The sequence below is a fragment of the Parambassis ranga genome, chromosome 10, assembly GCF_900634625.1.
Source record: "Parambassis ranga chromosome 10, fParRan2.1, whole genome shotgun sequence".
Taxonomy (NCBI): domain Eukaryota; kingdom Metazoa; phylum Chordata; class Actinopteri; family Ambassidae; genus Parambassis; species Parambassis ranga.
In genome coordinates this window covers 20,831,516-21,091,734 of record NC_041031.1, presented here as the reverse complement: position 1 = coordinate 21,091,734, position 260,219 = coordinate 20,831,516, and the positions used below count along the sequence as shown (strand labels likewise).

The 260,219-nt window shown below is 42.5% G+C and overlaps 6 protein-coding genes across 7 annotated transcripts; 4 read left to right on the top strand and 2 right to left on the bottom strand.

Annotated features, from left to right (window-relative positions):
• The first annotated feature begins 19,446 nt into the window (after positions 1 to 19,446).
• mtnr1al (melatonin receptor type 1A like) lies at positions 19,447 to 33,405 on the top strand. The gene is made up of 2 exons (XM_028415913.1): positions 19,447 to 20,136; positions 31,843 to 33,405. Exons 1-2 carry the CDS (start codon positions 19,842 to 19,844, stop codon positions 32,610 to 32,612), a joined length of 1,065 nt encoding a protein of 354 aa, XP_028271714.1. The 5' UTR covers positions 19,447 to 19,841; the 3' UTR covers positions 32,613 to 33,405.
• Positions 33,406 to 44,030: 10,625 nt separating this feature from the next.
• On the bottom strand, positions 44,031 to 79,908 carry slc36a1 (solute carrier family 36 member 1). The gene is made up of 12 exons (XM_028415904.1): positions 79,677 to 79,908; positions 77,570 to 77,709; positions 75,212 to 75,326; positions 75,038 to 75,128; positions 73,830 to 73,918; positions 72,291 to 72,380; positions 71,864 to 71,948; positions 70,739 to 70,966; positions 69,313 to 69,411; positions 67,895 to 68,061; positions 65,724 to 65,893; positions 44,031 to 45,554 (listed from the first exon to the last, which is right to left on the bottom strand). Exons 2-12 carry the CDS (start codon positions 77,604 to 77,606, stop codon positions 45,280 to 45,282), a joined length of 1,446 nt encoding a protein of 481 aa, XP_028271705.1. The 5' UTR covers positions 77,607 to 77,709; positions 79,677 to 79,908; the 3' UTR covers positions 44,031 to 45,279.
• A 398-nt stretch (positions 79,909 to 80,306) lies between these two features.
• On the top strand, positions 80,307 to 83,029 carry atox1 (antioxidant 1 copper chaperone). The gene is made up of 4 exons (XM_028416243.1): positions 80,307 to 80,574; positions 81,139 to 81,214; positions 81,957 to 82,105; positions 82,270 to 83,029. The coding sequence occupies exons 1-3, from the start codon at positions 80,569 to 80,571 to the stop codon at positions 82,079 to 82,081; spliced, it is 207 nt and encodes a 68-aa protein (XP_028272044.1). The 5' UTR covers positions 80,307 to 80,568; the 3' UTR covers positions 82,082 to 82,105; positions 82,270 to 83,029.
• A 9,387-nt stretch (positions 83,030 to 92,416) lies between these two features.
• Positions 92,417 to 106,608, top strand: sparc (secreted protein, acidic, cysteine-rich (osteonectin)). The gene is made up of 10 exons (XM_028416359.1): positions 92,417 to 92,549; positions 99,699 to 99,764; positions 100,205 to 100,258; positions 101,710 to 101,809; positions 102,428 to 102,549; positions 102,662 to 102,782; positions 104,381 to 104,514; positions 105,106 to 105,254; positions 105,454 to 105,602; positions 105,860 to 106,608. Exons 2-10 carry the CDS (start codon positions 99,708 to 99,710, stop codon positions 105,886 to 105,888), a joined length of 915 nt encoding a protein of 304 aa, XP_028272160.1. The 5' UTR covers positions 92,417 to 92,549; positions 99,699 to 99,707; the 3' UTR covers positions 105,889 to 106,608.
• Positions 106,609 to 109,277: 2,669 nt separating this feature from the next.
• Positions 109,278 to 115,650, top strand: g3bp1 (GTPase activating protein (SH3 domain) binding protein 1). The gene is made up of 12 exons (XM_028416830.1): positions 109,278 to 109,407; positions 111,426 to 111,542; positions 111,635 to 111,716; positions 111,886 to 112,059; positions 112,178 to 112,268; positions 112,445 to 112,535; positions 112,652 to 112,898; positions 112,990 to 113,094; positions 113,325 to 113,442; positions 113,828 to 113,953; positions 114,050 to 114,159; positions 114,448 to 115,650. The coding sequence occupies exons 2-12, from the start codon at positions 111,448 to 111,450 to the stop codon at positions 114,697 to 114,699; spliced, it is 1,491 nt and encodes a 496-aa protein (XP_028272631.1). The 5' UTR covers positions 109,278 to 109,407; positions 111,426 to 111,447; the 3' UTR covers positions 114,700 to 115,650.
• A 5,999-nt stretch (positions 115,651 to 121,649) lies between these two features.
• glra1 (glycine receptor, alpha 1) lies at positions 121,650 to 205,663 on the bottom strand. 2 transcript variants are annotated; one of them, XM_028416107.1, is made up of 11 exons: positions 205,028 to 205,663; positions 187,914 to 188,038; positions 187,671 to 187,682; positions 179,452 to 179,490; positions 159,339 to 159,406; positions 151,336 to 151,559; positions 147,451 to 147,533; positions 146,317 to 146,454; positions 138,897 to 139,111; positions 135,626 to 135,772; positions 121,650 to 122,347 (listed from the first exon to the last, which is right to left on the bottom strand). In XM_028416107.1, the coding sequence occupies exons 1-11, from the start codon at positions 205,096 to 205,098 to the stop codon at positions 122,063 to 122,065; spliced, it is 1,407 nt and encodes a 468-aa protein (XP_028271908.1). In that variant the 5' UTR covers positions 205,099 to 205,663; the 3' UTR covers positions 121,650 to 122,062. The 2 variants fall into 2 exon arrangements, with proteins under 2 accessions (XP_028271908.1, XP_028271909.1); XM_028416108.1 differs by lacking the exons at positions 179,452 to 179,490; positions 187,671 to 187,682.
• Positions 205,664 to 260,219: the final 54,556 nt, after the last annotated feature.

Genomic DNA, 260,219 nt, shown 5'->3' with positions numbered 1-260,219 from the left:
CAAACACTACACACACATTCCAGTGCTCTAATTTTTCATCCCCGGAGGCCTGGAATATATCTTCATTCTGTGCTGATATGTTTTGTTTGTGAAGCTATTTTTCCCCCAAATTCTCCTGCTTCAAGAAAAGTTAGTAACTGCTTGATAAAAATTATTTAAATATTTTAAACTTTATCAGCTATAGGTGCAATTTTAACTAAGCATCTGAACATTTCTACAGCTCTCCATCTGATGTATAAAACTTTCATTGACCGCCAGTCAATATAAATCCGTTAGGTTGGGTTGTTTCATCTGTAGAATAAAGACTTTTTCACACATGCAAATGTTTGACTTTTTTAATCCACGTCACTGTGACACTGTGTAATCAACCAAAGAAAGTCTTGTGATCTGCGCATCTACCAGGGCTCTAGACTGACTTTTTGCACTGGTTGCACCGGTGCGCCTAACCTTTTTTTCTTGGGTGCATCACACATCATCACACAGCAGTTTGTTTTTTAATTGCTGTCCATATATTTTATGGATCAGGCCTTATCTTGACAAGTTCTTTTCATCTTCTCTCATCATCTGCAGCTACATCTACTGTTTACCTGACAGGCCTTGCAGGGCTGTAGCCAAAGTTTTAGAAATACCGAGGTCCAAAAATTGATCTCTAGGAAATATGAACGGGCTTAATAATCACATATCATCCTAAACTGACTTTGGACCTTGTTTAATGAACACAGGTAAATAAAAATAAATAAATAAATGTACCGATAGTACTCATTCAAATTATGGACAACAAGTCTGAATGTCCGAAATCCATAATGAAGATCCAAAGTTACAGCACTCTTCATTTCCTTCATTTTTCAGAATTAAAAATTATTTAAATTATATACACCTTTATTTATTTAATAGCTGTGATTGAGATATATATTTGTTTTCTTCAACACGTTTCTAATGCATCCACAGTATTGTTTTCTCTCATCTTCCTCACCTCTCTGCCTCTCTGCCTCTGTCTCCTCTCTTTCTAAAGCTGAGCTCCAGCTGACAGACTTTTCATTCTGCCTGTTACAGTTTTAGCTGTATGCAGATATCATGGCAGACAATGCTCCACTATAGCAGGATAATAACAATACTTTTTAAATGGGCGTTCATCATGTAACCATGTACTATAACTCCTTAAAACCAGCTGTCTGCTGTCAGAGTGACTCAGCCTTCATGGATGAACCGCACAGGTCAGATAACACTGTCCGTCAGACCTGATGTTCAGTCTGTTATGATGCTACGAGCACGTCACGCCCCCTCCCTGAACATGACCGGCTCGTTATCGTCACTCATTCAGGTAAACTGCAAATTAGCAAAACCCCCATAGTAGCAACATGGCAAAACTCCCTCTACAGCTGGTCGCACCGGTGCGACCTCTGATATTTTTTGGTTTCCACTTTGAGAAAGGTCGCACACCCATTAGCACTTGGTACTTTCCTCCTGATAAAACTACACGCTAGAAAAAGTCGACCAATCAGAATTTTGGTCAAGCCAGAACGTACCAGTCGACCAGGAGATTAGAGCCAGTGACGTCAGGCTCAGCTTAACTACAGTGAAACAATTTATGAGTTAAAAACCTGGTGAGGTGAAGCGCACCCCACAGCACTCACAGATGACTTCTCTGTCATTAATGCTTTGCTATGCTAAGTTCCCCTGCTTGTTTAGCAAATGAGTTGGGAAAGGTTTTCATTTCTGGGAAGTCGGCTCATTTCCAGTACAGGTCATGTTGGGCCATTTCATAATTGAAACAATTATAAAGATATGAACATGAAAAAAATATTATTTTTAATTAAATAAAGTTGATTATTTTTTTCCAATTATCCATTTAATATTAGAAAACAGTTATATTCCTGCAGCTGAATCATCTAGCGTCTCTCTCCCTTTGTCAACTGCCCAGTGGAACAAGGTGAAAGTTCACCAGCACAATATTACTACGATTTCACACAGCCCAAAGGAAAGACTTCAAACATTCAGAATCCTGCAACTTTAAAGTGAAGAAAAAAACATTAAAGTCCATGAATTAGTTTCCATGACTGTTCGCTTTTTCTCCCTTCACACAACACACTGCCTGGCCAAACGTTTCCATTCTCCCTGAACCACTCTTTCACATTATAAGCCAGATTGAAAGATCGGAACATGGCCGTGAAGAAAAGCTCCACTGATGGAAAAACCTGCTCATTCAGTTTATTCAGGTCTTCAGTTGACCTCGTTTTTGGGGACCTAATGATTAGGGCCCTATGATTTCCGTGATCACGGAATTGCGGACGGGGTTACGGAATTGGCTGATTAAAACGGAATTTACATTTTAACACGGAATTTTGCGGAATTTGCCATAATTTGACTGTAGTGCTGCATGGAGGGAAGCTATTTTGGGTGGCACAAGAAGCCCATTCTACAGACTTTCAAAACACACTAAGCATGGGGAAGCGGCTGCATACAGCTCTGTCTTCGTCACCGGAAAAAACTGCGAAACTCTGCGCCCCTCAGTAAAGAGCCGTGCAGTTCCCAAACGACTTCTGTTGTTTTACAGATTCTGTCAACACTCCGTCGACTGGAATCTTAAAGATACTAACTACTGGAGAGGCCTGAGTGCGGAGCTCCTCACAGACGAGAGGCAGACACTCACTGATCTCAACACACAGAGGCTGTCAATCATGTATTTCAGTGGCGTCTCTGGTCAGAATTCCTTTATTTATCCCTGAGGGGAAATTATTTAGGATTAAGATTTGTCCCACAGTGGGAAAATTACGTTACTGCAACAGCACAGACACACTAGAATTAAAGGTAGGACAAAATAAAAAAATAATAACATACAGTATGAAGTAAAACTACCAATAAAGTACAAGAGAATTCAAATAAGAACAGATAACATATGAACGGTTATTGCACAGATGAGGTGAGTAGGTGGGAAGCTTGTAGAGAGGGGAGCTCACAGGGACTAACTACAGCTGAAATAACTTGTTTAAGTTGAAGTTTAAAATGTTTGGTTGTTTTATAATGAGTCAACTAAAGTTCCATCACTTGCTGCTTGTTTTTGATGCACTACTGTATGTTACCATGTTGAGAAAAACATCACCAAATTTAAGTTAGTTTCTATTCAATTTACATTAAAAACACAACACTTCTGGTAGTAAAATAAGGTCAAAAAATGGGATTCATAAAAACTAAACAGTGAAAAACAGACTTTCCCAAAATTAAAACTGAAAAAACAGAATTCCCCAAAAAAATAAAAATAAAATGGAATTTTGGAAAAAATAAACCGAATTTTATAGGGCCCTAAATGATGCTGAATCTAGACCTTACCAACGGAAAAGACAGCAGTAGGCAGTAGGTATGATCACTTAATTATGGAGCAGGATTAATACAGATTCATCAGACTAAATAAGCTAAAGCCATTAAGAAGTCGTTTATATTGAATGCATAAAACAACTTATTAAACATAACCATAAGTTCTGCTGTTTATTTTTAGAGATATGATCTTACCAAATACTGAACACTGAACACATTTCATCCTTAAAGCTGACTGTCAAAAAGTCAAAGTCAAAAGGTCAAAAAGTTGAAATCACTGCAGCAATCGCCCGTTTAAAGGCTCTTATGTAGTTACCTATTAGATCTAGGTTATAGTTGTTTTGGCCTCACACCTACACACAGGAAGTGTGCAACGCCACTTCTTGTATTTAGACCCCAGCTGTGGAGCTGACCGTCCCCTCCGACCAGCTGTCAATCACTCTTTCCATCCCTGTCACTCATACAGAAGCCAGTAAAAACACTGATGTCTGACAGCATGGGTGTTAGTGTGTTGGGTGATAAGTTCAGGAAAGAGGAAATGCACTACATGTTTTTCACTCTACACCCTGACAGTCACGGTGTAGCCAGCTGTGGAAGGACTATAATTTATGATTTTCATGCTAGACACTACCACAATATAGACATGCAATCAAATATAATTACAAAGCTGTGCCCATTACAAACAATTAATGCAACATCCTCCTATAAAGACACATTGCAGCAAAGCAATTTAGTGCAGGTTTGTGATGACAGCCACAGCCAGACTGAGACTGAATTATATACAAACACTTGAATGTATTATTATTGTAATGGGATGCCTTTTGTTTAAATGAAAAAGAAAAAAAACAATGGCTCATCTTTGTCATATTATTCAGGCATTTCTGTCTGTGTACTACCTACCACTATAATATCACCAATATTATATTTTCCTCCTGCCACACATGCAGGCACAATACACCCTACAAAAGTAAAAAATGAATACTAAATAAATCTATGACCTTTTGGGAGAAACATATGAAAAAAAGCTACTACTAGTGTTTGTTAAAAAATTCATGTTGACAAGCTACATGCATCTGAGATAATGTCTTTTGGGGAAGATGGAACAAAATGAGAGCTTTTTGATACATAACATCAGCTCAGGGAAAAAAGAATGAAGCTTTCAAAGAAAAGAACACCATCCCCACTGTGAGTGGAGGAGGGTCAGTAATGGACAAGGCACAAGGAAAATCAGATCATCAGGGTGTCCTACATGAAACACAGAGCCCAGTGTAAATCTAGCAACGTCCTCTAAGATGCTCTAAAGTGCTGACAAAACAAAGTCCATGCTAATCAACAGACCAACTATACAAACATCTTGTTAATTCTCCCAAGATCTGACATATGTAGCAGTCCCAGAATTTAGTCAACATCAAGACTGACAGCTTCGCACCATGACCAGGCGTTGATCTACGAGGGATCTCACACAGCACCCTAAGCAGGCTTTGTCCAGGATAAAGAGCTTTGAAATACAACACATCAACATTCATACTCAGCATCTACCTCAACACAGCGATACACTTGAGGAGCTGAAAAAAGCAGATTAACCCCTGATAAGAATGGCAGCTCACGCTTCAATGCTCCTCTTCATCTCCTCAGCCTGTATCCCCTAATTAACACTGGGGAAATGACAAGACCGCAACAGCACAACAAATGTGTTTGTTCATGACTCTACTCTGCAAAAACATACTACACTGTAAAACAAAACAATCTTTCAGCAACCTTTGCAATTACTCATATTTCATTTCTTTGATTTTGCAAATCACTGTATAAAAAGATAAAGAAGATAGGAGCCATTTTGGAAACATACTGGTGTTTTGGGAGGACTTTGCTTCTGCTGCTGACCTCATTGTGTAAGACAGTGATAGAGGACCGCTGGCGGCTGATGCCCTGAAGGCAGAAAAAAAAAACACCTGCGCCATAAAACACTCTTTTATGATATCCCTCTGTGTTTATATGGGCTTCAAGCAAGGCGGTGACAAAGCGTGATGAATGGGTCTAAGGATTTATGCATAAATAAGAAATCAATTGTTGCTAAAACCAATTTTCAAGCAACTGACGCCAAACACTTCAGTCAAGTACAGTAAACAAGCACCAACCAAAAAAAGGTCCCTCTGTGTTTGTTTTGTTTCCATCTGTCTTTCCCTCTTACAAGACCGGGTGTACAGGGTGTTTAATAGATGGCACCTCCCTCACCAATCAGCTGTCGATCCGTCCCTCTCCTGCCCAATCATAGCGTAGCAAGAAATTTAAAAGTCTCTGTCTCTTCTCCAGCTGTCTCCCGATCGAATCCGGCAACCCTCCTCCACCCCAAGCACCTCCCGATCCTTGCAGTTCAAGGTCTCCCCTCTCTAAGAGGGGAAGTTAAACATGGAGGGAGCCATGTTGGTACAGCAAGTCAAAAACCATCCTCTCCACATGACACACAGTGATCTCCTGTTTTAGCACCACTAGCCAACAAACCACACAGGAGACAAGGCATGAACGTTGACGTTGATCTTTCCCTGGTTGCTGAAAAATCATCACTACATCCAGGAGGCATTCTGTCAAAGCTGCCACTGCATTTCATTTCCTATTTAGGACAATGCTGCCTCACTGCAATCTCACATAATCATCTTTAACGCCAGATAGTGCCACAGAGAGGGTTGTTAACAGTGTGTCATAAACACACATCAATTATTATTATGACGCCTGTTTGAGCCACTGAGACTCAGAGCAGTTAATTTACAACTGTGCTCTGATTTAGCACCAAACCAGCAGAGAGGAGCTTAAACAGACGATGGCTTGTTATTCTCCTTTTCTACAGACTTTCCTTCATCATCATTACCCAACATCTGTTACTGTGAAGTCATTTACTTAATGTTTGACTGCAATAACCTTAGCGAGATTTATCTAAAAGATCTGACAGGTGTTTAAAGATGAATAAAATGCACCTGTAGTTTCTGTGCTAAAATCCAGAGTAGTTATAAAAAATGTTTACTTTAATTTAATGTAATACTTGAGTTAAAAATTACTTCAATTTAAATTAATTAATCTACATTATTTTTTGCCATTGTGTAATTTCCCTATTGCAGGACAAATAAAGTTTTTCTTAATTTAAGTTTAATTAGTGTCTGCTTCAAAGTCAAAGTCAAAGTCAAAGTCAGCTTTAATGTCAAATCTGCTATATGTGCTGGACATACAGAGAATCGAAATTGCGTTACTCTTCACTCCGCAACATATAACATGTAACTAAAAACTAAAGATAAATATAAAGTGTAAAAAGATGTACCTACAATGAGGCACACACAAAATACAAGGCACATAATGAAGGCACAATGAAAACAAAGGTAGCCCTGTTCCGTTTTTAAACTGTGAGAGGGTGTAAAGATTTGATTCCTCTTACCTGGGAGGTGTTGTGGTTCACCCGTTCAGCCTGTTCCCAGCACCGGTCTGCTCTCATGCTCCGTGTCCTCCTCAACACACCGGCGCCGGCACCAGGGCGGCGGGTTAGCTTCGTTAGCTTAGCTTCCCCCCGCTAACGACTCGAAAGCGGCGACAGAAACAAAAACAAATCCTCTGTGCCATTCTTCTACGTGTAGAGCACCCAAAAATATTATCTATAAAATAAAACACCTAATTGACTTTCCCTGGGGCCGTAAATCCACCAGTTACAAGGTTGGTCTGGTCATTTTTTTGTCATTAAGTGGCTGCGGTCAGGAAGTGATTGTTGCGATTGTTGAATCTGCTGACATTCAAATATGTTTTTGACCATAAAAAGAGAAAACCTAGATTACATTTTACGGTTATTACAGTAAATAACAAGTTTAAGTTTTTATTTTTATTTAGAATTTTATATATATATACACTCAACAAAAATATAAACGCAACACTTTTGTTTTTGCTCCCATGTTTCATGAGATGGACTTGAAGATCTAAACTTCATTCCAGATACACAATATTACCATTCCTCTCAAACATTGCTCACAAATCTGTCTAAATGTGTGATAGTGAGCACTTCTGCTTTGCTGAGATAATCCATCCCACCTCACAGGTGTGCCACATCAAGATGCTGATCTGACATCATGATTAGTGCACAGGTGTACCTCAAACTGCCCACAATAAAAGGCCACCCTGAAATGTGCAGTTTTGTCTCACAGCAAAATGCCACAGATGCCACAAGCATTGAGGGAGCGTGCAATTGGCATGCTGACAGCAGGAATGTCAACCAGATCTGTTGCTTGTGCATTGAATGTTCATTTCTCCACCATAAGCCGTCTCCAAAGGCGTTTCAGAGAATATGGCAGTACATCCAACCGGCCTCACAACCGCAGACCACGAGTAACCACACCAGCCCAGGACCTCCACATCCAGCAGGTTCACCTCCGAGATCGTCTGAGACCAGCCACTCAGACAGCTGCTGAAACAATTGGTTTGCATAACCAAACAATTTCTGCACAAACTGTCAGAAACCGTCTCAGGGAAGCTCAACTGCATGCTCGTCGTCCTCATCGGGGTCTTAACCTGACTCCAGATCGTCGCCGTAACAGACTTGAGTGGGCAAATGCTCACATTCGATGGCGTCTAGCACGTTGGAGAGGTGTTCTCTTCACGGATGAATCTCGGTTTACATTGTTCAGGGCAGATGGCAGACAGCGTGTGTGGCGTCGTGTGGGTGAGCGCTTTGCCGATGTCAATGTTGTGGATCGAGTGGCCCATGGTGGTGGTGGGGTCATGGTATGGGCAGGCATCTGTTATGGACGAAGAACACAGGTGCATTTTATTGATGGCATTTTGAATGCACAGAGATACCGTGATGAGATCCTGAGGCCCATTGTTGTGCCATACATCCATGAACATCACCTCATGTTTCAGCAAGATAATGCACGGCCCCATGTTGCAAGGATCTGTACACAATTCTTGGAAGCTGAAAATGTCCCAGTTCTTGCATGGCCAGCATACTCACCGGACATGTCACCCATTGAACATGTTTGGGATGTGCTTGACCGGCGTATATGACAGCGTGCACCAGTTCCCACTAATATCCAGCAACTTCGCACAGCCATTGAAGAGGAGTGGACCAACATTCCACAGGCCACAATAGACAATCTGATAAACTCTATGCGAAGAAGATGTGTTGCACTGCATGAGGCAAATGGTGGTCACACCAGATACTGACTGGTTCTGAGTCCCCAGACCGCCAATAAAGCAGAAACAAAATGCACATTTCAGGGTGGCCTTTTATTGTGGGCAGTTTAAGGTACACCTGTGCACTAATCATGATGTCAGATCAGCATCTTGATGTGGCACACCTGTGAGGTGGGATGGATTATCTCAGCAAAGCAGAAGTGCTCACTATCACACATTTAGACAGATTTGTGAACAATGTTTGAGAGGAATGGTAATATTGTGTATCTGGAATGAAGTTTAGATCTTCAAGTCCATCTCATGAAACATGGGAGCAAAAACAAAAGTGTTGCGTTTATGTTTATATGTATATATATATATATATGTATACATATATGTATACATATATATATATATGTGTGTGTTTTCTTCTCTACAGGTTGTGTATATATATATATATGTATATATGTATATATATATATATATATACACAACCTGTAGTATTTATTGTGTTGTCATCCAGGTCACTTTTTGTTCAGGAGCTTGAAGCAGGCTTGAGTTCATTGAAGATGCTCCTTCAAGCAGCAGCTACTGTACATCAGGCCTCCATGCTGAGACTGAACACAGTGGAAATCACATATTATTATTTTTCCCCAGCACTGTCTGCATGTCTAGTCACAATGATTCCATAGACAGTGCATGCATTATGCAGAGTGGAAAGATCAATTTGGATATGAAAGAAGTGTGCTGTACTGTTTTTGACTTTCTGCCCAGAACTCCTTGAAGAGTGAACAATGTTTTTACTTTGAAGGCAGGAGAGCTCTGACCATTGTGGGAAAAAAAGAAATTAAAGCTGAAGAACAAACTCAATGCAAGGCTTCAGGCCAAGAGAATATCTCCACATCGTGTCAATATTTAGAAATTTTGGTGGTTGTTAGTTCAAACAGCGGATGTGTAAATGTCAGAGCATGAAGTAGTGTGATAATTGATATGAGGAGGAGGAGGAGGAGGAGGAGGAGGAGGATGTCTGGACAGACAAAGCATTTGATCCACATATCCATGCCGAGTGCAGACATGCCCTAATTACTGACATGAATCTTCTTCTTTCGTCATTGCTGGCGTCATGCTGGCATGAATCTGCTTCGTCGTGCTGAGGAGCAGGGATGAGGTGTGACCTCCTGCGTACACATGGCGGCTTCATTATCATTTTCATCAGAGAACATGTAGTAGACATAATCACACCTGCAGCTTTGATATGTCAGGTTGTCTCTTAATTTAGCACCGTCAGCTGGTGAGTGGAATTTAAAATGGATTCTACTTTTGATGGAGCGCCATCATCAGGTCAGGTAACATCCAACACTATAGTATATAAAGACATTAGACTTTACATTGTGTATTTCACTTGTATGCCAAAGGTGACATAAAGCCTGCTAGAGGAGGGCAATAACTCTGCTCAAATTACCATTTATGGATTAGGTATCTAGTGCATTATTGATTGCTATCAGTTGTGGCTTGCTAGTAAATTATTTTGTTAGCCACAGTAACTGATGACAGCTCTCATTTTAGCATGCATAAAGGCACTACTGCTGCTTGGTGCAAAGGGGTACAGATTGAGTATTCTTTCTTCTTTTAAAAGGGGACAAACCACCCTTACACACTCAAATACACACTCGACCTGTCAGGTCGCATTACAAGCCCGTCTATTGGATTTCCCCATACAGCATCAAGGATCAGACATCTATCAAGCATGGTTAAGGTGTGTGTGTGTGTGTGAGAGGGAGAGTCTTCATTTGTGGTCCTGCTGCTGTGTGTGTGTGGATTTTTTCTTATGGGAAAAGTTTGTGTGTGAAAGAGAGTGTGTGCTAAAGGTGTGTGTGAATAATATTTGACGAGACATCAAACAACTTCAATTATTTCAGCACCCGGGGTGGCGTCCTCATTATCCACTTAGAGCTACCACTGTGTGTGTGTGTGTGTGTGTGTGTGTGTACTGTGAGAGACTATTGCTGCTGTTTCACACAAGGAGAGAGCCATTCATTGCAGAGAGTTCATTTCTGAAATGATCTCAATGATCAGAAATAATGAATCGAGCCTTTGAGGCAGATTTTCTAAAGCTTTTCTTTTGAATGATTTAATATTCTTTTATTTTATATCCACACTGAAGCAGTGTTAGTAAAGTCCCCATAATATCAAGCTGGATGGGTTCATAATATGCACATCACATGTAATGGTATTTTAAACTGTATTTCCTAAAAAAAAAAAAACATGTAAAACAAAAGTTAGCATGTTAGCATTAAGAAATAATTTTGATAAAAAGTAAACAAGCAGGAAAGCACATTCAGTTTTTTGTATCCTAAACAAATCCTAAAAAAAAAACTGTGACATATGTTCCCCATCTGCATCGAACTTCTTCACCATTTTCTGACTTCTGACTGACCACAAGGGGCGCTAGCTGTGCAAACTCCAGCTGTTTCTCTCGCCAACACAACTTTCAATATTAAAGATATTTTTTGTAGAATGAGAATGAAAATCTATAATTTAGAAAGACTGCAAACACAAATGTTACATGAGAATCAAACTTGGATTTTCTATTTTTTAACGTCCCACCTCTTCCAGTGGAGCAACATGGATTAGCATTAAATAGAATACACTGACTATATATATCGCAGCATGGTGGTGATGGAACAGCAGCAGGGCTCTGTGGCACAGAGGAAGCATATATGTATATATATATATATACCAGTCTTTTTCACTAAACAAGAAAAATATTATAGCTCGCTCCGCAGAGATCTCAAGCCTTATACTAGATGTAATTATCCACCTCAAAACACTAGTCAAATATGGCAACCCACTGCGGGCCATGGCTGATCCCAATTTGGCCCGTCTCCCTGGAAATAATTTCCAAATGAAGCTTAAATCCCACAGAACGCCAACATAAAACGTCAATGTAACTGTGTATAACACGTCATATGAATTGCTGTTGAATTCAGTAATGAAAACAAACATCTCTTATCAGTGTCCCTGCTGCCGCCTCTGCTGCTTGTTACTGAGAATTATCGCCCAGATCTTCGGCTCCCTGTCACTTTATGGAGCTGTTCAGTAAATTTTTTGCCAGTTGTGTTTCCACACACACACACACACACACACACACACACAGCAGGCAGCTGTTTAAAAACAAAATAAACAAAATCATAAAAGCCAACCCTACACTTCCTGCTTGGCAGCGAACGGCAGGCAGATGCAGTTGGAGACCAGCAGGTGAGCCGCGTGGAGCATTTAGCGGCTAAATTTCCCCGAGAAACCAAAAGCAAGGCGAAACTGAGGGTGTTTAATGGAGGCACATTCATCAGGCGGACTCAAATGAACGATAATGTCGTTCCTTTACTGCTGAGCGTGCAAATGAGCAGCTGATGAACAACTTGGTTCAGGTGACCTCAGCTCGCTGGAAAAACACACATCGCAGGATTAAAGGTGTACACGGTGACATCTTGACCACAAGGTGATGGGTTACTGCTGGTCTGTTTGTTTCAAGGGTTAAAATCATCAATGCTGCAGTCTACTGTACACATTATGCATTATGGCTTGATGGTTGATCAATCAGTGTATTCTGAGGTTTTTATGTATGGACTAATAGAAACACTCACGATTTTATGCCCAATATTACCCATGATTCCCTGTCAGGCAAAGTCTGACATCATGGGTAGTCAGCACAAAAATCTATTAGTGTGTGAGGCGGAGAAGATGCAAATCTGCAAGTCAGTTTGACGTTTTTGAGCCATGTCTGGATGCAACCTCATACAAACGTGTTGCCAACAGCCAATGAAAAGAGAGGGTGGGACACAGGAGGTAGCGTCACAAGATGACAGGAAGTAGCTGGAATATCAAAACAATGATCGACTCTCGATCCAAAGATTTTCCTTCCTGATGTTTTTTCCAGCACACACAGCAGGAGCAGCTGATTCCACCACCAACTGGTTGGTTTGTTTGTTTGTCTCCATTGTGAGCAGGGAGCCCTCTGGTGACCTTTGATCTCCTGTTTTAATGCAGCATACAAACCATCTTTCATTACCATGCACACTTCACACTGCTGACTCTGCAGGGGCTCACATCGCATACTGATTTTTCCAATACCTGACCTCCTCATCAGACGCTACAAACACTTAATGGGCTGGACGAGGAACCAGAAAAATGGAGGCCAGCAAACACATATGGTGTCTAGGTATCCATATTTGTCCATGAGGTGTCACAGTAACTTTGACATTTGGTTATTATTAGATTATTTGCTTATATAATCTAATCCTGAGGTGTGGCTAAAAATGTCTTTCCTGATGTCATAGTGAACTTATAATCAAGCTATTGATTCCTGATGTAATCAAGCTATTGACCCATAAGTTCCAGACCTCTAGGTGACAATCAGAGAAGGTTCTTCCGTTTTTCCATCTGACATGTGACTCAGGGCGGGGTTGAGATGAGGTGACCACTGTGTGAGTCACATGCTGTCTGTTATCCCTTAACCCTATCTGACCTGTATGGAGGCATCTGCACTCACCTACAAGTGCCTGGAACACACCGCCATAAATTATGGATGGTTCATAAACTGAAGGATGTTTATGAATATGCAGATTTGTACTAATCGAAAGGTAAAGACACTGTCACCTTTTGTACTTCCTGTCTCTGGCAGCACACACACACACCTGGATTCAGAGAAATCTGGAAACATACGCTTGATATGACCCAAGAGAGCACTAATGTAGTCCTGCAGAGGCAGGTGTGTGTGTATACATACATGTTACAGCTGTGTCTCCTCTGAGCGTGTGCTTTTAGAAATCATCTATGTGGAAACAGCACAGCGATTCACACGCGATGCAGTATAATGACAGTAATGAGCCGAGATGACACAGGGAAGGGTCAGAGGTAAGATAAACCTATTTCACAGCCCCACACAGAGCTCAGGCTACATTCCCAGGATCTCTGGGAAATACAGTCCGAATGTGCGCTTCAGTGTTTGTGCTCCTTCTGGACCGTGTACGATGGAAGCGCCGTGATTTACTGCAAATATGCAGCAGAATGACTGGAATCAATAAGCAGGGTGCTAAAGTGTCACAGCTTGTTACATATTTATTCAAACTGTGTTATTGTGGTGAGACGTGTCTGTGTCTGCGATTAGTCGGCCATCTGTGATATTAGGGCGCCGCATGTCTGAGCTTCATGAGCGGATGTAAACAGAAACATTCTCCTCACAGTGGACTCCGTCTTTGTCTTCTTTGTCTTTGTCTTTTCTTCTTCATCCATTTCTCCTGGGTCACCCTCACTACTGTCTTCTCGTCTTCGTCTTCATCGTCACTTGTCTCCTTAATTTCTTCTTTTCTTTTGTCTCCTATTCCCTCGTCTTCTTCTCTTTTTTCAACTCCTTCCTCATCACTTCTTTCATGTTCTTCTTCTTCATGGCCTTTTTCTTCTGTATTATTGTCTCTGCTGTCCATGCTCTTTGTCTTCTTTGTCACTCTCTTTCTTATTGTCTCTCATCTTCTCCTTTTCTGTACTCTTCTCCTTCTTTTCTCATTTCCTCCCTCTTCACCTCCTTCCTCTTCATTTCTTTCATGTTCCTCTTCCTCCTCTTCTTCATCTCCTTCATCGCCCTTTTCTTCTTCTTTGTCTTATTTGTCAACCTTCATTGTCTCTTATCATCTTCTTCTTCATCTTCTCCTTTTTTTGTACTCTTCTCCTTCTTTCCTCATTTCCTCCCTCTTCATCTCTCTCTGTCTCTCCTTCATCCTCTCTGTCCTGTCTCCTTCTTCTTCTCCTCCTCTACCCGGCCGACTAGCAGCAGGACTGGTTCCCCCTTAAGTAGACGGGTCCTGCTCAAGGTTTCTTCCTCTTAAAGGGAGTTTTTCCTTGCCACAGTGCTCTTAGGGGGGTTCAGGCTCTGAGTTTCTGTGAAGCGCTTTGAGACAATTTCTGATTGTGAAATGCGTTATATAAATAAAACTGAATTGAATTGAATTCATCTCCTTCCTCTTTTTCCTCATTTCTTTCATGTTCTTCTTCCTCCTCTTCTTCATCTCTATTGCCCTTATTCTTCTTCTTTGTCTTATTTGTCACTCCTCTTCATTGTCTCTTATCATCTTCTTCTTCATCTTCTTGTTCTTTCCTCTCCTAAATTTTCTTCTTCTTCTACTACTACACTATTTCCTGAGCATCATCATCATGTTTGTTTTCAACTTTCTTGTCTTTGTCTTCTCTGTCTTCCTCTTCTGTGCCATTGACTTTGTTATCATCTTCATCTTCTTTGTCCTCTTCCTCTACTTTCTTCTTCTCCTTCTCTGTCTAGGTCCTGTTTCTCAAACATGTGATGTTTGTCAGGTTCACACATGGAACCAAAACTTTGAAAAAAACGTTTTTCCTTCAATTTCTTACACTTGATAAAAATCCAGGCCTGAACACACCTTGAGCCTTGACTGACTGCTGTTACTGTGGTCATGATGCAAAATTTAATACTTTGCCACAAAAAACTAAATCATAGTGCCATCTACTGCTGATACATCAGGAAGTTAGCTGCATGAAGATAATTTGATTTACAGAGAATTTAAAAAATGCTCCAAACAGGCTGAATGTTGTTTACATTTCATCTGTCACCACCGCATTCCATCAGATGCAGTAAAGTATCTACTGCAAAATAAATGAGTACATTAAAAAAAATAAGTGTTAATCAGTCCAGACATTACATCGCTGGTAATCATACATCCATTTCTCATGTCCAGATGTGTCTCTGTGCTGCTTTTTTACTGAACTAGTGGAGTAAATGCCTCGGGGCTCTGCTGAGTGTGAGCATGTCCTGAAATCACTGATAGAGGCTTTTTTTTTTAAACGCATAATGCACAGAGAGATTGAATATGATAATCATGACACATGAGGCCCTCACTCATCAACAATAAAAGCACGCTTCACAGTGTTTGGTCAATCATCCCCAAGAATCACAGGTGTATTTAGATATATACTGTGTCTATAAATGTGTGTGTGTGTGTGTGTGTGGATGTTTACATGCTGCAAACACACTGAATCACATTATTCACAGTGGAGACTGGAGTGTTTCAAGCACCAACAAAGTGCATGTCAGATGAAGGAGACGAGAGCATTTGCCCTGTTTGGATGAAAATCCAAAGACTTGGCGAACGTTGCGTTTGAAGTGGAAATGAATGATTCAGATTCTCTGGGCACCATCTTGTCTTTTTATACCCCAGCCCCTCACTTCTTCTTCTTCTTCTTCTTCTTCTTTTGTTTTGGACTATAGCCAGTGGTCCAGATTTATCTCCTTGTTCAGCGCAGAGCACTTCTCGCTCCTGAGCTGAATTGTTTAAATCTGAGTTGCAGGCGTTATTTATAGATCTGCTAAATCTCGGTGCTATTTGTGGTTCAGTTGAGGCCAAATGTAGGTGAAGTTTCTTTTTTTCTCTGATTTAAAGCTGTGCCAGATTGAAGCTGCAGATCATGCAAAGCAGGCCAGCGCCTGAGTTGGTGTCTTACAAGAAGTAAGACAACTGAATATCAAACAGCATGAAAAGTGATGTTAATGTACTTTTTGGTGCTATTCATAAATCCAACTTTCCATAAATGCTTGCAAGCAAGATGTCAAAGCTTAATGGAAGAGATGAGGTGCTAATTCAGACAAATAAATCATACCCACAGATCACCTACGTGCAATTCAGTCCCAGTTTTTTGTGTCTTTTACAGTCAAAATTGTGCTTTATAGAGACCAAGAGCAAGCAGATAAGGTGTCAGTGCATCAACAGGAAGAAGCCTCTTCAGAATGGGGTTGGTGTGGAGACAAACGTAACGATATTATCCGTCTTATCCATTGACAGTAAAAACTATGGACAGAGCTTCCGTGGCGTCACCCGTTTGTTTCTGAAGAGCCGTTCTGAGGCTCGGTGGGAGGTTCCAGGACGTTGATGACAGCCACCATGTTGGCAGCGTCACATCCGCCAAAACTCCAAATATGGACAAAAAGGGGGAGCACAAGCGGGGTTTAGGGGGGCGGGCGATCGTGGAAGCAGGAAACTCACGTTGTGATACGTCAGCTGTCTGTCACTCAAGCGGCAATGCCCATAATTATGCGTAATTTTAAGTCAGAATACCATTGAAACGAGTGAGTTGTAAAAAAATTCACCCCCCCCCCTACAATCAACACTAGAAGAGAACCTATCATCTGAGACCAGAGTGTTTTTTTGTACCAGGCTGTAAACATGTTTTTTTCTGCTGTGAAATCAGCCATTTTAACACGGGAGTCTATGGGAAATTACACGCTTTTGGAGCCAGCCCCCAGCAGTTGCGGCGTGAATTACAAGTTTTGACACTTCCGCATGGGCTTCAACTTTGAGCCCCGAGGGTTGCCGCTTGGTCTTATCTTGAGTCTTGAATGTTGACTTGAAATCCTGGTTATTCCAAATACAGGTAAATAGGTGGAGTGTGAGTGATGTTAAGGGTGAGGGGCAGCAGGTGGAGCAAGCTCAAGATGTTTTGCATCCCATACTGATGTTATCATTTGTTGCAAGAAATCGGTTCTGTGACAGAGTGCACCAGAGAAGGTTGGAGAAGTGGTGGAGACACAGCTACAGCCAGCTAACATCACCTTCATTTATGTTTAGCAGCAAACCTGAAGTGATGTCAACAAGCAAACAGCGAGTCAAGAGAAAACCCGCAGAGGAAACAGAATCTGTCACTGCGGTGAGTACAGACCGCTGCCACCTGCTGGTGTGGAGAGTTTGTTTTTTTCCTCTCACGCAGGTGTAGGGCGTAGAGGCCAGTTGGCTGTTCGCTGCGTCCAAGTGCAACTTTTTGGCCCGGACACAGTGATCGTGAGGCGACGGCACAGTCGGCCAGCATTGATCCCAGTCCTTTGATGTTTCTGGGCCATTAATCCGACTTCAAACCGCACCTCAGTGCTCTCTGAACTCCTCCTGCTTCATGTGAGGCAACAGCTAACAGGCTGGAGTTAGCCTACAGCACAGGTGAAGCACATTCATGTTTTAACAGCAGCAGCAGCACGTGCAGCTCTCAGGTGTTTGACAGGCTGAAAGCTCGCTCAGTCAGGTATCATTATCGCTGTGTTGCTGTTGGTCTCAACACACAGGCGCTCACATCCCCCTGTGTCTTATTGATCAGCCAGTGTGTAATTGGAGAAGAGAGCTTCACTCTTCCTATGCTCTTATGCAGATTTGATTTTATCTTTACATGCAGCCTCAGATCGCTTGTTGGCAAGTACTGATTCATAATATATTACATTGTAAATACTGGAATGTAGCCACACATTTATAAATGTAGCATTTTCACCATGAACTACAGGGCGCTCCAAGGATGCTTTTTAGCCAGGAGCTACGGCTCTGACAGGCCATTACAGTGATATTTAAACAACATTCTGTGTCCCAGTATTATTTTTACCCCAAGTACATAAAGTAATTAAGTGTGCAAATACGTTCTAATGCATAAAGATTAAAAAATGTTATCTTTTGAGATTTCAGTGGATGAGTATCAAACAGCAGCAGGGAATCTCTACAAAAAAAAAAATCAGGTGGTCTGCGGTTTGATATTTCACAAACGTTTATCTTCTAAAAGCTCCTTTGATGCATCCCAATTAAATATTAAACTGGTTCATTGCTGGGGGAAAGTGTTATCGCTAACAGGAAGTGACAAAAGGCAAACTGTGAACAACAAAGTGTGAGACAGATGGAGATAAAGTAGTAAAACGTGTGTCTATATGAAGGCAAAACTGTCCTCAGCTTAAACTGGATATGAGTGAATAAATTCATATTCATGTCACTGTACTGATACTGGCTGCAATTCACCTAGAGGGCGCTCTTGAGATATATCGTTAATTAAAAAAAGACAAATATCCCTAAAACACAAGCACTGAACATGACTTGAAAGAAAGGTGCCATATGTTGATTATCGATAATTGATTATTAATTCTGTTAACTGAGATTCAGATGAAAAGGATAAGGATGGACATATACCTACCTTACTCCTGGTTATTCCAAATATGGGCAAAGAGGTGGAGCTCAACTGGATCTAAGGCAGGTTGTAATCTGTCATGGCAGCCACCTGTCAATCAAAGTTGTCATTGATTATTTCTGCTGTAAAGACATTTGAACATGGAGATCTGTGGAGTTTGACTCACCTGCATACCTGCAGTATGTGGCACTTCTGCGGTGGCTTTAGTTTAGTTTGTTATTTCCAGACTTGTTTGATTAAGAGACAAATCCGAGTGGCCTACCAGGAAAATCGTGTTTTTCTCCTGGTTTTGGAGCCATTTAAATCAGCTCCTCACCTCCTGACTCGTCATAAAACACATTTTTAAAAGGCAATTACAGTGAAGGGTACTTTTAAATAATAGCCTTAACACTTTTTTTATCTGCCATTAGTTGCCTGGCTGTCATCCAACACAATTCTTTCTCAGTATTATTAGCCCATACAGCTGTATAATGTGCCGGAGCCGCTCAGCGGTGAGTTTACAGTGGCCTTTGTAATTAACAAGGCTTTAAGTCTGATATGATACCACAGCCACTTACACACACACACACACACAGCAGCTGAAGTTTGAACAGTTATTTTTGACAGCTCGGGGGCATGGTTGATGGAATAAAAGAGGAGATGTTATTTTAGACAAATATTAGAGGAATATGAAACATCCGATGACGCACAACTAAAGTGCAGCGGGAGAGAAATAAAGAGAAGACAGACTGACTGAGCATCACAGAGGAGCAATAAAGGGAAGCTGAGGAAAAGCTGAAAAGCCGTGAAGCAACAGCAGAGAGCTCAGGAGAGGACCTAAGGAGAGCGAGAGCGCATCCCATGGTGGATCAGCTGAGCCAGGAGAGAGAGAGAGAGAGAGAGAGAGAGAGAGAGAGAGAGAGAGGTGCTATAAGGCGCGTAAACCTCCTTCGCGCGGACTCAGATGGTCAGAGCTGCATCTGCTTTCCGCACGTGAGAGTCTGAGTGGCCGTGACCGTGCAGCCTGGCAGACGCAGCAACTGCTGAAGCTGAATGAAGCAGGACCCATGAAGAACGGAGCGGATTTGTGAATGAACGCTGGGAACTGAAGCGGGGAACATGAGCAGGTGCCGCTCTGCAGTGTGTTTGGGAACCAGGTGTCAGACTGAGAATCATTGTTGGTGCGTCTCCTCTCCCTGTGTGTGAAGATTCCTCCAGACTGCAGGTTTTCCCACTCAGATCGTTGACAGTGAGTCTACACGGGACTGATCTGTGACAGACTGTCTCCAGTGAAATGTCCTACTATGCATGTTTGGGAGGATTGGGCGCATAAGGGACGCGTTGCTCCGGTGCCGTTGCGCACAGCTCCAGGGTGCGCCTAGTCTGACCTTCCGTGCGTTATGCTGAATGCAGCGACCTTCCGCGGCCACGACCTGATGCGACTCGTCGACCCGAGGCACCTTCCGCAACTGATGTCCTTGGAGGACCATGAGCCCACGATGGTGGAAGGGACCCTGGGGCCGCGCAACTCCACGCCGGCAGGTGAAGAAGGGGCCCCGGGTCAGCAGCACCAGTCCTTCCCCTGGGTGGCGACCTTGCTGGCAGGCGTCCTGATCACGACCATCGTGGTGGATGTTATCGGGAACCTGCTGGTCATCGTGTCCGTGTTCAGGAACAGGAAACTCAGGAAAGCAGGTACAGGTCTTGTGCTTGTTAAAGGATCCCAAAGTCCCTATAATAACTAAAAAAACAGGAACATCAGTGAGTTTATTACTTTAATGTTCTGTATTTCCACTTTTATATGATTTTTTAAATGCTTTTTATGTTCTATAAGTAAATCTAGAAGTAGATGTAAAATCAATATTTGATAAAAACAAATAAACATTGAAATTTCCTCCAGGAATTATATTAGAAATTTCAAAAACTATTAATAAATCAACAATTAAAAAAGGCTTATTAGTGAATTTTACTACCATGCTGCTGGGAGCCTTCCTCACCTGATCACTAATTATTCAACAAACTGCAGTTTTCTAGAGATCATTACCAGGACGGATCAGTTTTCCTTCACACTCTGAACTTTCTCCTTCCTTGTATTTTTCTGCTGCTGCCATGCTGAAACACTCGAACAAATCTCTGCTTCACATTTCACTCAAAGACACTTTGGACAAGCCGTTTGATGATCACTCACACTGCTGTATGACACGATGCTGTGTGAGTGTCTGTGTCAGTGACTTACTGTAATGGGACCTAGACTGATGCGGATAAAAAACATTCAAGAGCCCTGCTGTGCATAAATAAGAGGGCACTTAAGTCTAATCAAACATACACACAGAGGGGAAAAATCAATCTGAGCTCTAATTGTTATCGCTCATTCTGCAGCATGTTCCTGCAGAAGTACAAAATATCACTTAGTTAGGACGCTCAGCTTCTTTACACTGAACCAGCAATATGTGAATGTTGATGAGTGATTTACTGTTTATGATTTGGAGCTTAACTTCCCGTGAAGCTCCTGGCAGGAAAATCAATTCACAGCACTGCCTGCTTGTCCAATCAAATGCACTTGATGTTAGAAGAGCTTGTTTGTGAAAGGTCACAGGGTTACCGGGCTAAATCAACTGGAGGAGGAGGAGGGAGGAGAGAAAAGAGGAAGGCTACATCTCCACACTGATAGCCGGTATTAGGGGAGTGAAGCATTTAATCCAGTTTCTATGATAATGGACTCAACAACAGGTCATCAGCAGGAGGCTGGACACAGACTGTGTGCAGAGGAATTAAGTAAAGTAGCCACAGGCTGGAGGTGTTTGAGGACATCTCACATTTCCACCTTTGAATGTATGAGGGAGAAAAACGTGTTTTTCATTGTTTTTATGTTATGGTGTCAAAAAGTGACATTAATCATCACTCCTGGTATGTTTGCATTCACTGGTATGTGTTCAAATACACACGATTATAACAAAATTGCACATCTGACATTATTTAGTTATAAAAACAGTAGTTTATGAAGAAATAGTTGCACCTGTGCCTTTAAATTCATAGACCAGTGCAGCGTGTTTAGCCATTTAATTTGGGGACAACAGTGGCGCAGTGGTATAGCAGGGTTGTCTAGTAACCGGAAGGTTGGTGGTTTGATCCCAACTCCTCCCTAGTCACTGTTGTGTGTTCTTGGGCAAGACACTTCACCCTAGCCTGTGGCGCGCCTTGCTAGTCATTGTATGACACTACTTGGCAGCAGCTGTAAAGAATTTCCCTCTCGGTATCTAAAAAAAAAAATAATGCACGTATTTGTCACAGAAACTTGTTTTTTTTAGCCTAAAGTAGAAAAAAAAAGAAAAGAAAAGAACAGATAATCTGTGGCCTGAGTGTTTGAATCTGCAGCTTTCCCAGCACTCCGTCACTGTAGCCCTCAGAGCTCCACCCCTGTCATGGTGATAAATTAGCATAGCCCGTAAATCAATACATAAAGCCCCATTGTCTGACATTCCTGTTGTTTCATCCTGCACACATCAGTCAGAGAGAAATTATTTGTTACCTGCCTTTCCATCAATGCCAAGGTAGATCCCTGGAATCCCTGAGTGGGAATGGGATGCACCCCCCCCCCCCCCCTCGCTTTTCTTTGTTACCCCATCTCTTCAACTCTCACCTCAATTCGGCTCCCGCCTCTCCCCTTCTTCCCTCTCCTTCTTGTCTTTTCCATTTCATTCATCCTTTCAGTCTCTTCTTCTCACCTTTCCTTCGCTCAGTGTCATCTTCTTTTCCCGGCTCTCCTCGCCTCTTTATCACCTCTCTCTTTTCCTATTCTCTCAGATGTTCTCCTCGTTTCCAACTCTTCTTTCCCTCTCTTTCCCACCTCTATCCATCTCATCCATCCATTTGGGCACATTATCTGATCATCAGGTTTCGTCCTGTGACCATGTCAGTGTCATGACACTTAAAGCTCACACCTTCATTCATTGTCACCTACAAAAGTATAAATCGTGTTCACTGCTGAGGCTCCCTCACACACGGACAGCTTTTGCATTGTGTTGCCTGATTCCTGGCTGACAGCCCAAACCTGCCACGTTCACAACTCATTTGCTGTCCCTGACAGCGCGAGCTGGGTCCAGCTGGAAATCAATTGGAATGAGTCGGAGCGTTTCGATTGATCTGCGGGCCAGCAGATCAGCGGTGCTCAACCCTTTCAGAGGCAGAGAGCACTCCCTCCTGGAGAGAATAATCCACACGACAGAGCCGAGGATGAACTCAAAATGTCATCCGCATCCAAGCACTTAAATGCAGCATGCCATCATTAACGGCCTACCGCAGACACCTTAAACCTCAGCGCTACAAAGACACGAATCTGGCACGAAAACAGGCTAGGTTTGTGAGAGAATCTGGATTTAGATGCTGGTTGGAGCCTTCATGTTGATGCATTAGAGCCTAGAGAAAACTGCTAGTGCACATACTTTACTCTGAATTTCCCACAAGCTCACAGATATTATATAAAAATACACCATTTTATGTGAATTAATTAAGTAGGTGAATAGATTAGACAGTGATCAGACAAGTGGCAGCATCCAGGAATGAAGCCAACACAGAAGCATTAAAACAACTGCAGTTCCGCAAATGACCACTTGAGGGCGGCTCCAAAAGTGAGTCAATCCTCCAAGACCTTGATGGTAAAATGTCCAACTTTAAAGCAGAAAGTGGCCACCCATTGACACCATCTTCATCAGCTTGTTCAATGAAACACTGTGAAAACTGATGTGACTGTGGCTAATTTACCATAATAATGCTAGCTGCTAATCCTGTCAGAGCGTGCTGCTGAGACACATCCTGCTTTAACACAAAGTGGTATTAAGCTGCACTTTAGGCTCCTCCTTTATTTGGTCTTGTGTCAGTTGTTTGGCCATGACGGCTCGTTAATTCACACAGGGGTCAATCTGTCTCCGTTAGTACCTCTGACACTCACTACCACACCAGGTTAGCTCTGAGACAAACAGCCTGTGTGACTGGAGCTACTGGAAAAGACTGAATGTGTTGAGGATGTGTGGCAGATGAAAAATGGCTCCAGTTTGGCAACAGATTCACTCTGAATTTGAGTTCACACTCACTTATTATATGTCTGATATGTCGTCTTTTGTTGTTGCTTCTTTCACTGCTGTCTGCATTTTAAGGCGCCCTGCTGAGTTTTCTTGCAAAGACGCTGATGTTTACATTGATGGGTGCATTTTTTAAAAAATGGAACAAGCCTAGATTGTACAGGAGTCTCTTCTTCCTTCACTTCGCATCCTGCATGGTTGTATTTATTTAAAGATTAGCGCCCCCAGGTGACCTCCATGTGTATTGTAGCACATGTTTCTGCACATTCACCTCACACAATGATGTCCAAACTTTTCGCTGTAGACAAATCCACACAGGATTCTGCTCCACAGGAGGATGATACTTACTTACGTCCTTGATACTCAGCAGTCCCTCACAGATGGTCAGTTTTAAGCGTCGTGATTGTGGGTGTTGTCTCCTCTGCATTGTCAGCAGATGGCTGGTCTTATGGTATTGTGCTGAATCTCCAACCAACTGGCCTGACAACTGGAAACTTTGAGGAAGGAGTTCTGCCCTTAAATATCACCAACTGAGGGGGATTTGCTGCAAAATAAGCTCCTGATTCTCCTCTGACCTTCATTTCCAATGCCACACTCTGAGGGGTCTCAACGAGCCTGGAACTCTTATGTGAAGTCCCGGAAGAGGGACGTGAGTGCGGTGTTTAGGATTAAAGCAAACATTTGACAGCATTTTGTAGAATCTGGAACCAGAAGTGCCTCAAATGTTTGTGATCTGTCTTCTGAGTGCAGAGTACCTGGGGATTGACTCATTTTTGGAGCCAGCCCCCCCCAGAGGCCACAGGGGGAACTGCAGTTTTTTAACTTCAGCATCATTTCTCAGCAGCTTCTGAAGTCTTCATCCCTCATGGAGGGTGGTAGTCTGATTATAAAGCCAACAGTGGATCCCAGTAGTAACCCAGAGTCAAGGCAACAGCAGAGGCACAAAGTCTATGCTCTTCAGCAGATCTCAGTACATTATATAAGCAATCTACAGGTCAACAGCACCCTGGTAGAAGCCATAATCTTCATTTCAATTTCAATGTCTGAATAGTCAGTGTTTGTAAATTCTGTTGCTAAGTGGAGCAGTGCTGCAAACTACCTTGTTTCAAAAGATGGAGAGCTTCTTCATCAGAAAACATTTCACTTCGACCTTGTTGAAAATATTCAGAAAGGCTACAGGCTTCCCCAGAGTTCATTTTGAGTGAAGTGCAACGCAAACCCGTCATTAAGCCTCTACAGCTTCAGTATCGGGTGACTGTGCTCCCCCAGCAAGGTCACAGCTGGCCGGCGGCCGAGACCAGTACTCCTGGAAACTCCCCTCTGGGTTTTTTAGATAACACACCTTTCTGTGCTGCTTGCTGAGATGGAGAGTCAGGTGTCAAAGAGGGCAGACGGCCTTGTTTTCACTTCAATCAATAACAAGATTACATTGATTAGCTCCTCTTCAGTTTATGAGATGCAAACAGAAAGCTGTGCACGAACAGAAAGGAGGACAGTTAGAGAAAGTCACCTATTGAGTGTCCTGTTTTACATTTCAGACATTCTGAGGAACAGAGACCGAGCAGAGGACGAGACCACCAAGCCCTTGGTGCCGCCTGATGCTAGGGCAGCATGCAAGGCTAAGCTAAAGCTAAGATATAGGGATCCTCCGTGAACAATAAACTTCGTTATGCTCTGATTTTTAGAGTCTGCTGCGTTTGTTGTGGCCCACATTTGATCTAACATAGGCACCAAACTCCCTCATAAACCGCCTGCTGTTCCAATCAAGCACTGCACCGTTTGTCTGAGGATAACTGACGAAAATGAGGCGTATTAGTAAAGCTCCTGATCCACAGAGACCGGAGGAGAGACATGTCATCACGACAACAGGAAGCTTAACAAGCCAGCAGACATCTGCTGTCGTGTGAAGGCACGTGCTCTGCAGCAGCAGCGTGACACCAAGTCACAACCCCTCTTTTCTCCCTGACATCTTGTCTGATGAGGCTGACCTGATCCCTGCCACCTGCTCGGACCTCGCCAAGCTGCTGCTTCTGCGGCTGCCACCTCGGCGAGCTGCCACCGCAGCGCCGTGATTTATTTACTCTAATTTCCTTTAACTGCTGAGATGCTTTATCATCGGATGTAATTCTGTCTGCTCGCCCTGTCAGCGGTGGTGAGGAGCCGGCTGCTGCTGGAGGCTTTCGTCATACAGCAACAACTCAATCCAACCTCTGGAAACATGCTTTACACATTTATCTGCTGTTTCTATTGTGAGAGTGTGTGAAACAAACACTCACCGTCTGGAAGGATGAAGTTCAGTAACTTCAGGACGGTGAGTTTGGAGTCCAACAGTTCAATGCTCCCTCCCAAAGTCTCACGTCCGCACCTGAACATGGAGAAACCGCAGTGTTAAACTTCCAGGAAACCTTGCTTTCGCCTGCTTTTTAAGGAAGTAGCTGCTTGATTGACATTTCTATGAGCCAATCAGAGAGCTGCAACAAATTACGATGATTCATCCAACAGAAAAAGGGCCACAAACAAAACAGCTTATGATGGTGAGCCTTCAGTTTCATAATGATCTGAAACAAATCAACACGATGACGCACATCTTCAACCGATGTCTCCTTCACTTCTGAACACACAGTACATTAAGACAACATGTCCTATTGGCTGGTTTACAGAATAAATAAAGAAAAGTTGCCATCTGGAGCTGCTACAGAAGCAGAAAAACACACACTTCAGAGGCAGATCTGCAGCTTTCGCTTACATAAACCGATGCTGCTGTTGTGTATTTCAGGCCTGAAACAGACAGAAGGTGTGCATTCGCTCATATTTTGGAGCAAATCTGGAACATGTAGGTGGACGGGACAGCAGTGATGACTGTGTTACAGTCTTCAATCTAATTTTTGACACCATCCATTGAGCAAAGGTGAGAAGCTCCAGTGATACACTTAATTTCCACATGCAACCTGTGTGCATGAACTGAAATGTGGGGCATTTAAATGCATCAGAACTTGGCGTGTTATTTATACACCTTCTGGTGATACCAGGCCAGTTTGTTGCGTCTTCTTATCCTTGTTTTTAAAGAACAGTTTTCCCCTTCGAGCCTTTAAAACTCTCCCTCTCTTGTGTTTCACTAAACTGTAAACATGAAATATTTTGGTCATGAAAGGAAAAACTAGCCAATAAATTCTGAGAAGAAGGAGATGATGATTGATTTTGTTGGAGTTCTTCTCAGTGTTAGTAGATTAAATCTGGACTGTTTCTTTTACCAAACATCCTTCAGACAACATTCTGCTTTTAGATTTATGACCTCCGTATTTCTAAAATCACAGCTTTGAAAACACTTTTTTTTGAACCACCTGCTCTTGTATTTCACATTCAAGGAAAAACAACATCTATTTTTACCTGCAAGCTGAAATCTGACATCTGTGGCTGAGAGTTCACTGTTGCTTTTAAACAAGGTACCAGCAGAAGTCAGAGCCGCCATCATGATCAGACACACCGGCGGCGCCATGTTCTCACAGCCGAGAGACGCAAATCACACACACACACACACACACACACACAGGTGGAGTGAAGTTCAAAACAAGTTCTCTGCTGCTATAGCAGCTGCTTCATGCTGGCGTCTGCCTGTTTGTGTGGGACACCCTGTTATAAACAGAGGAAAGTTGAGAACGGCGCGCTACAGGAGCAAAGTTGGTCTCCACAGCGGAGAGGATGATCTGATTAGATTGTGTGCTGCATAAATTAGCATTTCAATGTGGAGAAAAATCCCAACGTCTTTGAAAGTATTGTAACTTCTCAGGGAGGCTAAGATCACCGCACGCTGATAGGAATCTGTGCTAATTAAGTCGTCATTTGTCTTAATGAAGGGGCTAATTAACATAATCGGTTGTGTTTCATTTATCATCGGGGAGCTCAGGTGCCACTGTGTTGGTGAGAGACGTGAAGCCACGATCACACCATGAACACCATGGAGAAAATACACACAGCATAACATAAGGTGCTCAGAGATCAGGTTTCTCTACATTTCTACACATAAACCTTAAAAACATTGTGATATATTTTATACTGGAATCAGCAACAACATAAAAAAAACATTGATAGGTGGAGTCAATAGAGTCAGTTATAGTTGATAATCAGTGTAAATGGCAGATTATATCAGCAAGTCAATAGTCCATTATATTGTCCAAAACAATATATATTACTATTTATTGTACATGTATGTAGGATGCAGAAGGCAGAAAGTACCAGGATGTTGAGCGTAATATAACGCCATATTGTATATGTGTGTTATTTTGACTAGGGATGTCCTGATCAGGTTTTTTTGCCCTCGAGTCCGAGTGTGTGTGTGTGTGTGTGTGTGTGTGTGTGTGTGTGTGTGTTGCACTACCGCCACACTGGGAGATTTCACACATGCATCCAAGTCTCGAACTCAGGACCTCTCGTGCCAAAAGCAGCTGTCATACCCCTACACTACAAGACACAGAGCCACCCTGCATAGAAGGCATTAACTTTGACAGCCCTGATAAATATATATCTGAGTCCTGATCGGGAGGTAATGTCTGATTCCGATCGAGTCTGAAATCACGTAATCGGGCCCGATTTCCGATCACGTGATCGGATCGGGACATCCCTAATTTTGACACTGTGTCGCCTGCGTTAAATCACTTTTTATCCTATCTTGAGATCCCATGAAATCATGTCCTCCCCTAACATCGGTGACATATTGGAGGATTTACTCAGTCCGCTTGTGGTTTATATTACACTGCAGGCTTTCACCTAAGAGTCTGCGGTCTGCATGCCCCTGATACTGTTGCTAATGAACTCCCAAAGTTGGCGTAGTATTCACACGACTTTTGGTGATACCAAACCGAGGCGTTCCAACCCAAGTTTATCACGTCGCCTAAGGCTTGTTAAAGGTTATTGACAGCTTGCTTTGTCTGAGACTGTGTGGCTGCTGAACGGCTATTTAAATCAACATGTTGATGCTATGGACACGTGCATTAATCCTACTAAACGGTACTCAGTAGGATTGGTTTGGGTTTGTGGAGGATCACGTCAGAATTCACCTGATAATAAAGGCATATCACCTTTACTGTCAGTTTCTGACGTTTCTGACATGATGATGATGATTGAAAAGACTTCTAGGCAGGTGAACTCTTTCAAGTGACAGGGTGATGGTCGCCCAAGGCTTGTTGGCTCTTATTAAAGAGAACACGCAGTGCATCACAGCACGCCGAGTACAAGGCTGACTAACTGCAGACCAGTCATTGTTTCCATGCTGACCTGCAAAAAAATCAATTAGAACGGGCATGTGAGCATCAGAAAAGGACCGTGGATCGATGGAGGGAGCCGGCCCGGTCTGATGAGCCACGTTTCTTTTCAGCATGTGGACAGCCACGAGGGAGGTATTAGCTGGATGGGAATAATATGAACAAATGGAGAATATGTTGCTACTAAACTCTGGGTCCTTAAAGGTCACACCAGTAAAAATATTGGAATTAAAAAATGACCCTGTTGGCTAATAAATGCTACAAAAAAATCGAATTATTTTACACTATAAATCCTGAATAATAGTCTTTAAATATCATTTAATTTCTGATGTCAAACAGACACAAACCCGTGGCACTCTAACACGTCTGTCAGCAGCACCTCAGGTACCATTAATCCATACGTTTACAGCATGAGCAGTGCTAATGAGTGCTGCTCCCTCAGTCGTTGACCTGCTTGGGGAAATAAACCTGCTGCATTTTTTTTCTCCTGGCTTATTAACATACATCTCCAGGCTAACACAAGAGGATGGATGCTGCTGCAAAGGGCAAACGCACTAATAAAGACAGAACCTCTGACTAATACTCATTGACTGGCGGCTAACAAGTCCCCTGTCTCCGCACTGGGAGCTGCAGCTCCTCTCTAACTAGCCTTCTGTGAGGAGCAGCAGACAAAGAGGCGTCGTCCAGAATATCAACGATGAAATATTCTGTAATGAAGACAGAGTCTGGGGGTGATAAATACTGAATGCAGGTACAGCAAGGTGTTGTTAAGGCTGCCTCGGTTAATGACTACACTCCCTCCGCACGCACTTTGATAAAAGCTTCAAACCAAACGTATGTATTGCAGCAGCAGAGAGGTGGTGCACAGCAGTCAGCCGCCGGAGGGTTTCGGTCCAGCAGCAGCTCACCTTGAAGTCTCAGACACAGACAGATAGTCCTGATGGAAAGAAAGTCTGAGCTCCTTGAGGTCTGGAGCATTGATTTCTGTCTTAGTCAGCCACCATAAGAGCGAGACCCTATTCCAGGCCGTCATATGATGACAATGACCTCAGTAGGGGTGTGTTTTGGCAAGAATCTGGCAATACGATACATATCACGATACACATGCCACGATACAATACGATATACGATATATCCCGATACGGTAACAAAGACGGTGTATTTTGCGATTTTATATATATTTTTATATATATATATTTATTATATATATATATATATACACATACATATACACACACACACATATATATATATATATATATATATATATATATATATATATATATATATATATATATATATTTAAGAGTATGGAAAGCTTGTTTGGAAAGCCTCATCTGAATACTAGTAATACATCACAAGAACAAAATGTTTAATTATAAGAACATTGCACAATGCAACTGTATCTCACATTCAAGTTGTTCAATTTGGCCACAACTTAAATCGATACCAATATCTCCAAATAAAATATCGCGATATATCACAGAATCGATTTTTTTCGTACACCCCTGGTGAGTTGGAGTTGTTTCACAGTTTGGATCGCTCACAGTAACAAGGCCTGTGTTCCTGTGCTCGTGTGGGTTTTCTCCCACATAGCACAGGTTGAATGGACACTCTAAATTGGCCGTAGGTGTGAGTGGGACAAGAGTGGTTGTTTATCTGCTATGCTAGCCCCGCAACAGACTGCCGATAAAGTTTTTTTTTTTGCATTTTAAAGGTTAAACAATCCACCTGCTAAATTTGTGTTGAAGGACTTTAAAAAAAGTGAAAAATAAAAAAAGGTCTTATCTGGCTCCATTCAATTAGAGAGTAAATACTGAGAAGAGCAGCCGCCTGCAATACTAATGCAGCTTCAGACGCAGGACAGTTCCATAAAGGCAGTTTTGTACAGTATTGATTGAAATGCAGCACGGTTCACCTGGGGCGCCAGATAAATGTTAAACTCCTAAATCAGGCCACTCAACTTTATTTCCCTGTGAGGGAAAGAAAGACCTTTAGCAGCACAGAGAGGACTCTGACTGTCGGAGAGAACTGGAATCAAACCGAGTCCGCCTGAAAATGAGAGTTTACACCAACATCATGAATGTTACTTGGTGGAGGTGCGGACTGTTGGAGTGAGTGTGCAGCTCTGGACAGTTGCACTCATTAGCCTGTAGTGATGCTGCGGGCATTAAAGCGGCAGCGATGAGCTTCGGAGAGCCTAATGATCCAGATGCTATTAAAGTGAAGTTGGAGGGGAATGCGATCCGACGGGGGAGCCGGTGGTGTTTGTGTGCGGCCGGCACGTCTGTTTCTTGGAGACTTGTTATTTTTCTTGGCTGTTTTCCTGCAGTAGTGAGCATCCTGTTCGGAGTTGCTCTGCACTTCCTCTGTTTTGTTTTCCTTTTGTTTGTGTTTGGCTCGGTTCAGCTGTTTTTCTGAAGGCAGTCAACACTTTCTTGTTTTATTCATTTAATTTTACATTTATTGCCTTCAGGCTGCCCCAAACAACCATCAATCAAGCTGCAGATTATATTTTATTCTCCTTTGGGGCGTTAATTATGTGATGGACATGTCCAAATATGAACCTGTACTTCTTTTAGGCTTCTTCCAAAAGGTTTCTATCAGTCATTGTACAATTAATCCTCAAAATTCCAAATTCCAAAAAAGTTTTGACCACATAAGTGTGAACATCTCAAGAGGTTACAGAAAAAATAATGAGGACTCTGTGTGATGAATACACGGCAGTTTTATTTTTCTACAGTTTAGACAACTTGCTGATTTATTGCCATGTGACAGCTTACCATAAATGGGTCAATCATGGCCTATAGTTGTAGTGAGGACTGCAGAATGATTTGTTTTTTAAAAAATCTTCTTAGTGCAAATAGTTTAGTTTTGGAGAATTTTTTAATTTTTAAAATGATGAAATATTTCATTATCTGAAAAAAAGGTTGTTTCTTTCTCAGATCTCTTTTGTATACTTGCATTTTAGCTATTTTTGCCTGCAACACATTATGTTTCTGTTTATCAATCATTGCCTTTTGCATATTGATCCCATGCTCACACTCCCTCCTCTTGCTCTGCAGGCAACGCCTTCGTGGTGAGCCTGGCCCTCGCAGACCTGGTGGTCGCCATCTATCCTTACCCTCTGGTCCTGACCGCCATCTTCCATGATGGCTGGATTGCTGGCTACATCCACTGCCAGATCAGCGGCTTCCTCATGGGCCTCAGTGTCATCGGCTCCATCTTCAATATCACCGGCATCGCCATTAACCGGTACTGCTACATCTGTCACAGTCTCAAGTACGACAAACTCTTCTCCAGCAGCAACACCATGTGCTACGTCGTGCTAGTCTGGGTGTTAACCATCCTCGCCATCGTTCCCAACTGGTTTGTGGAGTCGCTGCAGTACGACCCGCGGGTTTACTCCTGCACCTTCGCTCAGTCGGTCAGCTCGCTGTACACCATCACGGTGGTGGTGGTGCACTTCATCCTGCCGATCGGTATCGTCACCTACTGCTACCTGCGCATCTGGATCCTGGTCATACAGGTGAGGCGGCGAGTCAAGCCAGACTCGCGGCCTAAAATCAAGCCACACGACTTGCGCAACTTCCTCACCATGTTCGTGGTGTTTGTGCTGTTCGCGGTCTGCTGGGCGCCGCTGAACCTCATCGGCTTGGCGGTGGCGCTGGACTCCCGGCTGAGCAAGGACATACCAGAGTGGTTGTTTACGGCCAGCTACTTCATGGCGTACTTCAACAGCTGCCTCAATGCTGTGGTCTACGGCGTCCTGAACCACAACTTCAGGAAGGAGTACAAGAGGATCGTCCTGATCATTTTCAAGTTCCACTGCTGAGACGAGACGCTAGGCGCGGCATGGCGGCGACGACGAGCGGCAGGTTATTTTTAACATTAATGAACAAACGCTGTTCAAGCCATGAGGAGAGAAAAAGAACCTGACACTGACAGAGAGACAATTAAACTAAAAATACTGTGACGGAACTCGAGGAGAAAGTCAAACAAATGATGCCACACTGAGAGTTATCAGTGAGGCCTTCAGGGAAACTGAGAGACTTAAACTGATGCAGCGGGGGAGGCAGAGACCAGGGTTTATCTTAGTAATGTGTTTCCTTATGGCTTCCTTTGCTAATGAAGTCATGAGATACTCTTCAAATTAGTTGTTACTCATCCTTTTTAACCAGCTTCATACTTCAATGTGACGACTGTGTGATCATCTTCTTCTGCCTAATTCCCTTTGATGCATCATATCCTCCAATGCTATGATTAGTTTTCTGATTTTCTGTAAACACAATGACAAACTGGTGCTTTTGGGAGAGGTTTTTCTAAACAAGATTTAACATGAACTCTGACAGGAGCTGACAGTCGTCTTGGATTTTATGATTAGGAAGGTTTAAAGTTTTTGGGGCCTGAGCCTCAATGAGGAAGACAAAGAAGTAAAGATGGATGGGCAGACCTAAGCCAATGGCTTAACCTTTTAAAACCAGAAGCCCAAAGACAAAAAATATCATCCATTACATAAAAAACATCAGGAAACCATTAACACAGATTGCTTCTTCGGGTGGTGTTTGGTGTTGTTTTGGAGCTTGCACATTGTCACAAGTAAAAAAAAAAAGTCAAATTATAAACGCAACCCCCAAGGATGAGGAGTGAACTGCCAAAAACTGCAGTTCCTCAAGTGTCCACTTGAGGCAGTCAAGTCCCAATAGCACTCCATGCAGCAGATAAACAAACATGTTTACAGCCTGGTACAAAAACACTTTAGGTCTCTACTGATGAGCTCATCACTTTTTTATATATGTAAACAACACATTTGTAGTTTGGTTACTATGGTTACGACCCCATCCTCATCCACAATACTTCCTGCAACGGAGCAATCTGACGGTCATATGGCATCTATCAGACTCCACTTGCATGCAGTGATGCTACCTTCAAGTGCTCGGGTTAAAGGTTGTCATGGTAACAAACCACCTCATGCTGCTATTACACTGTTATTATGGCCATCATCAGCTCATTCTCCTACCTGCAGCACAGGTGGGGAGGATAGTCTGCCACATCCAGTGGTGATTGTGAAAATGTTTCCTCATGCTCACCTGGACCCAAACAAAAAAAAAACAGAAACATGGAGTCACTCAGAAGCAATACTGTGTCCACAAAGTTCCCAAAGCACACAGAAACCTGTCGGTGTGCTGCATCGGCCCCTCTCAGCAGTGAGTACATTTAATTCACACACTCAAATATTAAACATGAGAAGTAAGGGGAAAAAAAAAGAAAAGGAAAAGGAGCGGTTACCTCCTGGTAAACAGTATCCTGACCATATCACTGTGTTTCACACTCCTGGAAAGTGGAAAATGAATGTTTGCATATGTATGAATAAGCAGAGTGCTGCTGCTGTGATGATTTGCCTGTGCTTCAGTCCCATTTTGACGAGCTAAGTGTGTGTGTGTTTGTGTGTGTGTGTCTGGCAGCGGAGGGTGTGTTTATGTTTTTGTACCATTTTTGTGCCAAAATGTCGCCAGTTCCAAACTTTAATTTAATTTAAATGCTCTTTAAGTCACATCCTAAAAAAATCACACATCAAACAAACAATTAGACAAAGTGTCTAAAAGGGGTTTTCCCTCTCTGCCTTCCTACTGTTGCATTTTGAGGAAGACTCCTTCATGGGACGCCTGTCCTCACCAGGAAAATCTAACATGAGGGTTGATAGTTCAGTCCTTTAAAACAGAACGTGTGTAATCATCAGAGGGTGGGGAACACTGGGTGAAAACAAAACAGCTTGTGGTGTCAGGGGGACTCGAACCTCAGAGTACTGAGTAAAAGTCCACAGTAGTGGGTGTAACCCCACTGTTGCTTTTGCAGCTTTAAAAGGGGCCACTTACAAGGAAATACAAAATAAGAAATGAACAATTTTTGAGCACGTTTAAAAGGTGCAAAGTTTGTTGCCTTTAAAAACTGATAAATTAGATTACATGTAACTTTAATTTGAACTGGATGTGCAGCAGATGAGAAAAAAATCCCACCATACTGAGTTAAGAACTGATAAAGTCACCTTCCCTGTTCTCATATTACTAAATGGACCCCAGGTGTGTTCTGCTTAGGACAGCAGCACATATATATTGGCCCACAGAGGATTTTAAAAAAGAATACAGTATCAGCCTTTCACTTGTAGTTGTGTGTGTGTATATTTTTTTTTCCCTTCTTCTCTTTAGTGATAAAAATCAATGCAAAGCTTGTTGTTGTTTTTGTGTGTTTGGAACAAACAAAGAAAAAAAAGAAATGAAATAAACAATGTGTCCGTGTCTGAAGGCCGGCCGGTCGCCATGGAAGCCAACCGTAAATGAGAATGTACCTGTTTTCCTTTCATACGCTGTTTTGCACATCGCCGTGGAGAATGTAATGTCATGTTGATGAGACAAAAGAAACAACGAGTACCTGGAAAACATGTCTTAATAAAAAGAACTTTCACTGTGAGGCTCCGGGCGTCTGTCGCTTCATTTTCTCTGTTTACTGTCAGTGACCTTGGGAACAATAAGCATCGCTCAGAGCACACATGCAGCAGGGCTTTGACACGGCGCTCGGGTAAAGACAATACAGTACAGTACAGTATAAAGTATAGTTTTAGTTCTCACCTGACTGACAGCTGTCAACATCTTCTGTGGTCCCTGTGTGTCGGTTGCCATGGCAACCGCAGGGAGCTGACAGGCGTCCTGTCAGCGTGTAGAGAGGCTGTCGCCGGGGGCAACACCGCCGATCAACCGCCACCTACACCACGAAGAAAAGGGAGGGAGAGATAAAAATCAGAGAGAGGAGGAGATTCTGGTGTCTTTACACTTATTAAATAAGTCATGAGAATGAAGTCAGCACGCTGCCAGGTTCTGATAAGGCTTTAAAGAAAAGTGGTCGATCAATACACCAGCTCAGGTCTGCTCTAAAGCCTGGGTTTTTAAAACGTCTGCAGTAAATGAAGCGAATGAAGGTCAATATGATGACGATGATGTGTCTTTTTCACATTTGTGACACTCAAGCTGGACCAGCATGGTGATGCTCAGAGACCCCTACATGGACTTAAATGAGGGTACGTTTAGAAAAAATAGATCACGGTTAGATGTGCGTGCATGCGTGTGTTCTATTTTTTCTTCTTTTGAAAACTCATAAAAGAGGAAATCTGTGGGGGGAAAGGCAGAAAGAGCCGAGCGACCAGCTTGCAGATGAAATAATTTGAGAAATGAGATCTGGAATTGTTTAACAAACTTTATCCCACAGCAGTGCTTTCATTTCTTCTGTCTTATTAGTTTCATGCCTCTTTTCCTTCAGCGTTTATTCTCTGCCACTTCAGTTATTGGCTCCAATCGCCTCCTCCTCCTCTTCCACCTCCTCCTCTTCCTCCTTTATTTTAATCTCTGCTGTATGTTTCATCTCACGCCGATGAAGGTGTGAACTCTTATATTTCATACTAATTTGGTCAACATGCAGAAAAAAGGCAGAGCGACGTGTGTAGAACAGCATTTAGAGAGGAAGTTTATGAGGACTTCGATTTAGGAATCATCCTGCAGCATGTTTTTGGGCATAATTAACAATTCAAATCTACCCACAATGCAATGCTCTCAAATCATGCGATCGATGTTTTGGTCTGCAGTTTTACAGAACCAGCTTGTCAAAGCCTAAGCGCCTCATCAGAGACAACTGGTGTCATCATGGTAACTGGTATCACTGTGCGTCTTCACACTAACGTGCACATTTGATGTGGAGCGTCTGTGGGTTCCCGTCTCTGCAGCTTCCTTTCAAGTGAATTTTTCCATCCATTGTCAGTTCACCTCCTCTCACTTACTCCCCTTAAATTGTCCGCCCCTTTCCACACCGTCTGTTCCCTCCACATCCACTTGTATCATCTCTTTTCTCACTGTAATCTCTCCTCTCTCTGTTGCTTTAACTTAAGCATTGCTAAAAGTCATGGTATTTATAACTCCTGAATCATATCTGTAAGCCTGGGCTGCAGCTGATACCATGATGTCAAATGAATACCAAAAAATACAGCGGACCAGGCAGTAGACCTGTTTAATGTGTGCATGGTGATGCACTCCAATCATGTTGTGTGTCAGTTTATAATGGAAGGTTAGGAGCCATGACTCAACATAACATGCAGACTGCAGTTCCTAAACCGGCCACTTGAGGCTGGCTTTAAAAGCGAATTAATCCTCATGTAGCTCCGTGTTATAAAGTCCAACTTTACAGCAGCAGTTTTCAGCCTGATGAGGCCTAAAAGTCTCTGTAAATGGGAGTGAGGTGGACTCATAAGAGGTGGCTGACTGTAATGTGGATTATAGTTTTGTAGGTGAGTCAATAAACTACATAGAGCAAAAAAAGAAGAAGAAATAAAAGTAGAAATATCGATAAATGCAATAAAGAGAGAGCACTTCAGAGTTTAGGATAATATAGGGTAAGGCTGCCCGAGGTTTGATGACATTTCCCTGAAGGGTGAGGAAACATCTCTGTGTCTGGATCAAAGTGGTTTGGTCAGGTGTGAGAACAGGCTCGGTTATTGTTGGGCTGGTGGGAGCTGTGAGGTCCCAGAGGTGAAGCTCGGCAGACAGGTGAAAAAACAAAAAAAAATCCTACCCTTCCAGGTCCAAATGCTCTCAGGATCAATGCTGACTGTTATGTTTAATCCTTTGTATGTTCCATACGTGTGTTTTAAACAATATCGGACGTATGGAAGCTGCCATGTTGGAAAAAGACGCCATCTTGGAACTGAAATCTGCGCAGTACTGGTCACGAAGCGACATGGTCACACTTCCACCTAAACACTCACATCTGCATCCTTCAGATCAGTGATAAAAAATAGCTAAAAAAGAGGCAGAAGGAGCACTATATATACACACAGGTGAGGTGAATCACAACAGGAAATGAAGTCAACATATCACAGTAAAAGGAAATAAGGCAATAAAAGGAAAAGATAAAGAAATCATTTCCACGTCGCCCATCTCATCTGATCCTGTTTTCTAACACCAGCCTTGAGTGAAAACGAGGTGATGTTTGCAGTGTTTATTAAGCACTTGACAGAAATGGTGTCGAGAGGACACAGAACAGAGACTCCACCTTCACTATAAACCTCTCCAACCCTCTTTATGTACTTTGGCTGTGTTACGTTGCTGTGTAAGCAGGGGTGGAGGACGTGCTGAAGATTGGTGCTTAAGTAAAAGTAGAAGTGCTACATCAACAGTTCGACTTCAGTGAAAGTCTTAAGAACTTTTAAATGTATTTTTAAAGTAATAAAAGTAAAAGTACTCACACAGTGAGCGGTCCCTCAGGTGGAGCCATGTTGACAAAGAGTGCAGATGTAGCTCCTGGTCAGTGGTCAGACTTCTGGCTCAGGTCGGTGGAGGCTGACTCTGGATCCATGTTCAATGGTCAGGTTAGCAGCAGAGGACAGGGGGACGGAGACAGTCTATCTGCTGCTGTGCTGCTGCCAAACACCAGCTCCGCTATCACTGGAGCTGATGGAGACACCTGATGGGTTCAAACTTCAGAGACAGAAACACATGTTTTTGGGGGTAGAGGAGATAACAGCTGCAAAATGTAATGGAGTAACAGTCCAAAAAGTTACATTCCACTGCTGTGTGTACATATGTTGGCCTGGATATGATGGGTCCTGTTTGTGTGGCATTGACCCAACAGAAACTTCTGGACTCTGAAGTGAAGCAGTTGCTTTTAGGCGTCAGGTAATTGGTTTTTAATTACTGGTTGTAGAGTTTGGAAGTGGAAAACAGAGGTAAGTGCTCTCTGTGGGCTGAACGGGTGGCAGCAAATCAAGTACATTCAGTCAGTGTTAATGGGCCCTTTGTGGACCCTTTTTCTCCGGGTTAATACAAACATACTGAGCAGGGAGACGCCTGGTGTCCAGTCCAGTGTGTGGACATTTTATGTGTTTTCTATATCATCTTAAAGGATTCGAGCAATCACTCAACCACTGAGTAATTACTGGAAAAAAAAAGCCTGAAGCTGAAAATGTTGATTACGTCACAGAAAAAAACACCATTACATATTTTTGAAATACATTTTTTTACACTGATTATCTCCCCCCCCTGAAACTTTATGTGCGGTAGCTGCTTTTCAATTAAAGCAGCAGTGGCCACAGCGCTCAGGGCCAGCAGGCCCGGCTTGTGAGGAAAAACGATCCTGCTCTTAAACAGAAAACACACATTCTTCTCCGCTCGGCGCTCTCTCCGAGTTTTGAAATGGAAAACAGCTTTCTAAAGATGAAGAATGAGAAGGGAGAATCCTTTAAGCTGAGCGTCCGCAGGGAAGCTCTCCCCTTATCTCCCTGTACTCAGCGAGAGTTACTGCTGCAGCCGTGTGCTCCTCCACCTCTGACGGTGCCGACGGAGCCGCCTGCTCTTCAAACTTCAAAAGCACTCCATCCACAGCAGCAGGCGAACAGCAGGAGCAGGCTAATGAAAAGCTCAATGTGCAGCGCCTCGGGTCAGTTTGTTTGGAAGATCTGAGGTCATCAAAACATTGAGACAAATAATTAATAAAAGAAACTGTCGGATGTTTTATCGGCCTTGTAAGCAGTTTTCAGGGGGAGTCTGTTTACAGGTTCTGGAGAGACGCTGGGCGTCTGCGGCTCCTGCCAGATTTCTTTCCCCCTTTTTAGACACACACCTGGAAGTGTGTGGAGAATACAGATGCATCGTGGGTAATATCAGCACACAGGGCCTCATTTAACAACCTGCACATGTGGAATAGGATTTTTACAATATTTATGTCCAATGAGACGAAGTCATGACCAAGTCACATGATTCAGATGTCATGGATAATGGCTGTTAGGGCCCTAGTCTACTTACTGGTTAACTAATGAATTGATAAATTGATATTGGTATACACACCTACACACACACACACACACACACACACACACACACACACACACACCTCCACACACAGACCTCCACACACACACACACATGCACACACACACGCACACACACAGACCTCCACACACACACACACACACACACACACACACGCACACACACACACACACACACACACACACACACACACACCATTTTTCTCTGTATTAAAGTCTGCAGGACAAACAAATACTTGCATAATCCTTCTCCTGTGACTTCTGGACACGTTAGTCACTCACAGCTTGCTAGTTGTGTTGAGGATTGCAGAATGTTTTTAAAGTGAGACACGCAAAATAAGGTGAATTTCCTCAAATTTAGAATTCACATAGGTAAGTGAATTCTTACTGAGTCCTTATTGTCTGAGCTTAGTGCTTCTCTGCCCACCAGCTCCACTCGACATCCCTCTCTTTGCCTGCATTAGGAGTTTAGGTGGATCATCATGCTGCCAACATGGCAACGGCTGGAGCCTTCCACAGAGACTCAAAGCTAACCTGGCCAACCGTCCTAATTCTTTTCCTCTTGATCTGTCTGTGTAGGTTCAAGTTGGATTTCAAGGGCTCAGTACCAAGAGATGTACAATATATAAAGCCCGCCACATTATAGGGTTTGTACTCCGTGGAACTGGCTGTAAAGAGGCGAGGTTCCAGACCCAAGTAAACAGCCATGGATCTCCAGGCTCTCAGAAACCTTCAGGCGACGTCACAGACACTACACTCATACACAGTCTACTGCTAAGAAGCAGGGAAATGTCACAATCTGTCACATGTTCTGATGTGAGACTGGGCTGAAATAACACAGCGGCTGAGTTGGTCTTACTGGAGGATTAAGTTCAGGTCCTCCAGTTCTATGAAAAGACTGGTTTGAACAAACATTTGCAAAAGATTTGAAGAAACTCCCTCAGTGTGTCACCAGTGTCACACAGGTGAGCTGGCAACAGATCCTGTTTAATTAATGGACCTCAGGTGTGCAGTTAGATGTGTGGGAACCGAGCACCACGCCACACAGACACAGAGAGAGAGGACAAACAGGGGATCGATAACAGGAAACATAACGAGGCAGGGAACAGCAGAGCCGGGCTGTGTTCCAATGTCCATATTGATACACACTGCTGAGAAGGAACCAGGATGTTGTGCTGCATCCGGCTGCCTCGTGCAGACAAGACAGCAAATTGTTCTGGCTATTTCTACCCACAATTCTTTGTGCAGAAGAAGACAGGTAACATGACAAAGCCAAACACATGGGATGACATTCTGAACAACAGCAGCCAATGTCATTATGATGCATCTCATGAAATACACACACACACAGCGACAGTAATGTCTGAGCTATTGTGTGGCCATAATTTCAGCTCAATGTAGGAACGCAATTAGTGTAACATAAAGGCTACAGAAAATTAGGAATAGGTGGAAATGTAGTCATTGGGAATAAGAAAATTAAGCGTGGGCAAAAAAAAAAAAAAAAAAAAATGAGCTGCATCTGAATTGATTTCCTGTAATGAGAAATTGACACATCGGCACATGGGAGGTCAAAGAAAGACATAAAGACACAAAAAAGCAGCTGGTAGAGGCCATTAATATTCATAATCACCACTCCATAGGTGATTCCCCCAATGTATGAGGTGCTGGTGTAATGCACACAGTCATGAAACCCGCTCATCTTAACATGCATGGTGCTGTTGTTTGAATCTATTTGTCTACATTAGCGACTCCTCTGCTCCCACTAAGGTTAATGAAATTCCATCTCTGACTAACCATAAGTGCAACGCCGGGCTTTACTGAGGAAAATTAACCCCAGAGGGGTTTCCCTGCCCTCCCCAGTCCAATCGACCTCCCTCTCATTTGTATCAATTAGGCGGTGAGAAGGATTATTGGCGCTGCCTTGTGCGGCGAATGACAAAACATTTGCACTTCAGGGACACGCAGCAGAGGCAGAATATGAAACGAGCAGAGACGGCCACAAAAGCAGCTCCAAGGTCCTTTATTTGGCTCAATTTACATGCTGCAGAGAGCCGATGTTTACCGTTTACCATATTTTATACAGATTCATTACACACAGCGTGAAATATTTCAAGGCTTTATTCCCTGAAACTTGATGATTGTGGCTCAGAAATAATGAAAACACAAAATTCAGTCTCAGAAAATTAGAATGTTACATAAAATCAATAAAAAAAGGACATTTTAAACAGAAAAAAAACATATTCCTCAGGTGTAATGGAAGTCCAGGTTGCTTTGATAGCAGCCTCTGGGTCATCTGCATCGATGGGTTTGATGTTTCTCCTTGTCCCCATTGACAATCTATGGGGTTCAGATCAGGCCAGTTCGCTGGCCAGTTGAGCACAGTAACACCGTGGGTCACTGAACCAGTTTTTCCTTCCTTTGGCAGGGAATCAATGAGATCATCATCTCTAAATCGTGTCGGCAGAAAGAAGCGTGCATCCTGCTGGATGGCTGCGTTGACTGTGGACTTCAGAACACACAGTGGACCTACATGGCAGCCCAGATCATCACTGACTGTGGAAACTTCACATTGGACTTTGAGCGACGTGGGCTCTGTGCCTCTCCACTCTTCATCCAGACTCTGGGACTGTGCTTCCCAAATGACATGCAGAGGACTTTGGACCACTGAGCAACAGTCCAGTGGGTTTTTCTCCACAGCTCAGGTCGTCTCCATGAGGAGGGTGTCAATGACTTCTGTCTTCTGGACAGCATGATTGTGTAGCCTACTGACCCAGACTGTGAGAACATTTAAAGATACCCTGCTTGGTGACAAAGTACTGTTGTGTCTTCTCCTGTGTGGTGATAGTGGTCGGTCTTCTGGTATGGGAGTCTTCTTCCAGGCTCTCTCTGCAGTCTCCGCCATGGAAGAAGGAATCACCAGGCTGATGGTGGGAAAAAAAAGCTAAAGCTTACAGCAAGTTAGAGGAGCATTTATCTGTCAGTGTGTCCTCCCTACACTCTATTAACCACTGCATTAACCTCTCAGATGTAATTGAATGGCCACAGCCACAGGAGTGTCTCAATGCATTTATCCAGCTGCATTAGTGTCATTTCTTTTTTCCCCCCTAACATGGAGCAGACAGATGATTCAGACTGTTTCACACCAGGACTGAATAAAAAAGAAAAGAAAACCATGGTGGAACTCACTGGAAGTTTGGCATCCGGGTCAGCAGGCTGGGAAACCCAGGAAGAGACCAAACATCCAAAGACGAAACTAAAAAGGAGAGGAAAGGTAGGAACACAGACTGAGACAAAGTCTGTGTTTAACAGCAACTCACACAGTACCAATAAAACGATGTCAACTCTCACGAGGGCCTGAATACAGCTGCAAACAACCAAGACAAAGAGTAAAAGACACGTGAGAAGCAGCTCGTTCAAGACGAGTTTGAACAAACATTTGCAAAACATTTGAAGATACTCCCTCCCAGTGTCAAACAGGTGAGCCGGCAACGGATCCGGTTTAATTAATGAGCCTCAGGTGTGCAGGTGGACAGGCGGGAAATGAGCAGCACGTCCACACAGACACACACAGAGAGAGAGACAGAGAGGACAAACGGGATCGATAACAGGAAACACAAAGAAAACAGGGAACAGCAGAGCCGGGCTGCGTTCCAATGTCCATATTGATACACTATTTAGAAGGAACCAGGATGTTGTGCTGCAAGACGGCAAATTGTTCTGGCTATTTTTACCCACAATCCTTTGTGCAGAAGAAGACAGGTAGGTAACACGAGTCAGCCAAACACATGGGAAGGGGCACATTCAAGGCAACTTTAACATCTTTAACCTCTGTATCACTGTGGATTTGTCACAGTCGACATTTTTCTCTGGATACAAAACACATTCAGGAGCTGGAAATACAACAACTAAAATATATAAGACTATAACCCAGCAACAGTCCAATGAAAAATAAAGACGTGAGGCACTTTAATTGTTATTTATTCTGAGAAAGGTATTAAGAAATGAAAGAGTGCTAAAACAATAATGGGTTAAAATCCATTTTTACGCCAAAAATGATGTGAAGCCTGTTCAGTCTGGAGAATAGTTTGCTTATACAATAATGAATTTAACAACACATTGACATTTGCGTCTATACATTTATGTGGAAGAGCATTTTCATTTAAAATAGATGTGTGCAAACATTTACATGTGCAGATAGGTACCTATATACAGAGTGTGTGTATTATATATATATATATATATATATATGGACACACATACACACACACAAAAACATCTTCAGTTCCTTTACATATAAGGCCCATAGATTCCACACAAACACTGAGGACTCACAGAAACGCTGCAGTGGACTTACAGTGCACAATGGTAATGAATGGGGTTTATCTGAGCTGCTAATTAAAACTTATAATATTACATACATTATCATACATGCAGCACCTCTGGAATTAAACTCTCCACCACCTCAGTCTTAAAATGTCATGCTGTGTGAATAAAAAAAATTATTGCAATTAATTTAGTACAACATAAAAACACATAAAAAAAGAAAGAACAGAATAAAAACAACAAGTTTTACAGACAACGTGTTTAACTGAAGAGCTCCTGCGTAAACACAGTTCGACTGTTAGTGGAGGGTTGGATATCAATTTGGGTTTTTCAAAATAAAAGCAACCAAAAAGCAAAAATATTTTTTAAAGCTTATGAATCTGATTGTTTGACTGGAGCCACCAACCAGCATAAAGCTGTCTCTTTTAGACGTCTTCCCTTTGAATTATTTATGTTACACGTGTGTTATAAGATCTGAAAAAGCTGCTCAGACATGATTTTAGTCTTTTTTTGTTTTATTCCAGAGTAAATTGTGTACAAAACTCCCTGTCGACCAAAACACACGTGTTTCATGCTTGAAATTGGTGAATGAAAAATTTCTGTGAGAGCATGAGCTGCTGTGCGGGTTCTTGCTCCCTCCTGAACGCTGCAGGGCGATCAACTCCGGATCAACTAAAGTAACACTGAATTCTCAGAGTCCTGGCCTGAAACCACTTTGATACCCAACCCTCATGGACTACTAGTGACAATCTCTGTTTTTCTCTCTTATGCAACTGTGGCTTTGTTTGTGGAAAGTGTCATTTAGAACTACCGTGCAGCGTTTCACTGAATAAGGCAAAAAAAAAAATCAAAGTGCAACAAAAACTTTTGTTTTTCTAAATGAGGAGGCTGATTGTTGGTTAAACTACTCAAAGCTAGAAATACAAAAAAAGAGTTTGGGATGAAGGGGTTAACTTCCACATAATTACCGTAACGACAGCGTCTAATCCGGATGTTAGGATCGATACCAGTGTTTGAGGTAGTTTGATTTTCTGACATGAATATATTCATCTGGTCAAAATGTTAAATTACCTCTAAAACCTCTTACAATACTCTGTAGGTATCTACTGAAGCTTGAAGTGTGTGTTAGATTGCACTGAATGACTGCAGATACAGTGATGACATGATGAAACACAAATACATACACTGATTCCTGCTAAAATGGCCGCCATGTCCAACAGCAGCAAATGAAAGAAAATAAAGTGTGCCCTAACATTGTTTCCAAAATGACAGGTGGATAACTTCCACCTGCCCGCAGTCTGTTTTTGCTCCATCACTGGATCATGAAGGAGGAGAGAGTCTCTTCGTGTTTGAGTCCGTTACGGGCGATGATCTGCTCGATGGCGATGTAGGTTCCCGTGAGGAAGCCGACCAGCCCCACCAGGCTGATGACGCTGTTCTTAATAGTTATCCATGGTGACAGGCCCTCCGTGTGAAACGCGAGGATCTGGAGGAGGGGCGGGAAGATGAGCGCCAGGAAGCTGCTGCTGACCGAGCCCACCAAGGAGATGACGAGGTCCAGCTCCGGTATCAGGATGGCTAGAGCGCCTGGAATGTGTGTGTGTGGGAGAGAGGGAGAGAGGGAGAGAATGCATCAGCATCACAACATCAATCAAGTTGATTGACCTGTGCGTGGGCGGATGACCAATGCAGCATGTCCATTTATCTGCTCCATCCATTACATACACCCACCAGGGATGCACTTAAATTGAACATACACCCTCTGAGGTACATATAAATCTGATCAGTGGTGTGTGCAAATACACGGCTGTCTGAGAGTGTGTACAGGCTGCATGTTATTAGAGTAAAACAAGAAAATAACTACACAAAAGTAAATGGTGTGGGTGCACAGCATGGAGTCAGGGTGCAGAACGTGCAGAGCTTAACACACCTGATGATCACTGGGCGGAGCCCCTAACTCACTGAACTGTTGGATAGCAGCAACCCAAACCACAAATCCAACACTAGCCAGTGGTGGAAAGTAACTAAGTATTTGTACTTAAGTCATTTTTTATGTATTTGTACTTTACTTAAGTAAAAATAAAAGTGCATACTTTATACTTTTACTCCATGTTGCAGCTGTTACCTGCACTTTCTCCTCCACTACATTTCTACAGTGTCTGTAGTTACTTGTTCCATGTGATGAACATGAGTGCTGGACTGATGTGAGGTCAGACTCTGCATGGAGCTGGTGTCACGCTGCCAGCTGTGTTTCTATAATGAGCCTCAGTCATGATGCCGGTGCTCTGGCTCAGTTAGCTAACTAGTTAGCTGCTGTCTGCTAACACAGGTCCATCCATTAATGTCTGATTAACATGAATCATAACATGAATCTACAGCAGGAACACTGACACAGTAAACATGCTGAATGCCTGTTTGTTATCAGCAGCCTCTCTGTTCACTTGATGCCCACAGCCTGCCTCATGACACACAGACCTGTCCATAGCTGCACATAACTACACATTGTTAATTTTAATTTAAGATGATTTCTTTGATTATTTTAACCTGTTCAGATCCTTTGTAATGGAAATCAATAATATATATTCAGTGCGTGAGTACTTTTACTTTTAATACTTTAAGTACATTTAAAAGTAACTTAAGACTTTTACTTAAGTAGGATTGTTGATGATGCACTTCTTCTTTTACCTGAGTATATATTTTGCTGGGTATTTGTACTTTTACTTAAGCACCGAGCTTCAGTACTTCCTCCACCACCAACAGGCACACTGTTAAATAGTGCCATCCCATCAATTATGATGTAAATGCACCAACTCATTGGTTTTAGTGAATTAATTATTTAGCTGCAGCTGAGGACAGAATCACAGCTTGAGGTCTCTGCTTCAAAACAAGACTTGATCATATCCACGTTTTAATTCCGGTGATTAAAGACTTAATAATGTTACACAGGAAGCTCTTGAAGACGTGGAAAAATGTGACAGAAGAAACAGCTTCTTTCCTCTTATCTCCTTGATGATGTGATGATAACGATGATCAAGTGGTCACCTCACAGCAAGAAGGTTCCTGGTTCAAATCTGACTGGGTCCTTTCTCTGTGCACATTCCCTCTGTGGCTCGGGTGTTTTCCAAACCACAGACTGGACACAGGGACACATACAGTCCTCTCCAATAGTATTGAAACAGTGAGGCCAATTCCTTTATTTTTGCTAAAAGACCGAAAACATTTGGGTTTGACATCAAAAGATGAGCCAAGAGATCAACATGTCCATGTTTATTTCCAGGTATTTACATCTGGATCTAATACACAGCATAGAAGCTAGCACATTTTGTTTGAACCCACCTAGTTTGATAATGATAAGATCTCCTACAGGGAGCAGGTTCACCCCTGTCCAACACCAAGGAAAGTCCAGGACAATAACCCTTCTCCCAACGACTGCAAAATCGAGATGGTCACTGACTTCAGGGAGTGTAAGGGAAGAGGTCAGGCCCTCTGGTTTTGGCCTGAACACCACTCCTTCTACAGGAGCATCATAGAGAGTGCTCTGACTGCCTCCATCATCACCTGATTTCATCCCTGAATGTCATCCATCAGGGGAGGCCCTGTTGATGGATGGATGAGCTGATGATGGAGACAATAGAGAAAGTGACCCTCCTACGGTGTAATAATAAAAACTTGATTGCTGTTGTTCACGTGTCGATGGGAGCCGCCGAGGTCACCAGGGACCTAATTCACCTTTACCGGTTGCTATGGAGACATGCACAAACAGCTGGCCACGCTCAGACACTGGGCTGCACTGATGTATAGGTTTCCATTCCTGCTGACAGAACTCTGCAATGTCTGCACACTAAGAAAGAAATGTCCCATGCATGAGCACACCTGAAAGGAGAGACCACCTCCTCTCACACTGCATCCATTACGGTCTCTGCTGAGCAGAGAGGACATGTCAGGTGTTCTCTTCGTATGTCAGACGCTCATTACCTGCGGCTGATAAAACTCTTTGAACTATAATCAATTGCTTGCCGCTGTGTGTTCAAGTCTGTCAAATTAACCTACAGGTCGATGGCAAGGTTGAGCTTTAATGCGGCAAGTATGGCTAAAGCTCCTCTCTGCCACGCACTCTTGGAGAGTAAATGTGTCACTTGCAGCAATAAGCCGTTGAAGGGTGCTCTTCAAACTACACTGGAAGCTTTCCGAACCATCAAACAAGGCAGGCTGCTGCTGTGATAAAGAAGTGGAGGAGGATGAGAAGAAGGAGGAGGAGGAGGGCCTACTTAAAGAATATGCTGAACCTTCATGGCAAATAAACCACAAGGCTGTGGCTAAAAGGCTGGCTGCCATCCCCCCGAGAGATGGGCCGTACGCGGATCATCAAGCAGCTTCAAAGGGCTGAGGAGGCAACGCACTGAGCACACTAATTTCTCCTGTACAACCTCAGATCTTACATAAATAAAAGAGAAAATATTATATTTTCTTAGCGTTCACTTGTTTTGGAACGCCAGAGAACACTATACACGGTGTGAATGACAAAGACGCAGTGACGGACTGCAGTGACTGTGAAGGGGGAGAAGAAGAAGTCTCATTTAAATAATAAACTAGGGTTTAATGACAGGAAGAATGAGACGTTAAACAACACAAGGGTAAATTAAAAGGGGTAAATTAGACTTTAATATATAAAATGAGCCACAGAACATACTCCAGCCACGCTGATAATTACTTAGTAACAGAAATACACCAAAAGTAAGTAGACACCCAACGACCATATGTGCATGCTTGGCATCTATTTTTCTGGTTTCCTGTCAGGCCTGTTCAGCATTTGTACAGACTGATGAAGGCTGATAAGGTCAGGCCGCAGGTGCCCTTCAGGTCCACAGCAAATTTGGAAGATCATCGTTTTTTGGGGGGGGGGGGGCCACATTAAAACAGGAAGCCGGCAAAAAGTGAAATACAATCAGTCAATGAATGAAAGTTTGGAAAACAGGAACATTTTTAGAACATTTTCTACTGGTTTTGTCCAAAGAAATGTCAGAACATTGATTGGTTAATCCTAGACAATCAATCAATAATGCAAATCATCAACATCACCACAGAGGGACAGATGTGAGTAGGGAGTAGGCATATTTATTTTACTTGATGTAAACAGACAAGTAAAATAAATGTAGTAGATTAATACAGACGTACGGTGTTTTTTGAAGTATTGATAGACGCTGCAGGATTCTTTACATCGCTCAGACGAGACAAAAGTACTGTGTGCACTTAAATGTCAGCTTGAACAGGAAATTAGTGATCAAAGTCTGGAGTGCCCACTCACGCGATTAGATGGTGAAGCATTATTCCAGGTCAGAGACATCAGTCCTAATCAAACTCACACCTGCTAAATATGAACACAACACAGAGTTATCTGGATTTTATGTCATATGTGTTTCTGTGCCCTCTGATCTCAGACTGCAAGTTGTCTAGACATCTTTTAATCTACAAATCACTGAATCAATGTTCAGTGGAAAGCCAGACACCTCAAATCAGTTATGGAGTGCTGAAAAGGAGCCAACATGCCCAAAGATCAATGAGTCAATCCCAGCCATCACATAGCTGTATAGCCTTTTATCGAAAGTTATTGTGTACATGTTATTTATGGTGGTTAGTGTTTGAGTTTTTCCATTTAAAGCCTTGGGTGACTCCTACATTTAGGACAACACACAACTAGAAACTCCGGGCTTTCATCTTCACACCCGTCAGCAACAACAGAGAGGCTGGGCAGGCCAGGCCAGTTCAAATAAGCAGCCAGAAGGGGAAACGAGGACAGACTCAGAGGGAAGGAGAAGAGTGGGGATCTGGCTGCCTTTTACTGTCAGCAGGCAGCTTATGAACCAAGCCCATGGCTTTTAAATCCACTGAGAGAGAGAGAGAGACAGCTCTTCAGCCAGACGGAGTCAATTACCTGCAGAGCCACAAAGCTTCGGCCAGCAGTGGGGGATGCTCTGAGGTCGGATCAAAGACTGGTAGGGAGCTCCTTAGATTCCTCCTTTCCACAGCCGACCACAATGTACTAGCCGCTGTCCTACTGTCTCATTTCTTCACCTTGCCGTTGGCAAACACCACCCATGAAGGCGCTACAGGACCAGCCGGCCCGCGGCTCAGGCAGGGGCCGGCAGCTGACTTTCATCTGGCACAACCAGAGTCGGCTGAGCAGCGGCTCAGTGGACTGGAGCTCATTAAACCTGGAGAGGAGCTCTGACTACCCAACGCTATCCCAGCCCGCCTTCACCAAGACCAACAGCAAGCGGGCACTCAAGGTCCTCATATGGTAATGTTAATTAGCTAGCGGTGGGTCTGCTCAGCATGGAGCCAGAAGGAGAAGCAGATAGATTAAACTCCACTGACTTATTATTATGTTATGTCCGCCTGCTTCGAATGAAACACTTGCAGGATGTCCCATTTCAAATGTGTCCTTTCCCCCCCCTGGTAGCACATCCGCTGGATCCTTGACCGCCCAACATGTGCCAAAATTCATTTTACAATAAAAACACAATTTTTAAAGCTGAAGGGAGAACTTTTTTAAATATTACCTGCAGGTTGCTAGTGACACCTTGCAGGCTGTAGACCAACATATTTTTGCCCAATGAGACATCTTCTCAAACTCTGATGTACCTCCCTGCCTCTGCACTGTCACAATAGAAACATTCTATATATGGACTAGCTATAAATCATCACAAGCATAAATTGTAAAAACAACAACAACCTGGGTGACAAACAGAAAATATAACATAAAAGTCTGACAATCTATCACCACGTTACAATAAAAAAAAAACACCAAAATAAAGCATTTATACAAATAAACCTCTTTATAAAACAAAAGACTCTGCACTCCACAGTGTATCTAGGTAGCCATGATTGACTTCCTTGTGACCAATTTCTTTTTCTTCCGTTTTTTGCAGGCGTTCTAAACACATTCATCTTGTGCTTGTTTGTGATTTATGTCTTGGTAACCTGTGTTATACTGCACAAATATATCTCTACTTGTAGCCATGATTGTTCCCTCTACTTCTACCCATGATTGTGCTGTTTCCATAGAGGTGCAGGGCCATATATTGCAGTGATGGACTAAAAAAAAAATGGGACACTGGAAAAAGACTCCCAGAAAGTGCCTGGGGTTGAGAAGCTTAGAATAAAAAACAGACACAAGTGTGACGGGTGACTCCAAAACGTCTCCTGTGTTTGAATGTGCAATGCCACTCCCCCACACATGTATATTGTGTATTTTAACTATTTACATGCTGATACAAAAAAAAAACATATCTTGAAAACAACATCCACAGATAAGCCGCCCTACAACGTCAACAACTTTGCTCACAAACTAAGGAGTGGACATCTATACTGACATATACAGGGACAAACACGCCATATACACACACTTATCCGTGTTCATTTGTCTCAAACATGCACATAGACACAAAGCCACTTATTACCTCCACACGTCCTGATCTAGAGGCTACAGCTAACAATCTGCGTGACAGTTCTGAGTGACAATTTATAGAGACAACTTACTAACACAACAGCAACAAGTGCACATCCACTTCGGTCTGCATCCCTTCTGCATCCTCTCTCAGCTCATACCAACGAGTGTAAGCTGCTCTGATACACTCTTCCTCGGTCACGACCTCATTTTATTTTTCCTGTTGTTTTTTGCTGACTGTCATAACATCTGTTCAGAGAACAACAAGCTACAGAGCAACATCTTGGTGACTAAAAAAGTATGTTGGTTTCGGAGCATATGGGTTTGTACACCTGCGGCACCAATACAGTGATCTCATGGATGGGCTGCATTTTCTCCACTGGCCTGAAATAACACCTTTTTAAAGCCAAGTGGACCTGGACATGGCATTAAAAGATGTCCAAACTGCCTAGTGCTAATGTATAGTAATCATCCTGACTGAATGCAATTCTTTCATGTGCAGAGCAGAGTGACTTTGCCTTGAGTTAACGTTGCGTAGCTTTGTTTCTTATTCAAATCCAAGTCCTTGCTACCGGCTGTAAATAATGTGCCGTTACACGTCTCTTTCAAATGACCTCATTTACTCCACTCTGTGAAGTGCTCTATAGAACGGATGGTGACAGGTTGTAGTCGGACATTCGGCGGTAACACTAATTAGGCAGCAGGTCATTTGGCTGCAAAGAAACACCATCCTGTCAGATGATCACAGGAGCTTGTGATGTTCCAATCACAGGGCAGTTTATTTTCAGTCCGCTGTGTCAATGACAAATCTATAAAGCATGATGATGATGCAAAGATGAAGCCACAGTAATAAAACTTTTAAATATGCTGATATGCAATTCCTCTGATGCACATACGTCAGTGCCAGCTGAGTAGTGTATCATTCAACTGACACAGCCGTGGTCGCTAATGATCATTAACTTGGCATCAAACACACCTGCTCTGCCACTTCATCTGAATCATTTCTCTCTTATTTTTCCCCCTTCATTTCTGTGCCTACATAACCTCTGGCTCACCTCTCTCTCTCTTTCCCACAACATCATTACTGCACTGAGTCAGCACTCAACTTTTCACCTCACAGCGGAGAGACAGCAGAGGGGGGTAAAGAAAAAAAAAACTCCACTCCAAATCAATTTGTGGATTAATCACCCACATTTCTGACATGCTGAATCATTTTCTTCTCCAAAAACGAGAGACAAAAGATGTTTGAACATCTCTTCCTACATTGCTTTTTGCTTTAAACACCAACGTAACATGGCCTCAATAAGCTGCTCCTGACTTTTGGATTATTCTGTGTAACTGTCGCAGGAAGTTTGACCAACTCAGGTTCACTTTTCTGTAGCAGAAGAGAGTCCATTGTGTACACCCCCAGCCAGTATGAGTCATTGCTGCTCTGGCAGAAAAGGAAAAGCATTTTCACTTGACTAACAAACGTTCTAGTGGACCCGAGGTTGTGAAACATATCCGACGGGGGTGTTGTAGGAAAAAAAAAAAAAAAATCCTTGCAATGCAATTACATACTTTTATTGGAGAATGTGTCTGTGTCCTTGCTAAACTATTCCTTCTCTAGAAAATGGCCGGAAATTAAATGGATTATTTCATGCCTTGGGACTCTCTCTGTGAGAGCATTCCAAACTGGCGGCCAGGCAGAGACTGGATGTACAAACCCAAAGTTACTATTTCAATTTATCGTGGCTCATGGTTGTTTGAAATGAGAAAAATACAAGGTGCAACAGAAGCTGTCATTATAACTCTCCCCTGCGAGCGTGTGTGGGGATTCATTTAATCAGAAGGTGACAGTCCGCTGGAGGGTCTGTAATCAATTCAGACTGTCGTGATTACTTATTTCATTTTTATTTAACCTTTATTTAAAACCCGCCCCAATGTGATTAAAAATATATTTAAAGCTGAAGCATAAGGTAACAAAGAATGCAAAATATACATCTACACACACACACACACACACACACACACAGAGTTTTCTATGGCTTCCTGCCATAAGGGGGAAAACAAACTATTTTTGCCATTGTACACCTGTGAATAAACATAATCACTGTCCCTATAATTACCATTTACCATCATCCTGCCCTTCATTAGACATTGGAGAATATCTTAGGGATTAATGATTAGTGTGAACATCTGTCCGGAGTAAGGTTGGAAATTTCATACTCAGATATTTATTAGCTGCTGCTGTGGAGACTTTGAGGTCATTTCAGGTTAATTTTTACACCATAGACAGTATATAACTATGGACGCAGTGTCCGTGACGTCACCCATACAGTTCTGAAGAGTCATTTTGAGTCTTTCTGGGCCGTCGCCATGTTGGCAGCCTGCCTATCCTCCAAAAACATGACGTAGGCAGTCGCGAAAGCAGAAGGCTACACCAGCCTGTCACTCAAGTGACCACGCCCACCACAACTATGCATTATAATTTACATAATATACATAAAAATATAAAAATCACCTCCCCTACAGTTGTCACTAAAGTGAACTTATCAATAGAGACCAAAACAGTTTTGGTACCAGGCTGTGAACATGTTTATTTCTGCTGGATATTTTAACATGGGAGTCTATGGGGCTTGACCCACTTTTGGAGCCAGCCCCTATGGGCTGCGGTACAAACTGCAACATTTAACTTGTTGTTGGACTGTAATGGCTGATTGGAGATATTAGCCTAACCTACTCTCAAACCAAAAAGCATCTTCTTAGGACATTAAACATATGTGGGAGTGGCAAACACTGAGTCTCTTCCACACTGACCTTGATGGTAAAATGTCCGACAGCAGAGATAAACATGTTCACAGCTTGCTACAACACAGAGGAGTAGTGGAAGCCTCGTCTGAACTGCGGCACTAATTTTAACTCTAAGTTCATGAATACATCCACACAGACAACCTGTGGTCTCCTGCTCCAAATTTATCAGCTATTTGGAAACGACATGCTCCGTGCAGGCTGTGTTATTTTCACAAACACTCACAATAAAAGCCAAGTAAAAACAAGGACATGCAACAATCTGTGAAGAACTGAGCCGTGAAAAAACACAACTGATCTTCAATAAAAAGTGATTTAGCCTAGAAGAGCTGCCTGCATTTCATGTGTGAGGAGTGTAATAAGGACACAGGCAAAGTGTGGTGTGTTGTTTAAATGTGTGTTTGTGAGGGGAGAAAAAAAAAAACCCCTTCAGAGTCCTCGGGGCTGAAAAACAAGGAATGTTTACATTCTGTACCAAAGACGACAATTCTGGAAAATGATTGCTCTAAATTGTATGGCTGTGAGGCAAAGTATGATAAATAAGGATGTCTGCTGCTTGTTTAGAGTGTGGTTTCATGAATAAATGCATATCAATCTTTTTTCACAAGCTATGATTTTAAAATAATTGACGTACATCCTGAACAGAACGGTGAGCGGTCCACAGCGAGTGCAATCATGTTTCCAGAGTGAGACAGAAAAGGTCGTATCAGATTATGAGTGCGAGTGTGGTCACCTTCATGAGCGGGCACTGCCGGACAACAGACAGCAGCTGAAATTTCAGCCTTAAAGCATCAAAATCTGAGTGAGGTAAAGGAATGAGAAGCTGTTTTTCTGCTAAGCAAACATGGCTGTCCGTCACAACCTCTAAGTATGTCCTTTCCTGACATACATGATGAATAATAGCGATGGTAAAAAGGGCACCAAAAGAGTCAAATAGGGTGAAATCGCATTATGTAAGAAAGCAAATGTTAACAAAGGCAATTGTGACAGACTACACAAACCCATATTCTGGTACCACAACATGTCGAGCTGCCATTCCAGCATTGTATGATCAGAAAATGTCATGAGGAGACCTTTGTGGTCTGCCATGTTATTTGCTGGAAAGGGAGAATTTCATTGTGTCGCACCTGCAAGATGCCAAACAACGAAACAAACAGAGGAAGCTTGTCATGGGCACCTTCCTGAATATAAAAAGAGTGGAGGGAACGGAGGATCACAGACGCCTCATCTTATCTATTTACTGTAGCTGCGTATCATTTTTTCATTTTTCTGTGTCCGGTCAAAAAAAAAAAAAAGGGTCCAAACAGAGCAAGGCGGACATTAGGATTTATCCCCTGGTGACAATGAATGTATCAAACCTGTGACTGCTGAGTAATTTAAATGAATCAAAGTTTTTTCAGCCTGTCACCATGGTAACAGCAGAGGAGACCTCAATAACCACTCCCAACTTCAAGAGCCTGGCGTGCGGAAACGATTCGAAATTAGAAAATTCTGAATACAAGTTTGATAGAGCAGCATCTAATGAGTGTTTTAAGACTAAAATGGAGTCTGCAGCTTCAAATTTGTAAGAGGAGATACACTTGGCAGATGACCCTCGTTGAAGGGCTCTCTCATAGACTCCCATGTTAAAAATGACACCGAAATTGCTTAATATTTGAAAAACTATAATTTTTTGAAAAAAACTTGACCCGGAATGTCCTCTGTGAGATGAACATTTTGATATGTTGATGGCTGAAATCGGTCAATGTATGCTGAAGATAGGCTGCGCCAAAAAACGTATGGAAGAATAAGAAGAAGAAAGAGGGTGAATAACTATATATATATAAAACTATAACAAAAAGAACTCAGTACTTACAACAATAAGGTTAGCATAAAAAAATAGAATAAAAATACCAACATAATAACAAAAGAGGCTCCCAGCAGACACTTGAATTTATCTCTTCACCAAACAAGGCGAAGGACAAACAAGCAAAAGTACCAGAGAGACTTTGTCTTTTCCTGGCATGACAACACACCGAGCTGAGTTCTATTTAAGAGGGCTCGGGTGCTACTCGGTTTTTTTGAGGGGCTTTGAAAGTGTAAAGTCTTTAAGTACCCAGGCACTTTTCCAGAGTGTTGACCTGCTTGTGCTGCTCTGGGAACACAACTTCTTCTGTTCAAACATACAGAGCTGGTCCTTGACACGGATCGTCCTTGTAGAAAAGAGTTTGAACGAAAGTGTGATGTCAGACAACTATGAGAGGCAGTAAGAGAGTACATTCATACAGCTGTGTGTGTTTTAGAGCCTCGTGAATGTAAGAGAACGAATTAAAACATCCATTTCCTGCTCTCGTCTTATTTCATTGCAGTTTTAAGCATCTAACATTTGACAAAGCTGAGCTCTACACAGAAAGTGAGAAAGAGAGCGAGAGAGAGAGAGAGAGAGAAAGGAGAGGAGTGAAGGAGAATAGAGTTAGAGGGCGAGCCTGACCTTCCCCGCCCAGCAGGAGGTCCATGCTAAAGACAGAAATCCTCGGGCTGACCTGTCTGCTTGCAGTCCGGCTACGCTGCCTGTGCCTGTTTTAGCTTGGCTGACACACTCCAGAGAGCTGCTGGTTTGGGGGTTTGGGGACAGAGGTTGTCATTCACAGATAAGGTTTATAAAAAAAACATGACTTTCCACATTCAGACACAGCGTTCTGATTTTTTTTTTCCCTCAGATGCAACCTTTAGAGCTGATTATTCTTCCTGTCACTTGAAGGATCAGCAGAGACTCTGGCATCGCCTTCGCTTGTGATGCATGCTCTGATAAGGACGTAGAGAAGTGCAGTGGTGCATTTGAGGGGCTAAAATCATGGAAACCAGCAGCTGATCAGGAATGACCACACACTTTTGACCACACAGCAGATCACAGCGTCCCAGTCTAAATTTAAAATCAACCTTCCAGCATGTATTTGTCCTGCACCTCTATGCAAACGGCACGATCATGGCTACAAGTGAGGAGAATAAACATGTCTTTGTGCAGAATAATAGAAGTATAAAGTATCTACAACATTTTTTCCAGATGCCCAGAGGCATTAATAGTCTCCACAGTCACAGTTTTATAGCTGCAACAAAACAGTATTTTCAGCTTTTTATGATTTATAGTAGCCTTTCCTTATCTTTTAATGTAATGCCATTGTGAAAGCATTTTCCAAAATAGACCTTTGGACCAACAATAGATTCTTCACGTCAGCCCACATCAGGTCTTTTGATTATGTTTCCCCACAGAAACGAGGTAATGCAGACGAGCTGATACAGGCACATAAAGCAAAGGCCAAACAGCAGAGGTGAATCTGCTCCGCAAGACGTAAAAAAGGTGAATTTTTTTTTCTGAAAGGGTAAAGAATTTGACAGCGCTGCGCTCCGAAAACATGCAGCATGCTTTCCCAGTGGCACGCCACCTTTGTGCCACAGCGCTCCAGGATGAAGTTTAAGAAGAGGAGGCTCACGCGACATCCTCATGTCCTTTCTTGTTCCCATCAACAGCTTAACAACACACGCTAGCTGCTCAGGTCAAGCCTGTGGCAAAGTGACTCACAAAGAAAAAGCACTTTCAAATGGAAATTGAAATGACCAGTGCAGGCAACACAGCAGCTACTACAGACAGGAGCAAGACACTGACTGTGTTTCTCAATGCACATGTCTGTATGGCTGAATATGGCTTTAAACCTACTTTAAAGAGAGGGAAGGAAAAACTAAACCGTCTTGACTTACGCTGGATTTACTATGAGAGGTGTTATTATGAGGTTCTATACTGATATTGTGGTGAGAATGAGAGCAGGGATCAGAAGGTGAGGTGGAGGATTTAGTGATGTGAACTGGGTCGATTCTGGGAGGTGTCAAAGCCAGAGCCAATATATACAGGGGGTTTGACACTGAATTACATAATTAGGGCCCGAGCACCGAATGGTGCAAGAGCCCTATTGAAACCCCCTGAGATCGCATTTTTGGGGGCCTTAACATGCCCAAACACTCACCAAACTTGGTAGAAAAATTCATTCGCCCGAAAAATTTTTGAAATGCACATAGAAAAACTACATTACAAAGGAACTCCCTGTATTTTTTGCCCTAACGCGTAGCCCCTCTGGCCAGTTTGACACAGGATCATGAAAATTAGCACACGTGTATCACCCCAAGACGCACAAAAAAGTCTCTTGGACCCCCCCTCCAAACCCAACAGGAAGTCCGCCATTTTGACTTTTGTGGCCATTTTTTACCTATTTGTGACCCTGCTTCAAAACTTTTCACGCCTCACATACTTCATGTAATTGAACTGAAATTCACTGTGTCCACTTACGACACCATAGAGAATAGACGCATTCCAAAACTCTTTCAAAAGTATTACCGTGTAGCGGGGGAGTGGCCTCAAAGTTGACCATTCGCCGTTACAAAGGAACTCGCTGTGTTTTATTCAGTACTACCCATATACTTTATGCAATGTGGACAAAATCTTACAGTACTGCTATGGACCCGAGTCTGAACAGATATATATGCTAATAGGATGATACGGTCATAGCGCCACCTACTGGTAGCAGGAAAGTTTGGTTGTAAACATGTGTTTGTTGTATATCTGTGGAAATGAGAGGGGGAGAGCATAGGACAGGAGAGTATAGGAGACGAGAGCATAGGAGAGAAGACTGTGATGACCCCACGGATCGCAAGGTGCGCGAGGGCCCGCAATGCTGCTTGCAGCTTTAATTATCAATGAAACTGATCATCAACGTACTTCCAGATCACAATATTTATTAATATTTTAACGTTTTCAAGTTTAAGGAATGGTTTTGCATGCAGAGCTTGAAGCAGATTTACGGTGAGGACAACATGAGTTTGACTTGAAGACATATTTTTCATCATTATCTGGGACCAAAGAGCAGAAAAAGATCATTTCACTACTTCTTAACAGATTTGTCTTTAAAAGTTTAACAAAATCAACCAGCTGGTATTTTGGCCAAATGTTCTGAGTTTATTTACACAGATTTATTATAAAAGATTTGCTGTAAATTGAATTTTCAGTCTTTTTTTCCCCTTTCCACTGCAGTTTTTTGTGTTTTTTTGTAATTACAAACACACACAAATCCATCTTGCCAGGCTCCAAGCTATGTGGCAGTACAATGGGTGGTCCAGCCCAATCAGCGTCCTGTGAGGAAGTGTTTTGAAGGTATGGGCGGGTTTTAGGCGTGATGACAACAGCTGATCAATCACTTGGAAGACATTTCTCATGTGCTAATAGTTGTAATAAAAGTGCCATTTTGGTGGATATTTTCCTTCTGAAGATGAAAAAATTCTCTATAGGCATGAAACCTGATTAATACAGCAAGATTAATGCAGGCGGAGGCATGTAGCATTCCTACCGCTGCCACTCATAGGCTCTCTGATCCAAAACAGCAGTAACAGCAACAGTAAGCTCCTCCACCCCACACCCTATCTCCGGCAAATTAGAATAGAGTGCTCACTTCAAAAGAAATCTCCCTGCATTGCGATGAACTGACCTTTCGAGTGGGAGTACGAGTCAAAGCGGAGCTCAGCGGAGAGAAGAAGAGTTTGCTCGGGGGCCGTCCTCTCTTTTAACTCTTATCTGGATGTTTGAGCTCAAACTGAAACAAGTGGCGGCAGAAGACGAGCCTTTGTTGTTGTCGCAGTTTGTAACATCAAGGTCGATTTCACAGTCCTGCCTGTTAAAAGTCTTCGTCTGAAGCAAAGTCATGGTATCTGTACATTCGGGACATCAGTCAATACTGCACTTCCTGTGACATTTCCACATGGCCTGATGCAAATGTGATCATGTGTCAGCTGACTGACTTCAAATTAAAACGTCTGAAAATGTTACAACAGACACGGCACACCGCACTTCCAAAGCTCAGCTATTTATTTACTCTTTTAAGAAAGGCAATAACTTTTACAAGTTAGTCTTCAGGTGAATGCAACATTCATAAGTATTCTGGGTGTTACCATTGGAATTTCAGTATCAAGGTCTTTCTTTGTAACATTTAGTAGCTGAATTTTAAGGGTTGATTCTTTGTCTATTGATAAACTTTTGATAAACTTGCAGCACAAAGAAATCACTACAGCCAAAGTACTCAAATACAAATCTTAAAGGGCCACAAATACATTTTTCAATGAGTCAAAGATCCATTTATTGAGGCTGGCTAAGCCACATGCCACAATACAGTAATATTCAAAACTACATCTCCTGTTCATTCAAAACAAAATTGTGCTGGTTGGAAGGAGAATGAATGCAAGTCCATTCTCCTTCCTTTTTAAATTGCCGATTTTCACTGTCCACTTTTCTTTTAGAGGCAAACATTGGAACACACTGGCAGAGTTTCAACAAGCGAACTGCTGCAAAACTGAAAGCAGAAACTTACTGAGGGCCTCTGCACTAAAGCAACAAACAAAAGCTTCTGTCTCTCAGGCATTACATGCACAATGATGCACTGCTTCAATCTCATCTTGTATTCCGATACCAAACTAAGAGTAACCTCCCAAGAGTTCATGTAGCCCTTCGCCTTCTTCGTTCAAGCATTGTTCAGCGGCGTCCCACTGGAAATGGCTCTTTTTGGTAGCTGTGATGTGTCCTCGTTCACAACACAACGCATTCTTTTAGCCAATGAAACCACCGGATGACTTGCAAATGACCAAAAGGCATGAAGTGGCACATGTATGCATGTATTCCCTTTTATTAGCTTATCAGCATGCATGTGAAGGAACCTGTACAGCACAGTAAAGTTCATTTGCATAATTCTCCACAGGCCCCAATCATGGTTAATAAAGAAAAATGACGATCGTGCGGCTAACAAGTGCAGTGGTTTTGTAACTCAATAAGTTTTCATTCATGAGAAGAGCAGCGGGGAGGAAACTGAGGGTGGATGTTTCTTGGAGGGAACAACAGCGTCCCTTAATGTTGAGAAAAACCAGCAAAATTTGCATCACTCTACATGCTTTAAATTGTCGTCTATCAATCGATGGAGGCTTTTATGCAAAGCACTTGACATCTTCACAAATGCAAAGAACACCTAATGCCAATTACAGATTATATATTAAGCTGCAAGCAGCATTGATTGAGCCGTTGCACCGCTCCTGGTCAGCAGGGAGCTGAGTAGTCGAGGGGTTTTCATCATGGCACGGACACTTTTACAGGGCTGGACTCTTACTTAGCGTTCCAAATTAAATTTGGTCATAAATTCTAACGATCCTGTTTAATGGATATCCTGCTGATTATATATACGCCCGATACCTTTCTCTCCATTATGCCTTGTGAAGGAACAAAATCAGATTCACCTTAGGACAACGGGATCCGTTTTTCTCCGAAAACATACCACTGTTCTCCTCATCTAACACCCAACCCAGTCAGTGTAAACACAATGAAAATGGGACCTGAGCTTCCATCCTCCTCATTACTTCAAATATTGGCCATCGATCTCACTGTGCCTGCTGCAAACTCAATTACTTCTCTAGTTCCTTCTTTTTTGACAAAGCAGGCTGTTTTGAAGGCCTCGCCTGGCTTCAAGAGCACTTGGTATCATGTTAGCTGCTATTCACAATCTATCCGTTCGGGATTTAATTAATGCCATCAATCATGTTTTGTCACAGAATGTAATCAAAGTAAAAATCAGGCTCACTGGGAGCTCATCTTGGATTGGCTTTTGAGTGTGCTGACAGGATGAAGCTATTTAGCGGCTGCTTTTATTAGAAGCCCTTTCATTCATGTATTCGGATGAATTTGTGCACGCCACGCCCTCTGATCTGTGAAGAAAAGCAACACTAAATATCTGCAAGCTGGGATAAAACAGCATGTTTTTAGGATCTCTAACCATCACGTGTGCCTTTCAGTTCAGTCCACTTTCAGTTTGGATTCACAGGGACTGAGCTCAAGTGTTGGAACGTTCCCTCATGTAGGAGCTCTCTGAGGGTCATACTTCTTTACCTTGCACAGCAGCTGGATTTTCATTAGATCACACAGTCACATAAAACCCCTTTGGCCAGGCTTCAAGCCAACCGTGCAGATGTAGAACTGCCAGTTATGTGCATGTTTCAACAGTGACAACAACAAGAAGCAAGCGATTGCACTGTACTGTATATTTTCCTCAGAAAGACAGCTCAGATTATCTCCAGTCACGGCTGCCTTTTGACAGCACTGGGTGACATCCCAGATTGTGGAACAAACTACCTGACACATCAGGTTATGTTCCGCTAATGAAACGCCTGGTTACACTTCAGGGGTGGCAAAAAAACAGACAATATCTAGGATCTAAACCCAGAAATCAACAGGGGACTGAAGAGAAAAGTGAAAACACACAATAAGGAAAGGCTTTATTGGCTAATTGGAGATTATTTGAGTTCTACATAAGTTTTAGTGCAACCATATTTGACCATATTAACTTCTTATTCTGTGTTATCTTGTGTTTTCTAAGCTTTAAATACGGTTTACTTAGCTTTTGTATGTTTCCTTCTCCAGCACAGAATCATGAAAAATAATTTGGGCTGGAGAAGCTAACTTGAAGATTTTAATGAATTTAACAGGGTTTTCAGTTGGGAACATCTCCCGTGAGTTACAGCATACAAAACATGAGCTAAAAGCAGACCATAAACAGATGGTCCTGGTTGTTCAGGATTAACCCCTGGTACAAGCATGTTTCTGTTGTTTGTCCCATCTCTCACTGCTGCTGTGTTCTATCAATGATTGGAAAGCTCAACTCAAACAGCACTAATATGATTATAATTACAATGAAAAAGGTAGAAGTATGCCCCCTGCTGACTTCAACGTGCCTCAGCAACTTCACATTGAATCAAAGCAATCGGACCGCAGAGCCACGAGACCACAACTAAGTTAAAGAATCAGCAGACCAGGCTAGATGGAAATCAATAGCAATTGGAGGGCTGCTGCTGGTATAAATAGTGCAGCGGAGCAATCTGTGTGCTGCTGCCTGTAACTGAGGAAGAGAGGGGGACAGATGGGGGAATGTATGTGTCAGTGAGTGTGAGTTAAGAGGACACGTGCTTGTTAAGTTACTAGGTTTCATTTCCTTTCACTTGCCACCTACCCCACCAGAGAGAAGTCAGGTGCTATCACAAACACTCTCCCACTCCACAAGTCGCTCAGGGAATCAATTTAGTGCTGACCCTTACCGATCACACATCACACACACACACACACACACCTGTGGATGCACACCCATACAAGCTCACAATTTTGCAGTCCACAGTACCCGCACACACTTCACGTGATTGCAGGCTGATTGTAGGCAGAAAAATCATTCTAAAGAGCGATATATCATTCAGTTTTCTCTTCTGACAGCAACACTATCTCTAATCTCACACGTGACATACTTGGCAGACAACGAATCTTCAGCAGCCACATTTAACCACTCACGCGTGGAGAGAAATCTAAAAATGTCTCCCAGCTTTGTTGCCGTTCATACCACTCAAGTAAAAATAGAACTTGTTACAACTGGGCTCCAACAGAGATCCTGCAAGATTTAGAGTGTTTTTAATAGATGCACACATATTCAACTAATTCCACTTAGAAAGAACCCCAAGAACAGCAGCCAGTAAGCAGCCAACACAAAAGGCTGAAACTAAATGTCCTCTAATCTTGTTGTCTGGTATGATAAGATGCTTTTTCTTTGTTTAGATGTGGTTGGGTTCTAAAAGTTGAATTATATTCACCTTGAGGTATCATCAATACAGCAGAAAAAGAAAAGCTGAAGCCACTGATTTGTGTTAACTTGACTGGATTTGTAAAGGAACATTTCTGCATGAGGACACACACCCTTCAGGCCGACAGGTCTCAGTGAGTGAGGGGATGAAATTGTGTGGATTATGCCTTGATTGTATCTCACAGATAATCTGACAACTTGCGTAACATCAGACAAACGTGTTAAAGTTGCCGTTTAGAAGCATGTGCACACTGTGAAACGTCGATACACTTTGTTTAACTTCACTAAAGATTCTCATTCTCATTCTAAGGTTTATGTTAAGAGCCAGTTTGTAGTTTAAAGGGATGAAGATTACTGATGTGTCAAACACTGAGCCGACAGACAGAATTTGCAACTTCAAGGATTCTTTACAAAAAAAAGGAGACGAGAAAGTGGTGCCCACTGCATGCTTAACTAGTTATTGACATTAAAAACAATGCTAACAACAGTCAAGAGCAAAGTAAGTGAACAAAAGAGCTAAAACACAAGGGTCCTTTTTCATCCATCCTCTTGACTGATCTTCATAGTTAAAGAACAATGCTCCAGGTAGCCTTTAGTTCCTAAGGGACTAGCTGGGACTAATTAGTCACAAAGCCTAGCTAACCTGGGACATGCTCACCTCCATCAGTTTAGCTGATCAAGAACACGCACTCAAGGATAAGTGGAGTCTTTCATCAGACTTCTGGACTAAACTTCACAGCCAATCAAAATCAGCAACCTGCTCATTACATGTCGTTCTCATTCCTCCCATTGCCGTTTCTGTGGGTAAATGAGTTTGCATTCTTTATACGAAGTCTCTCAGAAAAAGGCCTTCAAATGACGAGGGAGCGGTAAAAAGCAGAGCCACATCTTAGACGTGGTCTACTTGCACACTTTGAGCTGCTTGTCATTTTGTGACTCATTAAAGAAAAAACACTTTCATTTGCTTCTGGGATTCCTTTTAAGTGCCGGCTGGCACGCTAACTGTCACCGCTCCATGTTTTTGTACAAATGAGCCTAATAAAAAATACAATAAAAGAAATCAGGCACACAACAGAAGTGCGTTCAAAAGCATTACGGCGATGAGGAAGGAGGCATAAAAAGTGAGACGTGGTTCTGTTGTTTTCCCGGCTCAGGACAGAAGTCTGCAGAATCCTAACTTTGAATGAAAGGTTGGTCACAGTTCACTGCATTAATTCACAGTAGCTAAACTAATAATAAGTTTAACAGAGGTAAAGTGTCTAATGAGAAGAGAGCATACCCTGCAGCATCCAGCAGTCTTGCAGAAAAAAAAAAATCAGACAATAATAACTTTCCAGTGCCACAATCATGACAAACTAAACAATCATGTGTGTGTATATGTCACCATAGTAACCAAAAAGATGATTTGTTTTGGTCATAACCGTCTCCTTTAAGTTGCGAGCTATCATTATGTTTCAATGTTGTCCCTCCAAACAGTGTTAGAAAAGCAGAAAACAACCCACACTGGGCACCATCAGCCAGAGAGACCAAAAAACTACAGCAGCAAACATATACATCAACCATCAGAGTCTCCATTTTTCAAAACTTCCAGCCAACTCTGAACGAGGTGAAGAGAATAACTACAGCATCATAGATAATGCAGGCTTTTGGTAAGAAGGCTGCACAATGAATGGAGGCCTTTTACTACATTATTCAGTAATGATCCGTCAGCTTAAAGGACAAAGGGAAGGCCTATTTTCTGTTATTTATCTCCTCACCACACAGCGTTTCTTCTCCACTGCCGTGATACATCCTACTGTTTAATACCCTGCACTTTTTTTATTTTATTTTATTTTTACTTACACGTGAAGATGACCAAGACGGTGCGGAGCAGCAGGTCTACGGCTCTCTCCCATCTCTCTGACACGCGAGCCACTACTGGTGGTATGAGGATCTCTGCAGGAACGTAGAACTGCAGGGCGAAGGTGATGAAGATCCCAAAACAGTACAGCAGCTTCACAGCCTGGTACGTCCTGGAGACGGGGAGGAAGGAAATGATACAGACAGAAGGAAATGTGAGAAAGGGGAGTGGGCATGTTTAAAAGGGCACCGAAAAAAGCTTCCAATCAAAAACGGCAAAACAAGCATCAGCACAACAAGGATTCAATCCATCAATAACATATTACAAGTTTACAGGAAGCTGTTGGTGGTGCTTATTAAACAAACAGCAACGCTGTTTCAGAGACGCTGGTAATTACAGTCTTTGAGTTTTCAACCTCATTGAACAGCCAATCTATTCCACTAATTAGCACCATCAGCCCAGTCACGGGAGACGCTTCCATAGACGTCGCTCTCCTGCAGCTGTGATGATAGAAACAAGTGATGGCCAAACAAATCCAATCAGAGAACTTGGTTTTAATAAGTTTGTTGCCATCAGAGAGTAAAAAAGTCACATGTTGTCTTCCAACATGTGTTTGATTAGCTTCCTGCCAATATGTGCTGAGCTCTGTAGGGAGAGGAAAAATAATAAACCTAGATATATATATATAGAAATATAGGTTTTCATCAGTATTCATCAAACACTCTGAACCCTCTGAATACCTGCAGCATATGGAAACATAAAAAATGAGATGTCAAACTGACAGCGCTTTAAAGCATCTGTCATAAAAAACCAGCTTCACCTTTTTCTACATGTGTAAAGAAAAACATATTGACAAAAATAAAGCATACATACTAACAGGATTCTGTAAAAAAAAAAAAAACTTGGTCTTGACTCAAGTGTGACCAGAAATCACTCAAGGAAAATGCAGGAATTGGAGAAACTGTTTTGTCGAGGATGTTAAAATGTAAAGAGAGAGCCCACTTGGCAGGTACACAACCTGGGGGTCGGAGCACTCGGAAAAACAGTTTATACTGCAGTTTCTTTCCATTTTTGCAAAACTAATAATCAAACAAATTCTATCTGTTCTTTTTTTTATGACTCATATCTTTATAATTTTATTATACTGCACAAATTTACACACATATTTGAGTTCAATACATGAGGCTGGGACTCAAAGAAATAATAAACATCAGCTTGTTTCAGGAAATTTGCTGTATTTGCATCTATTCCAGAACTGCAGAGTTGTTTCCTTTCTTTCTTTTTTTTTTTATAGACACATCCAGGTCATTTGTTTGTACAAGAGCAGAACTGAGGAGTTAACATGAGAAGGGACAACCTCCAGCCACTGGAAGATGTCTCACCAACAACAGCTCATATTTCATTCAAGGCTGGATTAACCTGCTCGCAGGGCACTGGAGCAAAAAAGGAGCAATTAACTCCCCATTCCACTCTGGTGTTTCTGCACACAGATACTACCTGAACTTCTGTTTCCTGAGTAGTAAATAGATCAAGCACAAGCTCATTTAGGACACTGCAGCATGGATGTATAGATCCTAGATACAGGCAAACTATTAGAAACAAAACCAAAAATTAGATTTTAATTAAATTTCATCACTTTGCCCATTAAGACAGTGATGACTATGAAAAACACATAAAATACAACAGCCAGACTTTTAAAGAGCATTGATAATTTCCACACATTTTACTTTTTACATAACCCTAAAAATGTGTTTTATATAAGTGTATTTACTGCATTTAATATAACTTTTTCTTGCATACTGATATAACAACCCAATTCCCCTACAGGGATTAATAAATCTTAATCTTAAATTACACAGCCAGCAGCAGCCAGAATTATTTTCAGTGATTCATTTCATGACTACCACAAGTCTTAGTGACTTCACTGAAGAATCTGTTAAAATATATACGCTTCAATTCTAGTTTAATGCTTAAATACACATGGCTAAGGAAGCAGTGAGATCTGAGAGCCTCTTGAAACTAAATACACTGTGTAAAAAGAAGCAGCCGCCTTGTTTGAGCTCTTTGTAAAATCAAATATTCACCCAAAGCTTTTTTGTTCTGCAGCCTGAAAAACGAAGTGCTGATCAGTGACTAACATCTACTTACAGAGTGAAAGACGATGTTAACTTACCAACAGTTTGGCAGGTTGAGAGTGATGCTGCCCCCTATGTGCTCTCCAAAGCACAGGTACCCTATGGTCCCCAGGCTGATGTACAGGAAGGTGACGATGCCCATTCCCAAATACAGAACCGGCGTGAATTGCTGAGGCCTCTGCATCTTATTCTCCAGAGGAAGGACCTGTCGACCCAGAGACACAAAGACACAACGCAACTGTTAACATGACAGAAAGGGGAAATAATTCAGTGGCATTTGAACAACATTAAAGGTTACATTCTTCTGTCTTGTCTGGATTTTGGCTTATGGACGTTGTAATGAAGACTTAATTTGTCCTGACATTTCAGTAAAATGCTCTCTGAGGCTGAACTCCACATATTAAAAAGTGTTATGTTCTCTCCAGCACACTGGGTGGTGCTAACTGAATGCCAATGAATGCTCCTGCAGAGCTATGTGATCTGCATGTGTTACAGCAGTAAAAAAAAACACTTTGCCATGTGAAAGTCTCCTAAAGGATACTGCATTAAGCAGCATATTGACCTATTTTCCTCCGCTGATAAATATAGAGGCATCATCACCTACAATCCTGCTCCCTGCACGCTGAAACTAAATGCATGCTTCATAAAATTTATGAGTACGCCGTGATGTACGGTAATGCTGACACCACAATTTATGGCTAACAACAAAAACAAGCACAGTTTATGTGTCAGAATGTCACAACATGATGTACGACTAGCTTGCCTCACGTTATAGAGAAGCATGTAAACAACCCTTTAAAGGGTAATGTTTACTCTCTTTAATAGCCTCATCATAGTCTCATGTTCCACACAGATGTAGGTGATAAAGCCTGATTATTTTGTTGACGGCTTTACGTATGTAACAGCCAAACGGAAGCAAAGAATGCAGATTCTAATAACACTTTCTTTACACCCAGTATGACATCTGTATAAGCCGAACTCTCCTGCAAGCTGTAATCACAACTGTAGTTTCTTCAACTCAGCTACAATAATAATTAATCTGCCTACTGGAATCCAATTATAATGCAACCACATAATCGAGGCCCTGACTAGTATGGAGATGCTCTGATTTGACCAAATTCTCTGTGTTGTTTTGTGTTTCTAACACATCTGCTTTATAGGACAAAAATGTATCACCTGCTGCCTAATATATCCCACCCACTAACAGTGACATGGTAAGAAGATAGTCAGGGTTATTCACTCGTCAGTGGTCAGAATGTTGTGGCTGATTGTGTTTATCCTCCCTCTCTTTTTTTAAGAGGTGGCTCTTTCAATATAAATTTAATTTTCTTAAAACTATTCCTTAAGTGGAACACATTGAACACAATGATAAGACAAAACCTTTTTTTACAACACAAACTTTTGTCCAGGTATATATAGAAAGTAAAATAAAAGTGTGAATGTTTGTGTCACATACCACTCCGATCCCTTCAAAGGCAAATATGGCCGTCCCGAAGAAAAGAGGGTAGTCCTTAGCTCTGCCAACTTTTGGTAGGTTGATGGGGCTTGTGATGTGCTGTTGAAGGAAACAAAGAGGGAGGTTATCTGATAATAAACACACTGCTCGTCTCTTACTTTGCTGCTCCTGAGTACCCGCAGGTATTTTATATCCAAAACACATGACCTCTGCTGGCCAGAGGTTCTCTCTGCAGATAAATGGTTATCACATTAAGTAACAGCACCTTGTGCCAGGAGAATGCCCCTCTTTCAGCCCGCAGGGACTCATTTGTTGGCCAGAGAATTATTTAATGTGATTAGGGTCTCCTATAAGTAGCTGTGAACGAAGTAGGACAATATAAAGGATAGTGTCATTACTGCAGAATAAACCCTAATGTGAGCAACTGTAGGACAAACCAATGAATACCAAACAGGATTAGGCCCACTGTAATGTTGCCCCTTTTCTCTCAGCATTTAAACTCAAGGTGAGAGCTAACAAGTCATCTGAGATTAAATTTTGATTTTGATTGATTAATCCGATTTTTTTATTTCAGTTTTACTTTTAATCAGCTGACAACATCCAAACATTTCAATTCTTTAAAATAATTAAAAAAAATGATGATGAGGAGGCAGCAAGGGAGATTTTTAAGGTGTAGCAATAATATTATTTCACACTATGGTGTTAAAGGCAGCGAGTTTCTTGTTGAAATGCATGCTCTAGTTTTCCCCACAATGTGTTGCTGTGGTCATTCATCAGCGACAGAAACAGCTCACAGGCCACATACATCTCTTTGTGCTAAATCATTGTAAGGTTTCTGATGCAAGAAATTGCTTCTTTTCAAGGCAAGGTCGTTTCTCAACGAACACGACGGCTATATATCTGTAAAGCTCGGAAGCTGCATGATGAAACACTCTAAAGCTGGAACAGAGGTAATCTGGAGACTGTGTCAGGACCAGTTGCCCTGTTATCCATAACAACCCCAGAATCCAATCAACTGAGCAGAAACACGTAAAGAGGAAATAAAATGAGGGTTTAAGGTGACTGTGTGACCTAATGAGGAAATGCTCACATCGGATTACAGCCTCATATTTAAGCCGGAAAATATCTCCATTATGTTGTTACAGACTGTGAATCTATTCTTCATCTAACACTGGTAAAAGGGCATTTTATTCTGTCCTACCCCCTACAAAAAAACTAATACTGTATCCTTGGTGATCTGTTGAGATTTATGACTTCTTCATACAGGCCCGAACAAAGTTTTCTACACTGGAAGTCCTGTCATTATATTCACTTTTTAAAAGATTTTTTCACTTGGAAGAAAAACTTTAAAGATTATGTCTATAATCTGTTAGCCCTGTCGTTCCAGGGTACAACTAAAATCTGTACGTTTTCATGTGGTGTTTACCGTGAAGGAGTAGAAGTAGATGAGGACCAAACTGGCTGTCATGACCAGGTTTGCCACCAGAGAAAGGGGAGCCAGGTACTTTAGGTTGGGTGTGAAAACCAACAGGATGAAGGCGGGCAGGAAGAAGAGCATGTAGATGCGGGAGTCGAAGCTCGGAACCAGGACCTGGGTCTGGTTGGTGTTGTTGATCTGGCAGCTGAAGGTGGTGGCGTTGGCAGCTTCAACCACCTGATAAAGGAGGGAAAAAACTGAAAGATGACACTGATTCATTCAAATTTAATTAAAAAATAAATTAAATTCAACATTTTTACACAATAAAGTTATTAATTTGTTAAAATTCTTCCGGAACACGGGCTACCTCACAACATTACTAACAATGTGTGGTATTGTGCTCATGGTGACACTAAACGTGGACAGACACCGCCATCAAGTGGTCAGAAAACTGTATTACACAAATTTTAAAGGGCCATTAATATCTGGCCTTAAGATTGATTGAGAAAGGCAAGTGGCCGACAAAACACCAAAGATCAATAGGTAGCAAAGAGATCAGGGGTCAAAGGTCAACATGCCTGTTGCCGAATAACAACCATGACATATTTTGTTATTTTCTGTTCACATAAAAATTACTGTGTCAGCCCGTATTATGTGAGTGAAGAATAACAAAGTCAAAAACATCACAGGAGAAGTATATTTGTGTTTTTATGCATGACAATATGTCTCACTTCTGCCATGGTTAACCCACTCACTGCCTGTTTGATCTGTTCATTCCTATCTAAAATGGTATGTGTTAACTGAGTCACACGCAGCCTGAACACGTACATACACATCCAGGCTCTTACACAACTTTGAAAAAACGTCATATAATTACCGATAATTCAAACGAAGACTCTAGCATATGTGGTAATTTTGTGCTATGTCTATCCATTTACTGGGTCATTAGGCTATGCTGCGATTACCAGACCAGGTGAAAGGTCAGAGGACACATTTAACCTTTACTGAGAGAACAAACAATGATCTCCTGCCTGCCAAAGCTCTGTGTCACCAAGTACAAGACTTAACATGTAAGAATTCAAACAAGACAACTCAAATACAATAAAACTATGTGTGTGTGTGTGTGATCATGACCTGCTTGACATTGTCACTAAGGAAGACAAAGTAGACACAGCAGAAGCCCAGCTGGGTGATGATGAGGAACAAGTTCACCGTCCGTCTGAGACAAAACGACAGAGAAAGAGAGAGAGAGAGAGAGGAAAGCAGTGAGACGATAAGCTTGTACAGTAAACACTGAGACTTAACCACTAAGTAGATGAACAATTTCACTTAGGAATCTGGCAGCAAGTAGATTTCTGTATAGAAACAAATGGTATGTTTTCCTTAGCCTGTTAAAGCATCTGTGCAGCACAGTTGAAGTGGTACTCACAAAACACTGCATCTCATACTTACATACATACCAATAGTTTTATGATCATGTGTAAAAAAATCACAACAATCAACAATGTGTTTATGTGAGGAGGACATGAATCTATGAGAAGCTGGTAAACATTTCTCCTACCTTCCCCAGTGGGAGTGTCTCCTCAGCCACAACACATTTTCCATCCCATACTGCACCGCCTCACCGTAGCTCAGAGACGGCCTGTTCATCCTGGATGGACAGAACACATTTTAATCTCTTTATGTTGCTTTAATTTAGACGGTGCAAATTCTCAGTCATCACAGACGACAACAAACATCCTGCTGTCAAGTTGTAATCTGATGTTCATCTGAAACAGTTATGAAACTCTAACCCTACTAACAAGGTGTGTGAGAGCAGAAAATAAATGATGCACTGCTAATAAAAAAGAAAATATGAGCATCATCGTGGCTGCTAAGAACAGCAGATATGAGAGTTGATCAAGTGGCATTTTTTTCTGCGTTTCTTAGACTGATACGTAACTATTTAGTCCTGAGGATATATCTGACTCTGGCCCGTTGTAGACGCTCTTCATTCATGCCATTAATCCTCTTTAGCGTGGCAGGCCGGGTTCCGTATGTGAACTGGGCAAAGGGCAGGAGACATTGTGTAACACCGAGCATGTTGACCGTCACAGGCGGGGACCAACTGCAAGACGCGCTAATTGGTATCTGGGAGTGCTAATCCCCTCAGTTGTCACACTCACAGCTGTAAAAGAGTTGATGAACCATACTTGAGGGGCCACAGTGGCTCACTTACATAAGCTAGTGGTGTAAAGTTGGACTGGTGACAATATTTACTGCAGCTGGACGCCGCTTCTGATTGGTGGAGATGATTACAGTAACATTGTGTCTGTTAGAGCTGATAAGCGTCTCCATGGGGGCTCTCTTAACGGCCAATAAGCCTCTGGCTGCAGAGTAGAAGACAAAGACGTGGCTAAATAGAGTTCAATCTGTCAAACAGTGTCAACAAACCGTCCAGTAGATGGCTAAGAAAACAAGTGACAATGTACCGTAAGCAGAGCTGTGTGTGTTTGAACTGAGACACACTATGAAGGAATGAAGATAGTGGCAAAAAAATAGCTTCAGGTTTTGTTGGGGAAGCAAGGATTTGCAGTTGTATTTAGTGGTAAGCAAGTTGGCTTAGTCATTTAAAGCAGGGTTTCTCAAACTTCTTTGCTCCAGTGATGTTATACTTTGGCTCTCCATGGCCCTGCATAGGCCTCCGCTCATGTTTTCTGTGTTCAGCCTGTTTCGGTATTTTGTGTTTGCAGCTGTCAAATGTGAAAATGCGGTCTAGCAGAGAGGTATGCTGAATGGAAAGGCATCACTGCCATCTCACAGCTGGGGATATACAGCACAGCATGAATTGCCAGAATTCAGAGAGCGGACTAAATCTCGACTGTAGACCAGCATGGCATGAGAGCTCCAGAAGTTTATCCTGCAGCACAGATGGCAGATCACTCATATCTGGGTTGGTGAACGGATCTCCTACCTAGTGCTTTTCCATGTGATTCGAGACCCTCATCAGCCAGAAGTGATGAAAGCAGCATCAAACCTGATTCTGACTGACACTTAAAATTATAATATTGGCTAGTCCAAAGGCAAAGGGCGAGAAAACAGACTTTTTTTTTTTACTTACTTTGCACTGAGGTGGTGGGAGCATTTCACCAGCAGCCACATGCAGTGGACTGCAATGATACCCATAACCAGAAGACTAATGGGTCCGACCTGGACAGTGAAAGACAGACAGAGAGCGCCTGATTAAACAGTCAACTTAAGTCGGAGCATAAAACATAAAAAAATATGCATTTAATGACTTAAGTAAAAAACATAGTGTCACACATGACCATGCCCTACAGTTAGGAGGAGGGATCTGATGTAATAAAGCCACTGTTGTGGTACTGGCTGGGTAAATTTGCAGTGTTACCTCCAGCTTCACAGATAACATACAGATTGCCTCATCCTGCTTTTGCATTTTCGCTTTCACTCATTCAACATTTCGATCATTGTATCATCACCTGTCACAAGTAAAATATGTCTCCTGCTGATGCCAAAGACAAAAATAGGGACTAGCTGTTTTTATAATATTATTAATAAAATAACAACATTTTTTGTTAATAAAAGCTTTGTAATAAATGTGGCCTGTAATACTTCCCAACCTTTTTTGAGCCCCAGCACATACATACATGTGTGTGTATATATATATATATATATATATACACATGTGAACCATAGAACAGGTGTGTCTTGTTGTTTTATCACACTAACTAAATAGCCTTATGTCACTTATCTAACTTACACAACGACATGTCAGTTCTGCCTGCGGTCTCTGGGTTTAGACTTCTCTGTTCTCTGTATCACCCACAGCGGAGCTCGCCCCGATACGTGCACATACACACACGCACTGACTGCACTGAGTTAAGGTAGTGGTCGCACTGCCGGAGCAACACAATGACCGTCAATCACTATACGTTACTGGCATAGACGAACTAAGACAAATTATTTACCATAAATGAATAATAAGTATGGGACCAAATAATTGAAATTTGTAATTTTCTGCGGGAAACCTGGTGATCTCTAACAGCACACTGGTTGGGAAACACTGGCCTAAAAAACAATATGGCACACAACCAACCAGGCACAACCTGAACATGGAGATTATCATGGAAACTGTCACTATCTGTTAAGATACTCTCAAAAAAATAAGGCTCACTGCACCACCTGTGTGGCCACGTCTGCAGTATCTGCATGAATATCTGACAGAAGTGGCAGCAGAATCTGATTCTGTGTGTCCAGACCTGTCCTGTGACCTGGAAGGACTGGATGATAAAATCACTGTGTGCTTACCACCAGCCCTGCATTCTTGACAGCCAGAGGCAGACCCAGTAGCCCCGTACCAATGTTCCCTTTTAGCAGGTGGATCAGAGTCTGACAGAAACTGATAACAAAAACACACAATGACTTCATTAAAACCACAACAACAAAATCTTTGTGTTAGACACCAATGAGTGCTTTACTTACGAGGTTCCCGTCTGTTCTCCGGTCCTCTCGTAGTGACGCTGGGGTCTGGATGGTCCAGGTGGAGACGGACACAGAGCATCCATCTCTGATGGATACTGGTCTGAGAACAAAGTACCTGAAACAAGAAAGAAAAAATAAATATTAACCCCCCTATCAAAATGTCAGTGAAAGTAAGTAATTATTTACACAGAAACAAAGAGGTTTCACTGGACCTGGATGACCGAGAATCTTCATCAGGGTAAGGTATTTGCCACACCCTTTTTGTACCTTTGCTAGAGTTAACTGATCTACTAGTTTTTTGGACTTGGTTTATGACTATGTTCATTTTGCCTTATCCCACTTAATGTCGCCTGGTGGGACTGCCTTGTTGTGTACGAACCTTTTTTGTATTAAACCTGACCTTTCTTCACTCACAAATCTAGTTCTGTTCAGCATCTGTGTCCGCCATCCAAAACCTGTCCTGACAGAATGCTTCACTATGTTCAGCAGCTAGTCCCCATTTCTGTCTGCTGGTAGGTCAAGGAAACAAACCTAATTCCAGCAAGCGAGTATGTGCTTTGCTTTGGGCATCAGCAGGAGACATGTTTTACTTGTGACAGGTGATGATACAATGATCGAAATGTTGGGACTGAAAGCGAAAGTATGAGGCAATCTGTATGTTATCTGTGAAGCTGGAGGTAACACCGCAAATGCACACACCCTGTAACCCAGCAGGGGTGAGGCAGCCAAAAGGAACCCTGCAGCAAAGGTTTAAACATGGTAAGAGGAAGGTAAAGATAAAGAAATCGAATGTTAGAGATCAAAAGCGAATCTTCACTGCAGCTCTTGTTTTTTTGCCGTGTATTGCCGTTGGGAAAATGAGTCTAGACCTGGGCCTGTAGTTAAAAAGAACTCATTAATAATGCATTCATATTTTTACTACTACGTACCCACAATATCAAGAAAAGAGTAGTAGGTAATATGCAGGCAAGCATTATGTGCAATCATAAGTCAACATCATGCCCCCCACATACAGGCTCATTGTGACATTACACAAACTTTGATCCTGGGAGCTGGCAGGATACCGTCTGAATGGAAGATTTGCCTTCTCACATGCAACTCTGCTGGGTAAAATGTAACTTTACTGGCTTCATATCTGTCTCCAGTCTGATATCTGCTGCTGTGCACTAATCGCACTGCACATAAAAAAAGTCTCATGACTATGTAAGTCACAGGGTCCAAATTTGACAGCGAGTCCTCTAGTCCGTGAAGCAGCTGACTTTTATCAACACAGGAAAGCAATTATGAGCAAAACTTGGCTGCAACGTAGACAAAAAGCAAATGTAGGTGCATCGTCTACAGGACTGTCTTTCTAATCAGGCATAAGTATATTGTATATACATTACTTATTGTACATATACTATATATTTGCACACCATAAATTACTAGTGTATTTTATTATATACTGCATATGGTAAATATCTCTTATATTTTTGCACAACTGATCCTGGCACCAGGCATCTAACTGCAGTTTTTTTCCCCACACCCATGCACCTATAGTCCATCCTGTACATACACTAATTTGTTTTTTTATTTTTAGTACCCTGAATTTCCCATCGGGGATGAATGAAGTGTCTATCTAAGTGTTGCACAGATGGTTGATTAATAATTAATAAAGTCCGTACCTTCTCATCAGTCCTCTTATCACTTTAGTTTGTAGCGTTTCAGCTGCGCTCAGACGTAACTATCCCGTTTGTCTGTCCCAAAAACTGTCCTGAAAGAGCTCCTACTCCCGCAGTGGGAGCACACATTAAAGTACTTAAACCTTATGACTCTTAAAGTTTAAGTGACCTGCGAAAAGCTTAAGTAAACATAAAGGCGTGACACTTATAATGATTACAGTAGCAGCAGGTATGGCTTCTGACATTGTGAAAACACTCAAACAAAACCAAGAGAGCCATCGTAAAAACTCTGTGTTTGGTTAGACAACACTGCGACACCCATAGCGACAACAAATATTGACAATGGGAGTGTTACACACAGTCATTTAAAAAACATATTACACACAAAACATGACATCCCTTTACTTTTATCACTTCTCTAGGAACAAGGTGTCATGTACAGCTGCTTTGCATGATGCAAATGTAAACACCGCATGAGCTGTTTTGAGCACTATCTGATCTGAATAGTATCAGCACAACATAATGAATGTTTAGTTTATGTCATGACCTCCTGCAGTCGGCCATCAGACAGACTGATAATATAAATGAAATGAAAGCTGCTTTGATGATTCAGTGTCTACCTGCCTACCAGGATTACATATAATCCTCCCGTGACTATGGACACACTGCACTGTATCTATACTAGTCATTTTAATACCTTCCCCTCGGGTGTCCACATCACTGGATGCCATCATGTTAGGTCAGGTGGTATAGCGCCGGCGGCCGAGAGTCGTCTCTCCCAGTTTTTACAGATCCTAATGCAGGGAGATCAGGGAGTCCAACATAGACAGCTTCCCACTGAAACACAGACACACATGTGGAAGTAAGACCATCAACAGTGACAGTTTAAAGCTCTTTAAGATGTAGAGGCGTAATCATTGGGTTATCTGCATGGAAATGTTCTCCATGTTCACTCCAGTTTATGCATATTTTCATGGAAACTGTCTAAAAACCCATTAGTAAAAACAGACAAAAACCACATAATCCACATAATAAAATATGTGATCTCCTTGCATTAAGCTCTACTCTCCAAAATGTATCCCCTACAGTGAAACTGACTGTGTTCCATTTCTCCTTAGAGTTTTAACTGGAAAGTCATTTACAAATTTACATTATGGTGTGAAAATTCGTGACGCATTCACACTTGGACAAAATGTTTTCACCTCATTGCAGTACAAAGCTCAAAGTCTCTGAAAATTTGATCAAATCTGTCTCCTGCTACCTGTCATGGGCAGTCTCTGAACAGCCCACTTAGCCATGATGTAAAACAGAATAATAAGTGTGATGGCTCTGGCTGAACATCTGTGTACTTCACAATGGTTCTGCTGTCCTCCTGCAGATTAAAGATGAGGATAAAAGAGGAACAGAAACATTTGGACAAAGCAGTTTTAGGAACTAGCCTTGAGCTTCCCAGAGCAGAAACCATCAAGGCATGTCATGAATAATTAGAAGAAAGACACCATGTCTGCTTCTTTTTTATATAGAGAGAGAAGTAATGTCTTTAACAGTAAAACCAAGTCATCGCGGTTGCGTCTGCATGGTGTGAAATCTCTCCTGGCAGTTCCTCTTAGTTATGAGCCGTTGTGCTGCAGCGGTTCAGTGACCATGCAAAAACAAAAGTGTGACCTCCTGCACAGCAACTTCAGTGCGACTGTGTGAATGCTGAAGAGTCTCAATTATGAGCTATTCAGCAAATTTCACAATGCGGTATGACACAGAGAGAGAACATGAAGCACCGGGGAGAAGCAAAACAGCAAGGTGTGCAAGTTGTGCGTCAGCACTTTGAAACTGAGGCATGTTTCTACTTTTAAACCTTTATTTATCATCAGGAAGAAAGAAAATTTGTGGTTTTTGTAGCATCTCTTCTCCTGCAGCAGTGTTAAACCTGCTGGCTCAAGTAATATTCAGGCATGAAATTACTGTTATTATAATTATCTGGGCGAGTTTGGACTTAAATTGCCGGTAAAATTAAACTGTAAAAATCACTTAATCCAATTTTGTTTTCCTCTAAATTGTTCCTTTTGTTCAACCAGCTATCCTAAACCACACAAATAATCATTTAACACAGTTATAAAAACAGAAAATCATCACACTTATGAGGCTGGAAGCTACACAAATGACTAAAGAGTTGTTTAAGCTATATTTATATAGCTTAAACAAATTAAATAAGGCGTTTTCATACTGTGATGTTTTCAGTATTGAACATCACTTTGTTAAAATACAAACATATGGTGTATTTACTGATCAATCTTCTGTATTTAACCTACACAGTGTCTGCTCCCTCTGTCTTCATGTATGTCCTACACACAGACACACACAGAGACACACACACTGTGATCAACTGGTTAATCTCATCATTTCTATCTAATCTTTGGCCGGGAGACGTGTGAGTGTCTCTGTCCCTTCAATGGAAACAGACACGACAAACATCGCTGATGTGATTTAGGCATTGAACTATACGATCAAATGAGCTTATGATTAGTTGAGCTGTGTGGAGAAAGCGGTCAAATAGGGCTGTGCACACCGGGTTAGTCGTTAATTTGCCTCCGAGAAAGACAGACAGAAATAACAGGAAGAGAAGAGCTGAGCTAAAACTGGAATTGTTGCTGTTAAGACTACAAACATCAACCAGAAGAGGGTAGCTAGCTTATTTTTCCTTTAGCTTTATGAAAACATTACAGCTAGCTTAGCTGAGGTTACAAGGTTAGCAAAGGTTTAGCTTTATGTTCCGTCTTTGTGGCTCATTATTAAAAGCAGCAGCCTACCTCGGAGACACCGTGTGGTTCCGCCGCCTCCTCTCCTGTCCTCGGCCTGGCTTTATCTGGCTAAACCTCGCCCGCAGATTTCTTTATTTACGTATCGCGGTCATGTCGCGGTGAATCCAGCGCGACGCCGCTGCACGGATTGAGCGCAAAACAAACCAGGGATTCGGCTTGACTCGGCGAGCCGCCGCCGCCGCCGTCGTGTCAGAGAGCCTGCAGGGTGGTCACATGACCTGTGTCGTGCTGGTCGAGCTGTTGCCATAGAGACGGGTTATTTAACTTATTCTTACGCCGTTATCGTAAACTACAGTTGATGTTTCATCTGTATAAGCATAACAAAAATCACATTTCTCAATTCACAAGGGAACATGTTCAACAACAACAAAAAATAATGCCGTAAATATTGCAATGTTATATTAAAATTCTGTGGGCTTTTATTTTGAAAATATTATACCGATTTGGAGGCGCTTGGTTTGTGCACCGGGGCAGTCCGACGTGTAACGTACTATTTGTTTTTACCCGTTGTCTTCCGGGTGTTCAGATATTTGACAGAAAAGAAACGAAATGTTTTTTTGTAATCTAAAGCGAAACCTCCAGTGCGTCAAGTTAGCCAAACTACATAATAATCCGGAAGTGAAACTGAAACGTATTTGTACTTAACTATAAAGACGTTGCGACATAAAATATGTCCGTGTAAAAGATTTTAATGCGACATGTTTTCAAACCGGAAATCCTTTTTTGTGCTTACGTACGTTAGCTTAGCAGGGCTTGGAGAAGCAGACAGAATACCGGGTGGTGAACATTTTTAGAAACCGCACTTGCAATATTTGTAAGTCAGACAAAGGCTAAAGTCCAAAGCTTCCTAATCACCAGGCTTTGACACATCACTTCAAACATGACCGTGAGTAATTTCTATTTATTTCTTGCGATGTTTAGCTCTATATACCTAGCTAGCTACCTATGTAGCTCCTAAGCTAGCTATCAAACTTGCCGGAGTTGGCTCATTTATAAGTTAACAACGGTTTTATTGATACGATAGGCCCCGAGAGAACATGTATCAGCAGAATTGATTCGGTTTGTCTATTTGTTTGAGCAATAATTGCGTAAATCTGGGTCTGCGTCAAGTTAGCAGCAACAAATAATGTGCAATAACAACAGTTTAGTCATTGCGGACGTTACAGTATGGTCAATGGAAGTATTCCCACTATTCACTGTGTGCGTTACGTAATGCAGCAAACGAATTTACACAAAAACACTGTAGTATTAAGAAGTGATGCCCACGAAGACTCATTCATATTTTTCTAATCCAACCTTTTGTTATAAAGAATTCATAAATATTAATATTCTGCTCATCCCATAACAGCTTCAACACCATTTTAGTTAATGCTTTGAAAAATATGGAACTCCCTGCCTACCCTACAGAAATGGATCGAGACAGTAAGATGATTTTATCTGCCCTAAACAGAAACACGAGTTTGAGGTGGCGATGACGTGTGAGGGGTGCTCAGGAGCTGTTACCAGAGTCCTCAACAAGCTGGGAGGTGAGACTGACATGTGTTTTCTGTCCTTTTATTCATTCTTCATACTTTGAATCATGTTTGCTGCATATTTGTTCCTCTCTCTCTCCTTCATCCTCTCTGTCCTGTCTCCCTCTTCTTCTCCTCCTCTACCCGGCCGACTGGCAGCAGGAAGGTTCTTCCTTAAGTAGACGGGTCCTGCTCAAGGTTTCTTCCTCGTAAAGGGAGTTTTTCCTTGCCACAGTGCTCTTAAGGGGGTTCAGGCTCTGGGTCTCACGTTCTAGGTTTCTGTGAAGCGCTTTGAGACAATTTCTGATTGTAAAATGCGCTATATAAATAAAACTGAGTTGAGTTGAGTCATTAGTTAGATAAACTTGCCAGCACCATTTGTTCTTTGGCTGTTTAAACACCTGAAATCCGTGTGTGTCATTTTGGGATTCCACTCTATAGACTGACACTGCACTGTCCTGTCATACAGAATCCAAAATCCAGCCAGCTTGCATCACACACACACACAACTCGTGACTTCTTCATATCCAACATGTCACCTGATGCTGTAGCACTCCTCTTTGGTTTAGTCTTCAGTGGTCAAGTCACACTTCTGTTTTTTTTAAAAACTTCTCTCACATGCGAGGGTGCGCATCATAACATGAATTTGTCTTTAGTTACAGATCTGAAGTCAGAAATCTTAATCGTGTCACTCGGGACACTGCACATCGATTTCCTGGAATTAAACAACGTGTCTCTTTGTGTTGTCTGTGCTCAGATGTGAAGTTTGAGATCGACCTGCCGAAGAAACTGGTTTGGATCGAGTCTGACAAAGACGTGGACGTTCTCATGGAGACGCTGAAGAAATGTGGAAAGGAGGTCAAGTACAACGGCACTAAATGAAGGAATCTGCTTCACATAGATCAGGTGACAAAGTGCTGAAGGTCATTTTTTTTGTTTCCTGACAGTTGAACTCATAAGTTGTTATTTTTAAAAGGCAATATGCCAATAAAAATAGAAAAACCAAATGGACACTGAGCTGAGAGTAGTTTAGTAACTTGTGTCGTATATTTCTTGTGTGTTTTCTTTAGGAAATCATTGCTACTAATGCTAAATGAAGATTTATGCTGGAAGTTAATTACCTTGACCTGGATGGACTCCCAAGTGTCATCCCACTCATTCTGCAGACACGCACAAATAATCACCTCCTAAATGCAGACCATCTGTCAGTATTGGCCAAAACTATGTACAAGCATGTTTGAGGGATGACCCTTAAAAACCCTTAAAAACAATGACCTCCGCTCTTGTTGTCTGTAAGAAAAATGCTTTGTCTACAAGCAGCACCTTCTGTTTTTGCTCCATGATGAGTAGAAAGATGTGACAGAGGGTCATGATTTACTCCTTAAACACAGCAGTGGCTTTTCTCTCAGACAGTGTGCTTATGGAATCACCTTAAAGCTGCAAACTCTGGCTATCCAATGTCCTTTAAGTACATTCCTTGGATTGTAAAACGTACAGCCCATGCTTGGATCAGTTTCCCTGAACCTATTGAATTTAACCTCAGATAAAGGCATCCTTCAAGGCTCCAGGTATTAAAACGTCTGCACCGAAGGGGGGTGAGAGCTCCCGTCTGTGTTCCACTTCAGGATCTCTGCTGGACTGATACAATAACACAATAATCGAAACCCCACAGGTCAAATGCATCATGTTCAGACTTGTGTCTGTTTTAACTCAGTTTTGGCTTTTATTTAGGAACAAACAACCTCCAGCTCACCCTGGGCTTTTCTGATTTATTGTATGTGTTTAAATGTTGTGTACACGCAGGGGAAATAAAATGTGATTCTGCCACAATTTGGCACTCTGCATTTTTTTGTATATACTGTTGACAGTGAGCATGTTTGTATGAGCTATTCGATGGCAAAACGGTGCCTGAATGTCCTGTTCTAAGTTAAATATGTTATACAAACGCAGACCGCTCTGTTAGCTAAATGTATTATTGCATAATATGGTATAGTATAATCACCTTAAGGGATCATATCTCTCCTGTTCTAGCGTCTCTTCACTGGCTCCCAATAAGGTCAAGAATAAACTTTAAAATCCTTCTCCTAACCTACAAGACTCTACATGCACTAGCTCCACGATATCTGCAGGACCTGATACTACAGTATGTTCCTATTAGAACACTCAGACCTCAGAGTGCAGGTTTACTTGTAGTTCCTAGAAATCATAAAAGTAGAATAGGAGGATCTCAGCTATAGAACCAGCCTCCAACTTGGGTTCGGGAGGCAGAAACCTCCTCCACCAGGCCAAACCCTTTCTGATTAGCAAGGTGCAGAACTAGTCTAAACTATAGTGTGTAGGGAAGTTAAGTATAGATACAGTCACTTGTTGATATGGCCTCAGCCACAGGTAGCATAGGCAGACAAATTCCTAACTTTTAGCTTAGCTATGCTGCTATAGGCCTTTTTGTCTAATTTTCTCCATAGCCTATATTTATGCACTCTGCAATTCAAAGACATTTAGGAGCCATTTTTTAAAAATTCAGACTGAGGTAAAACCAGCCACCAGGAGGTGCTGTGTGACTAATGTGCTTTAATTGTTTAAAGATTAAAAAAAAAAAACACCTCTCCTTATATAGCAATTACTAGTGTGGTTGAAAAAAACAAAGTTTCTGACTTTCTTCTTTTTTGGGTCAGAATTCTAACTTTTGTTAGAGTTCAGTTTCAGGTGGACCCAAATGGAGAGAAACTCAAAAGACGAGTAAGTTTAACAAAAGATGAACTTATAAAAACCAGTAAAACCCCAAAACAGCCACACACAACACAACACAAACAGCAGAGTCCAGGGGAGAAAAATGACATGAACCAAACCAAGGGGGTAATCCACAAGGAGGCCGGGACCTGGAACACACACAGGAGCAACAGAAACAGCAGCATGGACTCAGTATGGACGGAGAAGGACAAAAGGGATCACAAGACCCAAATACACAAGGGGTGACAAGACACAGGTGGACACGATCATGGCAGGGCAGGAAGGAAAACACAAGGAAAACAAGACTAAATAAAACAGGAAACAACCAAAAGCAAAGTATAAACTAACAACAAGTGTTTAGATTAGTGATTAAAGGTAGTTTAATCACATCAGATCATAAAGTGACAGACTGAATGTGCTGTCTGTTAGCTTTTAGCATGCAGTGCTAGTTTCGGGCAAATGTTTCATCAATAACAGAAGAAAATGGTCAAAGTTAGCTGCAGGATTTTTTTTTAACACAGTTTAATTGTACGCTTTGCTTTGTTAGAATAAATATACATTTATAAATTCTAATTATATGTGTTTTTTCTATTGTTGTGAGCTGATGTCAAAACAAACATAACACCAATCACAACGTCCACAGACCGGCTGTCCCAGCCTGGCTGGAGACATGGTGCAGCTGGAGAGTAGATGCTGCAGAGGGCAGAGAGTCCCTGGCCGAGCCTGAACCAACCGCTGAGGAGAACAGAGACTCATTGTGTTCAGCATAAACTCCACAGATAACAGGGCTGTCAGCACCGTCACTGGATTCCTCATATTACCCCTCCCACACACACACACACACACTGTCTGTCCTCAGTGATGTTTGTTAATTCAGTGCAGTCTGGTGCTTAAGGAGGTTTTAACAAATGTCTTCTGTCTTTCAGCAAGACAGCATCCACTCAAACCGCTGCACAGCTCAGCAGGTGTATTCCTTACAGACACACACCATGTAAGTGTGTTTGATTAAAGTTAATGTTTCCGCTGACAGACACATGCTTCAGTTGTTTTTATTTATATTATATATTAATAACTTAATTATTAATTACTTTATTTTTCATTGTTTTATTTTTTTGAGGCCTACAGCCTTATCCTCCAGCTGTGTGCCTCAGCAGAGAGTTAGCATTATTAGCACATTAGGACTGTCTGTCCTCAGTTGACCAGTAGTCGGGGTTGGACTGAGGTAGGACGAGGTGCAGTTAGGGCTGTCACATCCTGTTCAGGGTGCCAAAACAAACACACCCATCACCAGGAGGTTACAGCCGGTCGGGGAAAATGTGCAGTTTGACTGACGAGAGCAAACAGTCAGTCGACCCTGCGGCTTTGCGTCTCTCTGGGAGAGACCTGGCCGTATATACATTTCCTCTCCGTTTCTCAGGGTGGGAATTCAGGGTGGAGGTTTGCCCGAGATTCATGCAGTAGGAAATATGAAAGCGATTTATTAGTGTGGAGGAAAATACAGCTTTATTTAACTATAAACAGGTGATTTGGCAGCGTATCCAACAACTGGAAAGTCAAAATTTTAATGGACAGACGCAACATTTGTCAATTAGATTAAATAAATGTGTCTATCGACCCATCAGAGCAATGAATCACAAAACTGGAAAGACAGCAAGCCACTGAGGATTGTTGAAAGCTAACAGCAGCAGAATATGCACATTAATGGTGTTCAGTTACTTCCCACATTCATCATCATCGCCATCAGCCAAAACTGAAGCCTGAGAGTCAATGGAGGCCGAATCTGTTGTTTTGTTCCAGGCCCACAAACTAGACATATTGTGCTGCTGTGTTTGCCTTGTTTTGATGTGTAGGATGATAATGATTTAATTTGCATTCCAAAATTGAAAAAGTGCTCAAATCTAGATGAGATAAACTTGTTGAACACGTTCAAGAGACGTCTCAACATCAGCACAAGCATCTGCACAAACCAGATGGAGACAGGTCAGACGAAAGCAGCGAAAACATGATGTTCGCACACGTACAGGGACGCAGGAGTATGTGCTTTTATCTGATGGTGTGTTTGACGCTGCAACAAGCCTGTGACGACCAAAGGGAAGATTAAGTACTCTAATGAGTCTGAACGACAGCCTGTAATGTCAGGACTGGCCCTGGGCTGAGGCTGCACGGTCCTGATAGATGAAGACAACATCAGCAGCTCTCCGGCGTGTGAATGTGACTCTATTTTCTTGGAAGGTAAAGTTCATTTCTGTCCTCGGTATGCTTGGCTTAAATATTGTGACATTTAGCAGACTGTTGGCATTTAGCTGCACCCCTCCCTCCCTCCCTCTGAGTGCCTCTGTGGAAATAGATCAAAATCACAGATAGAGGTTTCTGCTGAATGTGCAGAAAAGCATGTTCAAGCCTCCTGCGAGGAGGAATTTCTTTCTCCTGTAAAAAGCCAAATATGTTCCTCAGGTATGTTTGTTTGTCACATCACTACAGACACATTCGTTTTTATTAGTCATGTGCACTAACATGAAGGAAAAAAATCTTATGAAAATTTACTTAACTATTAACTAATTTTCCCTCATGGTTGCCCTCTGGTGGTCATGTAAATATGTGCATGTGAATGTTTAACATTTTTAAAAATGGAGAGGAAAACTTGTTGCAGGAGCTGCTGGGAGCTGCTGTTTGAGGGCAACCTGTGAGGCCACAGGCGGCTGGAGCCCATCCCAGCTGTTGTCGTTTTCCTTATTTCTATATTTGTGCTGTTTATTGTCTTTCAGGTAATGATAAGCATCTTTTTCTGCCTGATTTAAATGTTCATCTGTGGTGTAAATTCTGCTGAACAGGCACTAAACATGTAGAGATGAGATCTGATGCTCTGTAGGTGGTATATGTCTCACAGTTGTCCTAGTTTAGCATGAAGGCTGCATACAGAGAAAAACAGCAACCCAGCTCCGTCCTGTGGCTCCGATTGTGTTTTAATAAGTCTTTCTTGCATCCAAAATGCTTCTATCTGATTAATAATAATCTTTTAATAATTAGCTGTTTATTGTATTTCTTTTAATTATGTAATAAATACCATTGGATGCGACTAAACTATAAATTATGCTGACAACAACCTCTTTTACTGCTTAAGAGAAAAAAGTGATAGGCTAGCTGTATGATGGCACAGAGGTGTTGTAATCCTTAAAGTTGTAACATGACATGTAAGGGTTAAGTGGCTCCCTGTGTGCCTGACAGGAAGTGAATAATGAGACGACTCAGAAATGAAGATCTGCCCATTAAAAGCAGTTTTTATGCTCCAAGCTAAAAGCAAGTCCCAGCCGCTGATGTGTCCAGGCAAAGTCTGTCTGTGTGTGTGTGTGATGCCAAAATACATGCCAGATACACACAGGGTTGGGTTGGGTGGTGTGTGTGTGTGTGTGTGTGTGTGTGTGTCTGCTGTCCAGGGTTTACACGTCACCAAAACTGCCTGCTGCTGCTGACGTTTCATCCAGAAAATGATCTTACACCACAATGACAGCATCATTTTAAAGAGGCCGAGCAACATCTCTTTGTTAAGCTATTTATTATACAATCAGTGTTCATAGAGTTCACTGTACTCCATGTGTTAGATTTAGTTACTTTTAATCTTTGCAAACAAAACTCGACAGCATAAGACAGAATAAAATAACAGCAGGAGAATAGAAACCGATGATACTTAAACCTGCAAATGAATCAGCAACTTAATAAATAAATACCGATGAATCAATATATAGTAAAATGGCAAGAGTGGAATAACAGCAAGCATTTTCAAGAATAATAAATAAATAAATAAATAATAAAATAAATGAATAAATATAAACTAAAATTTAATATAAATTATTGAAATAAAATTGATTATAGTTTTATTTTATTTTATTTTCCTACAATGATTAGTGACATCACACACCACCATTCTTATTATCTCATCAATCAGCATCCATTAGCAGAATGTCATTTTTAATTCAGTTCTGATACATAATCAATATGGTGTTTGCCAGAAAATCATATTTAGCCTTTAATCTCGTCACATCTATCCATACAGGACTAGCTCACTGGCGCCCTCTAGGTGAATTGCAGCCTGTTTTTTTATTATAATCAAGAAGTGGAGTGTCTCCTAAGTAACACAAGTCTTATCTCTTAACATGTGTTGTACACACATTATCCATAATAACCATATATTGTCGTGATTGTGGTGAGAGTTAAAAAATATGTTTTCTACCTCCTGCCTGCAGAGTGTTTCCTCCCACTTGGAGCTGAGTTTGGAGGCCTTCTGTGGGCGACAGCGAGTCCTTTACAAATCCTTACAAACCTGGGCTGTAATCCTGGCGGTCAGCGAGCAGCAGTGAGCTCATCTGCTGTCACTGTAATTACAGCCTGAAACCCTCCATCAGAAGCCCTGCCTGCAGCGAGGCCGCTAGGCCAGACTGCTTTCAGGAATGAGCAAATCACACAGTTCCCTCGAACACGCAGGAACGCTCTGTCGCAGTCTGAGCATTCATCCGCTCACAATATATAAAAATATATGTATATATAACATATTACAACAACACATTGACGTTTACGCTCTCTCTAAACTTTCATTAAGGGCAGGACTTTTGTTTAGGACACGGATGATTTAAGGGCGATCTGGAGGAGGGTCACACCATTACAGTGATCACTGAAACAATTTGGGACCTCTTCCAACAGTAGGTGGAGTGTGTGTATGTGTGAAAACTGGGTTAAAATTGCCCAAAGTTGCCCAATGTCATTCGATCATGGGACTGATATAGCTGCAAAATGACAAGTAAGGAGATGAGGAAGATAGGTTGGGGATGGTGAGGATACATGCAACATGGCAGACTTTCAGTCAGGAGTCTAAGGTTCAAGCCCCCCTAACATTGCAAGCTGTTTTGTTTTCACTTACTGTTAAAGATCCTGGCTTTTTACAACACGTTTTACGAGGCACTCCTATGGTTGCTAGAGAGAGTCCCAGCCCCCATGACGAGGTAAAGATGAAGGACTGAAAGGACAGAAATATCCACCTCATATCACATTGTTCTGGTGAGGACACGATGGGTTCAAAACCCTCGAGCGTGGTGCTAAGTTAAGTCAGAAAATCAACAAGAGTACACCTCACCTCACTATCATCCGTCACCCGCCCTCTTCACCTGCCCGTCAGACCTCTTCAGTAAAGATGAAGACAGAGCTCAGTGGTCGCCATTTTGACTGCAGCAATGATGTCTGTGTTGGCAATGGATCGCACAACCCACGGTCATCTGCCTGAAGCGCGCACGACAGCATTTGAGCATTTAAACATACACATTTGCAGAAATCATGCGACAATAAAAACATGTTTAGATCTTTATGATGTTTTGAATTTTGTTTAATTCTTAAAGTTTCTGTGAAGTTGTCCTATTTCTGAATCTGAGCAGCAAACATGTCATTTACACCTCCAAAAACATGAGCTAAAAGAAAAAAAAGACCTACAATTTCATTTGGATGTGCAGCAGGAGGAGGAAGCAGAGGCAAAACATCCATCAGAGTGAAAAGGCCTCCTGTCTGTCGGCGTACAGCAGTAATCACTTTAAGAGCCGGTGTGACTCTACAGAGGAAGAAAAGCAGCTTTGATGTTTGTTATTGGGTTTAAATATTCCTCTGCTGCCAGCGTCTCCCCCTCACTCACTCACTCCATCGCCATCAGACTGACACCGCGCTGCTTGCTGCGAGGACTGAGAGCAGCGACACGTAGGCAGGCGAGTCAGAAGCAGTGTGGGTAATTAGCAGGAATGAGGACCAGGTGTGCAGGCAGGTAGAGGAGCAGCAGAGGCCTGGGCTGTGTTCGAAATCACTCCCTAATCACTATATAGGGCCCTATATAGAGCCTCCGCCATTTTGTAGTGCTGTCCAAATTCTAAGTGAGAAATTATAGACCCCACATAGGGCCCTCAATGTATCCCACAATGCATCTTGAAATGTAGTGTCCATCCGATGGTCACTGTTTTTAGCGATATGTCCCATCATGCATTGCACAGACTGGCTAAAAGAACGGGAAGGGACGTTAGGTCACCTGTCTTATAAATATAATGATGGATTAAAGAATGCAGCATGACCGGCTGTGTTTGCTTTATTCATGTTTTACCATAAAACGTTTGTTGGGCTATAAAGGCACAAATTATAACTGCTAACAACAGAGAGTTTTTAGCCGGCAGAGATCGGCTCGTTTAATTTGCGACAGCAATGACGTCATTAACGGCGACAGAAAATGAGGGAGGTAGTGTCCGAACGGTCCAAAAATGCTTCCACAGTGAGTTCATTATGTGGAGCCCTACATTGAACTCCCCGTATGGGGAGTAGGGAGTGAGTGAGTGATTTCGAACACAGCCTTGGACGGCTTCATGCTCTCCGCTCTCTTATGTCTGAATTTAGAGGTGAATAATAAGACAAGTGATAGTTTAATTAATGTCTTTTTGGGCCAATCAGAGCCGTGTACTGTTACTCTTTCTTTTAACAGGTAGAATATAAGACTTCATGATTTTAAATTAATTCAATAAAACCTTTTCTGCTGAGCATCATGTATGTCACAATGAAGGAGAGTTCTGAGTATTAATTAATATAATAAGAATAACATTTTTCCACTTATTATTAAAAAGTTGTGTTAAATTAGGTGAATAAAAAGCGATAATCTTTTCCTAAAAATAACCGAGGAGCTGTAGCTTTGCACAGGCCTCAGTCTCCAGGGTGAAACTCTGAAATGTTTACCCCTCCTCTTCTGTTTGTGGACCAGGCTTTGTACACAACTACTCATCGGACTAAACGTGCCCATTAGTCATTTGGTGAGGCAGGTGAAGACTCACTCATATGAGTACGAGTTCACCCTGAAACACTTCCAAGCTGTCGCTGATGAGGAGGAATTCTACAATAAACACAGAGTGTGAATCTCGCTGCTGCCTGAGAGCTCCCGGGTTCCATCACTGATAAATACTTTGGAAAGCAGCTGTACATATTCGAGCCATGACACTGATGAGCTGGAATGGACATTACTTTGTGTCTTTCTCTGCACTTTAATTAATTATGTCTATAAAGATGACAAACGTCGACTTATGATACAAACTTTGCATCTTTCAGCATAAACTGTTCACACACATCAGTCTCAGCATGAAAATGGCTCTATGAATGGTTTTCTATGAATCAAAGCTGCATATGGTTCAACAGCATCTGCATCTAGAACATTCTTTCTTTTGTTAATACTCATGATGTGGCACAGAAGTGTGTGTGTGTGTGCGCTAAATACTGTCTGCAGGCATGAACCAACATCACAGTGATATTACAACCTCTCAGCACGGCTAAACCTGCAGAGCAGCCAGAGATAAAAGCATAATTGCACCTTTGCAGTTCATCATCTCACATTAAGTCAAATGCAGAGAGACAGCTGCCACGTATACAGAGAGAGAGGGGAGAGAGAGGGAGAGAGAGAGGGGAGAGAGGGGTGAGGGAAACAGAGGAGTCAAAATAAAAGAAGAAGAAATGAAGTGGGAGGAGAAAAACAGTTTAAAACACCACCTCCTCCTCCATCCTGTGGCTTCAGGCAGAATGGAAACGCCACGTCGCAGCCCCCCCCCCCCTTCCTCCTCCTCTCTGCCCCCCTCTTCTTCATCCAGCTGTTCTTCACATCAGTCTGCACTGTGGGAACAGACAGAAGAAAAAAAAAGTGAGCACGTGGAATGCAGTTGCATTTCGATTGCTTCTGTCTGTTTGCGGACGGCAGGTGTTTGAACACCGATCCATGAATGTGGGCTGTGATGAGCTGAATGTTCCGCAGGCTGAAAGTTTGTTTTCACATGTTTCCAGGAAGCAGGACTGAAGCTTCAGAGGAGCTACATGTTCAGAAATATATGTGAAAGCTCTCGTGTCTCCTTCTATGACCAATGATTCAGACATGACTGAGTCAGAGGACGTCTCACTGAGCTCTTCTTCCATGAGTACCCTCTCCTGAGGGATTCAGCTCCGTGAGTGCAGTCCTGTGTCTGAGCTTGACCTCTGACCCCTCAGAGGACGACGGGCCAGTGGAAAACAGAGATGTGTTTAACAGTCAGTGTATCTAATGGTCAGAGAATATTTCTTAAATGAGACAAGTCATGTGACATCCTCATAGATTAGATTTGATCAAATTGGATATCATCACTTAATTAATTAAATGAGAATAAACAGGAAAAACAGAATTCAGACTACTTCTCTAGAGAATAAAAATGCTTTAAAAATATTTTTTTTTCTTACAATTTGTTTGCTTTTTTTCCAGAAAAGTCAGTTAATCTCGGACATTTTTTAAAATGCTACATCATCCTTATAATCTGCACATCAACCAGTGAAGAAACTACCAGAAAGTTTATCCAACTGCAGACTTCATCAGTCTGTGGGAGTAAACACTAGCTCCACCCACCCGGGCAGACAGCCAGAGAGTGAGGGAGAGGGAGGGAGGGGTGTATAGTTTTGGACGGAGGAGGGGAGGTCTGTGTCCAAACTGGGACGTCCCACTGGAAATGTCTTCTGTGTGAACTGGTGAGCCTGTTAGATCGTCCCGGGCCCCGCACACAGCTGACTTCTCTTTTGGTGTCCCTGCTCTGCAAAGCTGAAGGTAAGAGGTCTCACTCTGCACATACACTCCGGGCTCTATTTTACCCTCTGTCATGTGACACAGGCTGACAATGTGTAGAAAAGTTAGGAAACTTAATATTTTACTGTCTTGGCTGCACACTTTGCAGCAGTTTTTGTGCTTTCAGGCATTAAAAAAAGCTGAAGTTAAGCCTTTAAATGCAGAAAATTTACCCTCAAATTTATGCTGCAACAAAACTTGGCCAAATCTTTTACAATCTCAACTCAGAACAACTTGAAATTGAAATGTGCCACTTTGTTTTCACACTGTTTTTCAACCTTTAAACCTTCTTTAAAGTCACTGACACCTGGTTTGAAAAGCAGCTTCAAACCTCACTGTACAGCCTCCTCTATCATTACCCTGCAGGTAAACAATCTGTGGTTATTCATTCTCTGTGGAGGTATTGTGTGCCACATCGGCAATAGGAGGAGAAGGAGGGGAAGGAAGAGGAGGAGGAGGAGTGGGGACTGGAGGAGTAAGGTTTGGGGGGAGGAGAGATGCAAACACTGGCTCATGTCCTGTTGATTATTTGGAGTTGTTCACTGTCAGAGTTCAGGTTGGATGCTGACATTTCTTTGTTTTGGTTTAAAATCTGTGAAGCAGAAAGAAAGGAAGATGAGGAGGAAGAAAGGGAGGAGGAAGAAGGAGAGAAGTGGTGGTGGATAAAAATTCCAACAAAGCTTGAGAGAGAGAGAGAGAGAGAGAGCATTTCTCCACAAATATCCCTCCCTTCTCCCCCTCCTCTCTGATTACTCCCATGTAAAGGAATGTGGGTTTCCATGGTGATCGTTACCAGCTGTTTCTGTGAGTTAGTGCAGATGCCTTCAAGTGTTTGAAAAAAATAAAAAAGAGCCTGGAATTCTTGCAAATGTTTCATGTACATTAGATTCAGCATCAGTTTGGTGTTGGATGGTCTGAAGGAGCGGTCCGGCCTGCACAGAACCTGCAGTGGGGATGAACTGCTGGACATCACAGTAATGAGATTTTCTATCCTGGCTGCAGGGATTAACTCCTTTTTCAAAAAGGGCTGTCAGGGCCATCTAACTAAGGCTGTGATGTTGGGATGCTCATAGCTTTGTTTGGAGTAATATGTAGTAGTGCCAACAGCGGATTTTAACACCGCACTGTAAAAACTGTTTTGGTTGTTGTATTTTAGAGAAGTGCACAGCTGGTTTAAAATAATCCAGAAGCTTTTTTTGTGCTGAATTTGCACGTTGCTGCTGTTTAACCAATGATTCTGGTTCACCTTCACTCTGTTTTCTCACCTTAAGCTGCTTTTCATAGTTTAGCAGTGTCACACTGCAAAGATCTGCTGATGTATTAGGACTTGTTCTGTTCTGGCATCTTTGGAACGCTTTGGATCTGCTTCCTTCACACTCAGTTACACGACTCTTGAAGCTCGTTCGTCACACCTGTGGAGGATTTTTCCGAGCTGAGACAGAAGAACAATGAGTCCGCATTAGTATGAGAGAAGTGGAAATGGAGCGTCTCTAGCTGCTTAATTGTTGAGGTGGCAGGTCTGGGACTGAAGAGGAGGAAAAGAAGGGAGGGGGGAAGAAGAAGAGGATGAGGAGGAGGAGAAGGGGAGGATGCGGCTGTGAAATGCTGGGGCCAGCTTGGCAATTGGTGGAAAAGTGCTAATCCCATCCCCGACAGGAAGGAGGGATTGTGCTGCTGTCTGGGCTCGATGTGGAGAATCTGGAGTGTCAGGGAGAAAGACAGTGGGCAGAAATGAGACATGGACAGACATGATGAGGAGGAAAAGTAGGATTCTGGTGCTAGCCTGATATAGCAGCTATATTTCTTGCCACAAGGGGGCAGTATCACAAATATACTGAATAAACGCTCCCATGTCTGGGGTGTTAAGATTCCCATAATCCTGTACTCTGTGCACCCAAATAATCAAAATTTATGAAAATGCAAATTTTAAGTCGGCACCTTTTGACTTTTTGTATAAACAATAAGAGGCGGAGGGATTAGAGGATATGACACAAGTCATATCAAACAGAACTGAGGAGGGAACAAACAAAGATCGCAGGATGAAGTCGAAGGAGCTCTGATGAAAGCAGATTACTATGAGTAATAACAATCATGTAAAAAGAGCAAAGATAAAAGCCGTCTGCTGCACTTCATCAACCTAACTTAAGGACAGAACAATGCAGTGTTGTTCTTTAGAAGCTGCTTTTTACTCAAAGTATGATCTGCTGAGGGGGAGGGGAGAGTCGGAGAGGTCGGATGACCAGGACCTCAGGTTACACAGATCCTGACTCGGCTCCATTCTCCTCTTCCTGTTTGTGCCCAGCGATACAGGTGAACGCTGCTCTCTCTCTGAAAACTCCTCTTTGTCCAGATGAATTAAAGGGAGTTTCCCCTCGATCTCTCCGGGGACAGGCTGGATGTGTCAGGTGTCTTATTGAGAGGAGGTGGTTTGGAATGCAGCATGAAAACAGCAGCTTGGAAAAATTGTACTTAAAGTACACACCATTAAAGCCTAATACATGTAGCTTGTTACTCTGTGTAGCAACGTAAAAGCCAAAACGATACAAAATGCCGACAAATTGTTGGACGTTGTTCTTGAGTTTGTGATGAAAATGGGTGAAGATCTGACTAAGTCTCTGCTGTGGTGAGACGAGGTTGACTGAAACGTTTGCGTCTGACCTGAAGAAGAAGAAGCGCTAGTTTTTGACATAATGTAATGTAAGTATCTGCTACAAATGTAAAAATAGGCAGTTTAGGTCCCTGCCTATCACCGCCATGTTGGCTCAGACATAGCCCATCTTAACTCCTGGTTAGTCCAAATACAGGCTTAGAGCTTGAGTGCATGCGCAATCAGGGAAGTTGGTCAGCCCGTCCCTACCAGGAAAACGTATCATAAAGTGTGGTGCTATCAGAAAGTTAGCAAATATTTATTGACATTATTGTCTATGGTTGAGCAATGGTTTGATGGAGCATCGTGCTACATTCATGTCTGTTTTCTGCCGGTAAAGAGGAGTTTGTTTAAATGCCTAATGATCTGTCCTAAGCCATAATCTCTCGGATTCAAAGAGTTCAATGCTCAAAAAAGTAAAATTCTTCTTCAATGGAAATCAGTGAAACATCTTGTATTTTGCTGTAATTGGTTCTTTGATCTTCTGACAACAAAGGACTCAGCAGATCTTCATCAGATCTCTTGAAGGCCTCCACCACCTGTTTGACCTTTTGCACTGCTGCCTGCTTCAGCATAAAGACCAAATGTTGGACACATCTACATTTTCTACATTCTTTGGAAGAAGACAGGTGAACCAACAGCACCCTGAGGGGGGAAGAGATGATTCCAGACATCAGCCTTGTAGCACAGCAAATGACTGAGGTGGTGAAGATACGGGCTGTGAAGGCAGCAGATGAACCTCTGCAGGTTTAATCAGCACATCGTAGTCCTCAGATGCTGATAGTGTTTCTGCAGAGCTGGGCTCAGACAGAGGAAATCACTGTTCATTCCTCTGTGAACCGAAAATGTGCCCGTCCACGGCCCTTTGCATGCCAGTGTTGTTTGTCCGTGCTGTGTGCTGGCAGACAGACTGCTACAGGTTGTTTATCTGGGCCGCCTGTTATGTCACCAAGGAGAACAAGAAAGAATTCCTCTAAATCTGTCCCTGAGATGTCACAGAGAAAGTGAGGGAGATATCTGCAGCACCTTCAGCCCAGGCTGTTTTCCTCCAGTTTACACTTGCTTACCTAACTAACCTCCCAAATTAAATACGTTTTGCGGGGTAAGAAGGGCCCCTTTATGAGCCTGAAGTTTCCCTTTTAGCCTCGGCGCTGTTTGATTATGAGAGCGGCTTTCCAAATAAAATAATTTGTTTTGCTGTTACGTCAGTTCGTCCGGCCTCCTCCTTCCTGCCGGGGTGACCAAATAGGAATATGTTAAAGCGGACATGCGATGGGAACACCGTGTCCCTCCAAATCAAACATGCCTTTCAGGGAGGAGACCCGTTTTTATTTGCCTCTCTTTGACATCACATTCAGCTCCACTGTCTCTCAGCGTGATACACTTCTCACATTAAATGTCTTTTTACAAACTTCCCGTCAGCAGAACATCTTTTTTTTTTTAGCTCAGCTTTTTTAAAGGCACTGAGAAGTTTCCTTGTGTGTGGGTTATTTGGAGACGTCACCGTCTGCGTCCCCTGCCAGGGTTTCTGTATTTTTCCACGTCCAAGTCTGCTTCAGGCTTCCTCACAAGTCTTTAGGAGCAATTTCTGACAATCTAATTATCCCAAGGTTCTCTGGCATTTAGTCACTCTTTCTTTACACGTATTCTAACGCAAAGCAGGAGTCCAGGAGTTATGCATGCACATCAAATCTGCACCGTGTTGTATAGAAGAACACACCATATGCACGCATAATGCAGAAGAACTTTCATAGGTTGATTGTAAAAACAAACTGTCTGGTGCATCAGGTTAGAGCTGATTGTAACAGACACATAATCCCATCCCAAGAATCAAACAGAACTAAACACACAAGCCATTTAGTGTGTTTGAGTTCATGCTGTCTTTGGGAGGAAAACAGGTGACACAAACAGTCGCTTCTCGCCATCATCACACCTAAAACATGCTAGTCACTTCCTCAAAGGAGGCTGATTGGTCCAAACCACCCATGGTTCATGCACAAGCACACAGCCTGGAGCCTCAAAAGATGAGTCTGTGATCGCAGAAGATTTATTTTACAGGAACAAACTGGATTTATCAAGAAACTAAATGGATTTGTGTTGTAACACAAAAGAAAGAACTTTTCTAAAAACTGACTAACCTCTTTAGTACACGACCAACAACAGATGCTCAGCAATGCAAAGAGAAGTTGTGAAGCCCAAGCAGAGGATTTGTGTTGATAAGATTCCATTAAAACCAGAGTTGCTCCACTGAAATGCTGCTAAAGCTTTAAAAAAATCGCATTCTTAAATGAACCACACATTAGTAGAAGAAATTAGGTGAAGTTCATGACTTTTACTAAACCTGTCCCCCTTGATCATCAAGTCATTCCTCCATGTCTGACCTCATCACTGTTGCATTGATCAGAAGAAATTGTCTGATTAAGCTTCATTCATCCACTGTTGGCCTAAACCTGCTGGCCTCTTACTCTAAGCACAGGAATTCAAAGTATGTACTGCTTTGTTTTGTAAACCTGATTATCCCCCGTTGATCTCCTGCAGCGTTCAACATGTTGGACAAACTCACTTCAACATTTCAGACACAAAGAAACACAGATACAGACTCCAGTTGTTTTTGATAAACAAGTGAAATAAGAGTGAGGACTTTCATCTTCAGAGTCGACCTCCACAGACACTTGAACGCACCCCCACGTACCCCACAGACTTTGATGTTCATCTGGAAGTCTAACAGCTGACTTCATGAGAGCGAACATGGAGACAGAGAGTGGAAGACCAAGTAACGCTACGCTCCGTCACCAAACAAAGGGGCCCTTATTTTGCACTTGAGACGAGACATGAGGAAGAAAGGGAAGCTGGGGCGATGGTTGTATATCGAGTCTCTTAACAATGGAGGCTCAGACTGATAGAGGACAGATAGTGTCCCTCTCACGGCAGCAGCATCCTGCAGGAAATGTGTCCATTTGTTTATGAAAAAAGTTAGCTGGATCTGTTACTTCCTACTAAATCTCTTAAATTCATAGCTAGCGAGTCGTCATGTGCGTCACTTGCGTGGCAGCACGCCTCCATTCTTAGATGACTGAACCCACTATAACATTGGGCATTCATGAATGCTGACAGTACAACACCATTGTCTCTGAACCATGCTTCAAGCTAAAAGGGTAGCATGCTAGCAATGACAGTGTTGATCTTATTGACTGATGTCATGATCATATTTATCTCCTTATTTTAAAAAAAATCTTACAAAACATCATTAAAGTTATTATAAGGCTGAATTCTGTGCTTAATTTTGTGGTCTGTTACATCTCAAGAAGAGGCTGCTGCGATGTATAACAGACTGTTGCTATAGAAACCGCTCTGATCACCATAGAGGACAACAACCAATCTGATCAAATAGTCCAATTCAGTGTTTTCTGTCTCTGGTTTGTTTAATAAGAACTGATGTAATGAGTAGCTAACAGCACATTATCCCATATGTATTTGTGTATATTTTTCAATATACCATTTATATTTAGAAAAATGTCTATGCCAAATTTGATATCAATTGGTTCAATAAATGTCAAAAAAATAATTATCTTTACCATTTTAGCCTCCATTCTGAATATGAATTGTCCAAATGACTGTGGAAGCTGGGTGTGATGCATTTGTTGTACCTACATGAAAAAATGTGGCTTCACAGAAGCAGGTCGACACAAGTACAGTAAAGGTCTGCTCGTAGCTGGAGGCTGCTGTTCACATCAGCTCACATCACTGTCAGTTTTATACAGGTGGCCGCAGTGGGATTTGAGCCCTGCTCCACCTATTAAAATTCCCCAAAATCACACATCAGGGTCATTTTCTTACATATCTGTCATGGTTTTACAAATGTAAATATGTGCTTAGCAGAGCTGTATGGGAGCTAGTTTTTCCAAAGGCAGGCCTGCGCTGGTGGAAATGTGAGGAGGGAAAATATGTTGCCTCAGGTCGTGAAAAAAAATGCTGCTGCTGCTGCTGTGCACATAAAGAGTGGAGCTGTTTACACGGCTGTTTCCACCCAGAATGATGCGCTGACCCAGCCCGTTACAGTCGAGGTTCAGGAGGCTTAAAGTGCTGCTTTCAGCCTCTGTGTTTGCTCAGAGGTACAATCCAGGATGACAAAATCTGTCTCAACCTGTGAAACCATGTTCTGGAAGGAATAGTAAACAATAAAAACAGCCACAGACAGTTTTAACGCAACATGCCAGAAAACGACACACACACACACACACACTGGTTTTGTTTTGGAGAACTGGAGAGCTTCCATCAGTCTGAGCTACGTGTTGTGACCAGACGCTTTTGTACTAAAGCTCTATGTGAGATAATTAGACGCTGTGATTATTTAAACTGCAGAGTCAGGATGAATTCTGTGTGAACACACTACCCCACGTATTATTATTAATATAATGTCTTTAACCCTTTAGATTAATTCTTGTAAACATGTCAATGAACGTTGTTTCTGTTTGTGTCCTCAGATTTTGAAGATGAGGGTGTGGATCGTCTTCCTTCTGTGCCTGGCTGGCCATGCTATGGCTGCTCCTGTAAGTCATACTGTGTGTGTGGTCTACTCCATCCTTTATTTTTTTCTGAGCGTGTTCCTCTCTTTGTGTGACGTCCTTTTTTCCTTTCCTGTGCGATCACCACTCTTCATGTGTGAGTTACTGTGTGTGTGTGTTTTCTCATTCATGTGGACTTCCTGTGTGTTTGGGTGTGTGTGTGTGTGTGTGTGTGTGTTCACGTGTGAAGTCTGTCAGGATGGAATGTTTGTTTTTCTAAAGCTGATCGCTCCCCTGAGTGTAACTCTGCCAGTGTGTGCGTGTGCCTGAAGATCCAAATCATGCACCAATGTGTGTGTGTGTGTGTGTGTCAGGTCATTGTCTGCTCCTGGCTTCCTTTACTCAAGTGTTTTTCTGAGAGCAGTCAAAAGTGTGTTACAAAGGTCTAACGTATGTGTGTGTGTGTGTGTGTGTGTTCGTCCCAGACCGAGGAGGAGGTCATCGTGGAAGAGCCAGTGACTGAGGAGCCAGTTGTTGAGGTCAGTCAGAAGTCTGCCTAAAAACCAGAAACTATGAAATTCATGTTCAGTCAAATCATTCATAATAATAAAAATAAGGAAAAATCAGACGGTGAAAACAAATTTTGAAGTTAGAAAAAGTTGCAGAAAACCTTCTACATCTCTCTAAATCGGTATGACCCGTTACAGCCTCCATGTCCCGTCAGATTACTAGACTGAAGCGACTTCAATTAGAGTTTCTCTGGTTTCTATGGATGAATCAATGGTCCTAAACCACAGTATATCCAGTTCATGGCCATGGGACATGTTAGTTGTCAAATAGTGTTTTGCTCTGTTGGTAAGGCAGATATATGGATGTGCAGAGGACACATTGAAGTCAGGTGCAAGCATTATGAATTTAAACAGCCCAGAAAGCCAAATCTGCTGCATTCAAAACAACAACAACAAATATCTGACATGACAGACACTGTTTTGGAGCTCCCTGCAGCTTCTAACTGGAACAATCCTTTAGACTCTGCAGTGTGTTTGTCAGGGTTACCCTGATTCTTTCAGGAAACTTCAGATGCCTCTGCTCTCCTGTGAGGTTTGATTTGGCATCTGCAGTGAGTTTTCTGAGCCACGCAGCTGCTCGGAGAGATGATCTGATTTGTGATGGAGATTTTGGTGTTTTGGGTTTTTTTTTTCTTCTCCATGTGAACGCCTACAGCCAAACAAACTCTTCGACATGGCAGGGACGTGGCCAAGGTTTTTTAATCATATCTCATGGTTTTATTTTGGGTCAAGACCTTTGGCTAAATGTTCAGATTATAGTTTAAATAAAGCTGCAGCTTGTGTAAAAAAAAAAACAGGATGTTCCCTGAGTTTCTCTCTCTGAGTTTGATCTGGATCTTAACCAAAAATCTGATCAGACTAATCGCCACAGTCCACCTCCTTGCATGAAACCTTTCCAACAAACAGACTTATTAAGAAGATGAAACATCCACCTTCCTGCACAACCTGCTGTAAACAGTCCTATGCCAGAAACTGCCCTGCACTGAAACCTCCTCGCCTTCATGTGAACGTTTTATCGTTTCCTGCTCTAGAGGTCCAGCGGGACCAGAGATCCCACAGCTGTTAATTTTAGCCGGTCAGGAAACCATTACGTTCTCCACAGCTTCACCACATGTGGACCCAGCTGCTTGTTATTGTTGGATATTATGGTCTCGCTGCTCCCAGACTCTGTTTGGCCTTCAGGGGAGGAACCTTCTTCAGTGGTGACATTTCAAGTTTTTTTTCTAAGAAAACCAGAGATTTCGAAGCGGTTTGGTTTAAGTGGACGTCGTGCAGAAATAGACCCCGAGGAAGGAATGTCGTACGAAAATCACCGATCAGAGATGCTGACTGGACACAGCGGCAGTTAGCAGCCTGCCGTTTGTGTTGTTTTTTTTGGGGGGGGGGCGTTTCTCCGACCTCTGACCTGTCTTGTTCCCTAGGAGACTGAGGTGGGGGCCAATCCTGTGCAGATTGAGGTTGGAGAGTTTGATGAGGCCATTGATGTTGAGGAGGAGGTCGTTGAAGATGTTGGTGCTGAGAGTAAGTGTACACTTGTTTTTGTTGCACATCTTCCACGCTACAAATTTAGTCTTCTTATTACATCTCAGCTAAAATCGGAACCCGAGAAAGACCTTTTGAAGTGGTGAGGACTAAACAAACGCAGTGATATAAAGGTAAAGCTCGAAAACCCTTGATGACATCACCCTCCAGGCAGCGAGCCTTCATAAATCCTCTTCTTCTCAGCAGTGTCGGTGAATCCACACATAAAAATGTGTCATGTTTGTGGCCTCCGTTATGACAGCGTCTGATTTAGCTGCGTCTCGATGTTTTCCAGCTACAGAGGTATCCGTGTTTAGCGAAGCCTCAAACTGGCAAATCAAACAGCCGTAATGACAGACTGCCTCGTCCTGCGAGGAGGCGGCTGTAATTATGTGTTCCAGCCGGCTTTAAGAGGCAGCTCAGCCACAGGCATCACCGACAGCAGGGAAACAGGGCGAAGATCCGATAGAGGCAGATCTGTCTGAGCAGTGCAGGAGGATATGCTCCACTGCTTGATTATAAATATATAATATATATATAAGTATTGATAATACACAAGAAATGGATTCTAGTCCAGACAAAAAGCTCTAAATAACTGCTGCTGTGTTCCTTCCTCAGACCCATGCCTGAACCACCACTGCAAGAAGGGCAAAGTGTGCGAGGTGGATGAGAGCAACACCCCCATGTGTGTGTGCCAGGACCCCTTGACCTGCCCCGCTGCTGAGGGAGAGTTCGAGCACGTGAGTTCAAACACAACGTCTAAAGGCTCATAGTTCCCTCTGCAAATGATTCCTGGCACTTCAGACTAAGCGTCATCTTCCTGATTTTATGTGTTTTTTAAAAATTTTGTAGGTTTGTGGCACCGACAACAAGACCTACGACTCCTCTTGCCACTTCTTTGCCACCAAGTGCGCCCTGGAGGGAACCAAGAAGGGCCACAAGCTGCACCTGGACTACATCGGACCCTGCAAACGTGAGAGCATTAATCTTAATATTTTAATATTTCATCTCAATTTTTTTTCAGGTTTATTTAGATTATATTCTGCATATAAACATAGTCACTCCTAAATCTGTTACCACTCACATTTCCCTTGCCCTGACTCAACACTGGGCTCGGATAGAATCAGTAAAGGACAGCAGGTTTACAGTCCAGCTCTGATTTAAGAAGGTTTAGATTTGGAGGACAGTTTGTGAGGACATTTGTGTCCCTCCCAGTCCAGCAGGTATAAACGTATGAGTGAAAGCTGTGATTACCGGCGCCTTTTGTTTGGTTTGCAGCAGACTGCAGACGGTTTAAATACCTCTTTAATACTGGCCGTTTTTTTAGACTGTGTTGAGTCACTGACTGTTTTAGCGACACACCCATCACACAGAGGCCAGATGTTGGCTGAGAGGGATTCACCATTTGGTGTGCAGGTAAAGAAACAAAGAAAGTAAAAGGTGGATTGATGGCAGAGAAGGTTTACAGAGACGGAGCCAGTAGATGGATGTTAGCAGACTGAGGGGGAGACAAACATATGAGCCCGTTTTCCATCCGAATGTGAAGCAAGTAAGAAAAAAACGCAACCAGAACTTGTTAAGCAAGTTTCCTTCAACTTTTTTCAAAAACCACCTCAAGCAAGTTTTCAGCTTCTGTGTTTGATCTCTTTGATTTTCTTAAGATATTAAAGAATGCAAATAAAAAGCAGAACATTTAGCCAAAGATCCACTGACAGGCATCAGGCCTGAGTATTTGTACAGGTCTTGATTTTGGAACGGACTGCAGCTGCTCTGCTCACACACCTGAGGCCACTTTTGCAACCACACTCACACACACTTCTGGATGTCTAAATGTCTAATTACAGAGGAATAAATGCATCCGCAGAATCATAGAAATTTGATTATTTAAAAGATATGTGTTATAGATTAAAAAAAAAAATCATTGCACTGATTCGGTGGAAGGGCTCATGTGTGTGAAGTCAAATCACCCACGATCCTCTGCACAAAAATGGGCCACTTAATTTTTAATTATCTTCACTTTCAGTTTGTTGTTTTTCCATCCATGTTTTGTTCCCTCTCGGTTCCCTCGTGTGTGTGTGTGATGAGTTAAGCTCAGGCCTGTCAGCGCTCTCTTGGTGTACTGTTAGTTTTCACTGCTGTGATTGATGGGCGGGTCGGACCTGCAGGCTGCAGCTCAGCAGCAGCAGGAGGATCTGTACTGACACGCAGGCTTCTTTTTTTCTACTGTTCAAACTGAACACACACACACACACAGACACAGGGTGAGGGGATGAGTCAGGCCTGAAGGGTTCCAATGGAGATCCTGAACAGCATTCAAATGTTTCAGACGCTTCAATAAAAGCTGATTTTGTTAGGGGTCACGAGACTGGGTCTGCTCCAGGTTCTCAATGTCAGATTATAGTACATTCTCTACTTTTTTGTAGCTTAAAAGGACAATTGATCGATGTCAGTTTCTGCTAATAAAAATGTGAAATCAATCATTGTTTGTGCATCTTTAGGGACTAAGGGTCGGGACCACCACTCTTCTAGTCTTAGTGGGGTTTTAACGTGTTTTTCCCCTCCTTCTTGCAGACATCGAGACGTGCCTGGACAACGAGCTGAAGGAGTTCCCTCTTCGTATGAGGGACTGGCTGAAGAACGTTCTGGTGACTCTGTACGAGCGCGATGAGGACAACAACCTGCTGACGGAGAAGCAGAAGCTCAGGGTGAGGAGAACTAAAGTCCATCACATCCCCCCTTCCATTTTCTTACACTTGTCTGGGGTTGGGTCCCTGGCCACATCCCATGGTTTATCAGGGGGATTTCTGAGGCATCCCTAGGATGGCTGAGATATATAATCCCACCATGTCTGTGGATGCTCTCGTTCAGTCAGGCAGTTTAGTCTGGTGAATCCCAAAGTTCCTTTAAATGAGTCCCAAAAATGAAGGAAAGAACTAAAAGAAGTACTAGATTTTGAATAAACTTCCTGCAGTTTCTTGCCGTTACATTGCTGGTTTAAACGTTATTTTGGTAAATACTGGAAGGTAAAGTTTGTTCAGAGTTTAAACAAGTAAAAATATTTATTTAAAACTCATGAATTGCTGTAAGTGGCTCATAAAGAGGAGTCTGCTCCAAACTGTTTAAAACTGTAACTCATTCAAACTGAGCAAATGTTTACTGAAAGGCACCAGAAGAGGAGTCACAGTTCTGGTAAACCTGCTTTTTAAAGATCCACCTCGCTGTGTACACAGACTTTGGTTTCCCCTGTAGACTGTCGTGTTTAGAACCTGAACCCAGATGTCCATCTGATCTTTCAGGTGAAGAAGATCTACGAGAACGAGAAGAGGCTGCAGGCCGGCGAGCACTCCCTGGACCTGCTGGCCCACGACTTCGAGAAGAACTACAACATGTACATCTTCCCCGTTCACTGGCAGTTCGGCCAGCTCGACCAGCACCCCGTCGACGGGTAGGTCCTGCAGGACTTCACACACTCAGCTGGTTTGACTGGTTTCAGCGTGGTCAGTCTCTGAGGTCACTGCATGGCTCCAACAGCTGCCTGCTGCTCATGCACTTATCCCAGACGCTAAAACCGAACTTGACTTCCTGTTGGTTGCTGATCATGTCTTTAAAAGTTGAACTTCAGTGCTGTGTTGATGTTTCCACAGATACCTGACCCACACAGAGCTCTCCCCCCTGCGCGCCCCTCTTGTTCCCATGGAGCACTGCACCACCCGCTTCTTCGATGAGTGCGACGCTGACAGCGACAAATACATCGCCCTGGAGGAGTGGGCCGCCTGCTTCGGCATCAAGGAGCGTAAGTATCCCATATTATCACCGGTCTCCATTTTGTAGTGTCAGAGCAGTCAAATCTAAACGTTCTCCTGAGGTTTCTGGCGACTTGAGTATAAAATGACAGAAAAAGTGCAAAATGGTGACAGGTAATTTATACATGTTCTTCTTCACAGTACTCCAGGTCCACCAAACGAATGTCATCTGTTTTTGCCTTTACTGATGTTTGATTTTTCAGGCTGGTTTGATGACTGTTGTCCATGTTTTTTTATGCGTTTGCAGAGGATGTGGACAAAGACCTCATCATCTAAGCTCCTCTGACCAGCAGCAGAGCAGCAGCAGCAGCAGCAGCAGCAGCAGCATGACAACTCCTAGTCGCTACTAACGGGACGAGGTGCTGATCCCTAAGTTAAAAGAAAAAAATAAGTCACAGTAACGGTGCTAATTGCAAATTATTTTTTATTTTATTTTTTAATAATGACCTTTCCTACCTATACCACTAAAATAAAAGTTACAAAAGAGAAATGTGCACAGTCTGTACTAACCAGCACGTCTTCATGAACCTTTGAATTCTTCTTGTTTGTTGAACCCAGTAAAGAAAACTGAAGATGTAAATGTCTGTTTCTGACACTGTTATAAATGTGCTGTCATGTTTTCAGGGCTTTAATTGGACGTTGATTTGAATCTTGAGGAGACAAAACTGTAAAGTGAAAAATAAAGTTTCTAAATAAATGCTCCCCCTGCTTGCTTTCTACAAAACAAACCATTTAGTTTTGGCACTCTTTTGGTGGTGGACTCATTTGTGTATTTTGGTTTGTCGACTACTGCGATAAGAGTTGTTGGTTTTTGTCTTTTCATACAGATTCTGTGTCCCTGACAGGGAACAGGCGTGTACTGATAATTAGGATATATTGTTTTGATGGAGCAGAAAATCTCGCAGGCTGAGAGTTTTTCTCACAGATAACATGTTTCTACTGACACTGAGAACACAACACAACTTTATTTCCATGAATAAAAGCTGTGGAAATCTCTGCATGCATTCATATCTGCGTTTCTTTCTCCTCTGCAAAGGAATTTTGATTTAAATGATCTGAGATGGGATCAGCACGGCACCATGAGTCACCAGGAGGCCAGTTTGAGCAAGTCTTTAACATTATTTTTGAACTATAGACCACATAAACTAAGCAATTTTAAGTTTTATGTATAATGTGTGTTTGAATGCTGCCTTTTGTAGCAGTAAATTCGTCCCTTGTGACTCTAGTTTGTGTTCTAAAAATAATTTTTAGTTTATTTTGTACTTTTTAAAAATCTGTTCCTGTTTCTCATGTGGAATTTTGGCACTATATGGCCTGCACAGCGTCTGACAGACATTGTCTGACAGATGAGGAACCAGCACTGTTCACATATGCAGTCGCATTTCACGACATCTACAGTAGCAAGAATTTCCACCACCTCCTTTTAGGTCATAGTTTTGTTCTGGGTAACATTTGTTCTGATGATATTAAAAAAATTAAATATTAAGAGGCTAATATTTTCTACAAAAAAATGAGCTAAAAAGAAGATAAAGCTTTAAAAATCAGCTTAAAGCTACACTGCAGAAAATTTGTCTCCCCCTTAGGCAGAGAGTGGTATTACATAAACACTTTTTATACCCGACACATACAGAAGCAAACCCGTCTCTGATAGGTCACAGGATATGGTCCAACACCAGGGCTAAGTGAAAACTAGCTGGTCAATGCTAGCTAGCTTGTTTATACGGACTGCCGTTTATGTAGCTTTCTTTGAGTCAAAGCATTTAAAGAAAAACACATTATCTTAACAAACTATATGGATAATGCATGTAACATGATGGGAAAGTCACCACAGACACCATATTCTTGAGAGATTTACCTGGGAATGATCAGATTAACTAGGGCTTGAATTTAATGGACATGAAAAACTTCCACATTGTGCTTTTAAAATTTCCTGACCATCTTGCTTTTTTGAAAGAAGGAGTGGAGGAAGGAGAATTTTAATTGGTTACAATCTACAATCTCACCACTAGATGGCACCAAGTTAGACACACTAATCCTTTAAACTATGGCAGAATAAAGTACCTCTAAAATGATTCTACTGATCATAAATGTATAATAATACACATTACAAATACAATAATATACCACTAAAAAATACCACACGTCTGTCTACACAAACAAAAGCTCTAACTCCTAAAGAACGTCTGTGACTTGTTTTCATTGGCTGACTGTATGTGGAGCTGCTCGTGGTCCCCTGGGAGACAGCGGATGGAGAGACGGAGCACCCTGTTACCATCCCCACCCGTTCATCCAGACTCCACTCAAGACTGTGAAACAACAGCCGAGCCTCGTCCACAAAGACCGAAAGTCCCTCCCTCTCTCTCCCTCCCCTCTCTGTCTCACTCTGCCGAGGGGAAAACAGGGAGTGTGTGGTAACTTAACACAAATGAACCTTAAAGAGGACCTCTTTGTTATAATTGCAAGGAGTTGATCCCTGTGAGCTTTACAAGGTTAAGGTTTAAATATGTTGGTTTGTAAATGTTTTATAACACAAATTTACCATGAATTCAACAAAATCTTCCATCTTGTGGCGACTGATAAGTTTGTGACCTACAGGAGAAGTGAGCAGTCTGAGAAAATGGGCTTCTACTGGCTCAGTCTGAAGGTTTTTCACCAAAGACATGCACTAAAATGGATTAAACAATGGTAAACTGGAACAGATCTCCAATGAAAAGCAGATTCCACACTTTCCTTTTCAAAATTCCAGACTTTTCCAGACTCCACTGATTTTGTTTTTAGAGATCATAGATGACATCCGATTGGACGCTTGTTAATGTAAATGGAGGCAAAGGTGAGTGGAGCTAAAGCACTCTTGGAGCCAGCCCCCCAGAGGCCATATAAGAAGTGCAGCTTTTTTGAGTTCATCCTAAAAAATGTGACCCAGCTGAGCCAATAAATGCTTTATTACTCAATATAGAATAAATAAGCCCAGTATCAAATACTAATCTCTGTCTCCGTGTGCGCACAAGTGACTGAGTGACACTTGATATTAGTTAGAAAACAGAATTGGTGCTATAATCTAGAAATGCAAATATATTTCCAGACATATCCAGGCATAATGTTTGTAAACAATAATAAGTGTGTAACACTTATTATTGTTTACAAACATAAACATTACAGCCCAGTGTTGATTTATTACAACTTCTCTAGACTTTAATCATAAGTAACTGAAGAACCCCCCCCCACCTCCAAAAAAGTGGAGCTTTAATTTGGATTACTTTGTCAAACACCTCCAAATTAATCTGAAAATTAGTAGCCATGTTCCCTTTTAGTCACAGTTAAGCTTCGCCCTCTCTTCCATTAAATTAACCCATTTAATCTGCATAATTCGATGAGTCATTCGCTCTAATTAAATCTACATTAAAACCTTTTGTCGCCCCCAAGCGGAGAATAGACTCCGGTGCACAAGGAGCTGAAATTAAACCGGTAGACGCCACCTAACAAAACCATCGCACCTTCACCCATTGCTATAATGTGATTGGCTCACTGAGAAACCCGCCGGCGCGCTGTGGTTGGCTCTACGTAAAGAGCCTTTGTGACCGCGTCTAGCGATTGGTGCAAGCGTCACATAAGCTGAATCTGATTGGCTGGCAGTGCTGTAAGAGGCGGGACGTCAAGTTCGGTTGCGGAGCTGAAACCGGCAACCAAGTACTCCAGCACGTTGTGAAGCCGCTAGTGTCCTGGCAGCCGTTGAGGTGATTCAAACAAATCACTCGTTTCTAAAGCAACATTTTTTTATTGATAATTGACCCACCGGTAAGTTATTTATCTTCTATAATCTGTCTAATATTTGAGGTTAAGTTTTTATTTGTTCATCCCCCGCGTGTTATTTCATTATCTGGGTCGTTTTTCTAGGCCGCGTCTACATCCTGGTATGGAGATGATGTCTGTTAGCAACATTTGACATTGTAGCTTTGTTATTTTGCCTAATTCTGTGAAATATAAAAAACCTCGGATGCTAAACTGCTTATAAATACCACTGGAATGTGTAGTTGGAGTTACTACGTTAACATTTTGAAGTATAGCCACCGCTTTAGCTGCTCGGTTTCACTTTAGGCTTCCAGGAGATACCCACCGCCCCTTGTGTAGCCCACTTAGCCCTCTCATTCAGTCGTGACTCCCTCCCTTCCTGGCTTTCTTAACCGCCCTGCTCGACAGATTTCCCTTTTTATTTCACCCCGTTAACAAGTTTCCACATCATAGTTACCGTCATGTCCTCCTGTGTTGGAAGCAGCCAGTCGGATAACTTGGCCCGCGCAGGAATGAGAAGTGTGGCCAGGGACCAGCCGGGACACGTGCTGGGGCTCCTCCTGAAAACGAGCTGCAGCTCCTGCCTGCCCTACTTTTGGGTGGGGGCCGTGTTCTCGTCCAGCTGTCGCGGTTTAAGCCCTGTAGTGGGCCAGCCAGCGTGCTATTTGAGCCCAGGTTATATCTGGAAACCGTCGATGGTCCCAGCGACGTGCGACACCGCCATGACTGGGGATGAGTGCGTGTGTAGGCCGGTTGATCCTTCGAATGGCACCGTCGCTGCGGGCACGGCGTGGCCTTTGTCTGCTTGCCATGCTTGCACTTTTTTAACACCAGCTGCTCGTTGATAGGGGGCCCCTGCCTGTCCTGATATTTGATTTGTCCTTATTGGGTATTTTTAAAGCTAAAGTTGTTTGCTGGACTCTGATTGGGTTACTTCTTCTCAAAGTGATTGGCTTAACCTGATGGATCAGTTAACGTTTGCTGGTTGTGTGTCGGTTGCTAAGTGGGTGCCAGAACAACAGATGGCTCTAGGTTGTGTGGACAGGTGTGGCAGACAGTCCAGTGAAGTGTGAGGGAAAATCGGGCCCTGCTTTCTGAGGAATTCACAGTCCCTTCTTTCCAGACACGCAGGCTTTAAATCATGTCAGTGCAGATTAAGAATCAGCTAGCAGAGACTTGAAATTCTCTTCTAATGGGTGATCAACAACTTTGATTGCACTGTGTGCAAAATATTCACCACTGCTTGCACTGACATAACCTTCAAAGAAAAAATGTAGGGCTGTCAGACTGTCCTCAAAGTCCAACCAGTTGTTTCCTAAGGCACCACTGTGGTGTTAAGTGATAGGACACCAAAATAAAAGCATGCATATATTAGTATGTCTTTTAAAGTGAACATCCCCACAAAGGATCTGGCCAGTCATCTAGTGTATGTCCTCCAGAGAGAAGGATGTTTGATGAAGATGAGTTGGGGAAACAGTAACTGCATTTTCAGATTTTTTTGTCCACATGGTATGAAGACGAATATCTGAGGTTGTTTCCCATGGCCTGGGAGCACTGTTTTCATGTCAGTGCACCCAGATGGGGCAGCAAACGCTCGTCAGACTCTGTCCTTGTTTTCAACATCGATTACATTTCATGCTACCGGCATGAAAAGGCATGAAATAAGGGGTCTGTATTGTATGAGGTTGTGTTTACCCGACTAGATTTACACTGTTCATGGGAGGGTGCTCCTGTCAGCATTGCCGGATGATTCATCGTCAGAGGACGGTAATACTCTGTCCTGTGATGTTAGGAACAAACAAGAGAGGCCGTTGCTACGGTTTGCTTTAAATATAAAAGTGCCGGTTTCTATATATACTATTGAAACTTTGTGAAGTTTTAATAGTATATATAAACCAATCTTTGAAGCAACAAAAGAGGTTCAAACATTCCTTTTGTTTTGGGTTATTAGACCAGTGAATTTCTTTTGCTGCTTGTCAAAAGTCTTTATCTTGCAGCTGAGCTCTCCCTCCTATTTCCTGCAGAGATTTCCAGTTGACCAAAGAAATGGTGATGGAGAAGCCAAGTGCCCAGCTGGTCGGGCGAGAGTTTGTCCGACAGTATTACACACTCCTGAACCAGGCCCCTGACTACCTGCACAGGTACAAGAATCAGCTTTTGTTTTTTTGTTTTTTTTTTACATCACATCTTACCTCTGAGGTGAAAATGCTAACCTTGGCATTTTTCTTCGCAGGTTTTATGGAAAAAACTCCTCCTACGTGCACGGAGGCTTGGATGGCAACGGCAAACCAATGGAGGCTGTTTATGGACAATCTGTAAGTACACGCTATCCAGCAGTTAGGGCATCACATTCCACCTCCACCTGCATCACAGCTGAAAGAAAAGGTGTTTAGCAGAGTTAATTTATAAGTAAAGAAGTTGTCGATTATGATTTTATGTTCTGATCATCTTGTTTACGTGATTTATTTATTTATTTTCTTGCAGGAAATCCATAAGCGGGTGATGGCTCTGAGCTTTAGAGACTGTCACACCAAGATCAGACACGTGGACGCTCACGCCACCCTGAATGAGGGCGTGGTGGTGCAGGTCATGGGTGAGCTGTCCAACAACATGCAGCCCATGAGGAAGTTCATGCAGACCTTCGTGTTGGCACCTGAGGTTTGTAGAACACCAGCAGACCTGCAGCATTAGATGTCTTTTATTTCCTTAACCAATGTTTTTTGGGCTCTCTAATAATAAGAGTTTACAGTTTAGTAACTTTGTCTTTTTCTTCCAGGGTACTGTTGCAAACAAATTCTACGTCCACAACGACGTGTTTCGTTACCAGGATGAGGTGTTCGGTGACTCTGACTCTGAACCTCCAGAAGGTGAGTTTTATTGGGCTTAAAAAACCCCTTTCAGTGTCAGAATTCGGCTTTGATTAACTTTTTTTTGAGCAGCAGTGTCTTCACCTTCACTGCTTCCAAGATTAAACCACAGTTTAACAAGATTACAGAAGCTGGTGGGAGTATGCGTGTATTCATTTTATGTAATTAAATTACAGAGTCTGAGGATGAGGTGGAGCTAGAGGAGAGGGTTCCCTCCCCTGATGTTGCTCCTGAGGAATCTGCTCCCTTCTACAACCCGACAGCCTGGTATGCCTTAAACAACAATTTGTTGTTTGTGTTTTTAATTTTTTCATGTCTGCAAATTCAGTTAATCTCCTACACAACACATAATTTACATAATTTTTCTCTCACTTGTATTGTAGTCCAGAGCCAGGCGTTCCTGGTGATGACGAGGACGTGGCAGCAGCGAGTCCAGAGCCAGAGCCCGAGGTGGAGAAGGAGGCCGAGGTCGCTGTTGTGGACCTGAAGGCGGAGACGATGCTGGAGTCACAGACGGATGGACACACGGCTGACGACCAGACGGAGAAAAGCTCTGCTGCTGCCGCGCCAACTACAGAACCTGCCGCTGCACCGACCGAACCCACCCCTGCTGCTCCAGAAGAAAACAGGGTAGGTCTGCATTTGTGCTGATAAATATGAATCGGGCTATCTGAAGAACATTAGACCTCATTTTTTTTTACCTCTCTGGTTTTCATGACAGCCGTTCTCCTGGGCGTCAGTCACCAGTAAGAACCTCCCTCCCAGCGGGGCTGTCGCAGTCTCAGGAATCTCCCCACACGTCGTCAAAGTCACTCCCACAGCAGCGGTAGGTCCTTTCATAAAAGCCTGCAGTGTCCCGTGACTATACATCATTATGTTGGAGGGGTTTGTGTGACTACTGCTCTGAAAAACTTTGCCAGATCCAAGATGGCGGGACACAAACATCCCCCGCTGGCCGTCCTTTTTTTGACGATAATCAAAGCTGCCGTGTTTGTTGAGTTAGCTCCTGAAATCCCAACAGCAGAAAACCTTCTGAAGAATTTGTTTTTGTTGCAGCCCAGAGCCGAGGTGAAGTCAGAGTCTCAGACAGCAACACAGAGACCACAGAGAGACCAGAGACCCAGGGAACAGAGGCCTGGAGGTCCTCCGCCGGTTCACAGAGGACCCAGACCAGGTACACACATGCACACGGATACAGCACATACCGTGCTGAGAAGCACAACTAACAGCAGTTCTGACAGCATTAGGCTGTCGGTGTAAAGCAAATATAATCAGTTCGGATGTGTGCTGAGAGCAAGCAGCAGTGTTTGCTCTGCAGGTGCATCTCACAAAAGTTCACAGAAGAAAAACATTAAAGATTGTGTAACCATCGAAGGAAATACAAATATGACTTTGTATTGTCAAGCTGGCGAGAGGGCCAGGAATCTGACACACTGGGAATCCGATCGAAGCAAAATATCAAGATTCATGTCTTTAGGCATAAATCTGAATTCATTAGAAACATGAAAAGCTGCTGCTGAACGTTCTCATCTTGATTTATTTGTTGAATTGTCTTTCAGCTCGAGAAGGCGAGCAGGGCGAGTCAGAGGGTCGCAGGGTGGTCAGGTACCCTGACGCTCACCAGCTCTTTGTGGGAAACGTCCCTCATGACGTGGACAAGACGGAGCTCAAGGAGTTCTTTGAACGTAAGTTACACTGGACAACGCCACGGAGCTTTAACTGCTGAAAGAGAATCGTTGATATCCGAATACTTCATGTAATTTTTGCCTCCCGTCTTGTAGAATATGGTACAGTCCTGGAGCTGAGGATCAACAGCGGAGGGAAGCTGCCAAACTTTGGCTTTGTGGTGTTTGACGACTCTGAACCTGTACAGAAGATCCTCAGCAACAGGGTAAGACACCCCTAAGGATGATTTTTTTTTTTTAACTTTTTTTGGGCGTTGCTCAAACCTGTCAAGCTACTGTGGGTTTCTTTTATTCCCCCTTTCAGTATTTATTATTCTCATTGTTAGTATTTTTAATTTCCTCTGCTGAAACTGACTCGAAGCCAACAAAACAAAAATCAGGCGGCTCATCTGGTTTGTAGAGTCTGTAAATTATCTACTAGCATGTAAAGCTCCAGGCTCACTTGGGGAAATAAGTTGTGAAGACAAGTTTTAACACCTTTCTTCTCCTCTCAGCCCATCAAGTTTAGAGGTGACGTCCGTCTGAATGTGGAGGAGAAGAAGACCCGCTCGGCCAGGGAGGGAGACAGGCGGGACCCCAGGCCCCGGGGTCCCGGAGGACCCGGCGGTCCTAGAGAGCGGATAGGAGGTGGCGGCGGTGGACCCAGAGGTCCCCCCAGCCGCGGAGGCATGGCACAGAAACCCAGCTTCGGTTCCGGACGGGGCGCCGGGCCCAGCGAGGGGCGCTACTCCGCCCAGCGCCAGTGAGGCGGCGGAGCTTCAAACCTGAGTTAGATTACTGTTTGGATTCAATTTACTTGAGTGGTTTATCGGTTTGCTGCAGCAGGAAGCGATTGGACACAAAGCCAAATTCTTAACGAGAAACCCCGATTTCCAGGAGAAAAATCAGAAGGAAAGATTCGCCATGTTTCCTCCTCGTTCTTTCTCCTACACGCTTGAGTTTCTGTTGGTAACTGACGCAGGTTTGGTCGAGCGCTCTCACCATCAGTCACACCAGCTCCTGCTGAATTCAACAGCCAGTCTCGACATCTGTCTCTCACAAAGATGGCTGCCTCCTCCTCCTCCTCCTCTTCCTCCCTTCACCCCCCCAGCCTTCATTCTTCTCTCTCACCTGCTGCTTTTCATTTTCCCTCTGAGGAACTCCAGGATGTCACTCCTCCTCCTCTTTTTGTTGTTTTTTTTGTCCCCAGCTCCACCTCTTCCTGTCCTCCACCAAGACATGTATTATCTGGACTTTTTGTCATTTTCTTTGTTTTTCATGCTGAACTTGAGTTTATTAAAGAAACAATTGAGAAACACACAGACGCATAAAAAGGGTAAAATACTACTTGAATTGGGGATTAAAAAACCCAGAGGTTAGGTGTTTTTTTTTTTTTTCTTTTCGCGTTCTCTCTCCCTGTTTCTTAAAGGAACGTGTACTTTAACTGCTTGGGCAATCCTGTGTATTGCTGCCACCGTTGTATCTAGCGATGGATCTGTCTTATCTTTTTATTCTCATCAGGTCAAGAGCTGAACTGTAGTGGCTTTATTTGAGTAATAATGTTGGCTTGTAATATGTGGATTCTCACACGTCTGAATGGAGCATGTATCAAAAACCTGTTTGTTAGGCTTCTACTACCGATGCACTTCATTTGTCATGTTTAAAATGAGCTCACCTGCCGATGAGAGAACTAAATTAAAGTGATTTACTGTTTTAAACCTGCTTTCTTTCATTTGTCTTAAACTGGATTCAGAATGTGTTCGAGATCCTGAAATACATCACTTTACTTGCAGTCATGTTTATTTATTTAGGTATTAACACACCTGTTGTTTAACAATGAACAGATCTGCTTAAAAAAATAAATAAAGAAATTCACATTAGTTAAAAGCTTCCTGCTTTAGGCTCATGATGGTCTATGGTTTATTTTGATAACCACATATCTCACATATGATGCTAATGTAAAATGATTTAAACCGAACAGACGTTGCTAATCTGCCGTAATCCCTCTGCATCAAGCAGCAGTGACACGACTATCGTTAGATTTCTTAAAGTAAAATCAAGTTATGATACTGAAATCCAGAATATTATCAGGGTGTGAGTCGGGTAAACACTGTTAGTGTTCCATCCAGAAGTACCGTTCTAATCTGTCCTCACTGCTCTCTGTGATGTCACATTTCACAGCTTCTCTCCAGGAAATGCTTCATTTTCTTCCTCTTCCTATTTTCTGAAGCATTTCAGTCTGCAGCTGACAGAGGATCAAACTTTATGGACACACGCTGAGCGGCGGTCCTGTTGCAGACCTCTGACCCTCTCCGTGGAAGCAGAAACTACAGATTTGTTCCTCAGAGGCTCAACAGAGAACCGGAGAACAGATCAACAGCAAGTTCTTTTAATGTGAGGCTGTTTCTGCAGCAGCTGCCAGATCACCGTCAGAGTGAAGTCTTGATGCTTTTTAGGGACAATAGAAGACACATTTTCCTTCAAGCCATGAAATTAACTGTGACTTTTATATTGTCTAAAAAAAGTATAGAACATTAAAGGAAAATATGAGCGAAGTCTGCAGGAATACAGCCTGTTTCAATGCTGCCACGGAGAACAAAAGTCATTTAACCGCCTTAGTGATTAGAAAACTGGACACGTGTTTTGAGAGGAACTTGTATTGTCGGACTCATTTCAGGTGGAGGTTGGACTCAGGACTGCTCTTCGTCACGGAGCCGGGCCAAAATTTCTCCAGGAGTCATCAACATGTTTAAATCATATTCCAGGAAGTAATGATGCACTTTAAGTTTGTGATGGTGGATGGAACCATCAGAGCAGGTGTGTGTGTGTGAGGTCTGTGATTTCCTATACTCCATGACTTCCCCTGAACTCAGCATGAACTGAAGGTGTGTGTGTGTGTGTGTGTGTATAGAACAGAGCCTGGGGCTTGTTGCAGGTGTTGGTATGTGTGTGTGTGTGTGTTTACACACCGACTGATCATAATTACACCAAACATTATTTAATGTGTGTATAAACACAGCAGCACTGATGACTGTTTAAATGCTGAGTCAACACATCATGCTCTCAGCAGACAGACAGGACACATGGTACACGCTGGGATTCGAACCTGCGACCTCGTGGTCGCAGAATTTCCTGTTTCCACATGTTTGTGTTGCTGCTGTGAACAGACATTATTTGTGGACCAACAGAGTTCAGCTCCAGCTGGCAGCAACACAACAAACATATGGCCAGTGTACACACACACACACACACACAAACAGCTACACTTGTGAGGACCACACTGGTTAACCTATCATTCTAGTAAGGGTTAACACATGGATTTGTTTCACTTCATGTTGTTTTGTTCGCTCTAACCACACACTGACCCATCAAACTTTGATCCAAAGAAAAAACTAAACCCATTGGTCCGAACCACCAGTGGTTCGACCACAAACACAGAATTTGAAGTGGAAGATGAAACAAAACACATAGACCAGAAAGACGCTGACAAAACTAATTTCACCGAGTGAGGAATAACAGAGGAAATAACAAATAGTGTTTGTACTGACCCGTATGGCCGCTCCTTTGTGAAGACATGTTGCCTTAAGACATGTTGCCTTAAAACGGAAGCACTCAGCATCACAGCAGCGATGTGAGACAATAAACACACCCTGCTGCCAGGATTCATTTGCACTTTTTAATACTTTTTCTTTAATGATTACACAGATCCTTGAGTCGAGTAACAGAAAGCAGAAGATCCAACTCCAACAACCTTGACAATGTTCAAAAACAGGTAAAGAGATTTTTGTTCAGAAAACCTTTAATCGTTAATAGAATTAGTAGTATGACATATTTCAATAAATATTTAGATATATACAGATACAGCAGAAACGGTACATTCTTTTTTTTTTCTCTTCAAATTGCTTCACTTTTTTTTGTACAAGCCAAAATATCTGCCATTGTATTTATACTCATGCAAAATATTGTTTCTCAGATTAATGAAAAATAAAAAGGATTTGCTGAACTTTTTCTTATTTTTTTTTTCATCCTGCTTTGATGTGCACTCTCAGATTATAAGCGTCATAATGAGCATCGTTAAGCTCTGCAAATTAAACAGGTGCACTTTGTGCCAATACACAATAGAAGCAAGTTAAAAGCAAAATTAAGGCCATTCCAACTTTGTGCAAAGAAAATAAATGAAAGGATCGTCTGAATTATCATGTTTCCTTTAGTTTCACAGCAGTTCAGGAGCAGTTCCTTTGTCATTTTGCCTTTTCTCCCCTTCAGAGCGTCACGTTGTACAATACATACAATAAAATACAAGAGAATCAAAGGAAACCCTTCAAAATCAAACCATGCTACTTTTAAAATCCACTTCGGAACCAAAAGCTTTTTTTTTTTTTTTTTTAAGAAACGTCCAAAAACGCATCCCTCTTATTCGTTGTTCATCACACACGTAATGCAATATAAACCCACAATCTATATTATGTCATGGACCCCGCCCTTCCCCCGTTATAGCAATGATTAATACAATGACGTGAAGCTCTAACATGACTATGATACACACAAACACCCACACCTGAAGGAAGGGTCATGAAATGTTGGTTGAATGAATGCACGATATGCTCGTAGATCCTCTGCGTATTTTTATTTATCTTTTAGTTGCACATTAAACCCCCATATGGCACGAGAAGATAGATATGTATGCTTCATGTTTGTACGTATGCTTTAGAAAGATGGATGGAAGTGTGTGTGACGTTTATGGCACAGAAGGAGAAACAGGAAGTCACCCTAATGAGACCGAGCCTGCTGAGGTTTTCCACTTGGGTTCACGGCTGTGATCAGAGAGGAAGACAAAGCAAGGAGGGGGGGCGGGGAGTAATTTTGTAGTCCAGACTCGACAAAAACTACATTTCCTAATCTACTTTCAAGGATTGCTGTTCATCATGAAATGAACCAGCTACATAATGTAGCATGGCTGCTAATGCTAATCTCTGAGCTTTGAATATAAAGCGGTGGAGTTTCAACTGATGTAAAAATCGCTTCAGATTGTTATGTAGTAATTGTCGGAACAGTTTATATGTGGGGACATCTGCAGCATCTGTGATGGTCACGTTAGCTAGCTATGTCTGAATATCTTATAAAATGCAGTGATGCTAGAGATGAACCTGTGAGCTGCAAGCAAACAATGATACATTTGATATATTAACCATCATTTCCTCAATTCTGAGTTGCTAACTTAGTGACATCAGTACATCCTAGCTGGTCACGGCCTTGAAAGCTTTATCTGGGAATGGTTTTTCTGAATGAGATGCATAGTTTTTGGGGTGGAGCACACGGCACTTCCACGTGAAAGTCAGAAGCTGGAATGTGAGCAGAAGAAAATGTGTGTAGCATAGCCCTTCGGATCGATCTTACATATTTATGAAAGGTACTATTCATTAAAATGATGGAATAAAACACATCTTATGTTGTCACACATTAATAAATATCTCTTCCCATTGAAACAAGAATATCTCTCTGTATAAAGAAGAAAAATCATTTTGGTATGAAGGGACAAAAAAAAGGGAAAATAACACAGAAAGTGCACAAAATCTTCATATCAAAATATTTGTGTACATTATAATATTTGTATAGCTGGAAACAATACTGCATCTGGCAACACGAAGACAAAGTTAACGTGAGATTACGTCTGCAGCAAAAATCAACTGACACACACTAAGAAACAAAAAAAAACACATCTTTGGTTTTGCTTTAAAACCAAACTGGACTGTGGAGAAATATTCGGTGGCATGTTCATGGTTAACACTGAATCTACACTTGTGTGTGTGTGTTTACCTCCTCGTATGTCACATACAGAGGGGATGAAGCAAAGTTTAAAAAATAAAAATAAAAATTACTCTGCCCGAGTTTTATTGTGCAGGCGACAGAGATGTGTGTATGTGGGAGTTTAAGAAGATAGCTGGTGGGGCAGAGCAAAAGCCTAGCTTAGCATAAATGCTACAAATTCAACAACTAGCACTAATTAACACAGTAAATCCTGGTTGTTTGGTGAGGAAATGTATATATAAAAAAGAACATCTAGCTACATATTGGGCAGTAATGCTAAGCTAGGCTAATCAACTCCTGATTACTAAAGAAGAATTACTGAAATATTTTAGAAAGACAAAGTTACTGTATAATCAGAGTGAAGCCATAATAAAACATGTAGCTACATACTATTCTCTATAGCCTCTAATGCTAAGCTAGGCTAATTACCTTGTAATTTGGACACAAATGTGCTCAAATATGTTGAAGGATTTCAGTGAGATTTTGGGGAGAAACAAAAAACATTGTTTTTAGTTACATACTGTTAGCCAGAAATGTAAAGCTAGGCTAACCACCTCCTTATTTTGACACAAAGGACATATCAGCCTCACCGTCCTGTCTGTCACTGTCAATGAGAATTTAGGAATATAATTGCTGTGAGATTTTATTGTATGCTCTAAAAGAAAATTGGAATTGACATAAAAATGGGCAAAAATTAAAAAAAAACTACAAAGACACATTTTGGAATATTCTGAGTTAAGATGAGGAGATGACGGGCAACAAAAGGAGAAAAAACACCTTCCTCTAGCTGAAATTCTCATTTTATCTCAATTCACATTTTATACAATAATCAGTTTTGGCCCTTTATCAACTTTAGCAAATGGAAATCTCTAAAAAAAAAACAGCTAGGTGGCTGTTAGCTTGGAGAAGCTTAAAAATCAAAGTTGCATATACGGAGTGTTGCATAGAGAAGCATGAAAGTATGATGATTGACCAATGGACCCCACCTCCCCTCCAACATGGCTACAACACATCAAACTCTGTGTAGGTTTTTTATGAAGTTCGGTGCCTGTGAATGAGATGGAGATCCAGTGAATTAAGGTATAAGAGGTGTTGTTTTTTTTATTATTATTAATGTACACATATGTCCTCTTACATGGAGATGGGGATGAGTGAGGTTGTGGGTGTCACATTAAGGCGGGGGGGTCAAAGGAAGCACTAATAAGATGTAAACATGTCCGTCCCGATGAGCACGACGAAAGGAATCTGAGTGTCCAAGATGGAGCTGCTCATTCTCCATGTGATGGAGTGATTTAAAAAAACAAACGAAGAAGAAGAAGAAGCACGTGAGGAGACGCCAGCTCGCCTCTTCCTCTGAGGTCGGAGCTGCCACCAGTGACATGTTTCGTTGGCACATTAATAAACAAATAAATAGAAATAAATGGCGAACAGATAGAGGAACACCACAGACGATATTTTGTCTTCAGCACTGCTTTGTCCAGTGTTTGTTTTTTGTATTTTTTCTGTCCAGCCGTGTGATTAACAGCGACAGCGACAAAATCTTAAGCGTCTCTGCAAGTTCAAGGTTTTGTGGTGTTGGCAGCAGGAGAGAGGAAAAGCTTTGACGAGTGCTCGCAGTACACGTTTGAAGCAAATCTAGATATATAGAATGCAGGATCCTTCGCATCGCTTTCATTCGTGGAAGCACCTGTCCGCATTCCTTCCTTCCTTCCTTCCTTCATCCTTTTCACATTTTTCTTTTGGTGGAAAATCCCTCTCCTCCAAACGCCCACTTTTGGAAATAAAGTTGATATTAGCCCCCCCACCACCCTCATTTACAATAGATATATGAGTATATTACACTGCTTCTTGCACACCCCCCCCCCCAATCACTTCTTTTGTCATATAGAATTATAATATATCTGTCTCCACACAAAAAACAAAATAAAATCAAATACAAGATCCTTCACAGCACCTCTCACTCCCACACAGTCTGTTGGGTGTGCCTGCCAAAAGTTTGTGTTTTCATCTTTTCTTTAATATATTGCCACATTCATATATCATGCATTTTACTGCATTGCTATTGCACTGGTCCGGATTATTCAGGAGGTGTAAAGAGACGGGGGGAGGGGAGGGGAGGGGGAGGACGGGGAGGAAGGTCGTGGAAATAAATATTTTAAATAATATCTAGTAGAGGCTCAGGGGAGGCTGAAGAGGGGCCGCAAAAAGCAACGTGTCCTCAAAGAGGTCGAAGGGCAGGGGGTGAAGAAGTTGAATAAAAGGGGGGGGCGATGATATCTCCTATTCAAGTCTCTTGCTTTTTTACTCCTCTTCCTCGCTCCACTACTGCTTATGGATGTCCTCGCTGCGGATGATTTTGTAAATGATCCAGTAGAAAATGTTAAAAATGAGGAAGACAAGCGGGAAGGCCACGCGGGACACCGTGTCGATGCGCTTGGCCCTGCCGATGAACAGCTTCTTCATCTCCTCGATGCTCTTCTCGGGCGGGGCCGAGGTCGGGGCGTTGTTGTTGTTGCCCTTGATGGCCATGCCGTCCTTGGCCTGCAGGCAGGCGGGGCCCATGCCGTAGCCCGGGAAGCTGAATCGGCCCTCGCCCGTCTCATCCTCCTGCAACACAGGCCAAGACTCAGGCTGTTAGGAACCAGAGAAAGACGTTACTGTCGGATGGTGTGTGTGTGTCTGTCTGTGTGTGTGTCTGAGGTCAGTTCAATTTCACTTCAGTTAATTGCAGAGAGGCGTCAACTTGAAAAAGTGTGTAAGAGTTGACAGGAAGTGAGAATGAAGTCTTACTGTCGGTACCATGCTGCTGTCTTTGTGGTGTCCATGGTACCATAGTGAACTAATGCTGCTCTCGTAGTGACCATCTGTTGTACAGTACTTTTCATGATGCATTGTGGGATAAATTCAGTGACCTTTATTGGGGTTTAATGACAAAGATCAGGAGACAAAATCTCCATAATGTCACCCAGAGATTTCTGACTGTCGCCATGTTGGCAGCATCCCCGTCTGCCTAAACTCCGAATACAGGCAAAGAGGTGAAGCTCACACGGCACCTGCCTGTCACTCAAAGCAGCCACGTGCATAATTATGTGTACGTTTAAGTCTTGATTTAATTACAAAGAGTGGATTATATAGTCTACATGGATTGACACATTTTTGGAGCCAGCCCCTACAGGCTGTGTTGTGAACTACAATTTTCGACACTTCTGAAAAGTCTTCATTTCTAATCCTCAAAGGTTGCTGTTGCTTGTTCTCACTGCACAGTTAGACAGCGCTATGACGAGGTTTTAGTTCTTTAGTTCCTGTGGACTTTAACACAGTTCAAAAGTTTCATCTTTAAAATCTTAAGAGTGGCTGAACAAAATTTGGATATATAATCAGATAAGGCAGCCTCTAGTGGACACATGAGGAACTGCAGTGTCACTTTGCGTTAATTCACTGGAGATTACTGTTGAACGTAATTGGTATAATACTCAATTATGTAGCAGTGTTACCTCCATGTGGTTTTCTTAATATGCTAAGAACAGTCTCATTTTAAAGTAAAATGAATAAAGTATCTAAAAAAAAAAAATTTTTGTGACCGCTCTATGTAATAAACTGATCACAGTCCTCCCCACATTGTATTGTACTTGCCGATAAACATTCTGACATTAATAGCTCACACAGGACGAGGCATGGATCAGTCTCTGTGATAGATTCACTCGAGTTTACACTATACGAACAGGTGGGCGACACAGACATGGTGGATTCATAAATTATGAGGTCATCATCGATCACTCTCCCCTTAGAAGTCATCAACACCAACTGAAGCTGGACACCGAGTGTGTTTATCTCCCTCTGTCAAAGGGAGTGTGCATTGGCGTGGCTGAATGGATAGCACTGATTGACGTGCACCGTGCTCAAGGTTACGACATGTGCGTTTTCACCCGAGGACGGTGAGATATTGAAAAGCCTATCTGCACCGGTAGCCTGCCTTTTTCATTACAGGAGACACAATGACTTCCTTATCTAGTTCAGGGACTACAACACAAACATTGACATGGGCAGAGAGAGACTGTGTGTGTGTGTGTGTGTGTGTGTGTGTGTGTGTGTGTGTGTGGAAACTAAACTAGCAAACACTCCAAAGTGCCCTTCAAAGTTAAAACAACACCCATGAAATTAAAAATTAGCTGACAAAAGGCTCCCAGATGATTAAAAGTTGTCTTTGTTTGGGCTGAAAATTTCTGATAAAAGATGGGAACTCATGCATGAATGCGACTCGTGTTCCCTCCAGGCCACGGCGGTGTGGTAGGCTATCAGCAAAGAATCATTCCAGTGCACTCTGGGTAAGAAAAAATCAGGATCAGGAGGAACGGCTGGCAGTCAGAGAGCCAGAGTGACGCAAAACCACTGCAGCGACAGCAGCATGAACAAAAAAAAAAACAAAAAAAACAGATGGCCTCTTTAGTTGGACCAGAAAGGCCAAATAAATAATGCATGTGCCAATTCACAGATATCAGTCCATACAAATGGCAGACAAAGGGATAAAAACACACCTCAAATCAAATCACACAGAGCAGAAGCAGCCAGCAGAGGCCTTGTAGCATGTGCAGCAGTCATGTGTGTGTGTGTGTTAGACCACCAAGGTGCGATCCATTTTTAGCGTCCCATGTCCCTGTTCTGTCCTTGCATGCACGCTAAGTCATCTATTACTGTTAATACACACACACACACACACAGAGGGTGTCTCCACATTAGCCGTGATGCTAGCCGACCTCTGCCCGTCCTTCAGTGACGCTGCTAAACTATTACAGATGCTCTGCTTTATTCTCCCTGCCATGTGATTAATGTGGAGGGTGGAGGGACGTGAGGAGGAGGCGCAATGAGAAGAAAAAAAAAAGGGTGGAGGGAGGAAGATGAGGAGAACAATAAAAAGGAGTGAGGAAGCAGTGCTGCAGCCTGCAGACACTGATCAGGGCATAAAAAAAACGTCCAAGGATGACGCAGGTGATTCATTACATTTACAAATAAATCCTCCATGAACACGGCAGGGAGCAGGTATGTGGAGGTGCACAGATGGATAAAGGTGGTGCCCTTTCTGCATCACCTTTCAATAAAGCTGCCGATACATCTTCATGGCCATGAAGAGGCGGCCCAAAGACCAGGAGAGGAGGGAGGACAATCACCAGCCCTATTTACACAGTCTGTAGTCAGCCTAGAACATGAGGTCAATATTTCAGTCCTTGAAAGGAGAATGTGAGCGTATGTTTCTGGCGACATCTCTACATGACGACCAGATTTCCCTGTAAATCGCAACCAATAGTTTTTTCATGTCAAGTGGTGATTAAAAAGCAAAAACTAAAGCTAAGAGCAAGTGAAAACAAAACAGCTGGTGGTGTCGTCCCTATGACGTTGGGCAAGGCGTCCATTAGCAAAAACTTGTGAAACCATGTGTTGTATCCGGTGGGCGTATTATCGACAAAATGCGATGACTATTTTCGTCGGGATGTGTTATCTGCTGCACAAGGAGGATTTTTTTGTGCCTCTTAGCCCATACCTGAACCAAAACTCTTGGCTTTTGAAGCTAACCCCTAGAGGACATGAGGGGAACTGCGGTTAAAACGTGTCCACACACCAAAGTGAAATAATTATACATTATATTAACAGACATCCCTTACATCATTTCTAATATAAAATAATGAAATCAAGACATATTAAAATAAACAGTGTGCCTTTGGATAAAACATGGATGGAAGAGAGTTACGATGAAGGTTAAAGTTGTGATAATGGAAAGAAAAATTAACAAAAAAAGCAAAGATATGAAATAAATAAGGCACAGATGAATGCAATGATAGAAACTGTAAAAAAAAGAGGAGCAGAATAATGTAAAAACATGAACTAAATCCATCTGTAGGAAGGAGCTGCAGGGATGGAGGGAGGAGAACGAGGGAGCAAGAGGACCTCTTAGCTCGCTCATCCATCATGCTTTCATCTGGCGATTGAAGCATTTATATCTGTGCCTCTGCTGATGTGATTAATCGAGCAGATTAGCAGGAAGCAGAAAGCGGACTGTGTCGGGCCTGCTATTCCCCGCTGTCCCCTCTGCAAATATTACCCTTGGATACTTGTTTTAGAGACCCGCATTTACATAAAACACGGTTCCGAGAGGTGTCAGCCCCAACTATCACCGGCATCAGTCTCTCCCGAAAGAGGCCGGAGGAGGAATTTCTTGGCTTGCGTTCCGCTTTATGATTTCCCCTAAGAAGCAATTCCAGCCAAGCGGCGTGGAAGGAAATATATTATAAATTTGCCTTTGCTGATCCATTTTCTGGAGGATTCATCTCAGACCGTCCTCCAGCCTCCTCCGCCTGTCTCCTCGATTAAGGTCATTTGATGTTTCAGTATCAATATGTCAGCAGTGAGCTGCTAGGAGGAAAGTCAACGAGAAAAAAGTTCCTTTAGTGCACCTTTTCCTTCTAATCTGTGGTTTAGAGGTGGTTCAGGTCTACATCAGACTTCACACCTGAGGATTCTCATCTTTACTGACCACTTGCGATTGGATTCTGCAACTCAGATTTGATTTTATCTGCAAAATAACTGACTGCTTGGCTCTGTTGCACCTCTTGTCTGTGTTTCAGCAGCATGACGATGATGTACTACGATTTTATATTTTACATTATTAAGAGGAGAGAAAAAGTCCGACATTTTCCTCGGTTTGACAACCCTCCTCTGCTGCTCTAATTAGCTCCACGTCATGTTTGTTGCGGTTGCCGTGGCGGCCTGTCAGAATGTGTATCTGTGTTAAGATAACGTAAGTCCTGAGTGGAGGTGATTAATAGTTACAGAAAATGATCAATGCTGCAGCCTCTCCTGCCTTCAGTGGTCCGTCCCTGCTTTTCTGGCTCCCCTCCGCTTGTTTCCACTGGAGTCCCTGCCTGCATTAAAGCGTGGTGTGTTATGTCTCTTGCTTATCAAGCCGCTGACCTGGAATGATTATCCACATGATCTGCTCTGTTCTTTCCTCGCTCCTCTTTTTCTTTCTGTTCCACCATTTGATCTGAATCAAGGAAAGCCACGCCACCTTTTAGCTTCCCTTCCACAATTCTGACTTTTGAATTTTTCATGTCAATTAGAGTTCACCTCAGCGTAATGCAGGGGTATGTTTAGCCTTTAACGCAGGCTGGACATCAAGAAAACATGGACATTCACCACCCTTAAGAAACATTCAGAGCCCAAACTACTGAATGTTTGACTTAATTTTAATCTTAAACATATTTTCTGTTTGCGTTTTGATTCAGACATTAGCATGAAGCTAATTAGAGCCAAAAAGAAGGCCTAAATCATGACTGTAACGAGAAGCAGAGCTAGCCACAAATGGTACCCTGATGAAGCACAATATATGATATATGACCTCTGCTCACCGGGGGACCTGGCTTCTAGTCCATGTCCCTGTTTTCACTGAGACGTGACACTTTAATTCATAGAACAACAGCTCTGTGTGGTGGCTTACATTAACTCATTGTTAGGCCCCGTTCACACTGGAGAAAGTCAATCCAGCTAGAGTGGGAGAGAATCCCGTTAAATAGCCTTTAAGCTGGATACGTTCAGACCTATTTTCAAATCTGGAATCACACACACGTGTCTGCGCTCAATCCGGCTTAATCCGGCTTGTTTGTTGTCCTCCAAACCGCTAGGTGGCGCCTCGTAATATACAGAGTCCGTTAAGGCCGTGGTAGGACCGCGTGTGTGCATGCGTCGTGCGTTTTTTTTGTCCCGTGTCGCTTGTTCTTTAGTTTTTTTTTTCGGTTTCAAAAGCATCTTATTCCTTTGTAGCCTTGTCGAAAATAAAGTCGGGCCAAAGATGTCGTAGTTCGATGGTTGTTTACATACGGCTTTTGTACGTGACCCGGACACTGTCCCCGTGAACCAGAAGTATCACTAGCGGAATTTGCTAGCCGCATTTGCGTTCAGACCTGAGCCACATTTGAGCCAATCCGCCTGGAAAAAAACTATCTTGATATATCTGGATACTAATCCTGCTGTAGCCAGATTGATTTCCCCAGTGTGATTGGGGTCCTAGTTACTTCTCCTCACTGGTGGAGAAGCAGATCAACCCCACAGGTCATGTTTTGACTTTGTATGATGACACTAAAGTACAGAACTGTTCCTCTGTCTCCTTCTGCACGTATTTAATGAGCCTTTGAGTAAGAACAGGTTCTGTATGTAGGTCAATCATTACGTATTCCTTCTGTGCTTACTTACAATGTTTGTGTAAACATGCTGAATAAAAATAATAATACTCGCAGTAATCTTGCTTTAATTACATGAACACAAGGGCCTTTTTGGGTAAAATCAGCTCAACAGGACTTCCGATTTGACGTTACAGCATCCTGGATGACCTCATGTCCAAAAGATCAGCCTTTTATCCTTGTAACAACACAGAGAGCCTGATGAAAATTCATGTTTGCTCTAATCCAGTAGCTTTTAAGACTATAATAAGGGCAAGAGGTCAAAGCGTTTTCTTGGCCAACTGGGAGGCACATAAATATGGATATTAAAGTAAAAACCTGCCAGGTAATATGGTAATTTGGTCATCGGTACAAATGTGGAATACATGCTGTATTAATCAGGACTCACACAGAGAGTGCTGCACGCTGCTCGACTGTCGACCTGTCAATCTGGACTTCAGCCCTCGGAGATCGCTGATCACTCTCACTGCGCTTCTTTAGGCCTTCTAATCCCTGCACTCTCTTATCTCCCTTTGTTCTCAAAGCTGCCGAACAGCCTGTGAGATCAAGGCATTTAGAGCGAACCAGCGAACATGTCGAGCATCTAACACCCCCCACCCCAGCCCACCTCTTCTGAAAAACACCTAATCACGGCTAACGAGCTGATTACGGCCGATCAATCAGAAGGTCTGTCCCCCTTTTAATAAGGCTCTGTAAACAGTGGGACGGCGTCAGCAGATGTGAGGGAAGGTCAAGTCCCAGAGGCCACTTCTCCAAGTCTACATCTTCCCAGAAGGCCGAGCCAAAAACAGAGTCGGCTGCAGGGGAAGAGGCAGCGTCTGCAGGCTCTCTGTCTGTCCTCGTGTTGTTGAGGTGACAGAGAGGAGGAGGACAGCCATCAGGATTCTGCCCTCAGGATGATTGAAATGTGCTTTAATGTCCTCTATGATCCTGGGTGGTATCTGGGATTTAAAACACAGCAGTAACATTTGATGGATAAATCCTCAAAAAAAAAAGATTTATTATACCCAAAGCCTGTCATGGTTAAAAAAAATAATACTAATTTGCATTCTGTGCTGCTGAGCCTCAGAAATGGAGGCGAGCCGCAGTAATGTTCCACTTCCCTTTGATTCCTCTCTTCTTTTCAATCTGAAGAGCTCGTCTGTTAAACAAGTGAGTCGCTGCCAGGCGGGCCTATCCTTCAAGGATGTGTGGCGCTATTGATCTGATCCCTGTGCAGTTGCCACGCTGCCCCAGCAGGGGGGGATGTCTCTCTGCTTGGGCGCCCGGCCTCCCTCCCTCCCTCTCCCTGCTCTCACAGGGCTGCAGTGTATTTGAAGGCCCCTCGTTCTGTCTTTCTAATTAGACAGCCCTCTGAAGCAGGTAGCTTCAGTCTAAATGCTCCTGCTCCTTCCTTCCCTGGACTATCAGTGTCACTAACGAATTGATAAATTATCGGATCAGAAAGCACAGAAATCAGCACAGCTGGGACTATACTCCAACTGCTGCATCTGCTTGCACTGCAACGACGGACACAAATCAGCAAGGCCGGTGCTGCAGCTTTAATTACGACACATCAGACACATTTCAGTGACGATTCCCTGACAAGCTTCAAGAAATCTCCTTTCTTTCATTGTATATGAGCCCTTCAGAGAGCGTTTTCCATGCATCCCAACAGTTGCATAAAAGCCATAAAACCCTGGAGGACATTGTTCACTCAGATTATAGAAACTTCCAGCTGTACTCAGCTGCACCTCCTAGCTATTCATCACTGCTGCAGCCATTATGGGAGTAAACAAAACCCCCTCCAGGGACACTCTGCTCTAATCCAATACATACCATTGTACAACAATTACCAAAGAAAATTGAAGCTGTGCACTAACCATGCTGGTAAAAAAAAAATGTCCACAATGTGGACGCAGAGATTGAAGTTTCTCATTTGTTAATTTTCTTCCATATAGGGAATTATTTACATGTCCACACAAACACACACCCAGGCAGGCGAATACTCACACTACTGAGTTTTACCAAACATGCATACATACACACTCATTATGAAGGAGCGTGTTTTTACTAACATGAGTCACTTGTAGGACATGTTGGTGCTGCAGTGTTTTACCAATTTTATAGTTGTCTTATTATAAAATCTGAGAAGCCAAAGTTCCGACACTGTAGCTGTCAGGACAGAAACCAACTGCAGTCACACCTTTTGTGCCAAGGTTAAACTAAACACACCGGTTGCTCAGTTGAGCACCATGCTGGCTTGTTGAAGGTGTCTTCAGACACCTTTTTTTTTTTAACACAGCTGACTTTGGATAAATTGCTGCAGATGTTGCACTTAGAATGAGTCAAAATCACTCCTCAGTACCTGAGGGTGTGTTAAAAATGTCGGTTGTTTAAATATTAAACCAAACCCTGAGTTAATGTTTCTGCTACATGTTTCTGTTTTCTTCTTTCTTCTTCTGTTGTTTTTGGTAAAAACCGAGCTGACCTCAGCGACTAGCTGCCGCGCCAGCAGTGACACTTTCCTCCGCAGTGAGCTGGACCCTGACTGATAGCCTCTCAGAGCCGTAATGGAGGACTGTAGATCACATTAGACTCACATTAGAAGGACTGGCCAGAGAGGTTAATTAAGAATGCCCAAGGACTGGCTCTCTCTCTCTCTCTCTCTCTCTCTCTCTGTCTGTGGGGTTTCACCAATGATCTAAATCATTTTCTTCTATTATGGTTAAAATAAAAATAAAAAAGACCACAGGACCTGAATTTAAAACGGTTCCACACTTTTGAATTATTCCCACAAATTATGCAAACGTTTCTCCAAAATCCTGCTTAAATGCAAATACCTCCGATTCCTCTCTGTTTTCTCCTTGTCCTCAGAAGTCCTTGTACTTTTGGAAAGGTGAGGCTGAGATGAAGAAAAGCCGCTTAATGTTTGCAGCTGTTTGGGTTGAGCGATGAGATGAGGAAGTGGAAAATACATTTAGCTAAGTACGGCTGAGATGCAACACTAACCTGCCACTTTATGGAAGGGTCGTTATTTAACATATAAAACTACTCTTTATAACACTGAAATTGTAGAATAAGAATTAAACACAGAATATATTTGACTGCAGGCATGATGTCTGAATAACTATTCCACCACTCATATGTGCTTTAAGGGAAACTTGTTTTGAAGCAGCCTTTTAGGCCCTAGAATTCCCCGTTTCAACACATCCTCATGAAAAAAGCCACATTTGGTCGATGAAACATGCCCAGAGATGACATGTGGTTACTGAACAAAAGCCCGAGGTAGGGAGGTAGGGAGGTGGTACAAGCAGCACAGCAGAGCAGACCACATTTTACTAGTACAACTGTCCCTGTCGATGCCACTTCCGGTTACCGTGGCGACAAGTCCTGCCCCCATAAACAAACAGAGATGCAGCTTCAGAAAGACGCATGCACGTTATGTTTTCAAGGGCTGAAATATCAACCTCATGTCACATTTTCCTGGTTTGAAATGTGACATGAGGCCTAACAACCAGTCCAGTGCATTCTGGGTGATGTAGTATGACTACCTTTTGTTCCTCTGGTACCTTTCTGCTATAGGAGAGTCAGGATTTATGACCAGTCCCATTTTTTTTTTAGTTTCGAAGTATCACTTCAATCACTAAAAGGTTTAACATTTGTCAGGAGTTCACATCACTTGACCTCCACATCACTGAGAAGGATGCAGAGAGGAATCTGACCTGCTGGAGTGATGAATAAACTGCAGCAGAAACCCTATTCAGGGCAAATAGACCAAATCCATCTGGTTATGTAATTTACAGACATACATCTGGATTAAAAGCCTTTCTCCAATAACTAGAAAGCAAATGTTTGAAACAAATCTAATGAAGCCTAAATAGAACAACATGAAAAGATCCGATAGAAAACAGCTGATGTGTGTTTTATGACAGCAGATAGATTTATTCTCACTTCCACAAAAATCAATAAAAGCATGGAGCGTGGGGGGGGGGGGGCTGCGAGTGGAGTTCGAGAGAATATATATATTATAAAAAAAACTATAAATCCTAAATCCCATTGTTGTAATCCCCAATCCCCTGAGTCGTGGTGGTAGGTGAAGAGGTAGATTAGCAGTCCGGCTGCCGCTGCACTTTCACAGGAATCAGACACAAACCCCAACTCTCTCTCTCTCTCTCTCTGTTTGTAAACCTCTCCACCCCCCTCTCACCCCAACAGCAGTAAGGAGAGAGGGAGTGAAAAGGGCCGCGGGCTCAGGATTGACCCACATCTGGCACACTGAACCTTTTGCATATATTTTTTTATCACACAGTTTATTTCTGCTCCTGCAGGAGGTGAATTTGGGCCATCGGTCTGTTACGTAATTTTGTTAATGAAGGTCTCGGCTGTTCCGCAGAGGTCTTACTGACAGCATTTTTATCCTTATTGCTGTTTTTAAGCTAAAACAGGTGAATCCAGGTTCTTACGTAACGTGATTTGTATCAGACTGAGAGGCTTTGTGTCATGTGGTCACAAAAAAAACACAAAAAAGGTGAAGTCAGGCGACTGACTTCTTTTTTTTTTTCACACCGCTTGACTTATTCAGAGATTTTCTATCTGTAACATGTAGCAGAAATGGATGTGAATACACACTTAACCAGTTACTTCTGCCTTTTCACACAATGCTGAAAAATGCATGGACTTGTAACAACGTCAGGCAATCAAGCTAACGACGGAGGTGTTAGATGGAGAGGAAACATCAGTGTATAATGGATGAAAATTTAATCGAAACTCCACAGCAGAAGAATCAGATACAGGTGGGAGCAGTAATAAAAGCAATCCCAAAGACAATCACGCACAGAGTCACTCAGCTGATACCTCATCTAGTGTATTTTTAGATTATAAACTGTACCTGCAGGATCCACACATCAACTGTGGAACAGGGGAAATGGGCGTTTTTCACCGTACCTTACTTACGTTTGTAAATTACAAGTCTAATTTACATAAACCAATCTAATTTATGTAAATTAGACTTCCTGTCATTTTTTAAATTTCTACTTCAGAAGCATGTGGACTCCACCAGCTGACCCTGCCTAGCACCAATTAGTCTGAAAACAGCTTGCGGTGTCAGGGGGATTAAACCATAGACCTATAAAAACTGTTCAAAACTACAAATCATCAAATTGCTGAATTAATCACAGGCACACACACACACACACACAGGACGAGCTCTTAAAAGTCCTGTGTTTGCCATCAATAAGTGGTGGTTAATAATTTAGTAAAGGAATCAATTAATCATCAGCAAGTCAATACTTTCTGCAGCCTGTAGCACCGTGTCCTCACATGGCAGAAACTTCATCACCTTCATCGCCCTCGTGGGGGACCTGAGATCTCATAAATAAGGGAATGCATGATTGTGCTCATACACTTAAACATGTCAGACTCATTCAAGCAGCGCTAGTCACGGCCAGCACGAACACACGCCCTGCAACACCGAAACGCACGATGGCACTCACGAACGCACCCATGCATGTTCTCCGGCTGTATGGATACAATCTCCCTCTCTCTCTGTGGCACACACACACGCACACACACACACAGTATGGATTGTTTACTGCAGGCTCATTGTTGCATTTCTTGTGGGCGTTTGCATTTTCCTGCCCTCCTCCCACGCAAACCACCAATTTTACAATCAACCAGCTCCTCCATATTCCCCGCGGGCCTGACAGCTTTACTCCTTATTCAATACAGCAGCCTGCCGCTGATAAATCCAACCTGACTCACTGAATTGGTTGATTAAATGCTTCAAAAACAAAACCAACCAAAAGAAACTCGAGATCAGGAAAAAAAAAATGCTCTGATTCATCTTAACTGTTCTCCAGGGATGAACTGCTTTGTCTTTTTCACAGTCATGTCAAAACTTGATGTGATAATCCTAAAATGCTCTGCAGATATATAAAATACATAAAAACAAAACGTCTTACTGTTTGATGAAAAAACAAACTCCCCACATCAAGTTTCTTTCTCTTCCACGTCCAGAGGAGCTTTTATCTATTTTACATTTTGTCACATGTAATTCCATATAAAAGCAAACATTAGAGATTTAATGACACTTCCTCAAATGGGGAGAAAGTCAGTTTGCTTGGGATTATTTTCAGTGGTGGATTAACACACTTGACTCACATGTGGAGCTCTGATTCTTCTTCACCTGTCACATGACGACTGTGTCCTAAATCACCTCCTGCTCACTGCATAGTGCCCTACATAGAGTGTTCGGCAGGTTGTAGTGCCGTCCGAACATATCGTGATATCACCAAACCCCCGTACAGTGCTCTTGATGTATCCCACAATGCATCATGGAAAGTAACACACAAGTGATGATCACTACAGAAGCAATACGTACGGCCATGCCTTGCACTTCATACTTAGCTACCGGCGGACTAAACAATGACCTCATTTCCTGTATTTGTGTCACATTGTTGTCTTCTCTGTCCCCCCTTTAGCAGACTAGCAAGTCCTGAGTCTACTACATCCAATGGGAGTGTAAAGTGAACATTTCTGTCACCAGGACCTGACCTACGACACAACATCAAACATTCTGACATCGTATTTTTTAGGCAAACCAAAAAAATGCGTCATAAACTATCTGTGTCCTCCCTAACCCATGGGATGTGCTAATATTTTTGCACCACCATGTCTCAGAATGTATTTACGAGCTGCCCATAAAACAGTGACTGAGCCTTGGCACTACTCGGTTGAACCATAGACTGCGTATAAAGATGGATGACGTGACAGTTCCCAGAAGTAAGCTGGCTTGGTAGATTTTATCACCCTGATCTGTGTTCAGATGGTGGGTGGTGGGTGGAACAGTAATGGTGCAGCTTCACTGCTCTACTGTACAGACACTGGCTTCCAGATGGCGCCCCCATGTTTTTTTTTTCCAACATGGCGGCACCTTTTCAGATTTTTTGGTCTCACTTTTGTAAAAAATGGGGGCGAAGCAGCCATGTTGTCCATCTGTACATACAGTCGACGGTTTAAACGTTACATTGTGGATCCTTCCTGCTAAAATAGCATCAGCAGAACAAAAGAGAAAAGGGAATAGATGACGACAATGCCTTCAGGCTTTGTTGTATTATTAGGCTGCGGATCGACATATTGATCTGTTGATTGGTTTTCTCTTCTCCTAACATTGTGAGTCCATCCTGAGCCCTCCCAGCGTTTGCTCAGCGGCTCGGCCTGTCATCATTCTCAGCGCTCCGCCCATGAAACATTGATGCTACATGTTTCTGCGCAGCTAATATCAAAGAGAGTGAATTTTTCAGGAGGACGGAGGGGAGCAGGGATTTTTATCCAGACTGCTGTTCTCTCAACTGCTCAACCTAAATTGCACCTGTGGTACCACATTAAAGTGTTTGGTGCTTGGAGACGACAAAATGGGACTCACTGTTTGACTGCACACCTTTTTATAGCTGCTTTCTCTTCACACATCTCCTCTGCAAACTGACCTCTCACACTGTTTTAAACTGAATGTAAAGGGCAGATATGAGGGACTAGTATCCATCTTTGTTGCACCAAAAGTCGCTGTGATTCACAATCACCTTGGTCACATGTGGATAAAATCGTCTGGCAAATGACAGCCTTAGCTGGGAAGGATAATCTGAATGTAAACGTCTGATTGTACTGTGCATGTGTTCACCTTCATGTGTCGTCGCCTCCGTCTGAAGCGCAGCAGCTCCTTGTGTTGGCGGGCGATGAAGTTTACGGCGGCGTACTCCAGCAGGGCCGAGAACACAAACAGCAGACACACGGCCATCCAGATGTCGATGGCTTTTACATAGGACACCTGAAGGTTGGGAGACAGGAAGTAATCAGTCAAAACATCTGGTGGTTGGCTGCAGAATAGATCATAAACCATGTGACCGCCACATTCTTATTTTAATAGCAATTGTTGCCCAAACAAGGAGAAGGTCATGTCGTGGTCTCCAAACAACAAAATGGCCGAGCTGCTGGCTCGACATGGAAGAAGTCGAGTGTTTGGGTGGAACAGCAGTGATGCAGCTTCACCTCTTGACCTCTAAAGCGCAGACTCTAGCTCCAAGATGGCGTCTTTTTTTCTAAAAGTATGTGAATGTTATCTTTTGGGTTCAATACAGTCTATGGTCTATCCCCTCCATGGTATAATAAGCAGCCTTGTACAAAAACAACTGGATAATTTCCATATTTGGATGAACATGGAAGTTAGGCAGACTCAGATGAAGCCTCTAATATAAGTGGCCCTTTATATAAAGACAAATCAAGAGTTAAAAAATAAAATTAAATCATATTTTCCTGCCCAAATCGTCCTTTAACCACTCAAATAGCTGCAGTGGAGCTGTAGTTTCTCACATTTTCTTCTTTGCTGCACATTTTTTTTATTGTACAAAGTCCATTTAAATTACTGACCCCTCTTTAAACACAAAACCCTACAAATGGCCTCAGTTTTCACACAACATGAGTAAGGATGAAGAAAGAACGACACAGTAAGGACTGTCCGGATAATAAGGGCTAAATGAAGTCTGGTTGGATCATTGTCTGATTGCTATCTGCCCGCCAAGTACCATTATTCAACAGCATTCGCCCCGGCCTGTCATTACAACTCTCCACATCTCCACACGCAATTACACCACAGTGCAGAGAGGGAGATCCTCCTGTTCTCTCACAGGGAGAGCAGAGAAAAAAAATCACACAATCAGGCGTTTAAAATCCAATTAAACTATGACTTTGGATCACTTTACACAAACACACAGTGCTTATCGGCCTCGCTGTAATTCGCTCTCGTTTGCGCCTGCTTATGAAAACATTTATCTTCCGATGCCCGAGCGACGTTAGCCCCAGAGCTGCTGAGACCCGCTGAGGCCTGAACAGTCAGCTGGTTTCCTTGCTGATGGTCATCCAGGCAGAGATGCAAAGAGAAGGAACAGAGAGGCGATCCTCTGTCATTTTATTTCACGTTTTTTTCACGTCAACATAAAGACGAGTTTTTCCTTAAATTCTTAAATATGTGAAGCATGCCTTTAAACCGCCTCTCTTCCATGTGCCTGACACAAAATAAACTCTCCTTCATGCCTGACTCTGGGAAAACAGACCATTAAATGAGCTAAATGAAGCAGACGGAGAGTCCAAATTGTTGGACATCATTTCTGTAAACTGTTTATTTCCTGGTGTTCTTTTCGTTTTTCTGCCAATTTGCTGCTTTCTAACTTTCCCCTGCGATGTTTTTTTGCAAAACTGTTTTTTTTTTCAGGACAGAGGAGGGTTAGAATAGCCGATATATATAAGTGCTGCATGAGACTGACAAGCCTTTGGCTGGGTTACCGGGTGGATGAAGTGAAAGCGAGCTATGCTAATCCTGCCCGGTCGTGTCCTGCGTGACGCTGACAGCTTCTGACAGACAAACTGACCAGAGCTGCAGCTTTGAAGGTGATGTTACTGACGCTCACGCTTCAAAGGACCAAAGAAGAAGAGGTGGAGGGTCACAGCTAGCCAGTCACTGAGCTAAAACCAGACAGACTGACGTAACTGACTGAACACTCCCTAGGCTAAGCAATAAAAGTTTACATTATAATGTTACCATGGTTACCGCTTCACACTGATTAGGGGCTGTCATGATGCAAGCGCTGAGAGAGCAGCGCAAAAAGAGCCGTGTGTGATGGGGTAGATTGTGCAGCCATGTTTGTAGTCCAGCCACAGAACTCATTATTGTCTTGGCCACATCATCAATCAAACCAAGAAATGATCCATACGGTCAACAACATGCAGTGTGTGTTGGTGTTGATGTGATTCAAGAGAGAGCTGGTCAAGCTCATTTTTCAGTCCATGGCTTGTAAAGCTGTAAAGCCATCGCCTGATTTCTGAGATGTATCAGTTTAATGTTCCATTATAGTACACCTGTTCCTTGCCCGTCCTTGTTATTTATTTATTCTTGTGATGGGTATATGGTTAGATGCCTGAGAGTCAGGAGAGTTTAGTGCCTAAATGGGACTACAAACGTCAGCAAGACCATGTGACCATGCTGCAGCATAGAGGCCTTCTCCCTCTGGTGAGAGCGTTATGGCTTCAAAAATAATAAAGTAGTGTTCATTAGTGAATCCTGATGAACAAACCCTGTAAGCATCATAAACTTTTGTTTATTTTCTGCAATAATACAGAGTCAGAATCCTTTTAGCTTTTCCTCAGGGAACCTGAGAGATGCTAGCTTCTGTGTAGGCCCACAAAAAATGTGTCTTTTTCCATCTTTGCTGCGTGTAACACGGTGAGGAAGTGGCATGTGAGAGGAGCCATATGTGTGTGCGTCTGCAGTATATGCCCACCTAAGCTCAGCTGCGCTGTGCGATCATTATTGTGACAGCTGAACTGCAGAGGAATCACGGTTCACTTGTTCAATTTTTAGAGCGCATGAAGCACCTAATGTCAACAAACAGAGTGTGTGTGTGTGTGTGTCTTTGTGTGTGCGTGTGTGTTGGGGATTACAGCTTCCCTGGACATAATTATGCAATCCTACTAGCTCACGCAAAACCTGACCGCTTTTTTAATCCGGAAATCCCCGACAGGAAAAGATTCCTCTTGGTATTTTTTTTTTATGTCTTTGTCTCCTTGAACATTCTTTTGTTAAATATTTATTCTCTACTTTCTCTCATCCCGCTGTCTGTCCGCTGCTCATTGTCCCTCCACTCAAACATTAATTCCTCAATGAAAAGTACATTCTCCATCCCTCTGGTGCCTCTCTCTGCTTCGTCTTTTCCATCTATATTCTTCCCCTTCTCCTTTATTTTTTTTAAATATTAATTCATACAAAAAGAAACTGAACCATCTGAAGACGTTTGCCTTTTTTTTCTATATATATATATATATAACATATTTTTGTGATTTTAAAGAAAAGAAGTCCAGATAAATCTAATGTGAAACAGTGCGTTTAAATGTGTCCTAACCTTGGGCAGGGAGGCTCTGGAACCAGAGCTCTGAGTGGTCATGGTCAGCACAGTGGTGATGCCCAATCCCACCCGGGCGGGCGCAGCATCCATGTTGATCCAGAAGGAGACCCAGGACAAGATGACGATGAGCAGCGAGGGGATGTACATCTGGATCAGGTAGTAGCCCATCTGACGCTCCAGGTGGAAGCGAGCCTCGATACAGGTGAATTTACCTGGAGGGTAAAAAAAAATCATGAGTTAAACTACAAAGTGCATAAAAAGTATTCTGATCTAATGTTTAAAAAGAACAATTTATATTGCATTATCTTGTAATGAGATGGCTCATAATATTTGAGCTTCTGAGCTTTATATGCAATCATTGTGTCTCGGTAGGTGTCCTGTTTTGCAGCACGGATATCTCATTTAAAAATGATTGAATTTGCAGAACACAGGAAACAGTGCTAATAACACAGGTTGATGTTTAAACTTAAAAGCATAATGTTCTTTTCATCAGATTCCCTGAGGCGTCTGCATTTCCATTAGTGGTGAAGAAGCCAGTCGGAATTTTCCATTTTCTTGATTTGAAAAGGGACGCATTGTCTAAACACTGACACGTCTCCTGGAAAAACAGGTGAGACAGAGGCCGGAATTAAAGGCGTGACACAGACAGAGGGGGGAGAGCAAGAGCTAGAGAGAGAGAGAGAGAGAAACACAAGGACTGAAGATGACAGCTCTGAGACAAAATGTCATCTCCCTTCAGCTACTCGCGGCGAGCCAAAGTGTAAGTCAGGGGCGGAAAATCCGACAGACACACTCGGGCTCGGCGAATACCAAATGAAGCCCAACATGCTGAATATTTGAATACAGACACACAGGAGGAGGTTTTGGATTTTTCGGTCAGTGAGAGGAGGTGTGGAAGACTCCCTCTCCTCCCTTTCTTTGGTCATTCATGAATCATTTTGCCCCCTCGTTGTGACACTTTGCTCCTCTGGACTCTGTTGCATTCTTGTGCCAGTACTCTGCACACACTGTGTTGTTGGGGCTGATGTGTGCCTCCCTCTGTTGTGGTGTGCCAGAAGCACTGTTAGTCCTTGTGAAGCTGTGAAGGGAGAGTAACTGTGGATGTTGACGCTCGCAGCATGTGTGTGGTACAAAAAAATATAAAATAATCAAAAAAGAGAGGAGAGATTAGGAGGGAAAGAGTCAGGACCTGCACCCCCATCTGCTCCAGCTTCAACACATTTTAAGGCACTTATTTATGGAATAGAGACATCTTCACACGCACATGTGATGGACCATTTGAATATGTATGCTACTGTAATATAACATGCCACAATACAAAGTTATGAGGCCAAGAAGACAAAAGTAAAAATGGAGCTTCAGAGGTTAATTTTTATGTAACTCTGTCCATATGTGTTGAAACTCCATTTACCATCACAGAAACACTGAACTATTGCATGTTTTTAAAATCACAGCTGTCAGATTGCATCATGTACACATCACAATAATAGCCAGCAGGCAGACCTTCCTGCAGTTCATTCAGCTTCCCCTTCCTGTGGGAACAGATCCGTAGCTGCAAGCATCCTGATCTGACGTGGAAATAAATAAACTGTCAAAGGCATATACTTCAAATTGCAAGATGTGCTGATATTAGTCAGGTTTTGGGAGAATTCTTTGCACATTTTAACTACAGTCTGTGACACACACTGTCTTGCCTGTCGGATCCAAACAGTCTGTTTTTAAGGCTTGAAGGTAAAAATTCATGCCACAAAAAAAGAACAAGAGAGAGTTGAACTCCTCCAGAAGGTCAGTGAAGACGTAAAAGAAACATGTAGAAAGAATGATGTTGCACGTAAACACTTATAATAGTGGAGAATGTATTTTAGCCTCAGTTGGAATAGTAGTGTTCATGGAGACAGAGACTCATTGTAATCATGAAACGTAACTGGAGCTAAACCAGTAGTTTTTTGAAGGGATTAAAAACAAAACTTAACCGCAGGTGAAATCAAAACAGCTTGTGGTGTCGGGGGGCTCGAACCTCAGACTCCTGAGTTACAGACTGCGCATTCTGAATTGTGGCTGTATGGGTCCAATTACTGAATGACAGTTTCCGCACTATAAGGCGCACCTAAGAGCCTTGAATTTTCTCTAAAATTGTTGTAAAAATGTTGTTAATTGACTGTCGGACCGTTTCCTGCTGACACAGAGACGTAGAGAGGTGTATGTAAAGATACCGGATGGTTTTACACCCATCACTGTCACTGTTGATCTGCAACACCACGGACGCCTATCTCACCGCTACTGTGAAAAACCAGGTGAAGCAAATGAATTCGGAGCTTGCCATCATTCTTGTAGGATTAACAAAAGAACTCCAACCGCTGGTCATTGGTGTAAACAGGGCCTTCAAAGTGAAGTTGCAAGCGCAGTGGGAACGATGGATGGAAGACGGCAAGCACACCTTTATTAAGACTGGGAGGCAGCGCGAGTTACGCCACCATAATGCATATATGTGTATGAATGCCCTTCACAGAATCAATGTTTATGAAGAAATACTGCAACAATGATAATTATATTAAAACACACTGCAGTGGGTTTATTTACATTGCAGTACTGTAGCAATGGTAACAAATGCCCCTCATTCTCTCTCTGTAATGTAATGAGCATGCCAGGTCTCGTAATAAACCGAAAGAGAGCCAGAGAGCAAGATGGCCGACGATCCATTTAATCAAAGACAATAAATGGAAGGCCCCCTCATCAATTAGAGTTAACTGCAAAAGACTGGAGAGGAAGAACGTGACGTGAGAAAGGACGGCAGGAAAGTCCAGGAAATGTGAGAGATGAGGAGGAGGAGGAGAGGAGAGGAAGATATGAGAAGACAGGAGGAAAGAGGAGAGGAGAAAATGACAGCAGCAGCAGGGAAGAGGAAGAGGAGTCGATGTGGTTGGACTTGATTTATAGCAGTGATACACTTCAGAGCTTTTAAGTGCTGTCCATATTTTCCATCTGATAAGAAGATTGAAATTATTCAGCTAGGCCCATATCTCACTGTGTGTGTGTGTGTGTGTGTGTGTGTGTCTGCACGGCTGTATGTGTGTTCTACTTGCTTCTGCACACACACACACACACACACACATAACTGGAACCTAAGAGTAAACTGACATATATGCTACTTATGCTGTGGATGTGGTCTGACTTTTTAATGTCTTAGAGGTCTACAGACGACCTTCTGAGGGGCTTTGGCGACGCAGCAGTTACAATTAACCATTAAATGTCCAGACTGGATTCCAGCTGGGGACACTTGGTGTCTCCATTTCCTGTCTGTCTCAATTAACTATCAAACAAATTACAAAAAAAATGAAGGCGGACAGCTGTGGGGCCAAACTGGACTACCACAGACTGAGTGGATCAGAGACGAGTGACAGAATTTTGGCGCGCAACAAATCTCTCTCTTCCCATCACCAGGCCAGACTCAGATGTAAACAACTCCCAAAGCAATTTACCCTGATCTAAGAATTCCTGGGTTTTTCATTTTCTAAATACTGCCTGGCTGAGCTTAAACCTCCAATTCGAGGAAGGTGAAAGTGCTGCAGTTCCTCTCTTGGCCACTTGAGGGTGGCTTCAAAAACACATAAAACATTATGTCAAAATTTCAAAATTTACAGCCGGAAAGAAACACGTCTACTGCCTGGTACAGGGTGAAATCTGAGATCGTAATTCGCCTGCCAACATGACAAAAGGCTTTCTGAGGCTTTATTCAACGTTTACCACATTAAAAAAAAACCTGAATTCTAAAGAAATGGATTAGAGCAGTATCAGTAGAAATCTGAACTCACAACCAAATACTACAAGTACTAAAGAAGCCACTTGGAAAAGCAGCAAGCAGAAGCAAAAACCCTTTGAAACATCTAAACTTTAAACTCAAGACAAGATTGTATTTTAGGGAAATCACTGGTTTCAGGGTCAGATATAGAAGTGATCTGTATAAATATACATTACACTTATTGGAATATGAAGAACCAGTACAGTGGCACTGAATGCAAAATGTTGGACACAATCGTCAGCGTCACAGATATGATGCCAAAAGCTGACTTAGGAGAAAACCAGCAAAGTCCTAATGTTTTCATTTTTAATTCTTTACCATCTACAACATGAGTTAAACATGTAAACAGTCAGAAAGCACCACATTGTGTCATCTCTGCACTCCAGCTCCACTCTGATGTCTCAGGCTATAAACAGTGACAGCTATCTGCTCAACAGTTATCTGCTGGTTACACTGGAAGACTGTAAACATTGGCGAGTGCCACCAGAGGACAACTCAGACCAGCGTAATGTGCGCCGTTTATCATGCAGAGGTGTCGATTAGAGGGTGAGAGAATGCAACGTGTGCTGTACGGGAGGAGCTGGATGTTAACACACTCTCACACCAAAACATACGACAAACATGCTGTCAGCTGGAAACAAAGCGCCCTGCAATGCAGCAGAAACAACGCAATTAGTATTTCAAACAGGGCCTTTTCTGTGTGTGTCTGTGTGTGTGGAATGACAACAGTGGTTGAATAAAGAAAAGAGACACAGAGAGAGAAACGCTCTCTGTGTCTCTGAGTCGCAATAAACTGCAGCTAATAAATCTGAGGAGAAATGACACCTTAATTCCCTCTTAATGCTTGATTGGGAAGCAGCGAGGCGAATGCTCGTCCAGCCACACACACACACACACACACACACACACACACAGATACATAGATACATAGGCTACACACAGCCACAGAGGAGAGGAATGGCTGCAGAGTAATAGGCTGGAGATTAGATGAGAAAGAAGAAGTACAAGAAGAGAAAGATAGAGGAAAAGGGTGTGTGTGTGTGTGTGTGTGTGTGTGTGTGTGTGTGTGTGTAAACTGTCCTTGAAGAATTTGTGTCTGCTTCTCAGATGGAATGTAGGAACAAAATCTGCAGAATGTCTACGAAACCTTTTAGCTTGTTTCGCTTGTACAGAGCTTTTGTTGGCAGAACATATTAACACATTAAAATTATTAATGACATCATTTTTGCCAAAAATGCTAAATCATAATCAATTAAATAAAGCTTGTTGTGTCAAGCATATCAAAGACATGGCAACACAAATAATGTAGGGTCTGTTTGGTTTGATACAGATTTATGATGATTGATTTGACTGATATAAACGTCTTAATTTCATTTTAGCTTTAGATAAGAAGTTTAATAAAAATCTTAATACATTAAATTATGCTGTTCTCAGCTTTAAGCGGTTTAAAGGAGTAATCAATGCATCACTTTTCAAACAGGAAAGACCATAAAAGGAAATATGAGACAAAAACTGGATTATCATTTTTTTTTGTCTCCGAGTATGCATATATGTGTGTGTGTGAGGATGTGGATTTGAAAGTGTGTGTGTGTGTGTCAGTGCTGAGTTGTGTCAAGGCTTTTCGTCTGGCGTTGGATCGTTCATCTCCTCAGTGGCGACAGCAGACGTCAACCTCAGTGAGTGATGCCTCTGAATCTGAACTAATCAGCCATCCACACACACACACACACTCCACCAATGGCACATCAGAAATGGATTTTCTTCGTCTTGTCACTGTGTTTTTGTTGAAATGCGTTTTTTTATTATCTGTATTCTGCAGATGAATGAAAATAAAGACACAAATATTCATGTTTTCTGTGGAGTGTAAGAATCGTGGGCTGGCTTGGTGGACTGGACAGATGGTTTTCAGCCACACTTGGAGGACCTGGAGGGAGAAACAGAGCGTGGCGGCCGGTCGCCTTCCTTTATATGCTTCCTGCTGCTGCTTCCTTTATATGTGACATAATGAAGTCGTTCTCTTTTCTTCCTGTTTCCTCCTCATCATCCTCCCCTTGCTACATTGCAGTTTTCATCTTATATGTTCTATCCTTTCCTCTGATTTGTCCGGCTGTCACACATCTCTGCACCCTCCCCGGCCCTCCACAGGAGGAGCACAATGACGTCATATAGCACCTCCATTAAGCAATTTAAGTAAAACATGTGCTAGTGTACAGCTACGTCACATTTTGTGCACTACAACCTACATTTTATTAATGTTAATAAAGTGCCACAGGTTTCAGTTTTGGTGTGTTTACATGCGTCTTATATCTCGATATATGACTGAATCTTACGTTAAACATTTAATTTTGGTTTTTGTCACTTTTATTATCACCTCACTGAGAACTCAAGTTTGTATTTCTACAAAAAAATGCAGAAAATCTGATTTAAAATGTGCATAAAAGGGGGATAATCAGTCTTAGTTTGCTGCTGAAACAAACTTTGCCTGCTACGATGTTTTCCTCCAAAAAGTTTCATGACACTAAAAGAAAAAAACTATATGTGGTTTTCCATTCCACTGTTATTTCCATATTTCACACTTGTGTCTGACTCATGCAGTATTTCAGCACCGTCTCTAGGCAAACAATTTCTACCACCTTCCTAGTCTGAGTTTAGATAATATTCTTCTATCCCTTCCATTTCTCTCCCTCTTTATCAGAGACAGATAAAGTAAAGATGCGAAAATGAAGCAGGTGGGAAAGAAACAGGGAACATAAACATGGTGGCAGAGGTGGGTTTGGTTCTGTAAAGATGTCAAACCTGGGCAGTGCGGAGGTGTCACCGCGTCACATTTGTTATGTACACAACGTGTGCAGCAGTCTGACTGAAGCCTGCATGTTACTGTGAGTGTGCTGCTGCAGGCTCGCCGAGGAGGAAGTCATTAGGCTGTATGACTGCTCTCTGCCTGCTGTGCTAAGCTCGGCGTTTCCTTAGCGGGGAGTGGGAGTGACGAGGTATGAGCCAAGATGCCAAATTTTATTAACTGAAATGTTGCTGTGCAACACTGAGAAAAGTTTCTAAGTTTAATAAGTTAGTTTTTTCTACTACTCTCAACTAATGTGGAATTTTAAATCAACAATCAACCTAATAATAATGAGGTGATAGCACATGTAAGTGATTGAACTGGTACTTAAACACTCAGTAATGATGATTCTAATAATTTCACACTGAGCACTGATTTAAAATACAATTAACCAGGCTTGGTCCACCCCTGGCATCAAAATGGTATCTATAGCAACAGTCAAGTATCCATAGCAACGGTCTGTTCTTCAGCAATAACCAACCACAGTAATCGAATTTATCTACAGGTATAAATCTGTAACATTAACGCAGATCAGATTTACTGCATTTAGTACTCTGCTGTGAGCAATGACGTATCCATAGCAACGGTCTGTTATATAAACAACCACACTTCGTTCTTCCAAAATAAGAACAAACTACATTCATTATTGAAACTATTATATATGTTAGTTGCAACAGAGCAGATTTTGCTTTTCACAATGTTCCAAAAAAAACTTTAATGACTCACGACAACAGATGGAAATGTGAAAACAAAACAAGCAAACATAAACAGACTCCCACCTGTGTTGTAGTGTTTGGTGCAGTAGCGCAGGTCCTTCTCCTCTTTGAGTATGAACTGAGGTAGCGTCAGGCCGTCGGCCACCTGCACGGCTCCCTTCTCATCCCACTCGAATATGAGGTCGTTCATGGTGTAGCCGACTGGGGCGAGGAGAGACAGAGAGAGCAGGAGGTCAGGTGGTCAGGCCGTTTTATTACCTTCTGGCTTGTTTAGTTCAGTCCTCTTCCTCTGAGGAGGAAGATGATCTTTCTAAAGGTTGGCCGGTGTGCAAAGTCACCCAGTGAGGGGTTCACCCCCTGCAGAGTTTTAAGGGGGTTAGAGGGTGAGTTCAGCACATGTTTTCTGGTGACCAGCTGGTCATGTGTTGATGATTATATGTACTGAAGAAGTTAAGACACAACAAAGAAGTAACAGGAAAATAAAGCAGGACTTGAACATTTGAGAATAATTTCAGGAAAATATCACATCCATCACTTTTCATTAGTGATTAATCTATCCAGATCCCCTATCAATACTTGTATTTACCCATTTTTATATTGGCTCTTATAGGAAACTCATCATTTGTCTGATGAAATGATGATGTTTTTACAAGTATCTCTCCATAAAATGCTGGCAGGAGACCTTTCATTTCACAAGTGTGTAAAGGAGATAGTCTGGACTGTCAATATCAGAAGAACCATGATTGTGGGACACTGTATGACTCAGACTTTTGGAAAAATAAGGGCAGAAATACAATATAAGCCATGTCAGCCAGGTCACTGTTACAGTTTACACATGGCCTGTGTTTGCACGTGTAAATAAGAGGACAAAATAACGCATAAATGTAGAAATCAGGACGAAACAAGATTGTTATGGGTTAAAAAAAGAGCTTGTTTCTATTTGATGCTGAGGAATCAGAGCTGATATCAAACATGAGTGTGATGGCGGTGAACGCTGCAGTGTTCTTTCTCTGTAGAAGTGCTGAGCTCTTTGAACTTCAGCCTTCATCTCTCTCTGATTCCTCTCACGTCTCTTCGGAGAATGAAAAGGCCACAAAGAAAAATCTATATCATATCTCCCACCCTGCCAGCTGCAGTGACTGATCGACTGATACACCCCTCACTCTGGTGTGTGTGTGTGTGTGTGTGGCTACTCACAGCTCTCCAGCTGCATGATGCACGTCTGGACGTCCATGGGGAAGTTCTTCAGATCCATGGGACAGGCCAGGACCAGTGTTATTCTGCAAATACACACACACACACACACACACACACACACACACACACACACACACACACACACACACACACACACACACACACACACACACACACACACACACACACACACACACACACCAACACACACACACAGCATCACTTAGACTAAGAGGATTAGTCCGAGCTTCATCAGTGTGACTCAGTGCTGGACCATCACACACAGATCAGAAACACTTTAAATACGTCTTTTAGGAGACTTTGACAGATTTATCAGTGAAGCAGCAGATTAATCAATTAACATTATTTTTACATAAACACTTCATTTTCTGCTAACATAAAAAGCAGAGACAGAAAATTCAATGAAAGTCCAACAGATCTAAAGGGTTAAGTCAAACCAATTAAATGATAAAAGCAGCAGAGATGAAAGAAGAGTGGGAATGATACACGGCCTGATGTGATTAAAACAGATTTGAACGGATTAGCAGTGGAACAATTTGTTGATTACCTGATTACATTTTAATCATTTATTAAACGCAGATGAGAAATTTCATTCATTGTGATGAAATGATGTGATGATGCAATTCTTATGTGTGTTCATTAGTGTGTCAGTACCTCCATCAGTACATGATTCTTTTATAGCATCCTAAAATGAGGAAGCAGCACATGATAGATGCGTCCTGAATATTTTCACTGAAAGGGAACAAACTGGTTCCACCTTTGGTTTGTCTGAGTACTGACGTGACTAGAATGAATTATAAAGTCCTGTCCCTCAGTGGAACCAGCATAAACATGGCTGTAAGTAAAGAGAACCAGCTCGTCACACTGTAGAGACCCCAGTCCAGTCATGGGGGTTCATGGGGGCGGGGACTCGAGGCTGAAAATGGCGACCATGTGACAGGAGTGTGTTTATTGTTATGAAGCATTTTAAGATAATCTTTATCAAACCCCTCACCCGGTCTTTAACGCCTAACCTTAGTTTTTTAAAGCCAAATCCAACCACAACTAAAAACTAAACGTAACATTGGGTGAAAACAAAACAGCTCACAGTGTCAGGGGGACTCAAACCCTTGACTCCTAAGTTAGTCTTTTTGCCCGAACACTGGGGGCAGCCCTGCAGCAAAATAACAACAGGAATGTCACATTAGAGGTCAGCGTTTCTCTGCAGACGTCAGCACGTCCTCTTCTCTGCAAAAAAAGCTGAGCACGTTTGCAGTAACATGGGACTGAATCTTGTTTTATGCTAGGGTGAAACTCTGAAAATTAAAATGTTCGGGGGGGGAGATGGTGACACATTTCTGAGTCCCAGGCACCAAAATTAATTACCGCTGCCAGACAGAGGAAATGTGTCTCTGCAGAAGTCAACTTTTCCACAGAAATTAATGGAAAAAATACATTTTTGATAAGATGCATTACTAAAATTACAGAATATATTCCACCCATTAGACCTCAACATTCAGAAATTAGTTTGTTTAAAATTAGAGACACTGCAGGGGATGCAATCATTTGTATTTTTGAATTTAATTAGAGAGGAAAGCAACGATTATTTTCAATTAAAGTGCTTTTTATTTGAGTTATCTCTTTATTGCTATTCAGTTATTCTGTATACGCATGCTGCTAATTTCCATAACAGCTAATTGTTACAGTGAGTGACAGCCTGTCCAGCTTCTGTGTGAGCCGTCAGCAGGTTGTCGCGGCGTGCAGAAGGCGATCTCGCTGCACACGCTCAGTCCGTCTGTTCTGCTCTAACAGGACACCCGCTGCGATAACACACACACTCATCCAGTCAGCCCGATGTACCAGATAAACTTTGCCGCGTCTGCACATTGTTACAAATCCCTGACAGGATGCTGAATATGTATTACACACACACATCATGTAGCCTCCACAGATGTCCCACTTTCTCAAAAAAGAAGTTCAGCTCTGTGCGTTTCTGTCCACTGCAGTGTGACACTTAAATGCCAGATGCTGACAGAGGCAGGACTTCACCTTGTTCTGCACCTCTGATGGTGCTTTTTTATGTTACAATGGATTTTTTTTGCATTACTAATGCTTAAAAGACAAATTATAGTCATGTATCTTGGGTTCGTCCATAGTTTTTTACTGACAATCTTGAAGTCTACAACCAACGACACATGTTTTTGCACCTGCATGAGAGGCAATACCTCTCCTTTCCAGCAGGTGGCAGTGGTCATTACTCAAAATATTAACCCTTTCACTACTATAATTATAATGGTTCGCCTTTCAAAAGCTCCACAAAACTCCCGCCCCTGGCACACACGCAATATGGTCATTACCGTAATGGATGTAATAGCAATCGCAAGAGCCTATTCTCAGCTTTTGGAATCCGTTGAGATTTTTTCAATAGTGCGAACACAACCAGAACTACGGTAGTTTGAACAGCGCATGTCAATTTCTGTCTCCGGCAACAGATCCGATTTAAGAGGGTTAAACAGGAAGAGTGAGGACAGCACCAATGCATGCACTAATTGGCTAAGTTGAACAGCCAATCACAGTGCGCCTTCACCCTGATGAGCTCCACTTTCAATTTAACTTGCTAACATAGCTTAAAAAAATAGCCTACAGACTCAGTGATTGATGCGGTGTAATCCTTGTGTTTGGCTACTTTGTCGTTTAGCATTTTTAAAAGTTGTTTATGTGGAACAAAACCCATGATTCATTCTATCCAGAGGATTCATGCTATTAAATAATAATAAATCTCCCCTTTAGTCACTCCACAGGCACAAACAGGGCTACAGGGAATGAGACCTTTTACTTGTGTTTGAAGTGCAGTAGGAGATTAAACTACTCGTGGATATGGTCATCCAATATGACTTTCATCTCAGAGGACAGCCGACCGTTGGTCATGACTTCCTGCTGCTGCTGTACTGTTGAGTGATAAACATCAAAAAACAGAGTAAACAGCATTTACAACACCCACTTCCTCAGCTCTCTTCCCTCTAGAGACGGTTTAATATCCTGAACCGCCTCGCCGCTGATGAACAGAGGCTTCGTTCTGATGTTGTCAAGTTAAAAAATGAAAGCAGAGGAGGCTCGGCTCGTCCCCATATATATTTATAAAGGGCCGATCTCGCTTCTCCTCCTGCTGGACATGAAGGTGAAAACCGAGGCTGATAACAGATCAGGCTTGCTCCTGGAATACTAACAGGCACAGTCGATTACCATGCGGCTGCTTCGTTTTTTCATTTGCCCCTGAGCAGACGCAATAAAAGCAAGAAGGAGGAAGAGACAGACGCACAGGCGGGGTAAAAGGTTCGGCTGGCTGAAGGGCGCTATAACTCTGAGAGCCTTGAATGGGATGTCTTGGAGATACAAAGATGAGGAAGGGGAGCTCAGGAGGAAATAAAACCCTCCAACTTTGACGCAATAAGACAGCTTTAAAGCAGAGGATGAAGGTCTCCGGGATGCAATAAACAGGAAATCAGCAGGAGAGACACTCTTTATCTTCCAACATAGTTTTATAACTGATTAGAACTGAATGTTTTAGCTCCAACCCTGTTCTTCCTTGCTGGAAACTTTACAGTTTATCACTCTCCTCTAAATGATCCTGCTCCACATGTGCTGGGGTCATTTGGTTTTCAAATCAGTGCTTTAAAAGATAGAACTTAGTTTTTTTTAATGATTAATGTCTCTCATGGTGTTGTACTGCACAGACGTGTCTGAGTGTAGCCATCATTGTGCTGCTTCTTTTTTTGTATTTTTCATTGCAGTGAACAATGATGAAAAAACACCCTAAAACAAGCTTTCACCAAAAAGTAGATAAAGAATAAATGAAGAACAAAACATCAGACTTCCTCCTCTCACCGTATGCTGTAGAGCACGTTGCCGTTTTTAGAGATGCGCAGCAGCTTGTTGTCGGTGGTGACCTCGTGAAAGTTGGCGCCCTTCTCGTTGGCAAAGAACAAGTCAGGTTTCCAGATGGAGTCCAACATAGAGGGGTCAAGGTCCAGCGAGTCGTCGGGATACTCGCTGTAGGCCAGCCGAGGATCGTTCCACTGCTGCCGCAAGAAGATGTTCACTCTGTAGTCCTGCAAGGAGACGGACAGGAAACACTGGTGTTAGAAGGGGAGGGATGACAGCATTATGATAATTTTGTCATATTACAGTATTCACGGCAAAGAAACATGAAAGAGAAAAAAATGCAGTACCTTGACTGGCCACTTGAGGGCCGAATCAATGATAGACCTCAAACGTCCAACTTAACAGCACATATTTTTAAGGTGCAGCTGATCTAAACGTGATGGCAGAAGTAGCAGAGGAGTGAACCATCTTACTTCATTACTATCTCTGACAGTTGTGTATGGAGGTGAAAACATTTAAAAATGCAACACCGTTACGGTCTTGGAGCATTTCCCATGCACCCGTTTTCCCAATGAATCCAACAGGCATCCATCCATCCATCCATCCCACACTGTATATGATATCCATCTATCCCACTGTATCTCTCCATCTCTCTGCTGCGTTAGAGACTAAAGAGACATCAGCAGCTCAGTGACCTTCACTGCCAGGACAACTCTCCACATCCATCTGCCTGTCTCCACTGTGCACTCCTCCATTTCTATATCTGTTTTATCTTTCCTAAAAATAACTGCAAAAAAGTCCTGCAGGAACCTTTCTTGTTTTTAAGAATCAAATAACATCAAATGCGTGGAGTTAAAAAAAAACAAAAAACAGCAAAAACACAAGAACAGTGGATCTGAGGCGCCGTACTGGCTCACAGACGGGGAAAAGATCTCTGATACAGCTCGAGGCTACAGCTCAGCATGATGATAAAATCTCTTATGTTCACATAAAGCAGAAAATGACATATGGATGAAGACCCATAACCACCTGCTCATCCAACCATGAAATCCTGTCCATCACTCCATCGCTACACCTGCCGGTGTCTGTCGATCCACTCCTCCACATGGAATTACAGCATCTCCAGTCAGCAGTGCAATGACCCTCGACGAGCCTTTTTCTTCATCTTTCCTTTCTTTCTTTTTTAAAAGGAACATCTTGTGGATGCACTTTACATTCTTCTGTTCCGTGTGGGATTTATGCTTTATAACGTTTTGCTGTTTTGTTGTAATTTATTTTCTCCACCGAATCAATTTCCCTCCAACCTGCCACGACCTCCAGAGAGCAGAGGAAAGTAGAAGCTAAAGCACGAGGAGAGATAATTGTCTGATAAATAGATGTTTGTCTGAGGAATGTTCACAGCAAGCTCTTTAAAACCTGTGCGCCTGAATTCTCGCTGTTCGAAAAGGTTCATAAATACATTAAACTTTAACTCTTTTCACAGTTTTGTTGAAAATCCACACGAAAGTAAGAAGCAGCTGGAGGTCAAAACACGTTCAAAGAACCACGAATCAAGGCCATAATTAAAATATCGGCCGTCGCACAGACAGAGGAGGTCTGTCAGTGTGATGAAAGCTGCTGCTGAGGTGTCAATGCTTCAAATAGGACAACGTTTTATCTCACCAAGCGTCCACTAATGAGATTAGTCTAACATTCTGAAACTGTAAATATGAATAAAAATTAAAACAAGTGAAAAAAATGTCCCTCTATACAGCTGTCGCATAGGGGAACTTTAGGAGCATTTTAGAAGTCAAGTGCTTCCTGGCACTGAGTGTTTGACCCGTAGACTTCATGTAAAAATGATTCATGTAGTATATATGTGCTGGACTACAGACAATAGATAAGTTTGAAATATTCATATCAAGAACTTGAGGGAAGGTAAAAAGGGGAGGACCATCCCTTTACAACAGTTTTCTCCCACATATACAGAAAGAAGGAACCTTCTTGCTGTGAGGAGACAATGCTAACTACGCCGCCATGCTTCCAGTAGAGCAAGTTGATATTAAAAATATGTCTAAAATGTGGATGGACTTTTACAAGCAGTAAGATGTATGATTATAATCATTTTTTGTAACTTAGCCTTTTAAGATGGCTGCACCTCAGAAGCCTCCGAAACATGCTGCAGTGCATCCGTTGGACCTCACACACTGAGTAGTATGGCAGCAGTGTGGTGGTAGTGGATTAACACCACATCATCACAAACACACTGTAATATTTCAGTGTTTATTTTTATACCTTATCCTGGGACCCCAGCCCAGTCAGGGGCCATCAAGAGCAAACAGACCTTAAACTACAGCAGTGGCAGTAGGACAGTAGGAGACCCCCCCCCTAGGGGCTCCACCTCCACCTTTTTGCCCAGACTAACTAGAGTTAAGGTCAAATGCTGATTGGTTAAAGAGTTGGACAAAAGAGGAGCCATCAGCTACATCTGATCGGGGCCAAAGAGGCTGAACGATGAGTGGCTTAGGAACAGATACAGCTACAACAGGGAGACGTGTGTCCATACAGTGACTGGATTATTCCGACCCAGAAGGACAATGTACTCTAATGTTTGACCTATTGATCCTATTCAGAGATTAAAATATTTGTTTTTAAAAGGTTTCTTCCTGCCTCCAGCAGTCTGATTTTAGCAGCCCGATCGATCCAGGTAGGAGAAATTAACTGCTGCTCCCTCTCAGCGTTATTGTATAACCCTTCCACCATTCCCTGCCGCAAAGATGGAGTCTATTCAGTGCAGGGTGGCATTTAGCTTGCTCCTCCATCTCCCTAATTGTCAATTATTCTCAGAATATGGAGCTTGGCTGCTGTGTCCAGGCTGCAGCCATCATTAAGCAGCGTGGCGTAGCAGAAAGGCATCACAGGGACGAGGTGCGGCCATGCCAGCAGCCTCAGCGGGTGGCATTTAAAGGAGCGATCAGCCACGGTGCTGCATGTGTATGTGTGTGACGTACAGACACATGGCAATCAGCCACAGTGAGACCTCTCCTCTGTTTATCACTGTTTATTACTCCAAATATCTCACATGAAACAAATAGGCTCGACCTTTCGTGAATGAGTCGCCTTTTCTTCTGCTTGAGAATATGATGAATAACCTGAAATGGCGCGGAGATGAGGAGTGTGTGATGATGCAGAGAGGGAGCGAGGGAATACAGAGGAGAGCTCAGGCAGCATCATCAGTCACTAACACGCCTGCAGTTTGATTTCAGCGAGAAAGGGCAAAACCTGAAGAGGAATGTGGTCGATGGGAGTCGCTGAAAGCAAAGATAATTACACACTCGGTCGTCACACACACAAGGACAATTAACTATTTAAAGGCTAAATTACAAGTGCAGCCTTTGACTAATCTGTTCTTCCACCAAGTGGACAGACAGTAACATCATGAATATGAGAACTCACACAAACAGACTTTTCCAGAGTCAAACTGCCGGACTTCTCAGTTTATATATGAACTGCATATTTTCTGATATTTTTAGCATTAGAAACAGCATAAAAGCTTAGGTAAAAATGAACATTAAACACATTTTTACAAGGAGCCCCACTCACACAGTCGCGGCATTAACATGTAGAGGCGGGGCTGAAGAACCGCACACAGATGTTCTATTTTCAAGGACTGAAATATCGACGTAATGTTAAAATAACATGCGAGTAGCATCGATGTGAGGTAATGCACTATGCAGCTGCCTTTAAATCCCACTGTCCTCTTCATCCCACCGAGGAAGCAGTGTTGTTAACCTGCTAAGCTCCATGTGTATTCCACTTATCTGATTCTGCACCTTTGTGTGTGTTCTGGGATTATTTTCCTTCCTCCTTTTCTGATTTTTAAACATTTTTTTTTAAAGCGGTCAATAACGTGTTGATGTAAATCTCTCTGGCTGAAAGGCATTCCTGATTCATCCTGAACCGCTCATATTTCCTACTGTGTGAGTGATACATGCTTAACGTAGAACAGATTTATGAGTTTTTTTTTATGTGGCTGGTTAGATAGCAGCTTCATCTGAACATGCACAGAGCTCATCAGGGGAAATCAAGCTGCTACAAGTTTCTCTTATATTTATTTTCCCACCAGGATAACAAATTCTTCACAGCACAGCCTGCCAATGAATCCGTACACTGACGACTTTATGTAGTATAACTTGAAGGTTATTCAGTAAAAACTTGGTCACATTTCAGATTTCATTCGGCCCATAAAACCTGAGCATCATGGGTCAGAGGCTCCTAATGGCTGCAGATGGACCATTCAAATCAGGGAAAAGTCATTTGAAAGCACCAATGACTTAATTTCAGGAAACAGATGATTAATTGGAGGACTCTGTTTAAATAAAAACGTCATTGACTGTGCGGCATATTAAACGCTTCCATCTGAGGACGAGGCACTCGGACTGCTAAGTGCTCCCCTGAAATTACATCCACCTTCGCCACGCTGCTATGAAACCATTAACAGAGGAACTGCTGTACTTATACAATACCACACTCATTTCAGCTTGTATTAAACTCAGGCAGTAAACCACGCATGAAAGACCGCAATCGTCTTCCTCCTCCTCCTCCTCTTCTTCTCCTTCTCTTGTCCTCAACAACAACAACAACAATAACCACGGACACATCAGCAGCAGCCATATTCTAATTCCACGCCTGTCATAACATCCTGTCGGCTCCCCGGATGCTGCTCAGGTAGGAAGAGGAGGTAGGAGGTTACGGAGGCTCACACATTATGGTCGCACATCTGCTCTGCTCAGACAACAGCACACAGAGATCGAGAGAGAGAGAGAGAGGCCTCAAAATAAGCCTCCACCATGGCAGCAGCACTGTGGGAGACCACCTCAATTTACAAAAGATCCAGGAAGCAGACTTCTCCCTGGATCCTGAGGAGTGAGCAGGTTTCAATAAATAAACACTGATGAAATTAAACCTCTGCTGCCAAACATGTTTAATAAATGAAACTGTGTTGACATGTTTAGTGTTCTCCAAGAATGTGAAGTGATGAAAGTGAAGGCTGAGAACACAAATCAAATTATGACAGGCTTTCTGTCCTGAGGTTGATCAGCGTCGTATTCAATATTGGGGTGCGATGTAGGAAGAGTTTACACAGGAAGTTATATTTGAGATTATAATTAGATCTAATGATCCCTAAATGAACTGATTAATGTAAAAAGTGATTTTCTTCCATGCATTTTGAATATTTTCATCCACAGCAGCAGTTCAGCAAGCTTCAGTAATAATGTAAGCACACTGTGGCATCGTCTAGCTTCGTCCTGACGTCCCTGAGCGACGGCTTGATGTCTGACAATATGTCTCTTTTCCCTCTCTTAAACAAGTAAGTTGTTAATAATGCATTTCTGTGGATGAAATTTAATTAACCTGCTCAAACAGAATTATTACCTACCTACAGGCCACATGCTGCAGCCTGGTTACAGGTAGCATGCTGTAAGGCACATCACATCACTTAGTTTAGCAACATGTGGTAATATGAGCGTTTACACTAATCAGCTGGATCATACTGGATACATTTGTCCAGCTTTGGTTCGGTACAACACTGATACATATTGGATCAGCTCATCCCCACAATGTATCTTCAGACTTGGAGAACAGAGGAGTGTGTGTGTGTGTGTGTGTGTGTGTGTGTGTGTGTGTGTGTGCAAATGGTATCTACAGACACTTGACATGTGTACTGAGTTAATACAGTGTGTAAAGCCTGTTCATTAAGCCTCACATGGAGAGAGAGAGATGGAGTGTATGAGTGCACAGATGTGTGTGTGTTCAGGAGAGAGGGATGATAATACAGTGAGACTGAGTGAGCTTTAATTTGAGAAGTGATATTATATTTCAACACACAAAGTCTATAACAATCAGATTTTCAAAAGTTATTGTCCGTTTTATCAATTTCTTTTTTTATTACTCTGATTTAATAAACATTTAAAGTAAATCTTATTTTATATTTGTGTCATTTTGTTGGTTTTAAATGTCGAGATGGTGTTGTGTGTCTATCTCTGTGTGTGTGTGTCTGTGTGTGTGTGTGTGAGAGAGAGAGAGAGAGAGAGAAAGAGAGAGAAGGGGTGAGCAAGTAAGCGAGCAGGGAGAGCGCTGAAACAGGAATAAAGCCGTGTACCGCCGGGACTTCAACAAGCACTGCACCATCCTACCGACTCCATCTATCACTGTTCTCCGGCCCCAGCAGCAGCGGCAGCAGCACTCTGTGTGTGTGTGTGTGTGAAGTCAGATCTATCCTTGTGAGAACCAAGCTGAATTCAGAATCTTGGGCATGATAATTTTTTTTAATTTTTTTTTGTTATGTGGTCGTTTCTCACTTCAGGACAGACATGGTGTTAGAGATGGGATTGTGATGGTCTAGAGAAATGTGTGTGTGGTGTGTGTGTGAGGATGAAATGATGTTACTAAGAGTCTAAAGCTGAAGCTGCAGAGGTCTTGTCTTCAGCTCGCTCTGTGTTTTGCCTCTAGAGATTTCAAATGGATTTATCTCGTTTGATAAAACCTGATAAATTATTTCAGTGCTTTGTTTTTGCCTCTAATTGACCCTGTGAGAGACGGCGGAGCCACAGCTCTGACTGTAGGTGAACCAACATTCACGGAAACTCTCCACCCAACTTTGAAGAGCCAATTTTGAGGTGGATCCTGTTAGAAACAGCCAGGAACAGGAAGTGTAAAGGGCTGAAACTCTTATCACAGGGGTCGCTTCTGATCTCTGCTATTATGGCAGAAAATCAACAACAAGAGGAAGGACTACGCTCCAGACCACCAGCCTCCAAATCCACCTCAGAGTATCTCATCTAAAAGATGAACACAAACCTCAGTGGAGCATTTTCTGAAGGTCCAAGACCGTCAAAGAAGGGACCGGTCTTAGGTTTTATTTGTGAGACACTAGATCACAACGTCCAATGTGACACTTTTTAAGCTCTGCTCTACCACAGGTGGTTTGGACCCGTGTAGCAACAGGGAGAAGTGACTATTAGCTGCACAAAGCCAGAGTCACTTAAGAGATTCCTTGATCTGAATGGTTGTAGTTCGACACTGATAGTTTATCCATAATGTCAAGAAAGTGCAATAACTTTAATGGTCTGCATGATTGCAGGAGTTTCCTCTTGCAAACAATGACAGCTGAACATTCGATGTGTGTTTGGAAGGGACGTGGGTGAGGGTGTCTTGTGTTACCGTTCCTCTCCTTCAGCATCAGTTTAGGCAGTCAAACTAAATCTCACTGTCTGTGCTAATGTCAATAATGTGTCTTATCTCTTCCATCCTTTCCAGGCTGTTTCACATGGAGCAGGGCCACGAGACTAAACTAAGTCCAGTTTGTTAAAAAACACATTTTCACAGCTACTTGTGAAGCCGTGACCTCGGTGTCCTCTCCGCTGCCTGAGGCCATGCAGAGAGTTTACACAGCTGACGGACTCTTTCAGAGGACGGAATGATTCATGTATTTTTTGGAGGTTAGAGGGGCGAGCGTGCCCTGTGTTAAAAAAAACAGCCATGGAGATCACACCCTGTTGTCACATGCATGCCGACACACAGCGAGGTGCAATATTGCTGTATCTGCTTTGAGCCCTGTTGCTCTGTGAAGGTTGATGGTTCAGTTATATTAACGCTAATGGATTTTCTGTGTAATGAATGAGCGTAAATTTCCCCTCCATCGCCCGCCAAACAGGCACGACAGCGTCGCAGCCTCTGCGTTGTTATGCAAATGGCCGCAGTGATGCGCTCTTTCAAATAAAGTGTTGCAAATGGGAGATGGGCTCAATGAGGCAGAGCAATTTCTAGACACTCAGAAGGCAGAAGGCTTTTAATTTTTAAAAAGAAAATAAGAATGAAACTTTGGATGCTGTGCATTTTTCGAAGCAAAAATTATCCGAGCTGCGTCAGGACGTGACAGTTTCCATTAGATGCTCAACCATCTACACACACACACACACAATCACAATCAAAAGATGAGATAATGAAGTGATAATAAAGCTTACCATTGTTGTTTCAGCAATGGAGCCAAAACTGTTGATAAAAATGTTGCAGGTCACGTTTACAGGTGGACCTGCAGAGAGGGAACAGAGAGGAGACATCATGAAATGACAGTAAAGACCAAAATAAGGCTGCTAGTAACTCCGAGAAAAGATCAACTGACAGTCGATAAAAAACACATTTGAACTCTGGGAGCAGAGAAAGGGCACTGTAGTATTCCAAACTTCAACTCCCACAATGCACCGGGGTCATGTTTCCGCTACAATCTGCTGATCAGAGACATCAAACAGGAGCAGCGTATGTGCTAACAGACAGAATATAACATGTATGTTTTCACAGTAACCATGGCTCTCACTGTGCTCTGATTGGTTGATTTCTTTCTATTTCCTTTGGGAGATCATGAAGGTGGTTCACTTTTAACCTGCTACATCACCACGGCAACCTATGCTGCAAACTGAACCCGGTCAGGAGCAGGTTCTGTTCACAGTTTTCTCAGAATAAGTGTGTGTGGGCACGGCCGGCCAGGTTAGACTCATCGCCATCTGTCCACCTTATATACCGGCTGGCAGCGCACATCGACTCGTAACTGTTGTCTGGGAATGATGTCCCCATCCCCAAACACACACACACACAGCTCTGATTGGTTCGAGTGAAAAAGCCATTAATGGGAACAACACAAGAAAATTTGAATCTCTGAACAAATTATAAATGTGATTGATTCTGAGGCCCTTTCTTCCCCTCTGGTCAGAGGTAAAGATTTCTAGAAATGAGCTGAAACAGGCTGGAATACTAATGTCTTCCATTTACTGTTCTAATACACACATCAGCCCCCAGGAGAGTCTCCTGCCTCACCAAACCCTTACAGGCCAGTTCTGAAGTTTTGTGTTTATGTGAACTGAAGTGTGTGTGTGTGACCGGACATTAGAGCAGCACGAAGGATTAAAGTGGAGGCGAGCTGACTGCAGGAAGTAAACAACGTGAAAGAGACTGTCTGCTCCTATAAAGAAAGCCTGAATAAATGAGTCCCATCCTCCCCCAGCTCTGGACTCAAACAGCTACCTGACGACAGCAGGAAGTTCCTTCCAGAGTCTCATTACAACTTGAGAAAACTACAAAATCAATCCCACGTCCCTCAGAGAGGTAAAAAGCGGTCAAATGGCATCAATGAACGAGCTGTGTCATTTCAAAGGGAATTCATTACGACCAGAAAGAGTCCGTCCGTCCGCTCGCTCGCTGCGCTCTCAGAGATGAGACGTGAGAGTTGTTCAAGGTTGCTCTCAGCTGAGCGAGTCAAGGTGAGAGTAAACAGCAACTCGATTTTTTCCCATCGAGTCACTGTATTACCAGGTGCTACAAACACAAATGCGATTACTTGGCAGCAGAAGTGGAGCGAAGCGAAGAGGTCGTCCAAACAGAGCGCGCAGCTCTCCATCTCTTCCTGGTTCCATGGACGTGATATTAACTTCAGGAGCTGTATTTACAGTGAGTAACCTCCAACACCGCCGAAACATCCAGTTTCTGGTGAGTTCATGACACTAAAGAAACATGATTATTACCTAGCTTAGCATAAAGGCACCATTTTTGAACCACAAGTTTGAACAAATGACTGCTATGTCGCCATATTAACCTCATATTGGGGTATTGATCTTCTGAACCAATAGCATGTATGTATATTAGTGTGTGTAGTGTTGTTATGGATTCTCTTCTTACCGTTGATCACAAACTAATCAATCACCTTCTGTTAAAATGACTTGACACAGTGGTGATTACCTGTAGGCCTGATTCAGCTGTGATTAGTTTTGGCCTGATTTTCCAGACTGTTTACTTTGTTGGCTCCTGCTGTTTAAACGCTGATAATTTGATCTCACTGGAGCCAAGTTAGTTTCTTCTTCTCCTCTCTCAAAGTGCTGATTCGCCAAAAGTCTTTCCTTTTTCTGTTTTTTTTTAAGAGCTGGCAAGTGCTACTTAAACTGCCATCTGGCCAAACTATACCTCTGAAGCTGCGTTCTTTCTTTAGAGGTAAAATCCTTTCCTTACAAATCCTCCACACTGTAGGATAAATACGGGAAACGTCAGAACATCCTTGTGCTGTTTTCAAAGTCTTTGCAGCTGTCCGTCTCGGCTCTCAGGTTTCCATTTTTTCAGCCCTTTAGCGCACATTAAAGAACCCTACAAATCCTTACATTAAAAAGAAGTTCTGGAATCATCTTCTTCTCCTAAAACCTGTTCTGAAACCTGAATTTTGAAATAATATCTATATATATATTTTAATACTGTGGGTGTGACATCATTTCTGTATGGCCTGTCTCAGTTTACACCCTTTATGAAAGCTCTAGTTTGTCAAAATAAAATCAAAAGTAAGAAATAAATACAAATGAAACTGTAATAATTAAATAAAATAATAAAGATGACCGTACATTCACATTAATAACCGACCTCGTTTCAGGAAATGCTAAAATGCTAACACAAGATTTCCAGATAATTTACACAAGACTCAGTGCTAAAATCCTGAGACACTTTTCAAGCACAGAAAACAGCCTAAGCGCTGAAAAGGTGTTATTATAAGGAGACGTTTCTTTAAACCAGATTACTCTAATCCTATTATATTCATTTATTATCAGTCAACAAAGGCTCTGGATTACAAGATGTGCTTTTAAATAAGTCAAAGAGATATATCAGTCATTTTCTGATACATGCTGATGTAACTTAAGGTCACACACACACACAACATGGAGTTTGTGTTTAATGTCCCTGGCTAAACTCGATGTTTAATTCCGCTTGCCGGCGGCTAGCTGCGAATGAAGGAAGGGGTCTGGATTATTTTGATGGCCAATTACTCTCCCTGTCACAGTCTGAGGACTGCTGCAGGCCACTAGGGTGGGGGTGGGGGTTGGGGGGGGGGTCTTCTGAGAGTCATTCACACACACACACACACACACAGAAACACACAACTGTGGTTAAGCCATAGAGTAGAATCATAGGGTTGAAGATATAAGAGGGGGAAAAAATCATTAAAGTTAGCCAGAGGCGATCGTTCCCTACGTGACTTACATGTACAGCATCCAATTAGAGCAAACAATACATTACTCACAGAGCTGCGTGAGGAAATGTGGATGAACAAGAAAAAAAAAAACTTTAAATCAGCCAGGTCTGCTTGCAGAGTACGTGGAATGTAGGACGAGTTTGGGGCTGAATTCATTTAAATGTGACGGATGCTGGATGGATGGATGGACACTGTGGAGGATGAATGTTTGTTTCTAAAACTCTGACACTGCTGGATTTCTGTTTGTTCTGCACTTGTCATTTGTCTTCTGCACTGTTTCCTCCATGTAAATATGCAGCTTTGTGTGTATAAAATGGATCCCAAGGGTTCTGAACTGCATCTGCCGGCGTCTCTTTTACCCATAATTTCCTCATATGTGTGCCAACCAGTGGTGGAGGAAGTACTGATGCTCGGTACTTAAGTAAAAGTACAAATACCCAGCAAAATATATACTTGAGTAAAAGTAGAAGTGCTACATCAACAATCCTACTTAAGTAAAAGTCTTAAGTACTTTTAAATGTACTTAAAGTATTAAAAGTAAAAGTACTCACACACTGAAAATATATTATTGATTTCCATTGCAAAGGATCTGAACAGGTTAAAATAATCATCTTCAAATGAAAATGGACCATGTGTAGTTAATGTACATGTTCAGTCCAGAAGCAGCTATGGACAGGTCTGTGTGTCATGAGGCAGGCTGTGGGCATCAAGTGAACAGAGAGGCTGCTGATAACAGGCATTCAGCATGTTTACTGTGTCAGTGTTCCTGCTGTAGATTCATGTTATGATTCATGTTAATCAGACATTAATGGATGGACCTGTGTTAGCAGACAGCAGCTAACTAGTTAGCTAACTGAGCCAGAGCACCAGCATCATGACTGAGGCTCATTATAGAAACACAGCTGGCAGCGTGACACCACCTCCTTGCAGAGTCTGACCTCACATCAGTCCAGCACTGTATTCATCACATGGAACAAGTAACTACAAACACTGTCGAAATGTAGTGGAGTAGAAAGTACAGGTAACAGCTGCAACATGTAATGGAGTAAAAGTATAAAGTCATTACTTAAATACAGTAACTAAGTACAAATACTTAGTTACTTTCCACCACTGGTGCCAACTAAGTGACGACCTTAGCGTTTCAAAAACTGCAGGTCCTCTAGTGACCACTTGAGGCCCACTCCTAATGTGAGTAAATCCTTATAGACCTCCATGTTGTTTTAAATCAACAGAGAGCTACAGTATGTGATGGTTTTATTTTGCTCCCTAGACACACATCAGTGCCTTTGAGATTGAATGTCTACGGCAGGGGTCAGGGTCACAGTTTGATTAATATAGCCCGGTAGACCGCTATACTACTACTACTAATTCCCCTACAGTGAATATCTGATATATATTTTCTATTGTAACAATGAGTGCTGGGGCTAGACGCTTGCTGTGGAGATGTAAATGACACAGACTGATATTTTGCCTTTTCTTCTCGGCCACCTAGTTAGGATTACCAGGGCTGCATATAACACACACACTCATCAGCAAAGCTGTTATTCTGAGGCAGAAGCCTCCATAAAATAGAGAAAGAAGAATTAGTGTGTGCAAAAATGATTCAACTGTGTGAACAAATAACTAGTCCCTGCTCAAAATCCATCTGCATGAACGATCGGAACATCAAAACAACTCTCTCGCCAGCACAGACCAGAGGTTTTTGGGCGACAGTCATTCAGCTTCCTTCCAGCTGAACTCAACAGCAAATTGGGCTGTTTACTAAAAAAACAGAAATCACCTGCAGCGTACTAGTCTGGATGACAAAGGTCATCGACACAAACGTGGCTTGTTATTTTAGATTTGCTCCCTTAGTTATTGTATAAAATAATCATATTCAATCAATAAGAGAAACAGATGTTGGTTTTACATATTTTTAGGATTCAGATTGAACACATTGTGCACCTGAACCTGCTGGTTTCCTAGCTCTGTGCTAAAGCCTTCACTCTGCACTGCACACAACACACAAAAAGAGAAACACACTTTAATTTAACCAGACTCCTGCAAATAATCGGTCCTGCTAGACCACCTGACTGCATCTGTCTGATGTATGAAGGCAGACCCAGTGAGTACAGGCTCAGAGTACATCAGAGGGTTTATCCGTAAACCAGCTGGTATTACATTATCACTGTGTTTTCTCTCTGAACGGCTTTTCAGGCCTAACTCAAGTCCTCTGACACATTTCCTCTGCATCCCAGCTTTGTTCAAAATCCCTCCTTCAAAGTCCTCCCGCTCCGTGGCAGGAGGGAGGCGGGCGGAGGGACATCATAATTTATCTTTTCTTGACATCCCTCTCAAAAAAAATGAAACAAAATAAAAGAGGAGGAGGAGAAGGAGGTGTAGGAGAAGCCAATACCCACGAAACCTCCTCTCCTCTCCTCTCCTCTCCGCTCTCTTTCTTTATGTTTTTTTTAAACCACAGCAGTTCATTTAATAACCATCCGGTGAAGGAGAGGAGGAGAGGTTCGCTTTATAGCTTTCCAATAAAAGACAGAAGACCGAGACGCAGCAAAAAAAAAAAAAAAAAAGGCAGAACTGAGAAAGAAGCAACAGCTCATTAACTGTCAGAGGAGGACAGGCTGGCAGTGAGTCACAGGAAGCTGTGGCTGCACTTACATGAGCCTCGGAGGGGATGAGCAGCACACACACACACACACACACGCCTCTATACTCCTGTACTCATAAGGATCCTTGATTACATAATGCGCTCCAAGATTTCTCAATTAAACCTTTTGTTTGGATCATTTTCACTGTGATGGATACAACATGTGATGGATACATGTCAGACGGGTTCTCTGTGGTTCCTGCTCTTGTTCAGCTTCTTGAGCTCAAACAAACGCTGCATGATTTCCAGATAATTTACATTTAATTTTAGCTGAAAAGTGGCACTATTTTCTCAACCAGACACCTGACCTGAATCTCTCCACGTGCCGGAGGACTCGGCTAAGACTGCATGAGTTTTGTAAAAATCAGGTGGCATCACACACGCTCTTATCTCCAACTTCCACACAGTGCAAGATTTAGAAATAAAGGAAAGATGATCGTGCCAGCAGACTCACATAAACTCAGAGGAAGAAGGTGTAAACAAAACTGAGGCTGTTACGTCAGGGATACCGAAGGAAATAAAGCAAAAGGTAAAACATATTTCAACAGCAGTCTAGCTAATGCTAATGTTAGCCTGTTTAATTAGCCTAAGGGCAGCGTGGGATAGTACCACACTGTGTGCAGCTCCTCATCAACAGGTATGGCTGAAAAAAGGAAGCCCAGTAAAGAAGTGTAAAAAACTGCAGTTCACCCTGCAGCCTCTAGTGGCTGCCTCCGAATGCAAGTCAATCCACATCTGCAGATTATGGATATGACCACTTTGAGTGATGCCAACACAGTGCGAGCTTCCTGCTTCCTGTCTCCACTAACGCTGCAACTCATTGCCATTGAGAATTTGGCGACACGGCAACCATCTGTGCCTCCATCAGAGGCCCAGAACTGCTCTTCAGAAACCTACTTGTGATGTCACGGAAGTCATGAACCATTTATGCACCTGAAACACAGACTGATGACCACTGATGAGCGTTTGAGCGGTTTCAAACCAGATCTGTAAACCTCTCACACAGCCAGATGATCTGGGCAGTATCGAGCGAGGTCCGAGACCCGAAAGGTAGTGGTGACAAATAGACACTGTATTCATGATCTATAGTATCTACACACACACAAACCCACACTAAGGGCAAACATACGTGTGCAAACAGCACGATAAACAAACACACAATCCAAACAGACACACTGCACATACTAATCTACACAGAGAGAAATGGAGGTGCAGCGAGGCGTGCACAGAACACACAAACACACATTTACATACAGTTTCACACACACACACACACACACACACACACACACACACACACACACACCACCTACATGCATCAGTGCTGTTTCACCTCTTGCAGGTGATACAATTAATCACACGGTCCTTTCAAACATGGTCCTACTGCGAGAAAACCCGTCGGCCTGAATGCTTTTATATCCAACTGTTAAACAGTTACAATGCTAAACCATTATTTTGCTAAATAATTTAAACTTTAATCAGCAACTCACTAAATTATTAACATTGTGCTGATTGCATTTCATAAAACGTTTTTTTATCTTTCTGTCTGTAAAACACACAAACACACACATACAGACGCGCACATTGTGGGGCGACCAATCAAAGCGAGCGACTGTGCTGGTCCTGCTGAGGTGCAAATAAATCCCACCCTCCAACCCCCCGCCTGCCCCTCCTCTTCCTCAGCCAAGCTCCACTTTCATTAAAAACAAGTGACAACAGCAATAAAGCAGGATGAAACAAACAGCCCGGCCGGGCTCAGCCTAACTGCAGCCGCCACCGCCGCCGCAGTGACTTTAAACAGTCTGCGAGCTTTCGGCCTCTACAGCATGTGTATGATTTCCCAGTTTGATACGAAACAGCTTTAGGAACAATTTGTACAAGTTGGTGCTGTCAAAGTCTGAGGCAAATTCTCCCCACTGATTACATTTGGTCTGGAAAAATCGGATTTTCTTTCTGCTGAGCTTCAAGGTTTCATCAATAGACGGAGACGCGTCAGAGGGCTGGACCTGGATGTTTGGCTGTTCGGTCTTTACGTTCAGATAAAATAGTAGAAATGTACAGCGAACCATCTCAGCTCGGGTCCACTGCTTAGACTGTCAATAAATGACGTTACAATCATTTCAAGATTGGTCCAGCTAAATCCCAAAAGCCAAAGAAAAAAATTAACATGGGGACTGACTTACTGTTGGAGTCACCCTCAAGTGGACACATGGGGAACTGCAGTTTTTGGTCAGATTCATTTCATTAGAAGTATATGTTGACGTCTGATGAACAACATGTCATATATGCCAGGGTGTCACTGCATATCATCATTCAGATTATTGGATATTCATACAAAATAAAAATGGAAAAGAAAGATCCATCAAAGGTCTGGTTTGGGATTTTGACTCACAAAAAGATACTCACATGTTCTCAGTTTAACAACAAAAAAATAAGAAATGTAAAAATGTTCAACTAAACAGATGTTAGTTACATTACATTTATAAACCACATATCTTCAGACCCTGAAAGTTTCCACTGTTAACTTTTTGCAGACGCTATTAAGCTAGCTATCAGTAGCAGCATGCTGGTTATGTTTTGGACCACCATAATACTCTACAGTAGATGTAACTATCACATACAGAAAAGAAATTAGAAATTAATCATATAAAATGTATGATATAGGGAATGTGTTTATGATTGATCATGTCTGTTCTCTGTGAGCGCTGTTTTTGCCAGTCATCATCATCTACTGGTTTTCTATCTTGGAGCTGAGCTGACAGAGAGGAAGGAGTGTTTGGTGGTAATCCAGGAAGTAGACGGGTGTAAATAGAGATGGTATAAAGATGACAGCCTGATAAACCTGCCGGGGAAGTGCCTGTAATTGCTTTTTTAATGATTTATAGTTTGCTATATTTTCTACTCACCCCCTCCCCTCCTCAGCATTTTGTTTTTTCAGCTAAACATTCGGTCCTCACTGTGATTTTTTAAACTGATGTTGGGCAGCCGAGTGGATTCTAGTCAAAGAACTATTTAACATGGCAGCCTGGTTCTGCATGTCCTTTTCTCCACTGTAGCCGCCATCATTCTAAATGTTTGCAGTCATGACATTGGAGGGTGTTTTGGATCACTACACAGCAGGTTACGCCATGTCCACCACACGCCATATGTTAACATGATAGCAGGTGCACGAAGGCGGCAGGGAGGATGTCACCAGCTGACACTGAAGCCACTTTGTATTTAAGATTAATGCATGTATCAGCTCATTCAATAACATGGAACTCTCTCCTTCAATGTGTTTTTTTCCTTGAATGCACAATGACACAATCTGTAAACAATGCAGATTTGTATTTACTATGTGAGCTGTTTGAGGCTGAAAAAATGCTGACCTACAAACCTCCGATGCATCATATATAGTGCCAGCTATAGCTTCTAGTGATGGCTCGATCTGCTGCTGTTTAACATAATAATACAGAAAAAAGCAAAAAAAATATTTATCTGTTACGTTTTTATAGCATTTTTTAGAAGCGGACATTTTTGCCCTTAATGACAGAAAAGCATAGTAAATTTTAAAACTGCTGCTACACAAAAAATAATAATGCATCAAACTCAATATTTTGGCTAATCTTTGACATATTCATGACAGATTTAAAAATAATGCCTTTTGTTTTATGGAAAATAACTCATTTTTTGTGTTTTTTTTAAATACAAAAATAACTGACATCAAGTAATCAAAGTTAGTTAAATTCCTCAAAATTTATGTTTGGTAGTTTTGAGCAGGGCTGAAGTTTAACATATTTATGCAGAAAAAAAGCAGAAAAAATATGAATCCGTTAAGTTTTTATAGCAGTGGAAAGTGGACATTTTTGTCCCTAATGACACAAAAGGGTAGTAAATCTGTTTCACAGTGTTCTGGTGATGTATTAGAAAAATTGAAATTTGAATTCTACAATTTGTCTAGAGAGAGTCTTTGTTACAAAAATTGTGCCATATGCACCAACGAAGAGGCAAAAATGACCCAAATAGACGAAAACGTCCATATTGACGCCCGAGGGTTAAGAAGAACCACGGCCATTTTTCCTTTGGTCTGCAGCACCTTTCTGTATAAACCAGCCAAGTTTCGAGACATTTTCAAACAAACACTAATTGTATCCACCATTACTGAACCCTCCTTTGACTGCAGCGTCATTACTAAACTGTGATGTATTTATCCGACTGTTGTTGCCAACAGATCGGCCTCTTGGGACTCATCCGAACCCTTCTTCATCATCAGAGCAGCGTTTAAGGGAGACCAATTAACCGGTCAACCCATCAGCCTCCCTTTGCTGACATCTTCATTCTATAGAACCTCCCCACTGCGGCATACCTGGACCGCCAAGTGGAACTAATGAATCCGCATAAATCAAGCCCACACCCTGAGCTTTTTACAAGAAGGAAGGAGTATGGATGCTACGCTCCATTATCAGGTCTTAGAAGGGCTGTAAAACACAGGTATCAGGAGGATTGTCTTGGCCCTGCTCTCCCGTGCTTTATTTAACTCTCTCCTCTCCTGATGCCCAATTTGCACTCCTCTAAGTGACACCTCGGCACCGCATTGGTGAGGCTGAATTTATCCCCAGCAACAAATGGCACACAGAGCTAAACAACGCAAGCGGAGGAAGGAGAAAAGTCACCGACTACAAATTACATTAACAATACCCTGAATTACACAGGATCGCCTCGTCTGCAATTGAGCTGCCTTCAGCAAAAAAAAATAAAATCCTACAATGGCTGTGAGACATTAAATATTTATAAGGTGTCATCTGTGGGCTATACGGTCCTGGGAAAGCAGTTTGACTTTTTATTGAACTAATATATATTCACTACGCATGCTCATGAAGTTGAAGCTCATTTTACAAGCAGGGATAGAGGGGGAGGCAGAGGGCTGTTTTTCATCCCCTTATTGCCACTTTTCCTCCATTATGTCCAGACACGGCAGCTGAGAAGGTGATCATTCTGTTCTTATCCACCACGCATAAACATCTGAAATGCCAGCTGGAGGAGGAAAAAAAAAAAAAGACAAGTTTCCCTGAGAACTATAAAGCATCATAAATCCCCTGATGGATGGTGAAACAGGGAAATAATGAACATTTTATCAAACGCTGAGAGCTTTATATTCCTAGAAGGCTCAACTTTGGGAAGAAAAGTTAGCTAAAAGTTATGAAAGTGAAAGTTAAAAAGTGTCTTGAAAGACTCAGAGGACACCTGTAGAGTGTGTGTTGCAGGTAAAGTTAAACTTTAACAGGAAATATATCATATTATTCTCTGTAGGCTCAAATGCAAGAGAACCTGGCTGATTTTTTTTTTTTTTTTTAAATTACAGCTTCTTGCTCAGTTAGCATCTGCAAAAAAAAAACCTTTAGCGCTGCTGAGGACAGTGCTGAAGAATTAACAGGAGGAGAAAGAAGCTGCCTGGTACCGGGCGGGGGCAGCTGCTGGAGTCATTGTCTGCAGCACTGGATACAGACTTCATGATCTCCAAAAGACACAGGAAGAAACAACCAAACCCAGCAGGCTGAAACAGATATAGCTCAGAGTGAGAGCAACAGAAAGAGTGCAGAGGGGCTAACGCAGCCTTGAAGGCCATTTTGGATTATCTCATGGGGTCCCTAAACAGGAAGCTGACCTGGTATTTTCATTGGCTTTTGAATTACGGAAGTAAATAAACTAACATTTATGATACTTACACATTTTGTTCAGCAGGCTAAACCTCATGTTTTTTAAGCCTTAGCACAACTGCAAAACTTATGTTTACACAAACAACACCGTCACATGACACATATGACATCATCACCGCCATTCTAGAGTACTGATGATGCTTATTGTAGTGCCACCATAGCAAACATGTAAGACGACATTAGTGGTATTTACTGGTGTATTTTGTGTCATAAAACATAGACCTTGGCTAGCTTTGTTAACCACAGAGCAAGAACTGAGACTCGGGATCAGGAAATGATCAAATGCTCAGTTCTGCAGCTCTGTTACGTCTTTCAGGACATACTCTGACCCCCCATAGACAGACTTTTTTATGACATCAACTGAGGTAAACTGTCCCTCCACTCCACTCGTTTCAGACGTTTTAGCAGATTTTGGAACATGGCTGAGGGGATTTGCTCCAATTCAGCTACAACAGCCTTTGTGAGTTCTAACACTGATCACAGACATCATTTGATGTTCCTGCTTTAAGCACCGGTTAAATCAAAATAACAGGATTTCCAGAAAGCATGATTCATTTGGCTTCTGCACGTTAAATAGGCTTTATTTTACACCCCTCACCGGCGTCCTCTCAGACTTTGTGCACACACAGAGGCAGAAAAAAAAAGGAAAAGTAACTTTCAGCCTCCTCCTTACTGTCGCTGCTTTTATCCATTTTTTTCCTCCATTACGTCCAGAGCAGACACGACAAGGAGATAAACATCAAGGCTGTGAAACGCCGAGGGGGGAAAGGAAAGGAAATGCTCGAAGGCTGCGACACATTAAAGCGCCGTCCGTCTCTTGACTCAATGAAACACTGTTGAAACAAGTCGTGGTTTTTTCTTCCCTCATTTCTCCCTTATGTTGATTTCCTCTAAAGAAAAAAAGAACTCGTCTTCATCTCTGCATTCATTCCCACACAGATGCTGAGGCCTCCTGCGTGTGCTGCAGCCTTCCTCATTTACACGGACAGCTCTCATTATTCTCACACATACAGACACACACCCGCTCCTCCTATGGAACTCCTTTCTCCTTTAAGCAACAAAGTAAACAGTGTGGTTGATCAGCGGTGGAAGGAGAAAAAAAAACACTTCCTGTCACATTTTAATTGGAGTGGTGAGATGAGGAATGGCGGTCTCACCTGCCGTCATATTCAGCCATCCATCATCACCTCTTCCAGGGAGTGAACTTTAGGGAAAAACTTCATTTTCCTCCCCAGCAAGGGAGGAAGAAATGCCATTATGATGTGTTCTACTCCACCTCCTCCTCCGTTTTCTCCCTTCCTCCTCCACTCTTTTCATAAATCTACCTTCTTTTATTTTCTGGCCTTTTCCTGTCTCATGCGTCTTCCTCTTATTTGTATTCTCTCGTTCAGCCACAGGCTGTTCAAGTTTCATTATGAGATGAAATGTATTCAAAGTGGGGGGAGGGCAGGCGGAGAGGAGAGGATGGAGAGATGGATGGATGCATGGTAGCCTGGTCAGAAAACACCTGAGGCACTGTGTGTATGTGAAAGAGAGAGGGAGAGAGTGTGTGTGTGTGTGTGTGTGTGTCTATGCATATTTACCTAAAATTGGCATTCATGCCTGCGAGCGGTTTCAGTTTCTCTGTGTGTGTTTGTGTGTGTGTGTGTGTGTGTACTTGCTGGCAGCATGTGCTTGCATGTGAGCATCCCTGCCTCCCATATCCCCTCTGTTTATACATATAATCCTAACACACACACACAGGTTGTTCAGGTGTAAAACACATACTTTACTAAAGTACTTTATGACCTTCTTGGTTATACTGATAAATGCCGTTAATGTGGAAGCATCAGTCACAGGGGAAATGACCTGCTGATGAGAACCTCCCACACACAGACCGTTGCTGCCGCGACCCCACCAATAAACGGGGACCCCTGCCGTATAATTCTCTATTGATCCCCTTGCACATCTGTCTTTATGTGGATTGAACAGAGTCAATAAAACAGGCAGATCTTTAATGAGCCTCTTTGCCCCCCCAAGAGTCCAGTATCAGCACTGTTAGGGAGCCATCCATCCACCCCAGCCTCCGCTCTGCAGGGTCTGTGTAGCTCTATAACACCACCTGATTCCTTCTCACCAGGATTGCTACGGCCACTAGAGGATGATGAACACGTTGTTTATTTATTTGCCGATATCCAACATGTCGGTAATATTCAACTCCATTTTGTTGTTTGCCTTTTGTTGTTTGTCAATAATTTTTTACAGTCTATGGGTGACGCTGTGAACTATAGTGATTAATTCTGTTGAGACATTCCCACACTGGAGCACTCACAACAAATCTAGATATAGGAGCATCCATCAAAATAAAAACTAGAGTATATAGAAACTAGCATTATGGTGGAGATCTCATGTTCCGGTTAAAATAAACAAATAAACATCAACAGCAAAGACAAGCCGCTAATAAGTCTCATGTTCTCAAGTCAGGCTCATGTTCAGAACAAAGCTAATCCTTCTTAACATCAAACAGGTATTTGTTTTAGAGACCTCAACCCCGGAACTTAGATTGGTTCATAACCCATGTCACCTCAAATCCAAGCTAAGCTATTTTAGCTTTTATCCCATGGGCTAAACCACAGATAGTCCTGGTATTGTGCCATATTACAGTGTTTGTGTAATTGCTTTTATGGCCATAAGGGGGCATGAACAGTTCCACACTGTAGCTTTAAAGTCCTATACGAAAAAAGTCTCTCTAATGATAAGCAGAAACTAACATGACTCAGTAAATGAGCGGCAGCGTTTAGAGCCTTTCAGGCCGAGTTTTGAGTGACGGGCGGACATGACAGGCTGGCAGCCGTCTGACTGCAGACAGACAGAAATCAATAACAGGTCTGCCGTGGCGACACGCTGACAGAGACGAGGTGACTCCAGCTGTATGTCACTGGATTACTGAAAGGTGGGAATGCTACAGTGTGTGTGTGTGTGTGTGTGTGTGACTAAAACATAGTTTGCACTGTAGGAGTTTTTCTGTATCTGACTGTGTGTGAACATGTGTGTGTGTGTTTGCTCTATCCTTCCTGTTTCCATGTTTGTTTTTACTGGTGCAGATGGACTGTTTGTCCAGCATGTGTGCGTGTGTGCGTATGTCTGTCTGTGTGTGTGTGTCTGTCTCTGTGTGTGTGTGTGTGTGATGGTCATCTGCTCAATAAATCAGTGTGTGATTTAACGGTGTGTCGTGATGTGCCGCTGTTGGCTCGATGCTTTTAATCATCTTGAGAGGAAGGTAGATAGTCATTCGAGATTAGTGGAGACACACACACACACAGACACACACACATCCTCCACCCCCTCTTATCCTTCCAACACTCGCATGCACTCCTTTCCTCAACCTGACAGATAAAACGGGTTGATTCTGTGCTACCATTCAGGATGTCATACAGTAGCTGAAATCAGAAAATCTAGATTTTTCCTCACATTTTATGCTGCAGTTACATTTTTTAGTGTGTATGTGTAATTCTGTGTTGAATAAAGTGAAATGTATAATACATATCACTGTTTTTTGTCTAAAAATAAGGAGAATCTAAGACCATTATTAGTATGAATAAATAAGGATTAGCTCTCATGAGAAAAACATCGAAACCGTTTTTAGCTTCTGTGTGTTAGCTTCACACTACTATTGTTGTGTGTGTGTGTGTGTGTGTGTGTGTGTGTGTGTGTGTGTGTGTGTGTGAATATGTAGAGCAAAAGTGCAGGGAAGACAGAGCAGTTGTACCAAACCAGACAAATTTAAAACACAATGATGCTACAAAACTACTCGTAATAGTTCCTATACTACACACTAATACATACAAACTGCACATGCCTGTAAACATGATGTGAAATAAAGAGGTTGATGGGGAGTTTCTGCAAAAATAAATATGGAATTTTAACATTTAACCCTATAAACCCTGAGCAGTGTCAGTGTACAGTTTTCAGTCCTGCACTTCTGTGACCAATATTACAAATGTGGGTACAAGTACGGAGAACTAAAACACTGCTAGGATGTGATGGTGTTCACAGTAAATATATATATAAAATAATCTATTGTTATTTCCATATGAGGAATTTCTCTGGTCAAGGAAATCCCTGCAGTCATATCAGCATTGCAGTATTATTGCACTCTGTAAAAAAATAGGCCACTTTGATGGGCATTAATCTGTGTAGGGGGATATTCAGCTTTACATCCAGTGGAACCACGCTCCCGCCGGCAGTCACCATTCTGCAGTGTTAGCTTTCTGCAGCACTGTGCAATCACAAAGGTGTTCTCCATGAGACAGGCCACTTGGATAAGCAGAAATCTACATAGCAGTATTTTTCCCCCCTCTCAATAAAAAAAAAATAAAATAACAGCAATCTGCTCCAAGTGTCACCCCTCTAAAGCACGGTGCAGTCACATCACAAAGCCGTCCAGCCGTCCACAATGACACCGGCCACTTGGACGAGCATAAATCTGCACAGGCAGAATGAATCCTTGGGCCCTTTTGCACAGCACCACAGGGGGGAGGAAGGAAGGAAGGAATGAGAAGCCCTGAGTCTCTGAGCAGACAAATATCCTTTGGCCTAACATTAATCTGCATAAAGCACCGGTGCGAGGAGGTGAGTTGTGTGTAATATGTGCTGAACATCCCAACAACAGAAGGAGCAGCGTAGAGAGCCTCTAATCAGGAAGAACGGCTGCTGCCGACGGCGGCCCTGACCAGGCTCGAGGCCCTGACCTGCTGACTGGATTCTGCTGAACACGCTGGAAGAGAAATCCCCTCTCCACCTCCTCCCTATCTGCTCCCTCTCCTCTTCTGCCTGCTTGATGATGACTTTCTCCGCCTGTCGTGTCTGTGCTCAGCTTCAGGTCTCTGCAGCTGTGGCTTATTTATTCACCCATTTCCTTTCATTTAGTCCTTTTGTCACTAGCCTTCACCCCCTTCATTCATTCCGTTTGTCTCCTCTTATTATTGTGCTATTCGTCCTTTCTCTACATGATTTAATTTCTTTGCATAAAGCTAAGATTCCTTTATAACCTTCTGTCCTCTCTCTCCTCTTACATTATTACATCCTTCCTCTCCTGAATCTTATTTTTTCACCTTCACTCTGCTGTCATCTTCCTTTCTCTTCTAAAAGACAGAGGGCCCCAGTGAGGATACTGAACTCCAGTTCACTGTGATCAGATCGATAGACTTTAATCTCCAGCATCTCAAATCTTTTGGAGAAGTTGTCTTGCTGTGCCTTCAAGTAATTTTACACCTGGCGGCCATATTGATTGTTGTGGGTTGGCTCTTTCCTCACTGTTATCACTATATATATATATATATATATATATATATATATATATATATATATATATATAAAAAATGCAATTATACATGTATGCAAACTGCTTTTTCTGACCCACCAGTCTTCCCAGATCAATATGGCAGGAAATATGCTAATCATTTACAATACTGAGAAAAAAAAAGGTCAAATGTCTGAGCCTGAAACTGACACCTTGTTTCTGGTGTTGAAAAAATATTTAGTGTTCACACAAATTGGATCAAAGCAGAAATTATGATCAAAGATAAAAACAACAGGAACACAACTCGGCTCAGAAGCTGATTGGACAGTTCTGATCGTGCCACTTAATAAGAATAATCCAAAATAAAACAGTGGTGGGCAAAATATGATCGTCTCAACGTTATTATCTCTTCTCCCTGTTTTTATTAGCTCACGGCATTGTTTATATTTTGCAAAACTATGTGTGGCTCTCATTGGTGACACTACTTATCAGCCACCCAGTGCATCCATGGACTCAATCACAAATTTTATCTGTTAAAAACTAATCATCAGATATTGGGTTGTCAATTTCTCAGTCATTAAAAACATTTAATGACAAACAAACATTTGTGTGTTTTAAGATGATCTTTACTTTTTTTAATGGCCACTGCGATCAAAAACAAAACAGCTCACGGTGTCGGGAGACTTGAACCCTGGACTCCTGAACATTGCCTCCTAACGCGGCCTTTTGCTGCTTTTTCAGCCACATGATTGGATGACATCGGCAACATGATGCTCTGTTAGCATAAATACAACCATGTGCCACATCTGGCAGATGTGGGGTTTTACCGTCTGGTTGAGCCATGAAAACAATGGAAATGTGTTGCATCTTTCTACGTTTATCCCTAATATTATATAAAGTATCATTATTGAAGTAACTAGTTGTTATTTATAGTGCTTCACTCCACAGGCGTAAGGACCGTCACACTTTTCTACCACATTCAGCATAGTTTGGACGTTGTTTTGGCCACAGCTTGTTGCTGAGTGGGTAGATTCTGAGTTTGGTTGCTTTAGATTTCATCATGCGCTCTGCTGCATTTATATTTCAATTGATCCTCACGACCCGTTCTGTTCAACTGGTCTGAATCCACTTGTTTAATTCACACTAATTTGTTTTAATTAAACCAAACCTGGCAAATGTGAACGTACCCTAAAAGAGCTCAGTATGTGGCAAAAGCAAAATGTAAGTCAGTGTTATGTGCAGCCCAACACCTGACACTGCCTTCCTCTCATCTCAGCCTGTAGTTCTGCTTCTGCTATTTGAACATTAAAATGAGAAATTATTTCTTATTAGCTTTGCAGTTTTTCCTCTTCTTTTGGCAGCAGCCTGGAGGCAGACAGGCTGCTGCCTGCTAATATAAAACACCGTCTCCGGTGAAGCCGGCCAGCAGAATATAAGCTCAGGAGGTAATTGGGGTCTTTAGTCTGCAAACCAACAGAGTCTCTCTCTCAATGGACTTATTCACCCACAGTCTGTGGACACAAAGGGATCATATCTGCAGCGCTGCGGATAACAACATTTGTTTTAATCATCTTAAAAAAAAGACGCAGAAACCGAGTCAACTTCCTGATCCTCCGAACCTCCCTCTGCACTGCTGCCATAATAAGATTCCACTGGAAATAAATATACATGATTCTGAACCTGCGCTGTGGACTCTGTCTGCCAGCGGTGCACAAAAAGATTACCCAGTGCATCACCTCTGCTGTTTGCTCCATCACCAACTGTAATTGTCTGGAAAAGTCCTGCAGCAGTAATTGTGAGCAGAGTGTGTGTGTGTGTGGCAGCGGGACGTGGGGGCGGGGTGGGGGTGGGGGGGTTCTAACATGGCTTCCTCTCTTGTGCATGCAAATTAGGGCCACATACACATTAGTCACGACTGACAGGAGCCACTGCGTAAAAGGGCCTGCTGTGCTACGAGCGCTAGCATGTTAGGCTAACAAGACAAATGGGCAGAGAGAGATTCTTTAACACGGATCAACAAGGAACCAATGAGTAACAGAGCCGTTCTATACTGTACTGTACTGTGTCTTCATATCTACACAATATTACTGCAGTTTAACCCCATCCTCACCACGGGTCTCATCTTTTACTACACGCTATTGAGCTGCACTGGGATGTTTGGACTGATGCCCATACAATGCTGTGGGCTTTTTTCTCTTAGCTGAACACTGCATGGACCCAGATGAAATTTTGGATGTGTGGAACGTTTCAAACTTTGAGCTGAGTCAGGATCTGTGGATCTGACACAAGAGGATGCACCTGATAACATCACTTTAGACTAGGATACTGCACAATGGCATGGCACTGATTACTCTTTCTTATTAGTTATAACTTCTTAAGGGGTACATAAAAATATTTACTGTTTATTTTACCTATTAATTAGGCTACTTTAATAGCCGATTTTGACTTTTGACTCAATACACTGACAGATGACATATGCACTGTGCACATTTCCTGTGTACTAAGAGGGCGGGTCCTAACAAAATGGAAGTGTGTGTTTTCTAGTGCTTTCAAGTGAGTGCTGAGTAAAAATGCAAAACTAATTACCCGAATATAATCTGTGTTTGTGTAACAAATGATGCTAGTTGTCATTTTGTCACTTGGCCATTCAGTCCAATATATGTAGTCCTCTGAAAACATCCCCATATAGTGAGTAGGTATAGTGCTGCCGGGCACAGCCGCAATGTTTTGCCATTTACACAGCTAGCAGCTATTTGGCATCATTAGCAAAGATGGCACAATCAACATGATTCATTCATTGGACACTGTTGTATCATGTACATAAATGCACAGAACGGGTGGATCCTGGTGCTGCGGCGTGATAAACAGATGGAAACAGACTCAGCTTCAGCTCCTGATGAAACCAGAATTCAGCAGCCTCTAAATGAGACCTACTCCACAGCAGTTCGGATGAAAATTATACCAAGGGTTGAATCAGTCTACACAACACTGACACTGCCTCAGTGCACTGACAAGTTACTGACAATGAATACAACACATGTGCTGTTCTGTTCGGTGTTATCAGGTGCCAGAAGGCGTCCTGTGCAGCTAATGATACAGAGTTGAGTTGGCTTCATGAGGGAATCAGAACACATTCATTTCCTCAGAAAAGGTCTTCTTCTGCCAGAAACCACCGGCTCCGACATGTTGTGCCACGTTAATGCATAGCATTAAGGGAGAAGAAACACATCAGCATAATGCATTCATAATGCTAACAACACTTTTTATTACCTGCAGCAACACACAGGCAATCTATCAATCTATATTTAAAACCAAGGAGGCATTTCCCTAATGTTCCTCATCTTCTCAACATTTGGAAAATGCACCATCATTGCATGAGTGACTGTCAAACAGAAGAAAGATGGTCAGGGAAGAAAAGAAGAAGAACAAAAAAACAAAAGAAAAAGAAAAGTACCTTTCTTGTGAGTAGCTTCATTTTTGGAGCCTTTGGGGTCTAATAAAAAAAAGATCAGAATTAAACACAGCATATACTAACAACATGTTACCAACTATACGTTGTTTGTCCTCGTTAAGGAAAACAACCGCTTCGTCTATCAAGGTAGCGAAACAAGACAGCAAGGCTCGATTATCTAAGGTGTCGCACTGCTGCCAACGCTCAGCGGTGGCGAGCGTGTGGCAGTGGGGGAGACTTAGAGAGGGGGGGCAGGGGAGAAAGGGGGGGGGCAACATACTGTGAAGGCAATAGCAAGGAAGGAGGGATGCACGAAAAAAGAGAGAGAGAGAGAGAGAGAGACTACTGCCATACTGCAGCGGGCAGGAGAGGAGGCGATGCACTGAGATGAAGAGGAGGAGGAGGGTTGCAATGCAGATCTGTCAAGAGGAGCTGAAGTAAAGACTAGCAAAATGCACTACAGGAGATGCAAGAGGCCAGAGAGGAAGAGGAGGAAGAGGAGGAGGAGGAGGGTAGGGGAGAGTGCAAAGACTACATGTCAAACTGGCTTCTTTCTGCCTCAGTTTTTTTTTTGGCCACTTTGTCTTTTGAGCAACAGGTTGATGATGAGTTTCATATTCCACCACAGCTAAATGAAAAAAAAAAAACATCTAAAAGTCTTTATCCCGTTCAATAGAAATGGAGCTCTAACCCCCAGAAGGACTGAACAAATGGATCCCCGAATCTGAAATGAATTTCCTTTAAATGGGTGGTTATTAAATCCAAGTCATTTGGCTGAAATGGAGCCCATTGGAATGACAAAAGGTTCTACACCCAGCCTCGGAAAAATGTAAATCTCCTTACAAACGGGCCGCGTCAGTTCAGTGGAACCACAGAAAGAGAGCTTTAACGAGTGCAGAGAGGCTGATTTATAACGGAAAAGTGCCAACCTGCTAACGTAAAGGGGAGTTAAGGCTGAGCGATTCATTGTTCTGCAGTGACAAGGCCTCCCCCCCACCTCCACCTCCACCACCTCCACCCTGTTCTGTCCAGGAAAGTTACTGTTCAACACCAAACACTCGGCCTGATGTGTCACTGAAGATCAGTGGCTTATTGGATCTGTTTAGAAAAGTTCCGAAAGTACAAGACCAAAGTTCTACTGTGTGCTTCATCAGCAGGTACTGAACCCCAAGGATCATGCAAATGTCTTCATATAGGAGTCGACGTGCAGTTCATTTAGATCTCTGCCGATCTAAATGAACTCTAAACTACAGAAGCCACAAACGTCCTGCGAGCACACGCGGCCGGCGTTTTTCTTTCATAGGTCAGACCCGTTGATTGATGTCCTATTTTGCCTCCGAACTGCAGCGGACTGAGTAAGCCGCACCCTGCCTGCTTTGCTGTACTTGACAACTGCCATTGTGAAGAATGTGTTAGAAGTCTGGGAGCAATATTGTAATCTGTCATTGTCAGCCCAAAAAAAAAAAAAAAAAAGGAAATGGCTTCTAAGATAGATGGAAATATTGGTGGTGACCATGAACTGTTGTAGACAGGTGACTTAAACTCTATAATCTGCCTGAATCCATGAAAGGCAATTTTTCCTCCCTCCACACTGCACGACAATCTCTCTCTCTCTCTCTCTGTGTGTCAGGGCTAAGCCCGGGCTTAGCCTCACGGCCGGGCAACCTGTCGAACATCTGAGCACCTGATCCTGGCATTAAAAGCGCCGCAGCTTTGGTTTTTTGGGGCTTTGCTTTGCTGGCAGCGGGGATCTAATAACAGGAGCTAATTACAGGCACTGAACAGAATCAATTCTCCAGACGATGCAGAGGGAACGTGCGTGAAAAAAAAAAAAAAAAGCCTGGTAGTATTTTATGTTTGTTAGGGGTTTTTCCTGAATGTGTTCCTCTATCAGCTGACGATTAGACACATCTGCCATGTAAACCCTGAACACAGCAGCAGCAGCAGCCGCCTTCCTGATTGTGTCGCAGTGGTAAACAATTACACATCAACCTTCTCGTCAGGCGTTTCCCACTGATACTGCCTTTTTTTTCCCCCTCAAGCTGGTAATTGGAGGTGTGATGGGATTCCGTGGGAGGACTGAATGGCCTTTTATAAAGCAGTATTCCCCTCCTTATAAACTTATTAGCCATGGACCAGTGGGCTGTAAAGGGGAGGAAGAGAGAGCAGTGCAGCTATCACGTCTTCTTACACGTCCCAGATTAGACTTTGCTTTGAGCTAAAGGCTTCGCTATCTTTAGATCAAGAAGAAACAATGACGATATATTTATAGTAAGTACAAGAGATATGGAATTCATTCACTAATACTCATCGGACTCCATCCCTATAACACACTCCCTCCCATCACTTTCTCTATTCCAGAGTTTCTCGACATTATCCTGTTCAATGTTCCTCTCTCTGTCGCCCTTGCCATTCCGTCACCTCCCTCTCGACGCCGATCAATATTTTTGTCATAACTCTGAGAGTCACCTCTGCGGCGACATTTAAATTCCTCACTCCATGCAATATACATATATATATATATATATATATATATATATATATATATATATATATACACTTATAGAGAGAGGGAGAGAGTCCCCATCCAAATTCCCTGGCATGGAAACAGATTTACTAGAATACTAAAAGAGCTACAGGACCTTCCTGTGGGCATGGATGTCCGCTCACTCCAGTACATTTCTGCATCCTTGTACACAGTCACAGAATAAAGGAAGAGGAGGTTATTACAGCTCTGTATCTCTCTCCTGCAAGTGTTGTACATAACTGAGCAATACTGACGTCCACTGGGAACTGTGTTAGCATCAAAATTCCGGCGCTAAGCTAGTGGAAACATTCTGTGTTTGCAGTGTGAGACCCTGGATTGCACTTTTTGCCATCTGCAGCTCTCTCCTTTCTCCCGTCGTAAGCAAATCCCCCTAGGTCGGTTAGCTCTTTGCTATATGCCCCCCCCCCCCCCATCCCTTGTCTCTTTTTTTTCCTCTCTCCCTTATTCCTCCATCCCCCCCCCACATACACACCAGCAGCCATTCCTCTGCCCCACACTCATTACCTTATGCCCATTAATCCCATTAAGTAGCCATTAAACAAGTGCTGATAACGACAAATGAACGTCAAGCTCCGACAGCTAATAACTAAAGTCCCACCTCGACATGTTCAACCCTGGTGAGGAGAGGAGAAGGAAACATAAAGAGAACAGAGGGAGCCTAACATGCACATAGACTGCCTTTTCTGTATTTACTTGTGTCTGCAGAGCTCAGAGAGTGACACAGTGGTGGATTTGCTTAAGAGCAGAGAGAAGAAGAAGGGAGCTTTGCCAAACCAGCCGTGAGAGCAGCGTGAAATAAAAGGATGGTATCAGAAGGAGCAAAACTCAGAGCTCAGAGTCCTGACCGTACAAAGCCCCGCTGCAGCAGACCCGTGGTGAAGGCTGGCGACACATTTGGGGTCTGATTTCTGTGCAGTAAGGTGGGCTGGTGAGGGACATAGCTGATCGCTATAGCCACAAGTTCTGGTTCAGCCTAAAACCAGAAGCCTGCTCACAGTCTTCGTCCTCACCGCTGCCTGGCTTGAGTGATGAGGAAGGACAAGGTTATGGCAGAGAGGGAGAGGGGAGCTGCAGCTGTAGTCTGTGCCATTCATCAAGTGCACACGAATCAGACACACAAACACACCCGGCCTCCTATCTCTCTCACACTCTCATACACATCATTTATCTGTAGAGTGCCATGTGGACATTCATTACTGCAGGTAGCAGATCAGACAGGCACGGCGTCACTTTTTGGAGGAAGTGAACAGCCTCTTCCTGCTCTGTAAGCTCCACTGCTGCCTGAGAAGCTGGTCAGCCGGGTCAAAGGCATCCAATTTGATCCACGGACCAGTGCAATTGGTAAACAAGGCTCAAATACAGAAAGAGCCCGAGGAGGGTAAAAGGAGAGGAGACGAGAGAGGGGAAGATGCACGAGGGATTAAAAGGATTATAAAGAGAAGGGAGGAAAAAAATGAAGGAAAGAACACAACGGCAGATTAAATTTAAAGGAATCAAACCAGCTGATTTGTAGGTAGGGTTAGCAGGTACACACACTTGAAGGCAAGAAGAGAAAGAAATATGAGTGAAAAGGAAAAAACAAAACCGGATTATAAGAATGAGAGGCAGAGAGAGGGAAAGAAGGGATGAACTCATGGATTATAAATGGCTTGTCCTGAATGTGTCAGGAGTGTTTGCTCTCCTCTCTCCGATGGAGAAACCTGCTAAATCAATCGGAAGCTTTTTTTTTTTGTTCTCTTTTTGCCCACGCATTGGACCCCCCCATTCATGATGGCTGTAATTTCCTCTCGTGCTGGCGTATTCGTAGCTTCAGGCAAATTTCATTTTCTTCCCTCTCCTCTCTCCCTCCGTGCTCTCCGTCTATGACTGAGATTAGCAGCACTGGTGCTAATTTGATGAGAGGGCGAAGTGTGTAGGCGGAAGAGAAGATTGCCTTTTGGAAACTCAATGGAACTGAACTTTCAGCAGGAGTTCTGGAGTTCAACATTTCTGTTGGTAAACAGAAACTCAGGTCCATTCGGTGGTGAGCTGATGAATAAGCCAGCTGGTTGATAAACTGCCCCGAAGTTTGAATTAATCTGATGTCCCAGTGGTCACATGTGGTATTGCAACAGCTGGTTCTAAAGACATCTGCACTCTCTAATGTCAGAAAAATTCAATGATATGAACAGACTCAACATCCACCAGTGGGAGGCAGCGTGACCCTTCCTGGTCACAACCTTTGAGTCCTGCATCAACATTAGTGACACAAAGGCCTTTAAGACCTCTCTCCTACCGAGCTCTACTTAGCTAGCTGATTACCTAGTCAATTATTTCTAACTTGTGTCAGAATTATTTTTGACTCTAGACTAACAGAGTAAACTTGGCAAAAGTGCCAAAAACTGCATATTGAGAGCTGCCGGCCACCTTTTTGCTCATATGTGGGTTGAGTCACATCGAACTTCCTCTATCATTATGTCTAAAGCAAATGCTGGGTTAAGTTAAGTCTTAATTAATTGTCTGGTATTTCTATTTCCTAAAACAGTCCTAACATGTTTAATATTCCACAGTGAACGATGTATTATTAAGTTGTAAATATAATTTTTTCCAATATAGGGTTCCAGGAACAAGAAAATCCTTAAACGAGACTACTGGAGGGTGACATCTACACACTGAGCCACCCAGGGGTCCTTTATGTGGCTCTAAAACAAAACGAGGATTCATTTAATTTCAGCGTGATTTGATTGGGTGACTAAGAAACATTACATTCATTATTCCAGTCTCTCCGTTTTTTTTCCTGTGTTTTCCTCCAGACTAATTCCCCTGCAGAGCAAGCAGAATTTTTTTGTTTCTTTTCCCCCCAGAGTTTATTAAGGAGCAGAGCTGTCAAGCTGTTTATTTCATGAGTGTGATTAATGCAGTGATGTAGTTAGCTGGTAGGACACACACACACACACACACACACACACACACAAACACAGACAGACAGACACACAAAGAAAAACTGCATGAATGAGCAAGTCAAGAGAGCTCACGCTATGGCACTCTGTCGACCTGACAGCCATGACAGAGTCTGGAAAGAGTTCGCATCAGGATCTGTCTGCTAACAATAGTCCCCGACACAATTAGCTTAGCAGATTATATAAAAGACATGCTTATCCCCCTGAATGAGTGTCTTCATCACAGAACGCCCATTCTGAAAACGGGTTTATAGTTTTTAAACTTGTTGATTTATTTGTGTTGCAGTGAAGCTGCCTGACCTCAGCTGTACGGTTGTTATTCTCTGCATGTATAGCACTCTGCCAGAGACTACTTTCATTTGCATTTAACTTTTTTATGACATCACATTAGAAGCATGGGGGGAGGGGGGCGGCGGGAGGAGCTATAAATTCAAATAAGTGCCACATCGGCCTGTTTAAATCCTGATTTGTAAAGGTCAGTGCAGCGCTAGCGTCAGTAAATCACACTGGATTGTTGCCAAGAAGCAGAGCTGAGGAGAAATTAAATAAAGAAAAAAATAGAAATTGCCTTTTTTTAAAAAAAAAAGAAGAAGAAGAAGAAAAAGAAAAAAAAAACACCTGAACAAATTCTTGGCAGGTCAGGATGCACAAGCGGTTTCAGCTGTTTTTGCAGCCGCAGCAGGTTTAATAATACACACTCAGACACGGTGAAACCCCTCCACTCCTCTCCATTCTGACTTGCATTAGCCGAGAGATATCCCACTTACAGAGATCACCATATAATGGGTTATACCATTATGGGCTCAGCAAAATAAGAAAGGAAAGCTCCATGGCAGCATTCATAAACATACGCCGGGGTTCACCTGTGCACATTCTAGCAGGCTGTGTACAAAATATTAGGACACCTATCACTGCTGCCTCAGAAGGACAGACAGGAGAACAGCATCCTTATGAGATGTAGGCAGAAGAAGCGCCAAGAAATGAGAATAGAAATCCCAGCTGAATTTCATCACAAGCAAGGGGAAATCATGCAGGCTTTGTGGCTTTTAGCCCACTTTGGTGGATATTTAGGTTTACCAAAATCAGGCCAGTTGTGTCATCAAGCGGGCCAAACCAAAGTCATTTATATAAAATGTGAGTCTTTTTTCTTAAAAGAGCTCTTGCAGTTACCACTGCTCTGATTTTGACCAAACGTACAGTGGAAATGCACATACCCATACCAGCCAACACTATGGATCCCAAACTGGCATCCTCACAGCTGCCGCTTGACCCCATAAGACACTGGGTCATTTTAAAGCTACTAAGACTGTAGCTGTACAAATTCTGAGAGCACATTAGAAATGAATGTAGAGTGGGATCGTCCCTGCTGCTTGTTGCCGAAATGTTAGGTGATGCACTGGCGTAACTACATTTGTTTCACTGCTTAGTCAAAGCTAGTTTAGCTAGCTAGTTACAAAGAAAACTGCCTTTCTATAAAACCTGCCAAACACATGACTACTGTCCTTGTGACAACCACACTATCAGGTCGTTTTAAGCTGGTCTGCACTGTCGAGCATGTTTCCACTAGCAGACTTTCCTCCACAGGATCTGGTTCGTGTCATTTTCGAGGTGGAAAACCTGTCCACCATCTTCATGGCAGGACTTTCTGATTAACTAAACTCAGCATCCCTTCTGGTTAAATTTGGAAGCAAACCAATGTATTCTTTAACCACACTCATTTGGCCGTGGCTTGAGTTCAGAGATACAGACTTATTACTTGGCCTGGTGAACCTGCTAACCTCCTACAGCTACATGGAAGCACACCTCTTCATGGTACCTTGAGACATCTACCCATTCGTGATGCTGTCTTTCATCCCGATATGCTACTCCACTGTGTGTTAAAGTGCCTTTAGCTAGCCAATTGTGGCCTGGCAGTCGCACACATGTCTCTTGGATTTTGTTGACAGACGCTTTGTGTGAAGGTTGTGTTTCAAAGACACACTTGAAACATATACAACTGAGTGTATGATGAATATTCATGGTGAACGCTCAGGGCTGTTGGCAGGTATGAACACGTTTTCCCACTGATTGATCCAATGCTCACATCCAAGGTTGAAGGAGGGATGCAGCAGTGTAGTAAGTGATGCTGTGGAGTTCTGAGGGTACTAATGTTTTGTACACACCTGACCTGGCATTTGAAGTTACTCACATCCATTCTGAGAATCTCAGTTATTTAACATGCAACAAGGCTCAACAAAATCCATATTTCTGATATTTTTTTCTGTCTCTTCCAATTGCTATCATTTTTTTTAACCTGTTGTATTATTCATACACTTTAATGAAAATGGAGGGTTGCCCCAGTTCTCCAAGTTCAGCGTACAAGCTCATTAATGTCCAGACTGTGTTCCTAATTTGAGGACATTTAAAATAGAAACCTCTGACATGTGTCTTTATGAGGGGCTTCCATTCAGGGAGAGGTCACTAAATATTAAATTCATCATCATGATCACCATATTTAGAAGCACGCTCGTGGGAGAGAGGCACATTACCTTGACCACCAAAACAAGCACTCAGGATACTGTGTGGATACCAAGGAATGTAGCCAACTAGCATTGTGATCACTAGATATCCTAAAATATCTGAGTTTGATCTGATGGGGACTGAGGGTGCAGGGACGGGGTCTTGTTATAAAAAGAACAGAGCTTGGGGTCTAACACCTGAGGTAGCCTGATTCTGTGAGTCGAGGGTAGAATTACCTTTGTTCCACACTGCAAAGGGCAAATAAAAGAGATCGACAAATTTAGAACAACCAAAACACAAGCTGGTTAAAAATACAGCAGCATTTCTTTTTGGATGAATACAAACCTTTTGCTGGCGATAATCACGGCTAAACCTTGGCTTAGAAAAATGCATTTAGAGAAAGTAATGAAAGGCAGCAACAACATAGTGTTTGGCTACATTCCCGTCTTATCCGACTGAGTCTCGGTGGCAACTCCTACCTTTAAAGTTCGGTCGGATCCTGGCGTCGTAACCCGAAACTTTGCCCATGAGTTTGTCCAGGAACTCAGACGGCGGCATCGGGGAGGCAGCTTTCCTCGCCGCAGCTTCTTTCGATGCTGCCAAGCTGGAAAGGAGAGAGAGGAACGCTTGGTTAGAGGCAGATATGAAGTCAGTAAAAGACAATCTGACAGGCGGGATCAGTACTGCTAAGATGACTAGTTTGAAACACAAAACCCGTTGGTCAATGAGTCAATGGACTGGTAAAGGTAACGACTTCACATTCAGCCTACACACACATCCACACACCAGTGGTGCAACCACTGGGAGCAACCACTGGGAGCAACTTGGTTTTAAGTGACCAGAGCGGGGGGACTGAAAAAACAACCTCAACCTATCATGGTTAGTGAAATCCTGATTTGCAGTATTGTTTGGCTACATTCCTGTTTTATTGTGACAGAGAGGTTCAACAGTTCAAGACAACCTGGAGTTGGAGCCCAGCCAATACACTTTCATTCATTCATTCAACAGGCTGATCAAAACACCCTAAAGCCAATAATCCATAAATATACTGTCCTGGTTCAGGTTCCAAATGAAGTTAACAGTGACAAGGTCAAGAGTCAACAAAATGATCTGAGAAGCAAATCTGACCTGGAAGAAGAGAGATAACAGCAGTCTGAACGTTTGATAACAGCCCAAAACTGTGCAAGAAAATGGCAGAGAAGCTTAACGTGTCTAACAACATAACGTTAAAAAGTAATAATCTGACCGAGCTACAAAACCTTCCACCGGAGCTTAAGGCTGATGCGTGCATTAAGATGTGTGTATTAAAATAATAAGGATCCAGTAAACAAAAATAATTTGCTGCTTGCATGCTGCACAAAAATACCACACAAAACTTCACAGGACTTAACACGGTCAGAAAACCGTGAGCTCCTCTAGACTCCTGTGCCATTCACCTGTCCCTCCTTCGTCTCCTCAACTCTCTCAAATTAAATCACTAGTCATAAAAGACTAAAATCAAATCGCCATCACAACACTTATTCATATGGCACCCATACGAGCAGTGGTGGGTATCACCTCTCTGTTCACGTTTCCTCATACTGGAGGTTTTCCCAGCAGGCTCTGGGTGAAGGGCAGGACCTGTCCACGACAAAGCTTCAAATAAGATTCATTCTCCTCATTTACTTTTATCTAATTTAATTAAAAAGTGAATAATTAAAAGTGAACGTTTACAGTGCTGCAGTTTAATGCATTAGAGGTTATTGCACACACTTTTTTTTTCCTTTATTCAAACTAATGCACCAATTCACTTAACCAGCTGGGCGCCCTGCTGAGTGCTGCATTGATTTTACAATAAGACGGTGGTCTTTGCACAGTTGACTTCTTTACCTTATTAAAGCCATCATGCTCATTAGATGCTCTCTGCATAATGTCAAAGCCCCAGAACGGCCTTCAGTCCACAGACGCACAGTGAATCCAGCGCACACAGTCGATACCACTGCACACAGACACACACACACAGCTGCTGTTTGACCATTACATATATGAGAAGGAATAAAAGAACGCTCACTAATTGGCTGCAGGAATCGACATGACACCACAGCTATAAAATATTTGATGTGCGCTGTAAATGTCAGTTCAATACACAACATGTGTCACCCAGATTTAATGATCTGAGGATTGTTCACGACCTGTTATCAATGTACCAGGACAGCGGCTCACAGACTGTGATACAGGCATGAAGTTGTGTCTGTTGTAGTACTTAAAAGGCTATAAATAAAGCCTGGAGGAGGAAACTCAACTTAAACCCTAAAGACTCTTCCTAAAACTTTCTAAAACTGTCCTCACTGCAAAATAACCCTCAATTTTCACAATATGCCTTCACAGGTGGTCACAGGCAGCAGATCACACTCCCACACTTCCATTCACTGTTTGTTTTGTTCTTCAATCATTTAGGGGGGTGAAACAGCTGATTATCAGTAATTGATGATGTCACCATTTTTTTGAAGCCGAGCGCTGGGGTTCGCTCCGCCGCCTCAGCGTGAGACTGAAAGCGAACCAACAGCGACTTCCTCCCGAGCGAGGACCCAGCTGACCTGTGGCCTTACAGTGGGACTGCATCAGAGACCACTTGTAGTGCAGTTTGGAGCTCATTGCATCATTTCATGCTGCGCCTGAGAGAAAGAGCGCGGACAGCAGTGTGATCCGGGCTATAAATAAGCTGCTGTACTGACCCATTTCATCCGACTACAGCTTCACAATGAGCTTTGTTAACCGAGACGACGCGGGGACGAGTCTAAAGCCATTTTACAGTGTCAGGATTACTCAGATGCTGCCTTAATGAGGAATAAAGGGTTGTTTGAGTCAGCTGTTTAACATGCTGTACAGGATCATTAAGACTTTAAACATTTACATTTTAGTTTTCAACATGATGCATCTTTTTGTATCAGATGTCTCTTAATTAACAAAAAAAATTAAAATAAAATAAATATCAAAGAGCATGTGCTCCATGCCCCTGTTTGACCATATGTAAAAATTAAATATTAAATTATTAAAAAATCAAATTAAAACAAGCAGAAAAAACATACAAGAAATAGAATATATATATATATATATATTCTAACATCAGTTCAGTTAGAGAGAGAAATATGGATCATTTTTGCTGTCCTGTGCATCGTTTGTGTAGCCTGTCTTTATAAAGAAAACAACAGTTGTGTTAAGCGTTTAGAAATATTTACATTTTCTAAATTCAGTGAATTTGAAAACAAAACCATGAAAGGTGAATGATGTCCTGTGCAGCTACATAAAGCCACTGAATTCAAACACATGTTTATGTTTATGTAAAGAGCTTTTTACTATGGGATAATCTATTAAAATATTAATAAATAAATCAGTCAGTAAATGACTGCATCAACGTGTTACTCATTTCAAACTCTACTTATTGACTTATTGATGACTTTGCCTGATGGGAAATGTTTTATTCTGGATCAAACTCTGACTGAGTGGGGAGGACCGTGTTTATGAGGAATAATTCATTTTTGTGCTGGAACATCTGCACTCGGCAGCACTCACTCAAGACTTTTAGCTGTTCGTATCAATGATTGAAAACTGACAAAATTATTTTAGGGAGTGCTACAAAGCGGAAGCACAACATCCACTCTTTTATTTATTTATTTAAAATGTGACCTTTGACGACCTTCAGATTCGGAGGAGGCGAAGATTATGCAGCCATTAGTTAGAGCTCCTAAAGAGAGTGTGTGGGCGGAGAGCGCCGCCACCGCTGCATTAATCTCTCATAAATTAAAATGACAGATGATACAGTCGATCGCGCTTAAATTTTCACCTTCTAAATGTAAAAACCGCTAGCCGTGACTTTCAATATGGTAAATAGTGTCACATAGCGTGATAAATAGCGCCATTAGCAATTCATAAACACGTAATGCAGTCGGCGCTGTCGCTTTATCAGGGAAGTGCTGATCAGAATCGCAGTGCGCTGGGTGAAAGAGGGAATTATGAAGCATCGTGATTGGAAAACAGAATAAAAAAAAAGGGCAAATCCTTGTTAGCTCTTGTCTGCTGGTGTGTAAATAAACACAAAGAAAGTACACAAAAGTTGTGTTGCAACACACACACACACACGCACGCACGCCGACCTTCCAACCAACTCGCCCTCATCAGTGGAAAACATTGGAAAACTAATCATGCAGGGCACCAAGGAGACAAGGAGGAGGGTGAAAGAGCGTGTGTGTGTGTGTGTGTGTGGGGGACAAAGACAAAAGGTAAATGAAGTTTGGCCGCCATCTCCATTCACATGCTTCAGGTCACCCTGCCTGACAGGTCATCATCCCCACAAGTCACATAACCTTCACTCACACACACACACACACACACACACTCTGTCAGTCCGCGCTGCTAAATGGTGATGGTGGCTGATAATGTTGTTAGCTATCGCAAATCATTATGACGATAATGACATTATAATGATCATAACTGAGGATATTAATGACAGTAATGGAAAGAAGACAATGATGCTCATTATGCTGAAAACATGACAGAGCTCACTCTGTAAACACACACAAACACACACACACTTTTCTGGCCACAGTCACCTCAACGGATGCAAACTGACAATTTTTTAACTGCTGCATTCATGGCTCAGAAATTAATTAGACACTAGATGTGACGTGAAAACAGCGTACTAAAATTCCATGTTGATAGTGTTACTGACAAAAGCAGCACACTCACCGGACACACTGGACACTGCTAAGCTAACTCCAGCATCATGGTCGACCAGTTCCAACCAGGATAGCGAGCATCGCTGCTCAGTTTGAAGTGTGTGTCCGTTTAACAAAGGGCTCAGTGTGATGTCTGCGGTTCTGCTGTGAGCGTCAACAACCACGCTGGGGCCTAAACGCTCTCCTAGGAGGAGCCAAAAGTCCATTTGGATGGAAGGACATGAGCCACAGTGAAATACTAAACAAAAAAAGGCAATGTTTGCTGCCAGTGTGATCCTACACATTAATGTAGAATTGAAAAATATCATGAGAATATGAATCAGTTTTTAACATTATTAAAAACATGATCCCAAAATTGGTAAACTTTTTACCTTCATCATCATCATCATCATCATCATCATCTTTGATTACAGGCAGCAACACAACCTACTGCTTAGTGCTAAACAATGGAACATAGAGAGGCTGTATGCTAGGCTAGCTCATTAGCACAAAAAATGGTTTTTAAACAAAACAAAAAATAAGAAATCTAATAAGGAAAATGTAAAAAACGTCCTGTAGTGACTGATCCGTCTGCAGCGAGTAAACGACGTCTCACACCGAGTTCACGGCTGACGGACGAGGCTGCGCTCGCTCTGTCTGCTGAATGATGACAGTGATGCTGATGATGCTGTAATGAGCATAAATCATAACACGGATAATTATATTAAGAGCATGGTGACTGATGATGTTGATGATCAGGCTGAAAAGTTTAAGTGAACATCGCATTATAAACGCAGCGCTGACTTTTGATGAATGTCGCACTGATGGTTGTTTTGTTAGCGTGTTAGCTTTGGGGGGTTATTTACATTTGGCATGATACATTTCTTTTTTTTGAAGAGTTCCCCTTCTTGTTTTGGATTTTCTCTTTTTAAAAAATTTTATTATCATTTTTAAGGGATGTTTTGTGGGTATTTCAGTCTAAATAAATAAACTGTGGATTTTACTTTGAGCTTTTAAATATAAATAAATAAAAGCTGTATAGCCAGCTGTGTCACAGCTTGCATGACTTTACATCAGCTTCAGTGGGTGAAGCCTTTTCTAAATCCAGGCTGGACTCACAGTCACAGTTTGAGGGACTAAATGGCAAAATACTCTTTAGTGTGTGTGTGTGTGTGTGTGTGTGTGTGTGTGTGTGTGTGAGACTCTTGATTCAGTCCACTTAAACACTTCTTTAAAAGTTTAGAACAAACAGGACTGATGGAGGCTCGCTTTAGGCCAATCAGGAACAGGATCAAGGCTTCGTATCATTTGTGGCCTTTCAAAAGTCAGAAATTTCTGACCTTTAGCTGAATCTCTCATATTTGGGGAGCCTGTGATTTTTTTAAATGCCAGTGCACAGAGCCGCCACGTGTCTCACCTCCAAGTTCAGTGAAAAATGTTTGATGGTATTTTTTTTTTGTTTTAAAGGGTTAAAGGTCAGAAATAGTAATTAAACTACTACATTTTTTCTACAAGGGATTCAGACACACGTATTACTACTTGTCATCATTAAAACAGGCTCACAAATGGAACAAAAAGTCATTTTGTGAAGCAGGTTTTTAGGCTGTCTGGTGCATTTTGTGTGTCGTCAGCAGACTTCCTCTCCCAGCTGTCCTTTTGTGTCTTAACAGAAGGTCATGTGTCTTCAGGCCAACGCTGCACTTCATGTCAACACTCCTCTAAGCTTAAAATAAGATAATAATAGAGATTTTTTTGGGCCTCAGCTTAGACTTGTATTGACAAAAAGTCAAATTCTGTCAATGTCACGGTACACAGTGCAACAAAATGGGTGCGGATAAATAAAAATGAACTAAATACACATACATAAACATTCACTAAGCAGATATGAAGCATGTTGCACATTAAATAGCTTGTTTAGTTTGTAATGAAATCTATTAACCTCTGATACACCAGCACTAAAGTTGCAATGCTGAAAAAAAGCTGCTATAGCTGTGCACATATCTTGTTCCAGACACTGACTGTCAGTGATGTTCTAACCTGCTCACACAGGACACAGAATGTATGCACCATTGAATTCAATAGTGTAATATGTCAGTCAGTGTACAGAGTATATCTGGGACTTGTTACGTTAACACAGCTCCTTTTATTAGCCTTCGCAGGTGAGGACAGGCGGTGCTCTGATTGGCTCTGAGGTGGAGCTGCTGTCCTCAGTTCAACTTCATTTCTTTCATCACATCAGTGATTCAGTGTCACAGTTTCCAAACCAATGTCTCACAGCGAATTAGACTACATTTTTTATTTGATACTCATGTTTAATTCATGTCCAAAAAGAGCGATGTCGTGCACCACCTGAAATTTTAAAACCATTTTCAGTTTTTTGGGAAATAGCCCGCTGCGAGCTGAACTCAGTTTTGAACTTGCTGCTCATGAATCCCCATCTATCCCAGCTTAAATTACATTGGTTAAAATCCTGTTGAGCGTGATTATAATTTAACGATTAAATTAAGCATATCTCCCTGAGTGATCAGTCTTTTTCTGTCCTTCCTGGTTGGAGTGCTGCTAAGGACGTGGCGCCGTCTGATAATGATGATCTGCAGCTGTCGGTGGTCACATGACAAGTTCAGGTGTCAGCGAGGACGAGCAGTGACCACATAACTCCCCTAAACTGCACGCCTGATGTGCTCTGAGCCGATCAATAAGAAGACATCAGGTTTTTTTTTAAGGCCCGTCACATATCCAATTCTTTCCTCTGTGACGGCAAATTAGGTGGATCAGAGATTATCTCTGTGCCAATAATTCCCACCACGACGTGACGAATCCGAGCTTAATCCTCTTTACGACGACGGCAAGTGTGATAGGATCAAGCTGTAGAAAAAAAAACACAAATTTCTGTTGTTTGGCTCAGTGCTCACTGCAGCGATGATACAATAAAGCATAAGACCCGTGTGAAATGGCTTTCAAATTAGCATTGAACAAACTGCTGGGGCAGACGACAGCGCAATCAGATTAGTCATAGATTGGGATTACACCGGTGTGGCCTCCACACAGAGATAATTTCCCCCGGACGTGTAGCGTGAGATGAAGCGTCAGGCTGAATTCTGCTGACATGGGGACGTTTTGGGAGCTCACTGATCAGATTCATGCATCAATAAAGGCCATTTTAAGGTTTTAGGCCAATAAAATATCTACAAATTAACTCAATAACTGCCATTTTAAACATTGCAAAACCCTATGGAGCAGCACCGTGTCTATGGCTGCACTGCTCTTAACTTTAAATGTTTGTTTAGGTGGAACAAATAATCAACAGTCAACAAAAATCATCAAAAGGAAACACGTCTATCTGCTCCATAATCTGAATAAAGCACAACATTCCTCCGTCACAGCAGGAGAGAAGAAGAAACTCTCAAGAAACTCAAAGCTCGTGCACATCTGAACACACACACACGCTGCATGTTCTTCTTACCAGGAAATGTTTGTTTTTCTAACGTCATCTCCATCATGCGGAGTCTGTGGCTCGTGCAGGTCCGAACACTTTTAAGTGTAACACCTTTGACACACTGGCAGCTAACACAGATAAAAGCAGGCCAGACCTGAGCTGGCAGGCAGCACAGCTGTTCCTAATGAGGCCTAATGAGTCATCAGGCCTCCATACAAATCACATTATTCCAACGAGCCTCCGTGGACGGCAGCGTGAGTGAATGATGAACACATGAGAGGTCGCTCGATTAGTCAGGCTGATCTCTGATCGACAGGCAGCCTAGTGTTAGTGTGTTGCCCCTTGTCTAAACATCATTTGTATTTAAAACTATTAAAGTGCAAATAATGAGTGTACTTTAATAAATACTCATTTAATAGTGCCAATTGCTAATATGATACATCTCATCAGGTCTATATATTTCAGACATCAGCCAGTGGAAACATCCCCCCTTTGCAACAAGCCTCAATGCCATTTTTGTATATATTTTACATGCACTTCCTCCAACAACCACAGGAGGGAGCACAGCTACATTAAAACCATTGACAGTAAAAACTATGGACAGAGCTCCTGTGATGTCCGCCAAAACTCCAAATATGGACAAAGAAGGGGAGCACGAGTGGAGTTTAGGGGGGCGGGCGATCGTGGAAGCAGGAAACTCGCGCTGTGATACGTCAACCGACTGTCGCTCAAGCGGCAACGCCCATAATTAGGTGTAAGTTTAAGTCCGGATATAATTAAAATGAGTTGTAAAAAAAAAATTCAACCCCCGTACAATTGACACTAGAAGAGAACCTATCATTTGAGACCAGAATGTTTTTTGTACCAGGCTGTAAACATGTTCATTTCTGCTGTGAAGTTGTTAATTTTAACATGGGAGTCTATGGGAAATGACTCACTTCTGGAGCCAGCCCCCAGTGGTTGCGTCGTGAATTACAAGTTTTGACACTTCATCATGGGCTTCATGTCTGAGCCCCGAAGGTTGCCGCTTGATTAAAACTTGTTTTTTTTACCACAACTTTTCAGCAGCTTGTTGTGCTTCCTCTGATTGGTTGACTGACAGATGAGCCATCCAATCAGCGTCCTGATGTTTTCAGTGGATCAAACACATAATGTCGACAGCAACTAAATGTAACTTTATTTCCATAATTACCTTCAGATTGATCAATATATGTGTGAATGCTGGGACGATATAACAGACGGAGCAGGACATGGAGCAGCTGTGATGTGGAGTCACTGCTATTCCATATGCAAACATACACACTTTAATAGTGTAGACTGGAGCAGCTATAGATGGAAGAGCTTCACAATCAGCTGATGTGAGTGCTACATGAGTCCTTCTGAGGACTTTCCATCTGCTTTTGTTGATAATCTGCCTGCCTGGGAGTCCTGCTCTCTGGGCTTCCATGATCAAAGTTCGGATTTGCTTTAATTATTTCAGATCAATGCTGGCCGTGGCTACTGTAGAGACCCGTGGCCAATGCTGAGGCAGCACGGGAGGACGAACAAAAAAGACAAAAAAAAACAGCTGAGTCGTCCAGTACCAGTGTCTCATTCAGCGAGGAGGGAGAAGAGCGAGGTGTGGGCTAATGCAAGGCTCCGATCATTAGTCCTAAGTGTTCCTCATTATGTTCCTAAAGCCTCTGAAGACCTGAATCCCTAATTGATCTCATGCTGGCATTTAGTAACACTCGGGGAAGCAAAGGGCTGCTCGCTTCCCTGGCACTAACAGATAGGCAGCCTTGGCTCGCCCAGCAAACACTGGCTCATCACTCCAAATGAAGGCCCCCAAACTCGGATGGCTGAGCTGCGTCAAACACTCCACTGCTCCAGCAACAGCACCAGGAAATGCTAAGGCAGTCACATTTTCACATTCAAGGGGCAAAAAGTCAAACTCCCCCAACTCTGAGCTCTGTAAAAGCATTTTAATCCACTCAGGAGTGGAACTATTCGCAGAGCAGATTATCAACTGAACCTACCAAAAAGTGAACCATCTGACCCAAGAAGCTGCCACCATTAACCCCGACCCTCCCACTGTTGTGTGCAGATTCCTCTACAAACAACTTCACCACCACAATAAATACAATGCATTGTGGGAAATGTGCAGTCTGTGCAGCAAGACTTTACATCATTTTTGTGGCTTCCTGGCAGGATGCACTTCTTCACATGACCACAGGGGGGCTCTTGCTGAGCAGGTAGAAGTGGTCAAAAATGGCTACAGAATGTAAGTAAATGCTTCAGAGAGCATACACGCATGCGCAGGCGTCCTGCTCGTTGTTTAGCTGCTCTGCCACTTAAGTGATATTTTAATCTGCTTTTAATGTATAATTTTACACCACACTTTTTATTATGGGCTTTTTATCTACCTGCCTTTTCTCGGCATTAATGTTTTAAGTCATCGATTGCTTAGATCGTAACTACGCATCCTGATCGCTAACCTGGGCTAGCCTCTGGTTTGTTTTTAGCCTGGTGGCTAAGCTAGCTGGTTAGAGTTTTAGTGTCCTTTTATCACGTCCTGTGGAGACTGTGTGCTGCTACAAATAAAACGATCGCTAACCTGAAGGAGGACATCCGACGATTGTGTGAAGAGTTTAAGCAAAAGGACTCCCTCCTGCCTGGCTTCAGGACGTAGCGGTTACGCAGGCAAAGCGGATTAAAAAACTCCATTCTGGGACCCTCCACCTGTCCGCGGCTCCCTGAGTGTTTGACGCTGAAGCCGTTCTGGATCGTTCTGGATCATATGAGACTCGGGCTAATCCGGAGGGACCAGCTGGCATCGAACTGGACCAGGACTTAGGAGCGCTGGCTGGAAATACAGCGCCCTCCACTCCCCAGGTGATCAGCAGGTGCGGGGACCCTGCGCCCTCTGCTATGACGACGCTCACCGGGGCGGAGGCAGCCAGACCTCTTCTGCTCGCCACAAAACAGAAATGCTAGAGAGGCTGTGACCAGTTAACTGTTGGAGATTCCAAAAAAGGAATCAAGGGCCACCAGGAGTGAAAACTATAACATTAGATATTTACCAAAGAGTCTGATTGTGGTGTTATTGTGTACAGACACAGCACTTTGCTGCTGTGTCAGACACACCTTTGATTTAAAATCAGCTGCTGCACACACACAAACCAACACAGCAGTTAATGTGTTAATAATATTAAAGGGAGCCTCAGAGTTTGATGTTAAAAATGAAACGTGCTGCTGTGAGGGACTGTGGATGCTCTAATACATTTTATGAGATATTAAAGTATTAAAAATTAAAAAAAAAACTTTGAGGCAAGTTAGAAAAGAAATTTCCATCTGCACAGAAGGAGTAAGTTCACACACACCGTGCACACCTACAGCACTTCACCGGCTCTCAGTAGTTCCTTTGCTGCTTCTTTGCGTGACTCTGAAATGTTTGTGTTTAGTGAAGTTTGTCTGTGCTGAAAGCAAAACTTCAGAAGTTTTTAATGTGACACGGTGAATCCATCTCCCGCTGCCGTCCGGCTCCACTTTAATCACAGAACTGCAGCAAACATTTCCAGGAACTCACCCTCGCTGTAACTCACTTCCGGCTGCGAGAGGCCATTGATAATATACTCTGTTATTTATGGCGCAAATCTGTCTCTGTCTTCTAATCAATAATGTATTATCATATATCAAGTTTTGGAAATGAACCTGCCCAGAAGCTAATTATTGCAGAGATGGTAGCGAACTCCACCATAGAGGTCGATTGTTTTTCATTAGAGGGACTTGAGAGGAGGAGATTGATCACAGCAAATATATATATGTGTGTTATGATTTGTTATGAGTGATGAATATTGTACCTGCAGAACAAATGAGAGCGGCTGAGGGCAGCTTCATAAATAACACGGTCTCTTTCATCTGGCTCCACGTGTATGCTGACTGACTCTGGATGATTTCTGAGGGTGTGTGTGTGTGTGTGTGTGCTGAGCACTCTGTCTTCCTGTAGTGTCCTTGAGCAACACAGTAAATCCCATGGATTCTGCTCTGCAGATGACCTCTGACCCCTGAACTCCAGGGTTCACAGCAGATAGAAATAAAAAATAAAGGACCACTCCGTCCCTCTGAGATCAGTCATTACACAAAAACGCTACTTTTATCTTGAAATTAGCGACAATACTCAGAAAACAATCTGAACCCACAGAGCGTGAAGGATGAAGTGTTTTTGTAGGAACCAGGAAGTTAGCATCTCAGCGGTTCCCTTGACGAAAAGCCAATAAGAAAAGCTAACGCTACGCTGCCCCACACAGCACAGTCACATGACTTCAGGTTTTTCATACTGTGTGTTTTGTGTTGCAGAATAAAATGTCACAGTTTTCAGGCTCATTCCTGCAGCACTGTGTGACATTTTTAACACGGCAAACCCCAAACCAATCAATTATTACATCAGGATTTAATTGTATGAGGTTGAGGGTTGATATTTCACTGTTTACCTGCAGTTAACCAGAAACAGGAAGTTCATTTCTACCATGAGCCACATAGTGCACTAATAATGATAATAATGACTTCCTATACTTCAAAATTATGTCCCTTATAATTATAATTTTCCATATCATAATCATAATTAAAGTCTCTCAATAATTGGATTTTAATTTTGAGATAATTATATTCCTAATAACGATGGGACTTTTGGGCTCAGTTTTCCCAGACAGATGAAATCAAATCAAATCAAATAAATGTTTCTATTTTTTCATTTCAACTTTGACCCTGCATCTCCCAAAAAAAGACAGATGCCAGCCCACACTGAGTCACAACACTTATGCCCCCACTACAAACGCTACACAGCGGTGAAATATCACTCAAGGAAACATGACATTCCAGTAAGTCACTCTGTCTGCGTGAAGCCTAACCTTTGATTTAATGAACAAACCGCCCGGGTTCTTTTTTTTTTGCTGTTCTCTGCTTCCAATTTCCATCCTGCCTGTTCAGGATAAAGACTTTTTATTTAATATCCAGACTCGACACAGTCTGACATCCAGGCCCTTCTTTCATTGAAAGAATTTAAGAAAGCCAAAGAATGACCTTCTCTAAAGCAGCAAATTTCAACATCAATTTATCTCATGAACCAGCGGAGTCGGATTTAATTTACCCTGATGAAGGTGTGTGTGTGTGAGTAGAGATTCCTACATGCAGCTGCGTATTCAAGGGCAGCTCAAGGTTACCATGCAGCAGCAGCAGCAGCAGCAGTCAGGTAAACGGCTGGAGGCGCAACTGAACATCGACCCCGCTGATATAAATAATAGATCACATTGTTCCAATAGATCAATAAAGGCAGCGCTCATGTATTACCTCGTCGGTGGAATATTTAGATTACTGTTTCCACTTGAGAGGATAAAGCATTTTATTGAATATAAATATCCATAGAGGAAAAGGTCAATCTGAGATGGACACTGTGCATACTGAAGACACGGCTGCATGCGCAGCAACAATCTGTGCAGCCACCCGGAAACGAGCGAAGCTGATCAATCGGCCTTATCTCAGGGGATGTAAAAAAAATGAGCAAAGCACGTGATCACAGGGAGGAGGGCGCCGCCGGAGACCCAGGGCTGCTGCTTCATTTGTTGCACTGCGGCAAACAAAGTTGTAAAAACACACACTAGGAGATAAATTGTACTAAAAGCTGAAGGATACAGATGTATTCTCCCTTCTTCAGCTAAAAATTCTGCTGTTCCATCAGCAGGCTCCACCTCCCGTCTGACAGAACAGCAGCAGCAGCAGCAGCAGCACAGTAAAGCAGTCAATGGTTGTTCAAACAGCTGTCAATCAAGACTGAGTGATTGGTAGTCCCTGGTGGTCACGGTTTGTGCGTTGGCGTTCTCTAAAAGCGACGCTGACTGCTTTGATTAATCAATCCTGCCTGAGCGCTCGATGGAAGCAGACGATGCGCCGCAGGCCTTTGAGAGCGCGTCATGGTCGAGCTGTGACTCAGACACTGTACGCGCTGCATCATGATCAATGCAAAGCAGCAAGTCTATCACAGCATCACCCGGGAGGTTGGTTGGTTGGTTTGGGTTAGGGTTGGTGTTCGGTAGGGTTTTGGTCACATATTCACTAATAGATTTAAATGCACTGTTGTGAAGAAACAGTGTGAAATGCAGTTCTATGTCCATTGTTTTCCATTCATCTCTATGGGTACAGCTGAATCCTACAGTCTACAATAACACATGACTGTGTTTTGGTGGCTTCTGGTCATATTTCCAGATAAAATAGATCCAAAGCAGCTCAGTGACAGCGTTTTGACACTTTATTTAAAAGAGTCACACCAACTGATTTATAAGACTTCAGTCAGACGTTCGACTCGTTCCTCCAACTCAGATTTATGCCTGAATAGAAGATTGAACTGTTTGTTGAGATGAACTTACTGCAAGTCCAATCTCCATCCCTCTCCTCCCGCCTGCTTGATAAATAATACGAGAGTGGACAGAAAGAGAGAGGGATGTGCGAACATTAAATGTGTATTCATCAGGTTTGGCCCTGGCCATTGACAGGCTAATCAATGTTTAGTAATAAGGCTGAATGTGGAATGAGGCGTGTGTGTGTGTGTGTGTGTGTGTCTGGGTCAGGACGGAGGGGAAAGAGATATCAATTAAGCAGGGAAGTGCAGAGTCCAGGCCCGAGGAGCTGAGACGGCAATATCCCGACTGGGGTTCATTAACTAAACAGTGTGCGCTGAATACAAAACTCCTGCATCCACCACCACCAGCAGCACCACCAGAACCAGCGGCCATCCCCTCCATCTCCATCTAAATATTCGCCCTATTCAATGGAAATGAGGGAGTCAGCAGCAGGTAGAGGGGAAAAAAAAGCCATTTGATAGCCGGCATAATGAAACTACCTCAGAGGCTGAGCAGAGAAATAATACTCACACGTGATGCAATAAAGCGCAACGTATGAGAAGTCTGCAGGTTGGAAATGCAAAGCAGGAGCCGACAAATTACCAAATTATAATGTGGGGCATTAGCATACAATGTGCATTCACTGAGAGAGGAAGAGCAGGTAGAGAGGCTCAGCATGACTTTGTCCTCAGACCACAGAAACATCAGCCTCTCTGTGTGTGGGTGGAACTTTGTTTTTTAATTTTCCATCATTTAGAGTGCTTCATGATTATATTGTTTCATATGACTAAATGTATTGTATGGCTAGAGTTCCCAATTTCTTTGTAAAGCGCTTCATTGGCTTTTTTATTGGATTCATAGAATATTATTATTATTATGTCATTTTCAGGATTATTTCACTACCTTCACTTCCAGGCTCTTATCTCAGTGCTAATCACACATGCTGTACCTTGTTTTTTTCAGGGCCTTCCAGGCTATCCACATGTGCCATCACTCCCTCCATTAATACATAGGCTTTTATATCAAGGGATCTTTTATTATAAAAAAATTGTTCTTATGTGTATCTCTCAATAAGAAGCTGGCAGCAAAGATTTATTTTCATAATTTTGCAAAAAGAGGTTCCAGAACTATCAGAACTATGATGGCGGCATGTTGTGCGACTCAGCTGGTCTGGTGAAATACAGACTTTGTGTCATAACTGTCATGACGTGATAACATCTCTGACTCTGGTCTTATGATGTGTGTTTCATACATCTGTGTGATTAAACTGGATGAAACAGTTAAGAACTTTTTAAACAAATTCTAAGTTTCATTATGCATAATATTCTCATTTTTGTATTTATTTATTTTCATTAACTTTCTGTGGGTGATTTTTCTCAGAAACATTAAAGTTCTACGCTGAAAACACTGTCACATTTTAATAGTCTCGTCTGATCAAACTCTCGTTCAGTCGGTCAGATAAAAAACACGGATGCTTCCTCTCAGAGGTTGGTTGTTCAAAAACCTTCCTGGATTAATCCATTATTTTCTATGAGAGGAGGGGCCGACAGTTCAAAGTTCAACCAATCACAAAAGACGAAACACAACAAGAAACATCGCTAGGGGTATTTTGAAAGCTAGCAAACAGCAGTTAGCAAGTATATTATACTAGATTTCTTCTCATCTCTGCATGGAAACCATGAGAACAATATCAGTTAGCTTAGCAAAGCAGCAAAGTGTGTTTGTTCCTGTGACTAATACATTTGTTGAAGAAGCAGCCGAGAAATCTGAACTTTTAGTGAAGGCCAACATTAAAACATTCTGGATCCTACAACTCCCATAATGCAACCTGGTTTAACTGTTAACTGCTCATGGCTAATGTAATGTTGATGCTGTTGCACAGACTAAACAACACTGTATAATAAAAGTCAGGCTTCATCATACTTGTTGAATGATGGTTCAGAGTTTCCTTCTGTTACAACTGAAATACCATCCACAACATAGCGTCAAAATGTCAGCATGAAAATCTGGAGATAATAAATAACTCATGTGTTTCTTGATACCTGCTGCTTATATTTACAATAGAACGCCTGTGAGGAGCAGTGACATCAACACCTTGATGTCACTGTTCAAATGTTTGATGCTGCAACAGCGGCCTGAAGGCAGACACCTCTGCAACACCTGATCCCTACAAACATACCTTCAAAGAGCACCTTCAAGTCCCTTTGAGCCCTTTATTGATATTTTAATGTCACAATGTTGACAAGCTCAATAGGGACCCACAGTTTATTTATATAAGAGACCAAATTGAATCTGGATGGAAAGAAAGTTCCATTTATACATCCGCTGCTGCCTCTGTATAGCTCCATCTTGACCTGCCAGGAATAGTTTACTTTCAACATAAGATGAGAAATAACTTGTTTCAGCTCTCCTCAGCTGACAGTGATAAGGGCCTCATCTGTCACCACCAAAAACAGCGCCTGCAACTTCACAAAATCCGCTGCAACATCTCCCCTGAGTGCCCGACAGCAGCAGCTTTTCCATATGCCTTGCTGCAACATTTTAGCAGGATGGTTTTGGATGCTTAAGGGGCTTTGGGGCTTTTGAACGCAGCATGTGAGAGAGCCCTGATGAACAGGCAGCTTTTTTGGGGAGGAGGCAGCAGAGACAAGTGAGTGTTGCTTCTAGCAGGAAGTGAAACAAAACAGGACCTAAAAATCAACAAGGAACCACATGCAAAATATAATCTTAATCACTTAATCAGCAGATTCAGCAGATTAATTGCTATTAATGGATTACGTTAAACACAAACCTCACAACCAAAGCACAACTTTGCACTTGAGCCAAAACATGTGGAGTCCACCTTCCTCCTTACTACACATGCCTGTTGATATGACACACACAGGCAGCCCACTAGTGGTCGCTGTTTCCCCCTTTTTTTTGTATAAATCTGTCTTAATTCAACTCACATGCATACTAGCGTGCTCAACAGCTCACACACACACAACCCAAAGGCAACTTTTGGCAACTTTTCACTCGATTCTCATCATGCACGTCTGCAAAAAGCAACACAACAGATACAAACACAATTCTGCACTTGTCATGCTTACCTGAAAAACACAATCATTTCCCACAAATAGATCCCCAGCGCGTTTAGTCGGCACATTTTTGCCAGTCTCATTGTGTTTGGAGTAGTAGGAGGGTATGTGTGTGTGTGTGTGTTAGGTGTGAGGGAAGGGGGGGTCACACTCTGGAGAGGATGAATTCCACTCTTAAAAAAACCAGAAAATCCTTCAGTGGTGGAAAAAGGAGGAGGAAGAGGATGAGAGGGGAGGGGGGGTCGTGGTTATGGTTTATGACCTCCAAGGTGAGCCGATTTTTGTTGTTGTTGTTGTTGGTGTGGCCACGGGATACTCATGACCTCACTCCTGGTGAAATCATGCTTGCTCGTGCCCACCTCCAGCGCCGAGCACAGAGGAGGAAAATCCACAGAATCCACCCCGGGTTTGGTGTTCAGGACCACGGACAGAGGCAGGCAAGAGACGCCGGCAAGGGCTTGCGGGGAGGAAGCGCCAGGTCCAGGTCTTTGGTTCAGAGGGAGGGTGAGGAGGGTGAGGAGGAGGAGGAGGAGGGGGAGGAGGGCAAAGAGGGGAAGAGTAGGGGGGGCCGGGAGGGGGGGTCTGCCACTCAGAGACTGCTGTTAACTGACACACAATTACACCCAATTAAGTCCAGTCTGTGCGATCCACGGCGGGTAAAGGTGAAATAAGACATATTCCTTCAGAGCGAGCACGGGATGTTTGGCTGCTGTCTCCAGAACGAAAAAAACAAAAAGAAAAAGAAAGAAGAAAAAAAACTGTACGCGCGTTTTATATTCCCCAAAATCCACTCACAGGATAGACCCACGCAGAGGAGTGCTGCTTCTCAGCTGTGCAGGCTGTCCCCTCACATGCATCCCACAGGCAGCCGGAGCGCCGCTCTGGATCCGTGCGTATCAGCGGGAATCAGAGAGGGAGGTCTGCAGGTAGTCTGCCTCCTTTTCTTCCTCTCCCTCTCCTTCTTCACCTCCTCCTCCTCCTGCTGCTGCTGCTTCTCCCTCTTCTTCTCGTAGTTGGCTCCCAGGGGCGAGCAGTTGTAGTAGTAGTACTTGGCGCTGCAGCAGCACGGCTCAGCTACTCCCATTGTCTGGTGGTGGTGAACTTGGAGACGCACCGGCGGCTGCTGCTGCTGCTGCTGCTGATGCTGCTGCGCTCCGCATCCGCTCCAACCCGGACACCGGTTCCGTTTAAAGAGAAAAACACAGAGGAGAGGTTAGAGTGTTAGGATAGCGCGCAGCCCTGCGTTTCGGAGTGATGTGGTCCTTCTTCCATGGCAGGAGAGCGGCAGCGACACTGGCCCCTGCTGGGCACGCACACACACACAGAGGTACAGTACAGACGGCACGGCCAGCCTCAGTGCGCTCCGACACTGTATTTTCTTGCTGCAGTCATTTACCAAACTCCAAAAAACGCACCTCGCAGTGGTCAGACACGCCCACAGGACGCTTTGATTGGCCTGCACGGCTCTCAGGCTCGCCTCTGATTGGCCGACGGAGGTGTCACTAGCTGGACACGAGCTCTGCCTTCTACAGTAGATCCCCTGAGGGCAAAAATCACTGAACTCACTGTTGAGTTAAGGCTGACCTTACAGCCCTGTGATAGTCTTAAAGAGTTATATAATGTGTCTGTGGTGCTCAGCAGTCAGCATACAGTAAGGGTATGCATATATATATATATATATATATATATAGTGTGTGTGTGTGTGTGTGTGTGTGTGTGGCAGTTTGTAATGAACAAACACGAAAGCATAGAAGTTATTTAGTTTAGGGACAGTTATAAACGGTTATTGATTGAATAAAATAAAATAAATAAAAAATGTGTGCCAAAGAAAATCAATGAACAGATGAGACAGCAAAAGAAGAGTTGATTCTATTTATTTATTTTCTATGTGAAGATCATAATTTAATTGTTCATCCGATTGGATGATTTAACAGAGAGTTTCTTTAAGAGGAGCCATGTTGTTTTGAGTAAAAATGTCCAATCAGATGTATCCAGGAAGTGTTTGCACAGCTGTGGGATGATGTTTGTATCCAATGCTGGAATGTGTAGCAATCCTATTAAATCAAGTAAAGGTAACAACTTCACACACACTCACTGCAGATTCACAGGCTCACACATGTTAATGACACTTTTACAATATTCTACTTTTCTACTAATGCTGTGATGTTGTCTTGTATGTTGTCTTCTGTGATATTACTGTAGCACTTTCTGTTTCTGCACACACACACACACATTACAGTACACGCTCCTCCTCAGGACCCGATCTGTCCGAAGAGTCCGCTGGAACGTGACTCTGATTCTAATGCCTGCAGGCATGGAAGGAATCACAAGGCTGAGTAATACTAGGACTCACAAACACGCACACAGACACACACACAAAGAGAGAGAGAGAGGACGAATGAGAGCGGCTGAATATAGATATGATATCTTCATTAATGTAAAGGGAAAGCTGCTGCTTCTACCTCTGACTCAGCCCGCGCAGTAAATGAAATACTTCACAGAGAGAGAGATGTGAAAACAGCAAGCTGCACCTCCTACTGTTTATCAATGGGAGTAATAAGGGAAACAAATATCCAACACACATCAACTCAATAAACACACAGTGGTTACTGTATACTTATGTGTTTATTTCCTTTATATAGACCTATGTTACAGTAAAGAGAGATAATGCATGTAAATAAGAAATTAATAATTCAAATTGCAGAATTTCTGGTTAAATTAAGAGGTGAATTATAATTTCTGGTGGGACAGCATCTCTGGGGGCAGGTCGAGGTTTTTTGGAGCCATTAGTAATGCCCTGCTGGAGGATCTCAGGCAGTGATCGGCCTCACAGGGAGTTATTAAATCGTACATGTAGGCAGACCATTCAAGAACAGCCTCTCAAAAATCAATTCCTAAACTCTCAGGTATCCACTGAAGGGCAGCAAAGATTGGTGAGAAGTGATCGTTTCTTTCTAAGGCGTGTTAAAGGCCTGCCAGCAGAGCTTTGTATTAACTGCAATCTTTGGCTATTGATGGCGGAGTAAAGAGAATCTATATAGTCGAGTTTGGAAGAGATGAAAGCACTGACGACCTTTTAGTCTGCAACGGAGAAGAGTGACCTGATCTGACGGCACCATTTTGTCCTCCTGAACATCAAAAGCTAACAATAACGCTGCGTGCCTTATTTGATAGAGGCTAGAGGAGCGAGTGTTAATGCAGCTATAGTGGTAGATACTAAATAATACATTGCAACATCAGTGGTACATGGCTTTAAAGGGACATACAAGTGTATGTTCATAGAGTGAATTAATGCATTCTGTGAGCATAATTTCCTCCTACAGTAGCATGCATGTAGTGAAAAGTAGAGGACCTAGAATAGAACCATGAGGGACGCCACTAAGAGCTAAAATCAAGGAGAATCCAGAAGGAATGCAGTTCAGTTTCAAAGCAGTCTCTAAGACACTTTACATGATTATTTTGCCTGATTTTATCCACAGTAAATCTGTTGTATGTGTGTAGTGGGGAAAAAAAGTATTTAGTCAGCCACCAATTGTGCAAGTTCTCCCACTTAAAAAGATGAGAGAGGCCTGCAATTTTCATCATATGTATACCTGAACTATGAGAGACAAAATAAGAAAAGAAAATGTAGAAAATCACATTGTAGGATTTTTAATGAATTAATTGGTAAATTCCTCAGTAAAAGAAGTATTTGGTCACCTACAAACAAGCAAGATTTCTGGCTCTCACAGACCTGTAACTTTTTCTTTAAGAGGCTCCTCTGTCCTCCACTCGTTACCTGTATTAATGGCATCTGTTTGGAGTCGTTATCAGTATAAAAGACACCTGTCCACAACCTCAAACAGTCACACTCCAAACTCCACTATGGCCAAGACCAAAGAGCTGTCAAAGGACACCAGAAACAAAATTGTAGACCTGCACCAGGCTGGGAAGACTGAATCTGCAATAGGTAAGCAGCTTGGTGTGAAGAAATCAACTGTGGGAGCAATTATTAGAAAATGGAAGACATACAAGACCACTGATAATCTCCCTCGATCTGGGGCTCCACGCAAGATCTCACCCCGTGGGGTCAAAATGATCACCAGAACTGTGAGCAAAAATCCCAGAACCACACGGGGGGACCTAGTGAATGACCTCCGGAGAGCTGGGACCAAAGTAACAAAAGCTACCATCAGTAACACACTGCGCCGCCAGGGACTCAAATCCTGCAGTGCCAGACGTGTCCCCCTGCTTAAACCAGTACATATCCAGGCCCGTTTGAAGTTTGCTAGAGAGCATTTGGATGATCCAGAAGAGGATTGGGAGAATGTCATATGGTCAGATGAAACCAAAATAGAACTTTTTGGTAAAACCTCAACTTGTCGTGTTTGGAGGAGAAAGAATGCTGAGTTGCATCCGAAGAACACCATACCTACTGTGAAGCATGGGGGTGGAAACATCATGCTTTGGGGCTGTTTTTCTGCAAAGGGACCTGGACGACTGATCCGTGTAAATGAAAGAATGAATGGGGCCATGTATCGTGAGATTTTGAGTGAAAACCTCCTTCCATCAGCAAGGGCATTGAAGATGAAACGTGGCTGGGCCTTTCAACATGACAATGATCCCAAACACACCGCCCGGGCAACAAAGGAGTGGCTTCGTAAGAAGCATTTCAAGGTACTGGAGTGGCCTAGCCAGTCTCCAGATCTCAACCCCATAGAAAATCTTTGGAGGGAGTTGAAAGTCCGTGTTACCCAGCGTCAGCCCCAAAACATTACTGCTCTAGAGGAGATCTGCATGGAGGAATGGGCCAAAATACCAGCAAAAGTGTGTGAAAACCTTGTGAAGACTTACAGAAAACGTTTGACCTCTGTCATTGCCAACAAAGGGTATATAACAAAGTATTGAGATGACATTTTGTTATTGACCAAATACTTATTTTCCACCATAATTTGCAAATAAATTCTTTAAAAATCTTACAATGTGATTTTCTGGATTTTTGTTTCTCATTTTGTCTCTCATAGTTGAGGTATACCTGTGATGAAAATTACAGGGCTCTCTCATCTTTTTAAATAGGAGAACTTGCACAATTGGTGGCTGACTAAATACTTTTTTTCCCCACTGTACGTGTATGAAGCCGTAATTCTGCAACTGTGTGAGGGAAACAGACCTCAGTCACTGTCAGTCAAACAAGTTTCAATTTTTGGAGCCAAGTCTGGATGCAGTCGTGTGGTGTGAACTGATCACTGACTCAACTGCAAACACGTGTTGCCAACAGCCAATGGAAGAGAGAGGGTGGGACACGGGAGGTAGCATCAGAAGATGACAGGAAGTAGCAGGAATATCAAAACAATGATCGACTCCTCCACTACACAGACAGCAGCAGCAGCAAGCTTCCTGTCCCTGTCCCTGTCCTTCTTCTTCTTCTTTATTGGTGGTTAGCAAACAACAAATTGATGCATTACCACAAATTGATGCATTAGTGGGCTGGAATGTTTCTTGTAACCCATCTCCATTGTTAGAATTTGCTGCGTTTCGTTGGTCTGATAAATCCTGTAGTCTGTGATCCCTCACAGGAGCAGTTGTTAAGTGTGTGACCCCCATCATCATACAAGAATCTGCTGAAGCCAGTCTGTTAGTGTGTCCTCTTAGTTATTTCAAGTGTCCCCAGCTTAATGTGACGGGTCGCATATTGTTCAACAGAACCGTCTGTGAGGCTGCAGAGTGTTTTCAGTAAAATACTTGGTGGTTGACTGAATGAACCGCCTGTCAGTTTCTGTCTGTTTTGCCCTAGTTTCGGCCAGTTAGATCAAGAGGAAGCACAAGTCGCAGCAGATCTTTCAATGGATAAATGGTCTGAAGGCACTCAGGCCACAAAAATAATTACATTTTGTTAAAATTGATAGAAATTGCGGTTTTTATTGTAATGATGGCATTGTTTTGCAGTTGTTTTGATAGATTTTATACATATAAGGGTTTAAGTTGTTGTGTTGTGTATTTTATTACAGTTTTGGTTGCTGATATAAAAATAATTTTTATTCAGGTTTTTCCAGTCTTTTTAATACAAATCAAAAATTATACTGACTTTACAACAGCACAATTTTCTTTGTATAATTCAGAGGAAAAGTGAAGAGTGGAATGCAAACGACGTGTGATGAATATTTAAAACATTACACAGCCATTATAGCTCTTTATGCAAATGCATAGTAAAGTGCAGCGGTGCTTATTTATAGTCACAGCAGGCTGTAATTGGCTTCAGTGGTTGTTTGGAGTGGGTCAACCAGCCCAGCTGACCCACCACAGCAGAAGGTGGCGCACATGGAGAAGGCTCGGAGAGACTGACAGAGAGCGGCCAGCTGTGCAGCTGGAAGGTCGCGAGTTCAAATCCCTGATGGAAAAACTCTCCCTGCAGAAAGTGAATGAGAAAAATGCTTCATCCTCCAAACAGCCAACATCACAATCCTTCAGGCTGCTGAACATCTCACAACCAAATGGACATACTGTGAAAATCTGTCTGATAAACACACAAACCAAGGACAATTTCTGACAGCAGGAAAGTTCTATTTGAATTTCAGCACATATCTCTTTGATTTTTAGTTGAATATTTCTCTAACATTCACAGTGTTGGCCTTAACGTTCAACACAAAACCTTTTCATCAGCTTTACAGCTTGGCAGTACAATTATTCCTCAGCATTTGTTGGCCTCCTTTAATTTGGTATTTTTATGTTGGTTTAATTTAAACCCAGGTTAAGATGAGTCCAAACTATTTGTATCTTCTTGCAACACTTTCAAGATACCATCAAGTGGCCACTCGTGGAACTTTTTTTTTTTTTTCATTTCTCTGCCCTGCAAATTTTGATCATATCTTATATGAGCATATCCTGTGTTTTGTTGGATTATATTTTAGTCGAATTGTACCAAAGTTTGCACCAACCCCTGCACCCACTCAGAATAAAGTATTCAGAAAAATCTGAGGTTTATGAGAATCAATCAGTGTTGATCAATGAGTCATTTTGTCTTGAAATTATGATGCACTTCATGATCAGGCACACTTCACTCTTGCTGCACAAAAAGACTGAAAGAATCCATCGTTACCTGTCGGCAGGTGAAGCTCCTGCAGGAAAACAGCAGAAGTCTGCTGCTGCAGAGACAGCCATGCAAACAGCTCACAGCTGAGTGCAGTATTTGAAGTCTGTTACGGTTCACTGAGAGCTGTGATTGAAGACTCTGACAGCAGCAACACAAAAACAACTGTACTGAGCAATTGTACAACATGTTGTTCTGTGTGTGTGTTTGCTGTCGGCTCGGTAGTATCATTTACTATCAACAAAGAGTGTCATTTAGCAGATTTGGAACTCCGCTGTGAGCAAAGTCGATGTTCAGCGACAGGCCTGCAGGACGGATCAATGGCTCCAGTTTCCTAATAAAAGGCAGTGTCTTGCTAACATTTGTCTGTTACCAAAGGTCATCATGTCAACGCACTGTCTTCAGTGGACTAAACTTGAGCATGTTTTATATCAGAGCAGGTAATCGATGGCTGCTATAGGAGGCAGCAGCTGTAGCACTCAGTGTCACAGGCAGAGCGAAGCATATCTGAAATAAATCTGACAGTGAGAACAGTTTTTTGCCCCTTTTGCATTTATTGACTTTAATGGAAAATGCTGAAGATACGCAGATGTTCATGTGCACGTCACAGTAAAAAATGGACCACAAAAAGCACCTCTATACGATCCATATCTTAACAAATTGCTGTACACTATAATCTTTAGTATTGGAAGGAAAATCACAATTTACAGTGACAGCAGAGATTATTGTGAAACTAACCACTATAGGTATGATTTAGACACAAGTTTCTAGGTATTTTTTGCTGTTGTACATCCAACATACAGCACCAGGATCCATATTTTGAGTGGTGAGAATTTATGCTATAAACAATTCTAGACAAACATTGTGTGACATCATTATTATGTGATTCTCTGATTAAGATGGCAGCATCTGAGTCCATCTAATGTGAATCCAAAAACAGGAGAAATATTAATTAATAATATTTGATCTTTGAACCCAAATGAGTGAGATATTCAGTTTAAGAGTTAGCCGATGAGTAAAAATACGTTTTCAGATGTGATAATGAGCTTTAAACACAACGCCCTTAAGTTTTAAGTGAACAGGTGCACCAAATATTGGTGGAATGGTATTCAGCATGCTCAGAAAAGAGCTCAAAGAACATCTCCACAACCACTAAGATACGCATCGTCATCTCAAACGTGAAACAGGTGATTCTTTATGGGTCTGAAACACAGGCTGCAAACATTCACCAATACCTGCCTCAGAAGAATACTAAAGACTTTAGAATACTAAACATCTGGTGTTAAGGCAAAGTGAGCAATGTGGACTTGTGGAGAAGAACAAACCAAGATCCCATAGATGTACAAATGCAGAAAAGAAAATGGAGTTGGATTGGACACACTCTCAGAAAAACATGCCACAGACATCACCCGTCAAGCCCTGAGATGGAACCCCCCAGGGAAAAGGAAAGGAGGTCGCCCCAGGAACAGCTGGAGAAGAAGCATAGAGGCAGAAATGTCTGACAGTGGGCTGAACTGGGGAGAGCTTGAACAGAAAGCCACCAACAGAGTGAAACGGAGGTTGTTCGTCAACGGCCTATGCACCCAAGAGGAGCAAAGGGCTTAAGTCAAATAAGTCAAGATTGTTACAAACCCTGGCTCAAAGAGAAGCACCACAACGAAAGAAACCAAAAACAAAGAACAATTCAGTATGTTTACTGACTAAAGTTCTATAGGAGACCACAAAACAAAAGGTGGAGAGAGCAGCAGACCTGCTGCCACACCATCTGCAGCAGGAGAGAGAGATTGGGGGAGGTGCAATGGCTTTTATAGCCTGCTCACACCTGCAGGTCATCAGCTCTCAGGGAAGTCCACCTGCAAGAGAAAACAGCCACACCTACAAGGCAGAGTAGGTAACAGAGAGGTTTTAAAGGGACACAGTGGAGTTTAACAGGAAAATTGTTCTCAGGCAAACATCTATTTATTTACGACGTCCACGTGTAAACTGCTCCATAATTTAGATAACTTGGACACCTTCACTAACAGCCTGACAACAAATAGGCTCGAAAGCAAACAACAAAGAAGCTCAGCAAACATCGGGCTCTTGCTTTGTTACTCTCTCATTTTCAAGATCGTCCTCGGTGTTTGTGCTCGCTCTGCTATAATGCCCCCTCAGAGAATATGAAGCTTCGGAGCTCCATCTTATATTTAGCTGCCGGCTTACTTCATCTTCAAGCAGCTATAATGGTGTGTACCTGACGCATAATGTGGAGCAGGTTGTGTGTAGTCTCTCTCTGAGTGCCGGTGCAGACCTCTCAGGCTATAGAGGAGGAACCATTCACACTGATATGAGCTGATATTCCCTCAACATGATTTAATAAGGAAAAGAACACTACATGATATCACACCAACAAACCCTCTTTATAACCAAAAAACATAAAAACAATGGACAAAATGCAAAATGGTGAAAGCAGTAAAATTATTTCTTTCCTTTTTTAATGAAATATAATGCTGTATTTCTTCATCTCAGGACAAAATTCAGCGCACAGAACCTGGAAAAGACAGTAAACACACAGGAGGCGAGGTTGGACTGAGACTGACAGAGGTGATGCTGATGTTTTCTGCTCACACTGACTGTGTCTGTGTGTGTCCGTCCTCTGGAGGATGCTTTTGGAAACTCTTAAATTGCCTGCAGTTTGACTCAACACACTGTTTTCTTCGTCAAACACCATCCAGTCACGACCCGCTCACCGCCTCTCATTAGACAGTGTTGCTGTTTTTATTCTGCTGGGTTTTTTCAGACTTCATCCTCACAGTCTGTGACAGCTCGAGCTGCTTTTATCCTGCTCCTCTCTTGTGTTAAACAATTCTGTTTCACTTTCATTTATACAATAATAAGACAGCTGCTTTGTATGCGTGTTTTTAGTTCCATCACCTTCACTTTATCCCATTGATCAAAACGCAAAGAATTTAGTAACAATTGTTGATGTTTACAAATTTTGCGCCCTCTTGTGGACATGTAAATGTAAAGTGTTTCTCTCTGTTACTGGTTGAGTTACTTTACACTGTAATGCACAGAGAACGTTCCGTAGAAACCACAAGTCTTTGTTTTTCTAATAGGCTATAAACCTGTTTATTTCTGCTGTAAAGTTATTCACAATGATTGACTCACTTTATATAGCCCTCAAGTGGCCATTTGAGGAACTGCAGTGTCACCTTCTATGCATCTCCTCCCCTGTGGATCCACTAAAGTTTTATTGAGATATTTTGACTTAAGGTTGTGGTGAGGGTTTGCAAGACACATGCTGGAACCAAAAAGGTGCGGAAAGGGAAGAGGCTGTGTTTTAACACCAAGCCACCTTTAAAATCAGCGTTACCTCAGAATCCATTTCTAGAAGCTACTGGTTGTTAGCTGTTAGCTGCTAGCTTGGCTTGTCGTCCTGTTCTGCCTCCAACAAGGTGAAGCTGCTGACTGGTCTTAGCTCCTGCCCCCCCCCCTCCTCCTCGATGTCCGCCTGGCATCATCGCATTGTAAATGTCCTCGTATAATCTCCACCCCCCTCTTTGCATCATCCAACCTCAACCTTGAGTTATGGCGTGGCCGCCACTGGCAATCACAGTAAGAGGCACATTTCTTCATATCCACACAGGGGACCACATTTAGCAATCTGCTTAATTTAGCCAGACTGATGAATTGTGCTGCTCTGCTCTCTCTCTCTCTCTCTCTCTCTCTCCTGCACTTTGAGTCCACCTCTCTCAACCCCCTCTCTCCCTCTCTATCTTCATCACCATCCTTTGCTCGTCTTCATCTTTTTCTGTCTTGGTCTCTGTTAATCTCCCTCTACATATGTATATATTTCATGTTAGACATTGAAACATTGAACACGCAGCGTTTTAACCTTAATTGTCGACACCTCACCGCTGTCATTGTGTTTGTGTTGTGTAGGTATTTCTGTCCTAAATGTTAGACAGCAGGGCCACATTGTTCTGTCCTCATGAGAGCTGCCCATTGTTTCCTCTTTCCCTCCAGAGGACATTTTGTTTTTTTGACGTTGTTCTCATGCTGCTCAGGCTGAAGCTGTTGTACCTTAAAGAGGACATTTTCAGCATTTCAATGATATGAGCTCAGAGGCAGGCGGGGCACAGAGCAAAGTCTAAAACAGGCCACACTCTGTACTTTTCAGAATGTACAGCGATATTTTAAAAGATGTCCTGATTTATTTTTTGTCTTTGTTTGTGTATTTACAGTGCAGTTAATATGAGGATTTTGAAATGAAATTTTAATCAGCTGCTGAGCCTCCAGCATACAAAACTGCACATTATCAAACAGTGTTTATGTTTCTTTGTTTGACTTCAATGTAGGGAGCAACAGAAAGAAACACAGAGACAAAGAAAGAAAGAATGAAAGGGAGGGTCAGCAGTTCAGCAGCTAACAGGTGCTGCTCCTCATTAATTAGCAGCTCAGCAGCTGAAACAGGATGATCCTGATGTGAATGAACAAGTTGACAAAAAGTTGTCTATCATCGAAGAGCCTAAAATATGCAACAAAAAAAGCCTTCATCAGGAAATGTGAGGATGCCTCATCTGTGACAATACTCTCAAGCGTCCTATTTTTTTTAGCTGGATGCACAACATGCAAAAAACAGACAGTGAAACAATGACTGCAGATCACGACGTGTGTGTGTGTGTGTGTGTTGTGTACAGACTTGCTCATTAACAGGAAGCAGACCATGGTGAAGGGACCTTTGTGTGAACCCGGGATGATGGAAAAAAGAAACTGTGTGATCCTCTCGCATTCTTGGACGTGGAAAGTCTAAATTCAGCTGCAGCCTGGTCCGTGACAGCGGTTCGCTAACTGTAAAGTTCAAGATATGAACTCGGTCTGTGGCAGCCTCACACTGTGAAATCACCATGTACTCACTGCTGTTTATACACAGTCATAAGGGCTGATCATCAGAAATCAGCCCTTTTTAAATAGAAATATACTATTGGATCATTTTTCTGAACACCTCAGGCCAAATAAGTTATTAATTAATAGTTATTAATTATAGTAAGCCTATAAACACACTGAGGGTTAAACTGGATGTAAAATCTGTGCAGCACGGTCTGTTTTGTGGATGTAAACATCAGCTCTCCTTTCCAAAGCAGCACCTTTTTTCCGACAGACACATTTTTCATCTTCAAGTTGTGGAATTAAAAATAAAATCGTATAAAAAAGAAAAACACACAGTGTGACCTTTAGTCTCGTGTGTGTCAACCTTTAAGTGCAGCTGACCCACTTTCAACATTTTTCTTCCCTAAAGGAAAAAAGAAGAAGAAATACATTCAATAAAACAACCTCTTCAGATCTTCTCCCTCCACTCAAGGTTAAAGGGAAGCAGGCGGCGAGCTCAGCGGGATGCCATCCTTTCATTACATCAGTCAAAATCTCCATTGAGATTAATACCAACGCAGCAGCGCCACTTTATTCCTGAGGAGAAAAATGCAGTTGTCAGTCGACCTAATTGCGCTCTCATGGTGCATGAGGGCCCGCTGAGTTATTGGGAGCCCTGGCAGGAAAATCATGATCGACGAGCAGCAGGAGGGCCTGACATCTCACCGCACACACCGGCAGCTCCGTCAGGACGGAGGCAGAAGGGAGGAAAGCAACATTAAAGAGAAAGGATCCATACATGCAGGGATGAAAACGAAGGCAGACAGGTTGATTATTTTCAAAGTAGTTTCTGTATCTGAGTTTTAAGCTGACCAATGAAGGTTTTCCTGCTGCAGTAAAAACTGGTAATAAGGTCAGAAGAGTGCCCTGCTGAGACGGCTGCACTTCTAAAGTGATCCTGTCAAACAGCACCATGTTCTGTTGGGTTCATGAGTCAAACCTGAACCGTCTGAATAATTTATAGAAGCAGGACTCCAATCCAAGACCTCTGCATGAAACCTGTGCAGGGGTTTAATCTCTGCGTCTTGCAGCGCTGCATGCGTCATGTTGTGGTTTCACTTTCCAGCACTTAGCAACACCAGTGGCTAGAAAAGACGTTATTATGAGGAACAGTCATCTGTCGTGATTAGACAGACGTGACCGTCAATATCCAATCACAATATGGATCTACATTTTTTTATACTGCAAACCTTTATTGCAGATTCACAGACCAGAATTATTCAGGTTTCTGATTCACTCACACTCAGTCGGCTGTAAAACCATAAGGGCAAACAGTGTCCAGATTATTTTTGATCCTGTTTGAGTTGCACCATGGATAACATACATGATGCCTGTCAATTTACAAGATCATTTTAAAATAACGAAAGTTGCAGTTTGTTGCAAAATGAGCGAAGAATAAGACTGCAGACCTGAATGTCCATTAAGCGACATCATCATACAGAATGGTGTGTGCTACTAGTTGAGCTGTGATGTGAAATGTGACTATGTAAAATAATCTTTCTCTCGCTCCATATATATGTGGAATTAACATTCTATGGGGCTCAGAAGGGATGTGACTTCATAGGCCCCTCCTTCAACATGTTATAAATAACATGTGTACCAGTAAACAGTGATAATGGTGTTGGGTTGTAGCATAGACAGTGTGGTCTGGGTACAGCCTGGACTGGGATCGTCAGCCTCAGCAGCATGACTACTTCAGGCCACTTGCTGATAAGGAATACTGATGAATGTATAGATATGAAAATATGCATGTTATGCAAACTCTTCTCTGTCCTTAGTTTTTTTAACTGTGTGCACGGCCAGACCGGACAGATTAGCAGCACACTGACCTGACACCCCGACATGCCTCTAACAGGAGTCAGGTCACTGAGCCATCTGCTGCAGGTGCAAATATCATGAAAGTTTCATACTGCTGCCTCACAGGTAAGCCATAATCCCTCACACTCCTCACACACATAGTAAATAAATACAGTGAGGCTTAGACACACACACATAGTGATTTATGCAGACACACAGGAATATACACAGAAATACTTACACACATGCATCTCGTGGAGCAGGTAATTCCCAAAGTGTCCAAACACAAGATGACCTCTAATTTAAAAATCCAACGTGCCATGTTAGACGACATGAATAATGCATGAAGCTGGGCTGCTTGTGTTATTGCAGAGAGAGAGGAGGGTGCGATTACATTTCCCCCAGGTGTTCAAGTGCTGAGGAGTAAAAGAGAAGAAATATATATAAATATATCTATGAGGTGGAGGTTTGCAGGCTGTCTGGGGAACACATCTGATTATTGTTCTGTAATTATGTGGCTGTTTTCTTGCTTTCAACACAGCGCAACACACGATAAGGAGTTAATTAAAACAGATTCTAAGTTTTTTTATTGTGATTGTGTATTTTATCGCTGTAAATGTTATGGTGCTTATTTGGAATACAGTGATAATGGTGTGTTTCACTGTTAGCCCTGTGCAGCACATAATCAGATGGAAAACGTATCCTCAGGAAATAATTCTTATATATAAACACACACATATTTCATGTCAGAGAGGTGAACATGGCATCTAACTATAGATCTATGATTAACTCTTTATCAGACAGGAGAACTGAACCTTAAAAACTAACAAGCATGCTGACTGGTCAAAGAACACAGAGATGGACCCAAGAAGGACACAAACATCTAAGAACCTCACAGCTGTGGGGCTGAAACAAGCTTCTCTACGCCAACTTTCAAGTTTGTGAAAGTATTGGAGGAAATATCATAAAAGGACATTTCACAGGTACAAGGCAGTGGTACAAAAAGGGCTGGGCTACAGAGGAGTCAAAAAACAAGCTATGGTCACAGACTGCAAGGTAAAGCTGGCAATATGCGCAAAACAAAGTGGCAAAGAGTGCAGGGGAAGACATTATTATTAGTATTTTCAAAAACAAATTTCTCCTTCCCTCCGTTTTCCAAAATAACATCGTGCACACATCATAGTTTCCAAAAAGTTTCTGCTTACATTAAACCACATAAATACGCTCCCAAGAGCCGTCATAACTACATCAAGCCTGTGGGTGGCAGTGTAGGAAGAAAGAGAAAGCCGAGCAAGCCAATCAGAAGCCTCATCTCAGTTTGGCTCTTTGTGTCAGAAGTTGTTCCAAAGTTGCTGAAACTGAGGACCTAAAATGATGCACAGACTGCCGCAAACTCTGTTTTTCTCATTTTGTCAGTTCACATTGAAACACGAATATGGTGTTTTCCAAAATCTTCACTTTTGCCGGAGTTTTTAGAAAGATTCGTTTTCAGAGGCGAAAACTCAGTTTATGGGTAAATGAAAGGCACAAACGAAGGGAAAAGTCTCTGTTTTTACAGATACCCATGTATGTGGAAAAGGGGTCTAAGTACAGGAGGGCAGGGGAGACAACGAGACACAGGTGAGACACATTAGGGAGGAGCAGGTAATCACCGGGAGGAGGAGGGAGCACACAAGAAAGGGGAAGACAATACACCTGGAATGAGAGGGAAGTCGATTCTTTCAAAATAAAACAGGAAATAATGTAAACACAAATAAACTACAAAATAAAAGCCCTGGCTCAGAGCATAAACTGACAGTCAGTCTTTAGAAGATGATGTAGAGCTGATTAGACTGAAGAACTAATATAAACTAAATTTTCTGTTATTGTCCTTGAAAAGAACATACAAATCCCCCTGCAGGAGGAAAACTGAATGTTATTGTATAGTGTGGATGGAAAATAATGACAAACAACACAACAATGTGAGGTGATCTTTGACCCCGTCACTGTCACAGCGGCCGCCTGAGCACGCTAACGTCCTGCCTCAGGCTTGCATGCAAACCTGCTGCTGATTGCAAACATGAAAGGGGTCGAAGTTATTCTCATGCACAGAGCCTGACACGCAGCGAGGTTCATGTTGTCCTGTTTATCTGCGGAAACGTGCCGAGATGTTAACAAGACACGACACACACAAAACAAACAAAAGAGAGAGAAATAATGGCATGGGACAACAACGTGTAATAAGTTAACATCGTATGTTTGAGCCTTTCTCTCAACAGGCAGGTCAGTGCTTCTTCCTCGAGGCTCGTCCGAAATAGCACGAGGAGTTACATCACATCCTGTGGACTCACAAAAATGAGCTGCAAACAATGGCGACAGAGAAGTCTGTGAATTAAAGACCAAATCTGGATTGACTGTCAGTGACAAAGGATATCTGACTATAATCAGGTTTTGTCCCGTTGGAGAATAAAGCAACGAGATGGAAAGAAGTGCGAAGTCCGTTTGGTTTTTTGATCCTGTGCTGAAGAAAGAAACTTAAGGATATTGGGCCTTGAATAAACCCTCCTTGAGCAGTTGCTCCTCTCAGTCAGCATTTCTCTGTTCAGCTTGAGTAACAGAAGAAGTGACTGTGTCGCCTGGGCACTCGTACCAACACTGACGGAAAGATAAAAGTTTAAGCTTTGAATTCTTGAATCAAGTGCCCTCCAAACTGTCGGAGTGTAGCTCCGAGCGCTTGTGTCACCTTTAAAGTGTGTCAACGTTTTCCCTGCTACACACTGCTGCACACTTTAAAGAAAACAAGGCAAACATTTCAAATGCTGAAAGAAAAGGAAATGTTCTCCACATTGATCTGGAGTCGCTTCAGTTTGTCCTCCAACAGCTGACAGCTGCTGACACACTGCAACCTCTGCAGGCTGCGGACATCGATCAGAATATGCACGGCTGCTGACCTCAGCTCGGACACAGGTGATGGGTCGCTGTGTGCCTTTAATGCTTCTTTCTCTTCTACTTCTTTCTGATGGGGAAGCCGGGACCTCCATAAACATAACTTCCATTTACTCCTGACTTTCATGGGACAAACATCATCATCCTCACTATTTAACTTAAAAACTGTAAAATCCATTTCCCAGTCAGACCTAGTTGTATTATTTGTGAGGTTTAAGCATAATTAAACAACAGCTACAGTATAAACTTGACCAAAACCTCCAAAAAGACAGGTCAAACTTAGGTTTAGCGGAGCCATGAGGTGAGATGTCGGACTGAAACAATGCACCATGAAGCAAGCCTAAATAAAGCCTGATCAAAGCATATGGTGAGTGAAGTAAGGGCATAGCATCGGTTGTCACCCTGGACAGGTCACCAGTCCATCACAGGGCAACATACACAGACAAACATCCATTCACACTCACACCTAAGGGCAATTTAGAGTGACCAATTAACCTAACAAGCAGGTCTTTAGAAGGTGGGAGGAAGCACCCTGAGAAAACCCACACAGGCAGGTACAGGAACCAGGAACCTTCTCTCTGTGGGGTGACTGAACCTCTGCACCACTGTGCCGTCCCCAAAACGTTTAGCCATTGTCTGCATGGATCAATCATTTATTATATTGAGGTGATATAAATAATGCAGAAACATGAAGCTAGCCATTTTATTAGCCATGTGTCAGTGTGTTAGCAACCAAGCTAACTTTAGGCATTTATTTAGTTTAAATAATTGGATACACATGTTCATGTTTTTACATGCAGACTGTTTATATTCTCAGATTTATCAGCCCTAAATAAATGAAACACCGTGTTTTTTGGACTAATTGTGCCGACGCTCCCTCTGTCTTCCGGCTCTCTGCAGATGTGAAGAGACATTTCTAATTCTTGCTTTTCATGGCTATAATTGTCCAATTACTTCTGCTTTTCTGGGTCAAACCTGTTTCTTCTCTCGGCTAAAATAAGTCGAACTCTTATCTTAACAAACATCTGCACAGTGTGGGTCTGTCCCGCCCTGTGGTGTATTCATCTAAATTACAACAACATTAGGCCACTCACTTCTGGGACTGAGTGTGCAAGACATGTGGGGTTTATGAAAGCAGAAGTGATTCCTCCTCGTCCTCCTCGGCTCTTCGTCCTCTCCCTCACTCTCTGCCGCTCTCTCGTCGGCTCTGTATTGTCCTATGGAGGCCGAAGCCCAGCTGTATCCCCGTGGGGCAGAGTGAACAGATGTAGCCGGCGTACAGGAAGAGGCTGAGATGAGCAACAAAAGCTCGGCCGCCTTCTGCAAATTTGACTCAAAAAGTGGAAAAATGTTAAAAAACAAATGCTCATTGTAAGTCAGAATGCCTCCTCTTCCTCCTCTTCCTCTTCTTTCTGCTTCACAAGACAATATTCAATATTAAGTTTCATACATTAATACTTATAAGACATCTCCCCTGCAGACAGTCCCACAAATTCAGCAGTAAGAACTGTTTTGTATTTCTAAGTGTTAAGCTCCATGTAGGAATGTTAATATTAATTTGCCCAAAAGGCTCTTCTTTGTAATGTATGGAGAACTGTTAAATAATGCATGCTGCACACTCTCTTCACCTCTCTCTCTCTCTCTCTCACACACACACACACACAACGACGGACAGACCCAGAGTTGTGTTTCCATCACTTCAGAGGACAACCTGAATCATGAAGACATATTTATGATAGATAGATAGATAGATAGATAGATAGATAGATAGATAGATAGATAGATAGATAGATAGATAGATAGATAGATAGATAGATAGATGTGCACTGGTCATACTATGCATACATCCATAAAGGCTACATTATTTATATAGTTCTTAGTGTCATTCTAGTCACATGTTTTATAATCCAACCAATGACTGCCTCCTTTCCTCAACACCGCTGCTACCATAGCTGTGTAAGCTACTTTTTTTCTAAAATTAACCTCTTCTTTTCCATGGGTGGAATTTCCTCTGACACCACCTGACTGGGTTACTCCTAGTCTTCCTCCAGTGGTGATGGCTCAATGTCAATGTGTTAATGTGATGGCGTTTTATTTTGAAAAGCCAGATTCTGTATAGAGTTCTTGTGTCAGACTTCCTGCTTGTAGCAGATTGACGCAGTTCGGCCCTGGCTGCATGCAGAGATGCTTCTGGGTGTTTGGTCGGTCTATGAATGCACCGATTTTTAGTCCGGTCGCTGCACATGGTCAATTTTGCAGTTTTAGATCTTTATAAATAAAATCAGTGAGTTACATAAAGATTTACCTTCTTACTGTTGCCACAACAAAAGGGATCTTATCAGGAGACCCTAATACCAGCCTGTAAACATTTTTATTTCTGCTGGAGCCCCCTGGAGGCCGCGGGGGGGACTGCAGTCTTTACTTACTCCTCCTCTGCTTCCTCATCCCGCTCCATCGTCAACATATAGATTAGACTTTTTGCAGGGGTCACACTTATAGATCACCACCATACATTTTTCATCCTGCAGCAGGGATCTGAGTGTAGAGTTCAAACACTCAATGAAATGAGAGCAGAAGGTAAACACAAAGCAGGAAGTGACTTTGGACACAGCTGTGGGTTGATTTTGGTTAAAGCGGCGCTCTGAGTCACTCTCACATGAATGATGTCACACAGGACCTGCGTGTGTGTGTGTCCTGGCATACAGTACATGTGTGTCCATCTGTATGTGTGTGTGTGTGTGTGTCTAATTATAGTGAGTGCTTTGTGGTGCGTCTCAATGTGATTGGTCCTCACTGAGTCTGACATCCACATCAATAGAAGCCTGACAATGATGGATTCCCCTCTGCTGTGATGCCAAACACACACACACACACACTTTTTACAAATGTGCATCCTCTATTCCTCATTTTCAATCTCTCAGGTGCACACACACACACACACACACACACACACAAAGTATGAACGCATTCAGCAATTTCCTGTCCCCCCACATTTTCACAAACACCCTCACAGGCTTCACCTTAATTATAGTTTTGGGGGCACGAAGGATGCCTGGTAAACATGTACAGACCTACACACACACACACATTTTACAGTAGCAGAACTGTACAGTAAGCTTCTGGTTGGCTAAAGATAGTTTTGCTGAATCGCCTTTCTGTGATACTGGCAGAATCATTTTGAATTTGTTTTCAGGTGCTGCAGCTCCAGCGCTCCTCCTCACCCCTGCAGAGCAGAGTCATTTGGTTTGTTCCATCTCTTCATCCCAATTTATTAGCGGCTGCTTTCACAGCACAACTGTCTTTGTAAAGCTTGGTATACACTTCATGATGAATACAAATGGTGCAATATAAATCCAAAGGTTATGATGCACATGCTAACACTGTATGTGTATTAAATCTGTTGGTGTCAATAAAATCTGACAGATGCATTAGCGGATTTAAACGCAACACAAGAACCATGACACTACCACCGCCATGCTTCACAGGGGGGATGATGCTGGACAGCAGTGTTTTCCTTACACATAATGCACCTTATTTAAACCAAAAAGACCTTGAACTTTGGTCTCATCAATCCACAAAACATTTTAAAAGAGAAAATGAATCAAAGCGAATGAACTTTACTTTTGTCAAGATGTAATTCTTTACAGGTAATTTGTTGAAACAGCTGAAAGGACTGCCAGAGAACATGGTCTGAAGGACGTCCTGTGTGTGTCTGTCAGATGAGCACACTGTGTCTTAACAGCTGTTATCTCACAGTCAAACCGTGAGCTGTTCTTCAGAGGAGAGCTGCCGAGCCATTTGTTAGCACAAATTATTAAATCCACTCTGCTTGTTTAACAGAGCTGTTGAGGGCAAAAGTTGGGACACATTACATCGTCTTATATCTCCTTTTTAAATATGAACAAGGCCCCCCTGTGTGTGTGTGAGGTATAAAATGAAATGAAAGCTAGAGAAACAGTGAGTAAACCTGTTATGTAATTCCTGCTGTCTATTTGGCTTAAGCAGAGGAAGCTTTTGACTAATAGCCATATGTTGCTCAGAGAAAGATGAGGCATGTTTACAGAGGAACGCACACTCTGTGGCTCCGTACAGGGAAAAGGCAGATCTGACCTGAAAGTTCTCCGTCATAACGTGCAGATCATTTCTCTTTAAGGTAAAGAAAGATGCGTGATTTCCACTGTGGAGCTGCCCACACCGTGACGCTGATGACAGGAGACGGATGATGTGGACTCTCATTAAATGCTGCTGTCGAGGCGCCCTTGAGCAATGTGTTCAGCCTCATGGGTCTCATGAAATACACTGGATAAGGCTGTTTTTCTCTCGTTTCCTGCACAGTATTATAAAGTCTTCATGTCACTGCAGCAGCAGACATTTTCCTCCAAACGCAACTGGCTGTTTGACTATGGATAAAGTGGCTTAATAAAATGTAGTTTTCTGATTTTAATAAAAGAAGATTTATTAAATTAAACATAAATCAGCTTCTTCTATTCATACAGCACACAGAAAAAAATGCAGTTCCTAGATTGGCCACACAAGGGCTGTCCTTAAAAGTGAGTCCCCATAGACCCCACATTAAAAGGTCCAAGTTTGGAGTTCATATATATATTTATAATGTTTACAGCCTGGTATAAAAACAAATTTGGTTTTCTTTTTTATTAAAATTTCACAAAAAAGTGAGCGACCTGTCACTCAAATTGGTCCTACTTTGAGTGACAGGTGGTTATCAACTCATACTCTGAGCTTACTGTTTACTTGCCTGGCTGTCCGCCTCAGTTTTGGTAACGCTCAACCTATTTACCTGTATTTGCCTGTAACTGAAAGCTGAAGCCAACTCGGATTCTACCAACATTTTAGAGCACTTTAACAGGCTTCGGGCTATGTGTTTGTGACTGAACCAGTGGTGGTTTGGACCAATCAGGTTATGGATGTGTTTTCAGAGTGACAATACAGTGAAGACTGTATGTTTTAATAGAAGGTTGCACTCATATTTTCACACAAATCCTCTACAGACATGCTACCTGCTACCTGCTAGTTTTCAAACCTCAGTAGCTTGTTGTGTTCGTCTTCAGTGATCAGTGGTTGAAATTAGCCTGAGATCAAAATAGTGTTCTGTAGTGACTGCATAGACGGTTTAGGACCTGTAGGATACACAAAGACGTTGTGGTTTTCATATTGTTTTGAACATTACAAGCAGGTTCATGTCTTCAACCCAAAGCAACAAGACAGGACAGCCTCATGTGGTTTGTGGCGTCTTTGATTCATGCTCGACTGATTTGTCCAACCTCTGCGCCTTATGAATATCTCACTGAGGTTGCAAAGGGAGCATCGTTCCACATCCTGCATTCATAACAAACTGCCTAGGCTGAGGTCTGTGGTTCCAGAGATGGATTGTCTTTACTAATATCTTTACTCTTCCTCTGCTGCTGCTTAATTCAATCAGTATCTTCAGCAGGTTTTCCATATTGACGCTCGTCCTTTGTCTGTCTTTCCATTTCTGCACCCCCCCATCCTCTTCCTCCCGTCCCCTGGGATTTACAGCACAGCAACAAGCGCTCCCTTCTTGACATCTCTCTCGGGGTTTCACAGGCTAACTGTATGTCATGGTACGTGGATGCCGACAGCTGCTTATACGATGTACAATTTTCCAGCAGACAAGTCGCAGCCAGAGTGGAGGCTAACAGGGTACACACTTGGCAGAGCTGATTGCAGTGTAATTCACTGTAAAAGTGTATTTATAAGAAGGAGAGAGAATCAATCTGCACTGTAACGTCACATCCATTTCTCCTCGAAATCAGCTCCTCTGCTTTGTCCTTTACTTTTACCTTTACTCGCCACTTCTCACATCTAAAAACTTTTGTTTACTGGACTTTATTGACATTATGCCTAATGTGACCACCATAACATTCTGACCACTGACAGGTGAAGTGAATGACTATGATTATCTGGTTACCATGGCAGCTGTCAGCGGGTGGGATATATTAAGGTGGACGTAAACATTTAGTCTGTTTCCTCGACGGGATTTGAGTGACTTTGACAAATTGTGATGTCTAACGACTGAGTCAGAGCTAAACCTGCAGATCTTGTAGGTCTGTATTGACTTAAAGAAGGTCAAGAGGTGAAGCAGGCACCTGGGAATGAGATGGAAGGGGAAGACATTTCCTTTTGTCTTTTTCAGCTGCCATAGAAGTCATAATAATGATTTCAGTTGACTGAGTTAAATGATCATAGACCTCACACCCTAAGCTCTGATTGGTTGACTATTTCTGGAAAACAACATCAGAAGGAATGGAAGAATTACACCCTAGTGTAAGGAGTCATGTTCGGATAGAGGGGTGCCCACGGCATCAGGAAGGGAAGAAGGCAAGCTGGTGCAGAGTGAGATACTTTGGGCGATATTCTCTTGGGAAATCCTGCCGCTCATGTTTGGGGGATGTTACTTTGACATGTCAAACCTACCGATGCAGCAGATCATGTCCACCCTATAATGGAAACTTCACTCCCTGATGGCCTCTGTCAGCAGGATAATGCTTCGATCCACATCCATCTCTCCATTCTAAAAAAAAAACACAGCTGCTCTTAGCTCGTTTCTCTGCACCAGTAAGTGTGTTTCCAATCAGACAGAATTATATCATGTAAAAAAACGTCACCACTCAGATTTCTCTCCTATCTTTATCATTCATTATGCTACCAGTGATCACTCACCATACATTTTTCTGTCAGCAGGAGTTTCGTAGATGAAGCCATCACACTCTTAAGCATGGGGAATGTGCCTGCTCATTTGTTTTGCAGACAGCGAGTGACGGACAGAATGACACTGCAGAGTCTCTGCTGCTTGCAGCTGCCAAATGACGAGGCATCCCAGAAACACAGTGACATCTGCTGTGCTGTAAAACGCTGTTATTGTTCTGCTTTTATGGTGCTGGATTTGCTTTTTCGGGGTGGGGGGCTGACAATATCAAGCCGATATATTTCACGTTCATATTGTTGAAAATCCCTGGAAACGACTCAGCCACAACACCTCAAAGGGATTGGACTCCTGCTATAAATGGCTTGGCAGATGCAGGTTTGCGCTCAGCGTTTTTTATTTTTTACCCCGTCCCACTGCCAGCTACAGGAGCCGCCGCGGCAGCATCCCCTCCTCTGCAGACTTCTAAACGTCTGAAGCAATTCAACACAAAAGCCTAAACATGGCAAACACTGATCAAGTGGATACGAGGACATCCGTGTCTGTCTGGCAGCGTCTCCGTCTCAGAAATGGCTCCTCATCTGGTGCTTGACTAAAATTTGCTAATTAAGAAAGCACATTTGTCACCATGGTAACGATATAATTGGACTCTCGACTCCAGCGGTACTTGGGTGTTTGAAACTCTCTCTTTTCACATCCATCTGCTGTGAATAAGAGTGTACACCACACTGAGAGTGTTTCTATAAACCATGTTGGCATCAGTGCAAGAAAATGCAAAAAAAAACCAAAAAACACACTTCCGAGAATTTAATGGATGACAAATGCATAAAAGTCATCATCAGTCTGCACAAAGCAGGGATACATAAACTAATCAGTTACCCCGAGGCTGAAACTCCATTCTATTAGAAGAAGAACCATCAATTTCACTCTGTGTGCGTGTAGGAATGAGAGATGGAAACAGCTGAAAAAGAACAATGGGAGAGCGTGATATGCAAAACTGACCAAAACAAAACAGTTTATCACATATTACTGTTTAGGCCTCAGGGTGATCCGCAAAATAGGACGATGCTGTACGGACAATCCTTCACGTTGGTGGGTGAGGAAAACTTCACAGATGTTGAAGGGGCTGTGGCTGATTTCTCCTGTCCTCATGCCGTCATTCTTTCTTCTCACAGTCTGGTTTGGGAGTTCTTGCAGCTTGTTGTCAACACATGATCTGAGCTAGAAGTGTTTTTCTTGTGTTGTGAAAAGCCAGCCAGACGTTTTGACAACTGAAATAGGAAAAGTGCCTCTCGTTGTCCATCTCCTCAGCTTCAAACATGTTGTTTTCCTCCTCCTCCTCCATCATCTCTGCTATTTTCACCATGCTGTTGCTGTATGACGTGACGTTAACTGCAGTGGGAGGGCCTATAAGGACTTCCAAGGAGTTCTGCACTTTAGTTTCTCGAACTTTGCTCTAGTTCTTGCCAATGAGGTGGCAAAAATCTCCCCATTCACACAACAAATCTACAGTCCTACTTTTGCATTTCCACATGCTCGTCACGGACTTCATTGTGTGAAACTCAGTTTGCTGTGATCAGCCTTTAAACACACTAATGCCTCTGATCAGGTCATTATAGCTGCAACCAGTGTAGGTGGGTTCTGGGAGCGACCGACAGTCTACATTTAGACTGACGAGTCTGTTTTTTCATGCAGCAAAGCATCAGTTTAACTCCTGAGCCTCTGAGCAGGCCAGACCATTTCATGTTTTCATGCAGCTTCCTCTGAAGGCACAAGTATTACAACTTCTTCATGTGATGCATGTGGCCTGAACACAAACTTTGATGTGTAGAATCAGTGAAGTTCTCCTTTAAAGATGTTACAGAACAGCAATGCAGGCCCAAATAACAAAGTGTGGCCTTAAGTATACAAATAACCTTGAACTCAGAGGATTAAGAAAATATATATAGCATATTTTGAGATGAAGGAATGAAGCTGCCTTCAGGAATTCCCTGTCTCTCCAGATATTCTAATCTATTATAAACCTGTGGGCACAGTCCCACTGCTTCAGGGCCTAATCGCTGCGGCACCAAACATTTTCTCTGATTCATGTAAACTTCATGTAAACTTCATGTAAAGAACTGTGAAGGCCGCAGAATTAAAGACACTAAAACACTAATTTCAATGCAAGTATCAGACAACAGGAACAAGTGAAAAGTCACTGATTTAACACATCTGTGTGCAGATTTTCAAGCTAGCAATTTCTAAACAACAGTTTATGGATTCCTTTAATTACTTTGAAGGACCTTTGCATAATCAGCTGCTCATTTGCATTTCGCCCATACTTTACATTGGAGATGTGGATATAAAAGCTCATTTACTGCAAACTGTGGAGAATTCTTTCATCTGGCAGCCATTACAAGAGCTGGACTGATGGGACACAAAGAAAGTATCCTCAGCAGGAAACGTAATGTGAGGTCCATATTTCAGTCGATATTTCCAGTACGTGTGCAGATTTCTCTGGCCACATGTCAATGTGTTTGAGGACCTGGCATGTTATAGATAAAATTAAATATTTTTTATTAACAATAACTCAAAACTGATATAAGTGCTTTACCAAAAAACTCTTTTATAGGACGCTGCAACGATCGCCTCATTGATTGTGTTGTTGGTAATGGCCCTATATGAATGTGTCAGGTTGGTTAAAGGAGGACTCAAGGTGCAGGCAGGATTCAGTACACCAAGTGAGGTTTATTGTAAATTAACAAAAAAAAAAAAACTATTAAACTAAAAAACCCCAGTAAAGAATAATCACTTACAAACACTTACAAAACACAGGGAACAAGGAAGGCGACAAGACGATCCAGCACAGACAAAGGGGAACACAGGACTTAAATAGACAATGAACAAGACACAGGTGAAACCCATTAGGGCGGGGCAAACAATCACAAAAGGCGGGAACACAGGGAAGGTAAAACACAGGGACAAACCAAGCGGCAACCTTCGGGGCTCAAAGTGGAAGCCCATGCGGAAGTGTCAAAACTTGTAATTCACGCTGCAACAGCTGGGGGTTGGCTCCAAAAGCGAGTAATTTCCCATAGACTCCCATGTTAAAATGGCCGACTTCACAGCAGAAATTAACATGTTTACAGCCTGGTACAAAAAACCACTCTGGTCTCAGATGATAGGTTCTCTTCAATTGTGTCAATTGTAGGGGGGGTGAATTTTTTTACAACCCACCCGTTTCAATTGTATTCGGACTTAAAATTACGCATAATTATTGGCGTTGCTGCTTGAGTGACAGACAGTTGACGTATCACAGGGTGAGTTTCCTGCTCCCACGATCGCCCGCCCCCCTAAACCCTGCTCGTGCTCCCCCTCTTTGTCCATATTTGAGAGTTTTGGCGGACGTGACGCTGTCAACATGGCGGCGGTCATCACGTCCCGGAACCTCCCACCGAGCCTCAAAACGGCTCTTCAGAAACAAACGGACGTCATGGAAGCTCTGTCCATAGTTTTTACTGTCAATGGGACAAACACAAGGGAGACAGGACTTTCAAAATAAAACGGGAAACAGGACAGAACCAAGGTAACATCACAAAGACAGCCAGAAACAGGACAACACAGGGAAGACCAGAACCACAAGGAAACCCAAAAATAACAAGGAAACTAAGAATTAAATCACTAAAACAAGAAAATAACCAAATCCTGACAGAATGTGTGATGAATGTGTGTTAGTTAGAGGAGTGCAGCCTGCAGCCGTGTGAAGGCTCTGATGAGGCACTCTCAGTCTGTCATAACAGAGGACACGAGGCCTCGTCCTGTCTGTCTGTATTCACTGTGACTTCACAGAAGCAGAACAGCACATCTGTTAACCTTGAGACTGAGAACCAGAAGGTTTTCACTCAGTGACTATGGATGGATTATGTATTTGTACAGTTCGTTCTTTTATAATTAAATGTTTGGTTGCCTTCTTTGGGAACTTATTTCGGTCACCCGGTCTCTAAATTAAAGACAACAGCTCTCTGTAAGATAATTGCTTCAATCAGACTGTGACAATGGATTCACATTTCTTCATGATCCAGCTTTTGGTTCCCTACAACAACACGCACACAAAAAGTTATCAAAGAAGCAAACTTTAATGTTCCTCCTTCATCTCCTCCTTTTTAATTAATACAGATTTAATGAGAGACGTTTATTAGGAATGATGGTCCGTACCTGCATCTTTCTCATTAGTGCACTTAATGAACTAAGTGTCTTGAATATTTTATATGGCTGTAAGTCATCACAGTATTTTATGTAGTTCACATTTTATATCCCTGGAGATTTATTAAAAGAATCAATAAAGTGATGATGACTCACACATCATCAGTGTCCCGCTCCATGTCCTGTAAAACCAGAGAGAAACGCCACGTCAGCAGGCCGCTCGGCGCTCTCCCTTGTCCTCACATTGAAGCGCTTAATTCTTGACCCCCTTGGAGTGTGTGTGTGTGTGCGCATGTGTGTGATTGGACGCCTCAGAGTGTTAATGTAACCTTGTAGAGGGTGATAGTTGGCTGATGATTTGGCTCGGGTTGAAGGCGAGGCGCTGTGCGATGCAGGCGCCGTGCTGCTTTAGCCCTGCAGGGTGGAAGAGGGGGGGGAGGGATGGAAGGCGAGAGGGAAGCACGTAGAAGATGGTGCTTTTGGCTGTTGCCCAGTTCCCATTCGCACCGCACACACACACATACACACACACACGTTTACTCACAAAGCGCCATAGGTGGCTCTTAATCATATTATTCCTGCGAAAGGGGCGAGCAGCATGATGTCTTAAGTACACTTCAGCAAGGTGTGTAATTACACACACGGCAGCCTTGAGAAGCTAGGTAAAGATAAAAAGTAAGACCAGCTTGACGTTTGATCTGATCACTGGGCTAATCTAACAAAGAGGTGCTCCGTGAAATAAAGAGTGATCTATCAGTACTTAAAAAAAGGCCCCAATATGAGTATTTGGCTGATCTGTAGACTTTCTACATTTAAAGTGAGTGTAAAAGCGGTTTGTAGAAGCTGTAAATGGAAATGATATCTGTTCATCTTATACCACACAGACAATTTGAGTTCTCTCTGCTGGTAGCCATGATTGCTTCCATAGAGCTGTAGAAACGTGTATCCCAGTCATCCATGAGCCTGTTATTGTTCAAAGATGACCAACATGCAGACACACAAACATACTTTAACAGAAAGAGAGGTTTACTAAGCATGAAATCGCAAAAAAGCAAAAAGTCAATATGACAGAAACAAAACGGAAACTAAAACAACCACAACAGAAGAACAGGGTGATGACAGAGAGGAGCACAAGACTTTAATACACAAGGAAGGGGGTAACAAGACACAGGTGAAAAACATTAGGGCGGAGCAAGCAATCACAGAGGAGGGAAAACTCCAAGCAAATACAAATATACCAACAACATAAAAACAACCACAAAGAATTTAAATATAACTATAATCAAGTAAACTGGGGGTCATGGCGTGATGTGAGCCCACGCTGACTGAATATGTGAAGGGTTTGAATGTTAACACACAAATGAGGACTCCACTTCAAGAGAGACAGACTGCAGCACACATCGGTGTCAAAAGTGTGAGTTTTCCTGCTAAAGCACTGAGGGTGTGGGGGCAGATGGATGTCACTCTGTGACTCATACTACAACCATCAGCTCATAGTGTCGCTGCTCAGTTTTTATAGAAATGATGCATAAAGAGTTTTAAACAAAGGAAATCATACAATAAAAGGATAGATGGACACACACACACACACACACACACACAAAACAGCTTCAGTAAATTTGATTGGAGCCTTCCAGCACAGCCGGGCTAACAGGGCATCACGCCGCTAACCAACCAGTGTGTGTGTGTGTGTGATAAACACATACCAACATTCACTAACCAGCCTGAGGCATTGCTCAGCTTTATCGCCGATAAATTACATATTGATCCGACGTTGTGGACGGAGGCTGGGGAATACACCGAGCTGCTGGATTGCCTATTGAGTTTTCACTGTGAGGAGGTGATCGAATTCCTACTGTTCTGCTCCACCTGTGCGAGCTGCCTGCTGGCATCCGCCAGGTTGATGAAAGATATTTAACATTTATACTGCTTGTATGTTTGTGATATCATCTGTGGAGGTTCAGGGAAATATCTGGGAGCTACAGTGGGATCAATAACATGTTACTCACTGGCAGACTGGCTTTTTTTTTTTTTTATAAATGATTTTGCTTGTTTGCCACAAACACACACACTTATCTGTGTTGGGCCACCCTGCCGTGCACAGACGCTCGCTCTGGCTCGGTCACTTCCTTGCTTTCTTCTCTTTGTTTCCTCAGACAAAATCCTCTTTATTGACTCTGTCATAACATCCACTCAGAGAACAACAAGCGACATGGCTCCATCTTACAGTTAGCTGCCGGCGAACTCTACTTTTGAGTGTCTACAGTGAGTTATGCCCGACAAATGCTGTAAAGTAGGTCATGTGTGCTACTACTTGAAACACAGAGTTACATTCTGCTGGTGCAGGCACTGTGGACCTGTTCAGGCCATAAAGGCGGAGCTGTTCACACTGTCATGAAGTGATATGCCATCAATCAGCAATATTTTACAGGGAAGGAGTCTCTTTATCCCTTTTCATGCTTTCAGGTCATCTTTTCCAGCTCAGTTCTGTTAACTTATCATTCTGAAATCTCATCAAACTTCCTCAGAAACTCCACCAACCATCAGCCACACTGATTTGGCTCCTGCCTGGGGACTTCCCTCTCTGCTTCTCGCCGCCATTTGCCTCCAACTTCCCCATAATTCCTTGCGCTGAAACTTTTCTGCATGACAAAACATAGCACCAAATCAAATAAACATTAAAAATCACATCCCCCCCACACCACTCTCTTTGTCTCTCTCTCTCTCAGCACTCAGGACTCTATCACACTTTGTGTTGTGACTGTATTATGGGAGGGGAGATCCGGCTCGCCTCACCATCCAGCCGCGCTGCATGGTGTGATTGATCGCGCCGTTGTAAGGAGGATTACTATGCCATGATGCAGAGGCAAATTAATCATTCTGATGCTGCCGCTGACATGTAATTTCTCCCCTGCATGTTAGCTGGGTGAAACCTGCAGCAGGTGGAGAGTTCAAATATGAGCAATGTTTACCCTGTGGAGGTGGAGCCTGGGTGTATGTACAGTATTAACATTTAAATGAACTTATTTGTAAAGGAGATGGATACACTCCTGAAAGCCTGATATGAAAAAAAAATAAGGAAATAGAAATGTAACATGATAGAAAAAGCAAATACATTCATTGTACAAGTCCTTCGTGCATGAGAGGGACTTAAACACATTTCTAAATATTCTCACAGTCTCTCTCAATCAGAATGTAGTTTAATATGTCAGTCCCTATACATAGTATGTCAGATAATAAGCAAAAATTACCAGGCTATTTTTACCCACAATCCTCTGCATAAAGAATGTTTTGTCACTTACTGATGCCAAGTAAACACACAGGTACAGACATTATTAAACAACAGCAGCCCTGAAAGTAGACAAAATAAAAAACAAAACAAAAAATTATGAAAAGCCACCCTGGCTCGCGAAACCATGGTGCTACCACCACCATGTTAGATCACAGAGAACATTAAAATGTACGGTATTTTCCGGACTTTTCCTCCAGCTTGTCCACACTTTTTACTCATTTACAGGATGTTTATAGGAATTTCTGTGCGGTGAAGCTAATCATTTCTCCGCATGAGAACTTGTTGAAATGCGTGTGTCTCACTCTCAATGTCCTGCAGCCGCACCACTTAAGTTAAGAGGAATTCAAGAGGCAACGTTATGCTAAAAATGTAGTGATTTACGCTGGTGCGACCTATAGTCCGGAAAATACGGTATATACAATTTTTTTTTCTATCATACACTGAACACTAGAGGAGCAGTTGCACTGAGTTGTGATCTGTTGTATGGATTTGACTGTCCTTGTCTTTGTCTGCAAACACTATTTTTCCAGTTTCAGATGACTTCTGATGTCATCTGAGAAATCAGCATTGTCTTCAGTAAACTTCTCTGTCACATCCCTCATCCAACCAATGATAAAATGTCCCCAGACCATCAAGGTCAGAAGCCACATTCAGACCAATCAAAACCTATTTTCCTTCTTGTCCATCAGTTGGGAGACGGCTTGTATAGACCGGTGCCGTGCCCTGGTACGGCGGCTGGTCTGTCATTCTCACAGAGATTTTTGTTGTTGCCTCCGGCAGCATTCGCTCTTTATTCTGTCTGAATGAGGGCAGCACAGGAAGGGTTGATCCTGTGAGACAGCCAGGCGGAGGGAAAAAGAAGGTAAGGAAACGGTGAAAAACACAGAGGAGAGGTGAGGTGAGTCTGAGCCCCGCGGTGACACTGAAACAGAACTCGTGTTCCACTTGTGAGGCTAACGAGCCAACAAAGCAACAACCTGTGAGACTGTCATGACGTCAACAAATCAATATGCTAACTAACGAGCCTGGACGTTAACAATCCAGCCAGATAGCAAACCAACACCCTGAAACCTACAAATGAATGTGCAAAGCACAGTGTGTGTGATTAGAGGAGTGGATGCTTCCAATATCTGTGATCAACACTGAGGTTTTGCTGCGGTAAAATGAGCCATCACCTGACAAAAACTCTGGTGGGCCATCCAACGTTGAGGATTTCAGATGCATGTCTATACAAGGTTTTACGGTTGGGGAGAGGGGGGTAAATTGAGCCAGTGGGTAAGTTGACCCCTGTATTTAGGCAATAGTATTGCAATAGTAAATTCTGAAAATGGTATTTGTAAGATTTTTATTGCAATCTTAAATGACCTTTATTTGTAAACATTAAAGCCATGATACCAATAACATGCAAAAGGAAGACAAACTGGGCCTCAACACCTCTTGAAGAGATGGAGCAAGCTGCTGCTGAGGTCCAGTCTGGAAGGGCCATAAGAGCAGGAGCAAGAGAGAGAAAGCTTGACAGGTCGACCCAGTGCAGATTCATACAAAACAAAACTCAGAAGGAAGTGAAAACAGTAAGAGTACAGTGGAACAGCACAGGCAAAGAGAGTCCTTACAGTGCACATGGAACAAGAGTGTGCAGACCACGTCAAAAAAAAGCAGACCAGTTCCCTGGTCTACTCCAAAGAAGCAGCCATAGATGCATACTTGTCATTTCTATTGATAGGGGACAATCTGGACTAAAGGTGGGTATTTTTGTTTTTATGATGTAACGCTTTTTCCTTGCCAAGAAGACAGCATAAGTAAAAAGTGGCTCAGTTTACCCCACTCTCCCCTATGGGTGCTTCAAACAGCCACAAGCAGCAGACAGGTCCAGAATTCAGTGATTATTGAAAAAAACTGTTCTGTCATAAATTCTTAGGAAGTGACGAGATACTTTCATTAACTAAATCTATTATAATTTACATGACCTATAACTGTACTGAGCTGGAGAAAAGTAAAGGAACATTCAGTTCAAATGCCATTTTTGCATATTCAATAATTCATCATAGCACATTCATATTTTGACTGTAAGTACTTTTAAGTAAGTTCTTTTTTTGTTTTACCTCTGGATCAAACCACTAAAAGGAACTTATCAGCCAGGTTTACGGTTTGTTACAAAACACATCAACCTGTGCAAAGCCGTTTGTCTAAGAGATACAGGAATATAAAATAGGGGAGGACAGTAAAAAGTGGGGAGAGGGTGAAATTTAAGAGGCAGACAAAGAAGAATAAAAGCCTGATAGATAAGAAATAAGAGGTCTATGGCAGAGCTGGTCACCTCAGTACGCAGCATATCAGTCTGAAACTGCAGCGCTCTCACTTACTGTTCCTCTCTTACATACAAACATCTGTGTTGTTTTAGCGTGAGGAATGAGGGCCCACAGTCAGGATCCACTTTGGTGAGCTCAAAGATGAAATAAGTGCAAAACAAGCCACTGGCAGCCAGACTGTCTTTCAGATAATCATGAAGAGATAATCAGAGCTGGTAACAGGCTGGAGATGGATGCTGAGGGAATCAGCTGGCAGGAAAAGAAAGAACGCAGACGGTCTGATGGGGGCAGAAAACTGGATTCATTATCTTCAGGAAGTATGAACAGATCCAGCCTCGAACTTAAAGGGAAAATTCACAGACATTAGAGCAGCTTTGTTTGTCGTTTTCTCACAAATATCTGAATTCAGAAAGTGAAGATTATTTAGGCATAAGTAGGGAGACGATCCTTTATCTCTGTTTAGTGAAATTTAACATGACAACATGAACCTCTGGAACTTCTCATGACTGGGCATGTTATGGAGTCACTTTAGCCTTAGGATGTTTTATGAATATGGCCTTGGGTTGAGAAAGACGGACAGACAGACTCCAGCTCAGATAAAGAGGCAGATCCAGACCAACAGGACAATCTGGAAAACTCTGAGCAGATGCACACACTCACAGGGGAAAGGCAGAGACGACAATTTACTTTTTTATTTTTGGGATGTTAGCAGTGTGACTGAGGTACAACACTGACATCTGAAAAACCACATGTGTGTCCCAATTCTTTATGAATCTGATCTCAGTCTAAGTCACAAAACACACTCTGTTCGACTCCTACAGAGGTGAAGAGGAGACATGCATAGGAAGGAAGTGAAATGTGACCTTGAGCCTGAAACAAAGTCTGACACATCACTGTGAATGAGGAGCAGCTGGGTGGTCACATGACTGGCTCAGGTGATCTCCAGAGGGGGGCAGGACGAGGTAGGTGAAGCAGGACAAGGTGTGGAAAATTCCACAACAAACAGGGAGAAATGATCTGGACACGAGGAGGTGGATGAAAAGACGCACACATCACTTTCACAGTGAAAAACTCTCTGTGATGGTGGATTGTGGTAAATTGGTTTTATATCAGAAATATTTAAGTTTATTCAAAAACATAAGACAGAAACTGTCAGACATCAATCCATCTACTCTCCAAACTACTTACATGCAGCAGGGCTGTGGTTGCAGCAGTGTAGCAAAGGCACTCAGACCTCCCTGTCTCAGACCACCAGCTTCCTCCAACTCCTCCTGGGGGTTCCAAGCTTGGAAGCCACCTAAAGAGAGGCTGCCAGGATGCTTCCTCCCAGCTCCTCTCAGTGTGGTGGAGCAGGCACTCTACGTTGAGCCCTCCCTATGTATCGAAACTCACCTAATCTTGGACAGTAAGAACTGAATCGTGACCATAGATGATGAGGGACGGGATGTTGACTGACGGATGAACTGAGAGCCTCTCCTTCTGGCTCAGTCTTGTTTTCACCACTATGGCACAGAATAGCTCCTGCATCGCTGCAGAGGCTACACCTGGCCAACTCCCCCGCTCAGGACAGACTCAGACACAGATCCTCCAGCTGCCTCACACTTGACCACAGACAAATAGGCCCCTCTGGTGCCAGAAATACGACATCAGCCACAGGAAGCTAAGGACAGTGGATTCTGATCCACATCTCCTCCAGAGCTATGGCTCAAAATCCTGTCCATGCAAATTACAAACAGGACTAGAGACAGGCGTAGACCAAGTCCATTTTTAACAATCATGAGAGCAAGTTATGGTACAAGTCAAACTCAATCCAACAATTTTTTGTCTTTTTCCACTGGCCAACATTGAAGCGTGACTTCACCACTCTGGACATTTCAGTCCTGCTTTCAGCTCTTGAATAAAAAATGACCTAAATGACTGAGACTCTTCATCAACAGACTTTAACACTCGATGTGTCACTGTTTTATCTCATTACTTGTATGTATGTCTGTCACTATCTGTCTGTGTAGGTTTAGATTCACGTTCCTAGGTTTGGAGATTAAAATTATCAGGTTATTTTAGAGTCGTAATCATCATGGTTTTGTCTGTGTTACCATGATTACAAGTCTCTGCCTGAAAACGATTATTCCTGGTGCTGAGGCACTTCCATTGAAACCTATGAGACAACTGTTCACATTGAAAACTAACGCCAGTGTGCATCCTTTCAGGCCCTGATCCTGCATCTTGCTGCTAAGGAACCATTGTGATAGTTGGAAAACAACCCATTCTTAATAAAATTGTTGACAACCTTCAAGTTTTTGGATCTAACTTCACCATAACCTCATCACTTTGGAGGATCTTTAACAACCTCAGGCTATTTTTTTACTTTTGCTCACAATTACTTTGTCACCTCAGTGTTGTTATACTCCGGTCATATAGCTACAATCTAATTCCTATTAACATTAATATCACTTTTCGAGCAGCTGCATTAATAGTTTCCTCTCCTTATCTGTCACATAGTTTCCTCCATTTTCTTTCTCATCCACATAAACACTCCAGCCGCTCTCTCTCTCTCTCTCTGTGATATATCAGCGTCCCTGAGAGAGGCAGCAGAGCCCCCAAAGTAATTTATAGATGCACGGAGGCTTTTCTGCTTTCGCTGAATACATATTTCCTTTGTAAACAGACCAGTCCATTAGCATACTCTTACAGTATTTCTTTGTGTGCTCATTCAGCTGCATATCCTGCACATATGGACGTATGAAACCACACAAGTATGCACATGCATACATAAAAGGCTCTTTTCATCAGGAGTGCACGCAGACATCCGGGCGAACGCTCGTCAATAAGTAATTACACTGTGAGACATTTAATTTTTTTCACAAGGTCATAATTCAGTCTGTCGTTCCTGATATACTACCTGGTTTGCTTACAGATGTGTAAGATGTGCTTCTTGGGCGGAGATTAAAAAGTCGATGAATAAACATCACAGAGAGCTGAATGTCATCTCGGTCTGTTTCCTGAAATCAGATTGAGAAGTCAAATTTAATCAGCGTTTGTCCTTAAATGTCTCAGGTCATTTCTCATTCTATCAGAGGCTGAAAGGACTCTGTGTGGTGTGTGGTTTTCTGTTGATAAATGATGGTTTTGTAGAAACAGTTTTGTTTTGTCCATAACAACAAATTTGTGACCTCCATGTTGAATAGTCAAACTTTAGCAGCCTACACAGTGAATTTTTATATTCTGGTTTTAAGGGTGCTGTGAGTGAAGGCAGACTGTAGGTTTTGTTCTTACAATGCCAACTCCACTCATGCTCCATTCTTTGCCTGTACTTGGATAAACCTGGAGTTAAGGTGGACAGTAGGAGCCTCCCTTATGCCCGGTTTACACTGTGCGATTTTGGGCTATCGCAGACGAAAGACGACCATCGTAGGAGAATCGTGGCGATATCTTTGGTTGTGGCTCTAAATCGGTGGTCTTACGTCGCACTGTGAGACAGGATCTACGATGGCCATTGTCAGCATCTTGCGACCAAAGACAAGCTGAGATAAAAAATCTAGCGGTGTCAGAAATTTAGCATGACTGACTCACAGTGTGACAGCTGCTACGACCTGTCACTCCGCGTCCACCTCCTCCTCTACGTCGTAACCTGTGATCGTCTGCAATTCAGTAAATGGTCATCGAACAATCTGCAAGCATCCATCCTGGAGTCGTACCAAAGTTTATTGTATCCACGTCATATAGTGTGTCATGCAATGGTCTTATAAGATTGATAAAAATCACACAGTGTAGAGGCCATTATAGATTCAAAACATCTCAAGTCAAATTAATGTTCTTGTTAAATGGATCATTCTTATGAGTCAGTCTTACTGTGCTGTTGTGTGGTTGTTTTGCGTCGAGACAATCAGGTGGTGATGACATTGTTACTGCAGTTACATCTATTCTACTGTGAGATCTTCCCACTTTATTTTGCTTCAGCTATTTCCTGTTTCATATTTCTTCACATATGTAGAGTTATGATCATAACCCTTCCATCTGTTCTGGTTAATATTTAAGAGCAATTTATTAAATCATTTCAGAAGCTTTGTGTGAGTTTGTTTAATGAGTACGTGTTGGATATAAAGAAAGTTTCGAAATATGACAGCACAGTTTGTCCGGACTGCAGCCTAATTGGCTGCTGCCGGCTTTCCTGGGCGGTTTGTGGTTCCTGCTCTAGTCAGTCATGTTGAACAGCGGCTGAACATATCACTGTGATGGGCAGAAAAAAGTCAGACAAACCTGGAAGCTGCTCAGGTGTCTGTGCTTCGCTCCATGTCTTTCTATCCAGCAGCAACATTTGATCTGTTTTTGTTTTCCTTCTGGTGGCTCAGGAGCCCTGAACAACTTTTTTTTTAACCTCAGGGCCAATTAACCTTTGATTTTTTTGTGACTATTTTTGAGACATATGGGGCACACAGTGAAGGTTCACTTACAACCAGTGATGGGAACAGAGTTATGAATAAATGCAATAGTTACTTTCCTTGGTAATTAGTTACTTTTATAATGATATAACTCAGTTACTAATTCAGTTACTTTTTGGGAGAAGTAACTAGCATTGGGTCATTGCAGCAAAGTTTGCCTCATTCCAGCCGTGCTTCTGCCTGCAACCACAAACATCACGTCCCTGCCTGCATGCTTTTAACAGTGTGGGTCCATGACAGATTAAAGTGCGTATCCGGGTCAGATCCTGGAGGGCGCACAGAGAGCCAAGTGCTGACATATATACATGTCGAGAGGGAAGGGGTGGGGAGCCCAGGTTGGCAGCAGATGAGGCCCTGGGCCCCTGAACAGGCAGACAGACAGGTTGTGGAAAGTTAATGAGAGGTTAAACAGGAAGCTTTTATATCACCTTTTCCCAAAGAGCTGCACGATGACACAAAGCATCGTCTGGCCTCGCCTACAGTCGGCACACAGATCTGTGCTCTGCTTCCAGTTTCACAAACCTCCAGCTGAACTCCACCGTATGTTCAGATAAATCAGCATGGACCAACATGAACACTTCAACTCTTCTGTTTGATGGAGATCTTCTTCTATAGAATCTTGTTAATCCGTTCATTCATTCTCGTAACCCTGAGCTGGCATCACATCAGTGATGTCAGGCTGCATGTTCTGCTGTTTACAGACGGCCAAACAGACTGCAGCGCAAAGCTCCATCAGTTACCATGTATCCATGTGTACTAAACAAACCAAGTGTGTTTGTGTGTGTGTGTGTGTGTGAGTAACAACAGCTTGCCTCGTCTTTCGTCCATGATGAGCTAATGAAGAAAATGGAGCGAACCAACAGTCGCTTCAGAATTATTCCACCATCCAGAGACTCCACAGAGCCAAAGACACTACGTTCAACCAGCATGAGAGGAAGACGACACACACAGTGACCTGAGGTTTTTTTTATTTCATCTCAGGCTAACAGAGTTTTTATGTAATAGAGTGGACTTGCACAGCAGCTGGATTTATGATCAAGCAAACTTACACAAATCCATCCTCCCAGGCTCTTAGCTATGTGGATCACCCAATTAAAGAGCTTTTAAAATGTGGTTCAGGTGTGATGATAGAACAACACAACTGTTGATGTGCATGTTTTTCTGCTGTCCTTACAGTTTATTTTTAAGATTCACTCCAACTCCAACAAATCCATCTTCAAGCGATAAGCTTGTGTTGAACAATAAAATCGTTCAGAGCAATCAGTACTGATAGTTTTGGGTGTATTTTAAAAATGTTCATTTGTGTTTTGTGCTCATATTTTTCTCACAAAAACTACAAAAATCCTCTAAGTCTAAGACATGGCTATGTGCTAGCTTACAAAGATCTGCTAAGGTTGAAGGTTCTTTTGAAAGAAGCTAAACAAAACAAAGAGTTTCCAAGGACGACCACCACATCAAACCATCTGAATCATCCGGTTAGGGCTTGTCACTGTGACAGAGAAGTTTATTGAAGATGGAAGACGTTTGCCTCGTTTGTGGTTAAAAGGATGAGATGGCCCCGGAGGCCACAAGCGGAACTGCAGCTTTTAACATTGGCTTCATTTCTCAGCACTAAAAGCTGAAAATAGATCAAACACCACCTATTTAAAACATTTCCGAATTATTTCCAAATTATTTTATTGTTATCATATTATAGTTGTATTAGTGCTTTTTATGCACATATAGTCCACATATTGAGCTCTCTAAGGTGCATATCATATTTTTTAAATCTATTAGTGGGACAGGAAAGTGATTTATTTTAAATTTGAGTGCATGTTTTCTGCCTGATGCAACATAGACAGATCTGAGGAAGACGTTTTAATAAGTGAAACTTGGATCATAAATGTTTAGAAAGATGCTGCATTAAAGGTGTAAGAGCATATCAATATTGAACATTGCTAGCTAGGTGTTTCCGTAGCGATCAATCCTCCTGTGCAGTATTTATACTGGAGCAGATGCAACATTTATGACAGACAAAGAAGTGGTGTTAGTCTGCAGGCTCACATTTATTCTCTGCTCCGTCTTTTTCTTCATTTCATCTCTAGCTGTGTTTGTGTCTCTTTAGTTTTTTATGCCATCCGCGTTTCCTTTGTTGATGTGTTTCTTCTGTCCTTTGAGATTCTGTCCTCTTTCTGTTCTTTTTATCCCACTGTTGTTAACATCTTTCTCCCCCTCTGCAATGACGACCCCATTCATTTCTCCTTTACTCTCTCCCTTCTTCCATTTTTACATCTCCCCAGTTGACATCTCCTCTCCTCTTTCTCTCCTCAATGACAGACCATCTGGCCTCAGCCAGGCATTTTTAATGGCTTGATCACGAGCCACGGCGTTCTGCTGAACCCAGTGCAGTGATTGGCTGAGCCTCCCACCTCCCCCCTCCAATCTTGGGGCGGTCCTATCCTGAGAGACGCCGTTTAGCTCAGCCAGTCAGCTTGTTGAAGCTCTCTCTGTCTTTGCCTCTGTTCTCTTTGATTCACATTTTTACTTTCAGCTTCAGTCCAGTCACTGTTCACAAGAATATCTGGAAAATACATGTTTTAAGTTAATGTATAACATGACGGCTTCAACTTCAACCCTCCTGCCCACAGAATATAAACAAAATGATGTGAATGAACATCATTCTAAGCTTTTAATTTATGTGTCACATGCACTGTCTGCAGCGCATGTTGGACTGGAAGTGGCCATCAGGACATCACCCACTCCTTTTAGAGCCTCAATTTCTTTATTTACTGGTTGCCATCATATTTGACCTGATTGAGAAGAGGGTTGCACCTAAACTGACTGGGCTCCATGTAAACCTGTATGAACCAAACAAAGTCAGGTTTCTCAGTGGGAGGTAAACCCTACAGCTAATGGTGTAACAGTCTTTGCAGCTTTAGTTTCATACTATACATGACTGCATTTGGCTGGTATCACATACAAAAAACATAACCTCATATTGCAGTTATTGTTGTACCTTCCATGCTTTGACATGATGCATTAAATCACACGGACTATTGCTCTGTTTAAAAATGTAGCATTTGTTTCTTTACCCAGACTGCAGACTTAATTACATAGGTTATTTAAGCTAATGCATCTTGTTTGTTATATTTTATCTAAGCATAATTGCACATTACATGCTACATTCTGTCCAAATCAGTTCACAGGAGGTTTAAAAATAGGGCCTCTAATAATCTTTCAATATGCCAGTGTTTACCTACTTTCTGATTGCTGCAGCATAATTTCATAAAAACACGGTGATGTCCTCATATTAGTGATCCTCAGCTCAGCAGGGAAAACACCTCAAACACTGCAGGACACATCCTATCAGTTTTTTGTTTTTTAATGCCACCAACTAATCTGCAGGTGAACTGAAAGAGCGTCTGCAGCTGGAAGGACTGAACTGAAAGTGACCCACAGCCTCTGCATGAAGCAGAGGAGCTGCTAATGATGAAGGGCAGAACCAAGGAGATAACCACACTTCTAATTAAAGACAATGGCCCTCTGGAGATGGGCACTGATATCTCACACTGTACTTTGTACTGAAGCATGTACTGAATGAGGGACAGAAATTAACAGGGTCTCCAGGCAAAAATCCCCTTGAAAGTTCATAAAATGAAATTAAAAAATGAAGCCGTTCATACTTTCTGAAAGGTGGCGCAGATTAAATAGTTCTGCTGCTCATTTTCACCACCGGGACAGAGTTTAAAAGCAGGTGACTAAATAAAACCCTCTGTGTTCATCATACAGTACATCATAAATCTGTTTAAAGACATATTGTTGACTGTGAAAACCTGTTTTATCACAATATCACTACTATTTTATATATATTCCAGTCTGTCCTTGTGTTCGTAGGAACAGGGACGCATCCTGATGGCATTGTTATTATGAATTGTGTGTGTTTTAAGATGATCTTTACTTGACCTCTTACTCTGTTTTTAATGCCTAACTTTGAAACTTTACCCAATGCAAAAACAAAACAGCTCTTGGTGTCAGGGCACTCAAACTTTAGACCTCAGAGTGAGAGTCCCCGTCATCCCCAGCCTCCCTCTTTACTCCTTACCTGGACTTGTGCAGCTGTATTAGTCCCATGTTTGGCACTAATGCCACTACTGATGATGTGATTTGTTTATTTAATGATTTATTTGACGATTCATCGCTGTTAAATTCAGTCTCTTGCATTAGCCCTGTAGATTAGCTTGCAGCTAAGGGTACTATTATGACTTCCAGGGAGACACTGACTTGCTGTGTTGCCCCCAGTTTGTAGTAATTCATGAAATATTCAAGTAACTGTAGGTCTGTTGTTGTCTCAACTACTCTCACTTGAGGCTTAGTGGCCTCACCTGTTTCATTATCTCAACCTTCACCTGCACTGAATGTCCCTGTGAGTGTGTGAGGAGGGAGGTTCAGCTTTATTTTTTCTCTGGTTAGAGTCATATTTGTCTACCTGCCAACACAACAGTTTCTTTTCATGGTTAAAAAAATGACACATTTCTACCAATAATGAGCCTCTGTTTAACTTTAAAGTTTTTACAGTGTCAATTCTGAAAATGATGATATCTGTAATTTTGAGTTAAACTGTCAGTACATGATCACAGATTTCACTCCAGATCCAGGCAGCAGCGTTTTGTTTTGAAGGGATGGATGGAGTCTCCCTGTGGGTTTCAGTGTAGCTGAATCTTACGTCAGCTGCACATCTTTAACAAGTGCAGGATCTGTGTGACTCAACTCAGTGCGTCATTCACGAGGGACTAAAATGTAGAAATGAATCATCAATGTGGATTCATTTGTTTGTCTCTTCCCTTCTATGTTTTCTCCACTTCCAGCTTCTTAAGCGTGTCCTCTCTGTCTTCACATATAGAGATTCTGTTTGTTTTTACGCTGTTTCCTGCCTTCCCTGGTGTGTGTTTTTGTGAAAGGATGGATTTAAGAAGCCCGGCCCATCTTTACTGCTACTGCTTCATGAATAAATTCTCATCATTATTTGCAAACAGCTGTTTTACTGAGTTATGACCTTTTTAATTAAGGAATTTACTGAATATGATAAAATAAGGAAATCAGCGTTGGACACCTTGGATGACAAGGCACTTTACCTGCATAGCCTCCTGGTGTAACTCACTGGTGTATGGCGCTCTTTGCTGGGCTGCCTTAAGCAATTTCCCCATTGTGGGACTAATAAAGGTTTCTTAATTTAATTTAAGTGTGCAGTGGCAATGGTGGTGGGAGGAGTTTGGTGAGAACATGGAGAATGACTTTTGATTGGCCCTGTGAAAATCTGGCGAACTGTTTCCCTTTACTGGGGCTGATCAAATATCTCTGGGGCTGTGGGGTCCTGGGAGTGGATGAGGTCCAACCTGGGTCCCTTAAATCCATGGCTGTGTTCCGCCTCTGCAACAATACATGGACATCGGGTGGGCAGAGCTTCCTGCTTTCACTACTGTCCCACTTCTTTGCCTGCACTTGGATTAACTGAGAGTTTACATGTACTCAAATGCGGCCAACATGGTGATGTGTGGAGTCATCAGGGATCCAAAGTATTTCTGATGTGACTGAAGGTATGTTCATTTACAGTCTATGTACATGTCACATGACCACCATCACGTTTGACATACACTATTTAAATGCCACCACAGGCGGACGACAGGTGTTATTATTGTCGCAACCTGCTGCTACAGGATATTGTCATAAAGTTCCTGTGTTTTATCCACCTTATTTACCTCTTAAAGGGACGGGGCTCAGTCTTTTGTGTCTCTTCTTCCTCTTTCTTTACAGGAACAAACAAGAAAAGGAGAGAGAGGAAGAAAGTGGAGCACAGAGAGACTGACGAAGAAGCGATAAATCATCCTCCACCTTCTGAGTTTGGGTTTTGTTGTTTCTCTGCTCCATCGTGATGAATCGCCCGGTGCCAAGAAACCAGCGTATAAAAACAAGAAAATGAAAGTAATAAAATAAAAGAATGAAACAGAAGGCCATCTCACTCTCTCTCCGTTTTTATCTTTAAAAAAAAAAAAAAAAACTGGGTTGGCCTGGACGGCCGGCCTATCTGAGGGATGATGGGATGGAGAGAGAGAGGGAGAGAGAGAGAGAGAGGGACCACAGAGACGGGTTTTGTTCTTTCTGGGAGTTTATGAGCCGTGAAGAGTTTTCAGGGAAGCTGGAAATATAGCTGCAGTCGTTCATCACACAATTTTCAAGGATCCTCCGGCCTCTTCTTTTATTTTCACGTCCTCTCTGCCCTCTTTCTTTGATACTCTGGCTTGAGCTATAACATGAACATGTCTATACTTCTTTGTGATTTGCAGTCACACCACAGTCTCTCACAAACTTTTCAAATGTTGGAATATATGATAGTGAAACTTTTGAATGCATCAAATGTATATATTTCTGTTGAGAGTGTGTTGAGAGCTGCAGTCTGGGTGCGGCACACCTGACAGTAAATCAAGCAGCTAATCAAGCCTCCTGCTGTCTTTCTCACACCTGTAGCACATCCAGCCATTAAAGCTCTGCAGTAAATCAGCCCAGGATCTGATCTGCTCTTTGCTCATACAAGGCAAACAGAGCCTGAAGCGTCTCAAATCTGATTTTTTTTTTCCCCATGATCCCCATGATACGAGTCAAATATTTTGTTTCCCTTAGACGCACAAATCTAATCCTCAGTCTTGATTTGTTTTCTTTAATCAAATTTGACATGCTTCAGGTTGTTGTCCAACATTATGATGTTAGGTGGAGAGTTGCCATGGTGATGGCATTTTCTGTTGTCAGTAATGACACGTGCAAAAATATTAACGTGCACATGCATGTAAACAAATATGGAGGCCCATCATCATCTGACAGGTCTATAAGCGTCTTTTCTCATTTTTATTCAGTCCTAGATGTGTGTGTGTGTGTGTGTGTGTGTGTGTATTTCAGTTGCCGCCATGTTTGTGTGCTGTAAAGTCACACAGCATCTGCAGTCTGACCAGGAGCGGTTGTTATGTTTGATATTCACAAGATCTGGGGGGCTCTGAGTCAATTAGAAGCAGTGAAACACACTTGATTACTTCAACAATTAATAAAAAACAGTTTAATGTGTAATCAGCCTGAAGTTAGTTACAGATACATTTTTCGTTTCCTTGTCCTTGTTGATAAAGATCCCTTAATAACTTTACAGGATATTCACTGTAATGACCACAATAACATAAAGCTGAATTTTGGATTTAAGCCTCATTTCGTGAACTCCTCCAACCACTTTCCATCCCAGCAGTAACAGCTTGTTTGCAGCTGAATATGTTGATGCCAATGCATGAAAAATAACACAAAAACAAAACAAGCTAATGGAAAAGTTGTGTCTCTGTAGAGGGAAGAAAAATGTTCCCTTCCTGGAGAGGTCAGAATGAAGGAGGCCTTATTTAGCAGCTTTGCACCATTCGTGCTTTTAATGCCACCGGCGGGCTCAGGTGAACACACGCCACGAGGGAAATAACTCTCGTCTAAATCACGGGGAAAGAGAAGGATGACTGGAGGAGGCAGGATGAGAGATGGAGGAGGGCACGGAAATAAAGAAGACAGAGGGGAAGTGGAGGAATGCACAAGAGAGACAGAGAGAATGTAGATTTACAGAAAGAATGGGGGGAAAGGCAGAGGGAGAGAGAAGGAAATGGAAAACAGAATAATGCAGAGGGTGTGAGAGCGGAGAATAACAAGGAAAAACACAGAAAAACAAACTGAGATCAGAGCGGAACAGCATCCAGGGGGTAAATGAGAAAAAATCAGGCAAAGCAATGGAAAGGATATCAAATAAATGCAAAGGAAATGCTGAGAGTGAGTCTCACGAAATTTAAATCGAGACAGAAATGAAGATGGACAGAGACACACAGGAAGCAGAGAGAGAGAGAGAACAAAGCAGGCGGCGACAGAAATGAAGATGTAGAAATGGAAGCTGGGATGACGGATGGATCTGCGGCACAAACTCAGAGAAATAAAGAAAGAACAAAAGCAGACAATAACTGTGGAAAAATAAGTAAGTAACATCCCACAGGTGATTACTGAAGCCTTGGTTAATTACAGTGTTCATTAACAGTGAGACGGACATGCTGATGAGGCGGTTTATCATCACCTCGTCCTGCTGCTGACTTGTGTTGTGCGTCTTATTGCTGAGTTTTTACTTTAGAATAATTATCACTCAACCTGGGATTCACACCAGCAACAGAGCCGAGAATTAATTTAAAGTAACTGAAGCATCACAGAGAGGGAACACCTACGTTTAATTAAGATAATAAAATATACAGTGTAGCAGAATGAGACCGTCCTCCAAAGAATGGCTGGTGCAACAGTGAAGTGATAAAGGAGCTGCAACAACTGTGGGTTCAGAGGGAGGATCTGAACCTTTAGTGCAGAAATACAACAACAGCATGTGAGCAGAACTGAACCTCTGCCCCCCGACTGAGCTGCCAACACTCATCCTCCATGCATAGAACGACTTTGTGAGAATACTTTGGTGCCTTTTTGTCATATCTGTTGTCTCCTCAATAAAACAGGTAGAAGTCTTTAAAAAAACATTAAAAATAAATAAAGTAAAATAAAAAAATTGCTGGATTGATTGACAAATGTACAAAGATAATCTACAAGAACAGTGACCAGGGTGTATATATATATATATATATATATATATATAAACTCTCCTGCCTCTGATAGTAAACTTTATGATGGTAGGTTGATGCACTGTAGACATCATTTAATTTCTTCACAACATAAAAAGCTGCACTGTTTTTTACTCCAACCGGTGCCTAAAATCGAACCTAAAAACAATCCTAATGCCAATGTATAACCCGATTCATTTTAACAGCGACTGCGAGTGAGTTGAGTAACAATCACTCTGTTTAACTCTGATCTGGTATGATCTGGTTATTACTTTTTAACCTGTAAGTCTCTCACATTGTCTGCCAGTGGTCAAATATTTCATATTTTAAAATGCTAAAATCCTCATAGAGCAATATGCTGTTATACATAAAGAAAAATAATTGTGTGATAGATTCATAGTTTTTATTAAAAAAAACAACAACCTGTAATTCATGCTGACTGTTAAGAAAGAGTAAAAAAGTTTTAAAAATCTAAAAGAGATTTACATAAAAACTGATCTATAATCTGCTCGCTGAGCCTGCTCAGGATTGATTACTCATGCCTGCAGAAGCAGGAAGTGGGAGCTCGCTGGCGCAATTCTTCGTTCTGGATCAGGCTGCCACTAAAGGCAGCATCGTGTTTCAGTGATGTTATTGACAGCTCTTCACTTTTCAGTTAAAGAAACTCTTTGACCTGTGGCCTGATATGATTAAATATTTCTTATAGTCCCGTTAGTATCCCAGGTGACTGCAGACAGTGTTGAATGGTTTGTTTTTACAAGCGACCGAAAAAACGAGACAAACGCATAATAGCATGTTGCTAACAGACGCTAATCTCGTGTTGTCTGTGCTAAGTTCAAGTGAGACTCATAAGCAGAGAGCAAGCATGATTATATCAAGTGCTGAGGTTAAATTTGTTACATGTGTGAGTGGAATGAAAATGCATTTGATTATTTCTGAAGAGATTATTTGAGATTAGTGCAGCATGTACATTGAAAATGTTTGGATGTTTATATGTGGATAATCTCCAGCTAAAGCTCTGTTTCACTTATCTGAGGGTCATTATCTTGAAGACTAACCTGTGTAAGACTGATGAAGATGAAACCAAGCGTGTGTATCTGTACATTTCATGTATTCCAGTACTCCTTGTGACTGTAAATAATTATTTTGTTGATTCTTCATTCTGGATAAAGCTGCCAGTAAGGAAGCATCGAGTGTCAGTGTCATTATTGACAGCTCTTCCCTTTTCAGCCATAACAAATGCAGTTTTAAAAAATTGTGACAATTGTCCTTGATGCTTGAGTACTGTGGAGAACTGCCATCCTTTTCCCTTCTATAAACATTTTTCTTGCACTTTTTTGTGACCACTGCAGTGATTCACACTAAAAAAACAAGCTGTACTTCCCTTGAACTTCTCACCCCCTGCCAGTCTCTACATGTGACCCTTTCCTCATGTTGTTCCTCTAAACCTGATCAGTGATTCAGCCTGTGTGTGTGTGTAACATGGCCTCTGGTCATCATCACTGTACTCTTCACTTTTGTGTGATCTGGAAGAATCTGTGGAAGCAGAGGAGGTTGGAGGTCGACTGAATGCGCTGAGTGGCTGCCTGAGACAGAGCCAGGGGGGCACACACACTCACACACACACACACGCACACTTACTGTGGTCAGAAGGACACACGTGAAACATACATGTGTGGCTTTAGAGTGGCATCCATCTCTCCTTTCATTGCTGCTTCACAACATTTGTGTCCTTGACACACCAGTCGGTACAGAACTGGACACTCTTTGTGTGCCAGCAGCTACATTTCAATGACTTATTAGCACAATGTCACTCAGGGATTGATCTCACAATATAAACAATGTACACAATAAAAATGGTGTGTTCAAGGACAAATATGGAGATTTAATGACGAATATCTAGCTATTTTTTTCACATGGAGGCAGTGTCAAAAATAAGCACAGCATGAGAATAATGCTATGACACACACTATCACCATTGTCAATGGTCAACTTGGCGTGTTGGAGGACTGCCTGCGTGTCTCTGTAATGTATGTACAGGTTGAATTCCTATAATCCTTAAATTTGCATACACAGAAAGCTATGCAAAGGCAAAATAAAAACTAACGCTATTCATCCTCCTTTACTTTGATAGTCCTGTCTTCCTTGTGTATTGTCTTGTGTTTTAATTCCTGTATTTTCCCGCCTTGTGTGATTACCTGCTCCTCCCTAATGTGTCTCACCTGTGTCTCATTGTCTCCCCTGCTCCTTGTGTATATAGTCTGTGTCTCCCCTTCACACGGTGCCGGTTTGTCTTGTTGTCTTGGGATGTCTGTGGGTTTGTTTGTTCGTCTAAACCTTGCATGCTGCTTCTCAGCCTTGGTAACCTGTGACTTGGTAATACTTACCTTGTGTTTCTGCCATAGTGTTCCAGAGATCCTTGCCGTAGTTTTTGCCCTGCCTTAGTTACTTACCTGTAGACTTTTTCCCAGTGATCCTCAGTTTTGTTTTACTGCAGCCTGCTGTGCAGCAGTGCAAACCTGAGTTACCTGTGTTTTTACCAAGCGGCAACCTTTGGGGCTCAGACTTGAAGCCCATGCGGAAGTGTCAAAACTTGTAGTTCACACTGCAACCACTGGGGGCTGGCTCCAGAAGCGAGTCATTTCCCATAGACTCCCATGTTAAAACGGCCAACTTCACAGCAGAAATGAACATGTTTACAGCCTGGTACAAAAACCATTCTGGTCTCAAATGATAGGTTCCCTTCTATTGTCAATTCTAGTGTCAATTGTACGGAGGCGGATGTTTTTTTACAACTCACTTGTTTTAATTATATTCTGACCGCTTTAAGTGACAGGCGGTAGCCATATCACAGCTCCAGTTTCCTGCTTCCGTGATCGCCCGACCTCCTCAGCTCCGCTCGTGCTCCCCCTCTTTGTCCATATTTGGAGTTTTGGTGGACGTGACGCTGCCAACATGGCGGCGGTCAGAGCTTCCCGGAGCCTCCCAAACAAACGGGTGATGTCACAGAAGCTCTGTCCATAGTTTTTACTGTCAATGGTGCATACACACATCACACAGAAGTCTATAGAGCTCCTGTTTTTGGAGCCTCAAGTGGTCACTACAGGAACTACAGGAAAAAAAAATTTTTTTGTAGAAATGTGCTGGCTAATGAGATTAGGGCTAAGAGGACACAGAGTCAAGTTTCACCGAATATTTTAGCTCCAGCAGGAAAAAATTGTCAATTTGCTGCCATGCTACCTGCAGTGAGTGCAGACCTTTTCTGACATGTCACAGCAGGAAAAAATAATAACATTAATAATGTCTGAGTTCCATTTAGCTGCCCCAGTTTCAGGATCCAGGCATTTGTTGGCGCTAGCTCAGTGCCATGGCTCAATAGGACATGTCATTAGAGGGAGACTGAAAAAAAGGCAGCAGACAGTTAGCAGGTACGTGCACCGTTCAGGGAGTCAAGTGAGGTGACACAGTTTTACAGTTTTAGGTTTGCATTCGTGGCTGTGCAGGTTATTAGCTCCATTCCGATGATAAAAAGAAGGTAGAGGACACTGGAGGACATGTGGGTCCTCTAAACCTTTCTGCTGGATGGCTTCATTAGTCGCGCTGACCTGCATGGCTCGACACGGATAGGCTTTATGCAGATGTGGTGCGGGTCATGCTTTCTGCAGATGCTTGCAAAACCGGCAGTATCAATCTCCATAAAGGAGACACGCCGGTCATCCGGCATCTGCAGCCATTAAAAACCAACCAGCTGTCCACTCGCTTGGGAGAGCAGCTGATAAAGGGAGGACTGAGAAGAAGCTTCAAAAATACTTTCAATGTGTTTATAGAGGAGGAAATGTGCTTTTTGTCTTTAAACCTGCTGGGTAACGTAAAGACAACCAGAGACTCTTGAACCAACATCTTCATCACAGTTATAAAGACATTCTTTTGTTTTATTGACAGCAGTTTCTCCAAATACTCAATTATATCCAAAGAGGCGAGTGTGTGTGTTTATTTGTGTGTTTGTTTTCAGTTGGACGGTTATGTAGAAGGGAGTAGAGACTCAGAGCCAAATGGGAGCTTCCTCTGTGCCTCGGGGCAACTGTTGACTGTGGCGGAAAATATTGGACTCTTGGAAAATAGCTGTCGTTTCAGCACACACACACACACACACACACATTTTCTTTATGTTTCCTCCTACGTTGCTTGCGGGTAAATGAAGATTGCTCTTATGTCATATGTTGAAGAATCTTTTTTTTTTTTTTTTTGCTCCAATCACAAACACAAGAACATGTGACATCATATGACCTCACTTCCTGCACTGCAGCAGCATGGAACCAGAAGATGTCAGCGCTGTGCACCATGGAAGCCCCATTCACTCCGGACCGCGTGCGTTCTGTAGCTGCTGAACTATTCCTCCTCATTATCAGTCAAATTCAGACCTAACCTTGTTAAAAGTTGTATTTATTTTTAATTTTCCCTGCTTACTCTCCTCCTGCACTCAACAGGATCATGTGCCAGTCTCAACTAATCAAACGAATATTTGAGAACAACAGAGAGAATTGAACAGCGCTGGATAAATATTGGCTGCTTAATGCTGCTTACACTGACAATTCCCCATCATCAGTATATTTCATATTCATAACATCACTTTTGTTAAACTTTTAGGTTTTTGTATGGACTTTTTTTGAAGTTTTAATTTAGTAAACATTCTGATCTATGGTTTGTGTCTCGGTCCTCAATACAAAAGTGTTGTCTGCATTTTTTGGGTTTTGTCAATCTTTCTACTTTCTAAAATAAATGCTGACTAATCTCCAGAGAAAACAGGACAGAACTAGATAAAACGAACCCAGAAAGCTGCTTACTGCAGCAGTGGCTCAGTGGTAGAGCAGGGTTGTCCAATAACCGGAAGGTTGGCGGTTCGACCCCTCCCGTGTCATTGTTGTGTGTCCTTGGGCAAGGCACTTTACCCGTTTACTCACTGGTGTATGAATGCGTATGAATGAATCGGCGGTGGTCGGAGAGGCCGTAGGGGAGCTGTGGCTACCACTGGTAGCTTACCACTGCCACTGTGTGAATGTGGTGTGAAAGAATAATGCATCTCAATGTAAGCGCTTTGAGTGCCTGCCCAACAGAGCAGAAAAGCGCAATATAAGACCAATGCATTATTATTATTATTACTGTTGAAAGATGGTGTGGTGGTGTACCTCAGAGATCCGCTTTGTTACCCCTGTGATTTCCATTCATTCTCGCCTGTGAGGCTGATAGGACATTGACAGGACACTAAAAGGAGATTTTGAAAACTCAGTGAGAGTCAGCCAGATTTTGAAAGTAAACACACGCCCCTTTCTCTCGGAGCTCACCCCGAAGCCACGCCTCCCAACCAGTCTGTGACTTCAGCCATCATGCACGTACCTCTCTGATGCGCGCAGAGCAGGAAGAGAGTGACAACCAGCCAATACTCCACGCAGGTGCGCCTCGTAGGATTGGCTGATGTTTTTAGTGTTTTATAGCTTCCACAGATGATTAATATTCTTCGTTTTAAAGCGAAACTGCCAAACTAATCGGTTGCTATCGGACTGTAAAGAGAAGTTTAATTTAACAAAAAGTGCATCAGAATGAAATCTCCTACCCTACCTTTAAGTCCTGCTATCTCACCATCAACATGGCCTCCAACAGCTACCTCTGCAAATATGTTTAGACCGCCATCTCAGAAAACCTTTACCATTAGTACACAATTAATCTTGACAATATTACTCCGTTTTATGTCAATATTTGTTTACCTATTTGTTTACCTCCTGTCTCTTCTGAATTCGGTTGACCTGTATCTCAGTCAGGGGTGCTGCTACAGTCTGTTGGAACTGCTAGCTAACAAACGGATTGCCAGCACTGACTGGTCACTGCACACATTGACTCGATCATGGCTAGTGGATCATGAACACACTAGCCTGCTCTGCTACGTTAGTTAAGTATCATTAAATAGCAACACAAACAGAACGATGTGATTAAGATTAAGGGTTCCTTTATGAATCCCTGTAGGGAAATTCAAATAATGTGCTGGTTACAGTTAAGGCTTGACCAGCGCTATTATCTTGTCTGCTTACCCATGTCTTGCTTTTTTCCTCCTTCTCTTTAATGACTCCCAGAGGGAGAGCTGCTCATTTTGTTTCATTAGAAATACACAACACTTGCAATGGTGCGAGTGATTAGATTCATATGGGGGGAACCCCATTAGAGAGGTCCTCTCCTGTCATTGCAAACTTTGCATACTGTTAAAGTTTGCCAGCCCTCGAGGGGCCCCCCACATGGCCTGAGGCCCCAAGTACCTGCATGACTTCCCTGCTGGTGGCACCTCTAGTTGCAGTATGTTTGATAAGAAAGAAAACACAAAGAAAAACAATGCTAAGTGAGCATTAGCAGCATTACTTCTGATGACAAGATAATCCAGCATGAATCTGTATGTGTGTGTGCGTGTGTGCGTGTGTGCGTGCTCACCAAACACCTGCAGCACCCTGAACAGGAATCTGGAATATGAATTCAGAATGCAGACAAACCTAAACCCGCTGGGCTCTGCCGAGTAATATTGGAGAACAGGAAAGTGCCGGTAGTAATAATGCAGGAGGAATAATTGAAATGGAGATTTTACACCCACGTGCAACTCATAATAATTAAGCCAGGACAGCTGGGAAAAAGCGCATAATCGGTTGTGAATTAGCTCTGTAGAGGTCACACTCTGACAGACAATAAAGATGTTATCTGCACTGTGTCAGGTGAGCCGGCTGGTGCATGAATGCAGATGAGAGGAAATGTGTTAACAGGCTGATCCAAGGTGAGCATTTACATTTTTTAAACGGCCTCGCCTGTCTCAGGTGTTTAACTCACGCTGTGAATCACCACAACGCAATGTTAAAACATGTTGAACTTTAAAGATGAGTCGTATTACAAGCCGAGGTGTGTGCAGGTCAGAGGTCACAGCGGCGCCACCACATGCTTTCCATGTGGGCTCAGGCTGGATGGGTTTATGCTGGGTTACATCACCTGAATGTGTAACAGGCTTTTTGCTCCTCAGGCTGTGTGAGATGAATATGAAGCTTAGACCAGTGTGACCAGTATGACATCACGGCTCCTGCTCCTGGTGGCCTTACTGGGAGTGATCAAGTCCCAGCCTGTGTTTGGGCAGCATGAGACCATGACCTGTCCCTCCTGATCCACAGCCATCTTGAGGTTTTTTCTGTCTCTGAAGCTCTGCTGAAGGCCTCTTTCTGTGTGCCACAGTGATGCCCATGAGCTTACAGGCCCTTCATAACGACTGTCCTACAAACCCTCTCACCCCCCACTTCAATGGGCAGATGAGCATGCCAACCCCTGGCAGTTGACCCCCTTAACTGCCAGTCAAGAGGCCTGTCTGGACCTTTGGTTTGGTGTTTGGATGTTGTCCTGTTCTCACAAAATGGTGCTGCAGGTGGACTCAGCTACACCACCATCACCACCTTCAGCACACAGATTTTCTGACCAATATTAATTTGGCCTCCATCACAAAAGTTGTCGGATGATTTCTGTTCTAGACGTGAACACTGCTCTGTAGTTGTAGTGAGGGCAGGCTACACACTTTATCAGCTCACAAGACAATGAAGTGGTTTCATTGGATTTAAGAGAGGATATGGTCCAAGGCTAGCTGCTTAGCATGCTGGTTGATTGTTGGATGATTTCTATATATGGCCGAAAACTTTAACGCAACTAAGATTAAGATTAAGAAAACCTTTATTTGTCCTACAATGGGGAAAACAGCAGAGATAAGAGCAGTGATACAATACAAAGATAAATCCTCCTCTCTCGCTAGTGTGTGTGTTGTTGCAACAGAATACATATACATCCTGGGCATGTTGTCATTCATGTTGTTTCTTTACATTTCAATTTTTTTTACTTCTCTTAATTTATTTTAGATATTTGAAAATGTACTTATAAAAACAAGGAAAGCCGGAGTTTGCTGTTCTTGGAAATCTGTTTTATTTATACACAGTTCAGCTTTAATCTGTGAAATACGATTAAAAATAAGAAAAATATGTCTCATTAACAAAAAGCCTAAAGCATAGAATAACTTCATAGTATTTAATGTCAGTGCGCTGCATTGAAATATGTACAATCGTGCTCATACAAACACCAGTAATCAGGAATAATTGGCTGGCTGATCCGAACTGCGTTACAGTGTTCCCAGTGCTCACCACTTCAAGCTGAATAATACACTGAAATTAATCCTGAGAATAATGAACGAGGTGATTTGTTGGCTGGACTCTCATGCTGAATAAACATTATTCTGATCTGAGGTTTAAATACACTAGCACAGCTTTGAATTTAAAAAAGCCTCTAATTTGCATTCATTGGACCATATTTGGCTATGCTGGTGTGTGTGTGTGTGTCTGCACTGGGACAGACAGTTTAAATGTATTCTCTGCGTTCCAGCAGACATCAAAACACAATTCAGCAGACGCGCCACGCTTTCATTGATACTTTTTTTTTTTTAGGAGGAGGAACACGGGCGGCTGTCAGCCGTGTATCTGACTGTTTGTGTGTCTGTTTGTGCGTGCGTGTGTGTCAAGACATATCTAAATATAATTTCACAGCCTTGCCAAGTTGCTACCGTTGCTGCCATTCAGCGAGACGAGGAAAGTCTCAGCTTCAATGAGAGCATTTTGTGTATGTGTGTGTCTGTCAGTGTGTGTTGTGTGTAGATTTGTCTGTGTGGGTAGAAGTGTGTTTGTGTGAGTGGGAGAGGGAGGATTGACAATGTAATACACCATGTGTGTCACCTTTTGCGTGGCCTTTTCTTTGGGTTCATCCAACCGTTGTGACCTGGGCTGCAGTCAAAGATGACACACACAGACAGACACACACAAAGGCAAAGGCACAGACAGACACAGGCACAGGCAGACACACACAGGCACAGGCAGACACACACAGGCACAGGCAGACAAACACACAG

Bases quoted from the DNA above. Each gene is read 5' to 3' on its own strand.
- atox1 (XM_028416243.1), top strand. The intron at 81,215-81,956 runs GTGAGACTGACA...GTCTGTGCTCAG, and splicing joins AGTCCTCAACAAGCTGGGAG to ATGTGAAGTTTGAGATCGAC.
- g3bp1 (XM_028416830.1), top strand. From the start codon at position 111,448: ATGGTGATGGAGAAGCCAAGTGCCCAGCTGGTCGGGCGAGAGTTTGTC. The intron at 113,954-114,049 runs GTAAGTTACACT...CCCGTCTTGTAG, and splicing joins GCTCAAGGAGTTCTTTGAAC to AATATGGTACAGTCCTGGAG. The intron at 114,160-114,447 runs GTAAGACACCCC...TTCTCCTCTCAG, and splicing joins AGAAGATCCTCAGCAACAGG to CCCATCAAGTTTAGAGGTGA.
- slc36a1 (XM_028415904.1), bottom strand. From the start codon at position 77,606: ATGATGGCATCCAGTGATGTGGACACCCGAGGGGAAG. The intron at 70,967-71,863 runs GTCATGATCACA...CTCCTTTATCAG, and splicing joins TTAGTGACAATGTCAAGCAG to GTGGTTGAAGCTGCCAACGC. The intron at 45,555-65,723 runs GTAAGTAAAAAT...CACACATTCCAG, and splicing joins CGTCTTGGTCATCTTCACGT to GCGCTCTAGCCATCCTGATA.
- glra1 (XM_028416107.1), bottom strand. From the start codon at position 205,098: ATGAGACTGGCAAAAATGTGCCGACTAAACGCGCTGGGGATCTATTTG. The intron at 147,534-151,335 runs GTGAGAGGAGGA...GTGTATTTGCAG, and splicing joins AACGTGCTCTACAGCATACG to AATAACACTGGTCCTGGCCT. The intron at 139,112-146,316 runs GTGGGAGTCTGT...TTTACCCTCCAG, and splicing joins CACCAAACACTACAACACAG to GTAAATTCACCTGTATCGAG.
- mtnr1al (XM_028415913.1), top strand. From the start codon at position 19,842: ATGCTGAATGCAGCGACCTTCCGCGGCCACGACCTGATGCGACTCGTC. The intron at 20,137-31,842 runs GTACAGGTCTTG...CTTGCTCTGCAG, and splicing joins CAGGAAACTCAGGAAAGCAG to GCAACGCCTTCGTGGTGAGC.
- sparc (XM_028416359.1), top strand. From the start codon at position 99,708: ATGAGGGTGTGGATCGTCTTCCTTCTGTGCCTGGCTGGCCATGCTATG. The intron at 99,765-100,204 runs GTAAGTCATACT...TGTTCGTCCCAG, and splicing joins GCCATGCTATGGCTGCTCCT to ACCGAGGAGGAGGTCATCGT. The intron at 101,810-102,427 runs GTAAGTGTACAC...TTCCTTCCTCAG, and splicing joins TGAAGATGTTGGTGCTGAGA to ACCCATGCCTGAACCACCAC.